The sequence below is a fragment of the Betta splendens genome, chromosome 22 (genome assembly GCF_900634795.4).
Source record: "Betta splendens chromosome 22, fBetSpl5.4, whole genome shotgun sequence".
In the NCBI taxonomy this organism is placed as follows: domain Eukaryota; kingdom Metazoa; phylum Chordata; class Actinopteri; order Anabantiformes; family Osphronemidae; genus Betta; species Betta splendens.
The window spans coordinates 8362785-8635976 of record NC_040900.2 but is presented as its reverse complement, the minus strand read 5'-3'; the positions used below and the strand labels follow the sequence as shown (position 1 = coordinate 8635976).

At 47.8% G+C, this 273192-nt stretch overlaps 25 protein-coding genes and 1 long non-coding RNA gene across 63 annotated transcripts in view; 8 read left to right on the top strand and 18 right to left on the bottom strand.

Annotated features, from left to right (window-relative positions):
- The window catches only part of slc8a3 (solute carrier family 8 member 3), a 45864-nt gene extending 19829 nt beyond the window's left edge, over window positions 1–26035 (bottom strand). For 2 of the 4 annotated variants that reach the window (XM_029138823.3, XM_029138825.3), the window contains exons 1-2: window positions 25241–26035; window positions 19133–21000 (exon numbers count right to left, since the gene is read on the bottom strand). In XM_029138823.3, coding sequence (XP_028994656.1) covers window positions 19133–20913 — 1781 coding nt within the window. In that variant the 5' untranslated portion in view covers window positions 20914–21000; window positions 25241–26035. Of the gene's footprint in view, window positions 1–19132; window positions 21001–25240 lie in introns of those variants that run through there. The other 2 variants (XM_029138824.3, XM_055505940.1) reach the window with 2 other exon arrangements.
- Window positions 26036–29753: 3718 nt separating this feature from the next.
- Window positions 29754–33105, bottom strand: LOC114848418 (cytochrome c oxidase assembly protein COX16 homolog, mitochondrial). Of its 2 annotated transcripts, none has more exons than XM_029138881.3 (4): window positions 32946–33105; window positions 32297–32374; window positions 30837–30905; window positions 29754–30182 (listed from the first exon to the last, which is right to left on the bottom strand). In XM_029138881.3, the coding sequence occupies exons 1-4, from the start codon at window positions 33003–33005 to the stop codon at window positions 30069–30071; spliced, it is 321 nt and encodes a 106-aa protein (XP_028994714.1). In that variant the 5' UTR covers window positions 33006–33105; the 3' UTR covers window positions 29754–30068. The 2 variants fall into 2 exon arrangements, with proteins under 2 accessions (XP_028994714.1, XP_040925105.1); XM_041069171.2 differs by having other exon boundaries at window positions 32297–32460; window positions 32946–33092.
- A 588-nt stretch (window positions 33106–33693) lies between these two features.
- Window positions 33694–60011, bottom strand: actn1 (actinin, alpha 1). 5 transcript variants are annotated; one of them, XM_029138827.2, is made up of 22 exons: window positions 59689–60010; window positions 46898–47012; window positions 46664–46783; window positions 44829–44915; window positions 44320–44407; window positions 43126–43204; window positions 42956–43037; window positions 41607–41692; window positions 39928–40020; window positions 39223–39453; window positions 38984–39131; window positions 38758–38908; window positions 38521–38629; window positions 38091–38231; window positions 37775–37957; window positions 37526–37660; window positions 37266–37445; window positions 36985–37131; window positions 35565–35645; window positions 35183–35248; window positions 34800–34958; window positions 33694–34246 (listed from the first exon to the last, which is right to left on the bottom strand). In XM_029138827.2, the coding sequence occupies exons 1-22, from the start codon at window positions 59785–59787 to the stop codon at window positions 34088–34090; spliced, it is 2739 nt and encodes a 912-aa protein (XP_028994660.1). In that variant the 5' UTR covers window positions 59788–60010; the 3' UTR covers window positions 33694–34087. The 5 variants fall into 5 exon arrangements, with proteins under 5 accessions (XP_028994660.1, XP_028994659.1, XP_028994663.1 ...); XM_029138826.3 differs by lacking the exon at window positions 41607–41692 and adding an exon at window positions 42456–42541 and having other exon boundaries at window positions 59689–60007; XM_029138830.2 differs by lacking the exon at window positions 35565–35645 and having other exon boundaries at window positions 59689–60011.
- A 4805-nt stretch (window positions 60012–64816) lies between these two features.
- On the bottom strand, window positions 64817–74225 carry dcaf5 (ddb1 and cul4 associated factor 5). Of its 2 annotated transcripts, none has more exons than XM_029138842.3 (9): window positions 73771–74225; window positions 72779–72922; window positions 72544–72580; window positions 72321–72460; window positions 71835–71964; window positions 71061–71274; window positions 68289–68355; window positions 67680–67807; window positions 64817–67073 (listed from the first exon to the last, which is right to left on the bottom strand). In XM_029138842.3, the coding sequence occupies exons 1-9, from the start codon at window positions 73976–73978 to the stop codon at window positions 65781–65783; spliced, it is 2361 nt and encodes a 786-aa protein (XP_028994675.1). In that variant the 5' UTR covers window positions 73979–74225; the 3' UTR covers window positions 64817–65780. The 2 variants fall into 2 exon arrangements, with proteins under 2 accessions (XP_028994675.1, XP_028994676.1); XM_029138843.3 differs by lacking the exon at window positions 73771–74225 and adding an exon at window positions 73394–73609.
- A 437-nt stretch (window positions 74226–74662) lies between these two features.
- Window positions 74663–97601, bottom strand: pacs2 (phosphofurin acidic cluster sorting protein 2). 5 transcript variants are annotated; one of them, XM_055505454.1, is made up of 26 exons: window positions 97187–97601; window positions 84067–84154; window positions 83873–83962; window positions 83167–83292; window positions 82559–82721; window positions 82349–82422; window positions 82192–82272; window positions 81782–81841; window positions 81547–81701; window positions 81275–81365; window positions 81085–81156; window positions 80791–80915; window positions 80551–80683; window positions 80360–80464; window positions 80174–80280; window positions 79933–80087; window positions 79726–79836; window positions 79544–79652; window positions 79154–79186; window positions 78353–78397; window positions 77636–77678; window positions 77507–77549; window positions 77282–77417; window positions 76958–77178; window positions 76717–76830; window positions 74663–76591 (listed from the first exon to the last, which is right to left on the bottom strand). In XM_055505454.1, exons 1-26 carry the CDS (start codon window positions 97303–97305, stop codon window positions 76473–76475), a joined length of 2718 nt encoding a protein of 905 aa, XP_055361429.1. In that variant the 5' UTR covers window positions 97306–97601; the 3' UTR covers window positions 74663–76472. The 5 variants fall into 5 exon arrangements, with proteins under 5 accessions (XP_055361429.1, XP_055361431.1, XP_055361430.1 ...); XM_055505456.1 differs by having other exon boundaries at window positions 80791–80912; XM_055505455.1 differs by having other exon boundaries at window positions 81782–81838.
- A 1373-nt stretch (window positions 97602–98974) lies between these two features.
- Window positions 98975–103676, bottom strand: srsf5a (serine and arginine rich splicing factor 5a). 3 transcript variants are annotated; one of them, XM_029138868.3, is made up of 8 exons: window positions 103522–103675; window positions 102459–102592; window positions 102291–102361; window positions 101887–101997; window positions 101510–101579; window positions 100174–100247; window positions 99996–100100; window positions 98975–99833 (listed from the first exon to the last, which is right to left on the bottom strand). In XM_029138868.3, the coding sequence occupies exons 2-8, from the start codon at window positions 102582–102584 to the stop codon at window positions 99545–99547; spliced, it is 846 nt and encodes a 281-aa protein (XP_028994701.1). In that variant the 5' UTR covers window positions 102585–102592; window positions 103522–103675; the 3' UTR covers window positions 98975–99544. The 3 variants fall into 3 exon arrangements, 1 of the variants encoding a protein (XP_028994701.1); XR_008693546.1 differs by lacking the exon at window positions 98975–99833 and having other exon boundaries at window positions 100060–100100; window positions 100174–101319; window positions 103522–103676; XR_008693545.1 differs by lacking the exon at window positions 98975–99833 and having other exon boundaries at window positions 100060–100100; window positions 100174–101187; window positions 103522–103676.
- Window positions 103677–104179: 503 nt separating this feature from the next.
- On the bottom strand, window positions 104180–109038 carry LOC114848406 (deubiquitinase DESI2). The gene is made up of 5 exons (XM_029138875.3): window positions 108196–109038; window positions 107372–107444; window positions 106562–106655; window positions 106345–106486; window positions 104180–106211 (listed from the first exon to the last, which is right to left on the bottom strand). Exons 1-5 carry the CDS (start codon window positions 108232–108234, stop codon window positions 105966–105968), a joined length of 594 nt encoding a protein of 197 aa, XP_028994708.1. The 5' UTR covers window positions 108235–109038; the 3' UTR covers window positions 104180–105965.
- Window positions 109039–109302: 264 nt separating this feature from the next.
- synj2bp (synaptojanin 2 binding protein) lies at window positions 109303–112259 on the bottom strand. The gene is made up of 4 exons (XM_029138878.3): window positions 112035–112259; window positions 111440–111576; window positions 110935–111030; window positions 109303–110723 (listed from the first exon to the last, which is right to left on the bottom strand). Exons 1-4 carry the CDS (start codon window positions 112096–112098, stop codon window positions 110583–110585), a joined length of 438 nt encoding a protein of 145 aa, XP_028994711.1. The 5' UTR covers window positions 112099–112259; the 3' UTR covers window positions 109303–110582.
- Window positions 112260–113594: 1335 nt separating this feature from the next.
- lgals3a (lectin, galactoside binding soluble 3a) lies at window positions 113595–117631 on the bottom strand. Of its 3 annotated transcripts, none has more exons than XM_055505458.1 (6): window positions 117429–117631; window positions 117028–117045; window positions 116208–116918; window positions 114991–115079; window positions 114577–114733; window positions 113595–113907 (listed from the first exon to the last, which is right to left on the bottom strand). In XM_055505458.1, the coding sequence occupies exons 2-6, from the start codon at window positions 117040–117042 to the stop codon at window positions 113752–113754; spliced, it is 1128 nt and encodes a 375-aa protein (XP_055361433.1). In that variant the 5' UTR covers window positions 117043–117045; window positions 117429–117631; the 3' UTR covers window positions 113595–113751. The 3 variants fall into 3 exon arrangements, with proteins under 3 accessions (XP_055361433.1, XP_028995653.1, XP_040925236.1); XM_029139820.3 differs by having other exon boundaries at window positions 117461–117630; XM_041069302.2 differs by lacking the exons at window positions 113595–113907; window positions 114577–114733; window positions 114991–115079 and adding an exon at window positions 115188–115794 and having other exon boundaries at window positions 117461–117625.
- A 722-nt stretch (window positions 117632–118353) lies between these two features.
- Window positions 118354–124013, top strand: gmfb (glia maturation factor, beta). Of its 2 annotated transcripts, none has more exons than XM_055505460.1 (7): window positions 118354–118485; window positions 119894–119990; window positions 120353–120402; window positions 120639–120690; window positions 120890–120970; window positions 121057–121130; window positions 121273–124013. In XM_055505460.1, exons 1-7 carry the CDS (start codon window positions 118483–118485, stop codon window positions 121342–121344), a joined length of 429 nt encoding a protein of 142 aa, XP_055361435.1. In that variant the 5' UTR covers window positions 118354–118482; the 3' UTR covers window positions 121345–124013. The 2 variants fall into 2 exon arrangements, with proteins under 2 accessions (XP_055361435.1, XP_055361434.1); XM_055505459.1 differs by having other exon boundaries at window positions 120890–120988.
- Window positions 124014–124487: 474 nt separating this feature from the next.
- Window positions 124488–129410, top strand: cnih1 (cornichon family AMPA receptor auxiliary protein 1). Of its 2 annotated transcripts, XM_029139435.3 has the most exons (6): window positions 124488–124670; window positions 125393–125461; window positions 125696–125743; window positions 127714–127826; window positions 127959–128102; window positions 128211–129410. In XM_029139435.3, the coding sequence occupies exons 1-6, from the start codon at window positions 124590–124592 to the stop codon at window positions 128236–128238; spliced, it is 483 nt and encodes a 160-aa protein (XP_028995268.1). In that variant the 5' UTR covers window positions 124488–124589; the 3' UTR covers window positions 128239–129410. The 2 variants fall into 2 exon arrangements, with proteins under 2 accessions (XP_028995268.1, XP_028995269.1); XM_029139436.3 differs by lacking the exon at window positions 125696–125743 and having other exon boundaries at window positions 124497–124670.
- A 546-nt stretch (window positions 129411–129956) lies between these two features.
- cdkn3 (cyclin-dependent kinase inhibitor 3) lies at window positions 129957–132415 on the bottom strand. The gene is made up of 8 exons (XM_029139420.3): window positions 132304–132415; window positions 131772–131853; window positions 131612–131667; window positions 131481–131525; window positions 131121–131343; window positions 130506–130537; window positions 130296–130399; window positions 129957–130208 (listed from the first exon to the last, which is right to left on the bottom strand). The coding sequence occupies exons 2-8, from the start codon at window positions 131849–131851 to the stop codon at window positions 130119–130121; spliced, it is 630 nt and encodes a 209-aa protein (XP_028995253.1). The 5' UTR covers window positions 131852–131853; window positions 132304–132415; the 3' UTR covers window positions 129957–130118.
- A 307-nt stretch (window positions 132416–132722) lies between these two features.
- Window positions 132723–138148, top strand: LOC114848649 (uncharacterized). 2 transcript variants are annotated; one of them, XM_055505457.1, is made up of 15 exons: window positions 132723–132895; window positions 133307–133421; window positions 133597–133641; window positions 133747–133911; window positions 133980–134080; window positions 134148–134266; window positions 134345–134465; window positions 134544–134682; window positions 134773–134877; window positions 134961–135041; window positions 135120–135259; window positions 135347–135439; window positions 135563–136226; window positions 136302–136405; window positions 136475–138148. In XM_055505457.1, exons 1-15 carry the CDS (start codon window positions 132732–132734, stop codon window positions 136581–136583), a joined length of 2265 nt encoding a protein of 754 aa, XP_055361432.1. In that variant the 5' UTR covers window positions 132723–132731; the 3' UTR covers window positions 136584–138148. The 2 variants fall into 2 exon arrangements, with proteins under 2 accessions (XP_055361432.1, XP_028995191.1); XM_029139358.3 differs by having other exon boundaries at window positions 132733–132969.
- On the bottom strand, window positions 137810–158991 carry sos2 (son of sevenless homolog 2 (Drosophila)). Its single transcript, XM_029139311.3, has 23 exons — window positions 158084–158991; window positions 150498–150623; window positions 150203–150334; window positions 149833–149997; window positions 149536–149742; window positions 147619–147762; window positions 147430–147540; window positions 144801–144899; window positions 144558–144685; window positions 143792–144447; window positions 143571–143652; window positions 143344–143466; window positions 142495–142607; window positions 142174–142396; window positions 141916–142035; window positions 141658–141820; window positions 141424–141541; window positions 141072–141244; window positions 140872–140988; window positions 140418–140682; window positions 140213–140254; window positions 140016–140107; window positions 137810–139930 (listed from the first exon to the last, which is right to left on the bottom strand). The coding sequence occupies exons 1-23, from the start codon at window positions 158165–158167 to the stop codon at window positions 139412–139414; spliced, it is 4002 nt and encodes a 1333-aa protein (XP_028995144.1). The 5' UTR covers window positions 158168–158991; the 3' UTR covers window positions 137810–139411.
- A 731-nt stretch (window positions 158992–159722) lies between these two features.
- Window positions 159723–164139, bottom strand: l2hgdh (L-2-hydroxyglutarate dehydrogenase). The gene is made up of 10 exons (XM_029139395.3): window positions 163901–164139; window positions 163212–163327; window positions 162513–162664; window positions 162210–162341; window positions 161969–162131; window positions 161848–161882; window positions 161606–161773; window positions 160965–161122; window positions 160629–160760; window positions 159723–160475 (listed from the first exon to the last, which is right to left on the bottom strand). The coding sequence occupies exons 1-10, from the start codon at window positions 163990–163992 to the stop codon at window positions 160280–160282; spliced, it is 1344 nt and encodes a 447-aa protein (XP_028995228.1). The 5' UTR covers window positions 163993–164139; the 3' UTR covers window positions 159723–160279.
- A 33-nt stretch (window positions 164140–164172) lies between these two features.
- dmac2l (distal membrane arm assembly component 2 like) lies at window positions 164173–166511 on the top strand. 2 transcript variants are annotated; one of them, XM_029139423.3, is made up of 5 exons: window positions 164173–164275; window positions 164407–164512; window positions 164787–164995; window positions 165656–165827; window positions 165960–166511. In XM_029139423.3, exons 2-5 carry the CDS (start codon window positions 164418–164420, stop codon window positions 166072–166074), a joined length of 591 nt encoding a protein of 196 aa, XP_028995256.1. In that variant the 5' UTR covers window positions 164173–164275; window positions 164407–164417; the 3' UTR covers window positions 166075–166511. The 2 variants fall into 2 exon arrangements, with proteins under 2 accessions (XP_028995256.1, XP_028995255.1); XM_029139422.2 differs by lacking the exon at window positions 164173–164275 and having other exon boundaries at window positions 164300–164512.
- On the bottom strand, window positions 166194–172241 carry cdkl1 (cyclin-dependent kinase-like 1 (CDC2-related kinase)). Its single transcript, XM_029139406.3, has 11 exons — window positions 172000–172241; window positions 171561–171714; window positions 170669–170910; window positions 169902–170023; window positions 168478–168550; window positions 168112–168202; window positions 167827–168027; window positions 167658–167740; window positions 167453–167509; window positions 167111–167272; window positions 166194–167011 (listed from the first exon to the last, which is right to left on the bottom strand). The coding sequence occupies exons 3-11, from the start codon at window positions 170834–170836 to the stop codon at window positions 166910–166912; spliced, it is 1059 nt and encodes a 352-aa protein (XP_028995239.1). The 5' UTR covers window positions 170837–170910; window positions 171561–171714; window positions 172000–172241; the 3' UTR covers window positions 166194–166909.
- A 95-nt stretch (window positions 172242–172336) lies between these two features.
- Window positions 172337–192441, bottom strand: map4k5 (mitogen-activated protein kinase kinase kinase kinase 5). Of its 10 annotated transcripts, XM_055505446.1 has the most exons (37): window positions 192052–192441; window positions 191446–191683; window positions 188831–188888; window positions 186120–186210; window positions 185194–185258; window positions 185057–185112; window positions 184939–184986; window positions 184301–184343; window positions 184145–184217; window positions 183842–183973; window positions 183646–183708; window positions 183487–183568; window positions 182975–183091; window positions 182392–182470; window positions 181896–181967; window positions 181000–181058; window positions 180793–180860; window positions 180333–180371; window positions 179963–180007; window positions 179838–179880; window positions 179537–179747; window positions 179430–179453; window positions 179241–179326; window positions 178852–178893; window positions 178536–178620; window positions 178360–178439; window positions 178175–178232; window positions 177744–177761; window positions 177479–177593; window positions 177184–177242; window positions 176686–176789; window positions 176291–176468; window positions 176097–176165; window positions 175901–175993; window positions 175698–175768; window positions 174724–174779; window positions 172337–173321 (listed from the first exon to the last, which is right to left on the bottom strand). In XM_055505446.1, exons 2-37 carry the CDS (start codon window positions 191551–191553, stop codon window positions 173234–173236), a joined length of 2778 nt encoding a protein of 925 aa, XP_055361421.1. In that variant the 5' UTR covers window positions 191554–191683; window positions 192052–192441; the 3' UTR covers window positions 172337–173233. The 10 variants fall into 10 exon arrangements, with proteins under 10 accessions (XP_055361421.1, XP_028995171.1, XP_055361422.1 ...); XM_029139338.3 differs by lacking the exon at window positions 177744–177761 and having other exon boundaries at window positions 178172–178232; XM_055505447.1 differs by lacking the exon at window positions 179430–179453 and having other exon boundaries at window positions 192052–192440.
- Window positions 192442–193587: 1146 nt separating this feature from the next.
- atl1 (atlastin GTPase 1) lies at window positions 193588–199381 on the top strand. Of its 4 annotated transcripts, none has more exons than XM_041069053.2 (15): window positions 193589–193785; window positions 194764–194963; window positions 195071–195321; window positions 195405–195539; window positions 195660–195764; window positions 195844–195894; window positions 195999–196055; window positions 196251–196343; window positions 196423–196561; window positions 196645–196772; window positions 196842–196898; window positions 196975–197046; window positions 197131–197562; window positions 197683–197697; window positions 197774–199381. In XM_041069053.2, exons 3-15 carry the CDS (start codon window positions 195289–195291, stop codon window positions 197885–197887), a joined length of 1431 nt encoding a protein of 476 aa, XP_040924987.1. In that variant the 5' UTR covers window positions 193589–193785; window positions 194764–194963; window positions 195071–195288; the 3' UTR covers window positions 197888–199381. The 4 variants fall into 4 exon arrangements, with proteins under 4 accessions (XP_028995212.1, XP_040924987.1, XP_055361391.1 ...); XM_055505416.1 differs by having other exon boundaries at window positions 193589–193791; XM_029139379.3 differs by lacking the exon at window positions 194764–194963 and having other exon boundaries at window positions 193588–193791.
- A 193-nt stretch (window positions 199382–199574) lies between these two features.
- On the bottom strand, window positions 199575–204956 carry sav1 (salvador family WW domain containing protein 1). Its single transcript, XM_029139400.3, has 5 exons — window positions 204630–204956; window positions 203160–203633; window positions 201609–201879; window positions 201343–201498; window positions 199575–201056 (listed from the first exon to the last, which is right to left on the bottom strand). The coding sequence occupies exons 1-5, from the start codon at window positions 204721–204723 to the stop codon at window positions 200843–200845; spliced, it is 1209 nt and encodes a 402-aa protein (XP_028995233.1). The 5' UTR covers window positions 204724–204956; the 3' UTR covers window positions 199575–200842.
- Window positions 204957–205216: 260 nt separating this feature from the next.
- nin (ninein (GSK3B interacting protein)) lies at window positions 205217–224132 on the bottom strand. Of its 3 annotated transcripts, XM_055505414.1 has the most exons (29): window positions 223995–224132; window positions 219930–220142; window positions 219137–219221; window positions 218667–218845; window positions 217440–217485; window positions 217183–217358; window positions 216915–217061; window positions 216596–216763; window positions 216285–216421; window positions 215974–216114; window positions 215539–215713; window positions 215337–215447; window positions 215129–215218; window positions 214897–215032; window positions 214665–214786; window positions 213471–214579; window positions 211521–213329; window positions 211143–211235; window positions 211000–211069; window positions 210766–210921; window positions 210573–210689; window positions 210313–210405; window positions 210027–210173; window positions 209685–209864; window positions 209468–209602; window positions 209287–209388; window positions 209036–209128; window positions 206243–206359; window positions 205217–206045 (listed from the first exon to the last, which is right to left on the bottom strand). In XM_055505414.1, exons 1-29 carry the CDS (start codon window positions 224028–224030, stop codon window positions 205830–205832), a joined length of 6399 nt encoding a protein of 2132 aa, XP_055361389.1. In that variant the 5' UTR covers window positions 224031–224132; the 3' UTR covers window positions 205217–205829. The 3 variants fall into 3 exon arrangements, with proteins under 3 accessions (XP_055361389.1, XP_028995140.1, XP_055361388.1); XM_029139307.3 differs by lacking the exon at window positions 211521–213329; XM_055505413.1 differs by lacking the exons at window positions 210573–210689; window positions 211521–213329.
- On the top strand, window positions 223375–226256 carry LOC114848676 (lysophosphatidylserine lipase ABHD12-like). The gene is made up of 13 exons (XM_029139410.3): window positions 223375–223569; window positions 223677–223863; window positions 224019–224121; window positions 224354–224473; window positions 224660–224690; window positions 224768–224813; window positions 224892–225021; window positions 225121–225158; window positions 225239–225318; window positions 225418–225500; window positions 225593–225671; window positions 225760–225893; window positions 225995–226256. The coding sequence occupies exons 2-13, from the start codon at window positions 223761–223763 to the stop codon at window positions 226011–226013; spliced, it is 966 nt and encodes a 321-aa protein (XP_028995243.1). The 5' UTR covers window positions 223375–223569; window positions 223677–223760; the 3' UTR covers window positions 226014–226256.
- On the bottom strand, window positions 226126–231843 carry pygl (phosphorylase, glycogen, liver). The gene is made up of 20 exons (XM_029139349.3): window positions 231532–231843; window positions 231228–231329; window positions 231074–231152; window positions 230772–230875; window positions 230098–230229; window positions 229883–229994; window positions 229585–229667; window positions 229363–229500; window positions 229180–229272; window positions 228959–229105; window positions 228641–228804; window positions 228436–228550; window positions 228239–228340; window positions 227896–228043; window positions 227646–227704; window positions 227420–227561; window positions 227136–227343; window positions 226931–227065; window positions 226753–226819; window positions 226126–226663 (listed from the first exon to the last, which is right to left on the bottom strand). The coding sequence occupies exons 1-20, from the start codon at window positions 231772–231774 to the stop codon at window positions 226475–226477; spliced, it is 2562 nt and encodes an 853-aa protein (XP_028995182.3). The 5' UTR covers window positions 231775–231843; the 3' UTR covers window positions 226126–226474.
- A 751-nt stretch (window positions 231844–232594) lies between these two features.
- trim9 (tripartite motif containing 9) lies at window positions 232595–253506 on the bottom strand. 3 transcript variants are annotated; one of them, XM_055505415.1, is made up of 12 exons: window positions 253492–253506; window positions 247301–249033; window positions 241392–241487; window positions 241071–241193; window positions 238318–238428; window positions 238067–238220; window positions 237773–237918; window positions 237102–237240; window positions 236379–236417; window positions 235530–235833; window positions 235275–235437; window positions 232595–234810 (listed from the first exon to the last, which is right to left on the bottom strand). In XM_055505415.1, exons 2-12 carry the CDS (start codon window positions 248429–248431, stop codon window positions 234733–234735), a joined length of 2484 nt encoding a protein of 827 aa, XP_055361390.1. In that variant the 5' UTR covers window positions 248432–249033; window positions 253492–253506; the 3' UTR covers window positions 232595–234732. The 3 variants fall into 3 exon arrangements, with proteins under 3 accessions (XP_055361390.1, XP_028995183.3, XP_028995184.3); XM_029139350.3 differs by lacking the exon at window positions 253492–253506 and adding an exon at window positions 250840–250989; XM_029139351.3 differs by lacking the exons at window positions 236379–236417; window positions 253492–253506 and adding an exon at window positions 250840–250990.
- A 79-nt stretch (window positions 253507–253585) lies between these two features.
- Window positions 253586–257094, top strand: LOC121201961 (uncharacterized). Its single transcript, XR_005897211.2, has 3 exons — window positions 253586–254784; window positions 254875–255798; window positions 256481–257094. It is a non-coding gene; the product is annotated as an uncharacterized LOC121201961 (long non-coding RNA).
- A 483-nt stretch (window positions 257095–257577) lies between these two features.
- On the top strand, window positions 257578–262328 carry tmx1 (thioredoxin-related transmembrane protein 1). The gene is made up of 8 exons (XM_029139411.3): window positions 257578–257821; window positions 258145–258260; window positions 258721–258766; window positions 259019–259147; window positions 259463–259508; window positions 259865–259966; window positions 260060–260126; window positions 260239–262328. The coding sequence occupies exons 1-8, from the start codon at window positions 257658–257660 to the stop codon at window positions 260472–260474; spliced, it is 906 nt and encodes a 301-aa protein (XP_028995244.1). The 5' UTR covers window positions 257578–257657; the 3' UTR covers window positions 260475–262328.
- Window positions 262329–273192: the final 10864 nt, after the last annotated feature.

Below are 273192 nucleotides of genomic sequence, written 5' to 3'. Positions count from 1 at the left end.
TGATGCTCAACTGTGAACGGACAGGAGGCCACGATACTGTAGCAGTGTGTGTAAAAGCACTGCAGAGCTGCGTGAGCATATTTAGAGACTTCCAGCAGGAGTCTGTAGAAAACGTCCTCGTTTTATAGCATCTTTAAAGCTTAATGGGAGAAAATGTCACGGTAACAACACGCTGGAAAGCAATTTCACAGGTGCAGTTAGTCGCACTTTCGATGATGCTAAACATCGCTGCCTAACAAGATATGAAACATTAGTTGGGAAGTTAACAGCACACGGACTGCAGTGGTTTCACTTCTCTGCTGCTCTTTGCCTTCTCTGGGTCTGGATGAGACACCAGGTCCCTGCAACTGCAACTCAGTGCGTCCTTCCAATTTGGATCTAATTTGTTTTAGTGAATCGCTCGACTTACAGTCTCACGTTGAATGTTAGCGTGGGAGGTGCCACCGGGTAATGGCAGGCGATTAGAGGGTTCACACCTCCGCAGCGCTGGAGCCGGGGGCCAAGTCCCCCCCCCGCAAGTCCAGGGATGGAGACGAGAAGGTGGAGGGAGAGAGAGAGAGAGAGAGGGCCGATGCCCCTCGTTCCGTGGCCAAAAGCCACACTGCGTCTGGGTTGTGCTTCATCTGCCGCCTCCTCCCTGACAGCGGATTTACCGTTCTCCGGCTTTTCCTTCCACAAACACTAAATAATAAAACAAGCCGAGTGTGAAACCACTGTGGCGGAGTAACACATCAGAGCAAGTGATATGTGTGATATCCAATCTCCCACCTCCACTTTTGTCTGTTGCTGCGGACTGACCTTCGAATCGCTGGGCTTTTACTCCTCAAAGCCTGCAGATCTTTTCACAGAAACGTGGAGGGGGGGGGGGGGTCTAAAAGTGCTGCAATTAGGCCCAGCTCCGAGGCTCCTGCTCGGCCCCGGGCTCCGCTCGCCGCTAAACGCAGCCGCCCCGGATCCTCTTGAAAGTTTCTCCCGCCTTTATCTCTACTCCACTCGTTTTTTAAACAGTACGCATCATTTCCACTTCACGGCCTTGATGGCAGCAGGATTACAAAGGATTCGGTTCCTGAAAGGCTCTACAAGCGCGATCTGCATGTGGCTAGAAGTAAACAAGCCTGAGTGGAAGGGCGGGAAGTCGCTCCTACGCCCAAGACTGAGATAAACATGAAAACCTACCGTGTTTTAACTGCCTGCACTGTTTTGGCCCCGTCAGATCGCGACAGCGCCTCCACTCAGACTCCTAAATAAAGTCGAGCTAATAAAGGCGGGAAGAGGACAAAGGGGGGGGGAAGACGGCCCCACTGCCTCATGGGAAATCACTGCCTTAATTAAGCAGGCCTGCTTTCTGTCACCAAGCACGGGGATTATGGGCCCTGCTCATTATGGACCTGATTATTGCTTTTCCCCAGCAATTACAGAAAAAAAAGCAGCCCGTAAACGCATTCGTCAGTGATTTCTTGCCAGTCCGACGACAGACACGTCCCTGCTTTCGATCGCCACCTCCGTTCCATCAGGTTTATCCGGGTGACGTGACCACGCCCCCCACGCAGGTTGGCCCTGCAGCCGTTCATCCAGCGGAGCCCAGTTCAGGCGACGCCCTCCCCTGCCGACGTGCCCTTGAGCAGCTCACGCCGGGAGCAGTTTTAGAAGCAGGTTTCTGTTGGGATTGATTTGTGGGTTGTGGGAGCATTTCCTCTCTTCCTGCTGTAACTAAATTAAGACGTCCTCGCCCCTATGACCGACGTGTGGTTAGAACCCGCAATGGTCGGTGTCACATTCGCCTCATCTCTTATTAACATAGTACAGCGTGCGCAGGCTCCAGCGTGAGCAATCAAGCCTTCAACCGCCGCTCGCCACAAGGATGCTGAGCTGTCGTCGACCCCGGCCCAAGGGTGAAGGGTCGCGGCGGCAGACAGATCGATGGCGCGTCACGTGACTTCACAATATCAGCTGGAGGACGGAGGCGGATGGTGTCTCTGTGCTCCGGACGCCGGCCCAGACTTCAGACCTTTTAACAGTTAATTCGATGGATTCAATGGCATCAAGCTAAATAGCAGATGAGACGATCCCTGGAGGGAACAGTGAGCGTTAGCAGGTTTAGCTCCATCCCACCGTTACTTCATCTGTGCCTGTCTGACACACAAACCTTAAAATGCACCATTCCCGTGCAGACTCACACAAGAGTTGCTTTCAATCCGAATAGGAAGGTCAGTGTAAGAATTGTAGGCAGAAAGCAGAGAACCCGCTGCCGAGAAGGAAATGTGCTTTGTGAAGAGGCTGTCAGTGATCTAAACAGAGAGGTCTGCTTTTGGGAGGCGACGCGGAGTCGGCCGGCATCACTTGTCATGCACCCCTGCAACAATGTCTCGGTGAAAACATGCTGACTGCCAGAGCTGAAGGAGAAAAAGACAAAAGGGAGCCACGAAATAAGGGGGAGGACGTCCAAAGGTACAAGTGGGGGGACGAGGGAAGCGATCGGAAGAAAAAAACACGCGGCTCCGCTCCACATTTTCCCGAGCCAAGAGCAAGGTGAGCAGGAGAAGGGGGGGGGGAGTGGGTGAGTTATATTTTTTTGGATGTCTGGAGCGAGCCCAAAGGTCCTCCTCTACAAGGACACAATGCAATAAAACACTCACAGATGAAGTGTCTGATAGGGGGCGACAAGGAAAGGAGAGGAGGAAGAGGGGGACGTAATAGAAGACGCAGCCCGGCCTCCGAGATGAAAGCCAGAGCGGCACCGGGTCGGCAGCGGAGGAGATGCTCGGGCCGAGGGCTATTCTGGGCGCCGGGCCCGAGCGTGTGACAGCTTAGAGCGCCGGGCTGGGCCCAGTCAGACCGCCTGCAGCCCGGCGACAGGCACCATCACATATGACCGACAAGCGGTGGATCCGGGAATGCAGAGGTGCGAAGTGATCAAGCGAGGCCCGTGATGTCACGTGTGGAGGCGAGGCAGGAGCGCCCGGTATAGAACCCGGCCGTCGGTGTCATGTTCCGCCGCGGGTCTCCTGTTCGCGGCACCCGACGCGTCGCGACAGTGCTTCTATATTCGTCGGAAACCCGAACGGGGAGGAATCCGACAGGCGGCTCGTTGAGCGGTTCCATCGCGTCTGACGGAACCACGCGCCTCCGCAGCCGAGCCGCAGTCGCTCCTGACAGGAGTCCGAATTCAACGCCGGCGTTGGTTGCAAACTGCCCCACGACTTCCAATTTAACAGTAATTACTCACAGTCCATTAACTTTCAACCCGTATCGTCGCCTTTCTTGGGAAAAACAAATGCGCCACAACTCTCCCACCCAAAACGCTGATTTCATTAATTAATGACTTCAGTGGTTGAAGATCTGGTAATCGATTGAATAAACTGCTTTAATGTTTGATGGGCTTCGACTCAACATGAGGCAGAAGCACATCTGGGGTCAGTATCTGGACTGTGTTTGACTTATGCATATATAAAACATTTATGTCACTTTCCAAAGCAAGCAAAGGTCACGACCTTGTCCGCTGGGGCCGAACGTGACCCGTCACTGATGCCTGTGCAGAAACCCTTTTCTCACCTCCTCTCCAGGGAGGTCACGGCAAAGCGAAGGGGCGGCGGAGAGCAAATAAGCGAGGGCGGGACGCGTGAGTGAAACTGAAGAACAAAATCAGGGAGCGTTGGAGCCAGAAGGTGCCTCACACTGAGCCTGCGCACCTTTAAAAGCTCGTTGGAGGATAAACATCACAACAAATCAGAATTAAAACGCACCTCCGGGTCGTGGACAGGCTTGACCTACCTAATAACTGTAGCATGCAATTTTCCTGCTCAGCGACTCCCTGTTACCGCCGTTCGAGACGTTTTACCTCCTTTTGACAGACGCATTAGAGGCTGATGGGACAGAATTACAGGTGTGTGTATGCGTGCAGGATGACATGAGGCTCTAAATGTAGCGGGACGCATTCGTCTTCATTGGCGCAGGGATGCAGGGCTTTGTGTGACATTCAATGACATTACACAAATAACAACCATGAAATTATGATCACTCTCCGCAGCCCGAGGGCGCTCGAACGCCTCGATGCTCTTTAGCACATCCCAGTTTACTAACTGTGGGAGGGGGGCTTCCCAGTACAGTAGGTGCTGAACCCACAGGAAGATGAGCGAGGGAGAGTCTCGTAGCTCATTGGTAGGTTTCTCGCTTATCTTATGTCATAATCCAGTTGAATGCTTTATATTGTCATTTAAAGGCCATTTAAGTCATTTAAGGACGTCTAGGGCCAGGTTTCCTCACACACACACACACACACACACACACACACACACACACACACACACACACACACACACACACACACACACACACACACACACACACACACAGGAACCCTCCTCCATCACAGTGCATGTCCTCTGGTCCCTGATGAGATTATTGGACCCCTCCTCCCCCCCGGCCCCGCCGCCGTGTTGTTTAAAAAGATTAACCACACCATTGTCTCGGCCAATAATGACGGGATCAAAGCACCAAAGGCTCACAGGAAAAGTTGAAGCGCACGGTGCTAATTCCGTCCCATGGAGCGTGTTGCCATCATCCGTCCTCCTGAACCCTCATTAGCTTCCGCTACCAGAGCAGGGGATCGGGTCGGACACTGGAGGCTCAATCAGTCATGGGGGGGGGGGGGTCGTGTTTGCATAACGTCTAAACATCAGTGGCAGGTGGGAACACTGGGCAGACTGGGGCATTACCAGTTAAGCCAGCAGTGAGCAGTGATGTTATGAACCCTCATCACAGCTTATCAGAACCACGTCGGGCCTCTGGACTGGACTATTCACTTCTGCCTGAGCAGAACCAGCGCAGTGCGGCCATGAGGTTCAGGAGGTTCAGGTTGTTCTTCATTCGCCTTCATCCTTCGTAATTTGTCAACCTCTTCCTATTTGCAGGCAGGTCAGCGCTGATCGCAGCCGGTCCTGTGTCTCTCAGCCAAGACTCGGGTCACGCGCTCAGTCACACCTTGACCCAGCAGGGTTTTATAAAAGGCAACAAGCTAATTAGGTCAAATCAATCTGTAAACAGCTGCAGGTGAGCACCAACGTGGCTCTTTACACCTGGTTGTACAACCAGTCTAAAAGGTGGAGCAGGTCCAATACACTGAAACCCAGTCACGCGTCACTGCGTTCCTCCACGTCCACGTGACGACGCGAAGGAGGCGCCTGTGTAGCGTCGTTTGCTTCTCGGTGCTTTGGTCACGCATTGAACGTCTGCGTGCATGTGTTCTGTCCCACCCGCTGGGCCGGTTAAAGCGGACGCAAGGAAAGTTCTCCCAAATAGCACCTGACCGGGCTGTGACTCTGCTTCACACACACACACACACACACACACACACACACACACACACGCACACACACACACACTTTGAGCTAATCCCTCTTTACAGTACGTGTCATCTTCTTCTTGCTCTCCTTCGTCGAGCTTCTTCCTCGCTCGCCCTGCGTGACCTGCGTGACCGCGTAACTCGGCCCGATCCGTACGCCGCCGCCGCCTCCTGCAGCTGTTGTTTCCCCCCGCGCACCGATCCGTTCCCGACCCAAGTCCCCCCCCCCCCCCCCGCCGCGTTTGTAAGGAACAGCGCCGGAGGAGAGAGGGGAGGGAGGCTGTGGGTGAGGGGGTGTAGCAGGATGCCTTAACAAGGTGCGGCAGGGACAATCATAGGTGTTATAGGCAGCCTCTAACCCCCCCCCCTCACCCTTGTTTCTCTCCAGGCCACCCACGGTGCTCATCTCCTCCTCTACTTCACCAAACGCTTCTGCTTTCATTTGCTTCACTTCCCTGTCGGTGACATCATTATTTTCAGGCGCTCACGGTGGTGTGCAGCGTTTGTGTGCGTGGGAGTTCTCCGCGCCGACCTAATTTCCTAGTCGTCGTCACGCCAACTCCATCAGGACCCTCGACAGGGAAGCAACACCTGTTCACAGCCCCCAGGTGCGATGGAGGGGCCAAACACAGAGCAGGAAGGGAGGAAGGGAGGGAGGGAGGGAGGGAGGGAGGCAAAGAGGGGGGAGGAAGTGGAGATCCGCCGCCGGCCCCTGGAACAACAGTCAATGTCGGCAACGAAGGAAGCAATAGATCCTGACAATTGTAAGACAGCAAATATTCCTGGTCTCCAGCATCAGCAGAGCAGCCTCTGATAAAAGACGCAGAGAGGAGAGGGCCGCCATGTTTGAAGCCCTCATCCCCCATCAAGTGTTTTTTAAGCTGCACTATTTCCTGCTGCTAAAATCAGTGATGCCCTCCCAAAACGTACACAGGAAGAAGTCTAATAAAAAAAAGGTTTATTTTGGTTTCTGGCTCGAGACGGACGACCTGACTCAGAGAGTGACACAACGTCACGTGACCAACAGCAAAAAGCTGAGGGAGGGGGAGGAGGAGGGGGGGGGGGGTGATGTCACCACGATCGACGTTTCTATTAACGAACATGAGTAATGGAGCAGATATCTGATAATCGGGAGCGCAGACGTCCCCATAAAGACGGCGGTTTACAAGGACGACGCGGGGGCGCGCGCGCGCGCACACGCACGCACGCACGCACGCACACACACACACACACACACACACACACACACACACACACACACACACACACACACACACACACACACACGCTCCCAGCTCGCTTGTTCTCATGTTAGCGTGCAGCAGAGGGCTCATAACACAGTGTATATGTTGTCATGACCCGTCTTAGAAGTATTAAAAATGCAGCTGTTGACTCTCATTAGACGCTCTGCAGTGAAAGGACGAGCGGCCACTCTACACGAACCCGCTCTAAACAACACAAGCCTCGGTCGCCTGAACTACGAAGACGCTCGTCCTCATTCCTGTGGCTTCCTCCGCTGCCTCTCTTGGTCCGTCTTTGTTATTAATCTGACACTTTCCTTCCCCCTGAGTCAACACTTTCTCCGCTCAATATTGCCTTGCCTGAAGAGGGGGAAAGACACACACACACACACACACACACACACACACACACACACACACACACACACACACACACACACGTTTTGTCAAAGGATGCCATCCCAGACCACTGAATCCTAAATATGAGGTTAGTCCATCTTTAATGGAGCAAAGGAGGAATGAACTGATAATAATATTGAACACGTGTGTGACCCGCCTGTCACCAGCCGTTAGGTGTAATTTAAAGGAATAGTTCGGCGTTTCTACACTGTGGTGTGGTGTGTGAAGTGTAGAGGAGCCGGTGGGATTCAGTAGCCGTAAGGACGTGCACCCATGGCTGAACCACTCATAATACACAGCACCAAAGCTGGATGAATGTCAAGAAGGACCGAACCGAGAAACGCAATTAAGGGGCGGACGGACGTGCGCGGCGGCGCACACGGACATATTCACCGCACGCGTGCGAGGAGCTCGACGGCAGCGTAAAAGGTCACTGTTGCTCGCGCTGCCTTGAGCAATAAGTAATGACGTGTCACCGAGATGTCAGGCTCCGAAGCTCGAGCCGCTGGAAAGCCGTCGCCGCGGCTCCCAGTTCGGGCGCACGCGCACGCGGGCGTCACACGCGGCTGCACGCGGCGGTCCGGCCGCGTGAAATGACCGCCTCCACCGCCGCCGCAAAGCTGTGTCAACAGCAACGTGCCCCGTAATCCAGGATCACCAGCCACCGCCGCCCCGCAGGTGCCAGATGTGATCTACTGAGCGTCCTGAAACGGTTTTATCAGCGGCGAACGCGCGAGCGACGCGTGAACGAGCGGCACGCTGATGAACAGACAGGCTCCGTGGGCTGGATGCGTGTGGGAATCCTGGAGGTTCTCAGAGCTGAAGCATCCAGATAGCTCGTAGCATCAGAATGCTACCAAATGAAAGCTGCACAGAGACTACTACTACTACTACTACTACTACTACTACTACTACTATCTGAGTACTCGCAGGTACTGTGTGGATAGTGGCGGCTGCTACTGGGGGATTCCCTGCGTGTTCCTACAGCACTCGGCCCAAGTGGAACATGTTCCCTCAGATGCCGACACAGTTTGGTACCGACTGTGCCAACTCACAGACACACGGACCCGATGCCAACGAGCACCTGCAACCACCACACAGGGAGACAATTTATTGTCTGCACACACACACACACACACACACACACACACACACACACACACACACACACACAGCTGCAGGTTATTTCGTCAGCGCCGCGGCGAGTGGGACGCGTCCACTGATCCTCCAGCGAGGCGGAGATTTAGCGGACGCACCGGTTGCTCCCGTGGCCCTGGCTGCGGGATTCCTGAGCCTGCTCTGCACTGATCTCAGCAAGTAATCCTCAAAATGTCAGCCTCTCTCAAATTACCCCGAGGACCGGGCCCACGGGAGGAAGAGGATGCTGTAAAAGCAGCGAGGAAGCCTGTGTGAGAGCATCCCTGGCCTCCTCCTCTCCCATTGCTGTGCCTTTTATTTCTGCCGCTGTCTCGCCGTCTCCCTTGTAATTGATCGCCCATTTTCCTCTCCACACTCGCTCCCAGTGCCTCTCCTGCCCCCCCCCTCCCCCCTCGCGCCGCTGTGGCCGAACAGTGTCATGGCGAAGGCAGAGGGAGGTGATGCTGAAGAGAGCGGAGGCAAATGAAATGGAAACGCACAGGGAGGCGAAGAGAGAGAAGAGGAGGAAAAGGACGAGGGAGAATCAGACAGAGGGCAAAGGAAACGCAGGAGATGCTGCTTTCCCCCCCTTCCTTTTCTTTTCCCCCAGTGTCACCCTGATTATATAAGTGCCACGTGCTAAAAATAAAGCCTGCAGTACAAACTGCGAATGTGTGTGAGTGTGCATCTCCCCCTTGCACACTCATGCCTGCACTCGATGCTTTTAAACACACACACACACACACACACACACACACACACACACACACACGCACACGCACAGAGCACATTCATGCGTGCGCACGTACAGCCCAGCCCGGCGAGCCGGGAGACGGGTGCATATTCTCTCCCGGTTGCCATGGCGACGCAGCCTCCTTCAGACGGAGACGAGGAGCGCCATGACTTCCTGGAGGGGGCACGACGCGACGCGCGCCGGCCCGCTCCTCCTCTCCCCACGTATAATATCCTCCTCTCGAGCCCTCGCCGCGCTTTCATTTGTCTCGCTCTCTCGTGTGTGTGTGTGTGTGTGTGTGTGTGTGTTTACTTGAGCCCCCCCGCTTATTCATGAATCCCATCGTCAGCCCTCTGGAGAGTCTCATCTGTCTCTCAGTCTGGCGACTGGGGTGGGGGTGGAGGGGTTCAGGCTGCGGTGCCACCAGAGAATCAAGGATGAGGCCTCGCCGAGCCCACCACACCTTTTATCAGTAATCTCCTCATGTGCTGCTCGCGACGTGCTCCCCTCCATTCGTCTCTATAAGCACCTGGCAGGCAGGAGACAGGGGCCTCTTAGAGCCAGTTTCATCTGTTTTAGCAGCGCCGCTCCGGAGGCAGAGGACCATATCACATCGACTTCCATCAGGAGGACGCCCGGGGAAACGAGGGACGCGGAGGCTGAGTGGGAAGGGAGCAGTTACTGGAAACATGCGATCCATCCTGCCGACGGTTGGAGCTGTGGCGGAGGAGCAGCGACCAGAACGCCAGCTGGGGCTCGGGTGTATTGTTTTCCCCAAAACGATGTGGATTCCCCCCAAAAACAAGCCCAGGACGCAGACGGTGGAGTGGACGGGAGCTGCCTCACACTCCCTAGCAACAGCTGCTGCGTCGAGGAGCTTCAAGAGATGGAGACGAAGGCTACGGGTGAGACACGAGACACGGAGCCAAGACGGAGCAACTAGAAACACTCGTCGCCATGGGAACCAGAGATGATCCGTGAATAAGATGCCACCCTACAGTAGCTGACCTCGCGCCAGGTAGTTAGCTCACGCTGCAAAACGAGAAAAACAATGGTAAACTGATCAAATCAACGCTGATCACATGTGTCAGCAGCAAAAGGATCGGCTTCCAGCTAAATTAGCCACGTCAAACACAATTTCCCTCTCAGGCGGCCGCGTCTCCGCTTTGGAAACGCAAGCTGACAAGCCTGAGACCCCGGGACCTCTGTCGTGGTCACGAGGGTCCTCCCATGGTTTGAAAGGCAGCTTTGGAGAAAAGTACGAAACGAAAAAAAACACACTATTATGAGAAAAGTGAAATCGTTTCATTTCTACTTAGTTGTATATAATTTTAAATAATTAGCTTTGGTCTCACAAATCAACTAAACTGTAATGGGGAAATTTCATGGAATTAGCATCCCATGGTATAAAGGAGAGCACCGACTAATTAATATAGATAATAATCTTAAATTGCAGATATTCAAGTGTATGAAGCCAATTCACACTTGCGGCTTCCACTTGAGCTAATTCTAATGCGTCTGGCTGCTGGAGATGAATCAGTGACACTTCAGAAACAACTTGTGTTTGCAGTTCGGCGCGAGGATTAAACCACACACTCACTTCCAGCGCCGACAACGACATTCATCAGCCTGAGGATTCCTGGGGTGTCGAACACCTGCACTAATCAAGACTCCGATGATGTCCCCCATCCGTTATTTGATGATTTAATCGGCGCCGGCCTCCCCCCGCCGCCCGCGTCGCTGCGGGAGCGGCTCCAGGAAGTGGTGGCGCGAGGGTCAAAGGTCAAAGCCAGGCATAAAAAAAGGAAAGGAAAGGGTGGTTTGACAAAAATAAGGGTAAAACCGTCTCTAAAAGCTCAGCTTATTTGATCTATTCAACGCCGTCCTGCTTCTGACAGCAATTAAAGCCACCAGCCTCATCCGCCGAGGCTGCCGCTCAACCAGCCGCCGCTTTGAAACCGTCACCACTTTGTGCATGCGAGCGACAGAGGCAGACTTAAAGGAGGAGGAGGGGGGGGGGGGGGGGGGGGGTCTTGAAAGACACGAGGACGAGCAGAGCGAGACACAAAGAGGCGGACGGAGACAGAGAGAGACGTCGCCGACGGAAACGGGAGACGCTCTGAGCTCTGCCAAAGGTGAATCCCTATTTATGGGCAGTAATTATCATTACATAAGACCTCAATTATTCAGCCGCACTTCTTTGGGAGCTTCATCTATTAGTCAGCACAGTGAATGCAGAGTGTCCTCGGTGGCCGGGCCCTGTTAGTGTGAATGGCGAGCATCCGGGGATGTGCTTCACGTGGGGGCCGCATTCATTGCTCTGTTGACACCACTTCGTCTCATGCCTGCAGCTGGAGGCTGAAAATCCACAGCCTCTCATGAAACCTCATTCCCAGCCAACAATCCCTCATCAATGTGAATCTGCCCCAAGTCCGAGTCGGGCTCCTCTCCCCTCTGGGCTCCACGTTCGTTCGGTTCGCTCTTTCGCCGCATTCGTCAGGACGCAACAGAAATCCTCGCCCCGGTTTCTCCGTATTGAGATTCTGATGAAATGGTCCGGCTGCAGATGACAGGCGGCGCGTTCCCATTAGCCGGGCTGCCACGCAGGGCGCCGCTCGACCCGAGACAAGACGCAGCAGGTTGGAGCGGGACCCATCAACGCAGGGGCACCTCCAGCTCACGGGCTCCATCTTTAACCGGAGCCGGCTTACACACGGAGCAGATCATTAGAGAACTGCAGAAAAGCTGGTGGTTGTGACAGGCAGCGCTCAGTTAACAGTGCAGTAAACGGGGGGGGGGGGGGGGTCAACTAGACGTCTCCTCCCGACAGTCGTCACCTCTGGGCTGCAAATGGAACCGAGCGAAGTCGCAGGCGCTCGTCTCCAGAAGGGGAGCAAATTATAAGCCAAGTTAACAGATCGAAAGGATGAAAGGGTCTTTGATGTTTCAAGTGTCTCAAGGGTTTTAAAATGGGCGAAACGAAGATATATACATACATGTGTTAAAACAATTCTAGTAATAGAAAGTGGAATGGAAATAGATCTCACACGTGCAGAAATCTGCACACACACACACACACACACACACACACACACACACACACACACACACACACACACACACACACACACACACACACACACACACACACACACACAGGATGGGACCTTTACTAGGATCCTACATACATTACATAGCCCCCTAAGCCCCATCGAGCTTAATACGGTCTGTTTCCTGTGACAGCATATCAACCAGGAGCTGATGGTCCAGACCCAGTTAACTTCCTGCAAACGAGAAAGCGGCGCTGCCGTTCCCCCGTTTCCTCATCTTATGTTCCCCCTCACGCTCGTGGAGCCAACGGTCGTTTCGCTGGCCTCACCCACAAACGCTGGAGAAGCCATTCAAGCGGAGCATCCACCAGCCGGCAGACGAATGCTGGAGGAGGAACCTGCAACTTCTGCTTTGTCCCGCTCTCCGTTGGACCAGCAGCCTCATTAAATACTAATGATAATGAATATGATAATCCAGACCCTTCAGCGACTGGTCAGAGAACTACATGATGGAACCCTGGTTCTTCATTCATACAGGCAGAACTCAGGGCCGACAGATATAGGTTTATGTTTCTACTCCCTGAGATTATGAATTAATTAATTATTGTCTAACGCCATCAGTCACTGTTACAGAGGATCTAATTTTAGCAGCCCTCTCTCCTCCCTCTCAGGCTGGAGGTTGGGATGATGCTGAATAAATAAAGCGCGCCTCCATCTGCTCCGCAGGTTATCGCTCGGCGGCTTTCTCAGGCTTCCCCCCGAACCGGCAGACGTGCTCGGCCGTTATCTCCCTGCGTTTATCCGCCACGCACGGCCGCCCTCCGCCGTGTCGCTTACTCCCATCAATAACGCTCGCGAAGGGGGAGTTCAATCGCATCGACGCCGACCAGAGCTCCGGCGCCGCCGCTTCCTCCAGATTTGGTCAAAGCCCGTCACATCTGCCGCCATCTCGCGCCTCCCCCCTCCTCTCCCCCCTGTCTCTGAAGGTGTTCTTCCCCTCCTTTGGTCTCCGGCCTTCTGCTCCCGCAGCGCGTCGCCTCTGCCTCCGTCGCTTCCGCTCCCTTTGCATGTTTCATTTCAACGCCATCTCCCCGCTGTCCTGTTGCTGCCGCGCTCGGCGGCTTGCGGACGAGCGCCGCTTCGCCAAGTCGGATGGAATCTAACATGACAGGTGCCACGGCTGTGGCAGCGAGGCAAATGTATTTTTTGGACTTTACATGCAGAAATGACACGCTCTCATCTCCTTCGACGTTAGAACCGCTTTATTCCCAGGAAATATTAACAATTCAAACACAGCCCTGCTCAGTTTGAGGCTTGAGCTTTATGACCTGTCAAACTTCCCATCACCCACCAATTTAACCAGAGCAAACCATCAGCCGGTGCTTCGCCCGCTGAACTGGACCAGTTCCTGCACAACCCGCTTGAACCCACGGAGCGGACGCCTCAGCAGCAGCGAGAACAGCTCTCAATCCAAAGCACAGTTACAGGTCAAGACAGAAGTAGGCCAACATCTATAAAGAGGGGAAGGCGCATACGGAGGCATGGCTGGGAGCTTAAATAATAAATACGAACGTGGTGGGTGGGACGGAGAAGAGACGGAATGATTCTAATGGAAAGAAATCGGCACTGGGGCAAAAAATAAAAAATTAAAAAAAAAAGATAATAGAACCGAGGAAATCCATGAGAGGTGAAGAAAGTGACGACCCCCAGAATGATAAGCGACGGAGGAGCACGAAGGGAAGAAAGGGAGAAGGAAATGAACGGAGAGATAGTGGCGGATATTAGTGTTGTCAAGGGAAGGAGGTCCCGCAGGCTTTGGCAGAGCTGCGATCCCAAAAGCGTAACCTCTTCATCTTTCGCCAGCTCCCTCAACTTGACAGCTCTCCCGTCCTCTGGACCCCAGAGGGCCGGCGTTGGTTTGCCAAAACGCCCACCCTCCACCTCGATTACACAGCTTCTGGAGGGGCCGGCCTTCAGACGCGCATGTCGGCTAACGGCTAGCGCAGGCTGCTAACAAACACGGGACATACTCAGAGTTAGGTTAGTTAATTAGTTAATTGACAAACAAACCTTTTCTGAATTCCATCATCATCATCTTCCCGACACTGTGCACACCTCGTGGTGACCTTTGACCTCAGCCCAGTTTAATCGACATCCATTCTTCGTTGTTGCAAGAGTCAACGTCTCCTGCACACTGTTTGGTGTAAATACCATCATTCAGAGCTTGGAAAAGCCCTGAGAGGAACCCTCACCCCGCTGCAGAGGCCTAATGGGTCTGTCACTTCACTGGAATCAGGGAGGATTAGGTCAAACACAAAAGAGCCATTCCTTCTCCCGAGTGCAGGTTCCGGTCCCGCGAGCGCCAAGTCATCAGGGAGGAAACACACATTCGCGCATCAGACCGGCTGCTTGTCTCCAACTGCGTCCTCAAAGCGCTGCGAAGGGAGTCTGATTGGTTTGTGCCTCAGGGAGAAGGAAGTGGAGACAGACAGAGGGGAAGCAGCGGCGGAGCTGGTGAAAGCGAACAAAATGAAGACGTATGACCACTAATTAACCAGTAAACTGGATTAAGACTGAACGGGATAACGTCTAATGAATCCATTGGAACCAGGTCTGAACTGGACCGACAGTCTGTAAAAAAACAGGTTTCACTTTTCAATTTCCTCTTTCTGTTCGGGCTGATGCCATGTCTGTATCATACTAGAATTGTTGTAATTGCGGGTTTACCACTTGTAAACAGCGTTTACGCCAACTTCCAAGTTCACAATCCAAGAAGAGATGAATTTTTCTGAAAGTTCCAGAATGTCTGCTTTGGCACAGAATAACATGCATCATAGACTGAGACAAAGCGTCTACTTCCATGCAATTAAAGTAAATCCTATGCAGCATCATGTTAGATGCATCGTCACTGAGCCAGTTTGAAGCTAATGTGCATTTTTACATATATTTCCTTTGCATAATCAAAACATATTTAATAAAGTATTGATGTCAACAGTCTTTTAGATTAAGCAGAGACACTCCTGAAAAATAAGCAAGCTGTTTTAAAACCAGACTTGTCAGATTTTCCTGCCACCTCTAAAAAGCCTTGCAAAGCGAGAAGCGCTGCCTGAATTCACTTAGCTGGGAAACACGAATCAAGCTTTTTTTTTTTTGTTTAAAACAGCTGATACGTGAATGTTGGGATCATGGCTGCTCTGTGGACCACAGGGGCTGCTGCCCCAACAGGAAAACGATGAGAGGGGCCCTTTGCCGGTCGAGGCGAGGGCTGGGATCACAGCATCGGTTCAGTGTGGAAGAAGACACCCAGAGCAGGGACGAGCGAAGAAAGCCAGTGCGCGAATAGGAACCGTCCTTAAATGCTGCACGGGGCACAGATGCATGATGGGAAAGCACCTTTCTGGGCCGGGGGTGACCATGAGCCGACCGACTGGACCGGGTGAAGACAGGCCCAAGGAGGCTGCCATGTGCATCACAGGCGTTAGGTGACTTTTAATGCGACTCAGCTGCAATTAAAAAGTGAATGAATCTATAAAAAACACTTATTTATTCGGTTGCAGCTCTGGTCAGATGTCATGCGCCCTGAGCTGGAGTCGCACATTCAAATCAAAACTCTATTTGAAATTCGCAAACACACTCTGTTATAGTTTCAGGGCCCAGGTTGGTGGAGCTCCAGTCTGTGACGTGGAGCTGCAGACGTCACAGCCAATGAGCAGCGCTTCCCGGCGGGCGGCGCCTATTTACAGCCTCTGCCACGACTGAAGGCGGCATCGGAGCACTGGCTTCATCCGCTCGCAAACTGCTTCTAATAAAAGAACATATCCAATGACAACTGGTGTGCACTGAGCACATTTAGCCTTTTTTGAAGCTCCCTCCATCTGCTGGATGCCTCTCATAGCAGCCACCTGGGTGAAACAGCGTCTAAATTCCTCCGTGCCCTCGTTTCTTAAACGCAGCGTTATCGCGTCACAGGTGATTCTGTGCTTTGGTTTCCAGAAACGCACCAGAGGAGCCAGATTCTTTGTACTTTGCTGCTAATTAGCGAGAGAAAACCATTGACAACAACTTGAAAAACATTTTTGGGGAATTTAGTTAATAAAGCCTCAACACTAAACCGTGCTCTCATTTAAAATTTAAGGCCGTACTGGGAGCCCACCAGGGGAAGTAAACCAGCTCTAGAAGCCTGTGCCCTTTGCAATCCACTTCCTGTTCTGCGGTGTTGACGATATTGTTGTTTGACCTATTTAGGCGGAGGCCAGACTAAAATCAACCCGTGCAACTTCGGCTCAGCGTGAGTTCAAACGCCAAGCGTGCGGCGCGGGACGGGCCCAGGACCCAATCCGGGTTCGCGCCCGTCCAGGCGGAACCGCCGCAGCGACGCACCACTCGTTTGTTGATGAATCCATCGGCGCCGAGTTAAACAGGCAGGGCCCGCCTCGCAGCTGCGTTTTTACTGGAACACAAGCTTTTAACCTTTACCCGTTTCATTTCATCAGCGGTAAAGCGTATTTGCCAGCAGGTGGGATAAATGCGAAGAAGCCGCCGAAGGTCCTCAACGGAGTCACGACTATTTTGACTACTGACGGTTTGGTTGAAGGAAAAGCTACTGTAATGTGCATTTATAGAATTTTCATTCCTTGTTTTTTTCCCTAAAGATCCTTCAAAATAAAGGCTGATAATAATAATAAGAAGAAATAAGACTAAATATGATAACTTGAGCGTGAGCACAATTTCAGTATGATATCAGTATAATATATTATTTGTAAATACTGAATCTACATAGAAAAGCCACAAAGAAGTAAACGGGGAATCCCTCATTTCAATCTGTGTGAAAACTGGAAACATTAGAATCCTACTGTCAAATCCCAGACGAGCCGGCGCTGGAATAAATGATTATTATTTTGTCACGAGTGTGAAAACGGCCCTGAGGGGAGCTTTGAAGACGGCAGGAGAAAAAAGGCTTCTGGTGATGACACCTCCAGTGACTGGTCTTTGTTTTGTGTTGCTGCGAGTCTGGCAGCACGCTGCTGGATGCAGCCGTCGCTTCCGCTGCTCCTCTTTGTCTTTCTAAATGGAGGCGCTGGATGTAACGCGCCGCTCCCCCGGTGTAATTCTGGAGACTTCTGGAGATTTGTTGCGAGCTCTTTAACGGCAACAACATCCAGAAGCCTCCGAAGAAAGATTTTCACGTTAATGCGCCAGCGTCTTTTATAGTTTGAGCTGCTTAACGGCGTAATGTCCTGCGGGCTTCAAGCGATATTACAACATTTATCACTGGGAGAACATTAGTCAACACTGACGGTGAGGTTAGTTTGTCGTGTTGTCGCATCATGTTGCACATGATCGATATGACTGCACATGTGTCAACACCACCATTTCTCTGACATTAATGTCACAGATGGTGATTCTGACACTTATTATTAGTCTTCTAGTCTTTATATCATTACTGCAAAATGCCACAGTTTAGATTTATACCTAAATTAAGAAGCAACAACACAGTTTTGCTGCTGCAGTAAGAAGCTCAGATGAGGTCGGGCGACCTTTGACCTGGTACCTAACCTCAGTCTTTCAGCATAACAATTAAAATCCCCACACCTTCAGTGCATCATATACTGTAACTAAGCTACAGTAGGTACCAGGTACTTGTAAGACAGACTAGAGCAGGTTCAGCCCAACGTACTGCGAGGTGAGCTGTAAGTAGATTCTGCTCCATCTGGACGGGCTAAGTTTAGCTTTGGACCCAGTCTCATATTAATTACAGCCGTCCTCCCAGATCACACACGCCGTCACAGGGGACAAACGCTGCAAAACGTAGGAACACTTCACCCGCAGCTCGCTGTGCAACGCCATGAACGGATCAATAGAGCAGTATTTCCTTACAATGCCAGTGACACCACAGCCACCGTCACCCCCCTCCAGCAGCCTTCAGGGACAGCAAGAAGCAACTCGTATACACCAAGCAAAGCACGGTGAGCTCATTCAGCCGCAACGCGTTCCCGAAGCAGCCTCGGAACCTGGGCCGGGCACGAGTACCGTAGCAGGCCAAGAGGCCCCTGATCGACGGAGGGAGGCATGTCACTTTGATTCAGTGCCTGCAGACTAATGGGCGAGATGGAAGCGGGTGCAAGCTGTGAAATAAACAAATCAATATTTCTCCACAGGCCCGCTGCTGTGCACATGCCGCCGTCCCGGAGCAGCGCGGCACATGCACGGGACAAAAGGCTGCGTCACGCACAACGGCCCCTCCACTCACTCACGCCGCGGTGCAGTACGGTGCTGCTAAACGTGCCCACTCACTGCCGAGCCCCGTGCGTTTGTTGCGGTGCAGATGGCACAAGGCTGCATAGCATACACAATTTACATAACTGACTCACTGTGACTCACGGCGCTTACTACTGAAATGCCAACCCGCTAGTGTGGTGAACAAGAGAAAGAGTCAAATCTGCCTCCCGACCTCAAAACGCAGCCATCGACTCTTTATTACACCTGATTCTGGCTTTTGACCTTTTGTCTCCATTCTCTCTCTCTCTCTCTGTTCCCATTCGCTCGTCCCCTGCTGTTCCGTTACAGACACGGCACGGAAACAACAACAACAACAATAATAAATCCAAAAGTTCGACAAAATAAAAAGCAGCAGGGATTAGAGGAGGTGGGGGTGGGTGGGGGGGTCGCTTAAGGACTTCCTGTTTCCACAGTTGTGTGACGAATTCCAGAGATGAATCCCCGTCGCATGCCAAACGCACGGGATCGCTGCCGCGGCGCTCTGATCAGAGCTGAAGCTCGTGACGGGGGAGGACGAGGGGATGCGGAGAGCACGCTCCGATGAGACGGGCGCGCTGTCTAATCACGTCAGGGGAGAGGCATCTCAAATTCACGGAGCGATGAGTGCAAACAGCTCACGAGGAGCTTAGCGAGGTATGTTCCAAACGAAACGGTGTCGAGAGGCGAAGCGAGACAGCGTCTTTGTAGCGGAAAACAAACGCCGAATGAGACGCTGAGACGGATCTGGCAGCGCTGGGGCTCACGTCGTCTCACGTGTGGCGTGGTTAACCATTCTCGACAGGTTTATGACTATTAATCTGGGATTCAGCCACGAAAAACACACACCCTGTACAGGCGGGGTGCGAACACAAACGCAAGGATGCACTTGTTTATCAGCTCATCTTCAATACGCTTGGGTGATTAGATACCAGGCAACGAGCTGCAAGAAAGGACTAAGACACATTCTACTTACCAGGTCTCGTCGTTCTTGAACTCCAGCTCTCCGTAGGCGTCCTCAAAGTCCTCCCCTCCCCCTTTGGCGAGCCCCTCCAAGGTCCGATAAGGCACAATGACCGTCCCCCTCGCTCCGGAAGTCCTCAGCACTTTCACCTCCATAATGCCGATGCTCTCGCTCACGTGCACCGAGTTGCTTTCGAAGGTGAAAATGCCCGAGTGGTCGTCATCCAGGATGGTCACGGTGGCCACGGTGGGGAAGCCCAGCATGGCCTTCGGGTACGGGAGGCTGTTGGCGGACAACACCTCGTCCTCGGTCTCCAGGACCCGCAGGTTGCTGAGGCGCACGAAAAAGTGCTCGTCCTCCTCGAAGATGTCGTCGTCTATGATGCCGATGCTCATTTCCTTGATCATCTCCCCCGGCTTGAACACCACCGTGCCCTCTGTGAACTCGTAGTCGGCCCCGGCGTTGGCCGAGCCGTCCTCCGTCTTGTAATCCACGTAGATGGTCTTGTTGACGTCGCCGCCTTTCCTGGTGACGGTGAGGATGACGGCGCCACAGTTCTCAAGGCACTGGTACACAGCGGGCTCGAAGGCGATCCGGGACACGTACTCCTCGGGCTCCTCCACGTGGACCTCCTGCACGCTGGCGCTCTTCTTGGCCTGCTCGGCAACGTGCTTCTTCAGGATGTTCCCGGCGCCCGTCATCATGCGCGTGGCCTGGATGCGGTAGAAGGCGCGGCTCTTCTGCTGGTGCGAGAGCGCGTAGTAGTTGGCCATCTCCACCAGCTGGTCCAGCTCCTTCTCCGGGTGCTTCTGCTTCAGGTCCTTCAGGATGCGGATCATGTCCCGCCGGGACTCGTCCACCTCTTTGCTCTCTATCAAGCCGATCAGATTGCTGGCCGCGCCTCCGTCCATGAAGTGGGAGTTGACCATCTTCCCGTCCATCTCGATTCCCTTGGAGCGCTCCGCCTCCGTCTCAATGATGACGCCCCTGTGTTTGTCCGTGCGGTACTTCTTGTGCATGAACTTGTAGAAGAGCAGGCGTCTGTCTGCCACCCAGGCAAGGAGCACGCACACGGGGAAGAAGGCCAGCGTCAGCAGACCCTCCCACACCTGGACTACGTTGGGAGAAAACACAGCCAGGATCATATAGAGCCAAATGTAAGCGAAGATGCTCCAGCCCGCTGTGACAAAAAACACCCGGAGGTGTTTGACTTTGCGTACCTCTCCTTGAGGAATCACTGACACACACAGGCCAATGATGACAAACATATTGAACGCTGCGCTGCCCACAATTGTGGAGGGTCCGAGCTCCCCAGACTTGAACCCATGCCCACACACTTCAATTACAGAAAGCAGAATCTCGGGGGTGGACGAGCCCAAGGCCATGAGGGTGAGGTTTGAGACGGTTTCATTCCACACCCGGATCGTAGTCGTGGTCGTCTCCCCATTGGGCCTTTTAATGATAATCTCCCTTTCCTGGGAGGTGATGACCTCGATGGCTGCCATGAAGCGGTCTGCGATGATGGACACGCCAAGAAACATGTAGATGAGGGCCACGAAATACACAATGACCCTCGCAATCTTGTCTCCCATGGAGGGGTCCTCGGGATACCAGATGGGCAGGATGATCCCCGCCTGGCACTTAGAGTTCCCCGCACAAGTGGCATTGCTAGAGCTGAGCAGGGGGCTCGGAGTGGTCCGGGCCTCGGTACAAAGAAAGGCTACAGCCACAGAGACCAGCCCCAACCACAGGCAGGCTGATGACCCTGGCCTCACAGGCCGTGAGCCCTCCATGCACCCTTCTTCGTTTCAAGGGTCCTTAGCACGCGGAGAGTCCCTCTGGGATCCAGCCCTGGGCTATGCTTTTCCTCCACTCGCCACCTAAGTGAGAAACAACAGAGAACACGAATGTTACAATACAGCCACAAACCTATACACATTATCTTCCAGAAACATGATCCACGTGGGAACAAGAACGTTAATGTTTCGTCACATAGTTCTATAATTTATGTAAGGAAATATTCTGAATGGTTGTGAAGCCTTAGGGCATCACCACATTGTTTTAAAGCCATGTTTGAGTAGTAGTGGGAGTACAAGCGCGTGTTTGTGTTTCACAGAGAGAAACACCCACTACGTCTGAAAATAATTAATAAATTTCACGAGCTGTATACAATTCACATGATTCTATAATCCTTCTACTACTTTGCAAACAAAAACATTATCCAAGAACGAGCTGGAAAATTCTCCCCCCCGTTCAGAAATACATGAGATTTCCAGGCTTGTAAACCACTATGTGAAGACTGTCGATAACATTAGTTCCTAAAACAATTGCCTCCGGGCTCATTTCCAATCATAAGGTTTATTTTCAGCTTAGATGTGGATATGTGCGCCCAGTAATGTGGATTTGAGCACGATCGTCTGAAATCTCCGGGGCAATACGCAGGCGGACCAAATAGCTCGCTCAGCAACTCGGCAATGTTGCCAAACGAAGCAGTGTCCAATATGTCGCATTGGCGAAAGAAAAAACAACAACAACAACAACAAACAAACTGCAGAGTGGAGGCAAGACATTGTCAAGAGGCGAGCTGACTCGAAAGGTACCGATGTCTTAATTAGAGGCTTCCACGCACGTTTCTATGAGATACAGGAGCACTTCTGGAGCCACAGGCCCAAACGGAGAACAGGCATCATTTACTGGAGACAGATTACTGTGGCTTAGAAGGCTGGGTGGGGCCGCTGTGCAGCCTTCAGCGCACCCACGAGCCCCTGAGGTCTAGTGTGAATTAAAATCATCGGTGCAAGTTAATCATTCTGTCCCGACGACATTTTCTCCCATTACTGATACACTCGCTTCCGCTTTTGCGGCGCTGAAAGCGGAGCGAGGCGTTTTTCTTCTTTTTCCATTTCGGACCGAGAAGTGCATTCTTATGTTCCGATTCCTTGGCTAAACGGCTGATTACCTCTGGGGCTGCCCATGCTAAAGCATGTACACTGTGCTACGCGTGGCACTTTAAGGCACTCTGGATAAAAGCGTCCATTAAATGACACATGTTCTGTTGTGACATGCAGATATTTAGTTTGAGTTACTGTAACGCGTGTGCGCCAGATCACAGGAGATTATTTCAGCTGCTTGAAAATCCCAGGTGACATTTCTGGGAATTACTATCCATCATCCAGACCTGCGTCACTTTAATGAAGGTGTGGAGCGTTAACACCTATTTAAAAAGGCCAAATAGTGTCTCCGGTACCTGAGCAGTGTCAACACACCAAATAGGAAAAGAACAAAGAAAAAAAGATGTTGACGGCAGAGCAGCACACTGATCCAGAGGGATGAAGAGGGAATGAAAGCAAACAGCAGCAGAAGCCGGAGACAGGGAAGCAGAATGGAAGTGAATCAGCAGCGCCACGTATGTGGACGTGAGCCAGACGAGCAGCCACGCAAACAAAAGCAGAGGAATAATTGAGTAACAAAGTTTTAACTTAATTACAGAAAAGTTTGATCTGGAAACGGAGGTCTTTGCAGCGATGGGGTTTTTCCTCTCTACTACTACAGGTTTGTTGCAGGTTCACCCTCCACTTCCACGCCCCTGGGGCCCGTGTTGACCCCGTGTGGTGTCCTGCTGCACACGTTCACACTCATCCGGACAAAAAGAAGATCAATGAAATGGCAAACAGGCAAAATAAGGATGAATGCAAACGCAAACCCCAGGGGCCATGAATCAACACCGGACCCGCTCGACCGTCTTCGCCCAAATGTGCAGCTTCCTTGTTTTCGCAAGCTGCACCATCAGCTCCGTACAGACTGCAACCGGAAAACGTCTGCGCTTCTTTTTCCGACATCATCCGAGCTCCGTGCAGCGTTAGGGGTCACGAGGGCGTAAGAGCTGGGACTACGTGCCCCTGCATCTACTCCCAGAACAAGCTACACCACGAACAGAGGGCAGCAGCTTTTCATAATGAAAATCCTGCCGCGGCGACAATTGGGAAAACAAGCACACGAGGCAGATTCTGAAGCGGCCCAGGATGATGCGTGGTGACTTAAAGGTCACATTTACACATCGTGTTAACATGTGATCTGTATCGACAGGTCAACAACAGGCCTCTGCAATTACACCCGACACCCATTATCCCCACTATCTTGAATGGAACGGCCCCATGACCAGATCTCACTATGCAAATTAATGTGGATTCAAACAGGAAAAAAGGAGTAAACGCGTTTACTTTCTGCGCAGCAGTGACCCAGTGCTTCTATTGTGAGACAAGACTGCGTCTGGAGATTATGACCATAATTCACTTTAACCGCTCGGAGCTAAAAAGGGAGAGTTTGTCGTTTGCACAAAACATTTCTGACGTCGCAGGTATCGAGTCTATTTCTGATGTTTCCATCACAGGAGAAGCCGGTCCGTTCATGCATCTCATTGGGAACATGCAGGAGAACCTCCAGGTCAGGACTGACTGCTACAGGTGCGGTAGGAAATAAATCCAGCCTTAGTGGAGCTCCACAGATGCTCTTTTGTGGACTGGAAAAACCCATAAGATTGTTGAATTTGAAAGATATCTTCCATCTCAAGACAAATCGCGAGTTAGACGCCTGAGAGTGAACAATTTATTTCTCTATTTATATCACCGTTAGAACCGCGGCCCCTAAATTAGCAGCTGCACTAAACAATTTGCATACTAATTAGTGTTTTAAGGACGGCGTTTCACATTGTGAGTTAGGGGCTGGACTGTCACTAAAGTTTAATCACAGCTGCATAGCACCTTCCAAATAAGAGGCTGCCGAAGCGCTGCGTTTTCCTGCACAGGAGCCGCGCTGCAGCTGACGTGTCTAAATTAAGTCTGAAGCGCAGGCAGCTTTTACACGCACACACACACACACGCGCGCGCACTAAAGACCTTTTAGTGCGCGTGACACTAAAGACCTTTTGAATCTCATATCATTTGTTTTATAAACAACAAAGATTGATATACTTAACATATATTTTGACATTGTTTATTAATTTCTTATTCCTGAGGGTGAGAAAAGCCTGAAACTGCATCAGGACCACGGCTCAGGGAAAACTCACTCTGGGCCAGACTGATTTCATTGGTTTCACGTGAGGAACATTCATCTGGAGAGGGAGTATCGTTAGAAGCCTACAGGATAACATCAGTGAGACATACCAGAAGCCTCACACAGTGTGGTCAGACAGAACGAACGGCCAATGCAGAGGTAAAGGCCACAAACCTGCATCTGAGCTCAGCTGTTTAATGCGCAGGCAAACGTCATAATACGTATGGGAAAGATAGTGCAGTTAATTGTGATTGAACCCAGTCCCCGTGTTCGCCCTCCTGATTAGATGACCCACACCTGTGGACGCGTCGGGCGCGCGGATCCCGTTCCCTCCGCCACTATTTTGGGACGAGTATCTTGTTTAAGGAGGCCATTTGAGATGCGCGTAAACATGGAGTCAGCGGACACACGGAGCGCCTCAGCTGTTGCTGATTAATCACCATAAAGGGCCGCTCCTCGCGCTGTGCATGTCACAGGGAATCCCTGCTGGAGCGGCCATAGGCCCGCACTTTAACTTATGGGACGCGTGCGGGCCTGCGTGCGGAGATGCGTTCAGGAGCCTATTTTAATCCCCAGCGCCCCGCGGACGCCAGAAGACGCGCGTGCGTGCGTGCGCGCGCGCGCGCGCAAGGGCAGGCGAAATGAAAGCCGGAGGCTCACGTGTAAAAAGTGGAAATGAAGGAGCTGAGCCAATGAGCAGTGAGATGGGATCTGTGGGCTGTCACCGCCGCCGAGCGTTGACGGACGCCAGGTATTTGAACGGCACACCCATAGACGGTATCACGAATCCATTTCAGCCAGTTGCAACAGCGAGGCGCTAATGGAGCAAATACGAGCCGGAGCCGAACGCGGCGGACCCCCCGCGGCGCCCATCAGTCCCGGTTACCGGACCGTCGGCGGCTGCGCGGGTCCTGGGTGGCTCTAATGGGTTCGGCGGAATTAGTCACACATGTCATGAGCGTCCACTGGGTCCAGGCGTCACCGCCGAGGCTCGGCGTTGTGACAGGTCCCCTCGTTATCGCGTCTCGTTTGATATCATTGCATCGTGCGTTCCGCACCCGAACCTACCTGGATGTATATTCCGGGGGGTTTTGGTAGAGGCTGCGAAATATCTCCTGGCCGCCCCCGGTCTCAGTGTTGACGTTCCGACCGGGCTCTCAGAATAGTCTCGCCGTGTGGATCTCTGGGGTGAAACGTGCTCCTCGGAACAGAACCCCCGGGGCGAAGCGGCGCCGCCGTCCTCGTGCACGGAGGGGCAGGTCCCCGGCCCGCTCGGTTATTGGCGATTGGATCAAACCGAGCAGAGGTGATCGCCTTTCGTCCTCTCCAGCCGCGTCGCCCTCCTCCCAGATCCTCCCCGTCTGACGGATCGACCGGGTCGCGGAGCTGTCAATGACGAGGGGAGGAGACGAGGGGGGGTGGTGGTGGAGGTAGTGAGGGGGTCGGTATTTTAAAGTTGCACCCTGGGTAGAGACGGAGCTCCTGAGCCAGTCCGCGGGGCTCTCCCTCCTCTTGCGAGCCGTGAATCAGCGCTCCCCCTCCTCCCCCCCCCCTCCCCCTCCCGCTGCTGCGATAGCGCAGGAAATCTATGATGTCGCTCCCGTAGGTAGGCGCTGCCGTAAAGCTCCCGTTCGCCGGCTGCCTCCTCCACGCCGCGATCAATATTAAAGAGCGTCTGATTGGAAACGCGCTCGGCGCCGCGTTCCGCTTCCCGACTCGTAGCGCTGCGCCCGCACTTTGCGCACCGCCGGCTCCTGGATGCTGCGGACGGTTTCTAGGAGATTTTATTCCTCATCTCCGGATTGTCCTGCTCGCGTTGTTGACGTTCGATACTGGGCCTTCTCCCGAGCCACAGAAGTGTGAAATGGTTGCGCCCCACAGACCTCCGCCCCCCCCCCCCCCCCCCCTCCCACCACCACCGCCCCCTCCCGTCTCTAGAATTCACACAGCCGAGCTCGGTTAGGCGCGCGACCGCGTCACCATCAGCTGAGAAAAGAAGCCTGCAACACAACGGATGCTCAACCCACCGTGACAACTGTCCACGGAGGGAGTGAATGCGATGGAGGTAACGCTTAATGTTCGCCTCCGCAAACGCTGCGCGGCCGCACAGATGCTGTCGCTTCTGTAAAACAGATGACAGCAGGGAGACGGTCACTCGGTGAGTCAGCGGCGCTTATATTAGACATACTGTAACACATGAGGTTTCATAAATGCTGAGGATTATTATAAGTCAGACTCAAGACTTGAGTGATGGGATCTAATTGTCTTTAGTGAATGACAGGGGGATAAAACTGTGCGCAATGTCCTTTACTTACTAATTAATAATGGATGGTGTATCTCAGAATTCATATGGCAGCGCAATGTCGCCTGCGGACAAATAAAGTAGGTCAGAAACTCATCTGTGCACATTCTGTAATACACGACCACTTCCTGAGCAGGTGCGTCAATCGCGTGGTTCCTGTGACTAAATCCATATTTTCTATTAAACCCCTTCTCGATGCCGTGTTTAGCAGGAGCCCATCATCGTGAGTGCTACGGATTTTCAACCGTGGGGAGAGAACAAAATGAAACTGCGCCTTTAATCAAATCCTGCCCGGTTCGCAGAGTTCACGCGCATCTCGCGTCTCCGTGCGCCTCCGCTTGCGCTCGTAGCGCACAGGCCGCGTCGACGCATCCCCGGCCGGCAGATAATGAGCGTCACGGGGCAGCACGGCCCCTGATGCAGCGCGAGCGCCCGTCAGACTGTACGTAAAACGAACACGAGTATTTGAAAGTCTTTAAATTCATTAGCAATGAATCCATAATGAATCATGGCTGACTCAGATGGAGCAGAGAGAGGCTTGAAGAAGGCCTCCTGCAGCAGGGCCTTCCTCTGGTGGGGTGTGTGTGTGAGGGGGGGGCACCACCACCGTCCACACTGCTATAATTAGTATGAGCAGTTGGGCTGAATGCTTTAATGAAGTTTTCTTATCTGCGGGAAAGAAGGCGGCGGCAGAAAAGACGGCGGCCACGTTGATACGCCGGCGCTTCTATTGCACCTGCGCCAGCAGCCGCGTCGTGCCATTGGAATTCAATGGCCGCTGCCTTTCCTCATCAGACCCCTCCATGCGTCCAGCGATGATTTATGGATTACAGTTGCAATCAACACGCCGGGCCCTGTTTACGGCTGCAGGAGACGCAACAGCAATGAAAACAGGAAGCGAATGACACAGTGGATCTGGATGGAGAGAGGAAAGGAGGCGGGGGGGTAGGGGGGTCAGCGGCGCTATCACTGACACCCCCCCGGGCCACGTCCACTTACAGCGCTCTGTAATGAATAGTGAAGTAGTGAAGTGAGAAAGGTAAAGAGTCACCTCGCATCAGCATCTGAGGGCTCCGGAGCTGGAGGCCTGCTTCCTGTCACCAGCGGAAGGCTGGTGTGACGGTGGGGGTCACGGCGCCCGAGGAGCCAGTGGAAGTGATGCGCACGCAGAGGTGTTGGCGTAAATGAAAACACGGGTGAGTGAGAGGCCAGTTTAACCAGATCGGCTGCAGACTGGCTGCCATCGGAGGGGCCGGGTCCCCCCCCCCACCGCAGCTGGCAGCCGCAGGCCGACACACCTGAGATAAACGACCCACTCTCTGCACGCTGAAGCTATAAACTCCCACAATGACTCTCCTCCATATGGCTCTCGGACGCGTCTCGTCTCCGCGCACGCAGCTCCAGCTCACCAGCGCTCGCTCCACTTCTGCAGCTGCAGCGTTCAGTGGTTCACTGGGCTGGAATGTACGAGCCGGGGGAAGATGGACGAGAGAGGGACGCCCACGCGGGCTCCGCCGCGGCCGGCGCGAGGGCGTCTCGGCCGCCGGGCTCCCCTCCGCGTCGCCATGGCGACGCGCGGCCTCTGCTTCGGTCCTGGGGAGGCGACGGTGGCGATCTGTGCGCGTTGCGTCTGGCTCATTATGTGGGGAATGAAGTGAAACAGCCAGGGGGTGCATTTGTTCTGCGTGGACTACCCCTCAGCTGCCAAGCGTCTGTCTATTTATAGACATGAAACCAGAGAGGAAGAGAGAGCGCTCGCCTTCCTCCGGCGAGAAGCCCATTCATTCTGCAGAGCAGTGAAGTCTGAGGCCGGTCACAGCTTCAGTGGAAAATAAAAGCCAGGATGGTTTTCATTGTAGATGAACCGCTTTGATCCTTTAATCGAAATAATGTTAAGTTCGTAGAATAACACACACAAAATCAACACACGATCGTATGAAAAGAAGAACCATGCAGGAGACATTTAGATGTTTCAGTCCACAGACAAGGCCCAAACCAGCGACTAAACTTGTCCAGTGCGGCCTCCTGAGGAAATGGATCACATTGAGTCATTAATATTCCCATTTCCCGTGTGGGTGACTTATTACTGGGAATTCCCGTTTCATGATCAGATCTGTTTGAGAAATGTCATCTTGTCAGATAGCACCGGGAGTAATTAATCACAGTGTGGACCGGGCAAGTAGGAGAGCATGTGTTGGGAGGAGGGAGGATTTCCTTCGCCATTCATCAAGACTGAACGATAACTGGTTCAGTTATACACAATATCACAACAGTAACATTTAAAGCTTGCTATTCTTTAGTAAACACAGGATCCTAATGATTCTTCCGATGAGGTCAACCGTTCAGCACGGGCCACGTTCTCTCTATTACAGTCCTGATTTAGCCTTCGACTACCATCAAACTCAAGCGTTTCTTTCCCACAGTCAGATCCCAGCATCCTCGCTGCGGTTTTGATTTTCAGATAGTGCACATCTCATCCAAAACAGCCCAGGGGCAGCCTGTGGAGCATCCATAATAAGTGCATGATTCCCCACTAAGATTACAGATAAACAAAGACGTGGCTACTCTAATTTTAGAGAGGCCTCTCCAGAAACACCAGGCATCTGCTTTATCCACACACGACCTGGCACGAAACCCTCGATGTGATCTGCTAATCCCGTCACAAACAGCCTGATTGCTCTGCTTTGTCGTTCAGACGCGTCTGGCGGATTAGAAGCGCCCGCCACTTCACGGCAGCTCTGCCCGACGCGCAAACACTCGAGAATTATTTGGTGCCACCTGCGTAGCTGAAGAGGAGACTGCTCGTCACATAAATATCTGCCGCTGAGAGAAAAGAAAAAAAAAGCAGACAGGGTGATTCAGAAGTCATAAACGCAGAGAATGTGATCGTAGCAAATGGATCCCAGAATGTTCATCACAGCCCATTTCCCAAGATGCACGAGGCGGGGCGGTACATGCATTAGCTGTCACTCACCCAGCATTACTTATACATAGCAATTTGGAAACACGGCTAAAAGCGTGTTCCATTCTTTAGTGGGACAAAAAAGCATCAAGGTAATACTATTTTCATCATAAACCCAATAAATCCACCGCAGTGCAAAGTAATATCTGTCAGAGAAACAGATTACTGTCGAGACGCAAGACGCCTGAGGAAACGCTGGGCTTCTGCGTTATTTATGCTCCTCGTTTCAACTGGCAAATCAATGTGATACAGTTGTAAACAAAGACGCTCCACATCTACAGGCTTTTGTCAAAATGTAAATGAAGTAAGAGTAAGAGTGTGGATCAACAGTAATAATTTATAGAGACATGGAAATCACATTTTGCTTTGCAGATCCCTTGGTCGCTTCTGGGTGGAAGGCTTGGTGCAACACACACAGATGTGCCCCCTACTGGTGATTTATTCAGTGCAAACTCCTGATCACACTGTATTAAAGAATAAAAGACTAATCGAGGTTTTAAATAATCCATCTCGAGCCCAGATCACACATGTCCGCACCCTGAATCTGCAGCATCTGGGACAATCGGGTCTCAGCTGTGTCTTTGCTAAAGACTGGACATTCTTGAGTGGATCTGCTCCAGTGTCCCCAAGCCTCAGTCTTTTATGTTCTGCCTGGCTCTCTGTTGCTCCTGATAGTCTTTGGAGTCCTCCCAGGGACGGGGACCACGAATGTTCTTCCAACTGTCCAAGTTCACATCTTTAATTTTCTGCAGAGAGAAAAGAAACAACAGAAGGCGGCATTAGACTTCAGAACAACAGAAAATGACTCAACTATAAGTAACACTTCTTATTAAGTGTCAGAACTGTAATAAAGTCTACATGAAATCACAACCTTGTTCCAAAGACAATTCTGAATTTCAAACAGCCAGATGTTTAGTTCAAGTCCAAAATTTTGACCATCTGGAGAAAAGAAGCACAAGTCAGCTGCCCTTCACTCCTCCTCCAGCGTGGCCGTGCATTAACAGGAAGTACGTAAGCTAATGATGCTGTATTTGGATTTTAACAGGCCTGAGGGCAGAGGGGACTCACTTTAAAAGCAAAACTATTCTTCAAGGCATTAAGTGCTCAGTGCTAATGTTAAAAGTGTCTACAGTAGTTGAACATCTGGATAAAACGCACAGGTACTAATCGACCAATTAGCCTTTAGTTGCTAGTGATCAATAGAAGTGGCTGTAGGCAACTAAAAGAGAGTCGGTTTGTGTTTGTCTTTCAGTATGAGCTTTTACAGATGAAACAGATGTTTCACCATCACAGTTATTGTTCCAATTACACTAGCATCAATACTTGGTTTGCACCATTCTTACAAATAACAGCTGGTGCGATCTCTCATCTGCTCTCAAGGACTCACAGCGTCCCCTTACCTCATACTCGTCCTCAAGGATAGTTGCCTGCTTCTTAACATTCACTTTGGCCTCCAGTGACGGATCCAGCTGAAACAGAGAAAACTGGAATGTAAGAGAGCTAGAACTAGAAAAATGTTTCGTTTAATGTACTTTTGCTGTAACTTATAAATAATGGCATCTGCAGAGCGACTGGAGGTGCCTTCAAGAATACATTTCCTCTCTAGGGTCAGAGAGGAAGAGAGCACCGAGTCTAATAAAGCTATTTAAGTTTTGCAATTCAAATAGATTTTGCACAAAAACTGGACTGAACATTCCATTGAGTCCCATTCTAAATCATTACTTTTAATGAGCTCTAATATTTCATGGCAATAATGTTGCAGTTACTAGGCTGACTGATGAGCTCCATAGTTCCATGATTGATTTTTAATTAGACCTACATTACTACAGCAAATAAATAATTTATGGAATATTTTGCAGCCTTCAGAGCAGGCAATTACCAAGCTAACTAATTAGTATGATAGCTGGAGTGGTATTAATAGCCAAACAAACTGGGAGCTCTTAAAAAGGTGAGAAAAAACTCACAGAACCCTGACAGAAAAAAAGAGTTCCTGACATTGTGCTCTGCCTCTTGGCTAAATTAAATCATTGATGAGAAAATGCAAATTGAAATTACACAGTGACTTACTCTGCGATTTTGGGTTTTAATCATTTAAATGTGCAAATATCAGAACAGAAAAACAGAGCGAGAGTGAGAATAGGCTGACAACGATCCAAAGAAAGAAAATTTAATCCTGTGCATTTTGTAAACTGTTTGGACAGTCCACTCGTTAAATTACATGTGCACACACATGCTGAGCAGATTTAAATCTGTTCTCCGCAGGCCCCGTCAGGAGGGAGCAAAAAGTTGGCCAGCTGCACAGGCCCAGAGCTGGGGGGCACGATGGCCCTCTCCACCCACTGTCACCGTCACTCTGGTGGTGCTGCACATGGACAGTAATAAGGAAAGATGCCCCTGCCATCTGGCTCCCACCCAGATGACATGCATCAGCGTTTGTCACAGTAAAATAGCACAAAACAGCTACTTGCCCTCGCAGCCAGCTCATCAGATTGTAATGACTTTTAATAAAGGGCCAGTCTTCTGTCAGTTTAATAAACTGGCGCTGTCATTTATTGAATTATTAGCTTGCTCCCACTTCAAGCTCTCGTGGTGACTCGATGATATACGACTGCAGATTCTTTCTGAAATCTCAAAAACATGGCTAGCTTACTATTCTTTGTGATGAGTTGTGCCGCACTAAACTGAGATTCAGGTAGTCCACACAAACATAAAAACATCTGTACAAGTTACTTCACATCTCTCACTTGCAAATAGGACTTTAGCCACTTGGGGGCGGATTGGCACACAGGAGTCAGGAATGACTTTAGGATGCATTCTTGATTGGTGGCGTTCATTATAAGCGACATTTCTTATTACAAACCTTTCTATTGAGCTTCTGGGCATCATATCTGATTTGCGTGAACTCTCGCAGGCCAAAGGAACCTCCAACTATCAGCAACTGAAATAACATCAAAACATCTTCAATGTTTGTTCTGTGAAGGACATCTGAGCTGGGAGCTGTTCTCTGAATGAAATGGTTTGACCCTACGCAAATTAAAAAGAAATTATTAACAATTATATAAAAACATGATCGTTAATAGATTAAATAATCATGAAAGTTTCTGCTCCAGTTTGACATCTTCAAATGTCTCACTTCATGCAGAACACAATACGAACATTTTGTTTAAAGTAGATAATAACCGATGTTTATTTGCCCTTTAGCTTTAACAATGACAACCCTCCGTATTTCTGTTGCTGTTGTCTTTAATCTACAGCCATTTGTCCTCTTGTCCTTCAATTACACAAGACGCAGTATGTGAACCTGACCAATTAAACATAGCTTTAAAATACCATATAAAAAAGAACTTATTACGAAGAATTGTAACTACTTGATTTTGTGTCAATAAAATGATAACTGGCTAAGAAGAACTAGCTATGACTTATAGAGATGCTAACTTGCCTGCTAAGTGTTAGCCAGCAGACTTGTCCTTCGTAAATGTGAACGTAAGGGTAAGCTAATAGTTACTTACGAGCATGGGAACTCCATATTTCATGGTTTTGTTTCCCCGTAACGCTTTTAACGTAAACATGGCGTTTCACAATAGTTACAAGCCCATCTCAGTAATCGGGAGCAGGACAAACCTAGAAGATGAGCTTCCGGTACGTGTCCGACGCGATAAAATGTCCCACGTGGCTACGTCAAACGTTCCGCTGTACGTTCGCGTCAAATGTATATTTTGCTGCTTACTCACATGACATTAGCTGCACGTTTCGTGTAAGAACAATCTTTCACGATGCGTTTTCATGAAATGCCATTTGTTGTCGCTGCATACGCTGACAAAGGCGTTTTATATGACTTTCAAGAGTTATCCTACCATGTCTGCAGCCATTCCCACCTGCTGATCCAAGTCCAAGTGGGCGTAGGTTGTACAAATGTCTGCAATTGTGGGGCCAGATCATGAATACATAATTAACTTCTAAAATTTTTTATTGTGTGAAATATTTTTCATAGTTTCAAATATATTATAATATTAGCTGTTACATTTTAGGAGGTCGTTAACCTCCTTAATATTAATTCGTAATATTACATTATTAAATAATTGTAGCTTCTTTCATCTTGTGCTTAATCAAGTTGCCACAAAACAGAGAATAGTTGAGCATGATTTTTGACCCAATGACCAACAAGCAGGACAATTCAACCACTGAGCCAATAATGAAGGTTTGGTGACTTCACACAGACTGTGATCCTTGCAGCAAACAGAGAATATGAACAGAAAGTATAGCAATTTTCCTTTATTACAACTTTTGTCTCTTATTTTCAATCAAGTGAAGAAAAATACCTTTTTTGTTCAGTATAATAAAATATGTTAATTTTATTCATTTTATGAAGAAAAACAATGACAAGAAAATAAAAACACTGAAAAACATTTTTCTCTCTCCCTCTTTGTAAACTTGGAGAGCTGCTGCATTGCGTGGGAGAAAGAGTGTGAGGGAGCGGTGACGTGGCTGATGGGAAGAGGCGGCGGAGGATAATGACAACAACATAAGGCCAGAAACATACAAAAAAAGGAACAAAGTAGAACAGGAGTGTGGTGACGAGTCGGTCGAAGGACGTGGCCGTGATCAGAACAGGTAGGCTGGTGGTCCCGAGTCAGGACAACTAACGGAGTGTTCAGAGGTCGCTCTCTCCGTACAGAGCCGTAGAAAAAGACATATAGTCGAGAGCTCCAGGCACGGCGTCCGGGCCGGTGTAGGGGGCCATGCGAGCAATGCAGTACTCCGCCTGATCTGGAGGCAGCTCCCGACGCAACTCGTCAGCTAAAATGTAGTTCTGTCAAACAACCATGTCAGAAAAGCAGCAGTAAATAAACCATAGAGACAGTTGAACCTTAGTTAATATAAAGTTTAGAGTTATTGTAATTACCCCCTTTTTTACTACTGCCAGTTAGACTTAATTAACACCTAATCAATGCAGCTTTCATTCATTTATTTTGCTACTGCAGCTTGAATAGTTGAACAAATTGTAGAAATATTGAGAGCTGGAACAAATATGTCAAACATCCACCAAGCCAGAGAGAAGCAGTTACTTGTCTGGGGATATTAGTTCCAAACCAGCGCTAAAATGTGACCAAATATTGAACAAGGCAAAGGTCCAAACAAGATGCTCACATCAGTTTGTTTCCGCTGGATGAGTTACACAAAGTCAAGTAAACATTTGTGACATTGTCTTTATGACACTTGGAGCTCACAAATAGATCCCTTCCTGTGCCTTCAAGGGCCCCTGACATTCCATGAATGATTTCTGGCTTCACAGCCTCCCTTAGTGGGTGGTCTGGTGGAAATGGTGAAATGGGTTCTTACTGTATGTGGTGTTGGAAGCTCACCTTATCCCCTGCCAGGACTTTGAAGGAGGCCATGACTTGGTCGGCTGTGTCCGTGTCGGCCGCCTCGCGGGACATGAAGTCGATGAAGGCCTGGAAGGTGACGATGCCCATCCTGTTGGGATCCACTACGCTCATGATGCGGGAGAACTCGTTTTCACCCTGCAGACAACAGAGACCGTCTGAGCACTACACGCTAAAGAGCAAATCCAAGACATCCTGCACACAAAGATGCTATTTAGCCAACTTACTTTGTTAAGTATTTGTAAAATATATCTGTATGTAATATAAATATGGATAATTAAAACGTTACATTTTTCTTTGTTTTCATGTTTGGCTCATTTTTCACACAAAATCGTAATTTCATGCTTGGCTCACGGCTTTACCAGGTTGTAACCCATGGAGATAAGGCAGGTTTTGAAGTCTTCAGCATCCATGATTCCTGTTCTCTTCTACAAGGTCAGCGATGGACAAGCGAAACCAGGAGGAGCAAAGAGATATAGAGGAGTGGCAGCGATAGCAGAGGAAGTTATTGGAGGAATAAAAGGATTAACAGCAGATTTCAGGTGGAAACACGCAGCAATCCATGAAGTGGATGTTTGCAAGATGTTTGGAAATGCAACAGAAATGTAGAAGGAAGGAAAAGCAGTAAAGGTGGGAGCAGAGGGGAAATAAAAGGAAGGATGGAAACACAAGGGAGGAGAAAGATGCAAAAGAAAAAAAAACAGTTAAACCTCTCACTGTGGAGCTGTGGCTACGTATAAGTACCTGCGCATCGTTGCCGATATCGAAGCCCAGGCTGATCAGGCAGGCCTTGAACTCGTCCGCGCCCAGAGTGCCCGAGTGGTCCTGGGGTGTGGGAGGGCCAGTGGCAGGCGAGGCGTCGGGCCGCAGGCCATGCAGCAACACATACAGCGGAGTCAGTGACGGTGAGGTGGGCGGACAGGGTGAGGGGGGTGAGGAGGTGTTGGTGGAGGGAGTGCACCATGCATGGGAGGGTGAGGGGAGTGAAGGGGGGAGGGGCCATGCACGAGGGAATAGACAAACAGAGAACACAGTGCATATTGATTAGGACCTGGCGAGTGAACGCGCGGTGGCAGCAGCGCTGCCGTGCGGCGCGGGCATTCAGAGGCGTTAATGTGCGACGTGGCAGGCAGACTACGGGCCCGGGGTGAGGTTATTCATATGGGGTCACGGACAACACAGAGATGCTTTACCTCGTGTGTACAGGCAAACATCAGGATGAAATACTCCACAAATATTTACACACATTTACAGTCCTATGCATTTCATCCTATCTGCCGTCACAAAATGTTCATATACATATTCTTCACTACCGTAAGAACATATTCCTTGGGGAAACTTATAATACCTGTTTAGTTTGATTATTAACAAATAAATCCATGTATAAAGAAAATATATCATCTTGTGACTAAATGCAATATTTTGTCTATCATGAAAATTCAATTCACCAATACTCACAATAAGAGAAACAAATGTGTTTACTTGAATTACTCGATTACTTAAATCAGCTGACTGACGTTCTGAGAGCGGAAACCCTCCAAGAAAACGTTGCCGCTTCTAAAGATTTCATCATTTCTGTCATTATTTGATATCTGAATGTCGAGAGAGAGAGGAGAGTCCATCGTCCACCTCGCATCCTGATCAGTAACAGTGCAGCTGTGGAAGAATGCATGAGGTAATGGTGGAGCAAAGGGGGCTGTGGAAATGAAACTCATCCATAGTTGGTGCTGTTCCTGACACGTCGAGCCCCAGAGTGAACGCGATGGTCTGGAGCCGGGAGCTCGGTTGTTACGATTCTACCTGATTTGTGCATTAATGCTTAGTTCAATGCAAAAAAAACACTAATCCAGCTGCTGTCTGAGCTAATTCTGTTTTTTTCACACACAAACCGGACACCGCACACTCACTGACGTCTGGTCAGACTAGCTTTGGAGGAGGAGCCACACATGGACATGCCCTCAAATTCTCACCTTAAATTCTTTGCTTTGTCGACGAGATCTAAATATACAGAGTAAAAACTTATGCACACGTAAGAAATGTAAGAATTCATCTTTTAACAGACGTCTTTACTGTTTAATCATCTGTGTCCGATGTGCTTCCTATTCCGCCCTATTTACCTGGAAGCGAACGGAGGCCTGCGCAGCGGCCGCGAGCGAGTACTGACCCTGTCGAAGTGGTTGAAGGAGGCCCGGAACTCGTTGAGCTGCTCCTGGGTGATGCCCTTGGCGTCTCGGGTCAGGATCTGGTTCTCGATTTCGTTGATGGTGCGAGCGATGGTGGTGAGCAGCTGCTCCCAGCCCACGCGAATGTGCTGCGGAGGAAAGAGAGAGGATTCAATTGACTTTAGTTAAGCAGCACAATAGTTTATTATTATTCTGGCCAGTATAAACATATTCTATGCTTGCAATGGTTCTCCTAGAGTCAGAGTCAGTGTGCAGGTTTTACCTCCATGGTGTAGTTGGTGTGCTTGTTGTCAAAGATGAGAGCTTCCTGGATGAGCTGGTGGTCTCCCTCCAGCTGGTCGATCTTTGGCTTGTAGTTGACGATGCTCTTCTCGTACTGGCGTAGGTGCGTCAGCTGGTCCTCCAGGGTCCCGTGCATCTCGATCGAGATGCGCCCGATTTCCTGCGGGCACAAGTCGCGACGAGGTCACGATGAGGACGCGCAAAACCACGCCGTTCGCCGTGACCGCCGCGCGCGCTCACCTCCATCTTGTTCTGGATCCAGGGTCCGATGACGTTGGCCTGGGTGGCGAACTGTCGGCGCAGACGCTCGTTGTTCTGCTGCCGAGCGTGCTCCTCGATCAAAGCCTGGTCACGCTGAGGCACCAGCTGCCTGACCTGCAGGAAACCCAAATGAATGAAGTCAATCACTCCCTGAAATCCATAATGGTCAAAGGATGATGATGTGTTTCAGGCTTTTCTAACCCCTCTGCTCAGGCCTCAGCTCGTTACCTTGTCCCATTTGGCGTTAACCTCCTGAGGGTTGATGGTGGTGTAGGGGTTGGTGCCGGCTATATTCACATGATAGGTCTGCACGATCTTAGCGATCTCGTTGTGGATGCCCAGGATGGCCTGGCGCTCCTTGTCCGCCTCTGGCAGCGTGGCTTTGAACTGCTCGTGTGCTGTGCTCAGTCCCTGAGAGACAGAAAAAGCCATGAGACAAATGCACAAAGGCTCCTCTGCTCATCCTCCACACCTGTTACTGCTTCATTTATAGACATCTGGGTAAATAAAGCTCCCTCTATCCTACTGCCTGCTCTCTTCTCACCTGGATTTCTTCTATGGTGTGGACAATGAAGGTGTCCTGCAGGTCCTCCATGGCGCCTTCCATCCAGTTGTTGAATGGAGCGGCTCTTTTCGCAAACTCGAGGTACAGCTGGTCGATGGTTTCCAGCAGCTTCTCAGTTCTCTGTCGAGCGTAACAAACAAAGTTATCACACAAACTCGCAGGCCTTTCATCCACCTTCAAAGTCTGGCCGGGTCCAAACCCCACACGCTCTTTATTGTTATCCTCCGAGGAGCTGCGGAGTCATATCTTTACAAATAAAAGCGCTGACACGGACTGACACGGTGCAGGAAAGCGCTTTCATCTCAATATGTAATTATTTCTGCTCTAACCAGCACTAAGGAGGACAAGGGGGTAGTTGGGAATTGGATTCTTCACTCGCTTGTTATTTTCTCTTTTCAAACTGTCTCACCTGCAAAGCCTCGCTGCGTTTCTGGGTCAGCACCCCCAGCGCGTCCCACTGGTCACAGATCTTCTGGCAGCGGGCGTTCACACTCGGGGAGTCGTAGTAGTCCAGCTCGCTGGAGCACAAACGCAGAGTCAGCGCTATTGTTTGCATCGCTGCAGGCTGCATGTGAACAACTCAAAGGCCTGGGTGGCGCTCTGTAAACTCGCGGCGTTCGTACAAGCCGCTGTGTTCATCTCTTACTTCAACTCCTGCGCGATGGCCGCGATCTGCTCCACGCGGTCCTGATGCGCGGCCAGGTCGCTCTCGAACGCCTCGTGCTTCTTCAGCAGAGCCTTGATCTCGGACAGAGAGGCCGTCTCGTAGTCCCGCTTCTGCAGCATGTCCTCCTTACCTAAAAGCAGAAACATGTTATAGACTGTGGCCACCTGTAGTTTGACCAGCTTCAGCGTCTGCAGTGGTTCACTACCATCAGTCCAGGCTTCATGAATGGCTGCTTTCTGCCGGAACTTCTCCGCCAGGTGGTCCAGTCTCTCCAGCCTGCGGATTTCATTGAGGAGCCACTCTTCGTAGCCCTTCTCCGCTCCCTCCAGGTTCCCCCAGGCATTGTTAATATCCTGTTCACCATAAATGAGGCAAAGTCTCAGCGCCAGTCAAAGAAACTTTCCCTGCAGCACTAAGGATGTGTGGGGGTGTACCGCGACCCACCGAGACCATCTTCCCCTCCGAGGGCATGAAGGCGGGCCGGTTGCTGAGCCTCAGCTTGGTCTGCAGGGTGTTGAAGTTGATCTCCAGCTGGCACTTCTCCTGCACCTTGGGCGGCTTGTGGAGGCGGCGGTAGTCCCTGAAGTCCTCCAGCTTCTGCTGCATGGCCTGCATGGTGTTCTCAGGCATCCGGTTCTCCAGCCAGGGGATGGTGCGACGGATCCACTCCAGCAGCTGGGAGGTCGACGATCGGTGCGTGCGGGGTGGAGAGCAAGAGGGAAGGAAACGAGGGGGAAGGTTGCGAGGGAGAGGACGAAGGAGAATAGATAAGTGGAGAAACGAGGTGTTGTGGACGTTATGTGACGTGAGAAAAAGAGGGTGAGATTATTAGTTAGGTCAAAATTTATGTTTTTATATTATATATGTTGGTGCAGTTTTCAAAGGTCGCTACAGTATGTGATTCCTGCTTACTTTAAATAAATCTGTGATCAACGTTAGTTACATTTGTATTGTTTTATATGTTTTATATGAAAATCTTGAGTGGATCCACAAAGTGTGAACCTCACTGTGTTTCCGTCTCTAACCCTGCGACCTGCGCGGAGCACAAGCACCCCTGGGAGACGAGGGAGCGGCTCAAAGGGGAGAACGGGGGACCGGGGGGAGAAAGAGGAGGTGCAGGAGAGTCGGGGAGGCCGGGGTTGTGCTCACATCACTGGCCAGCTTCTCATAGTCCTCCATCAGCTGCTCGTTCTCCTGGTTGACAGCGAGCACCTTGCAGATCCTGTTGGCCGCCGTCTCCGCCTGGAGGACGAGGGCGAGAAACAGCGTGAGACCCACAAGTCAGTGACGTTCACGCCGCTCATCTGCGCTATGCGAAGCTTGTACCCTCATGAGCGTTTGTTTGATTTATCGCTGCCATTTAACGGCGCGTATCCATCTCGGCTGCCTACACACCAGCGCTCCGTGATTTCCCAAATGAGCCATTTTGGGGAATGAAGCAATAGATCGGCAACAAAACAGCGAGAAAGTAAAACCAGGACAACTTCTCCTAGAATGACATCTGCTATAGTCGCCAGGCATCTGCGCTGCAACATGAACAGCACGGGAATGAACTAAAATTAATAATCTTCTGGCAGCTCTAACGAGGGCACGTCCCAATGTACCTGTCGTCAGGTGTGGGGGCACCTTTCCCTGCGCGGCCGTCTTTTTATAGCAGCCCACCGCGTTTCTCGATCGCCTCATTCTACTCGGGCAGAGAGCGAGGCTCCCGTGTGAACAGACAGTCTGTTGGGAATAAGGCGGCTCATCCATAACACAGCTCCCTGTCGAGTCGCACGGGTGCGCGAGCGAAGCTGGGTTGCCATGACAACGGGTAGTCAATTACTCTAACCCACTAGGTTCAAACTCAGAAAATAAAGATGAAACGATTTTAAATGAAAGCAGAAATATCATAGATCATGCACAAAGTGTTCAGACAGGCGATAGATGTTAGTTTAGAAAATAATCATCTGGATAATGTCAGAATTCTCCCCAAACGGAACCACTAACAACTGATCTCAGCCGTGTGGCGGCTCAGCGGCTCAACGGCCAGCGTGCCCCACACGACGACTGCTTCCTCTCCTCTCGGGCGGAAACTTGGCTCCGGGGACGTGCTCCGGGGGGCAGCTGCCTTAAAAGGCAGGTCATGCGTCCGTGGGCCGATGTTTGCATCCCGGGCCCAGTTTGCTGAAAGCTCCATCACAGCTCAGCATAGTTTAGCTGAGATAAACACATGGCCGCTTTAGTAAAGTGTAGCAGATTCATAAACCTTCTGTCAAGCAGAAGTTAAACATCTGGTTGCGTAATTTAAGCAACAAGAAAAAAGGTATGACATTATGTTATATTTATAGGTTTAAAGCCTTTTCCACACTGTACTGAATCTATTTTTCCATTGTTCACCATCATTTTATAATTTCAGGAACTATTTCCTTGTATTTACCTGATTATGTTTCTCATTTACTCAGGATCTTCCTTATGATTCAACGACTGTGAATAAAATATTTACTAAAGCCTGACTGGGGCTAGCATGGGCCTTTGCCTTGCAGAGACTGAGGACTGAGGCTGAGGACTTCCACATCTAGCCAATAAAAAAAAAGAGTGATGGTGTTTATGGAGGAAGTTGCCCTGGAGGGCTGCATGGAAGGAGTAAATGAAATCCATGCCCGCTGTTAAACAGTGAGTCCAGTTGGCCAGTGGTGGACAAATCATATCAAATAAACCCATAAACATATAAACTTAATATGTTATATTGGTTATTATTGTGCTTTCTGAGCATCAGTCAACAAACAAACAACACTCTCAGCCCCGTTTACCCGCTGCCTGGTCATTGTTCTGGATGCTTTTCTCACCTTCTGCTTGCCTGAGAACGCGTGGTAGTAACACGACACATAAGTCATGACGGCCTTCTCGTCTGGCCTCAAGGTGCTAATGATATCTGCCCAGGGAACAGAGGACGGGGGGAGAGGACAGAGAGGAGAAACATGTGCCAGAGTAAAAGTGTGCAGAGACAAAAGGAGCCAGCAGGGGGCGCAGCCGCCAGAGGAGGTCGCACAGGGGCCACAAGTCGTCTCCAGTCTACCTGCCGCTCACACACAGGCAGGGAAATGTCTCCAACCGATGTCTGACGTGATGTTTGAAGAGGCAAACTTGTGTTTCACTGTATTATGTAACTAGAGTCTGCCTGCAGCGGTGACATAATCCAGTCCAGCTGCAGGTTCTGACCACGCCTCTCCCACTTTCTCCGCTCATAAACAGACATTTTTGACGCGTGTTGCTTAAACACAGCTGTGTTGAAGCCTCGCAGATGAACCTGCCCTCACGTAACCCGGGCTTCGTGACGCTCTGCTTCTCCCCGACGGAGCCACTGATCCGTTATCCAGCAGGAAGAGTCAGAAGCAACTTATTCTTTCCCTGCTTTAATATCAGATGTCAGGGACATCTCCCCCATCGAGCTACACAACATAGTAGACTGGAGACACACTTGTGCTCACTGTCGCTCAGGACACAAAGTGTTGGCGTCCCATCATGCATTTGGTGTAAACCATGCAGAAAGTCAGGGAGAGTGACCCCTGCAGGGGGGCGCTGGGCACTGCAGAGAGAGAAGGAGCACTGTTAGGAGAAACCCCCTGTAGAAGAGGTGAGGAGTGAGCAAGAGGAGGAGGAGGAGGTGGAGGGCGGAGGCGCTGACTCCCAGGTACCTTCTGGGCGCCTGAGAAGGCGTGGTAGAAGCTAGAGACGTAGGTCATGATCGCCTTCTCGTCCGGACGAGCCGTGCCCACAATGTCTGTGGGAGAGAGAGGAGGGGATGGAGGAGGTGGAGGAGAAGTGGTTATAGAGCAAATATAAACAAATAAGTAAAGAAACAGGAAGTGGAGCTGGGGCTCAAATGCATCAACAGTATCCAGGGTGGAAAGATAAACAACCTCTGTCAGCGTCCAGATGTGCTCTCATACACAGACATGTGACTGTGACAACTCACCGCCTCTTCACACACCAGAACTGGAGTTTTAATTGCTATTATAATAAAAGTATATTTATCTTGGCCTCGAGTAAAAGAGTTGGAATGTGAGGAACTCCGTCTCCACACCTTTAGACACCTGGCTACTTGCTGCGAACACAACTGTTCAGAAGATTTCAACATGTGGGTGGAGCAGGGCACGTTCTGAAGCAGGAATCTGTCTCTGTTTTGTCTCCTCACCTTCTGCGTCCAGCATCTTGGGGATGTCCAGGTACTTCTCTGCCACGTCGAAGGCTGTGTTCAGGTTGGTCATGGGGTCGTCCTGTCATGAGGAAACCCAGCAGACCATCAGCCATCGGCGGCTTCAGTACAATTATAGCTATTTTTGGGTTACGGTCCTTGGGGCCGACCTTGCGCAGTTTCCCGTAGTCAATGAGCTCTGGACGGTGTCGATGGATGAGTGCACAGAACCCCAAACCGTCTTTCCAGCTGAAACAGGAAGGGGAACAGGCGTAATTAGTTCAACCACAGTTAGTTTACAGCAAATGGCACATTTACGTTCCTTCCTCATGACAAACAAAGGTGCTCTCACCAGTTCTGCATTCTTCTGAAGAACAAAAAGTTGGGAACCAGAGAAAAATTACCCGTCAAATCATTTTCAAGGACCAGGACTCAATTGTTCATTACAGCCGCTTCACTTTAAAGAGTCCGATGCTGGAACTCGTTCAGAGCAAAACGCATTTCAGCCCGATAGCTTTTACACTGAACAGACGCCGCTGGTGCTGCGCAACTGGTTTCCTCTCATTTCCCTGTGTAATTTACTTGGCAAACTGGGCTCACTGTGACTAAGAGCACGGTACCGACTAACAGATGTGGTCCAGAACTGTGGCCGTCGTGTGATGTAAGGGCTCTCAGCTGCTACGCGTCCACCACCACGCTGCTGTGAGGCCTTTTCAGACCAATAACGTCACAGTTTAACTGGGTTTTGTCTGTGAATCAATGATCACGTGTGTCTGTGTGGAAGTGACGCCGTCAGTTCATTGATCACTGGCTGAACTGCAACGTGCATCCCCTCTCTCCCTCTGTTCACTGGCCTCACCCCTCGCATTGAGACCACATCAAAGCCCCAGAGACAGAACCCCCCACCCCACCCTGAAACGCGATCCTCCACCTCTCCTTTTACCTTTTCCCCGAATGACCTCACCTCCACCTGTCTTCATCTCCTCCGCTTTCATCCACATCTGAGGATCACACTGGACCTTTTTCTGTAATTCATTCATTAATGTGGACTCATCCTGTGATTCAGGACTTACTCATGGCAGACACACACAGACTGGCTGCTGCAGGAACTTCTATCCCCACGGATGAACTCATCTGATTATAAACGCACTGGGCTGGACTTTCATTGATCCAGACAGAAAAAAGCCCAGTTTTAAACAGCGGCCTCTGAGATAATTGGAGGACTCAGATTTCACAGATGCCCAGTCTGTGCTTCCACCTGCACCTCTCTGATCCCAGCACACGAGGCCTCTTACAGACACATACGTGTTCATGTGCCAGACTGTGACAAAGCTTCCTGGCTGGGTTGCATCCTTTGGCCTCACCTGATGTGAAAGTTCTGGATGTTGACGTTCTTATAGGGCGCAGTCTTCCGCTGGCACCACAGCAGGAGGCCTTCTTTGGCAGATGTTTCTGCGGTTGAAAGGAAGGGATTACAGTTCATTTGGAGAAACTCTCCAGCTTTTACTTTGACCAGCGCTGCACTAATCCCCGTTCTGTGGTGGATTAGGTGGAGGTGAGGCAAATACAAGCGTTGTGATGTGTCATCCTCTCTTGTGGTTACTGAGAGGTCCCTGCTATTGTGTGGCAAAGTAAAGCTGAAGCAACCAGGTCTGATCACTTCAGGCATTTTAACTGGATGGTGCTTGTATATGTGGTTGTATGTGCCACCTCCACAGGCCTGAAACACTAAGTGAAATGGACGAGCATCAGCTTGTGTCTGCTTCTGCGTGACAGACGCCTCAGCGCGTCAATAAAAAGTGTTTTCAATTGCAAATAAAGACAGGGAGCAGTGACACACAATGACACGTGTGGAAGTGACTACACACTGCACCTTCCACAGAAATGTCCTGGATGGCGAAGCGGAGGATTATAGTCCAGATCATTCCCAGGGTCATCTTAGCGTTGCCGTCTACGATCTCTGGAAGAACAAACATTTATCATTTAAACTTTAGCGCTGCGGCAAAAATGTGAACATTTGAAGCATTTAAACATTTGTGGTCTGCAGAGGATCAAGCCCCCATGAGACGTACAGTATGTTTGTATGCATGATGTGCTAAATGTTAGCATGATCCATTACTGAGTGCAAATCTTCCTAAACTGCTATTAATGTAGCTCAGCAGCAGAGTCTGTTTTACTCTGTAACGTGTCTCTGAACAGCTCTCATGAGCCCTCTGAGACGAGGGAACCCACTAAAGAGCTGATCATCTGTTGATTCAGTGCCAGCCCATTCTCCACACAGGCTTTGCGTGGCTTAGTGGAGCACTGGGGGGAAGTGAAACAGGGAGAATTAAGAATTTATGAATGAGATGTGTGATGATTCAGTCATCGGAGCCCGTGCGCGTTAGGCTGTCGATCAGATGCCTGCAGCTGAAGGCCGTGAATGAGCAGCTACTGTGTGTGACCGGCTGTGGCTGCTGACGGTAAATCCCCCTCGACAGGTCGCCTTGTTTGCCTGCGTCGCCTCTAATCCAATAAAGTGCGGCACCGCGGCCTCGTAGCGACGCTGAGCAGACTGTGAGCCGCCGGTCGGACGTCTGCGCACGTAACGCGGCGTGAAAGACGTCTCGCGTTGAACTCGCGGGGCGGAAAAAGTGGCGCTGACACATGCAGATCTGCGCCGAGATTAGCCCTAATGAACATGACTGATCAGCCTAGGGAGGAACACAAATCCTGTTAATTCCATTTGAAACTGACCCCCCACCCCCTTCATCCCACACTGCCAAGAAACCCCCCAATGAGTCGCGTGGGTCTGAGCCTTCAGCTGGTCCCATCCCATCGGAGTGAGAAGGGCTGCTTGACCGGGAGGGGATTCCAGCAGGATAATCTGTCTGGAATTCTGCTCTGGTTTAGAAGCTTTTATTCCAACCTCCGAGGACGGCAAAAAAAAAACCCTCCTCTCCGTCTCCTACCGTCTTGTCTTCTTTAAATTCCTTTTATAAAATCAAGCACTGCAATCAATTTGAGCCATTTGTTACACTTCTGATCGAAGATAAATTACATGTATGTCCATCCTATTTTATATTAATAGGACTGCAGATATTTCCCTGGTCTATTGAAACATGTAATGGGAGACAGACAGACAGACAGACAGACAGACAGACAGACAGACAGACAGACAGACAGACAGACAGACAGACAGACAGACAGACAGACAGAGTTGTAAAGTTTACTCTGCTAAAGACTTGTTTACTGTGCGACAGGAGGAGGACATCCCCCGGTTATTTGTGCTGAACAATGACTCAGCCCCCGAGGGGAATGGCTGATCCTAAGACGTCCTCTCAGAAAATGCAGCGCAGGGCAAACCTGCGCTGGAACACTCTGGAATAAGGATCTCATTAAAGTGCCCAGCAGCCAGCGACACTGCCATGGTAACAAGGGAGAGGGCCAGGGATTACACTGCTATTCAAGGCAATATAGTAGCTGTTGATTTAGCCCAAACAGCCAGCACAAAAATGTGACACAGCTCACCGCGAGTGCTGCCTAGTAGCCTTTAATTAGCCTAAATGCTAATTAAATGTGATGTCACCTGGAGGTGCACGCCCCTCCTCCTCCAGAGGACATCCTCAAAACTAAAAGTGCTGTACTGTACATATACAGTAGGATATTATATATAGGAAATATTGGTTATTTACTAGATTTAAGTTGTTCTTTATCGCTGTCACTGACCTTCTGCACCAATAGACACCAGTTTCACCCCTTTGCTGGCAATAAAGTCAAGTGCTTTGTTAACGTTGGAGATCTTGTGCACCCTCATCTTGCCTCTCTCTGGCTTGGCCAAGCGTTCGCCTGATAAGAGAAGCCAGAAACGTTTAAATAAATACTCATGAGCTCATCAAAGATCAGTTGAAGAGTCTATTTTTATAGACATGCTCCTGTTAAGCGCCGTGCCGAGACATTTACCTGAGATGACCTCCAGCAGCAGCATGAGTTTGAGGCCGTCTCGAAAGTCCTCCTCGATGTTCTCGATCTGCGTTCCTGCTTTCCTCAGGTGAGAGTTGCACCAGGCTGTGAAGGTCTGCGGAGGCGGGAGGACGGAAGTGGACACATCAGGCAGTGCAAATACTGAACGTGTACCTAATCACAGCACGAATCATAGACAGGTGATCACATTTCCCAGGAGACTGCAAGCTGGAGGTCTTTAGCATTGTTTGTACTGCAGAGCTATTAAACTGACAGTATTTTACAGTCTGTTTACTGTGGCAGGAATCCAGTGCGTTACACTGGGCAAGGCTGCACCACCACGGCTAGAACTGCACTGAGATCAGCTAACTAGACTGACTCACGCCAGGCTCTCACGCTGCACACTGGAGCACTGTGTACTGTATACAGTAGGAGTAGCAGGCGTTGTTGCTAACGGAAAACATCTGCAGGATCTAAGCCGCCCAACAGAAGCTGGCATGGGGAGTGGGCCGGCCGCGCACCCCGCTGTGGGAGTCTTCTTTTTTTTTTTTTTTTACGAGCTCCCGGGTTAATTACACCCAGGCACCGAACATCAGGCCCCGTGTTTCCAGCACAAAGCTGGAGGAGGGCGTGCATGAAAGGCAGCGCTGTCCCTCGCCGGCCTCTCGGCCACTGCCGAGGCAACAAAAAGCCACTTGAAAGTCGCTGGCGAGCCGGCTCGCGGCGCTTGTGGGACTTCCGCGATGAGGTCACTCCTAAGAGCTGGGTGCCGTGAGGTTTGCGCAGCTATCAATAAGCCGGAGCGCGGAGCCATCGGGTTTTAGATGTGTGCAGGCTCTGCAGGCGTGTGGTGGAGCTGCAACCGGCGACGAGCCCAGAGAAAAGTGTGGAGGCTGCAGCGGATCATATGGAGCTCCATCTCCAGGGGTGGGACTGTGAGACAGAGACCAGCGCTGAGCAACATGCTTCAGGCCATCAGGGCCGAGGAGCCAGCAGCTAAGGTGAACAGTGTTTGCTGTTGCTCAGCTCTAAGATGCACCGGGCCTTTTGGTCTGGATTCACTCTCCCGCCGCCTCATTTCACAGCGAACGCACTAAGAATCACACAAAGGAGGTGTTGTTGAGGAATTCGCCCATCTGCATATTCAGCTGGCAGCAAAAGGCAAGTAGCACGTTGACCTTCAGCGTGCTGACATCATTACGTCATTAGAGGGTTTTAAGGACACCCATCGTAGCAGCGTTTTACCCAGCAGCTCTGCTTTGTGCCGTTTTAACAGGACTAGACAGCAGAAAATGTCAAAAGCCTTTGAGTCTGCGGAGAAAATGAAGAAAACGACTGAAGGTTGACCGAAGGAATGTTGGCTTATTAAACGTGCAGGAAGAGGGGCTGGATGACAGGCCTCCCCCTGGTGAGAATTAGCCAGGCTCCCTGCAGCTCCTGCAGCTCCTTCTCTCTGTGGACAGTGTGGAGCTTGGCAGCGCAGGCCTCACACGGGGCGGCGTGACAGAAGCCATCAGGCCAAGTATTCGGGATCCCTTCACATGATTAGCTCGGGCACAGGAGTCGCTAAAACTGCAGGCGTGTGGTTTCCCCTGTGCGGGCGCTGGGAGCGTTCGTGGCCGCGGGAGGCAACGGGCCGAGCGGCACCATCCTAAACACGTTACCTCGGACCTGGATTGGTGTTTGTGATGGTTTGGGTCTGCGCCCGCTCGGCCCGGCCCCTCCTGGGAGTTTCCAAAGCTTCCAGACCTGACTTCTGACGAACATGGGAACTGGTGCGAACTTGTTGCATTCCTCCGCTAATCACAGTGGTGCCTGGCTCGCGTAGCAGCCTCTTAACTGCGTTGATCTGCGACACGGAGCCTCTGATACACATGCGCATGAGGCTACAGCATTAGCGGGACTGCGTTAACAGGACTAGACGCGTCAGATGTCGCATCGCACCGCGCTCCGTGGTGCTGTCCTCGCAGTATGGGCTGTGAAGCTGGGAGCTGTGAACATGTCTGCTGGACCGGCTCCTGCTAACCGTCGCTACGCTGCAGCCCAGACGCCGCCTGCTCCGACCTCGCTACGGCGTGTTGTGCGACGAGAGGGGGGGGGGGGTGTTTAACGAACGCGCGGCCGGCTGTGTCTACGGGAGGAACTGGAGGCTCGTAAATTTCGCGGGCCTCCCTCCCCTGGCCTCCGCCCCCTCGTCCCAGCCTCCCAGAACCGAGGCGGGCTGTAAAAACAACAGGGGGCGAAAGGAGAGAGGAATCTGCTTCACATCAGTATCAGGGAAACGTTGCCTCTCAGCGCTGAGGATCTGGAAGGCGCCGTGGGAGGAAAAACTTAGAATAGTGAATTTGTTCTGTCAAGTTATTGCTTTTTGGGTCAGACACGCAGAAATATAGAACGTGGGTGCTAAATGGTTAATACACGGTCTGCACCTACTCCAAGCGATTCGACACCGCTTTCCCTTTCACCCGTTTGCACAGACACCCAACCTGACTCACCAAGGACAACTTGTTCAGTGCCTTGAGCTGCGCCTAAGTTGCACAATCCCAACATCTGCGACATCGGCAGGGCTGTGCCCGGTTAGTACAGCGCTGGGATGGGTCGGCACAGCGGCCTCAGCCCCACAACCCAGTCAGCTGCAGCCTCAACCCCTCAGAGCCCCTCTCTCCCCCTCCATCATGCTCCTTTCCTCCACCTTTTACTTCGCTCTCAGCCTCATCCACTCTCCCCCCAGTCATTAATCACCCTCAGTTAGGAAAATATTTCCTGCCTCTCTGCCAGTTCCATATTAGTACAATCCTACTGAAACAAGCCAGCTCATGAGTGCGAGGCCCTGCCATATCCAAACACGCCGACAGCCAGACAAGTGAGAAGGGAGAGCAAAGGCAGATTCTGCTGGCAGCGCAGCCGGGTCTGCAGCTCGGAGCCTCCCGTGTCCTGAAGAAAACCCGGCAGCAAGCGGTTGCGAGACACACGTCTAAATATAAATATCTATTCCCAGCACTTCTTCCAGGATTGTTAAATTGCAGCGTAAAACCATGCTGCAGTGCCACCCACCACGCGGGCTGCAATAGGAATGATGGAGGGGGGTCCCTGGGGGGTTGGAGAGCTGGTTCTGCTGCCTTCATTTCGCTCGGGCCCGTGAGGTTCACAAAATGCTCTTGGAAAGTGGAAAGAGTGGCGGTGCCAGGAAAACAGAGCGGCTCGCAGCTAAAGCGCCGCTCTCTCTCGCCCTCTCTCTCTCTCCGACTCCCCGACGGTTTCCTGATGGATTAGGACGCCGCATTTGAGCAGACAGGAGAATTCAAGGGAGGCCGGCCCTTAATTCAAAACGCCTGCGGCGACAGCTCCTCGCTGCGATAAGGAGCCGCACGTTTCCAAGTCACCAGCATTCAACATGCAAACACGACATTCAACCACACGCCCTCGCTTCTCATCGAAGAAACAGTGGTTTTACACCTAGAGTCAAGCTACTTGTTCGGTGTCAAGTCGATGCCTTTATTTGGGCAAACATTTGCAAATCCAAGCTACAGAACAGTAACATTGGCTCAGAGCACTCGTGATATTGCTGCATGTAAACAGTATTACATCCTCAAACAAAAATGAACTGTCATCCAAAGAGAAACAGTGTGAGGCGGATGAGAAGCGACAGAGGAGGGTTCCCATCAGGTTGGAGGACGAGGAGCCGACCCTCCGCTCTGACACAAGCTGCCGCTCGCTGCTTCTGCGCGGCTGCCGAGCAGAAGCTCAAATGCCAAAAGTCCATCGCAGCAGATGAGTGGGAGGCAGGAGAGCGGAGAGACGTCAGGACTCGACTCAAACGAGGAGCGCGTAAGCCCAGAAACAGACCAGCGTAATTTATCATAAGGTCACAAGCGCTCAGAGATGGAAAATGAAAACACATGACTAATTTCTCAAGTTCGACTTCTGTAGCCTTTGAAAAGCAAATTTGCAGACCATAACTTTCAGTGGTATTCGAGGGTCCAGGCAGTGAAAACATCCCAGCCCTGGAACGAGCTCACGGGTCAAACAAACAGGAAGCAATAACTCGATAGCCACGACGCGTGGATATTCAAAGCTCAGGCACAAAGAGAGAGGCTGGTGCACTCACATGGCCACGGCCCCATCCATCCTGCCATCCGGCTCAGACGGATCCACGGGCAGGAACAATGTGACCTTTCTGCCTGAACCTGGTGGAGGGATGAAGGGGAACTGCAGCCTTCATGTCGCTCGCTCTACCAGAGGAAGGAACGGAGTCCTGGGGTCTGTCAAACAGCAAGGGGAGAGGGGAAAGGTCCCCCCCCACCGCGTCCTTCCTTTAAAGATGAGCCACACTAACGCTAAACAAGGCTCAGCTGAGGCTGGCAGGCGTGTGTGTGTGTGTGTGTGTGTGTGTGTGTGTGTGTGTGTGTGTGTGTGTGTGTGTGTGTGTGTGTGTGTGTGTGTGTGTCAGGGTATCAGGTGGAGCTGGTCTAGTTTGTTAAGCTGGCACTTGCCAGAACAAGTACAGCACTGACATGGATTCCAGTTAATAAATTGTTTTTCTAAAAGGCAAATTTAGGACATGTGCAATCTAGATGTTGGCATCCAAACTCTTATTGTTTATAAAATTAATAAAATATTCTAATTAGGGTTTTGAGCTGCAGCCCTACTTATTATACCCATTACTTGATGAATCAGCACATTTTATGAGCCCAACAATTCACAATGTGGAGCTGTTGGTGCATTAGAATTTGAATAATGAAAAACTGAATATCAGATGAAGAATAAAAGGTGCATCATAGACTGATGAGGTATACTGTATTTGTTCTTCTCACACACGCACACGCGCACACACACACGCACACGCACACACACACATACACACATACACACGCACGCACGCACACGCACGCACGCACACGCACACACACACACACACACACGCGCACGCGCACACACACACACACACACACACACACACACACACACACACACACACACACACACACACACACACACACACACACACACGCGCGCGCGCTCCTCCAGCTTTGCAGACATAATGGAATGAGCAGACTCCCAGGTGCAGGCACTCAAACTGCAGACTCAGCACCGTCATCCCTTGCACTCACGTGCGGTCTTTGCTGCTGCATCGGTGCACGCGTACGCACCAGGTCAGGAGTGCACACGCAAATGAACATCACGGTGAAATAGGCACTAACCCAAACAGGGACGCAAAAGTCACCAATACAGGCTTCGGTTCAACGCCGACAGAGCAGGAAGTCTGGCCAAAAAAGGCTGACTGACAGCAGACAGCGGCCGCTGATATTTCCTCTGTTACGGGGCCTCATGCATATTCATGTGCGTCACAATGGGAAGTCAGAGTGTGGCAGGAGCCCTCTTCCCCAGCCGGGGCGCGTCCAACAAAGAGTGGCTCGCCTGTGAAAATACCGCATAGCACCGCCGTGACGCTGGGCTGTTGCTACGGCAACCCCGCCAGCCCGGAGACCCACAAACAAACAGGCTGTTCAACCCACGTCTGAGCATCCAGCGTGTCAGCGCACACAGGCCTCAGAGGTTTACAAGCATGAAGGGACGGTGTGGTTTCCTCCCTGTTCACCAGGATCCAGGAACGGGTCAACGGAACTAAATGTTATAATAGAGTTATTATCAGACGTTGGTAAATTATTGTTTTGTGTTGAAGACATCAATTCGTTTACTTTGAAAGTTTTACTTTTACTCAACCTACAACGTTTTCCGGGACGTACAGGAACCACAACCGCTACGTGTCGACACCTACGTGTGACATCTCTGTATTTGGTGAGGACAGAACACAGAGCCGCCGAACGCCCCGCTATGACGTACGGCCGCATAAAGACGCCGCTTCTGCAGCTCTCGGGACACAAATGGGATGCAAATCCAAGTGCAGATGCTATTCAAATGCAGCAGAGGCCGCGCTGTGCAGCAAGTGGCTCAGGAGATCAGTGTGAGCGCGTATCTCCCATCTGCTCAGAGCGGAGAATACAGGTCTCTGCTGTGTCCACACCTCATATCTGTTTAGATGCTGCACTGGGAAGTGTGGTGGCTCGGTCCATGTGTTCCCCTCTGCTGACCGTCACCTGACTCAGAGAAATACTGAGCTGGGAGGAGCGAGCGGGAACAAAAGGCGCTTTCAGCGCGGCTGCACGTCGACTGTGAGGCCGTTCATACGTGCTGCATTTCTACCTGCTGAACAGCATGTTACCAAGACGACAAGGGAACCACGGAGGAGAACGCGTGTCCACTCAAACATAGATGCATTGAAGCGGTCTTAAAGAGCAGATTGCTTCATATTCTGGGTTACTGTGAAATTGTTTTGGAGATTAAAATGAGATGTTGAAACACAGTGGGGGGTGTTTACATGTGGGGCCTTCATGACAACTGAACTCGCTGAATGAAGCTTCCTGATCGTCGCTTGCGAGCGTAAGTTCGAGAACAGAGAACAGAGAACGAGAACGGGGTCAGTTCATTAAACTGAGCTGAAATGAAAGACAGACACAAACACAACTACAGCTAATTACTAGAGCGAAACAGGGACCGTCAGTTCAGCTGAGCTCCAGAAGCCTCGACGTGAAACTGACTGTGGGAAGAGCCTAGTTTTGCTTTTATGATCAAATCCACATGTGCTGATATTACATGAACTGCACAGGCAGAACGGGAAAAAAAGCTCAAGTACAGCTGAGCTCTTCTTGACCTTTGACCCCAGACAGTGACCTGCCACAGAGCAACCGCTGCTGTTTTACCCTCCTGCCCCCGTCTCGCCGGCTCTGCCAGCACCTCACGCTCCACTCGAAGCCAAGGGCTCTCCACTGCACGAGCAGCAGGGCAGCACCCGCTCAGTGCTGGGTGGTGTCTGTTACACCCCCCCCCCCCCCGTCAACACCTCCTTTGTTGCTCACGGCAACGTCAGGAGCGCGCAGGCTGCAAGAAAAACTACACAGAAAGGAGAACGTGAGCTGCTGCAGACCGGATCACGGGCAGCGCGCTGTCACCGGCCTCCTGCCTCCCGCCTGCAGGGACTCCACCGGAGCCGGCGGAGCGATCGATAGCAGCCACTGATTGAAATTCAGATGTTCAATACTTGTCCCACTTTAGAAGAAGAGCACAGGCGGATAAACAGCCCGCGGCCTCACGCTTCATCACGAGGACTCGCTAACGCAATGATGGATTGATTTTTTTCCCACAGTGTTACACGCTTGCTCCGTCCCACGTCCACTCACTGTGACCTCCTCGTTTGCCTCCGAGCGGCCACCGAGGACGGCTGATTCACCGCATTGACTCTGCCTCCCTCTGAATTACACTTAATTGCCTACAGTGCAAATAAAACCCCGGGAAACATCCTGACCTCACCGCTCGAACGCGGCAATAGGCAATTTATCGCGCGCAGAGCAAACAGGAGAGGAGCAGCACGCCGTGTGCGGCGGGGAAGCGGCTTCCAGGACCGGAGGGAGGATTTCAACACGCTCGAGCTGAAGTTGAAGCGAGGGAAGGAGAAGTTTGTTGCTTAAATGCCTCACCACCGACTCGCTGCGTCATGCCTGCGTCGTGTAGAACAGGGGGACGATAAAAAACAACGCTGATGCTAAACAGCTGATTGGTGACAAACAGGTGAACAGTCGGTGGCTTGGCAGAATGTGTCCAGGCACCAAGTACAGCCATTAGGAAATATTACATATCATTTTTACATTTTTATCAAGTTTATACGTCCTTTATAGCTGAGGATAAAAGAGTCATCCGATAGCTCACACCCCATCTGTGGCTGGTGGCTGGTGATGAATTATTAACTCCGCTCGGAGCGTATGACAAAAGAAGGCCGCCTGCACATCTCTCCATCGGAGCCTCGTCCCTACTCCAGCTCCTCTGGATGCGAAGGTGCGACTGCCGCCTGCCCACACCACGGTCTCTGTGAACCCAAAGCCGCTTTCACTTACATGGGACCCGCCGCGTCCGCTCCCGGGGAGGCTTACGGCTAATGTACTCACATGTTCATAGACCCTGAAGGCACCACGGAGCCCCTCCTCTGCCCCCGGGCCTTCAAAGAAAGCCTTCTCAGCGAGCACATGTGCTTTGATTAATAGCATTAGCCGAGGAAAGACCCAACTACATCCTTCCCATGTGGCGCGAGGAAATTCCTGGGGAACATGCAGACGAGTCGCACGTCACCGAAGACGTGCGCCCGGAGGTTTATAGTGGTTCCAGCTTTGTCTTAGTCTGTGCTTGCTGCTCTACAGGAAGCGCACCTTGACCCCCAATCCCATGGTGGATGTGGAATCCAAACGCGCCGGCATCTGGGGGTCTCACATTTGCAGCCGGGCTGAAAATGTCTCGTCGATCTGCAGCGTGCGCAGGATGACGGATCGGGTATGAGACAAATTAAGGCATCGCCTGGAACTAACCTGTTAAAACTCCCTGCACAATTAACCCCGGAGCTGATGTAATGGCCTGTGACTGAGTGCGGGAAAGCTGATTCCTCTATACATTTCTAAATTTGGACCTTAAGCTTGAGAAAATAAGCTATGCAAGAATTTGCATGGGGCCCTGACATTTGGGAGCCGTTCAGATAAGAGCCCGGTAATTGCTCCATTTGACTTTTCAAACAGCGAATGCTAAAAACTGCAGCGTGCGGCTCGATGAGGGCAGTAAACGTTCGCCTGCCCGAAGCGAATAAAGATGATTTGGGGGGGGGTCCAGACCCTCAAAAAGACACGAGACGTGGCTGCGGTTCAGTCCTCGCCCATGACAGCCGGGAGGGAGCAGCTTTCTCAATAATTGGCTTTGCAACAGGTATAAAACCATTAGCCGCTCGCTGGCTAAAAGTCAAATTAGCTTATTAGCACAGTGGAGCGGAGCCAGCGCCGTCGCCCCTCCGTGCCGGATTTATGAGCGTTAGCTGCCACATTACTTGAAACGCTGCCACCGCTGCTGCAGCTCCAGCTCCACTCGACGCCGGAGTGGAAAACAATGGCGAGGCCCGGGAAGCGGGGGGGGGTTACGGGTCATTAGTCGAGGGACCGCGCTGGCTGTAAAGAGCAGGTGAGGGGAGGAGGAGGCCCACTTGTTAATGGCGTCGCACGGGTGCGACAGGAAACTGGGGAGAAGGCAGCTGGAACCCACCCAGAACTGATGGACGGGACGATGACCCCATCGATCAGCGCTCGGACACTGCGACTGCTGCTGGACGCTTTAAGGCCCGACAGCTTCAACCTGGGTCACTCTCAGCACACGCATCAGGAGATCTTATAAGTTTCTGATCTTTGATCCAGACTGAGTGGCAGCTGACACGGGCTGACTCACTGCTTCAGGGGTTGGACTGAAGGTTCAATACCCTCGTCAGCAGCTTTATACCTGTGTGTCATCAGCGTAGCCTAGCATAAACACAGAGAGCAGCTAATGCATCACGTTAGTTTATTCAGCGTGAAAGGGTTTAGTCTCATCCTGAGGTTATCAGCTCACATCCCTTTGGAAAGTTAAGAACATCCTTCACTTCACTTTTCTATATACATTAAATCTCACTTCCCCCCCCAAAAAAACAGATAGAAACTACACATGCACGAAACATCTGACGTTCGCCATGTTCATGTTTTATGTGGTGACGAGAAGCACGTCAGCGTATTGTGCCTTCATCAGGTGAGTCCTCTCTTTGTCACGGGAGCTTTTGTTAATATGGAGCTGTGTAACGTGCATCATGGGATGAGAGGAATCTGATGACAGGAAGCTTTTAGTCTGCGTTGACATTACACATCCCATTATGCAATCTGCCAAACACGCGACTCTCTTTGGTTTTTCTGACTTCAACTCAAACGTCACAGGAGCGATTAAACGCTGAGTCAGCTTCCTGAACAAACACCACGGCCGGCTTGTTTGCGCTCCTCATGACAAACCTTCTTGTGCTTAGAATCACCCTGACTTTCTCCTAGTGTCGGCCCAGATCAGGATGCGCTGGTCGGGACCGGCGGCTCCACCCAGGGAGCGCTGCTCAGTCAAAACCAGGAGCCTAAAGCGGTGACGCGTCTGATGAGTGATTGGCCTGTGGGGTGGATTCATCGAGTAGGAAGGCATCGACCGACGCAATGCTGCTGTCCATCAGCCTGAACGCCCAGACCTTGATTCAGCTCCAAAAAGAAAAATCTATTAACTCAATCTGTAGATTGTATGAAGATACGGAGCTCAAAAAAGCACGGCCTGTGTCCGTCAGAGCGGATCAATCCGAGGCCTTTTTGGCAAATGCGACTGGATGATGGAATCAGGCGGTCTTATCTGTGACCGGTCTGAGCTGGGGAATGTGGGTGTGTGGGTTGGGAGTGTTTGGGAACGCAGAGGTTGGGGTGTGGGAGATAGGAAGGAGGAGGCGGTAGCGTTACAGGCCCGGCCTGATCCAAGGTGCCGCGGCTTTTCTCCTTATAAGGACAAACCTGGAGAAATTAGCTTCACACCTGAACTCCACCTTCCAGGTGCATAAAAACACCCAACAGATTTAAAAAAAAAAAAAAAAAAAAAAGATGCGTATGTGAGATGGGGGGCACAGGGTGGCTGGGACACCTGGGTCTGCAGACATTAAGATGTCAAGATAAGAGGAAGACGGAGCCGTTCTACACGCGGGTCAAGTTAAGACTTGCATCAGACTCAAAATACCTTAAGCGCTCTCTGACACGCGTTCGTGCACCTAAAAGTGAATTGCATAATTGGTCCAGAAATGGATTCCTGACCTGCACAATATTATTTCACCCTGGAATTCGAATGGGATCATAATTGTGGGACAAGCGTCACCTCTCACACAGGACTTGTCTTAAGCCTGTAGAGAAATATAAATATAAATATAAATATATATTTTTTAAAATATCCAGTATATAGCAGCACACAGGCAAACACAGCTGTGAACCTACATTACAGTTAAACACCTGCCCCGTCATAACAAAAACATTCAAATCCCCAAATGCTGCTACTTCCTGCTTTTCGTTGATGTTTATTCTGCCTCACTTTGTTCAAAATCAGCCAACCAACGTGTTAAAGCCTAATGAAGCAACTCCAGGATGTGGGTCGAGTCATTTCGACGCAAAAATAATATTGCTTTTATTGATGGGAAAGTCTCGGTGGACATGAAACGGCTTCCAGGACATCTGTTCGTCAGCGCCAAACGCTGATTGCTAAAGCCTGCGAGGAATTTGGGCGGCGCGTGTTTTCCCTGCGCGCGCGCGCACTCGACCGGGCGCGTGCGCGCGAGCGCGAGCGAGCGAGACGGTTGACTCCGGTGCCCGAGGCCGCGGACGGAGGTGGAACAGAAGCGCGTGAACCACGTCTCGCTCGCCGCAGACCTCGAGGAGATGAATGAGCGTCACGCCGCTCACCGGAGGAACATATTTCTCCGTAATGACTCGTTTGGGTGTTTGATCCACGCTGGAGGGGAGGTTTGGACTGAAACGTCAGGTGTCACGGCTCCATTCAAGCGCGTGCAAACATTCTGACCTACATGTGGACGCTTACGCTTAAAAAGGCCGCAAACAGAAGCATCCTTAGACGGTGCGTCACGTTTGGGGCCCGTCCCCGCCTGACATCAGCATCCTGGCACACCTTCCACGTTACATCCCCAAATTCTCATCGACCGGTAGCCGCCTGTCGGTGACATAATCCAGGAAGCCGGGAGCCGAGAGCTCCACAGCGCGAGGGAGAAACTTGAGGAAAAAGTTTTCCAACAGCAGCGAGAGGGGCCGATTATTACCATTTTTGGGCACGCTCGCTCCCATCGCAAGCCCAGCCCAAACCGCGGCGCTTACTCAGATTCCACGGCGCGTTTTCTTCCCCCTTTTTTTTCCAAAGTAGAGGAGAAAAGTATGGGGAGCGAACGCAGAAACACGCCATTCATGCGGCGTGTGCTGTGGGAGTGTATCTGACCCGGGCTCGGGTGCCGCGCGGCTCTGTACCGTGGGTGCACGCGGGATTACGGGGCTCGTGGGCGGAAGAGAGACCCAACTAGCAGCAATCGGCTAAAACATCCCGTCAGCGAACAAAACAAGTATTAAAAGGGCGTTTGGCCTAAAGCGGCGCGGCGGGAGCGCGCGCGTCCACGCGGAAATTTGGCGAAGGGCTGAATAAAGGGCACGCAAACGGAGTTACGGTCGAGTGAGCCGCGCTCGTTTGACACGCGGACGCACGCTCGCCGCATCCCTCGCGTTGTTAAGCGAGGCCTAATCCGTGTCGCATCACAAGCCAGATGACAGGAGGAGCCAGACCCACGACGCGCAGCAAAGCGCAGGGCTGACATCTGTTGCTGGGGGGGAAAGGTGGGCGTACTGTCCACTTTTTAATTGTTTTCCTGCCCTCTACACCCCCCCCCCCCCCTACTCTCATTTACTCTTGCCGCCGCGAACGGTAATGGGCTGGGCCTCCTTCGCGTAATTGCTGCTACAGGATATTTCACAACGCTTACACGGGAAATGCGCGAAGTGTGTGCGGGCTCTTGGGGAGGGGAGAGAAAAAGTTATGGCACCGGGCTCCCGGACGCGGCTTAAATGGAGCGCCAGAGGAAACCGCGCAGGTGATTAACGCGGGGACAATAATGAGCTGAGATAATTAGGCAGCTGCCGGTCGGGCCGTTGTGTTGCGCTGCCGGCCGCCCCCGGACTCAGCTAGCTCCTCGATCCGCGCGTCAAAGTGCTCCGCGGCGCTCGGGAGACCCCGCGAGTCACGTCAGCGACGGTAACTCGCCGTCGTTATCGCACGCGACAACTACTTCCGCACCTTTTGCGCCGGAGGCAGAGGGGAAGTCGGGCTCTCACCTTTCGCTGCTGCTTCTCCCACGCAGGATCCAGGAGGAGATCCCGATCCCAGTCGTCCTCTTGTTGCATATAATTGCCGTCTTCGTCATAGTGATCCATATTATATTATTTCTGTAAGGCTTTCTGCGTGCGGACGCTTCTCTCGTCTGTCCCCCGGTCCTCGGCGAGGTGATGTCTTACACCAGCTCAGTCTGCTCTCCTCCACGCATTCAAGACGGTGTGTGGATGAAATTAACGGTCCACCCCCGGCCTCCCTCTCGCTCTCTCTCTCTCTTTCTCTCTCTCTCTCTCCAGCTATGCGTCTATTCTTCCTCTATCTGCTGTGTTTTGCCCTGCAGGAGCGCTCGGCGGAAGGAGGCAGGTCTTGCGTCGAGGAGCGACAGACGCAGAAAAACTTTGCTTCACACAAATCGAGTCGATAAACGACCCGCGAATCTGATTGGGCGGCTCGCGGCGACAGAGTCCGCCCCCCCTTCAAGCGGATTGGCCGTTTCAGCTGTCAGCCCTGTGCTTTAATATACCAGCATGTAGGTTGCTCCCAACATCGTGGAAACTTTAGGGTGTAACTACAGACTACAAAGGTAACGTGTATTCTTGTTTATTAGCAGTTAAAAACGTGTTAAATATATTACTCATTAATAAGTATACTTGTTACTAGTAAAGTAAAGTAAAGCAGTGATGTATAATGTAGCCACATACTCAACACAGCACTTTAGTATGAATGTTTGACGTACTTTATTTTGGTGTTTTTACACCTGAAGCCACTTGGTATATTAAACTTGACACTCAAAACATAAAAATAATATATATAAGGGAATATTATATCAGAATATAACAATAAAACAAATTTAACCACGCCCCTAATCCGACATTTTACATTTTCAAGTATCAGTACCCCTGTATAAATGACAGTCATTGCAGACAGAAGCCCTGCACTTGTGATGATGTGGTACAGAAGGTACAAGTACCTCAGAGCTCTATACAGTAGTACCCATGCGATAGTCCTAGGTGGGGTACTGGAGCCTATCTCAGCTATCTATGGGCGAGAGGCACACCCTGGACAGACCGCCAGTTCATTGCAGGGCAGTAGTACAATATGTAAGTGAACAAATAAATTATTCATTAATAAACAATATTTTTTCCACAAGCAAAACTGTTACAAGTTCTGCACTCAAAATAAAATATGTCATAAGGTTTAGCAGCAAAATATAAATATATGTATATTATATACATAAAGTAATCTCTTCATTATGTATTATGTAGTATGCCCAACTTTGAACTGTGTTCCTATGTAAGCTAATATATAACACATAGACGATTACCTTCAAAATGAATTATGAAAAATCTAAATATTGAAGTAACGTGAAGGTACAATGTAGTAGTCGCAAAGTTGTAGTAGGGTTCAAGTACAACTGTACTTTACAATGAACCTCAAGTCATTGAGAGAAAAAGGTGAGTCCCAGCACAGCTCCTGTGAACATGTGACGCTCTGGCCAGGTCTGTCTGCCTTGTAAGGTAAACCGACTCTCTCCTTGTCTCACACACACACACACACACACACACTGCAGGAGAGATGCTGACACGGGATAGCCCCGACGGTCTGGGGAAAGTGGAGCACTCTTCCATATATGGACAAACTTCCAACAGTGGAGGGTTTGGGAAAGTGATGTCACGGGCAGGGAGCCGACTCACCGCCTGGTCCCCGGGTAAAGGAAGCTGCCTGTGACCACACTGAGAGGTGCTGCAGCTTTCTGACGAGGCTCCATTTGAACTATCATCTACTGTACATGCAGAAATACCCATAAATGAAAGTAGGCTCGCTCTGCAGCATTAAACACATTTGGCATGATATAGCATGAGCTCAAATAGTATTGCATACAGTCTATTTCACATAGTACACATTATGTATATTCTAAAAGCTTTAGTTTACAACTAATTGTCCTTGACTTTCACAAGGACTTCACTCCATGTCAACTCTACTGAATATTTATTATTGCTTATTAATTTATTATTAGAAACCGAATGTTTTATTTATGCAGAACTGCATGTTGAACATCCAACTTCACATTTTAAGCTCTGAATCAAAGCCTCAAGGTTAATTGACTTCACTGTTTATAGTTCAGTCGATTGAGCTTTAAAAAACATCACCAGGATCCCAATATAATTTACAGATGATGCTACCATTGATTCAGAATTGTCCTTCGTTAATGACCAATTACTATTTATAACAAACTCAAGGGGGAAAAATATTGCTTGAGAGACAAAAAGGTTCATATTAATGTCTTATAATCTATAAAGTCCATTTAGCAAGAATACACATTTATGTATTAATATAACATTTATGTATTAATATAACATTTATGTATTAATATAATTTACAGATTCCTCAAATGGAGCAATATCTGAAAATAGTACATGGTCAAAGAATGAAAGAAAACCCAAAGTAGCTGAGTGCAGCTCGTTAGTAAAGCAGTTGAGAGTGTGCCAGAGACAATTATGCACTTTTCCATTAGCTAATTAGCTCACAGTCGTTTGAAAAACAAAGCGATTCATTAAATTCACAGTGAATTAATGGGAATAAGAAAACTGCTGGCTAAACGGTAATAAAATATGCATAATGAGTGCAAATTAAAAATAACCGTATTTCATTTTGACTGGACTAATTGACTTAATTCTTTTGTAAAAAAATTAATAAAATTATGAGAATGTACATCCACTGTGATGCTCATGCCAGAGCTATTACAAAAAGGGAACATTAGAGTTTATATAAAGCGTCGCAGCCATTTATCATCACTGGAACAGCACAATTCTAGTCATTAAAGTGTGGAAATCCTGACAGGATGATGGCACTGAATGAAAAGTAAAGTGACCCATGTTCATTGATAGTCTTTAGTCTGGACCAAAGTGTAACAGTGCCACAGGTCAATTGTTAAGCTAATTAGCGTTATGCATCATTTGTGTCTGTTTTGTCATCGAAACACCCAAATCCAAACAAGGTCAAACCCACACAGCCGCAACAGGAGCTCTAATTGGCCGTCTGACAAAAGAGGCTCGTCCTCTCAAAGCTGCAAATTATGGCTTCCTGAACGCATGAATTCCCTCATTATAATTAACCACTGAAATGTGTGTAATTACTGTGGTGGCACACTCCAGACGGCAGCGTTCGGTTTGGGCTACTTGACGTCAGCGTGATACTATTCAGCAGAATCCCAGAACGTCCCGTGGAGAGTCAGCGGTGCGAAGGAGCTCAGGACCGCTTTGAGGCACACGGGTCATGTGAAGAGCTGGTGTGTTTGGCTCTGTCTGGTCTCTGGCACGTTCCCAAGGTATTTCAGCCATGCTGGGAGGGGAATTCTTAAATAGCTGTCCGTGCAGTTAAAGCTGAGCCTTGTATGGGATACTGCAGGAGAACCATCATAATCCTATTGAGTTGTACATGTGTTTGGGATCGTGGTCAAACAACTAGTGCTACAACACCATCTGGGTCCAAAGAGGAACATCCTGTAGGCACAGGGCGAAGAATGCTACCCCTCAAGATAAGTCGGCGCAAGCTCAGACTGGAAGCTCAGACTGGAAGCTCAGGGGTCAGAGGCAGAATGTGAATGAAAAGTGAGCTCCACCCACTTTGCTGCATATGTGGAAAAAGGAGCAAAAAGCCTTTTGTGCCGGAGTCAGTGTGTGGAAACAAAGAGGTGAAGTTTAGGCATTGGCTCCAGCTCATGCTGCTACATCTGGGTCATATCAGTCAGTGATGATTGTGGGCAAAAGCTTCTGTGGGACTGAAATAAAAGAAAACATTTAACGCAACCAAAGAATGAGGCTGTTTATCTGGAGGCAGCGCCGCCTTGGAAACACTCCCACAACAGAAGAAGCACTGTTTCACCTGCGTGTTTGTGCAGGTGTGCCTCCATCAGCTTCCATTGACAACGAAAGCGAACGCGCCCACTACTGCATCACACTTCAATTAAAATAGAGGTGAAGCCTGAAAAAAAAACACGACGTCACCATCGATTGAGAAATACTCTCACTGGACCGAAACTCGACTCTCTTCATCAGGGAAAGCAAAGTGTGTGTAAACGTGTAATCGCTTCAAGAAAGAGTGGTGGCCGTCCTTTGTGGGCCTCTCCCGGGCGTGAGTGACACCTGTGAGGGAGGAAAAGGGCACAAACAACCAGTTAACCTTCCCTGAGTAAATAAAGATAAAAACGGCCCATTGTGAGTCCACTAATGAGTCCTGGTCTCTTTCAACACCGCAGGGCCAGAGACACAGGACAGATATGCAGCCCACTGCTGTCAGCTGAGCGACGCCACAGCTGCTAGGCTGCACTGGTAGCGGTGAAAAAGCTGACTGTCTTGTGCACCTCTGCATCTGGTGGAGCCTGTAATTAATCATTAAGCCATATGCAGCCCCGCAGGCACGCTGGAGTCAGAATGCAAACACCAGCCAAGCATTTGAATGCTCGTCCCGGGGGAAGCATGGGGGTTAAATGAAGGGTGTCTACTTCCTGCAGATAAGTCCTAGCCACACTCAGAACATTCAAAAGGGGGGAATTATTTAGACAAGAGAGCTGCACAAACAAGCCAACAACCTTCAACCATAGGTCCGCCTGCCCTCAGATTATGGCTTCCCCGCTCGCTCACGGGCCCACGATGCCGGCTTATCTTTTACAGCAATCGCTGGTGCGCCCACGGGTAAGTCAGCTTTGTCTGGCAGAGGAGTGCTCGAGTGGAGACAGGAGCCGTTTCCTCCAGAGAACACAATGACATCACGTGCCTCGTGGACAGTTGTGTTTAGGTGTGGCACAGGCATCTCCTGCAGAGACAATCGCTTTGAAATTCATCTTCATTTCCTCATAGCTGCAACAATGGCATCATGTCTTCTGCATTTCTAAGAATTTCCTTGGGTCACAAATAAAACACACCGTGGTTATTTGTGGATATCTCTGCCTCCTTCACGATCATGATACATAATTTACCCATGTAAAGCATTCAGACAAAAACAAACTAGCCTCCAAATCTGATATATTCTGTTCTGAAGAGACTGAGGAGTGCATTCAAAGATTTCATAATTGGCTAAATCTCTGCTGGACTCGTAGCAGTAGACGCTTAAATGAAAAAAACCTTTCCAGACTTTTTCCACCACTTTATTTTCGTGACTTAATACCGTGGAATTATAGTGTTTTATTGTTGGAGTGTCAAGCTGCTGATCACAACTTTAACTACACTAAAATAAACAAAGACTCATTTTCATCAGACTAAGCCATGGGTAGTTCAGGGTCAGGGCCAGCTGAATAAAATTAGGCTGCATTAAACTAATAATAATATTAGAAATTAAAGGGACCAAAAATCTAAAACATAATTTACCACAGAGTCAAACAGATGCGTCACTTTTTATCAAACAAACCAATCAGTGAAGAATGTGCAGCGCCGTCACTGGAGAACAAATTATATTTTAATTGCAAGAAATCCAAAGCGGGTTCGGCTTGTAATGTTACCCAGGGGCTGGATAATGACACAAGAAACAACTGGCAGAGACATTAAATGCAGCGTTGGAACGCACAGCTTAAACAGATAGTGCTCCTGCGGGTTTCTGTGGAGACAGTCAGTTCTTCAGGCACCCAGGCGCAGATTCTCACGTTTGCACTGAACCTTGAAAGCATTCACATGAAATACTGAAACGTTTGTCCTGCATGACACCTCCTATGTCTTAAAGGTAGAGAAACTCCAAACCCTGGATGAAGCTATTTCTGCTACAGCAACAGCATCGGCGAGAAAAAAAGAAAACCGAAACTTGAGAATACACGAGTAGCCACAGTGTTTGAATTAAATGACCATGTCTATTAACAATACTTAGCTTATGTTCTAGCTTCCTTATTTTTGAATGTCATCAGTGTGATGACGACGCAGTCAAATTAGTTTGTTGTCAAACAAAACATTTCGGCTCCCAGTCGCTTATCGCTCTCTGCTCTGAAGCGTCCGAGGTCACGACTACAAGATGCAAAATGAAAATGCTGAGTTGTAAAAACCCATAGAAAATCCACTTCCTAAACGAGGTTAACAAAGGACTCCTCTGTGGGACAAACTGTGTATGGTTACGTTTTGAACTTCTTCTCTGAGGGCGAGGAGGCAGACTCCTCCTCTTCTGGGCCCACGTGAGTCCGTTTCAGAGAGCTGTGTGCTGGGCTGTTCTCTCGCGGGGGCCTGGTGTCTCCAGGCGTAGCGTCAGTCTCTTCCTCTGATCCTGAGGACACGTGGAGGCTCTCGCTCACTTGTGCGCTCACAGTTCGGTGCTGGCCGTTCACTCCTGGGCTACGTTGGCTTTGGGAGGTGCCATCGACCCCGACAGAGCTGCTACGTGCTTCTCCACCACTGGAGCTGTCTAATGCTGCCTCTGCAGAAACCCTCTCGTCAGTCCTGTGTCCATCCATTGACTGAGGGGAAGCAGGCTGAGGTCTCGCCTCCCCATTGTCTTGGCTTGCGGGGGACATGACTGGGCTCAGACACACAAAGTCAGAAGGGCTGAGGCATTTTTCCTCCTCTCTGGCAGCGCAGGGCTTGATTTGCAGAGAGTCTTGTTCTTCGCCCGACGAGGAGGAAGACAGGTCATCGATTGAGATCGACGGGTAACTGCAGGAATCGATGGCTGAGAACAGAGCCTGCACAGACTCGGGCCGGTCCCCAGCTCTGGAGACCACGTGCATGCGCCGGCGCCTCATGACGTTGCGTCGTCTCACCGCGCTGCGCCACTCCTCGTCGTCACTGCTGGAGCTGGAAGTAGATGTGGAGGAGCTGGACGCACCGGCAGGAAGTGAAGGGGAGGATGTCGGGCTGGACAGGGTAGAGTTGTCCCTGGGGCTCGGGGAGCGAGGCCGGGGCATGGGGTCAAGCCAGAACTCACTTGAGTCCGAGTCCTCGTTAACCAGAAAGCCAGACTGGCCCAACCCGATTCGTCTCCTGGGACGATCCTCCCCCTCGGCGCCAACGGGCTCCTCCCCTCCTGAGGCGTCGGGTCCAGCCAGAGAGGACGAAGACAAGTTATCAGAGTCGCTGTGGTGACCGGCGGCAGAGGCTGGAGCGGGAGCTGCCGGCGTGGCCCGGGTGGAGCGACGCCCACGGGCGTGGAGCTGCATGATGGCCTCCTCGCTCAGGTCGCTGTCAGAGTCAGAGCTCCAGCCTTCGATTTCCCGACGCACCAGCGAGTCAAAGAAAGCCATCATGCGCGGGTCCTCCTGGATGGACTGGCTGACGTAATCATGGGACAGACCGCTGCCACTGTTGAGCACCAGGCTGATGTACTCCTCATGGGTGTAGAGGCTGCGTGACTTGTCCTCCACACGACCGTCCAGATCTCCCAGACTGTCAGGCTGCTGGTAGGGACTCCACACCTGAGATGGACAGAGGCAGATGATGGAAAAGTAGCACAAGATTTAGTCAGATGGAAAAGCAAAATGGCAGGATTACTAATACACGAACAGAGGAAGGAAGAGAGGTCTACATCAGTTTAAAGGATTACCCGTTAGTTATAGTCTCTTACAGTAGAAGACCAGAACCTGTATCACCTGAAATGTAGTGCAACAGGCTCCTGGGATGTTCCAGAAGTCAATAGCGGCTCCCTAATATGTACAAATTATAGTCAGTCTGAATCAGGAAGCCAAGTTCAGTCCCTGTGTGGTTTACTCATAAGGTCAGGGCACAGAAGGCACAGAATAAGCCTTAATACACGAAGGCAGCCAATGTGCAATGAAACAAAAAGACCCGGACGTTGTTAAAACATCTCCATTTATGAAGCTGATTTCAAACAGTCCATCTTAAACTGCTAAGACTGCTTAAAGCCTGGCAGCACATCACAGGCCAGCTCTGGCCTTCTGCCTTTCCTAGACCCCTGTCTGAACTACATGTATGCTAACCAGAGCTCAGACAGTAACTTTGTGGAGTCATTGGAGGTCAGTGTAAAATTGCCTCCAGAAGAAGAATTTTACCCGTTTACTGACCTTGATGACTTTCTCCACGCCAGAAGAGCAGATCATGTAGGTATGAGGGTTGAAGCGGACCTGGTTCACTATGGAGCGGTGACCCTTCAGGACCATGAAAGCCCCATTCACCACACGCCCAGGTCCTCCTTGGAAGCAAAAACACATTGTGACAAACAAGGTCACATTCAGATCATCTCACGCCTGGAAAATCTAGGAACCAGATCCACTGAGGGCAAACCACAGTCTGGCCTGAAGCCCCAACACAAGGAGCACAGAGACGTCCATTGTGCCTGTGGTGGTGGGTGACTGGAGTGGGTTTGTTTAACCTACCCTGCTGCCACTGCAATCTTTAACCTTGGACAATTAACGGTCACCACTACTCTGTGCCGTAAACAGCCTCTTCTTATGTCATGAGATGTTTGTTTGCATGTGCTGGTTGACCGAGAAACTGTGAGGGCTTCAACACAAGAAATGGATTTAAATGCTCTGCTATTGTGTTAAGCAGAAAGGAGGAAATGGACTCCCCCGGGCCCCAGATGATGAAGGCATTTGTCTGGGAGGCAAATCCACTCATGAGCATAGATCCTTATAAATATACAGTCAGTGCGGGAAGGTTCAGTTACTTACCTGCTTCTGGATCCTTCGGGATTTTCCACATGTAGAGGTTGAAGTCATCTGACCCAGACAAGATGTACTGAGGGGGAAAACAGAGCATGTTTACAGGTTTGCATCTGCTATCACTCGTATGACAAACCTTTCCAGCAGATGTCAGGGAAGAGGAAGTCTTTATAAAAGAGGAGACGAACCCTGGGGGGTCAAATTATGGCACTAAACTACAAGGACTTATGGGAGTGCTGGGTCTTGTATTGCACGATCAAACACACTCTTGGCAGGACACGGCAGTCTGACCCAAACAAAGCCCCTGCTTCCCGTCTGAACCGTTATTAGGTTTTCTACACAGATGGTTCCACTTAAACCTGTCACATAAGGGAAAAAAAGCGAGGCATCGTGAGGGAGGGATGTCCCCCCCCCCCACTCACGGACCCCCAGCAGGTAAGAAAAGACAGCAACAGTACGGTGACCCGAGTCAGAAAATGAGCTTCAACCTCATGTCTTCTGTTGACCCCATGACTGAGGTCGTTCAGTCTCTACAGTGGGTTTCATCTGGTAGGACAGAACTTGGGCTGCATCCATGGTTCGAGGAGGATGTGGAACCGCTGATCTAACTGTACAAACTGTAAACCAAGCAGCAGCAGCAGCTTCCTGTTACAAGTTAGAACTTCTTCTAATTCAGAATGTGTCTGACCAGGAGTTGGAGCACTGGGGTCTATTTCAGGACAGTCACTCAGTGGTGCTTGTGTCCAGTCAGTTATCATCTGATTATACAGCAGTCTGTATATATGGCTGAACTTGTACAATTACCCGCAAACACTAATTAGGAAGTTTTACAAATGAATTTCCTTATCCTGTAAATGTTTAGCAGCTAAAACCAAATATACTGCACAACTGATTGACTTTCCATTTAAATGTCTTTTACGCTCCAACATTACCCCATTTTTATTTCTTAGCTGGAGCGTCCGTCAAGGCTGACTTTCAATCTGCAGGCACATAATTATAAAATCATTCACATTTGTTTATAGACATCGTCCTGCGTCACTTGTTTATTGATGTTCTGTCAGTCGGGGAATATTTCACTGCAGCTTTATCTGCCAATGACTGAAACAAATGTTCTCAATTTGTCTGTGTAAATATTCTGCTGGTCTCATTGGGTAGATTCATATTTCAAAGACATGTGCAATAATCAGTCTTCTACCCACGGCACCAGACGTTTCTCCAGTGAAACGCAGCAATCCTTGTGTCTCGATGTAAAAGCCTTCCTTAAATCAAGTGTTCTGCAGCGATGACAAAGCATTACTCCTCAGACAAACGCTACAAAGCGATGAGTGGAGCTCCAGGCCACTCAACACCTGTTTGCCCTGCTTCAGGTTCCCAGAGGACACGTCAAGTAGGAATGTCACACCTCGTAACCCTCCCCTCTTTCCTTCCCATCAATTTCATCTGGTAACTCTCCAATCTGCTCCTCTGCTTTCACACCATTCTGAGAAAATCCTCTAATGCTTGTGGTTTGGGCTTAGAATGACGAAATCTCTCAGAGATGGAGCAAGGCCATGGGATAATGCTCCTCCGTGTGTCATCTGGTTAAACCCTTGTCACGTCCTTTGTCACAAGTTATGGTTTCTCTGGTTACATGCAGGCATTTCCTCTAAACTGTGATCTATTATTAAAACTGGAACGATGCCTTTAGTGTCTATGAAACATTTGGCATAAACGTAACCATTCCCAAATATTCCACAGGTTTGGTTTTATTTGCAGCTCCCATGCAGCCGCTGATTTATAGTACTTCAAAAGACTAGAAGTGGATTGTATAAATAAATGACGGCTATATGTATTAAGTCATTAAACTTATTAAAATGATGTTCATCATTTGCAATTGTTACATTGAACGAAAAAAAAATGAACCTGCATTGGCCGATAATCAGCATCAGAGTTTGAATAAAGGAGATAAACAAAGTAGGTAACGTGACAACAACAAATGTTTAAATGCTTAACTAAATCAGCAGTTTGGTTACATCAGTAATCTTTGTCAAAGCAATAGTAAACAGTCTATACTTGAGTAAAAAAACAAATATTTCTCTAATTTCTGAGTAATTAATGTGGTCAAACAGTGAAACCCTTGAGGGCCTCATGGGACTAATGTAACAGGCAGCAGGTAAATCGGACGCCACCCAGTCCTGTTCTGCGTGTGTAACCTTTAAAGCAGCTCCTACGCTCGTGTAGGGATCATTTCAAGCCTTCATAAGCTCAGCTGACACCCAAGGATAATGTTAACATAATAAACATGACTGCAGGGTGATGTCATGTCTGAGGAGGACCTACAGGAGGAGCACTGGCAGAGTCCAAGGGGATTCTGGTGCAGCTCCAAAAGCTCCACTAGAAGCCTAAACTAATGTATTCTTCTATTTTTAATCGTTCTATTGATCCCACATGTTCTCCTTAAATTTCATCCTTAATAACCACAAACTGAAATTAAAATATTTCCACTTCTTGGTCTGCCAAAAGGTAAATCACACTCTTGAGCTCAAGATATTATCTGAAAGTGTTGCTTTTATAGCTGCATGTATTAATGGAACCAAAAACTTTAGACTTCTTGTATAGACTTTAATACAAGCAGTACAATTCCTTTTTAGAGTGGAAATACTGGGATCCTGACGGGTCAGACGGATACTCTGAAATATGCCTCACTGCTCTGCTTTTAGAGGCAACGCCACCTGCTATTAAGTGTTTTGCTTTAACTGTGGCGGATGCCCTGGTTTTCCTTTCGTATGTGCGCCCACCGACCTGATCTTTGTCTCCAGCGAAGCAGCAGCTTTTCATAGTGCAGGAGTTGAAGTAGCCCTGGTTGTCGAACTGGAAGCTGGGCAGGCGAGAGTGCAGCTCGTAGAGGACGGGGGGCAGGCGACGGCGCAGGGCGAGCAGCTGGGTGCCGGTGCTGTTGAACCGGACGCTCATGGCGCTCTGCAGAGACATGCTGCCCCCATAGCGGAGCAGAGAGCTGGGAAGACAGAGAAAATGCTGAGCTTTTGTGGAATCATTATGTTAGTTTGGCTAGTTTCAAGTGAAATGACAAACTTCGAACAGGTTTGTCCTTCAATCGTAATCTTAGACAATCTTAACCATCTTGGCAGCAAATCCACAGAGCTACTGTAAACATAAGCATAGGGAGCTAAAGGATGACATATGACTCACAGCTTGTGTCCATTTCAAGTGTTGTCTTTTGTGTACTAATAGTTAAAGCCTGCGCTAAGATGAGCTCAGGATGTGGCGTTTCTACAGTCATTTCAGTGGTATAAATATTTGGGTTTTGCAGGAAAGAAGCCACAACAGTTGGCAGAGTTCCTGTTTTTATAGGCACAACAGTGAGACCACATCACCACCTGGTGGACACTGTTGGAACAGACATGCATGCCAAGCACAGGGGAGCCTGATCCCTGAGCCAAATCAGTCCTGCAACTGCAAAACGGTTGTGCTAATACAGACAAAGGAGAAGTAGCACAAGTTTTAATGTCCATTTCAGGTCACAAAATACCTCATAAACAGAGGAAAATGTCTAACCTGCGTGGCTTGCGGATGTCCCAGAGTCCAACTCCCTCCTTTGAGTTGGCCGTGGCGAGCAGCCTGGGCTCCACGGGGTTAAACATCACACTGTGGAAGGCTGAGGGGTAGCTGGCCAGGCAGAAGGGCTCTGAAGGCAGAAATGAGGATGAAGTCAAGTCAGAGAGCTCACAGGAGAGGAGTCTTTGTGTATAGGTTTCATCATTTCAACTTCCATTGATGAAAGACTGATTATGCAAAACATATTACACAGCCAGCGAGGTCACGGGGAAGGAGTAGGATGATCCACTGCATTTTACCAAGACTCAATGAATGCAGTCATAAAGAAGCATGTCCTCCCTGTTTATGAGTTATGTGCATTAGCTCATGGCTAAAAACTGCTTTAACCCTTAAGGCCACGCAACGCTGCAATGCAAACCACCATGACATCACCAGACACCGCCGGGCCGGCCCACAAACAGACGCAGCACCGGCATCTCCGCTCACCCCCATGCGGCGGCTCGCGAGTGTCCCAGATGAGGACGCGGCCGTCGTCCGACGAGCTGGCGAACACGTTGTCGTTGACCGGGCTGACCGACAGGCTGTACACAGCATCGATATGCAGGAACACGTTCAGAGTTTCCCTCCTGGAGACGTGAACAGGCAGCGGTTTAACACTGGACACGAAGGACTTTCGTAAAAAGCACATGCACCGTTAAATAGTACCCACCTCTCCACATCATGAAGAATCACCTGTTCATCATTTCCTTTAAAACAGCAAAAAGATGCATTTTAAAATTTAGGACCTCAAAGCTGAGAATCAAATCTATTCTACTAGCAGACTGAGTCAATGCCTTATATTGAAATTCTTCTGACCATGTGTCAGTTCTCTGTCTTCATCTGCTGCTGCTTATCAAGACTTTCTAGTCAGTGGCTCAGTGAAAACGCACTCTCGCGGCTCTTACCACCAGAGAAGACCTTTCTGTTGGTGCTGTCGAAGGCCAGGCAGAAGATGTTTGACAAGTGCTCCCCCTTGAGCTTCACGGGCTTGGACCGGGCGTGGATGGCTTTCTCCATGTGCCAGAGGAGGACCCGGCGGTCGTCCCCTCCTGTGAGCAGGAGCAGTCAATGACACACAACACAGGACATAATAGTCAACAACTGTCTAGAGTGTAGATTTCAGTTGAGTTGTGTAACATCAAAACACATTCAAACACATTGATGACTGAGAAACTATTTGTCATCTTTAAATTAAATGATAAACAGTATAAAAAGAGGTGATGCAACGCTATGAGGTCATTTTCAGGTTGGTTAATCATTACTGTTTTGTTGTCTCTGTGACAAAGGGCAAAATAAATACAACTCATACAGCAAACATACGCTTAAAGCACGGCCTGGTCCTCAAAGGACAGAGACACGGTGCTTTTATACCCTTCTACCACTGCCCCCTGCAACAGGCTGTCACACAAGCCCAAAGAGGAATAACCTTCATGTATTTTAATTAATTCATTATTAAGGTCACGAAGTATTCGCTGATGTTGTTTTCACAGCAGTACAAACAACAAGCAACAGTAACATACGGTGGAAGCTGCTTCAGCCTCTGCTCAGGTGGAGCCTCGCGCGCTGGAGGCTCCGCGGAGCAACGTAAACATCCTCAGCGGAGCCTAAAATGGCACTGACACGCTAGGCCAGAAGCTGCTTCTTATTCCTCCGTGCGCACGCACACGTTGGTGCTCCCGCGAGCCAGTCGCGGCCCGAGGCGCTTCAACACGCGCCGAGGCGGCCGCGGTGCTCGCGCGGAGGCCTGACATACGGGACGGGTCCGGCGCAGCTGCCCTCTGACGTTAGCTCGTTGCTGCTAGCATAAAGTGCTAGGCTAAGCTAGCGCGGGCTAGCGGCTAGCAGGCTAGCAAACTACGGCACCGCAGCCACGGGGGAGGCGGATTTGTCAACTTACCGGACACCAGCCATTCCCCGCCGTTGTTGGAGAACTCAATGGCGTTGACGCAGCCGAAATGCCCGAGCATGTCCTTCTTGTAGAGGCTGGTGCAGCCGGCCAGCCTGCGCCGCTGGAACTCGTCCTTCATGAGCGGCTCCCCCGTCAGCTGTCTGCGGGACAGAAAGCCCACGGAGGAGCGCGTGCCGCAGCCCCTCAGCTCCTTCATTTTCGCCAGGCTCGAGACAAAAACAACGGGCCGCCGCTGTGCTTCGCGTCGTGCGCCGGCGTCGCTCGGTGGTCGTGGCCCGCGGCTGCTGCGCCTCCGTCGGCCTCTACATGACGCTGGACGCGCCGCTGGTTGCCTGCTGGTGTCGACGCGGTTGCGGTTCGGTCCCTCCTCTGTCGCCCCGCAGGTCCCAGCAGCAGCTTCCTGCTCCGGGGAGGATCTGTCTCTGCCCCCGCGTGTCACCCAGCATCACTGCAACTCACAGCACGCTCACTACTGTTGTGTACTATTAAGTAATAAGTATTGTGTGTACTTTTATCAGCGTTAGGATGAAGACCCTACTAGCTGTAAAACAGATGTTATGCAACCACTTCTTTACTTCTTCAATTATAAGATTGGATGAAGTTGAATTTGTTGTGAAATCTGACAAATTTGTACACAAATTACAATTAATACTGTAGAAATCACAAGACACGTTACAAGCACATATCTCAACTAAGGTAAAGAATTTGATTTGTACTGTAATTTAGCAGTAGATTCTGTGTAGTCAGTATGTTATTTACTTGCACCACATTGATTTTGGGACTGAAGTGTGAACAGAATTAAACTCACGTTTTTCAGCTTTCACATCTTAAACAAGTATTTCACTAAATTCTTAAACCGGAAGAAGATTTCACACATGGGAAGAAGAGCATGTTTTAGTTTTATTACTCCCAGTCTTTGGGATTACAGTGGTCGTCTTTAGGGGGATCTTCCAGTTTTAACAAGCCCTCTCTGACACAACATGAAAAACCAGAACATCGTTTGCACAGAGAAACAAATATATACTGAACATGAATGAGCTGTAGTGGTTTTTAATTAGTTCAAACCTCGGATATCGTTTCCTTCCTGATAAACAGCCTTGACTTTGTATGTTTTTATTTTAAAAAATGGATCAATGCACATATTTTTCTGTTGTCAGACCAGAATCAGCACCATGTTAGCCAGGAGCATTTATTTATTCATATTTATATTGATTTGTCAAAATTAAGCAATTTAGGCACTTATTAAGAAAACGGCAAAGGTTATTCTGAAACTGCTACTGAAACAAACGTTATAAGCAACATACTTCAGTGTTCTGCTTAAAAACATTTAAATGAAGTTTGAGCAAACTACTGATGTAACATTTCTGAAATGTTAAGATCACGTACACGTTCTAGCCTAACGTACAGAATCAAACTAAAGCCTACACGGTTTCATGGACCACCACGCTGAGCTTGAAGTGACATTGAACAGCACTAAGATGATACAGATGCTTGGTTCGTTTTGCATATCGACCGTATGCAACGTCGCCACTGCTTGTGCTGTTGACGCGCTCAGATAGACAGACGGCGTCCGTCGTGTGCCGTCGTACCTGCAGGTCTGCGGAGGGGAGAAGGGGGGCGAGTCCAACACGCTAAAACCTCTATAAACATTTAAAAGTGCTTTACATTAAGGTACTTTCAATACATTCACTTCTACATTATGAAGTCTTCTAGAACACCACACAGGTAATGAGTGAGCTGCAGCCGACGAGCGTTTCCTTTGGCAGAGGTAACATCTGCTTCTAGGCAGAAGATGTGGAGTGTGTTAGAGGAGTGTGGGGCTGGAGGAAGAGTTCTGTCTAGGTGAAAGAAAAACTATTAGAACACTTTGACTGCACAAATCTAAGGGAATAGTTCAGTAAGCGAACTTGTTTGTGCACTTGTGCTCGAGACTCTCGCAGCCAGCGGCCCGTTGGACTGTGGCTGGATTATGTAACTCTCAGAGATGCTGGTTGAAAGTGTCGAATAAAGGTTTGCATTATTACGTCACTCTCGCCTACAGTACCTTCATGCATGAAATACAGGTCACGCTGTGCTGTTGCAGGTCTGACTTTAGAGCAGGACTCTTCCTCAGTTCGCCAGCAGGTGAAGGTAGCAGAGGTTTACACAGAGTGAGAACCACAACTAAGAGCAGCGTGTAATCTTCAAACAGTGCCAGGGGATTATTCAGAATTGCATTCACACAGTATTTAGTCTATTAAACGTAAGATCTCTAATTGAGTGCAAAGTACAAAGGTCAGGGGTCATTTATATCTTTGTCAGTCTCTTTCATCATTAGAAAATAAAAAAAGTGTCACCTCTTCAACTTCATTAAAAGGCAGCTGCTCTTGTGTTTTTCATTAATTATGGAGGATGGTCCTTAAAACCAACCTCACTGAATAAACCAAGCGAATTCTTTCAAATTCATATCTGATCGGGGTTTCTAAGTATCTAAAACATCAGCAGGATTTGTCTTTAAAAAGCAGAGTAAAGAAATATTGCCCCGGTAGCCCTGCCTCTAGACACATAAATATACAATTAAAAAAAAGCAAACGATTAAATAATGACACAAATGTAACAGTGGAAAGCAGGAGCTTAAATTAAGACAGCAGACTAGAAGAAGTGGGACGTTAAAAGCTGCTGCCCTCAGTGACTCAGTCTCTTAAGTGCTGCTAGTAAGGGCCTTTTGTGTGTCCAAAGATCCCGATGGGGAAGTGTTTAACGTGCGAGGACCACTGTGCCGCCAGCTGGAAAAACTTCACGTCGTTCCACTCGACGCCGTCGATCAGCACTGCAGAGGACGAGACGCGGGACACAGCGGAGTTAATCGTAGGACACGAAGCGATTTCAATGTGCAGGCCGTGATCGCAGTCGACTCTGAGGACGACGATCACGCTGATCTGAGGAGGGATTTACCTCGCAGCATGGTCTGCTGGTGCTTGGCAGTGCAGATGAGCCGGCTGATGCCCTCGATCACTTGGCTCTTTGACTCAACCTCCTTGTCTTTGCTCTTCTTGGGCAGGAACATGACTGGCAGGAGAGCACAGCACAGACACACAAGCTGAGGCAATGAGATCACTCACAACCTCTCTGATGTTTGCCGTTTGAACCTTCCACACTGGAAGTTGTGGAATGCGGCGATATGTGCATGGCTCACCCTTCTTATTTTTCTCCTTGGTGACCACAGTCATGGACATGGTGGGTTGGGGACTCGGCTCGGCGCCCCCTAGTGGCAGCCGGCTGACCTGCAGCGAGCGGAAATTGCACTTCAGAGTGTTTTTGGAGGAGGAGTCCCGCTTCTCCACATCCTTCTTCCTCTCTGAAGGAGCCACCCAGTAGTCCACCTGAAGCCCCATCAGCTCCGCCTGGCCACCAGAGCTACACAACACGAGTAGAGAAGTGAATACTGTGGGAATACCTAAGGGCACCTTAAAAAGATCTATTTCTCATGAGATTCTCTTCATGAGGAGCCTCATCGTACCTGTAAGCACAGAAGCTGGTGTTGATGGAGGGAGAGGAGGGTGGCGTGGGAGATGCCTCTTTGAGAGCAGGTGACACTTGCGGAGGGGTGGAGGAGAGAAGCGAGGAGCCGAGCGGCGCCGCGTCATCAGAGTCTCCTGTAGGAGGCGTGTTCAGTAAATGATCACAACACCAACAGCGTAGAGGTAGAACGGAATAAAACAGAGCGTTTAAACGTTGAACTTACCTGACACGGCAGACGTCTGCTCCACGATGCCAACTTTCACCATCTGAAACATGGAAGGGCAAAAAAACTCAGCCCTCGGACGCACAGCGGCTGCAGCGAGGCCAAGTAAACTACGCAGGAGACGCTTACCCCGATGAAAGGGATGAATTTCTGACAGGAGTCCTCATCGGGGCTGTTTGGAGGCAGCGGAGGCCAAAAGAGGCATGAACAGGAGGTAAGAAGCAAAATTAAAAGTGCTTGTACAAATTTAATTAATTTATGCATGCAGCTATTGCCACCACTATCCTATTATCGACATGATGGAGGATTACAATTTGAAGAAATTGTATCTACAATTAGTGACATCTCTAGTAATTAGTGATCATGATTTCCAGTGGTTCACTTCTGGAAATTTCCAAATATGCACATTTCTCCTCAGCCAATCGGAATCAACAGAGCATGCTGCACTAGAGCCCATTCGCTTCCCGACTGCAGGCCCGTCATTGCGGCTGGAGAAGCCCAGAGGACACATGCAAGGTCTGGACCCGATCACGGCCTTCACCAAAGCCAATCCGGTCCTTCCAGAGCAACACAAGGAGGCTGCAAGTCCACCAGGGGAGCAACTACACTACTGGAGCATAAGGAAGGGCATGAGAAGGAAGAGCACCAACCTACTGTTGCCAAAACCTCTGCGGCTCCATGCACTACGTGATGTGGTGCAGAGCGGCTGAACACTTACAAGCCGCCCACAGTCTGAGCTATTTTACCGGCAGCGGCCAGAAAAATAGCCTAAATGGAGTTCTACGGAGTCGTACGTATGGTTCCTATGTCACGGCGTTGGAGGACATGAAAGGTTGTTGCTCTTGCCTTGAAGAAACCTGCCATCGCCCCCCCAGGGAGGAAACAGAGAGACTACAGAGGAGGGGAGAGAGAGAGAGAGAGAGAAGACAGTCTACAGTACAGGGGGTCACGCCTGGTTTTGCCGGCGCATCACATCCCTGCTGTACCGGTGCAGGAGCCTGGAGTCCGTCAGGGCCGTACGACCCACCAACTGGACTAAACGCGCGATGCAATAAGTGACAAGATGCACATGCGTGTCAGATCTATGTAAATGGACCTTTGACCTCTGCCCATGACACATGCCCCTCTCAAATCACGCTAACATGCTACTGGGCTTTTTACTGTATAGTATGTAATAGAAGGAATTCTAACTCGTAACTTCTTCCAACGCATGGAGATAAGTCACCGACTGTACTGCCCACAGCTTTACAATAATACACATTTAAACCGAACATTACTACGCTGAACCTGCCGCTGTTGAGATCGGACAAGAAAGTGAAAACTGCACTTGAATTGTGCAGCTGTTCACGCGAGACAGACAGACATAAAGGCAGACATGGAGGGACAGAAGCAGGACCAGAATGAGGACAAACACAGAGGAGCAGGAGGACAGAGCCCACGTGGGTTCCTGCCACTTCTTCAGCGCAGGCGCCGTCTGGAGCTACGAGGCTCGATCGGCCCGATTGGAAAGACGCGCGGACGGGGATTTAGTGAATGGCTACGTTCGAAAGTTGGAGCTGGTCTCCAGACAGCCGCTGAAGTGACAGGCTCCATGGACAGAGAGAAAGTGCATGAATCACCAGGCTACAGGACGTGAGGCCACAATACCTTACTGCAAAATCAAAATGAAAGCTCTTTTTCCTTCAAAGAAAGAAAACATACAACAAAAAGATAAAACATTATTATGTTATTCACACAAATGCCGTGATGGAAGGACAGTGATGTTTACAAGACAACACAAACCCCACAACATTAGCCCCCATTTGTATTTTCTTTTTTTCCCAGAAGAGGGTTGAGACGTTAGTGTCCACTGGACGTTGTGTCCAGTCGTGGCTAAGTCACCCAGCGTTGCTACAGCCTTCATGTTGTTACACCGAGCCAATACTGATAAAAGATGCATTTCCTGTGTGTGAGTGGAGCCAAACTAAACGAAACTTGAAACATTCAATCCCCTTCTGGGAGAAAAACGCCAACGCTCCACATGAGAAGCGTTCGCACCTCTTCTGTTTGTAGGTGAGCATGGCCTCCGCGATCGGGAGCTGGTGAGCCCCATTGGCTCCCACCATGTACTGAGTGACCCTCGACACCACATCTGGGCTCTCCTGGGCTGGAGACACACAAAAACAATGAATCTTCTTCTCCCAGAGTTTCCCGCTTCAAACGAAGACGTTGCAGCCTACCAACAACAGGCGCCTCCGGCTTGTGAAACAGGTCCCTCCAAGCAGAGTCCTGGAACAAGCTGTTGTATCGATGATCGATGGTGCCGAGATATTTGGAGACTGGATGTGCACCTAAAAACAAGAGAGAACATAAGGCACCGTGATGATTCATAATCACTACAAGTCTAAATGAACCAGAACACAGCACTAGTAACATTGAACACTGACCCAGGGGGATGATGAGGAACCTCAGGTAGCCGAGCCAGTCCGGGGTTTTATGGGACAGGTGATCCACAAAGAGCCTCAGCACAGCGCCGAGGTAGTGCTGCGCCCCGGCCACCGCGATCTTGATGGGGACGGGCGTCTGGGAGTTACAGTTGCAGCTTGAACCAAAGCAGACCAGAGGCACGCGGTCAGAGTGCAAAGAGGGCCGTAAGCAGCAACGCGCACAACCAGAAGGAACACGTACAATCTCTGGATGCGGGAGACGATGGTGTTGAACGCGGCCTGAATGTCGGCCGTGGTGCAGGTGCAGACCACCGGCAGATGCTGGTTCTGCAGCAGGTCGGAGAGGTACTGCGAGGGGCGAGAACACGGAACGCTCAGAAGGTGCTCGAACAATCATGGTAACGTGTGTAGCGTCGGTGTTTCCCACCTGGCCCTGCCAGTCGGACGTGTTGATGAGGAGGATGCTGTCTGGCAGGTGGTTATCAGACACCAGGATGTGGTTCAGTTGGTCATACACGGTTTTCCGCGGGATCTTGGCGGGTCAAACGGCCAAACGTGAATGAAAAGCGAGCGAAATCCCTCGGTTTCGTGGGGGCCCGTGCGCTTCCCCCCCCCTACCTGCAGGTGGCAGCGCGTGTCCAGCGAGCGCTCGTTGTCCAGGCTGTTGGCCCGCTCGCTCTGCGGCCTGCTGGGCTGCCGCTCCTTCAGCGACGTGCTGCGGCCGCGCCTCCCGGCCAGCTTCGGCTCCTGCCTGCGAGGGAACGGGGCAGAGCAGCAGAGATGGAGGACGGGAGCGGTGCCGAGGGGCACGTCACCACCCGGCACCAAGGGGGACGACGTTTAGAGCAGAACTTCTACCTGGTGGATGAAATGATGAGGGATTCTGTCTTGGTCATTTTCCCACTTGGCGGCAGCCGCTCTAAAAACGTGTCCATGTTGTCCATCTCCAGCTCCGTGGTCGGAGTCACCGCCTCCGGCTGCTCCTTGAGTTAAAGGGTACCAGATGTGTTCATGCACCGACCCTCGTTAGGATTTATTAATCCACAGTTAATATTCAGACAAACAAGCGGCTGATTTTCCACAACACTGACCTACATAGTAACACGAGCACCAGCCGGTGGTCTCAGGCAAAAATAAAGACTTTATACTCACAAATGTGACGTTATCAGACGCGCTGTCATCTGGAAACTTGGCCCCACTGCACTTGGATCTATCTGGGTCAATCTGAAGAACAGTGAGAGAAGGAGGAGGAAACGCACTTTGACTGAGCCCCAGGAGTCCTGTCACGCTGCCCCCCTCCCCCTGTTAAAGTTCAATCAGACTTCTGGGACTCTGGTCTCACCGGACTGGGGGGCTCCCTGTGGCTCCTGCTGCTGTGGATGCTGCCGATCTCGGTTTGAGAGCTGGAGAGAGAGAGACCCTCGAAGTATGGCCTGAAAGACACGGACCCAGGTTAAATCAAGCAGGGGGAAATAACTGGTCTCAAGCAGCGATGGAGAAATCATCCATCAGCATGCTCGGACTCAGAGCCTGGGCTGTTGTTTGGAACGTTCAGCCCAGCTTTGTGAATATGAAGAAGACTTGTCCGGAGCAGCGCACGTGCGTCACACTCACTTGAGTTTGGGTTTGGGGGTGCTGAGGACGCTGTCGTCGTCGTCCAGCTCGGGCCCGCTGTCGCTGGGGTTCTCGAACTCCACGCTGTCCAGGTCCAGATCCTCCTCCTCCACCTCCGGGGGCGGCTCCGCGGGGTCCTGCTCCGAGTCCAGCACCTGCAGCAGGACGAGGACAGCGGGCGCTCACGGCTGGTGCGGGTGACAGGGGGGAAAAGAGGTGACGCTGCGGGACCCACCTCGTCTGAAACTCTGAAGCGCTTCAGCAGGGCCACCACCCTCTGCTTGAAGTTCTGCTGCTAAAATACAGGATGATGGAGGAAGTTACCACGGCAACCCGGCACCGCCCAGCAGCAGCGCCTCCACCTCAGGCACATTACTGGCAGCAGATGCATTTGCAGCGTCGGCCCGCCATTGATTTTGCTCACGCGAGTCAATAACGAAGTAAGGTCGTGCCTCGCGTGTTCTCCGAGGCGTTCACCTCTAGAGATCTAGAATAACAGCTCATCTGAAGTGAACAGAATAATAGTATATTGGTGCCATTAGAGCATCTGCAAGCGAATCCCAGACAAGCTGGACTGAAGGAGGCGTCCGCTGCAGATACACAACCAGCATCATGTCTCCGTGTCTATCAGCGAGGTCACGTTACTCTGGTGATGGATGGAGTCCTCACAATGGACCTCCGCTGCTTCTTGGGCTTCCTCACGTCGTACTCGTCGTCCTCCAGATCCTGAAAAACAAGGCGGGGCGACACGTGTGGAACATGTGGAAGCCGCCGCGACCGCCCGGCGGCAGAAAGCGCTCACCTGCGCCTGCACGGCGTCGTCGCTGGCCTCCTGCTCCGAGGAGAAGCTCTCGTACTCCTCCTCTGAGTAGTTGTCTACAGCACAGGACGGGGGCGGCCGGTTAGACGTGGGGGGGGGGGCGCCTCACGCATCTTTCATGCGACTCTTTTTCTATTTTACCCGCGCGGAGCGGCTGCGGACCCTGTGCCCCCGGAGCGTCGGGGCTCTTACCTGAGCATTTGATCTTCTGCCCGTCCTGCAGCGCCGCCTCCTCGTGGTCGATGGGCTGACTGGACAGGGAGAAGATCCAGATCTCCGCCACCTTCCCCAGCATGTCCTTCTGGTTGCTGCAGAGAGGAAGGACCTGGCCTCCCTCCGTCGGGTGCTGCATCACCTGAGGGGAGAGACAGCAGACGGTCACTCCAGGGCCCCTCATCACCGGAAAGAACAACACAACCCCAGTAAGTTTCACCACTTCTTCCACTTTGTGTTTGCGCCTCCCTCCCCCTGCCGTGTCCCAGCTGCTGAGAAATGACCTATTAATAATAAGCTCCACTGAGCTTTGTCGGCCATATGGGAACTCCTCAGTGTATCAGCATCACTTCCATTGAAGAATATTCATCTAATCTGATTTCAAGGATGTGGTGTGAGTCAACTTGACATGCTACGATCTTCTAAATGTCTTAAACGACCTGTTCCTGACGCTGACACTGTTAAAGCAGGTGCCCACGTCTGCTCCTGGTCGCTCTGAGGCGTCAAACACCAAAGGAAAAACAGTCGACCCGCTTGTGTTTCCCTTCATTAGGTCTGAGGCGGCCAACGACATCACATAACTGTACCTCGGCCATGTCGATGGAGCCCACTGCCAGAGTTTTGTAGCCCAGGATAGTTCGGTTCTTGTATCGCTTCCGCCTTTGGAGCATGATCTGCAGCTTGTTTCCCTCTCGTTTTAAGAAGTGCGGGTACTGAAAGTGGAGCAAACAGATAAAAACAGAGGAGACGTTACAAAGTACTGACTCAGAAATCTTATGGGCAACAGATGAGGAAATGTCTGTATATTCACAGTAAATTCAAGTTTAGAAATCAGAATATTGTGTTTTCACATCTCGGTGCCCAGCTGCTCTAAGAATCACTCTCAATCTAATTCAATTCAATGTCAGCCGTCTGCTGTAAAACCAGCGTCCATGATGCTGGTAAAGCTGATGCTTTTGACACTTTCATGGACGTGTTCAGGCGTTGGCTTCGAGGTCCCAGTGAAGGTTTTGCGTCGGACGCGCAATATGATTTTCGGAGGAACTGCCAGAAAATAAAACGTACGTCCTGAGCTCACTGTGTGATGTTCATGTGCAGAATTGAAAACGTATTTAAAAAAATTTATTAAATCCCTTTATACCTTTAATGAATTTGCACAAATTATCCATCGTTTCATTGGTTGCCACGGCAACAGGTTACCGCAGAATGCATGCTGTGTTTTCACTTCAGCTAAATAAACAGTGAATAAAAACTCAAAACCTGTTCATCGCTGCCTGGTGAGTTGTGTTGTACCTGCAGGGAGAAGGTGAGCGCTAGATCCGTCTCCACGGACCCACTGGGTGGCAGCACTATCTCATGGGACCTTAAAATCCTCTTGGAGCCCTGGAAAAAAGTGTGTGTGCGTGATGGGGGGGGGGGGTGTTAAATTTAGTGCCAGAAGCTGAGATGTGGAAAGAGATGCTGCGGCGTCGCCTCTGACAACACACCTGGATTTTAACGGCTATGACCACAGAGATCAGCTCCTTGTCCAGTTCTCGCATCACAACCAGCTTCTTCAGCGTCAGACTGCACAACCTGCAGAGAGAGAGAGAGAGAGAGAGAGAGAGAGAGAGAGAGAGAGAGAGAGAGAGAGAGAGAGAGAGAGAGAGAGAGAGAGAGAAGGAGAGAGAGAGAGAGAGAGAGAGAGAGAGAGAGAGAGAGAGAGAGAGAGAGAGAGAGAGAGAGAGAGAGTGAGTTCGCCAAAAGCCTTGGACTGTGCTCGGCTGCAAGAACCTGCAAAACATCTGCATTACAGATATAATATGATTAACTGGTGAATCTGTGAAATCAGGCCACGCTGTTGGTTTTGAGCGGCGTCGACTGTAAACTGCATAAACATTTAGAGCCAATCAAGCGAGTAGCTAAACACGCTGGTGTGTGTTTGGGTCCTAATCAGCAAAGTTTACACCACCTTCACATTACACTGCTGCTCCCACTGCCGTGATGATGTGGCGCTAATGAACAAAACAAACTGTTTTCCGCTTCACGTGGATCGAGGGTGCCGTGGCATGTGTGTGTGTGTGTGTGTGTGTGTGTGTGTGTGTGTGTGTGTGTGTTGCATTGTCAGGGCTGCTTTAATAAGCCTGTCACGATTTTTTGGAGACACTTCCCCGCGAGACAAAAGCTCTTTGGCTCCTTTGACTGAACCGGGAGGAGTCTGACGGCCGACCCATTTATCACCCTGCTCCAGAGCTAAACCCAGTCAACGGGCGCTGGTGGCTGGAGTGACATCACTCTATTTAACCTGGGGCATAAAACCAAGGTGTGAAACGGCCGCGATGCTGCCGCAGGGGAGCGCTGGGGCCGAGAGAGGAGCGGCGGCCACAATGGCAGGCCTGAAGACGGCTGCAGCGGCTGAATGACGGCTCCTCTTCTTCAGCCGAGGCCCGACCCAAGAAGCCCCAGGCACAAAGGGCACAAGGCAGTGAAGGCCGGCATTGTGTGCAGCCCGCACGCAGACAATGCCCGGCGTTATTTTGGCCCTGCTTTGTATTCGGCCGCGTCCCCGCCGGTGCCGAGCCCACAGAACCACCTATTCCAGCTATGCTAGGTGCTGGGACGCTGGTCCGCGTAGGCAGAACCAGCACCGGCCCAAAGCAGCAGCAGTGGAATCACAACCGCGGCGGCCGAGCACTTGGTTTGTAAGAGGATCAGTTCTGACCCATTTCTCAGTAATGAGTGACCTAAAATTTAGTCAATTACACCTCAAACGGTGACAAATCGCTGGTGACTAACGTGGCTCATGCCGTCACTGAAGCTGAATTTAACTTCACTCTTAACTTTACTGAAGGAGTTGGCGTCTGCTGCTGTTCATGCACCTGCCTCATCCTGCATCACTTCGAGCACATAACCACTCACAGCGGCGCTAGTGTGTGGTTATGCGCCAATTGATCGCCCACGCCTCAGCGTAAGGACACTATTAGACTTGGTGACAGGTGCTGCTGCAGACGCCGGCTCCTCACGTTGCCGGGGAAACATAAATAGACCCGTAACCCATTGTCCGCGATGATGCGACACCTGACTCGGCGCCGCTGGAAAGGCTGCGCGCTGATTGACGCTTGTTCCTCCAGCTGCGGCGGCGGCGGCGTCGAGTGCCGTTTCTCAACACGCGGGCGAGTGTGAAGCGAGGGCTGTGGAGAACGCTTAGGTTGGGGGGGGGGTGGCGCTGAACGGCGTGCTGCATGTTCACGCACACACATGTGACTTAACAGGAGTCTGTACTTTCCATCTGCTGCTCCTAATTCACTTAAATCCACTTCGGCTCCTTTTGGTGAGTGTGGCACACATTTATTAGGGGGAGGCACTGGTTTTATGAGCCCAGAGGGTTGAGATGGCCTCCGTGACCTTCACGGCTCTGACCTGTCTCCATGAGAGGGAGCAGGGTTTCCTTTCACCTTCTGGCTTCGCTCCTTCACGCCCCCACTTCCTGCTCTGTACTCAAGTCAAGTTTGCTCATGAATCCAAGCTATTCTGACATTCGGTAGCTTTTGAGTTGAGTCTAGACAAGATAAACCAGAAAAGTTCGTCCTGATTGAGTGTGACAGCTCAGATCAAGCAGTTTTAGTTATAGGCTTCTCTCAAACTACGAGGTGAAAGTGCAGCTCTGTGGTAAATGAAGCACTGGCTCTTATCATAAGAGATAGGACGCGCCGGGCTCTCTGGGACTTTCAATCTACGAAGGAAAATCCAATTTCTGAAACTGCGGGATTGAAATTGGATTCAGACCAACCCTGCGCTGTTTGACAACACCCCAGGGTGCAGCAAGAAGAAGAGGAAAATCATTTCACGTCTCACTCTCCCAAACATTCCTGCACGAGCCTCAGTCTGGCGGAGCTGACACAGCTTTCTCCTGCTCCACGTTCTTCTGCAAGACACAAATCTGATCAGACTTCTAAATGTTTTGGGGATGTTTAGCAACAGCCGGTGGGCAAACATGAGCATCAACAGTTAAACAGCTGCTGTGGAGCATCAACAGTTAAACAGCCCGAATGTTCCCGCTGTGGAGGCCACCGCACCATCACACGCCACGACGCTCCTATTAAAGTCAGGCACACATTAGAACTGTGCGTGGGTCTCTGGTGTTGCTATGGCAACGAGCTGTTTCCTCCTCTAATGCAGGTTAATTGGCAGCTTCCATGACTTTGAAGTGTCCAAACTAATATTAAGCCCCCACAGCTGTGCGTCCGGGCTCTGGGCAGCTCTTTACATTGACTGTTTGCTGCACAAAGTTCTGACATGTCTCAACTGGTGATTTCATCCATCCATCCATTTTCTACCGGGTCGTGGGGGGGCTGGAGGCGAGTTACACCCTGAACAGGTCGTCAGCCTATTACCTACAAGCAATGAGAAGTAGCCAATCAACCTAACTGCATGTCTTTGGACCATGGGAGGAAGCCAGACCCGAGAGGGACCCGGGCTGCCCCGGGAATCGAACCCACACCCTCCTTGCTGTGAGTTAACAGCTCTACCCACTTTCAGCAAAGCTTATTTTTACTAATTTTAGAAACTTGGCTTTTTAAAATGATTGGCTTTTTCCTGGGGCATGACTGAGAGCACATTTATTACTTTGTAGTTCATATTTCCTCTCCTTCGGTTTCCCCTGGTCGCCTCTTCTGTCAGACGCTTTGCAGTAAACAAACTGGAAGCAGATGCTTGTTCAGACACTTTAGCATGAAGGGAACTAGTTTGAACTTGTGCACAGTGTGAGCGTGACTTGTCCGTGGAGCGTGTGAATCTCGCACGTTACAGCGCTGACCTATATTCTCATCTGGAAAAACCACATCCCTGCACCTCTGTCCGTCCTTCTTTCAGCCTGACAAATCCCTCTTTTTCCCCTCTCATTCTGATTTAAACCACTTCACACTTCATGACTCACTAACAAAAAAAAAACAAAAAAACAAGGGAACTAGTGTTTAGAGGCAGTGCAACCACGGCTCAGCTGCAGAAAGTGAAGATGAAGAGGAAACTGCTGGCAGAGAAGGCTGCAATGTCACACAACACACCAGTCACCTGTTAGTCAATGAGTACACACACAAAGGAAGTCCTTCAGTTTATGCAGAGCACAGCTGTGATAGCATTTATGCTGAATAGGTAATATTCTGTTGTCATACCATCACCAGCATTGATTCCAACGTTTACTGCAGCTCTCATGGGAACAGAATAAACTGCACATGCACGCGTAGAAGTCAGTAACTCAGGCTCAGATATCTGAACACAGGCCGCATTAAACATTCACTGCGCTTAATCAAGCGTCCTGCTGAGGTTGAACGCCCGCGGCCTCGCGTCCTGCAGCTCATCACCTGCTCGCTACACGGCTGTGAATGACGCCAGCCTCTCGCTCCATCAGTCATTTTTCCTGTTGCCTTGCTCATCTGCACACCGGCTGGAGGAATCACAGGCTTCATGAGCGTTCAAACAGGGTGCGCACGCGCGCTGATGAGAGCGGCTCTGGTTGCACGCTTGGACATGAAGGGTGGGACGCGGCGTCCCGCCTGACGGGCTCAGGCCGAAACCGGAGACGCCGGCGTTGCGGATGATTCTCGGGTTCCGCCCACGTCTCGACACGTGCGCGGGGGTCGTGGGTGCAGCGTCCAACGCCGCGCATGCTGTTGGTAAACAAGACGAGGTGGGACGCAACAGCGCGTCCGTTTAAAGGCCCCCGGCTCCGTGAGGCCGGTCCCCGCGCTGTTTGAGCCCGGCTCTGCTGCGCTGAAGGGCGCCGTTGTGCAGCCCGGCGCGCCTGAAGGTCGCGCTCAGGAAGGAAACGTGAAGGTGTCGGTGGCCGCCGGGCTGTCAGCACGCGCTCGGCGCCGGTGTCGGTGACAGAAGCCACGTTTTGTGCTGAAGCTCGGGGGAAACCGCTGCGTCCACCGGCTTCATGCACGCTCTGCAGCGGAGGCTTTAATGCTTCGACTATGGCCACGTGCACAATCTGATCGGAGGGGTTTCTGACAAAAGGAGCAGCTGCAGGAAAATAAAAGAGAAAATGAGCGGAAACAATCCCTCAGAGGAACAAACCCAAAACAATGAGCTGACAGATGCTAAAACTCTGCAGTTGTCACATTAGACATAACTGTTTGATCCACTGTTTACTGTAAATTTAAACAGAACCCAGTTTGACATTTCCATGTGCTTCCATGATGCAGCTCCTCCTGCAGCCGTCTGATTCTTGCCGAGCAGCAGCTCCAACAGCTCGACTCCATCGTGACCTCTGTGCAAATCAAACCTCAGCATGGTGCAACATTCCTGAAGGTATTATTATAGAGATAAGATACTGCACAAGGACCCTGCTACAAATGACGAACACCCTTGTGCTGTTTTTAAATGCGTTCCTACAGTGTGGCCCTGGAAGCAGCATCTCGTCGTGTTTAGAGGAGTTAGGCCAAGCGCTGAATTTGTAAAAGCTATAAAGTGATTACAGAAAGTGTCAGCGTGATGATGAGGCACTTTTCTTGTTTTTCTTCCCTCCTCTGGGCTGATTTTCTTCTGTTGGAGTGAATTCATGGGGCGAGGTGCCAGGAAACCATGGGACGGGGGGGGGCAGGGAAGGAGCGTGAGGAGCGGTCCGCGGCTGGATCAGTGCCCAGACTGACCCCCGACCCACTGATCCCACAGCACATCCCCCAACACGCCATCATCCAGGAGGGAGGAGAAAAACAGCCAAGCGAGAACCGGGCTGAGAAGAAGGAAAGTGGAAGCAGCATAATGAGCGAGAGTGAGCGCACGGAGACAGAGAGAGGGAGGAGGCAGCGGTTGCAGAACCCGGGCCGGTGCCGCAATTCATTTCAGACGGAGCAAAAAAACAGGTTTGACAGGAGACCGTCTCTCTCACGGTTCCTACAAGCCCCAATTACTGCTCCTCACAGCAGCGGTGCACAAACAGGAAGCCGTCAGACTCACTTCTGCAGCATCCTAATGAAAACAGCGCACGTAAAGGCCTCCGACGCCTTCTGCTCACCACCGAGGCCCCGAAGCCCCGGACCACATCTGGTCCGTTCTCAGCTATTTCCTTTCGTTGCGAAACACCAGATCCTCTGACTTCCCTGGGTCTGAGATAGGTTTCTAAATGAAACCATCTGAGGCTGTGAGAGCGATAAACATTCGGACGTTGCCGATAACAGAAATGTGACTTAGGAGCCAGTGGGCGAAACTCTTACAAACACTGCTCAACTTCCAGGTGAAGCATCTAAAGTTGGAGCTTTAAAACATGAAATATTGACATATGAACTTTGACCTTCAAGCCCGAATGCTACTCAGAACTAAGATGTGGGACGAGCCTGAAATAGACTCCAACCTGCCCAACGAGTGGAGACGTCTGTGAGTGACCCTCACACACAGTTACATCTAAAATAAAGGTTGGATCCACAAACTCAGACCTCTAGAGTTAGAAGATTGTGAGGTCTGGCCCGGTGGCTTCTCGTAGGATAAAAGCTGAAAGCAGGGGAGGACATCTAGCCTGGGCCCTGTGTGGATTACTTTTAGGCTTTACAGTTTCCCAAAGTGAAACAGGCTGAAGCCAAAGCATGGATTCATACGCTCATACACATTCATCCAGTCTTTGAAGTCACTGAGGTTCATCCATAAAGCTCCTCTCTCTGCTGCTCGTGAATAATAAAGAGACGACCGAAGGCAAAGTCGAAACTCCGTCCTGATCAGCGCCTGCTTCTCGCCTATAAATCAGGCCCATATTTGCTCAGTGAATCTGTGTCAGTAGATCATTAAGCTGCGAAGGCCAGCGGGACACGGCTGCAGCTCGGCTTCAGCCTCTTCACACCTTCCACGACAGCAAGCTTTTACGGTGACAGGAAGTGACGGGGGGAAACACGGGCTGGAACACAGGAAAGCCATTAGTCAGAACCCACGGCTGCAAAGCTCAGAGGGAGGAGGAGTCTGGGATTCTACGACGGTGGCGAACAGAGAAAACGAGCTGCGAGGCTGCTGAAATTAACAGTGTAACATGTTCAGCGGGTGAAAATAGAAACTGAATGGAAACGTGTGTGTGTGTGTGTGTGTGTGTGTGTGTGTAGGTGAGATAGAGTGAGCGAATTAGCATTTTTAATTTGCACAGCAGGATCATAATAAGCATAAAAAAAGAAATCAGAAGCTTCAAAAGGAAACCCGCAAGTACAAAGACAAAACAACAGAAACACAACAAGACCGTGTTCGACACACAGACGCACAATGATGTTTGATGTTATAGGGAACGGCAGCATGTTAGAGAGGGAGCTGCCTGCAGACCAGGTTTGCTCCTGTTCTCCTAAATACGTCCAGAGACCATGAACGGTCCCTCCTGAACCACCTCCTCCTCCTCCTCCTCCTCCTTCCTCCCGCTCTGGGTCGTCCCTAACGCCACGTTGACAGCTCAATAATTGAATGCTTATCTTTTATTAATAGACAGAGCCATTAGGCCACAGAGGCCCGTCTGTGGTTCAGTCTCGGAGACAAAGCGCTGCCGGCCCTTCTTCCTTTTGTCTTTCTTTTTGGCTTCTGCCCATCGCTTCAGTGTGGCCTCCTAATTAGCCCCGTGCACCACGGACGCGTCCTCGGTGTCACTGCGGTGTTGCCATGGCACCGACAACACCAGCATCAAAGGGAACTAAAGAAGGATGGGGTGGCTTGAACCTTCCTTCCAAGACGTGTGTGATGCTTTGATCAGTGAAACTTCACAATCACACTTTGAAGAATGTATTACGTCAAACAGCAAAATCAGAGTTTTATCAAGATTCAAAACTAGTTTCAAACCAGTCATTTCTCTCAAATCATGACATTATGAGACATAAAATGAATACAACACACAAGCCAGTTTTCCACCTAGTCAACAAAAGTCAACAACAAAGGCAGACTTTAACCTGATCCCTGTGGGGAAAAATACAGTGATCAATAGCAGTGACCTGTGTAAACTGGAGTTCAGCCTGTTTGTGTTTATGGGTGAGAACATCTCTGCCTGTTCCCTGAGACCAGTATGACTGAGATATTCCTGACATATAAAAAGGTTTCATGTTAAATATGAGTGTATGGTTGTTTCATTATTAATAGACCGTAATACACCAGATTGGCCAGCAATAAAATTAGAAAGAGGTCGCTCCAGCTTTTTCAGTCCACGTTATCCAAATATATCCGTCTGCTGATTAGACGCTCCTGTATTTCACAGGCAGCCGAGCTATTTGGAAAGCTTCCTGAAGACAGAGGCTCTCCACACGCGCCTGTAACAGGCTGCTGAATACTGGAGAGCTCTCCACGCGGAACGAGCTTAATATTCAAATCTCTCCACTCGTGTCCCGTGCCAGATTCATTTGGCCGTGATGATAGTGGAGGCAGAGCAATGCTCACTAAACTATTTTTTAAATTTGAATTCATAATGAATGCAATCCATTAGAAATACGGCATCAGCTCAGAGTAACACTGACCCCAAAAAACAAACCGCGGATTTGCTCTCCAGGGAGACGTGCATCCTCACGCCTGTGTATTTATTGGAGAGATTGGAAATGTAAGTGGGGTTTATGAGTTGGCCGAGCGTCTGTGGTTAAACCAGCTGACGCAGAGCGAAGGAGGGCAGAGAAGCATCCAGGGCCAACGTATCGCTTCATGCCTCGCAGCTAAAGAGCCAAGAACCTAATCCAGTGAAGAACAAAAAAGTGAACCGGGCCCTCCGAGAGCCCCGGGGGGCCTTGGCAGGAATGGGAATACAAATGAGAGCTTTGTCTGCAGAGGCGTGCAGCACAGGCGCTCCCCTCACTCTGCAATCAGCTGCTGGGTCTCAGCGTTCACGTCATCGGGCTAAACGCTGCCATGTGCAACGAGTGTCTGAGTAACAGCACTCTGCAAACGAGCTGCAGAGTCACGTGAGAGCACACTGTCGTCGACATGAGGCCTAGACGTCTACTACGAACTGAACTATGTTAGTTTCTACAGGTTGTGTCAAAACAGGTTGTGTCAAAAACTGTGAATGTCTTTTATTTCTGCCGCTCTACAGCATTTGGAGGTCCGGGCTAATCTGCCTCCCTGCTGCAGCTGGCCGAGCATCTGTGAGGCCAAAAGAGGTCACGTTTACGGCTTGTAAAGCCTGCTCATTTCTACTCGCGTCCAAGGGCAGATATGAAAGGTTCTATTTGCCGATGCCAAGCTTCGGGATTTCTGCCGGTTCCGTCTGTCCGGCCGATCCGCCAGGCGGGAGGCTGCTGGAAGCACGGACACGGTCATATGACTCAGCCACCCAGGAGCAAGATGCCAGACGTGGCACAGCAGCTCTACTAATTACAACAATATGTTAAAGCTTCTAAAGCTCTCCTCCCAGCCTGCACGTTCTCTAAAAGGATCCTGACCTACATTTCTCTTCAGTGCTACGAATTCAGGAAAAAAAAAAAGTTCTTTAAGCCTCAGCAACCTCAGCAGCTCCATCTTTACTGACTCCCCGCTGCAAGCGAAAAGGCCTGCAACCGTGGCCGCGGGATCCATCTGGAAGGAACAGGGGCTTCAAAAATGTTTATTCAGAGAGGAAAGCACCATTTTCATTTAACAGGCGTGCGCCCACCTTGTCGGAGTCTGCAGAAAATTCATACTCAGCGACCAAACCCTCCATTTACCGGACGCTTTCGCTGTTAGCTCTGCCAGAGAGTAACGAAACACAAACACGGCTGCCATGGCAACCAGTGACTAATGCATTACAAGGATTTCCCTGGAAGTGACAGTTTGGACACACAAATCAGAAGTGCAGACATCCCGGCAATATGTCCGCATGAATAAACAGCAGCCTGCATCAATACGAGAGGAAAGGAGCGAATCGGAAAAGTAACGATGAATGAAATAAGTCCAGTTGATGCTGATTCATAAAATCGCCAAGTCATCAATCAATCAGATTTATTATGTTTCCTTCCATCTGCTTGACATTCATTTTGGCACTGAAAGAGAGTGAAGGACCTATTTGTCATGTTCGTCACCCATAATTAAATAAATAAAACGAAGCTCACCTATAAACAGCCCAGTTTAACAACCAGCAGCCTTAAGAGTCACAGAAGAAAGGAGGAAACTGTTCCCTTTCAACTGAACTAAGCCTCAACTGTTCATGAGCTGCCTCCACATAATCTCTACATCTGCCACGACTCTATCACACATCTCTCTCTGCCTCCTCAGCCCATTAACCTTATTTTCGGCACTACCCGTAAAAGACGCTGGACGGGACTAAGTAAACAGGCCCCAAGACGCCCCGAGTCATCACAGAGCTATTTCGATGATTTGAGCTACATTTGGAAACGGGGTCACCTCTGCAGCCAACAACCACACAAAGAACACTTTTACACGATGACGCACCAGCAGAGATGGAAATGAGATTTGTGGATTTAAATCAGAGATGAGGTGGACATTATCATAACAGCACAGGCCATTATCTGCAGTTATGCAAGGGGAATAGTACAGTGGTGAAAGTAATGACTGATGACATTTAAGATGATCAGGTTATAATTGCTTTGCAATTTGGGATTGTTCCTCTGCATCTCTGGTTTTGTACTAAAGACAGAAAGACCTTTTTTTTTGTCAAACGGAGATATTAAAAAAACACCATACTTGAGATTCTGAAATGAAAAAATGCATTAAAACATTCAACTGTCAAGACTAAAAATATGTATTGTCTCAAAATGATAGCAAAGAGATGAAAAATTAAAATCTGACTGAAAAATACAAAACAGATAGAAAGAAGAAGAAAAGATTGATGAAATAGAAGAAATGACTCAAAGGTTTTGAATCACCCAAAAAGACAGTAATTCCAGGCTAATAACGCCTCCAAAAATGTTTTCACAAGCTCCAAACATTCATAAAAAAGCTGAAAATGACCACAAAGCTCAACTTATTCTATGTTTGTGCTTGGGGAAACATCAATTATTAACTTATAATTCAATGAGCAACTGAAGACACATGTAAATGGATTTTCACCCTCCTCACGGCATCAGAATAAGCTTTAAGATACAGGTGAAGCTGACGAATGACACTTGACCCCCCCCCTGTACATGAGTAAGCCATTCTCACCGAGGTGCGTGCGTCTGACATGTGTTTAGACTGGAAGAGCGGCTGAGGAGGACGCGGCGACTAAACATTTACAGACGGCCAAGGTTGGACGAGCGCCGCGTCAGACCTGACATTTTCCCCCGAGGAGCAGGTGTGGTGGTACTGAAAGTGAAACGTCATTGGACGACTCCAACTGATGCATGCAATGTCAGCTCTGTGACACTCATCTGGCGGCAGTGAGCCGCGACTTTTAATCGGAGTCACCGTCACTCGGCGTAAACAAGCCTTTTAGTGTTTCAGGGCGTTCGACAAATATAATCAACACGGGTTCCTCGAAGTCAAATATTGCCTTTGAGGAAATAATAGTCCACACAAGGCGAAGGCAGTCAGGCGTAACGCTGGGCACTGAGGCATGAGGACAGTGTGTGTGTGTGTGTGTGTGTGTGTGTGTGTGTGTGTGTGTGTGTGTGTGTGTGTGTGTGTGTGTGTGTGTGTGTGTGTGTGTGTGTGTGAGTGTTACTGTTCTGCCCCATCTGTCCTCCAGGACAAGCTGCATCAGCACAATGGAGGAGCGGGATGTCTCACATGAACCCTCCCGACTTAACGTTCAGAGACACACACACAACGTGAATCATGCTGGACCCGAACCATCTCTGCTTCTCTAGGTTTGATCTGGACTGATCAGACTCTGTGCTGGTTCACGAATGCAGCGTGACTTTCACCACTGGCTCAAAAAGATGCAGTTCTAACAGCCGGTGCGTCCGTGGACGGCAAACATTGGTGCTGAGTTCAGGAGCACAAGAACAACAAGCAGCACCAAACAATGGGAGGCTTTAGCCGCCCCTCGTTCGTCCCACTCTAAATTCCTGCAGTGTGAGCGTCCCAGACGGCCGGGCCACAAAAGGGCGAGTGTCTCCGCTGCCGCTCAAAGCGACATCTCAGCACTCTCGCCTCCACCGGGTCCAAATGCGACAGCCTACTGGGCACAGCTGCCACTCGAGGGCCCCGTTCAATCCGGGCTCTGTCTCGGGGCCCACGCGCTGGAGCAACTGATGCCTACTTCAAGGACGTCGGGATGAAACGCAGCCCTGTGCCCGCGGCCCCTTAGGAGGAAGGAGAACGGGCCCGAGGGCCTCCAGAACCGACACGCGGAGGTCCGGACAAGACAGTGGTGCTCATTCAGAGTAATGGAGCACAAGAAGTGTGAGAGACTGTTATTCAGGCGCCCCCTTTGGGTTCAGGCCCGTCCCTCACCTGTGGTTAGTCCTCACTTGTCCCGATGCGTGTGAAGGCTGCACGCCTGTACAGAGGAGATAACCTGAAGTCAGGAGCTAGACAGCTACAGCGACGTGAAGCCACCGGATGAGCGGCTGATCCGACAGAACCGCTGACGGACGGCGGTCAGGCAGAGCCGCAGGAGCCTGACTGGCAGCTCCGCCGGGCAGAACTCGAGGCCCGATCCTGACACAGAGGTCACCGGGGACCCGCCCCGGGCACCTTTATGATACAGGAGCCTCTTTATCGTCTCGTTTCCAGCTATTCCTGGAAATGAATTTGTCTTATTTCAGGGCCAAGCAACATAATACCCACTGACGGTATTAACTTAAGAGGATAAGAAGAAGTAGTCATTGGTTTGAGAGAATAAAAGAAATCCACTGCTCCCTCCCATGCTCTCATATTAATTACAGCTTCTCCACAGGCGGGCGGCCGCTGACCAAGGCCCCGCGGCAGGAAGCTTATTTCTGTGTGTTCATGCTGTATATTAGGTTTCACCCTGATATCATCACATGTCCAGAATCACCCTCCCTCACCCTCTCATGCCTCCGCTGCTGTCACATGACCATCGGCAGGAAGCCGCGGTCCCCACGGTGCCGCCCGGCATCACAGCAGGGGTCCTTCATCACGGCCGGACGGGGAACACGCACCTCTACATCCTGTGACTGCTGCACCGAGGCCGAAGCGTGACAAACGTGCACGCGACTGTACCGACATCACACGAGGCCCAAATCTGGTTTTGGTGGATTTCATCGGGATGCGTGATGCACCCAGAACTCCCCAGATCCACTCCTCTGACCGTTTTAAACATCTGCTCCTCTGCCCTTGATTCTCATCCTGCTCCTGACATCACTGATCTGGCTCCCAGCACCAAAACACACACACACACACACACACACGCTGAAAGTTAAACATTTTGGCAGTTCCTAGAGGTGTGCAGGCCGCTAGCTGCAGGTGTCAGGAATTCATTTCCACATAATTACAGCTAAGCGGTTGGTGCTGACGCTGAGCTCTGCGGATGCGCCAAACTGGCTGAAAATGCCGTCGCACGTGCGCGCATTTGATTCCTGACGCTTTTTGTTTTTCTCGCCGCTACGCGGAAACCGCAACATGGCAGGTGAGTGGATGCGCGTCACCCGCCGCGGGGCCTGCGTTCACGGGCATCCGCCTGGCACCGTGACACAGCTCGCCGCAGCTTCCGTGGCAGCAGCGGCCGGACAAGCGGCGGGCTGCGGCGGCGTTAAAGTTCAAACGGGCGACGAGCGCGCGTGCGCGCGCGTGCGGCGGGCGACTGACCTCGGGATGCAGTTCGGCGAGGATCCGTCTATCTCCCACGTCGCGAACAGGTTCATGGGCACCGGCCTGTTGAGAGCCCCGCTGCCGGGGAAACTCAACCGGCCGCTCCTCTCCGCCATGGTCCGGGCTGCGGGCGGGACCGTCCGGCTCCGCGCTGGGGAGTGTGGGGGGGGGTGGTCTGTTCGCAGCGGACCGGTGCGACTCTCTCCGGAGCCGCGCGCGTGCCGACCCGTGTGCGCGTCCGCGAGGAGGAGCCGTCACACGCTCACGTTGGTGCGATGTGAACGGCGGAGGGACGAGCTCACCGCCGCGTCCCGGTCGAGCCGGGTGCGTCGGTGCCAGGCAGGAGCCGCAGTGGGAGCAGCGCAGGACTGAACCGAGCGACCGAGCGCTGGGCTTGTTGTGCCTACCACGCTGCTCCCCGCGTATGGAGGGCGATTAGTGCCACACAGCGGCTGGGAAAAAACGAGGGGGGCATTGTGTTATATGATAATACTATACTTGTTTGTTATTCTTATGCTGCTTCAAATGCTCTACTTTTTTATTTTACTTATAATTTCACATCCGATATTATATGCAGGCGTCTCTTAAAACAAGCCAACTCGTGTACTGTGAATATGATCTGCGGGACACATATTTCACTCTAAACCAAGGTGCAACATTACATTTCCTATACCTATCTCTAAGTTTGTAAAGATATAAAGGACTGGCCTTAATCAAAGTGATCCCAGAAGTCTTTCATCTATAAAAAACATAACACACAAGTGCCACAAATAGTATGTTTTAGTCGTAGCCTTTAATGCTCCAATTTTTTACCAGTAGATATAAATGACAGTCAATTCTATTGAACAAGAACCTTTTGAATTTGTGGAACTTCCTGTGAATTCTTTTTGCTGCCGTATGAACATCTCTCATTGGCCTCTTTACATGAGATACAATAATTTTTTATTTTTTTTCTTCGTAATTTCAGGCATCTCCATCCTCTTCAGCCTCACAGAGGCCCCTCTTTTGGTGTGATGACAGGTGAACGGCAGAGCCTTTAGTTTGCTTCAGCTGACGCCGTGTCTGTGGCATCAAGCATCCCTCATAGTTCTCACAGGACAGACGTCACTGGACGTCACCGCTGTCTGCAGACTCCGCTGCAGCTGCAGACGCTGCAGCTCAGGGCGGGTCCGCGGACCCTTCACGGTCACGGTCAGTCCCCACACATTTAGTCTGAGCGCCTACTTTCTCTCTCGTTGGCAAAAAGGACCAATAACTCATGATGACATCACTTATGTTGCATTTGACAGCAGGCCGTCTGCTCAATGGGACCTTCTCATTTACAATGAATAATACATTTGTGTAATTTTTTTAAATTCTTTTGTCATTTATGTTTGCAACAAATTTTTGTCTATTATAGTATTTTATCTGTCTCAGCTCCTGTGTATAATCACACACTGCCACCATGTGGTTTTCCAACGGTCTGTGTTCTTGATTATTCAAGCTTATAGTAAATGTGTTAACTAATCAAGTCATTTATCCTAAATTTGGATTTTTGAGCCTAGACCATTTCTTGGATTAAACAATTCAAAAATCCACTTTATCACTCAAGACAGGTCAAATATGGTGGTAGAAACTATATACTGTAACTAAAGTACACCTTTGAGGTGCTGGTATCTCAGTTTTCTGCTTTAGGTGAACAACCATATTCAGACTCAGTCAACTAAAATGATGCCGTACTACAGAGATCTCTCTTGTAGTAAATTCTTTTTGAATAAAATAATCTAAGAAAACAAAAATAGCAACTGTAGTAAGATTTTTTTATTAGTATCAAATCAATAAATTTGAGCCATTTCTTCTTGCTGAAATAGACATTTGAATTCACATCCACTGTTTTTAGAAACAAAAACACACCGACACTAGACAGAATCCACAGCATGTTAAAAAAGGCCAGCCAAACGGCAATGCAAGACTCTACTACACAAAAACACTAAAATAACTCAAACTGAGATGTTTGCATTTTTACATATCAAGTCAGTGAATGCAACGTGATTAGGCACCTAATCCAGTGCTCCTTAAATGTAATCACCGTTACACTGCCACGCCAGAAACTCACATGACAAGAAAAACATTTTCAGAGAGAGTACCGCAGGGATTGGATGGAATCAAAAATGTGGCAGACCGCTAGGACAAGCTGCAGGATCGCAACAATCACTGACAAAAATCATAGCATACGTGAAAACTGTATTTCAAAAGAAACCAATGTAAAAAGCAAATCCCTCCCCTTCTTAAAAAAAAAAAAAAAAAAAAAAATTCACGCCACCATACACATGGTGAGCAGCTCTCAGTCCATTACTGTCGACAGGCGCCTCCGGTTCAGTGTTTGCTGTCTGCCGAGGCAGATCGGGAACGGGAGCGGGAACGAGAGCGGGAGCGAGACTGCTTGTTCTGATCCGGGGCAGGTGACCTGGAGCGTGAACGAGATCTGGAGCGTGACTTGGACCTGGAGAGAGATCTGCCTCCAGCCTTGCTCCCTCCTGATTTCTTGTCTGGGGTGCGACTGAGTGATCTGGAGCGGCTCCTGGAGTGGTTGCGGCTGCGGGAGCGACTCTTTGAGCGGGAGTAGCTGCGGGAACGGGAACGGGAACGGCTCTTGCTGTGACTGCTATGGACAGAAAGACATGTTCAAGATTTGTCTTTATTATGATAATTTTTATAACATAACACTACTACAAATATTACCATGACAACACAAGGCTGCATTGCTTTTGGTCTCTGCAGTAAGGTGTGTTGACTTTGATCAATATTGGAAACAATCAAAACTAACCTTCTACTGTCCTCAAAGATCTTCAGTTTTCGTCCATTAAGCTCAGTTCCATCAAGCTTTGAGATTGCATTCTTCATATCACTGCGGGACGCAAACTCAACCACCCTGTATTCAAGCACAAACAGACATGTAGGACCACACTGAGGATATGAGCCAAAGGTGCAGACGCTATACCCACCCTTCATTTTTATTGGGTCTGTGAGCATCCACAAAGGTAACTTCACCTGCTTTTCTCATCAGGTCTTTCAGGTCCTGTTTCAAGACATAATGCAGAATCAGTAAGACTGAACAAAACACGAAGTTTCAGTGAGAGCCTTTTCTGACCTGGAGGGATAGAAGTAAGCAAACAGCTAGAAACTAGCAAACACAGAAACATGATTATCTAATGGTGACTTCAGTCACTGATAAGTCTCCACTTCAAATTGAGGAGTTACACAAAAAGAGCCACTGAAAATGCTCTGAGAGCCTGGGTAGGTGTCAAAAACGATTTCTACCCAATTAATGTTTTCAGTTTTTAAGCTCATTAGTAAAAAACAAATTTATCACCAGTGACATTTTATCTAGTGACTGTAGATAAAAGCCTAAATTAGATTGTACATCTTAAATAACATACTACACTAAGTGGACAAGTTCTGATAAGACCTTTCAATTTAGTTTTTGCTTTCCTCATTAATCTTAACTTTTTTTTTTTTTTTTAATTTTTAAGCAAAAAGTCTACAAATTTAACTGCCCCCCCACCCTTCTGATTTGAGATTGTAACTCTACACCCCTATACCCTGAACAAACCCAATCACATGAGTTTTATGCTACTTACCGCTCCAAACACATGAAGACATTAGCAAAGAGCCACTTGTCCAAATAGCAAATGGGAACCAATGCAGTGTTAAGCCCTTGAGAAACGACCTCGGCCTTGACCCAGCATCCGGCCTCCACAAGTAAGGAACCACCAGAGAGCAAGTAGGAGGAGGGGTGTGCGCCCAACTCAACACCCCCCCCCAGCTCCATCAGCAACAGAAAAAGACCCAAATGGGAGAGTGTAGGGACCGTGGATTTGAGGGGGGTTACAGCAGTCGGGGACGCCAGCCCACAGAACCTCCAGATTGTGGCTACGGCCCTCCTAAGGCTACCGTATCCTGCGCTAGACCACTTTCACCCGCTACGGGGCCCAGCCAAGACTTTAGACCGGCGGCAACTGCGTGTAAGGAGAGGCACCAAATGGACACTATTCAGACACAACAACCAGGAGAGGGCGCTACACACTTGACATCTCCATGGAGTGTGTGCATTCACCTCTGACTTAAAGCAAACCATATCACTGTAGGTGCTAAAAAAAAACAACAGTTACATGTTTTTTGGTTAGAATGCCCATCAGCAGCAGTAACATGTGCTTTTGTGTGGGGAACAAAATTTTTGATTAGGTAAAGTAACATTAAGAAAAAAGCCAATTACACATCAGCTCAGTATAGTCACATTTAAAAGCCTGGGATCTAATAAAAAGTTGTAGGATCTCTTACCTGCCAGCTAATGCGTGAAGAAAGATTCTCTACAATGAGTCTGTGCTCAGTACGCACAGGAGGGCCATATCTGTGGAGGAAGAGCAGAATAATCTTAAAATATTTTCGGTAGAGAACTATAGTCTTGTCCAGACACTGCTTTATTCTTAAACCTAAACCCGGCTAATTAGATTTGTATGTACTTTGTAAACACACTGGAAAAACATTGTGATACCAGTCAATGTCTGCACATTATTTGACAATCAAAATATAGTAAAAGGTCTGAGCTTTGACATTAAAAACACTTAAATGTATAATGATGCTATACTGGTATATTTGCTATACTATATACTTTTACACCTAATACACTTCCAAAAACTACTTTAGGACTACTGTACCGTGATCCACTGCTGCGAGACGGGCGGTAGCTGCTGCTACTGCTGCTGAAACGGCCCATTCCAGGACCACCACCCCTTCCTCTTCTTGAGCGAGCATGTTCAATAGTTACCCTGAAAGGAAGAACATAAATTTTATTAAAATAAAGTCAGGTGAGTTTAACTTATTGGTTAGGCTAAGAAGAATATACTGGCTGAAATCCTTCATGACCGACAGTCTTTCAATTAAAAAGTTTTAATTGAAACTTCTGGGGAGGGGGGGTCAAGTCAAGTGAATTTATGCCCAAGGACTGGCCAGAGTTTACTGGCAGTTGCTCAAAAGCTGCATCAGCCAATGTAATTCTGTGAAATGCTACATTTTGCGTTAAAACCCTACATTTCTGTATGCCAACACTCAGGATTATTACCTTTCACTGCACAATTCCTTGCCATTCAACTCATACACAGCATCATCTGCATCTCTGTGGTCATCAAATTCCTGGAAAAAAAATAGAAAAAAAATTGCAGACTTACAAAAAGAATAAATCATGTGATAATTGGTGCTGACAATTTACACACAGGACTGAGACACTAACCACGAAGCCAAAGCCATTCTTTAAGTTGATTTCCCTGATCCGTCCATATCCCTTGAAAAACTTCTCAACATCTCTTTCTCTGGCATGTGGGCTCAAGCGGCCAATGAAGACACGACATCCACTCATGTTTGTATCTGTTAGGGAAAACAGGATATCATTATGTTTTTAAATCATACAACAAAAGTAAATAAAGACAAATGATTTGCATGACTGAACTTTGTTCAAATAATAGATCATGATGAAATTTATCAGATGTAGTCTTGCTACATTCAGTGCAAAAAACTAACAAACTCAAATAAAACCTTAGCAATCGCGATTTGAGACACATTATCTCAAACTGAAAATTCCATTCAATGAATTAATCATTGCTTAGTTTCACCTGCCTGGTCAACTACATTGACCCCGGTGAGTGAAAACGTTACTCAACGATTGACTGAACGCTTTGGAGCTTCCATCTCCTGGTAATTAGTGACACATTAAACCAGAACTAGAGCAAAAGCAATCATCTACACAGGAACTGTGAAAACCACAACAGGCAAGAGCCGCACAATTAACAGATTTTTATTATTTTTTAAGTACTATGAATCCGTGATAGATATAATTTATGTTTGATGACCTTACGGTGTTAATATAATGTATTACCAATTTACAAAAAGCACAGATGTCGACTTCGTGTAAAAGTAGCCGAAAGAACAGATTAGCTCCGCCAGAATGAGTCTTGGCTGGGCCTAGTCACTTAACGCTGCACAACTACTACGACGACATCGTGGTAATAAACCAAAATTATGCAACGATTCTCTAGTATAAATCTACCACCCTATGAGATGGGCAGTACTTCGCTATAAACGATTACTCTGCCAAATTAGTTTACAGCGGGTTCTCCACGGGCCTAAAAACGTCTTACCGAGGCTATCGACGCTAGCTGCTCGCCTCGAGGTCGACTAGCCAAATCCAGCTAACACACGTTAGCCAACGAAACGTTGTTGGCGGTGGATAAAATTAGATTAGTTTGCTGCTCGAAACCCCTGCAATTCATAAAGGTAGTTAATACCACAAATCTCACCTTAAGCGTCTTATCAAAGCGTCTCAGATGATGATGCTGTTTACTCGCTAGCTGGCACCGACTTTAAGTAGGTCGCCTACTCGACTGTGACAAAATGGCGAGTGCGCCCAAAGATCAAGGAACAGGAAGTGTTGCCACTCTCGCGTTGCCAGTTGGGGGTTGGCCGTTAACTATCGCAGTTAGTTACTACGGTTACAGTTGAGGGCATTGCACATAAATAACTATCCCACCAATATGCTATTGCAGAATAATTAGCACTACTCAGATTTAGATTACACTGATATCTGCCCTATCATACATACACGTAGTTTTGTTGAAATGTGCAGAGGGAAGTATTGTTCCAACCTGGCAACCCAGCGCATGAGCTTGAGACCTATGCCACAAACTGCCTTGAGCTAAATCTGTCTCTGCAGCGTTGATATTTGGCTGGTTGGAAATTTCTTTTTACGCACGCAAGCATATCAGGTGAACAGCCAGATTATTTTAAACACATAAGTCCATTTTTGGTATTGACCTCTGCAACAGATGTACTAATAAAATTGATTTAGAGAGATTTGAATCCCATCTTTGCTTTAGTTTTCCTCGTATACCTTAGTTAACCATGTAAACTAAAGAATAAACCTTGTAGCAAACCACAAACTCTACACAAAAAACACACTTGTTGCTTATTTCATCTCTTTATTCTAGTACTATATCATCATTCATGAACTGATCTTGGGTTAACTCAGGGAAGTACAAGGTTAGGTGTGACACAGTACAATAGAAAAAATACCTGTCTGCTCTGCTCTGTAGAAAGTGCGAAAGACTTTAGCATGAAATACTGATCACTGTACAGCTTCCATCGCCTCAAAATATACCTAAAGAATGTGAACGCGAGCGATTCACTTGGTGAAATGTAATGAGGATATAACTCAATAAAGAACACAAACAAAAATCTAGATCATGAATTTACACTGTCCCCTCTTTTACGATGGTGTCAGTGGAAATTAGGCAACTGAAATTAAGTTGGTTGCTTCCTGAGAAAGCTGTCTATGAACACACTACAGCAGGATCTTCACCGATCTTACCTAGTAACACAGTGGGGAATAGTCATTAATGGGGTTGTCTGTTAAATCCATGGTGAACAGAAGGAATTTTGCAACATCATATTTTTTCCTTTTATAATAATCTAATGTCTCCCTGCAACAAATTCCAAAGCTTCAAAATAAAAAGTGAAAAGTGTGTTCTGTTGTTAGAATGCTTCATGTGTTCACATAGAACACTTCAGACAGTAAAAATGAATCAGACATTGACAAAAGGTCCCAAAGGAAAAGTTGACAGTTTTACACACTAATGTTTTTAATTCTCACTGCACCCATTGTGTCCTAATACTAAATTAAGCTAGATGGCTATGGCTTCACATTCATTACATAGACTACGTTTGATTGACTAAATAAGAGTATTTCCTTTTCTAAATGTCAAACTATCTCTTTAAGAATTACACCAATTTAAAGTGCATCACTGAGCTGCCCTTGTCGTGGCAGATCAGCCTTGCTTGGTTTAATGACAAAGAGGTGATTAGATCAGTTTCACCCTGACACGATCTGTGGGTGTAAATGTATTTCTTACGTTATCCCTTTGTGGCATTATAAATACTGCTTGGGTATAAAAGTATAGACAACAGCTGTACTGCGCTTACTACTGTAATCAGTATCAGAGTAGCAGCTTGACTTTTATGTATTTATGTCTCTGAGATGTGAATCGACATCGGGTTGCCCTTGATTGTTTACTAGTGTTAGAACAAGTTTCAGGTTAGATCGCTGGTCTACAAAAGGAAAAGACAACATGATTAAAAGGACTTAATGTCATTTGAATGAACTTCATCTCATATACTTTCAACATGCAACATTTGTTCACACAGAACTCAAGATAGCATCAACTCCTCATTAACCCTCTAAGGTAATCTACTGAGTTCCACGTAAAGATAGCTGAGTCAACAATACCAACAGAAGGCCACATAGAGGTTGTTGAACGAGAACTTGAAACTGAGCAAATTAGCACTTTCCTGGTTATGTCGCGATCAGCAGACTCAGGTCTAGTTGTTCTACAAAAGCAGCTCTGAAGGCAGGGCAGGGAGCAAGGCTGACGGAGGTTTCATTTTGAATGGAAAAGACTAATAATAGCGTACTATAAACTTCAGATTTACAAGTTGTTGTTGTCGGAGCCACGGTTCAGTGCGTAGCGCTCAGGTCAAAGTTCCCCCATGTCATCTGTAGAAAAGACAGGCAGGGTCTGTGAAGGTCCGACGTCTCTGGCAGCAGCTCTCTGTTGAAGACAAGACCTTTCCGTGTCGCCTCTCTACTCGGAGGACAAACAGTGTGAGGTCAGCTGTTGTTCAAGCCTAAAGCCACTAGCAGCCGCAGCAGGAGGGGTCAGAGGTCACGTGGATGCGCTGCAGGGACAGTTCACACCCTAGTGTGGCGACAGGTGTGGGAGGAGCCTGAGCCGGTGGCGGCGGCGCCGGACGGGGACGAGGGGTCCTCGTCGCTCGACTCGTTCTGCTCCTCCTTGTGGAGGCCGAGGCTGATGTGGCTCTGCAGGGCGGCCGGGGTCAGCCACTCCTTGGGCAGGCAGCTCTGCAGGAACGGAATGCAGGAGCTGAAGTAGGCCAGTCTGTTGACCCAGCGAGGGATCTCCCGTCCACACAGCAGCTGGAAAAGAGGCGAAAGGGTGGAGCAGTGGGTCATCCAGGTTTTCAGACACCACCAAGCAAATGAGTCAGATCACCACAGGAAACTATGCTGCAGCATTCCAGAATATTGAATATTAACAGTTTGGACTGACCTCAGACAGCGAGGAGGAGAAGTGGTTGCAGTTTTTATGCATTAGATGGTAGGCGTTCCCTTTGAACTCTTTACCAAGCTCCTCCATGATTTTGTCGATGTCCTCCTCTGTGAAGTCTGTGGTGCCCAAAACAATGGCCTCCCTGCGCAAGAGCAGAACCAGGATGTAGCAGCAGCCTCGCCACCATTAACATCACAGTGGGGCCGAGAGCACTCACTTGAATTTGAAGGTCTCGCCCAGCTCGGCCGCGTTGCCGGGGTTGATTTCGAAGATGCCGCTGAAAGGGTACGGATGACCCCCGTATGCAAACTCTGCGGGGGACAAAGAGGCGGTTACGTGTTTATACGGAACCACTAAACACAAGTAATCACACGGAAGAAAGCTTCAATGAATCACCGTCACACTGTATTTAAATCATTAGGCGCGGCTAATTACAGGCCTCTGCCCTGTATTTACAGTATAATGGAAAGCAGGGAGGCACAGTATAAAGGCATGTATAGGCAGATACTGAGACATATTGTGTACCATACTTGAAAATAATAATTACTGACTACTTATATGTTATATTTGTCAAGAAGAACAGTTTGATAAAGTAGTAGTGTAACATTTGCAGAAATATTTGCAGACGTTCAAAGTGATTAATCAAAGTGATTAATATGCAAAAGCACACCGACAGGAAATTGTGCTGACGTTGCATAAAAGGAAAATGATTTCCTGTGTTTTCACCGTCCCCGTGCTTCTCCCTGTGCAGAGCATAATGGGATTCCCATTGATCTAGTCTCACAGCACACACACACACACACACACACACACACACACACACACACACACACACACACGAGTGAGTCAGTGGTGACTCAACCCAGAGAAATGGGGTCACGTTATCAGCAGCACAACTCCACATTCCATTTTTAAACCCGGACCTCCGCCGCGTCTCGTAAACAGCCTCGTTACCCGAGCGCGGGGCTCAGGTTCAGCCCGGCGCTGCGCTGCTTCGACCCGTTTCAGTTTAACCGCCCAGTCCTACCTCTGCCATAAATCTCGATGCCTGAGTGGAAGACTCCAATTCCCAGAGTGGAAGTGTATTCGTTTATCCAGTACTGCACAAAAAGATGGGGAGAAAATGCAGTGTTAGGAAGAGCAGCAGCGTTTAGAATAAATAGGAAGAGCTGGACAAGGCAAAGGGCGTCCAACCTCAGTCAATGCTTAATCAGTGTGACTTTATAGGCTCTAGCTGGCTAAACAGACCTCTACTCTGTTTAGACGCAAACGTTTCACAATCAATTTGACAATCGACACGGGTAAAAATCAGCGCAAACTCTAAGCTCCCTTGAAGTCTAGCTGTTGAGTCCACGACTGAGGTCCAACGTGATGTGAAGTTAATAAAAAGTTTCATATTGTGTATATTTGCTCTAAAGGGAAGTGTATAAAGGCGATTCTAGCCGTGATGTGGCTCATTTGTACAATAGAGCTTTTTATTATTTTAAAATCTGCATTAGGGGCTCATAATTTCTAATAGCATCTGTAAAAGGACTTTTTCTGTGTATTAACATCAACGTGTTGCTGTGCAGCTGTACAGCGAGGACCCAGCAGTGCACATGTTTGAATGAGAACCCTTGTGTATGAGTGTGTTACGCTGTACGTGTGTTTGTGTGTGCATCATGTGAGTTGAGGGCCCAGTGACAAAGGTTTGAGGGAGGCTCTTGTTCCAGACGTTGGACCGTGACACTGGACTTTTTGGTACTTGGCCCAGCTTTAATTTCATGAGCTTCATAAACTCCAATTGACGGAAATTTCAAAAAAAAGACAACAGTGAGTAAAAGTGTGTAGAAGGTGAGCGCGGGGTCTTACCATGTCATACACGTTTAGGATGACAGGTTCACTGGCCATGGTTCGAACCTGAGCCGTCCCCGCCCCGCTGAAGCCACAGGGCCACACGGCTCTGCGCGTAACGGCGGCCCCGCGTCCGAAGCCGAGCGCACTCGGAGAGAAGTCACAGCGCGATCATAGCGACTCAACGCCGGGGAAACGCCAAACGCGTCGGTGCCGCAGCAGCGGACTCGGCCCGGCTCCAAAAACCCCCGCCGGAAGGGAAGATCGATGCGTGTTTGCAAAATAGAAGCGACCGAAGACCCTCAAAGGAGCAGTTCGGGAGTGAGGCGTCTTCGGCGTCAGGGAGGGCCCGGACGAGTCGGAACCTGCAAAGCGGGGCAGCGGAGGCCAGGCGTCGCGGTGCGGACCGTTCCCACGCGGAGGATGAGGCGGCAGCGGCGGCGGCGGCGGCGGCGGCGGCGCGTCGACTCCGGAGCCCCGGCGGTCAATTCCAGCTGACGGGCAGCCCGCTTCACCAGCGGCAGCATCCCCGGCCGCCGCTAGCGCTGGCCCGCATCCAGCATCCTCCCCGTCGGGATGGAGAACGAGGCGCAACCCGCCGGCGCCGCGGCAGCATCGCCGTCAAATGCCTCAAATGCGTTCGAAAGCAGCCGCGATGCGCCCGAAACGACGCGTCTTCGTCCGGCTCTGCCTCTCTGCGGCTGGGACCGGAGCGGTGGATTACATCATATCTGCCTCCGACAGCTGTGAGACGGGGCTGCTGGTGGGTGTACGGGAGCACATTTGGTTACAAAACACACCACTTTACTAAATCCGTCAACGCTGAATTTCCTCCCCCGCGCTGCGCATCAGCCAAATAAAGCAGCCTCTGGAAAGCATTGGGCAGGAGGCTGCTCTGCTTTCACGTCCTTTGTTTAGAAGCCTGTACGTTAAACTGGGTAGAACTCGAAGGAATTCCGCACATAAAGGCGAACGCAACAATAATTAGTCGTTTATTCTGAAATATTACAAAATTAACAGTAAGATAGCGAGTCACGTGCAAGTTAATTATTTATTCTGATATTAATTCTGTATCGTTTCCCAACATGTTACGGAAACAATAAACATTTCTATATATGGTCAGGACTTGGTTCCGACTTTTATTGTGAAAGGAAACTGACAACATTAGGGCCTGTGGCCACTTTGGGCTGTCACGCTTTGCCTATTCATCGTTTGATCTTTACAAGACACACTTTTAACAATAATACATATTTCTGTTGCCAAGGCTTGCATATATCAAGAGGTAAGCAGGAAAATGACAGTTTATAAATTAATCAATCTATTTCTTGCATTTTTTTACATGTTTTTTTAAATGGAAAAACAGCATGAATTTCTTGCTTGGATGTCAAACAGTATCGTTATAATTTATTAGTGAGAATGATCTAGACTTTTGGCATGCTGAACATATTCACAATGCCACTCAACACCTTGGCATGAAATGCATTTACAGACAACCTTCAGAAAACAAATTACTGAACAGACAGACATTGAAAAATACTCCCAGCACTAAAACTTTACAGACGCATCTGCTCTGGAAGCGTAAAGGAATTGGCTGGAGCCGTTTTTGGTCTTTCCTTCATTCCACCATTTTCCAACATTCATACTGAGCCTAATACACATCATTTACCAGCTGTTACAACTCAAAATAATTAAATCTCAAATTAAACATTTGACTTAAGCATTTGCATGATACAGTTGGACGGTGAACCCAGGGCAGTCATATCCTTTTATTTGTTGGCTTTAATTGATACAGTTAAAAGGACACCAAGCCGAATACCACCATTACTTGGGAATTATGAGAAACTACTAATCACCTTAAAAAAAAAAACAACAACAAAACAAAGCAGCTTCTTACAGCCACACGGCTCAATCTGAGCAGCACAGCAGGATGCCTCTCCTCCCATGAAATCAAACCGAGTCGCAAGAACACTGAGCAGAAACTGAAAGCGCAGGAATGAGTTCTTCACGACACCCATTCAGTGATGGGAGTGCAGAGAGATCAACATGGGACTGAATCCAACACCAGCTTGTAAAAGGACGCTGGAGCTTGAGTTGACCTGCCTCTACCTCAACTTAAACTATTTCATAGTTATCTGCACTTAACCGTTTGTCTCTGCATGAGCTCAGCCCAGCAGAAGGAATGTCATGAGTACATTCTTCTTCTTATCATCAGAGAGTCACCTATTAAAGTAATGTCTGTGATAAATAACCAAGTATTTGCATAGCGAGGGCATCACAAAGCTTAGAGAAACTCAGTGGCGCCAGTTTATTCTAATCCAAAAAATAAATGTCTAGTTCATTCTTCTTTGGCCTTGAGCAAAGTTTTTGATCTAAAAAAATAATATAAACATACACGTGCACTAGGTTTAGTGTTTCCTGATTTGCCGCATGTAAATTAAAGAGATGATGGCAGCAGCTCCTGCTAAAACAGACAGCGTTCCCAGTAAGGAGAAAGATGATGGGTGCTCGGGCTGCGTGCCTGTGGGTCCGTTCGTGTGACAGGATGACTGCAAGATACAGAGGAAAAACAAGTGTAAACATACGTCCAAAAACAACACTTAAGAAGTGTTAAATCAAATTAAAACCTCAAAGATGACTATTCAGTTAGTGAGGTGGAGGCTTATTAGAGTTTTTTTATTAGGATCTATTTCTTGTTTTTTTTTTTTAAATCTACAGACATATAATAGCAAAAGACATTTAAGTGATTATGAGTTTGACCTTTTTCAGGACACGAAGCTTTACATCCTCCCCTGCTGTCCTGAACAGCTCCACTGCAGCTCGATGCGTCAGATCTTCAAGCTTCATTCCATTGATCTGAAAAGCCACATGAAACAAAAATAAGTATACTGTAAATATATTTACTATAATCTGAAAAATTATTTTACAATTTAATGATGTAATCTTAGTGCCTGCCCTGCTGATGAGTTCATACAAGTAGGAAAATGAAAATTCTAATTTGAGGCCACCAACTATTATTGTAGAAAAACATGCATCTATGTTAATTGATTTTACAAGGGTCATCTTTCCAGCCAATGTGCTGGAATGGACAAAAATCCAGTTATAAGTCTGCTCCAGAGATTAAATTAATTATCAAATAATAACTTTGTTGCGTGTAAAGTATCAGAAAATAACTTCAAAAAGCTAAAGATGACTTTTGCAAATACGCAAGTACTCGACTAAAAGTCGTGAACTCCAGGAAAGGCTGCATGAGAGTGTTTATTACCGCCAGGATCTTGTCGCCCTCTTGGAGTCTTCCATCCAACGCTGCAGCTCCATCGTCCTTTATTTTAGACACGTATATGCCGTTGTCGTTTACAACGTACTGCTGATCCATGCCCCCGACAATATTGAAGCCAAGGCCTAAAGATCATACGCACAAACACTGGCGTGGGCTGAGGCTTTTCGGTAACTTTCGATGAGCACAAACAGCTGATGTAATCACAACATTTATCTCCGTGGACCAAAGTACAGGATGAACGCTTCCAACACTGTGTTGATTCCCAGAAGCGTGTTCCAAGAAAAGCTCATAATAATAAATACAAGCCCAATCAGACGAATGAACAAAAGAGTGGGTTAAACGAAGCTTTTTAGGCCATTTGATAGGCCGAGCTTTATTTTGTAGGATGTCAACAGCGCATGAAAGTCGCTGAATCAAAGTAATTCTAAATTAAACGGACGACTTGCGGCTCCTACGTGTACTGAGCGACTTTCACTTCCCAAGAAGTCTGCCTTTACCCCGCGGACTCGCTGCTACGTAGCTAAGCAGCTAGCTAAGTAACTAACTAATTGGCTGAATGGCCGTAAACGTGTCCTCCTACCTGCCGGGCCTCGCTTCAGCTGTATGTCCGCCACGCCGGGCGAGGAATGCAGCGCGCCATTCATTTCGCCCGACCACCAAACGACCGAACTAGATGTTCAGAGGGTAAACGGGCAAACTATTTATCTGAAGGTGAACTCATTGAGCAGTTTCGGTTTGCTTCCTCCGGTGCAGCGGCTGGATTGGGGTCGTGCTGTCCTCGCATGGCCGGACGTGGAACTGCAAGGTTGACCTTTGACCCAGACATCCGGTCTACGAGCGCGCCACTACAGCGTAACGTTGTTCAATGGAAATGCACGTGCACGCTAAAAGATTTCTCTCGAGCCGGCGGTTCTGCTGTTTATTGGCTCGTGTGAACATCTGCCAAGAATAGTATTAAATCATGAACGAAATCCCACAGGGTTCAAAGGTGAGTTTATCTGTATGGGTGTTTCTTTGCATAAACATGTCCACAGCATGCGTTATTAACGTATTCAATAATTAAGATGCTAAGAAATGTTATAGTGCTTGTGCACATTTCCACCAGCAGTGTTGTTTTGCTTTCACCCAGCAGATGGCAGTATAATATCTGTACATGTTAACCTATATTCAGTTAGATTTACATGTAAGATTTATTTCACTATTTTTCCGAGGTAAAACCTGCAATTTTTTTGTTTGACGGACTTACAAGGCTGTTTGCAGATACAGACTGTCAATACAAAATATAAATTCATCCCCATTAACTATTATTAATACACAACTGGTATATCGTTACACCGCAATGTCAGTTGTGAGAACTTTAACTCATTGTCTTGTTGCGATTGTGAAACAGATATAAATGCTTCCTGTAAGTGGACTGTGTCGATTTGATGATAAAATATACAGCAAATTTAGCAAATCAAAAAAATCAGGGGAAATTGCATTTATTATCTGTACAGGAAAGTAATTGGTGAACAACACTCTGAGTAAAACATTACAAGTTTTTTTTGCCCCCTCTTTTATTTATAAGCATAATATTTCAAAATATTATACTGTTCCTTTGGCAACAAATTTGAGTCCCCTGCTTTTCACATTCCCACATTGTACTTCAAACAAAACCTTTTTTTGACTTCAAAATGAAAACATGATTCATCAAGTGTTACATGGAGATCCAGTCTAAGAGCTCATAAGTAGGAATACTGCAGAAAGAGGGAGCTCAACGTCTGTGTTTAGATGTAAATACATGATTACCTCACTGTGTGTTCAGAGCACTGCATCCTGGGGGACGGCCAGGTGAAAGGAACCAATTAAAGCATCACTCTCATGCATTAAAGGCTTATTAAGATTTGAAAAAAATGACAGTACTCAACATACATGAATTGCAAAAATAAAACAGCTCACTAGCACAGGATGAAATGTTTGAGACATTCCCACTTGGCCAACAGGGCTTACATTGAGAATTAGAATATTGTCTTAAAGTATCTCTTCACCTCACATTATTCATATTGTTATGTCATTAAATATATTAGACTGAGTGGCTATAAGAAAAGGATCTGATGTCATCCTAATAGATTAAAAAAAAGATTTATCTGCCATTGCCACGTGCCAGATGGACAAAGATTGCACTTTACTGATCTATGTACTTCATGTATTCCATCAAATGCATTAAAGCATTTAAAAAGGGATTTGAATCATAGAAACAGAGTGGTAAAGTTTGAGTCATGTCTCCTGTGCTGCACGTAGTTGCCCATCTCTTAAATTCAGATCATGCTTGGGGCTGCACTGTAGAGGACGACGTCTCCGACTACTCGTACCAGGGTAATGTCCTCAAACCCACCGAGCCTGTGTTCATACTCCAGCAGGTGGGTGCCATCTACTGCCACTTTGAACATGTCCTCCTCAACAAGGATCTTCAGCTGCATAGAGATCAATGAAAACGTTATACCCCAAGGTTATCATCAGGAACGGATACAGCTAAAACACTTGACACTTGAGAATAACAAACCAAAGCTTATTAACATCTTGAGCATTAGTGGAGCTGGACTTTAACTGTCCATACTTCCAAAAAACCTGAACACTGAATGTGCTGTCTTGCATAACATTACAGACTTGACTGGCATGTTAGAAATGCACCTCCCCTACCTTACTTGAGTGTCAACATGAGCACCGATGAATCACATTATCAAGCTGAATAATAACTTGGAACCATTTTCAGATCCAGCATTTGCCCTAAGGTATCAGACAGGTCGCACAGTATAACATACTGCTGGATTAGGTCTCTGCTGAGGTTAAAATTGGGTAAATTACAGTAAGTTAAGGTGTGAAGTTCATTGCCTTATTGACATTTAACATGGGAATGAACTTTACCTATATAACTAAAGGACATCTGTAAAATAAGGCAAAATAATGAAAAAAACCAAACAGGAGTGTCAGGTCGGGTTTATACACGCCCACACAGTTCTGAGAATTATGCTTGGAGAACACAGTTCTATGGGTGGACCAAAGCTGCGACAGTGATTAACTACTGACGAAAATAGATTGACAAGTTTCCCTATGTCAGTTACACTTCTAACTATTATATGCACCTCAAACTGACGTCCAGGAATAAATGGAAAGCCTCCTCCCCGCTCCTCAGGGCCCCAGTTTCCATCAATGTTGGAGTTCCTGACAACAGTTTGCTCATTAAATCGAGGGTTGAAGTGAAAGGCAACATCCGGACCTTTCATGAAGTCTACATGAAACCTGAAAGAGCAAAAAGTATGGATTAAAAAAAAATCTATCACAGTAACTTTAGCGTCAGAATTTGTATTTCATCATCAACAGTAGCATAAGAATCGTTTTCCAATGACAACATTGGTTCAATGTCAACATACATGTTGAAGATGACAACATTCTGATTCTGAGGATTAGGATGGAAACTTTCAGGGTTATTTTAATCCAGTTATGTTTCCACCTCAAATAAACAGAAAGAAGAATTCAAGGCCGAATATTGTTCATACCTGTCTCCACCAGGTATGGGTTCTCCAACTATTGTGATCAAAAGTCTCGGCAAAATTCCAGCATGAAGAGGAAGATCATAGGGCACCATCTAAAAGAAACATTTACATTTTATATCATAGCAATACATTTAGGACTTATCAAGTAAAATTGTGTGTTTTTTTTAAATCACAGTATATATGAAGTAACAGAGACTATGGTGATTTTACCCATTTATATTAGATGCTCATGGATAAATACAGAAAGGCTCAGTTTTAAATACAACTTGCTTCAATAGAGTCATAATAGAGAAGGTAACCATGTGTAACTATTACTCAAAACTTTGACCCGGCCTACATTCTTAGTGCAACGCCCCAGGAAGTAATCTTATTCTCTTCTTATGCAACAGAGTAGTTGAGACAATATCAGCAAAAAAAAAGTAAGTTTTCAAATTTTACACAATAAATACATTAACTGTAAAATGCAGAATGACAGAAAACCAAAAAACCCTTTAATTTGAATCACATAAAAGTTACAAGTCAATGCAGAAAGACCAATGAACATGCCTATTGTAGTAAAACAGATTTTATCCAAAAATACAAATATGCCTTCATACAATAAAAGTAGGTTTAATTTATAAGTTCATTTTAAATCATATTGCACTTAGTTAAAACATTAGGCAGACTGAACTACACTTTGAATGTATACTGCGATCATCTTTAGTCTTTGGCACTAATCAAACCATGCGCTGATTCTGGAAGTGATGTCCGTGTCCGACTGAAAAGTTGATTTCATTGCTTTCAATTATATGGTGGATTATATCTGGGCTGAAAGACAAAAATACATTTTGATAACTACTTTTGAAGACTTGCTCCACTTCATGTTTTCTTTGCACCCCAGCAAAGCCCAAGGAACAGAGTATGCGACAGGATTACGGTGGAAATATTATAATCCTGCAGTATATCCCAATAAGCTAGGAAAGCTTTCTTTCACCACATGCAGAAAAAGCCAGAAGCCCAATAAACAATGCTTAATATTTTAGAAAAACACTAACAATAAAAGTAGCAATTTCAGCAAGTGAACCCAAACCACAGTAAAAAAAATTAACTACACTTGCTGGTTATAATGTTTCACACTGAAATCCCCAATCTCTCACACCAAACCTATACAAATACACCTGAGCAAAAACACCCTGCAAAGAAATGCTGATGGTAAGAAAAGAATTACTAAAGGTACTCACCAGCATGCCGCCTGGAGCAGAAGGCCCACCGTATGGACCCATAGGCCCAGGACCAAAGGGGCCAGGAGCAGGAGGGAAGCCTCCACCAGCAGGTTGTCCCCATGACCCATGGGGAATTGGGGGAAAGCCTCCAGAACCAGGGAATGCAGGGAATGAGCCAGGGCCAGCTGGAGGGGGGAATGCACCTGGACCACCAGCTCCGTACATCCCGTTGCCTCCTCCTGGCTGGCTGGGGAAGGGCATATTTGGATAAGGCCCTGGGGGAGCTCCAGGGCCTGAAGAAAATGGTCCAGTAGGGTAAGAACCAGGACCTCCAGGTAAATGGCCTGGAGCTCCTTCAGGTTGGTAATGGCCAGGGAAGTGCCCAGGAGCTCCAGGGCTGGATGGGAAATGCCCTGGGGCTCCTGGGGCAGGTGGATATTGTCCAGGTATTCCAGGACCAGGGGGGAAACCACCAGGTGCTGAAGGAGGCCCTGGATATTGGCCTGGTGCTCCAGGACCAGAGTGGAAAGGGAACTGCCCTGGTGCTCCTGGGCCAGATGATCCACCAGAGAAATCACTGGGAGCAGAGGGCTGGGTGGGAGCTCCAGGGGCTGACCCGGGCCATCCTGGGTTTGCACCAGGTGGGAAATTGCTGGGAGGGGCAGACGGGTTGGTGTGTCCTATTTTCTTTGCCTGGCTTGGGGTGTCATCGCCTAAAGCATCAGAAAGCTAAAATACAACACAAAGGAAAAGTGATGTGTGTGTGTGACTGCACCAGACAAACTGGTTAACCACTACCTGTCACTATATGATGGATCGTGGGGCACAATTAACTCACCGAGAAGTCGTCCATGGTCTGGAAACAAAACAAAACAGGTATTTTATTACTTTTTTATGTAAGTACCAATAACAACCACACAAACAGCTGTCAAACACTGGTGGGCATGGAACACAGGCTCTGACTAACAGCAGAGTAAATGTTTCCATATCCCACTGGTGATCAACAAAATCCAGCTAAACACACTCGAAACAGTGGCATTTAACCTAATATTTAAACTAACTATACAGAAACTACTCTGACTTTAACTCACTGTCAACTAAGACCTACTTACTGGGCAGTTCACAAACATTGTGCAGTTAGTTAGCTACGGATCTAGCGTTAGCTCTGAGCTAGCGTCAACTGTCAGTTAGTGCCCAAGCGGTTAGCTTGTTTATGCTAGCGTCAGGCTGGCAACGTACAGTAAATAGTAGAAAACGATCGTTCAGTTCACCTTGCCAGACTCCTTTTAAATGATAGTGCGATCAGTGAGCGTGGAAACCAACAAACCCCGCTAATTCAGCCTCTCGCGGTCCAGGACTACAAGCTAACGTTAAATCTGCTCAACTACAACTCTTGAAAAGGAAGGGCTGGTGACGTCATCCGAAGGGTGGACGCGTTCCACACACAGAGGCGCGCGCGCGTGCTTATGTGCGCTCGTGAACACGCCCGGGTTCCTATATTTATAAGAAAACTTGATTTGTCGTCCACAGGCGATGGGTTTCTCATTCATTCAAGCTAATCGCATTCTTTTGGTAATTACGTGAAAAGAGTGAGCAAGCTATGGGCTGTTATCGCACTATCCACTACATTTACTTTGACACGTTGTTACCACTTGCTTCGCAAGTAAAAGAATGTAATTTTAACGATTTACTGACCCAGATTAAAGAGCTGGTATAAATGATTCCAAAGTTTACCATCTATTCTGAGATCAAAACAAATACAATATGTACAACAGCGACATCTTCTGTCCTTCACCCTGGAGAGACAGACGTGCACAATACAATATGATAGTAGTTACACTATTTAAATTATGAACAGAATTTGTCATCTCTATATCTCTATGCACAAATTATCAAGAATTTTGTCTACTTTACTGCTTTAAATATCACAGTATAAGTAGAAAGTGTATGTATATTTATATTTTAACTCGATATAAATGCTGAACAAGTACAGTTGATTGTTGGATAAATACTTTAATATATACTAGATTAGTAATTGCAGGTAGGTCACAACAATATTCAACAATCACCCATTCACTGTACTTTGTATTCATAAAGGTTATTAACTTAATGCCACGAAATAAGATTTTGCAAAAATCACAGGACAGCACGGGCGAGTTATGAGCGCTGGTGCTTCTGTTTGATTGGTCAAAGCAGTCACAAGATGATGCGAAGTTGAAAAAAAAAACACATACTGGAAGCGTCTCCAGCATTCACAGCAGCAGCAGCTTTACAGACATTTAACTCCACAAATATGGTAAGTTCAGTATAATTACGGGGCGGCTATCACTGCGTTCGTGTCTGATTTTCATGTATGTGCTTTTAACTAACGTGAAATTCAGCGACTACTGATGACAAAGTAATGTCGGAGATTGGTTTGGCTAGCGTTAGCGTGCTAGCCTAGCACTAGTTCCACCCTCTGTCCTGTGTAAAAAATGATAAAAAGCAGTGGCCGTTTCCGGCGTTAGATTTCAAAATAATTTCGCAGTGGCGCAAAACGCAACGACTCCGTTAAGATGCGTTTCTGTTGTAACGAAGCCTAAGTGGTTTTAGTATTTAGTAGAACTGCCGGTAATAGCAGGTTGGCAACTAGTGATACATTGTTAAATTTGTAGTTTGTGTTTAAAAAAACTTAAACACTTAATTTTAATGAGCAAATAAAAGTACTAAGAGGTGAAAGGTATGAACCTGGTAGTTTGAAATATGTTGCATTGTCTTGCGACATTTACTTTGAAGTTATACTGAGGGCTTCCGGTAGTCGTGTGGGTAGCTTGCCGTGATGTGTTTCAACATGTCTCGGTTTGGGGGAGCTACCTTGACGTTAGCCCGCTCCAGTCATGGTGAATTGCGGTTTCTCCCTGGCTTCTGGACCAACTGCGTGCTCTCCTCTCCCTGCGGTTTCTGCATTAAACGCACTGAAGCAGCCGCACTAAGTTAGCTGACTCCCATTTCCTGACTGGATTAGCTCGCTGTCAGCGCATGAACGAACCCACACCAGAAGTGAACCTGTAAACCTCCGCCTTTCATTGTCACGCCTGTTCCTCATCTCTCTCCCACGTACGCATCCTGTTTTTCAAGAGTCCCAGCTAGAGACACTCCAGCCTGGGCCTAATCTGAGAAGATCTCTCAGAGCTCTGAGAAATCCTGGCTCCCACCGGCCATCTGTTCAGGGAGGTGTAATTATAGCATTCACAGACTTTTGCAGAGTTTGTCTTTGTGCTGGAGTTATGTAATGTTGTGTGGACGTGACAGAGGCTCAGACCAATGAGATCACACACAGCCTGGTGTATTGTCTTCTGCCTGTGGGTTAGTGCTACAATAGGCACAGGTATAAGTTTGGTGCTGGAAACCGGAGGGGCCAAATTAAATCCGATGATTAAGAAAGGAGAGGTGTGTCCGACATGACATGGCTTCAAGACAACATACATGTACAGGTCCTTGTTACTTCAGTTGTGAGAAACATTAAATTGAGTTACAGCTTCAGTCTGTGACTCTGCAGTGTAATGTAGTCCAGGTGAACGTTATGCTCTCTGTGGGTTCGTTTTGGGCCAAGCCTGGTTCATTAGTTTGTAAAATAAAATGTCTTCTATACCAGAGCATTTCCACTGTTTGTTATGGTCTTGATATTAAAAAAAAATGTATTTGTGTGTTCCTGTTTGTGTCAGAGTGAATCACTGGTGGTTTGTGATGTGGATGAAGATCTGGTTAAGAAGCTGAAGGAGTTCCGTTTCCGTAAGGAGACCAACAATGCGGCCATCATCAGTGAGTGCTGGCAACACAATGTCTCAATCTGTGGATCATATTTCCAAAAGCCTGAATCTTGCTTTAATTGAGTGGATGTGACCCAAGTGTAAAGTTGAGACAGTATGTTCTGTTATTAGTAAAAACAATAAATGTAACACCTGGAGTTTAACAGTTTAAGTGTCAAACTGAGCTCAACTTTGTCCTCTACTTTCTGATTCAAAATGTCATTAATGCTAAGTGGGGTTACTTTAGGAGTCACAGCATGTTTAAATGGCATCCACTCTAAATGCAACATTTCCATTATTACCACTTTTATTACTGAATTGAAGCTAAATATTTCAGACCACATGCTGATGTTGCTGTCTTCTTTAACATTTCAGTGAAGATTGACAAAGACAAGCAGCTTGTTATTCTTGAAGAAGAACATGAGGTGAGTTACTACTTTAACTGCATATTTTCCACTTAAAGACAGAGAAGTGGGCAGTAATGAAAACAGACAAAGTTTTGATTCTCTATGAACTTTGAACTTTCTCTGGTCTTGCTTTGACAGTTGTTCAATGTTAAGTGATAATTGTGTGTCAAGCTAAAACATAACTTAAGCCATTGCACCACCAGTGAGAAACCACATGACACAGTGCTAATTATTAACCCTCTGTCATGTTTTAGGACATTTCTCCTGATGATCTGAAGGATGAGCTTCCTGAGAGACAGCCAAGATATCCTTTCATTAATCACCTAATAGTTTGCCACTATTCCTGATGTGTGTCCAGGATTTTTTCACTAATTTAAAAAGGTGAAAGTGTGGTTGAAATAGATCATTTAATGTCACACACTATGTGCATTTTAGTTTAATTGTGTTTCTTCTTGTAAACAGTCCTGATGCTGAATTTGTTAACTGTCCTTAGCACCATGAACATTTATTGTGTACAGTTATAAGTACCAGCATGATGACGGACGTGTGTCCTATCCGCTCTGCTTTATCTTCTCCAGTCCAGTGGGTAAGGAACTCTGCCTGGGTATTTTACAGATTTGTATGAATGCAAACCTGATCTCAGTTTTTTCATGGGTTATTTTTGTTGCGCAGGTTGCAGACCAGAGCAGCAGATGATGTATGCAGGAAGCAAAAACAAACTGGTGCAGACTGTTCAACTGACCAAGGTTAGGAAGATGTTCTTTGACCAATGACAACATGAGACAACACACATCTATCCACTATTTAACAGGTAGTTTAATGTGTATGTGTGTGTAAGCTAAGGGTCTTGATGCTATTTTTTTGTGGTTATTTTCTGTATTCTTCTAGGTGTTTGAGATCAGGAACACAGAGGACCTAACAGAGGAGTGGCTTAGAGAGAAACTCGGGTTCTTCCGTTAAGCTCTGTAGCTCATCCAGAGGTCTGCAGCGTGTGGAGAATCCAGATTGCACAACTCGTGTCATCTCTAGGGTGACCACACCGTGGTTAATGTTTCCCCCTCTTTGTACCAGACCTGATTTATATAGTGCATGCAGATACTCCCTGCACTCAGTTTCAGGCCTATTTGGAGGAGTTATACTGTAACATATTACGAATGAACCAGGAAGTTCAGGCAATCACAGCATTTTGAAAACTTCACTGTGGCAGACTACAGCTAAACATCACCCAAGTGGCAGCCTGAAACTGACATTACTATTTGACGCAGGTCTTCTTTTGTCTCCTTTATCTCTCCATGTGCCAGTAACGTGTCTGTATTGAATTAACACTCCCATACTGTAGCACTCAAAGTGGGCAGATACTCATAACATTGCTTCGCCCTTCCTGAGCATGTTCAGGACAATTTAAAGACATTTGACAACACACACAGTGGTTTTTAAAACTGTATGTTTTCCTTAGTTTTACTTATTTGTTAGATATTTTTACATAATTTGAGGGAGTTCTGCTCGTTTCTCCTTCAGTTTTTATTTGAGGACATTCAAATTTTAATTTTGACAACAAACTAGGACTCTAGTCTGCAGAAGACACTAAGACTATTTCACAAGAGACACTCAGATTTGCCGTACAGACATGTACCCTCTGCTGTGCACAGTCTGGTAGAAGCTCTGCAGTGGTGCTCATCATGCCCTTGTGAGTCTGTCCTCAGATCAGTTTAGTTTCTGTTTGGGCAAGGAACAGCGTGAATCACTGTATTCCACCTTTACTCTGTATTTATCACTTCATGAAACAAAATGTCTACTGAAACATTCCAGGTTGAACAACTGCACAACAAACCTTCATCTTTATTGACATGACAGTTGAAAGCAGCGACACATGCTGGCCATTTTTATGCCCTCATTTTATTCTGCTGGTCTGCTGTATATTAGAGGGTTACTATGTCTTTAGGGAGATTGTTAGATAAATTGTGCATTATAACTTTCATTCTTATTAGTGTTTACGAATGTTCTACTTTATTTGATTGCTTTGAGACGGTCACAGCTTTGGGAATGGGAACTGAGACGTCTCCATATGCCGATTGTGCTTATAAGTTGGACTTGGTTGGTGAAGGACAGCATCAGGACAGTTTACATGTCTCCATACAGAACAGCAATCGACCAGTGTACAGGAGCTATGTTAAAGGTGATGCTGGTCTTAAATTTGCCAGTTGCTCAAATTTGTGCCAATATCTAAGATGAAGTGGAGCCATGTATTTAAGGCTACACCTTGATTTGTGATCTGCAGACTCTATACAAGTTTAGTTTTAAAATAAACATAATTTGAGATATAATGGCAACTATATGACTTTCCAAACACAGAAAGTATGTATTTGGCTATGGCCATGCTGTATAATACCAACTTTCTCTAAACTAGATCCTGAATTGCAGCACATTGAAAGTCCAGACCAATTTAAGAAACACTCTAAGAGCAGGGCGATTGTCCCCAGGGACTTAAAAGCTACATAAGAAAACTCTATTGTATTGCAGATGCTACTGAATGTTTTTAATCATTATAAGTAGTGGATGAATCAAGTGGCAGACTTTTGATTAGCTAAGTATATTGGCCTGACCCCAATAAACAATCATTCACATCAACGATCATTATTGCTGTCTTACTGAGACACTTCTACTTTAGTGATGAATGAGGGAGGCGGCTGGTGTAAAGCCCCAACAACACAATCTTACCGTATGATGACACTTCTAAGTCAACCGTAACCAATGCTTTTGTCTTAATTTAGTTTTTGTCATATTTATGTCTCCATGAGACCAAAAAGGAAACCGGACAAATCAGCTGTGTAATAAGTGATTGGAAAAGTTTTGATCTGCAAAGTAAGAAATTTCCTGTCGAAATATGATCCCAGTTAAATTGAATGGATTTTTGACTCGCGCACAATCACACAGTTTCGTGTGAATCTTTTTCTGCTGTCAGATGTTAGTCGTCGTTTTGATATACTACATTCTCTTAACAGGGTTTTGCCAACAGGAGCACTGGGATATAACTAATCACTTGTCTTGCCGGTATTATGCTGCTGTTGCAAGGGGGAAAAAGTTCAGCAAATGAGGCCTTTAGACCCTAGACTTGCAGAAGCCTTTCAAAATGCACAATCGGAACCTAAGGATGTCTGTTGACTGAAGTACAAGGATTGTTCCTACAAGACTGACACAGGCCAACACTGTAACAGCCTTTGTATTCATTTGAAATATGTCAATGTAATGATTTAGATACTTGTCACAATGTACATCAATCGCGTTTTCGAAAATAATTTGCCTATTGTAATAAGAGTTCCCTTTGGTTTTGAGCCGTGTATCTGGTCATGTCCTGTGGATCTACTAACCTTCCTTCTTGTGTGGTGGACCTGTTCTATATACTTGACTTCTTGAATAACTATGAATTCATTTGCAAACGTGTTGTTCAGATGTCGGTGTTCCATGATCAGATGCCTACTATTCTGTTTTCTTACCTTTTTTAATAAAACACCTGAACATGTACCATAACCAGCTGCCTCACGGCATCAGTGAACTTAAGATCTTTGTATTTTCCCATACTTTATAGTGTCTATTGTCCCGTTATGGAAATAAAATGACAGTGATGTTCATCCTTCTGTTTCAATGTGATGTTTTATGGAGCTGTGTAGTATTAATGTGGCATATTCACTACAATTTATTTTAGGGGTTCATAAGTTAAAAACTAAAGTATCTATATTTTTATTATATTCATATTTTTCTTTTTGTATAATTAACATAATTTTTAACTTCACTATAAATCAAAGGTAAATGTTCTATTGTTAAAACATTTCAGCAATATTAGTTTTGTTTGTCGTAAATGTGATTCGTTTCGATTCTGATTTATGGTTTGAACCTCTGCAGCTGCTTGAAGTAATTAAATTAGCTCCACCTTAACCGACACAGACATATTTTATTATCGAAGTATTAAACTCACTGTTCCCTTAATAAACAACTCCGTATTCTCACCCACTTTAAGCGTCGGCAGTTCCTTTCTGTGCACTGCAGCGCCTTAATGCGGTGGCGCGAGACCGTTACAACCTCCAGGAGATGGCGGTAACACGGAAGCGGCGCGTGTTAAACACCCGCCGAAGAAGAAGACGCACTGGCGAAGCTCCTGCATCACCCGCCTACCGAGCCAGGACCCTGCCAGTGGAACCGGAGAAAAAATGGCGTTCACGTTCGCGGCCTTTTGTTACATGCTTGCCCTGCTGCTCACGGCGGCGCTGATCTTCTTCGCTATCTGGCATGTAAGTGGATATTTAGCCAACAGCCCGGGCTGATAAAAGTAGGGGAAAGAGCGAGTGGCATGGGAAGATCGGGCTAATGCTAGGCTAGGCTATATGCTACTCTTCTCTCGTAGCCACTTAAATCCGTTTTTACGGGTTTTACGTAAATTGTCGCGGATAGATCTGGAAACCTTCTGGATAGAACGTGTCCAGGTGAACGCCATACAAACAGCCCCGTGCCCCGACAAGGAACCGCTAAGCCCAGCTGTGCTGGAATGAATGGAATACACCCATGTCGCTGGCTAGCTGCTAAAGTTAGCAGTTTAATCGCCAATGTGTTTTCTCTAAACCCCGTTGTGCGGTACGCTGCCCCCATTGATCGCCTCTTATCAGCTCTTGTTTGTGACACGTGACGCCCCCTATCGTAAAAAGATCGTCAAATGATTAGTGCTGCGTTTACGCCTAGCCTGCTAATGAGCAGCTTAGCTAACCAACCCCGAGACATGGAGCAACAAGCCATCCCTGATCTACATTTGTAACGTCACCGGCATCCGGACGGATCAGCTGTCTTTGTTGTCTTCGTATCTAAATATGAAAACACTTAATCCTCCAGATATCTCCTCACAGATCTAATAAAACATTAATTCTATCATTCATTCCACAGACATTCGTCATCTTTCTGTGATATTTGTAGGTGTGCTATTAATATTTAATGCGTTCTACTTGTCATCTTGTTTCACCAGATTATAGCGTTTGATGAACTGAAGACTGACTACAAGAACCCTATAGATCAGTGTAACACTTTAAACCCGGTGAGTAAAATTACACTCCTTCATTGCCTCACTGGCTGCATGCAGATGTGCTCTATTGAAAGACGACTGTATCCGCCTATCTTCTTTGAACCATTTCTCTGCACTGTTTTGCTAAATAACCTGCTTTTTATGAATTCAGTGATCTTGTCAGCTGTCAAACTCTAACGGTTTTTGTTGTTTTGTTTTTTCCTAATCTGCCTTTTTTTGTTTTTACACTACGTTAACGGCAAAAAGACAGTTGAAAAGGTCAAAAAGATTAAAAGAGTCAAAATTGCATTGAAGGTTTGTACCAATCTTTAAACTGCCCGCTCGGTTGAATTCAGTCTGCAGTCTTGTCATTTTGCACGGGGAAGTGTTTGCAATCGTCTTTTCAGTTAACTAATCTCAGACTTAAAGGTGGAGCTCAGCTTAGCAAGACATGTGTCACCTTCATCACAGGTTTTTGAATTTTCTGTGCATCAGCATTTAATTTTCCTAAGTTTTAATTTCAGAGTGGTAGATGTCAATAATTGGTTATTTTGCAGCCATAAGCATTTTAGAACTAAAATTGTTTGCTACTGTCCTATATTCATAAGCCAATGTAAAATTCCTGTTCTGAGTTTTAAAGCTACAGTTTTAGGCAGACCAGCTATGATGCTCATCAGAAGCAGAGCATGTGGAGCAGATTGATAAGTTTTTCTCTTGGCTGTTTTATCTAAGATACTAATTTTTGGTGAAGCGTAGCTGTTAACTGAAAAGACTTGCAAATGCTTAAAACATGCATGATCTTTATTACAACCTACCCTTTGTTTGCATAGTGGTTACAGTTCTCAAAAAAGTAGAAAGTAAGGTTAATCATCTCTAGATAAGCTCATACTCCGTTTTCTTAAGGTTTTACATATTAAAACATTTAATTAGATGTTGTAACTATATTTTTAGGTAATCGTCTGAGCTGTGTGTTATGGTTTTTGACAGCAATTAGCAAAACTAAGCCACTGTAATATGAGCTCAGTGTTGGCACCAACCAGGATCACCTGTGGTTCAGAGCAGATGGCTGCAGAATCCCAAATCTCATCAGCTCAGCAATATTGTGAACCAGTGATTGGCCAGTACTTTCGCTAGTAGGAGTTATTTTAGTTGAAGTACAGATTTATGCATCTCTATCAATCCGATTGGCAGTTTTGACCATGTTTGTCTTTTTGCGTGTGGAGCGCTCAGCTCACCTGGCACGTTTTTTTGTTTTTTTTTTGTGCTGTCATCAGTTGTTGTGTATTTGGCAGCACAGTGCAGGATGTCAACACATCACAGGCCCTCAGCACTTTCATTTCCTTCATGCCCTTCACCCTTTCCATCCGCGAGCTGTTGGTTGCCCCCACTCGTTTGCCCCTTTTGAATGCATGGCTTCCATGTCGTGCCTCCATCTGCCCCCCTGAACCCCGCTCCAGAGCCAGAACTCTGTCAGTCTGAAGCAGGCTGCTGCATCAACATTGCTAGTGTCCACAGCATGGTCCTACTCCAGTGTGTCGCTCAGTCCATTTGTGAGGAAGTTGGATGGTTCTTGAGACTGCCCTCGTTGCAAAACAGTGATGTTGACATGCGCAGATATTCTTCAGAGCAAGCTGTTGATGGAGTTCCCCTTTTACTTGTGGTCAGATGGAATATGAGCAGGGTGGGAAATTAACCTTTTCGCTCACTTGCAACAGTGTCTCTATAGGTTTGCTAATTCTCATAGCAACTCACATGAGTCTTAGTTGTTTTTTGCCTTAGTTGTTTTTCCCACATCAGACAGAGGAAACCCGCGGGTGCTATTGGAGCCTTACTGTCGTAGCTTTAAGGTCTTTTCTACTCTGTTTGAGCTAGAACATCAGAGGTCACATTACTCCAGTTTGCAAGTGGCAGGTCTTAATTTTTCACCCTGTTTCCTTTTCCACATTGTTTTCCAATTAATGCGACATGAAGCGCATTTTGTGTTTTTTATGTACTTATTCATCAGCTTTCTGTACAATGTATAAATATACTTCATATTAGTCGATTTAACTGTCCTCTCTGCTCTGATGAGGCCTATTTGAGCCAGATTCTTTAAATAGCTCGTCTCTTTTTGTAAAATGGCTTCATTGCCTTCTAGTCAGCCTACGTTCAAAGTGTATTGTGCTGAATAATGTGCTTGGACTTCATATACGTTTACTCTGAATCTGATGGACAGTAGAACAATGTTTGAACTGCTTTAAAGTTTTCCTTTTGTGACCTTTCCTGCTCAACTGTTGCCGTTTCAGCTTGTGCTCCCAGAGTATCTCATCCACTTCTTCTTCTGCGTGATGTTCTTCTGTGCTGCCGAGTGGCTCACCCTCTGTCTCAACTTGCCACTTCTGGCTTATCACGTCTGGAGGTTTGTATCCAAGCCCAAATCACAAACCATGGGGTTCCTAAACCTGCTAAAGTCACTCTTTTATCCTGCACATCCTACAGAACAGAACTCGGTACACTCTGACTTAAGTCTGGACTTTGTTACGCGCTGCAGGTACATGAGCAGACCTGTGATGAGCTGTCCAGGACTCTACGACCCAACAACCATCATGAATGCTGACATCCTGGCGTACTGTCAAAAAGAAGGCTGGTGCAAACTGGCTTTCTACCTCCTGTCATTCTTCTACTATCTCTACGGGTACATATTCAGTTCGCTTGTATTGTTAGAAAACCAACATTTACCTGTGACTCGTCACAAGCATCTGAAAGTAATATACAAAACTGTTGTGCCACCTCTTTTTAACAGAATGATCTATGTTCTGGTGAGCTCCTAAACCACCTGAGGAAGGAAAAGGACCTGCATGTACAGTAGATGACCAGACACTGATCATAGTGCTGGAACTCTGGACCTGCTGGAGACCACCGTTCAGCAACACAAGACGCCATTTCAAGCAGAACAACTCTCTAATCCCCCTCTCACAGCGCAGAGCGTCGTTTTGGAAACATTTAGCCAGTTCTAGGAGAGTAACTCGGTCGCAGCGTTCCTCCCATAGGCACCATAGTCAAATTTTATGGAGAAAAAGGACAAACCTGAATGGACAAGTTTTAATTTTTCTTTTTTTATTTTTAATGGTGTGGTTTTTGATTCTTGGGATTCAAATAAAGTTTTTTTTCATCTTGATTCCCAACTGAGTGTTTACAATTAGGTAGACATTTAAGGGTTTTCTTTAAACTGTGCTGAACCGCATTTGCTTCTGAATTAGTGAATTAGTCCAGGCTTTAGTAGCTAATTTATACCTGCCACATGATTCATTACTGTCACTAATACAAATAGCAAAGTGTTAAAGAGACTTATTTTCTTGTCCATAGACAAGTCCAAAATAGTTATTACAGTCGTGTACAGCGAGGGCTGCCGTGCATGGGTTATCACTAAGGAGACTGGGTTGCGGAGACAATCGTCCGATTGTCACAGCGTCTGCGCTTTCTGATGAATCACTTCCATTCTTCAGACCCATTTGTTGCTTCATTTAAATGATGTAATCCTTATCGACACCGGTGGAAATATTCTGTGTGTGAATCCTTTCTGTTGACTCACCATTGCAGCGATCAGCGATCAAAAAGGTAGACTCAATAGTACAAGCGTGCATTTAGCATCAGGAAGGAAGAGTCTCTGCTTTGTTAGGAAACTGCCCATGTGCCATACTCTTGAATGTACCTTTTTGAAAATGGCATTGTGCATTTTGTTCATTTCATCACTTCCTCCACATCTTTAGGGTGTTTCCTAGTTTACTTTTTGTCTCCAGTAACAAACACTCCTTAGTGACTAAAGTGGTTTTCTTTAGCATTAAGATCACTTTTCCAGAAATATTGGGGTATTTATTAGATTTTTAAAATATGTACATTTATCAGGGAAGGAGATCAACGTTTGTCTGTATAAAAACCCATCCTGTCACATCAAGGAAAAGATTTATTTGAATCTAAATAAAACTATCCCACTCTGAAGAAAGACTGGACAAGGTGTTTTCTCTCCATGTGGGACACCTGATGGAGATGTACATAACAGCCACACATTAAAGTTGGTTGCCCCAATTGTCCAGCCCCAACAACAATCAACTCAATCAGATCGAAGCATTCCCTCCCCAATAAAGGCAGAAGTCATGGTGGGACTATTTCAGATTACTACTTTGAGCAACATGTACACTCTAAACTAAAAACTGTCCATATCCAGGTTGTAGAACTGTGGCTATGAAGGACGTGATGCGAAGCAGCAGACATGACAAACACACAGTAGGTTTTGATTGGATTCAAGAAATAATGCACAAATAATGAGGAAGGATGTTTTGGTTAGTGTTGCTACAAATAAAAACAGGACATTTCAGGAAATACTCATGATTCCAAACTCATTCTAGGTTCATTATATTGTTGCTAAAATTTTAGAATAAGGTTCATAAGCTTGTATCCTCTTTACATTTGACTTCCTTATTATTTACAGCTGAGTATAAAATACAGCATATGGCTTATTTAAAAAAAAAGTCACCAACATCAGAGGAAGTCCTCATGGAGTCTGATTTAATTAGAACAAAAACAAATAGCAACAAATTAAGAGTATCACTAGCAATTAAAGTGCAAGAACATTATTACATAAATCACACCATCACAATGAAATCAGTGACAAGTTTAAAGAGGATGCTTTGAGATGCTGCTTTTAGAGCGATCAACGAGACACAGACCGCTCCGTAGAAACTTCTGTGCTCTCTCGGAACGTGGCGTACTTTTCCCGAAACTCATGGAGGAAGTTGTATTGCTATGGAAAAACACAACTAGTTTAATTAACATGTTACAGAACTTTTATATCTCAAACTATTTGTCATTTAGGCAGTAAGGAGAAGACCTTCACTGTCTGTATGGCTCCTCCTCCACGGTGCTCCCGCAGGATTTCTATGGCTTTGTTTGGTGTCATCGTCACAGAGAACTGAAGCAGCAAACAGGCAGCGACTGTAGGGCAGCGAACATGAGACAGTCAAATGATATAGCTGTAAAACTAGTTACTGTGTGCTGCTTTCAAAAGCTCAAACATTTAGAAAAAGCAGAATATTCTTACTTAGAGCAGAGCGTCCCAGGCCTCCGTAGCAGCTTATAGGGAGACAAAGAAAAGCCACAAAGTCCCATCAAATGTGTGGTTAAATGCTGAGGGCAGTTGTTCAGTTGTGTTAGAGACTTAAGAGAATGTGCCGGCTTGAAACATTTAGACACACAGATACTAAAAACCAAGGTGTTGTATCTGTGTCTATTTCCATCTTTACTCAATCACAGAATCGTTTGAGGCTCCGCTAGTAAAACGTGACACTGAGTTGATGCGGTTAAAGTCAGCGATGGGTGAAACCAGTACAACCAGTTGTCAGGTGACTTAGAGGATTAAGGAGACTCTGTGGAGCCATTCAGAAGCTGAGATGAAGTATTGCTGATTTTATTGTCCCATATTTACAGTGACATCTGAACCTCCAGCTCCTTCAATAACACTCAACAGTAGTTGTGTGTACATGCATGTGTTTCATTGCACTAATAACAACTAGAGGTGTTGTTTTTTGTTTACCAGTTTTTCAAGAAATATTCTAAACATTTAATAATACCAAATATAAATCATAAAAATGATAAATTATTATTGGCCCTCTGTTTTATTATGTTTTTGATGTGTGATGGACTTGCTTTCACTCACTGGATCAGCGTCCTCTTGTTGTTCTCGAGGCTGACCTGCAGCTCCTCAAGGATCTGGCAGCACTGCTCCAGTTTGGGAGCATCTCCGTCTGGGAAGGGATTGTGATGAACAGTGAAGCCCTGTTGCTGGTAGACCTCCAGCAGGGAGGGGACCCTGTATTTGTTGAGTTCTCCTCTGGTGCAGAAAACAAAGATGTCCTGCACGCCCTGGTTCTGGAGCTCCTCTGTCCACAAGAGCAGTCACAAGTGAGACTTTTTGTCTTTTTCATCATTTCTTTCCATGACTCTGGTCCACAACACGATCAGTTATTACAAAAGGTAATTGCAATTTAAGCAGAGGAAAAGATCAAGGCTGTCTTACCCACATCTTTTTGCAGACTCCGGCGGAGATCTTTGTATTTGCACCCTGAAGAGAGATAAAGAAAATATTCGCATTTTGTTGAGATGTAACAAAAATAATTAAGTCAAAATTGTAAAAGGCGATTAATTTACCTGGTAGGGCGCATATCCCAAGAAACTGTGAGCAGTCCACACTGGACAGAGGTAACCTGGAAACCAACAAAATGATGATAAACTTTGGTTTAACACAATTATTCTGTTTTACGGTAACTGTGACACATTATTGATAACCAATACTAGTGCAGACAGTTACCAGGAGATGTGGAAAGGAGTCAGATGTTCTTCCTTGACATCCTCGTCTTCAGAGGAGGAGTCAAACTCACTCGTCCTCATGGCTTCAGACAGACACAGATTCAATGGCGAGAGTCACGAAATAAAACGAACCAAAGCAAATTAAATGCGTCATCGTTTCAGAAACAATCTTAGTTTAGTTCTCATAAACCTCATTCTTTGGTCGTAGTGACGCAGCATCGGGCGAGGTGCAATAAATAAAGCAGAGCATCCCATAAAGTGTTAGTCTGGACAGTAGCTAGCACTAATAGCACTAAGAACATTGTATAACACAGTGCAGCACGAACATTAACGTTTAAATTCACGATGCTGACGTCTAAAACTGGAACCCAGCAACTGCTAGCTAGCTGCTCAGTTCATCTGTCAAAGCGAAATTGAACTAAACCCACGTTCAACCGTTATCAAAAAATAATACACATATTTTAAATCTGGCAGTTGCATATTTATAGATGAATGTGCACAACAACAAACACTGTAGTGTCATTATTCCTCACCAGTCTTATTCTGCTCCCGTCGACTGATTTGACAGCTAAGTTTTAAAATTGACGTTGACCCATCGGCCAATCAGATTCAAGTATTGTTTCATAACCACGCCCGTAAGGCAAATGCGTGGGCGATGAATTTATAGTACAGAGTGGTCCACGCGGGCGGAGAAGAGGAGTTTTGCAAAAGGTTTGCACCGAAAGGGCAACGAACGACTGTACAAACACACGCGTGAACAGACGACTTTACGCGGAATCAACACGAGGAAAATTAATTCAATGTTAATAAAATATAGAAAACAAATTTAAAGCGTCCAAGTCTGTAAGAAAACACATAATGAAAACAAATCGGCTGCAAGTTGTGTGATATTTTTTAAAGGACGTTTTGATTCTGTTTAGAATCCAATACATTGTAAACACACGTTGTAAACTTTGCACTGATGCACATGGACCACTCCACCAGTGTGTGTGCGTCTGTTACTGGTTCTCCCCGACAGTCGGCAGAGCTGCAGGACATCTGCTGTCGCCTCCGAGCGACGCGCAGCGCAACACGAGGCTTCAGCGCGTCACGTCGACGAAACCGGCGTCGTTTCCCCACAGAGAGGCAAGAATCGGCAGATATTACCGGTTATATGATTTTTTTTATGGCTGAAGCGGCGTTGAAGAGCTCGGACTGAGGTACGTTGCTGTGGTGGCTTCAGGGTCAGAGTCCTTGGAGGGATTCAGACGAATTTTGGATGTTCAGCCAACAGATCTGATTTGTTATTTTTTATTATATTTGTTTATAAATATGATCATATGCTTTTAAGTAGTGACTGAGTAACTGCAACCTGCCAGTAATAATTTCTAAACCATGTTTTAATGACAGGGAACCGATATAAAGTGATACTGGGCAGTTCCTACTAACATGTGCCAGTTTATATTGTCTATTTGCAGATTTTCCCTGTTGCATTTTGCAGTTTCGATCCAGTTCCTCTGCTTTTTCGCTGATCCGTGTCTGTCCTTCTGTCGTCAGGCTCATAAGGAGGCATCTTGGCTCCTGCAGCCTTTTCCCCTGTGGCGCTGAGCTCTTTGGCTGGCTCACCACTTCCTTAGCAGAGGGGCTGCTGGCAGGGGCAACATCTGAGCAGGTAGCGTAAACAAACACACACACAAAATGTGAAAAGAGTCACATCAGTGGGAGAAAAGCAGCTTGACTCCACGTGTTTGTTCCTGTTGTATCTGAACTGCAGAAGGCAGCCGGCCTTTTCTCCCAGTGTGTTTTTACCTGTTTGCAAACACACCTGTTTGTGTGTCCCTGTGCAGGTCATGAAGCCCCAAGAGACCGAGCTCGTCACTGAAATCTCCAAGGTACAGTCGCCAGCCAGCCTGCCGTTAAAGGGACAGTCCACTTTAGCAGATGCTAAATATAACTAATATTAACATTTTTGTATGTTACACCTGCTGCCGGTGCAGTTACAATGCATGGTCTCGGAGCTGAAGACGGGTTTTACCAGCGCCCTCCTGGAGCTCAGTCAGATCCAACATGGAGACACGTTCCTGCGGGAGGAGCTGGAGGAGAACAGGAGGAGCTGCCAGAAGAAGGCCCTGCGCCTGGAGGCCCTGGTGGAGTCGCTGCGGGTGAGGCAAACGAAGGAGCGGGCGAGCTGCGCACAATGTCAAATACACAAAGTTGTGTCTCATTTCAGGAGGAGCTCGCGGTGATGCGGTGTCAGGTCTTGCAGCTGTACAGTAACAAGCAGAGGCCTCAGCCTGAGGTCAAGGCCTCCACGTCCAAACAGAGAGACAGGTGAGTTAGCTGTGAACCTGTAGAGAGACCACACACCCGCTCCCATCTGCCCCCTGCTGTGTCGCAGCGGTCCGGCAGAGGCGGCCGGTGGACGGCGTCAGTGCCAGTGCTCCTCGGCGTCCAGGGGAAAACTGCTCCTCCACTGCTTCCTCCAGGGGCTCAAAGCAGGACTGAGCGAAGGCACAGGTGAGTGCAAAGCGGAGGCCAGAGGATCCGTCGGCGACCTGCAGGGACGACGCTGAGCTGCATCTGTGTTTTGCACAGACGCGCGTCATCAGGCGGCGATGCAACTGCTGCATTCGGAATGGGAGTACGTCGCCGCTCTGAACCAGCTGTTGGACAAGTACAAGACGCCCCCGGCTCATCGGACGAGCGTGGAGCCGTAGTGAGCGCGACACCGTTATGATCTGCATCGTCCAGGCCACGCTCCACGCTGAGCGCACGTCTGTTCTTCTGTGTTCAGTCAGACGTACCTGAACTTCGTGGAGCAGCTGCTGCAGCGGCACCTTCTCTTCAGGAACACCTTGCAGGAGCGATTATCGGCCGAGCACTGGAAGTCCCTGGTTGGAGACATCCTGGTGCAGCTCATCGGCCAGAACGATGCAAGTCTAAAAGCGGTTGTCCCACTTTTCATGATCGCAGTCCTTAAAACCGAACGGCGTGGCCGATTTTTATTCTACTTGTGGTTTCAGACGACATTTTCAGACATGTACCTTGGCTACACCACGACTCTGGCGTCCTTCCTGTCGCCGGAGTTCAACAGACTGAATCCTCCCGATAAACACCTCAGTGTGCAGGTATTTCAGGCGCTTCGACTTTATTCCGCCTTAACGGACTCGCACGTGAGATATGCTGATGAAGCCTCTCTGCGGCTCCGCAGGTGCAGCGGGAGGAAATGAAGCTGCTCTCCCTGCTCCTGGCGCCGGTCTCTCGCATACACAGCTACCTGAGCCACATTCAGGTGAGTCCAGGTGGAGGTGAAGCTGGGGCGGCGGCTTAAAAACGGGTGAAACCCATTCGGCATGTGCTGTTTATCTAGAACCTGCTGCAGTGGACCGGCAAGGAGCACCCGGACTGCAGCCTCCTTCTGGGCACCGAGCGAGCTCTGAGGAGCATCTTGTCTCGCTGTCACGTGATTCTGGAGGAAGACGTCCGTTGGGAGGAGGACGACGGCGAAAGGTCAGAGCATCATCAGTTTTAGATTAAAATTTAAAGGCGAAAACGAAATCTAGGTTTTAATTAATTGTCTCTTTTCTTGAGCGGCAGCTGCTCTGATGCTGTGGCTTGTGGCTCCTCAGCCAACGGATGCCCCAGGAGGTCCCAGCCCTGCAGGGAGGAGCCCGTCTCTGCCGCTCATAGGTGAGCGTCGCCCCCTGCTGGCCCCATTCCATGCAACAGGCTTCATGACCATCAAATGTCAGGATTGTTATTATGTCTCACATGCATAAAGCTGACGTTGGGAAAACCTTCTCACCTCCTCAGACACGAGCAGCAGGCCACTGCCCTCTGCAACGGGCTGGACGGCCTCAGCGCCATGCGCCTGGAGTGCTGGTCCTGCAGCCCGGTGAGGAGGAGCAAGGGCGGCGGGGACCGGCCGGCCCCCGACCCCTCCGCCCGGGGCTGCGGGCACGCCTACTGCGCCCTCCTGGCCCCAGACCCCGCAGGGTGGGGGGAGACCAGCGACTCGGGCCAGGGCACCTTCAGCCAGCCCACGGGGAAAGGCACCAGCGGCACGGAGGCGCCCGGCGGGACCCGCAGCCCGGAGGACGCCGACACGGAGCCCGACGACACCTCCGCCTTCGACTACTCCTCCGTCACCTCCGGCAGCCCCGACGGCACGCTGCGCAGGGGCCCCGACAGCAACAGCGGGGAGGACGAGGAGGACAGCCAGGTGCCGGTGCTGCTCAAGCCCTCGTACAGCCAGCAGCAGCAGCGCAGGGACGCGGCGCGAGAGCGGCCCGCGTGCCTGCGGTGGCAGATTCCCAGGTCGACCCCACACCCCCCCGTGAGGAACGTGTGCGTGAACGAGCCCGCGCCGTGTCCGGTCGGCTCCTTTGGGAAGAGGCTGGTCAGCGTCAGGACGGGCTCGCCTCCTCTGCATGCAAAGAGTGCCTTCAGGCCCATCTGGGATGACCCGTCCAGACAGGTGAGCGGTGAGCAGTCAGCGCCTGCACAGGCTGCGTGTCCGCGTCGCTAACGGACACCCTGCTTCCTGCACCAGGCCGACGCCGCCCCAGAGAAGGAGAGCAGGCAAGGCTTCATCCCCATTCAGGCTCCAGCCAGGCAGAGCTTCCAGAGCTTCAACCCGAGCAGAGAGAACCTGAGGTAGGACGTGGCGGCGCTTCGGGCCTCTCCTGCCTCTGAATCACTGAGCTCATGTGTCCTTGTCTTCAGGTCCTGCCTGAGTCAGCAGAGAGGCAACCACGCGGCGGCGGCGGCGGCCGGCAGCGCAGGATTGTGGGACGACAGCGAGGACAGCGAGGGGCCCTGCAGCACCGTTTGACCCTTGGACCCCACCTGCGATAGTTCTCTAAACCATGACAGAAAAAGGAAGGCGTGAATGACAACTTGATTTTCTGTTGTTCTGTGACAAATGAATGTGTTGAGACATTTTGTGCCTAAGAATTAGGTATAAAATACCAAAACAAACGGGAAAACGCGTAGATCAGAGCGGTTCCTACTGTCTCAGATTTCAGTTAATGACATTCCAAACCACATTTTATGAAGCGGAACTTGTTCTTTGTTTATCAGAAGATTTAAATCCTCCTTTAATATTCCCTCATTGTTCATTATTACAAACACTTGAAAGAGCTGGGAAAGAAGACGAGAGAAATACGTTGTTCAGTACAAAATAAGACTGGGTGATTTATTAATCTCATCAAGACCATTAATACAAAGCAGTTAAAAGGCCACATACCATCAAATAAACCAACTGCTTGATGGAGCTGTTACAGTGCCACCGGAGGAAAACCTGTTACTGAGGGGGCTAAAAAAAAAAAAAAAAAAGACACTTGGCAAAAGTAACCCCCCCAAAAATACTGACTTGGGAAATGGACAGAACATAATAAACGACAGCGAAGTGATCGGACTTCAGCTGGTCATAAGAATAAAAAAAACTTCCCCTGTTCGTGTCTGATTAGAGGTTAAACGGTCCATCACCTGCAGAAACCACAGAGACAAGGACTAAAACTGTGATTTCAGAGCCAGGAGAGAAAAAAAAAGACTGCATGAGTGATTTTACAAAAAAAAAAAAAAAAATATCTGCTGAGGTCCAGCTCGTGGTGGTCAGGTATTTCTGCGGGATCAAAGTGAGGTGGTAGACTTGTGTTCTTCTGCCCTGATCCGTGTAGAAAGCGAGTCCGACAGCTGTGTAGGACAACAACTGGGGCTCAACAACAGTACAGCCTAAAGTGCACACAGTGTGTTTCTCAGAAGAAAAAAAAAAGTCCAATTTTTTACGATTCTCAAAAGAGCTGCAGGTGAACGCGCACGTCTGCACACGCTCACCTGCAGCTGCAGCACAACTCTAACCCTGGGTTGAATGAGCGCTAGCATCAGGACCTTTCAAAAGGCAATTAGTAATGTAATTCGATGTACAAAGAGAAGCACACGTCTAAGTAAGTGCTTGGCATATTGAACCGTGTCTTGCTTTAAAACAGCTGAGGGGAGAAAAACAAAATGGCTTTCGTCTGTTAATACTCGTCCTTTCCACTGGAGATTGTCTGTAAGTAAGTTAGTGACAGTGACCCATTTATTGTTTGGTTTTGTTTTTCAGGTTTTTTCTTTTTTATCCGACTGTAGCAGCATTGGGTTATTAGGCAATATTCGACTGAACAGATGCGGATGAGGGGACGTTACAACAAAGGGGAAAAACATGTCACTTTATACAAATTATTTAGTTAGTGTATACATGTTATATACACACAGTATCCACAAACATGTACAATTTCAAAGTGTATAGCTTTGTTCTAAACATTACATAGGCAACTTTATTTTTTAGCATTTTAGACACCATTTGATTATTTCTGTAAAGTAGAAAACAAAATAAAAAGGCACATCTGAGCATGATGCATGGATTATTTCAGTCTTTCCAAAGTGAAACAAAAATGGCTTCAAGCGAGAAGAAACAAAAACAACTAAGAAGCTGGGTTCTCTTTTAGGAGAGTCTGTTTCGAGGAGCAGCCACTGGGGGGAGCCGACCCAGCGTTGGTGGAGGCTTGCGTGCTTCCAGTGCTGAGTTTGAATAACAAAGAGACGTTGGTCGCGAGGGCCGGAGAAGAGCACAGTGTCGGACAGCAGTGTACGCCCAGAGGGGGATCGGTTAAGACATCAGCTTCCCAAAAGTTTGCAAGAGAGAGAGAGAGAGAGACACACTAGTGTCTGTGGGTTTTCCTCTCCCCCTCAGAACAGCGCAGTTTGATACCGTGGCCTCTGTCGCATGCCGCAGAGATTTTTAGCTTGTTTTATAGTATATTGGAAAACCTGCTGACTTCGCCCATGTGCAAATGCAGTGCTCTCTGCTCCCGTTTCCCCACTCCGGGGCCTGGGGTCAGAGGTCACTGCTGTTGGATTTGAAAAAGGCAACGTTTTGAGGCTGTCCCCAGACGGGAAACAGTCAGTTTGACTCGCGTCCAATGCAGTCACAGTGTACAGCTGAGATGCCGTGCGGGAAATTCAGTGTCGCCCCCTGTTTGTGTTTCTTACAACGTCACATTTCTTCAACAAAAAGAAAAAGAAAGGAAGAAGAAAAAGATCATCCCTTATCCCCCTGCATAAAATAAGACTTTGGCAACTGTTTGTTTTCAGTTAGTAGGAAAAAAACAAGACGGTGGAGACGCCGGCTGCTCGCCCACCGCCATTGAGCTACGTCTCAGATGTTTAAGGAGGCTGGGAGGTCTGCAGCATTACTCTACAGGAGGTCAATGCCCGGGAAAACGAAGCGCAACAGTTGAGGCTACAAAGTCCAAAGCCCCCCACTCTGGCCCCACCTCAGTGAGGGAGCGGGACGTGGGGGTAAGTTGAGTGTAAGGAGTGAGAACTTTTATTAGGAGCAGAGAATCATGCCCAGATTAGAACGAACAGACAAACGCTCGGCTCCCTGTTTATGAGCTGGCACACCGGTGGGGGGTTCTCGTTGGCACAGAGATTGTGATGAAGGTGGAGCTACCGATCCCCTGAGAGGCACAGCGGGGTGCAACTGGGCAGGTGGAGTTAAGAGCATGTGGAGCACTGTTATTTCTTTCTGACCAATAGCTGTGTTGTAGGAGACAGTCTGAAGTTTGCATTTGTTGGAAAAAAATAAAAAAAGAAAGAAAAACGGAAGCCGGCAGCTCACTGGCTGCCGTCAGTGTTCTCCACCAGCGAGAGGCCCTGCAGCGGCGGCTGCAGCAGCTCCCTTTTGTACGTCTTTGGCGGGAGTTTGGGGAGCTGGAGGCTGGAGATGTGACGCGGGGGGACGGGCGGAGCCGTGCTGGGAACAGGTAGGGGGCACAGGCTGTTCTGGCTGGCGCTGAGCGGGCAGCTCCGCCTGGGGATGCGAGGCGACGGCGTGCTGGGGGGGGTGTTGGGAGAGCTGGGGGAGCTGCTGAATTCCCAGTGGTATCGGCCCACGGGGGAAGCCTGCAGGTTGAGGGGGTAGTTGACGGGGTAGTTGATGAAGATCTCCGGGGGGCGCTGGGGCACGGGAGGCGGCGTGTCCGGCACAGGGTCGCGCGGAGGTGGAGGCGGCGGGCTGGGCAGGGGGCTGTCCATGGGGGGGCCGTTGTAGATATGCGGCCGAGGCTGGTTCCTGGGAAGAGGGGGGGGCAGCCGCGGAGGTATGGCCGGAGGGCTGTCGGACATGGAGCTCAGCTGGAACACAAACAAAACACGCATCACACAACCTGCTGAGCCCCACGACACAAGCTGCAGCACAGTGGGGACGCCGCGCTCTTACTTTGGCTTCAGACATGGTGTCTTTCCTGCGTGGCGGTAGAGGCGGCGGCTCTCCGAGCTGGTGGAGGCTGCCGCACGACGCAGACTGGAGCTCTGAGAGGGAGAAAACTGGAAGATCAAAAAGCAGCTCACAAGCACAGTTGTCAAACACAACAGCATGAGCAGCAAACTAGAATAACCGAAACAAACTTCACTTACTTGATGGTGGTAGAAGAACTGGAACAAATATTGAGTTGCTACCTGTAAAAACCAAAACGTGATAAGAATTTAACAAATTCAAGAGGCTTTTCCTCCTGGGCTCCTTGAACTGTAAGCTTTTGACGTAGACTAAAAATTGTCTGAGTTGTAATAAAGGGTAATAAAAAAAATGAGCTAAATGTCAATATGTAAATACTGAACCCACCGCTGAAGGAGCTGCTGAGGTCGTGCTCCATGAAAACTGAGCTGAGGTCAGAGGAGGCCGACTGCGGAGGCGTGGGGGAGTTTGGGGAGGTGGGCACCGAGGCCGACGCCGGCGTCTCTGGCTCGGACTCGGCGATGCGCTGGAAGGTGATCTTATGCGGGGGCTCCCTCTCCAGGGCGACGGGGTGGCCCTTCAGGGTGCCAGAGGTAGACGTTCGCACGGGCCGGATCCCCGGGGACTTCAGAGGGTACATGGTCTTCCGGGGCTGCAGGAAATTCAACAGGGGCAGGTTTATCACAGTGCAAAGACATTCCCAGCTCTCTGGATTATTTGAAGGATCTGTTCTGCTGCATGTGTGAGCTTCTATGATAAACAGGCCATCCTAAAATTCATCATGAAGGAACACAAACAAAACAAAAAAAAAAACACCAACATAGCTCGATTAAACACTTACAAATCGAGGAGCCTGCCTGCAGTTCCGTGGCTCAATATCCATAGACATTTTGAACAGGTAGTCAGTGAACTCCTTCTCAGTCATGTTGCCCATCGGGTTCAGGTTCTCGAAGAACCTCTGTGCAGCAAAAACAGTTCTGCGCTTAGAAGGTGTCACATTACACAGCTCAAGGACAGAGTCGTTCTCAGAGTCGCGCTCACCCTGATGTCGTGCTCCACCTTCAGACAGTACGGCTGGTTCTGATACTGCTGGATTTCCCCCGTGATTTCAGCCACTTTCCTCCGCTTGCTGAAGTTAATCAACTCCTTGCTGTGACGTTTGAGGAAGTCTGGATTGCCCTCCTCCGTCTTCAGGATGTTGGTCAAATAAATACCTGAGGATGAAGACGAGGTTTAATGAGGTTAGGCTAAAATGTGCTGACGTGCAAACTGTCGGGTGGTTTGTGTTGGTGAACCCTGAACTCTGAGCCCCACAGGGAAAGCACAAACTCAGCCTCATAATAGAAGGGATTTCATGCATCATGTGACCATGCCAGCGTTTCAGGAGGCTTACCAAAGAAAGGCACACAGGGTGGGTTTATTGACTTCAGTTTAGCCAAGTATTTCTTAAAATGATCTTGGCTCAGTTCCACAGCGTCTTCCAGGATTTTCCTCTTCCGCTCTGGTATTGCCTTTAAGTCGAAGGACAGAAACTCCCATGAACTGGGCTCGCGTTTGTAATGAACACATGACGGGACTAAGATGCATGTGAAAGCAGCAAACAAAGTAACTGATTCTGTGGCCTCACCTCAAAGGTGTGGTCGAGCCTGTAGACTGGGACAGAGTTGATGGCACTGACCACCTCCAACACGCCGTTGAAATTGTTGAGCTCCTGGAAAACCTGCAGAATCTCTATGACCCGCGACAACACGGCCACTCTCTCCTCCAGGTTCATCATCTCCACAATGCACCTGAGAATGACACAGGTATAGGTGTTCCTCAGCCAGGACTCTCAAACCAACGCTGGGTTTTCTCGTGAGTGATAATGTTGAATGCTTAGACTCACTTCTCAAACCACAGTGTGAGGTTGGTTGTGTGGCGGATCATTCTGAGCAAGTTTGGTGAATTCTTCTCCTTGTCCTCTTTCGTCCAGACGCTGCCGACCAGTTCAGACGGACGGACCGCTCTGGAGAGAGAGAGAAAGAGAGAGAGAGAGAGAGAGCAGGGGTTTCAGAGAGTAACAACAATCTGATCTCGACCTAATAAATTTGACAGATTATCCTAGACGTGGATTGAGGTAAGTCACAAGAATGTGTCTGCCAACCTGTACAGCTCAGACTCGAGCAGAGTCAGCTGACGAGCGATCTCTATGGGGTGAAGGGTCAAAAGGTCAAAGGTGTCTAGCTGCCCCGCTCTGCAGATGTGCCACTCGATGGGAGGGGGCGCGCTCTCGAAGGTGATGTTGGGGCCGACGCCGTTTGACTGCATCTGCAGCTTCCTCTTGATGATCTTATTGATCGATTCCACCCACTTTCTCATCGACTTGCCTGGAAAAGGCCAGATCAGACACTTGTTCACTGCTGCCCTGAACGCAGGCGTCTGTTTAGTGAAGCGCTGGTGTGGATACACGGCACGGGGAACCAACCTCGCAGCTGGATTTTGCTGGTGATGTACTCCTCTAACCGACTTCTGAGCTCTGGGTCGTTCTCGAAGTCGTAGAAATGATGTTCGACCCACTGGCGGAAAACATTTAGGACCCTGTGTAATAAAACACAAATCACAATTTTAACTCATTTCTGTCCATCATATTTCACTTCAAGATTATGTGGGGACAGCTGTGTACGTTAAATATTAACTGCTTAGAAAAACAAGAACATAAATAATCCCACCCTTAAAAGAAGCCAGATATTATCACAGAAACAGACATCTTTTGCTTTTAAGGCATCAGTCGTGTAATATTTGCACCTACTCTCTTGAGTCCACATTGCTATGTTGTAATTGTGCAACAGACCACCCAAACTGAAAGTCTCAATCTGTCCTTATAAAGAAGGATAAATGCCCCTTAAAACTGTCTGTTGTCCAAACAAAACCTGTTTTCAAGCTGTTCCTGTAACTGAAGTTTAAAAGGACTTTTGGGCTCTGCGATATGAAGAGGCTCCATTTTTATATGGCACTATTCCTGACTCTGCTGCTCCTTATAAGGATACAAAGAGACACCCGATCAATGTAGCCTTGTTAGGAAAAAAACGAAAGAGAATAAGGAGGACACTTGCAGAGTTTTAGCTAAGAGTTTAGAGAAATCCCAACTGAATGAGGGTGAAATGTTAGTAAGGTTAGTAAGGTTTGCCTTCATCTGCCCAACTAAAGTTGATCATCACACATCAAGAGTAAGTCAATCCATATATCAAATATTTCGTTTCCGTTTTGAAGGTCCCTCCTTCATATTATTGGTCATTGCTATTTGGGAAGCTCCAACCAGCTCTGACAGTTGTACCTGAGTTGGACCGGCTGCACGTATTCCTTCCGAAACCGCTGAAGTTCGGCTGCCATTGGCTGATCGCCGTTCCAGAGTGCCTGTCGATCCTCCTCAGTTGGTTCCGGTTCAGGGATCTCAATTCTGGAAATGTACAGACCGATATGAGGGCACCGACTAGACAGTGAAGTGCACGTTCCCCACTTCACATGCAAACATTAAATAACTGCCTGTGACAGGGACCATACCTGTCTATCAGCAGGGTGAGCAGCTCCTGTGGTTTGCAGAATGATCGGTATGTAGTAAGAAATGTGCGTACGAAGTTAGGATCTAAAACGGATCAACAGAATTAGAGAAAAAAGCAAAACAAAACATAGAAACATCACGATTTAGCTTTGGAAAACATTTACAAAATTAAAGTGGGATCTTTGAGGAATTGACCATCAGCAGGTCTACTGCTGCAGCTTACCAGCATACATATGGTAGGTGAGCCTCTCTATGAGCTTGACCACTGTGCCGGCCTTAATGATGGGGATGCCCGTCTTGCTCTGCACTTTGTCCTCAAACACTATATTCTCTTCAGAGTCCTGCACTGCAAAACGGTAAACCTCTGGGGAGGGCAGTCTTAGAGGATGTGCCTGTTCCTCGTGCTGCAGCACAGTGTCCAGCATGCGGTCCAGAGTGGAGCGGTACTGCAGAGTCACCAACGCTGCCATCCACGCCGCTTTGTCCTCTTGCGTCCTTGCACAGAAAACGGCGCAGTTCTCGTCTTTGCCCAACAGTTCAAAGGCGTGCCGCAGCTCCGCGGAGTCCTCGCGGTCCACGATGCGGATCTTCCTCAGCACAAACTTCTCCTTCAGCCGGTACTCGGCGGCGCTGCTCGCCCCCGGGAGCCGGGAGCTCTGATTGGCCTTGCAGCTGATCATCAGGCCGTCGAACAGGAAGTTGTATCGTTCATGCTTGGCGCCGGCTCGTATAAGTGGCCCCTCTAGGATGAACTCGCTGCAACACTGACCGATGTCCTTCCCCTCCCAGCCGTCGATGCTTTTCTGGATCTCGTTCATGCGTTTGATGGCGAGTTGTTTGCTACGCACTTGCCTGCTGTACAGGCGGTACATGGGCTCACTGTGAGGGGGCAGGGGAAAAAAAGAGCGGTCATTTCTACAGCGTTCATAGCTGCATTGTAAAAGAAAGTGGTTAATTTCCCCTCAATCCTAAAAGTAGAGCAGATTTACCCAGGTTTACGGCGAGGCTGGTGCTTGGCATAGATGCGATCCACGCTACACTGAAGGTTGAGCAACGTGGTGATCGCCTGTTTCAGACATTCTCTATCATCTAGGTCTTCACTGCGCTCCTGAAGTTGCTGTGAAAACACACATGCAGAATTAAACACTAGTCAGGGGTGTCATCAGCCAAATAAAGAACCATAGTAATAAACATTTTATATCATTAAACAGACGTGCTATTTACAGACATACCTGTAGAAGCTCAAAGTAGTGCATACAGTGGTAAACTGGGACCATCATCAGCTGGGGAAGAACATACTGGACTGCTTCCTTGAATCCCTCTGCAACTGACTGGACACATGAAAGATGCAGAAAAGTGGTAAGTCATGGATCCAACTAATTAACTTGCGAGTCCCTTCTGGTCAAATACACACACCTGTCGGAAAAAAAGCAGTGTATAATACCAACAGCATCAAAGGCATATCTTTTTAAATACAATGCACAAAAGCTGTAACATTCATATTCAGCCCCATATTAATGATTTAGAGGCTTTGCTGCGTTTAATCCTGCCAACCACTGTAAAGAGGCATTTAGTTTTATTCATAATGTGATCATGACTGACTAACATCATGTCAAACTGTAAAAAATATATGTATTTATAAAAAAAAAGAATTAGATGACACTAGAAGCTGCAGGGTGGGAAGAGATGAAGGGAGGGCGGGCCGGGCGGTGGACTGAGGGAGGCAGTAGGGTAACTGGAGAGGGGGCCGTCATATTATCCATTTAACTCTCCCGTTCCCCTGATAGACGACTCAATCAATATGCTAGTACTCAAACGGCACGGCAGTGGCCACGCTGTCTGCAACGGAGGGAGGGAGACAGGGGAGGGGAGATTTGGTGCGTGGAACAAAAAGACATCAGCTGCCCGGTGTACTCTGATGGACAGCTGGGGAGCAATGACTGAACATCAGATCATGTTACACACATATAGATCTATAACATTCTATTATACATCTAACATGACTGGGCCAGATAGGAGTGCTTCCATGCAACTAAACAAATACTAATACATGGTTTCAGGACCACAGCTGCAGGCCGATTTAGAAAAACTACCCTGAAAAGCAACAATGTCAGGTTCATCTGCATCTCAACTACTAAGTGCTTCTTTTAATCATTCTTTAATTTGCTCAGTTATCAGGTCTGAAGTGAAACCTGTGAGGGAATGAAGTTTATTAATAAATGATTTAAAGGATGGCATTGTTTTGTTTTCGCCTCCCTTTCACTTTCAAATACTCCTATTGCTCCCAAACACACGGGAGCCTAATATAGCGCTACATAGTTTCAATGCCACTACCACCGTAAATCATTATAATAATTCCTGTGGTTGGAATCATGCTGCCCAGACATTTATTAAATTATTTTGTTTGTTTAAATTAAGCCTGTTTGTATCGCATAACTCTCATAACAGCTGACGTCGGTGAGACTGCTGTCCAAACAGCTGATCTCTGGATCTACCTACAGTATAAACATACTGGGCTGGTATTGTCTAACATAAATTTTTGATGAGCCGTCTCTTGTATATCACAGATTATGTGATCCATATGTCTCTGTTTAATTATAGTTGTATTTCATTCCTAAATCTTCTGTAATCTTTAATTTTGTGAGGCACATTAAGAATAAATCACAGGACCCACCTCATACATACACCTGAGCAACATAAGGAGCGTGATTCACAATAGCAGCAGTCTAAATATAGGACGAATAAAGTACCAATCAGCTACTGTATGGGCACAACATGTTCCATTGCAGAGGTACAGGGCTGCTTGAACCCACGTCACACGGCTTTTGTTGCTCCCCTGCTCCCCAGGAGGAAAATGGCCTGTAGTGTGGCTGCCCGTTCTATTTTTAAAAAGGCGATGTAATTTACCCACAATACCAGACGCTGTAGAGTGCAGGGGCTGAGTGCTCAGCAGACACGTCTCCCCGAGAGAGGGCGGGAGGGAGAAAGCCAAGAGCGGCGGAGGCAGAGAGCCCAAGAGGTAGCGGAGAGCCACCGAGATGCCGCAGCAAGAGGTTTACAGCCAATGCATCACATTTAGACGAGGCGCTTGTTTAAGAAAAGAGGAGGCGATGGAAAGGAAAACATCCAACAGATGAGAAATGAAACAAGCCATTCCAAAAGAAGACTAATCTACAGGGCAGGTTTGGGAGGGAGGAAGCTGGTGAGGCACCATTACACCATGGGCCCCTGGGACCACTGATGACTGACACACAGACACACACCGTCTGTCTACTGTACTTCATTGTTACCACTACTGTGTTCATGTAAAACTGCTCTGAACCTTTAAAACAGGAGCAGATCATCGCCTCAACCTGCGAGTACTGATGAGAGTTCGGGGCTCTCCTATAGCTTCATGGCTTCATGCGAATAGCCACGCTCGCCCGTCTCTGGCCAGAGAAAACACCAGCAAATAGTTTATCTTCAAAGGCTGCCAAGCTGCACCCCACCGAGCGTAATTCAATGCTATTCTTGTGAGGAATGTCCAAAAAACACAATGCAGCAGCAAGCGAATAAGCTGTACGCCGGAGGCTGAATATGTCATGACGTCCCCTGAAGCCACACTGGGAGGCATTCCACCAGGTTAACGTCAAAGTACAGCGGTTCGCTTGGTGTGAACACAGAAATCACCCACTTGGACCTTCATGTTACAAGATAAGAATGAATGAATTGACTAGATGGAAGCGGGAGCTATAACTGGAAAAAATCAATCCTACAGCGCTGCAGGTCAAGTTTTTTGACCAGGGAAAAAAAAACAACACACACACGTATTCTGTAAAGGACATTGACTCCTCACGAGGCAAATCTAAAAAAAGGTCCTACCTGGAAGTAGAGGCCTACAGTTGATCGTGCCATCAGGCTGTTGAAGTGCTCATGAAAATCCCTGTTGAGGATGTCCTGAGAGAGGGTCTCATAGGGGTCAAAGGCCTGCTCCTGTAGACAGACGGCAGAAGACGTGTGACACTCGTTCACTTGTCCCACCCACTGCAGGCCCGTCTAGGGGTCTCTTACCTCCGCCAGATCTTCAAACCAGCTGCCCACCAGTGGATGAGGGCTGCCGTCAGCCGTCATCTCCACCGCATCCTCGATCAGGCCCAGCAGCTTCACCGTCAGCTCGTGGATGTCGAGGATGTTACTGAAGATCACATCCACGTCCTTCAACACAACACCACACATGGTTGAGGTTTAACGTGCTGGAGAGAGGCACGGATGTTGTAATGACATGACTTTGGACTGACCATGTAAGAACCTGCAGCTGACATTCATTCTTTTAATTAGAGTTTTAGTTTCAATTTAAGTCAAACTATTTTGGATACAAGAATGCGCAACTGTGACTGGGGGGCGTTCCTCTCATTCCACCACAGAAAAGAATTTCCTGTTCAAACTCTTACTGAAGCACATTTATTCTCGTAAAAAAGAAAAAAAAATTGGTTCAGCAACAATCATCATGTCTTGTTAACCATGCTCCTCTAAACCTGTAAATACTGAACAAGGTGACAACCTGTCTTCAGTATGAGGATTGAGAACATTCAGACAGGCTCTACTTTCTAAACGCTCAGTCTGTCACTTAAATGGTTATTTACCAAGATGAAAACAAAGCATGAGTAAGAAGAGGCTCAGTTCATCAGAGAGGTGCCTACGCTGGTCTTTATACAAGCTTTAGAAATCTCACCACATAACGCTGACAATAAGCAGGTTACTTAAGTGCATGTAAACACGCTGAGTGTGTTTGACCACATGAGCACGGTGTCGCTCCCATCCTCAGACAGCCTCCACTGGATAAATAATGTGCTCCGACTCCAAACAACAACAGGCTTAATTGGCCTGAGGAGATCTCGGGTTGACGCTGGAGCAGCACAGCGACTGCTCGAGTCTAAATAAAGATTTGCGCTGTCGTTATTCGGTGGTCTCGGGGTAACGGCGTATTATTCTGCGTTTCAACAGATATAATTGAGGTTATTTTGGTTGAGGGCTGCAGATGTTGTTCCTGTCTCAACGTAATTACATGTTCTGCATTCCACTGGGCCTCACAAAGGTTTAGTCTCCTCACCCAAATGATACCGCAAATCACCCAACCCAAAATATGCAAAAGCCACAGCGACCCATTAAACTCGACTTTCCATTCACGTCTTCTCAACCCATATCCTACCGCTCACACCATAACACTACAATACGCAGTTTGATTACTGATGGGTTTCTTCACATTATAGTGAACTGTTTATTGGGTCACAAAGAAAGTGGTGCCTCAGGAGACTGTATGTGAAATATTGGAAACCTTTCATCAAGCATTTCATCAAACTTTTTTTTGTTTTGTTTTATACAACATCAAAGGCGAGAGGCATTTTTCCCCATCCGCATTAGGCTGATATTATCCTACCAGGTCTGAGTAATGTCTATGCGTGAATACAGCAGGTTACTGTCAGAAGAATTCACAGCAAGCGAGTGGGCGTGTTGAAGACACTCCTGTACAGTCAATCTTTTCACCACAACACCAGAAAGTATGGGAAATATTTACCATGCTCCTCTCCTTCATGAAACTCAACAGCCACAACATGAAACTATCTGCCTAGTATTGTGTAGGTCCCTCTTCACCTCAGATCAGAGATGTTTAGGCAGCTAAGATGAAGACATCTGCACTATCCTTAAAATCATTAATTGATTATTATCTAACCTTGTTCATGCACTGCAGGCACCTTTAATGGGACCAGTACTGACTGGTGCATACTGGGAACACACCACAAGGCCACCTGCTTTGGACATGCTGAACCCAGGCACTTCATTATAACTCAGCTCTAATCGAAGCTGCTCATGTCTTTACACTAGTCCCGTATGACCATTCTTTACAGCAGCAAGTTCAAATGAGTGAAGGAAGTTTATTCAAAGAAGATACGTTGCTGCAAATTCGACAGCAACTAAAGTCAAACTCACCTGAGGCTGGAATATTTTGGGATTGGACAGGAAGTGATGCCGAAACACTTTGATGATGAGATCGAGCTCCCGCAGGTACTGGCGTTCCTCTGCGATTTCAAGCCTCACCAGGTCGTCATACGTCAGCTCCCCAGAAGACGACGGCTCATCTGTGCACTGAGACATGAGGCCGATGTCCTCCTCCTGGTCGAACATGTCCATCAACACCTAATACCAACAGCGGAATTAATAGGAGAAAACAAAATGTGATTCCTTGCCGTCAATGAGTACTTACAGCCTGCACAGAAACATACTCACCTTGTCTGCACACATGGAAACCTTGATGTCCTGCTGGCTGATTTCATAGTGCCGAATGTTGCCAACATAGTTTCCAGCCAGTTTCAGTATGTCTGCAGATATGTATTCCAACACAGCTACGATGTACAGGGAAACATGGTAATCCACCTTATAACCCAAAACCTCCTGTGGAATTAAAAAAAGAACATAAGCGTGAATGGAGGACTAGAGCAGTTCAGGTCATTTAATGGGTCTGAGCAAGCTGTCAAAACAGTAATTTAATTGAATTATATATATATCTTCCAGTGACAAAGGCAGAATGAGTAAAATGAAAGACACCACAACAACAAAGGTGTGATTCAGGTGATGTTTGGCTCTTCAGAGTCATCACCTTGAGCAATGGGTGTATCTTGTCCACAGGGAGAAGCAGAGGGTTTCTCCTCTTGCGTTTCTCGATGGCCGACTGAGCATCTGCAATCGCCCACTTGTCTATAGGGTGGGGAAAGGTTTTCTGGACACGTTCCTATAAAATAGACAGAATGAACCACTTGAAATCAATTAGGAGCCCAGGTAAAAAAACAAATATGTTTGAAAATGGTTTAAATCCTACTCACTTTCTCACAATGGCATAGTTTCATGGGTTTGTGTTTATTATCATTATCAATGATCAAGAGGAGGCGCCTCACCTCTACATCCTGCACAGTGCGAGGCTGGGCCACACACAGCATGTTGAGCAGCTGCAGGATCAGCTCCTCGATGTGCTGCAGGGCGTCCTCCTTCGCCGTGAGGTTTGGGTGGACCTGCTTCTGTACCTGAGGAACACAACACGAGAGACAGACATCGTCAGTCAATTTCATTATATGCTGAATAGTTATAGTATAACTATTATAAATCAAAAGGTGTTTTCAGTTTTAACAGTTTTTTTATTCCTTTTTATGTAAAAATGATTGATGACTCCATGACATACATAAACATACTTAAATAAATGTTTGAGTCAACTACTCGAGCACAGCTTTCATACAAATCTGCTCGACCATTAGCTTGTAGTTTGTTCTAGCTGACAGAGTGATAAATTAGGAGGGGGTTTAAATTTAAGCTGTCAAAACCATTTACATTTTAAAAACTTTATTAATCATATGATCCAACATAATACAAGGTGGTTCTGAGCTAGATCCTCTGCAGACTGTGTTGTACTTTGTAGACAATCTGGGGTTTAACAGTCAGAAACTGAGAACAAAACTTGTTCCATCTTTCACAACCATGACAAGACTTCCACCGAGCACCCGCCCAACCTGCTGCAGGCCCGTTGGAGACATTACACTTTCTGTGGCGTCTCCTGCATATAAACACTCCCTGATGAGCTCAAATTCAATGGAGTATCCTGGAAAGCTGATATTTATTGTTGTAAGAGGATCCATCACTTGCCTTTGTGGTGGCTTTAGCTGAGAACGTTAGTCACACCGTTACGTTTAGTGATGATGGGGGGGGGTTATGTAGGTGAAGTGTAGATCTGCTTTTGAGACTTCAACACTCCCCAAAATGACATGCATGAATAAGGAGTGCAAAAAACCTTGATTTAGGAACTCTTTATAGCAGGTAACTGCTAGAAATCATCACTACATAATACACACATAGCTACATGCACACTAATAAATTGCATATCCTTGTTTAAATATTTATTTGTTGACGCTGAAGAAAACAATGTTCAACTATTTGTCTGCAGTGACACAAATCCAACAGCATCCTTCTAAATAATGAGGCTGCACACAACAGAAAAACCCATTTGCGATCAATGCAGGTTTTCAGCCCGAAAAACAATACCATTAAAAAAAGGAGAGACATGGATTTAAGGCTTAAGGCTTAGGCTTTAGTTGCCATCAAGGTTTTCCCAGTAGTAGGAGGTGAAACTAGAATCGGATCAGCAGAAGGTGTGGTTTTAGCTGCATACAGCAGTGGAGGTGTGGCTCCGTGAGGAAGAAGAACATCCTCCCACACTCCAACCTCCTGAAAGCTGTTGCCAAATGACAGAGCAGCCAGTCACGACACAGAAATGCTGGAGGATGGAAGAGGTGAAAAAAAGATTTAAAGACAAACATTTAGTCTCCATGAGCCTGTTCACGTGGTAGTGATGGAATTACCCTGGCATATGGTGCAGTGGGGCGGTAGGATGACGAGACATTGACGAGGCCCCGGATTAAGGAATGTGAGAAGAGAGTTAAAAAGGTCAGTGCAGACTAGGCTCCGTGCATTCTTGTGCTGTGACTTAACAGCAACAGGCAGGATTTCCCCTCTGTCTCTAGTTTGAGATAAAATCAGAAATGTGAAGGAGAGTGCCACTCTTATAGGATTATAAAAGACCTGTTTCCTAGTGTGATTCACCAACAGCATTCAGATGCACACTGAAGCAGGAGGAGCTGGAAAATCTGAATCCAAAACTTGGCCTTTGACGTCTACGTCATTTCTGTTTTGATGCACACTCACAAGACCAGTTATAAATAAGCCACCATTTTAAACTAGGCTAGGAGCAATGTATATCAAAGCCAAAGGACGTTAGGAGATGGATCCTCCCAACCGCAAACAGGCACTTGACCAAATTCCTCAGGACACTATGAGGCGTGAGTCACTGCACTGAAACTACGGGGGTTTCCCCTGACTCCATTCACAGAATACTTGGCCCGTTTTGGAGAGGCCCACATCCAACAAGTGTTGTCTATCTCCAACAATGTCAGGATGCGCCACACAGAAACACAAATACATGAGTGGCTTTAATGAAAACATTACGCGCGCTGAATTCAAGTACAATGCTTGGAAATGTAGGACTGCACTGAGCTGCTTCAGCTACTGGTTGGACTAATGAACAGGGAAAATCTGTGGATCTTTGATTCAGTCATTATCTTGGGTTTCTGTGGAAAAGCTATACATGTGACATTTTAAATCTAATTCTATTTGGACCATCAAAAAATTGATTTGGTCGCCCCTGAAGCAAACAAACTGCTATAGGCTTTCAGAAATTAAAAAACTATACACTTACTGCAACTCATTAAGTTTACAATAATAATAATCTTTAAAAAAAAGATGCATCAAGTTGGGACATTAGATATGTTTCAGCTTAACCATGAAAACATTCAACGTAACTGACATTTTCAGCATAATAAAATGTTGATGGACATTTTCACTGAGTGCTAATTGTATATTAAGCATTTTTAGGTTTTTGGATTGCTGTCGCAGAGTTGCTGAAAACTGATGCTGAGGCCAAGAAGATGAAAAGATAATGAAACAAATTTTCAGCTATTTTCCCCACTTGAAGCCATTAAAATGAAATGAATCTCAAGCATACATGAGCCGTCATGCATGTGCCATGTTAAGGCGTCAGTTTCATGGGTCATCTCCATTAAGCAGGAAAAGGCCAGTGTACAGGAAGTTCCAGGACTCACACTCGCTCACTTTCACTGTGCCATCTCACCTTCTGCCTTGTTCTCTACTGACAGAGCAGACCGTAGTGGCAGACTGAGAGGTATGGATGGGTTGAAGCAGCAGCAGCAGCAGCTCATACTACACACATACTGGAGCAGAGCCAAACAAGAACTCTGACAAAAAGCACTGCAGCATCATTACATTTAATGCTTAGTAAAGCCAGTTGTTGATCATTACTAGAACGGCAATAACTTCAACATTAGTTTAAAATGTCCAAAATGTTCCGAAACATCTTACAATTTAGGTTTGTTGGACAACATATTTAGCTCCTGGTACAGAAAGCTGGAACAAATATTGCTCAAATGCTTAAAAAGGCATTTAAGCAGTAGGTTCATCACACAATCACTGAACTCTCTTTGTGATTCTGATTTCTGATTGAAGTCAAAAGTAATCTGCACTTTGCAGACTACAAGAGAGAGTTAAGGGGAAAAGTGCAGACAGGCGTTATGCAAATATTCAAACCCACAGTCATTTCACCACAAAAGGAAATTTTAATACTCCAAAATGCAAAGTCATTAAATTTATCAGACATGGAAAGTGAAACTACATCGCTGCCACCAACTATAATAACTGAAGAGTGGACCACCAAGGAGGAACTGCCTCCTGCAGTTCTCATACGGTCCATGTTAAAAGGACAGAAGACACACAGGTCAGTGGTAGCGCTTAAACCAACATCCATTGTGTTCCAGCAGCCCCATGTCTGAGCTTCACGTAGTAGAAACACACCGCATACGTCCGTGTGAGTGATCAGGTGTTGTTGTGTGTGCTAGCGGTAAGAGAACAGAAAGGTTGGAGGCAATAATAGAGGCCGGACAGTGATAACACAGGGTTAACGCTTCTAATTCGATTGATTAGTCTACTGGCTGTGTATATGGGCCTGCATCAGTCTCAGGTTGCAGGTAATGTGGCTTTGGTGTGTATGTGTGCAGGAGAGGTGGGGGCAGGGCATGTTATTATACCCAACCATGTGTCACTGTTTATGATTCATGCCATGACATCATCGGCCATTACGACAAGACCGTCTGGGGAACCGTGGGGCAGAGAGCAACTCTGAGGGCGGCGCTTCAAAACGCACACAGGACCGCGCAGATAATCTTTAAAACGCCAGCAGAACGATGCAGGACGGGCGTGAAGCACAGCCATAAACCCGCGTCAGCCGTTACTTTCAGGCAGCTCTTCTCATCCAGATCACAGACAATAGCTGGTGGATGTGCAGTCACGCTGTGACCGCAGTCTGACCTCACCCAGTGACCCTCGTGGGGACACGTCCACCCATGCGCCTGAACCCCGTCTGAGGACAATTCAAATTGATTTCACCCTCCTCTCTGTGGAAGGCCCAGGGTTGGAGCACAAAAGCGTCAACATGCTAGGAAAAAGGATTCAGCTCAAAACACAGACAGAAAAACAACGTACAACACTAGAACTACTACTCGTCTGTGACTCTAGAGCTGCAGTGAGGAGGTCACATTAAGCAGGAACGCGAGCAGGTTGTACGTCGTTGACAATAATATCTGTGGAACAAGACGTCTCATTGAAGCCTGACAAGTTTGTGGCATTCCAGCACTCCAGCTGATGGCTAATCAGGCAATGGGACCACAGATGTCTAGCAGTGGCCAGGTTTTTAAATCAGTTCAGGTCGACCAAGTCAAAACGATGCACCTGCAGAATGATACAACATTAGTAGAAGCATGTACTTCCTGGTTTAAGACCATGCCAGCTATAATAAAATCTGCCCTGTCATCTTACAGGAATGCCATCCCATAAACAGATGAAGTGGCTGCGTACAATATTGACAGGTTGGCACAAAGCACAGTCAATTCAGGTCACCAGGTAAATTTGCCTTCAAATGAAAACTAATGTGTTTTGAAGTGGCAGATCAGAGATGAGACGGACAAGAGTGATGAAATTAGGCCGGCTTTAAGTCTGCGTCACAGAAACGATTACAAATACCAGTAAGTCATGATTTTTCCAGTAAATAGGAAACTGTAGCATCTAACGCCAAAACGCTTGTTCTCATTTTTGGACATGTTCTGACTCTGTATTCTCCAGAAGGAAATAAAATGAAAGATGACATTCCAGCAGAAACTGTCAAGCCTCAATATCCCAGAGGAGATCGGATGATGAGTTCTACTGTGGATTCTTGTGCGTCAGTGCCTAACTGTGGCCATTCCTGTTACTGTGTGTGTAGCCAGGCTTATACACAATAAAACCTCGCTTCTTATCGAACATGACAAACAAATGATATCCGTTATATGTGGACTGTAATAAATCGGTGCGCTTGAATGTGAAGTGAACGGGATCACAACCGTCCAATTAAAGTCGATCTCGGCTTGCAACTTTATTGCAGTTGACCTGCAATAGAGTCACTGTGTCAAAATGTAACTGGCTGCTGAAGCTGGGGGGGGTAAAAGAAGCAGGCAGACAAAACAAAGCTGATGTGTAACCTGACCAAACTCAGCGCTCAACGCACCAGTGTCTGGAGGAGTGCAGCCTCTGCCTTCCTCCTGGTGCCAGTGAAACGGCAGACGAGGGAATGCACAGTTACTATTAATGCTAGCACGTTGGAGGCGAAGTGACGCTGCTGCACAGCACCGGGCACGAGCCGCGCGGATCAAGAATAGCAGGGACATGGGGAGAGATGGGAGACATGTCCCAGCAACGCCAACGTCAGTGTGTGCAGGCTGTGTGCGACGAGAAGGCAAATGACATTTGCTGCCCATTATACAAAAACATCCAAAACGCACAATACAAAGTTTGGGATTTTTTAAAAATGCTAATTAAATTTTTCTTCCACTCCATGAGCCATTACATTTCAGAGTGGTAAATGTCAGCGCGAAAGCTGTAGCTGGAAGTATCAGTCATCATTTCTGAAGCAATTGTGCAGATGATCAAACGCCAGCTGGCGATGACGCAGCTCAAACTACCTGAACGCATGATCGCACGGCTACATCTCTGTGGCTCGGAGCGGTTTCCACTCTCTGCCCGCTTTCTTTAATTTGGCCTTTAAAGCTACAATCTCAACCATCCTCGGGGGTGGAGACGGCCGAGAACCCCCCACCGCCCCCCTCCCCCAGTGGACAGCTGTGAAAAACAGCGAGTCACACTCTGTCAAAACCATAACAAACCTCTCTTGCGTCAATCTATGACAGGCTTTCCCTCCGGCAGTTGTGCAACAAGTTGAGACAATGAGACTGCAGCGCCACGGCCCACCACCTGCTCTCAGTTTCACCTGATTCATCACACCAGCGTCGCTGTGCTGTGGATAACTGGCAGAGAAAAGCCTGGTATTTACACACAACACTGCTAATTGGCTAATACCGCTGTCGTTACCTATCACTAAAGATGACACATTAAAAACCTGGGCCACAACAATATTTGATAAGGTCTGAAACCAACATCAGGACCTGCGTTCTTACAAATGACGCTTAATAATAAATGTCTAAATAGAGTTAAAACCTATTTACAGTATTGTTTTGTGTTGACAGTTGACAAACTACTAAACATTTTTAATCTAATGTTGAATAAATACAAGTGTCAACAAGCAATTTTGAACTAATACGTCCTCTCTGTAACAAGATTGTAGCTAAACTTGAACCTTTGTCAAAAATGCGATATTAAATATATCAAGATGTTAATCAAGTCTAATAGAGACATTCATACGACATTTATGATCTCCCAAACATGAGTCGTGTTGTTGAAGCGCTTACAAAGTCTCACAAGCGAATAACTAATTACAGAAGAGATGTCAAAGAATTCCTGACGGGTGAAGTTGAATGATCTCATGACTTTGGCCAAAGAGAAGAGGCATATGCAAAAACACGTGGAACCGACAGGCGGAAACGTCAACACTGAACAGGCTGGATCAGTGTGGGTCACACGTGTACGAGGTTCTGCTGCTGTTTGGGTGAACTCCAGCATCCTGCAGGTCAAGGTGCGCGAGGCTGTCAGAGCACGCGGTGCCGCTGCATCAGCTGGAACCACAGCCACGCAAGAAGAATGTGTCAATAAGTTATAACTTCTGGTTTCCTTTTGGCAGTTCGTTTCCAGACCATCATGAGAGCGAGAGAGACATGGGGGAGGTCATAAAAACTGAAAATAAACCTGGTAACACGAGGGGGAGGCCAAGATGATGCAAGAAAAGGGAAAAGAGGGACAGTCAAAAAGGAACCGATACGGGTCAGTCCTGCTGACCAAAGACATTAGAACTCAGGCGTTTGCAGGCCTGAGATTTTCCAATTAAACTCTATAAAACTAAGCCGCACTTCTACGGAAAACTGAAGAAAAAGTGGCGTGTAAGCACCGCGTAAGCAGATTCAACCCGAACAGCGTTCTGCGCTGCAGGGATGAGACACCAGCGCCATCGGACCGAATGAGGAACCAGCCCTGACAGAAGGGGGCAAAGCCCCGCTCCACTGGGGTTCGACGCGGAGGCAACTGGGCCGTGAAAGCACGTCTAACCCGATAACCGGCACAGTTATGAACGGCGGGACTGTTCAACCCGATCACGGCCCAACTTTTTCAAAGTGGTGACAAGTCGCTATGAGGGAGCGCTGCTCGTCTCGCTGAGGCGAGTCAACAGGCTCGAGATGAAAACAGCAGATTCGACACTGGCAAACAGCTGCGGTTACTGGTTAATTTACCATAAAATACGCCTATTCACCCAAACATTCAGAGACAATTACTACAGATTACATGAGAGGTTTGCTTGTTTTACAGACGTAATAATGCAAGTGTTAGCACTTTGGTGACTGGTTTTAGACTCAGTTTGGGCTCGTTGGCGTGTGGATCTCTGCCTTACCTTCCGTAGAGCTTGCACGAAGAGGCCTCTCCATTTGTGACTGTTCTCTTCACTCGAAAAGTCGTACATCTGCTGGGGCTGCATCGCGGTAGCGGCTCCTGGCGTTGCCGTGCTCCGGGCTGAACTGTCAGCATCGGCCCCGGATAGATAGTCCTTGAGGGTGGGTCAGTCCGGGGCAGGCACGGCGGAACAAAGGGGGTCGAAGTGGCTTGCAAATACGAGCGAATGTAACTAAGCGACGCCGTGGGGTTGGAATGAAGTCGGGTTAAAAGGCGAAAAATTAGCTACGAAGAGAAATAAGCACATGCAGCTGTAAAGTTAACTCGCTAGCTTGTTGACTAGCCGCGCTAGCCCGCTGCAGCTGTAAACACGGGGCAGCGCTAACTTAAAAGCTAATGGCTAACAACAATGTTGCTAAGTGTTACACTGGCTACTTGTGATTTGGTAAAAGGCGTATAACAGGCACAATGCGTTCAGTGTTAAGACACGACACGAGAGTCTGAAGTGCTGCCAGCGAAGTACAGCTACAAGTTACGTTTGGTTATTTGCAGCTTAAACACCTGTAACGTTAGCGGACTACCGCTAGCCGACGAGCTAACCAGTGCTACGGGCTGCCGCTGGCCTTGGTGCGCTGAGTTTTATGTTGTGGCACACGATCCGTTCGTCTCCAAACAAGGCACACTTTCTCTGGCGCAGTTCGCTTCGCGTTCTCTCATCTTCCCCCGCAGCGATCGGACGCTAAATCCGGCGTGAATCCCCCACACGGCGGCCGGTCCGAGGCATGTCTGCGGGCGGAGCAGCCAAAGAGCGGTCGAGGTGTTTTTGGTCGTGAAGTCGAGGATGTTCGTACCAACTCCTCCGCTGTCTGTCTGCCGCTGCTCCGCGCGTCCGCTGTCAGGCGCGCACGCTGTGTAATTCCACATTTTATTGGCCAGGAGGAAAAAAAAAAACCAAGGCTGCTGTCTTCACGACGCGTCTTCATCCTCTTCTCAATAAATTCACAATAAACACGTGTTTACAGTGGAAATATACATTATAGAAATTCTTTATTCAATTAAAAATATTACTTATGACAATACATTATCTTTTATTATAAAAACTCAGATGCGACTTTTACAAACAAGGCCCTTTCTTTTATATGATTAAAAAAACATTAAACATGACACAGATTGTTTAGGAGCTAATTATATATCTATCTCTCTCTATATATACATGTCAGAATCAGAATCAGATTTAATGGCCAAGTTTGCACAGGACAACCAAGGAATTATATGTGGTCTGACTCCGTCTTTGTTCCCTGACAAAACTTTTTTTATAGTTTTAAGTATAGCAATTTACAAAAATGAACAAATAAAGAATAGAAACTGCAGCCCGCTGTGTCACAATCAACAGTGGTTATTGCATATATATATATTATATATAGTGCTTAGTATAAATGTAGTATTCTGCCTCCTTGTGGACGAATAGCTTCTTTCAAGAACTGATGTTAAAACAATTAACTGAAAAAAGTGTAACATACAAACGCTACATGCTACACGCAGAACAACTTCAACCACAGTATGGTTTCCTTTTTAAAAGCATGATCTGTAGGTGACATGTCTAATAAGCGCCTCAGACTAAACCGAAATAAACATTAAAGAAAACACTAAAGGAGTATTTATTCCTAATAATGTCCAAACATTTTTATTTCAATATCATTTAGACAAAAGGAGTTTATCTGTCCAATCTGTGATAACACTTTCTTTGTAAACAGTGCACATTGCATTTCATGTAGTTCACAACCAAATGACATCATGTGAACTAACAGCTTCCAAAAACAGCTTCCTATGAAGGTTCGTAATAAGATTAAGGCTTATTGTAGAAACAAATTGGAGTGAGGGAGTTATTTTGAATGCAAAACTCCTGAAATGTATAAACTGTGTACAGTCACATACAATCACTAGCTGGGAGAAAAAGTACAAAAGTACAGTAAAGGTGTGATTCATGTGTTACAACAGTAGTATTGTACTGTTTGAATCTTTCAAACCGATGTTAATTTTATTGGAGTTAAAAAAAAATTATGCATAATACTTTTTTAACTGTTGGCTTTCATTAAGTAATCATAATTAAGATCTCCCCCTTAAATTTGGGTTTGACCTGTAATTTAAAGTGACACTGAGGTAGTCTTCTTACTCCTAAAGCGATGGAGGCGTTTATTTACAGCGAGAAGCGACTCTCCACCTCGTCTGCTATCATCTCTGCAATTGCGAGGGAGGACGTGGCTGCTGGCGAGGGAGCGTTACGCACGTGGAGCACCCGGCTTCCAATGTCCCCGACCCCGCCGTCGAAAACAAAGTCATCCACGAGGTTTCCGTTACGGTCAAGCGCCTGAGCCCGAACTCCAGCAGGACCCCTGCAGAGGAAAACAACCAGTTACCACAGACATATTGGCTCTTGTAAGATGAAACATGCTTTGATGCATGTTTTAAGTGAGATCAAAATCTTGAACAATCTTCTGGATGTCTTCATTATACAGGTATTTTTAACTGTTGCATCATTGCTGTACCTGCTCACGTCGCTCAGTGAGAGTTCAGGGATGTACTTCTGCAGGATTTTGACCTGCTCGCCAATGAAAATTCCTCTATACAACTCTCCAATCCCATAGGTCATGTTCTTCATCACCAGCTTCTGGAGGCCCCTGGAGCATGACCAAAAGAAATAAAATCAAACATTGGTGTTTAATCGCTCTCTATGCACAAGCACTGTGTGAAAACATTGTGCAGTTTTAATTTATTGAGGTTAATGTGCTGCTGTCTTTAAGACATTCTTCTTCATATTCATCTGAACAATCTGCAAAGAGCTTTTCAAGGAAGAATTTAAAAGATCCCATCTGATGGCATACCTGAATGAGAGCGCATCTGCAAAGTCTCGGGTATCAAAGTCGTACACACTGTATCCCTCCCTTTTAAAAGCAAGAACTGCATTTGGGCCGAGCCAAATGCTTCCATCCATCCGTGGAGTGAAGTGAACCCCAAGGAAAGGGAAACGAGGGTCAGGGACCTATAGAAAATAAAAGGCATGCGCTATTAGAATCCTTTTAAAAACATACACACACTGCTGTAAAGAAGATCCAAAACCAACAGAGACATATTTATTTTTCAATATGAAGGAACGTAGGAACGAACAAAGGAAATCACCCAAAATTATGGTAATATACAGAGAGTAAAGGAAATCTGACCTTTTAAACCTGTAGTAAACAGGTTTTACTTCCAGAGAAAACTGAAGTCAACAGCCTAAACCTGCTTTGAATATTGCCTGAAGCATTTTGAAGCAATGCATTTTCAGGCCTTCATAAAAATTGAAATAACAAGGAAACTCATGTTCACTATGCTCATGTTACAAGATTTTGGGAGAGCACATCCCTTACACTTTAAACAATTCAAAAAGCTCTCTCTTTCTGCCACTTGAAGCTGTTCTCTTACAAATGCTACTGATCTACGTGGATTAGACAACAGAGTTGGAAGTGCAGTTATAGGGTCTTACAGGGTAGATGTTTCCCTTGACCAGGTAGTTTTTCTCTGGCTTCAGGACTAAATAGTCTCCTCTGAAGGGGACAATCCTTGGCTCCCGACTGCATCCAGATATCTGTGAAAGGCGGTCTGAGTACAGGCCCCCACAGGTCAGGACATAACGACACCGCACCTCATTACCCTGAGAAAACAATACAGTGGAATCAATACTGGCAACAGAACAGCGTCTGATGATATTATTTGGATTTTTCTTACCTTTTTGTCTCTAATTCCAATAGGATGTTTCATTCCTGCAAATAGTTTTTTTTGTTTAAACAATACATAGTTTAATAGGCTTAAAATAACAAAATCTTGATTAATTAATTGGAATTTTTACCTTCAGTGCTTCCCACTGGACTCTCCTTGACAGTGAAAATGTCATTGACCTCATATTCAGTTACCACGGTGCCCCCGGCCTCCTCAAAGTCGGTGCCATACCTGAGAGCCACCGTCCTCCAGTCTACGATGCCAGTGTAGGGTGAATCCAAGGCCATTATACCCTGAATGACAGACACTGTTAATCTTTACTGCTATACGTTGTGAAGTGCGAACGAAAACAAGGCCTGACGATCTTTTACCCGGCAGTATGGCTCTCGCTCCCGGATTCCTTTGGCATCAATAATACTGAGGTCACGCACATTGTTTTGCATTCCACGCTCATATAGACTCTTCAGCCTTGGGATCTCCTCCTGCTCCACAGCCACAATGAGCTGCCAAACCAGAAAACCTTCTCATTAATACAGAGACAATGAAAACACACACAACATACAATTACAGCCCTACTTTAAATCTGATTTTTGACTTTATTGTTTAATTAATTATTAAATGTCTCATCCAAACATGCTCCAATGTGTTATGATGTATTCCAAAACACTGAAGACCTTTCCACATCTCTTGTAAGGGAGTCCTTTCTTCTCACAGTACTCGTAGGCTAAAGTGGCTCCTCGCACACACAGACGGGCCTTCAGTGACCCCGGTGTGTAGTAGATCCCACTGTGAATGACTCCACTGTTGTGCCCACTCTGGTGGACAGCTGATGAGAATGAAAAAGACAAGTTGAAGAAGAGGTTTTATTTTCATGCATATAATAACGGATAAGAGCTAAAAATCTAAAGTCTATCTCTTGTAATGAAATTATGAAGCAACAGGCAGGAGACACTGCTGCTTAGCAGAAACCCAGTCAGCATGCCTCTCAAAAATAAAAGAAGAAGCTAATCTGAAACTCAAAAATAACATATTGGAGCTACAGATAAGATAAGACTTTATTTTTCCACAATGGGGAAATTCTTTTGTTTGCAGCAGCAATAAAACACTGAACAAAACAACAGACGGAAACAGGCTAGAAACAAAAACAGTTAACTGTGCAAGAAAAAACAAAACAAAAACACTCAAGTAAATTTGAAAAAAGTGTGACCAGGTCTATTTCTTGGCCAGAAACAGTATAAAATGCTGAACTTTCCTTCCAGGCAAAAATTAAAAATGGTATAGAAAAAAAATACAGACCAATATTCAAGAACAAGTTCCACAACCTCCAACCAATATAGCTGAATTAAAGCTAAAATGCTCAAACCTCCACTGACCAAGCTCTTTCTCTTTCTCCAAAAGAATGAAGCTAAGGCCCGGGTGTCGCAGAATGAGCTCTCTGGCTGTGGCCAAGCCCACAATGCCAGCTCCCACGATGGCCACATCATAGGAGCTGAAAGACAGAAAGCTGGTGACGCTACAGACAATTCAACTTTAAACTGGCCTCGCAGGCCACAAAGGGCAGAGGGCACAACAAAAATATTTAAGTCTGAGGTCCAATGTGCAACCATACACAGCTGTATCTGTATCAACCAACCTTTGAACCTGATAGGTAGGAAAACCCATGACACAAGCGTTGTAGTTAACAGGTACTTACAAAACAAACATGCAGCTCAAATTTCTCCGCTATTTAAATCTATTCATCTAAGAACAAAGTATCTCAAAACCAGGTGAAACGGTGCAAACAGTAGCGCAACAGTGATGAATCAATAAAGGTCAACCTACTATTCTGTGCAAAAATGTATTACATCACCTGGAGGTCCCAGAGCAGCTACATGAAACTAGCAGCTAACGCCCAAACACTAAAAGCGAACTATGTAAAAGTAAGTCAAACTCCAGTGGCTCTGGCAAATAAACGTGTAAAAGTACAGATGTGTGGCTCGAGCAGGAGGAACAAAATGCAAACACGAACGTTAATTGATAGATGAACGTTAAAGTGTCCGGTGTTTGTACCTGTCAGTCTCACCTGTGCAGATGTCTGGTTGTAATGTCCTTTAGCTGTTTGGGCTGCGATGACCTCACAGCTCTAGCAGACGCGCCGCTCAGGATCCGGAACATTGTCGCAGCGTTTCACGAGCACCTCAGATCCACTTCTTCATCGCACCGCTGCCAAACAACGTCCCCTCGAGTTGTGTTCTGTGTTTCCTCTTCCTATTGCCACAGTTTAGCCCCCATCCAGCTGATCTAAGCTGGAAATTGAGGGGCGAACACTTTCCCTGCGCGCCTGTACGTGAGCGCGATTATCCAATAGAACGCTACGTTTTATTGTTGCGTCACCGGGTCAAAGGTTACAAGTATGGCCGCGTACCAAATGTAAACAGTCTGCTCTGTTGGAGGACAGGTGAGCGCTATTTAAGAACGCAAAAAAAGACCAAAGAAGAAGAGTTGATCAGCTTCTTCTTCTACGTATTTAACAGTTTGGGCGTTTTCTCATTCAAATTAAACTTCTGCGCATGAATGTCATTTACTTAGAGCTCCGAGACATGAGACTGTTGACGAAGGCAGCGCGCTGTGCTGTGAGTCACACGGAGCCGGGCCGCAGACACTTCTGGGGTTGGCTCAACGCAGTTTTTAACAAGTGAGACGGCACCAGTTCACGCGCACGTTAGCAAGTTCATAGGTTTAATAAATGTCGCAGTGCATGACGGGATGCTGTTTACTTTGCTGCCGCATTCTGTGCATCATTTGTTTGCCTTTATTTGTCACCTGTCTGTTCCTACAGACAATATTTCTTCTTTGCATCATTTGTTTAATTTTTGCATAAAAAAACAAGCGAGAAAATTCAGTGATTGCCTTGTTATTGTTATTGCTGCATTATTCAGTGTGTACCAGTCCTGTTGTTCTTCACACAGGGTGGACTACGAGAGGATCAAGGCTATTGGTCCAGACCGAGCCGCAGCGGAGTGGCTGCTGAGATGTGGTGCCAAAGTGAGGTTCCAAGGTTTCGATCGCTGGCATCACGACTACAACGGGCTGCCAACTGGGCCTCTGGGCAGATACAAGATCCAGGCGATTGACGCTACCGAATCCTGCATCATGTACAGAGGGTTTGACCACCTGGGTCAGTGTTACAGTGTGGAGAGTAATACGTTCTTGTCCTTGTCTGACTTGTATCAACTCCATTACCTCATAAAGTCACACATACTTATCGCTGGACTGTAAACAGATATGACATAAATGACCCTATGCACACAGTGAGTGCTCACAACGTATAATTAATGACTACAAAGACAAATTTCTAGACACCAGCAGTTTAACTTATATTGATGAACGTAAAAACAATATAATAACCTAGTAAAAAGTCAGAGTTGATATAGGAACTATCCCAGGGGTTGTACATACACTAAATTTCATTCCGAACCCGAGTGTCGGATTAACAAGCTAATGAGACCTAATCATTAAAAGCCTATTTAAAGATTAAAGCCATGTTCAAAAGGTGTAAATTTTGCAACGACTGTGTCAACATGAGCTTGACCTGTAGCGTTGACCTGAAAGTGATTCCACTCTCTGTTTTAACAAGAAAGGCAAGGCGAGGGTGAAAGTGCATCCCTCCCAGGCTGATTATCCAAAAGTGACGCAAGTGATGGGATGTTTTACACTGACCAGGCACAGATCCGCAGTCTCCGACCTTGTTGGCTCACGTTTTGTTGTTACACAGATTTATTTATGCAGAGTTCAATCCCACGTTGTGCCGATGTCGTTTTCGTGTCAATTTGTGCAGATGGTTTGACGTGTGTGGAGGAAATCAAGCTCAACAAGTGTATCTACATTGAAGACACCTGCCTGGAGAGACTGAGCTCAATAGAGAACCTGCAGAAGAGCTTGTACATGATGGAAGTTGTGTCGTGTGGAAATGTGACCGATAAGGGAGTCATCGCTCTGCACAGACTCGGGTGAGTTCTTAACATTTCTATTAGTTTCACTCTGGTTGAAATAAGCCAGTTAGTCTAAATAAAAGTTTGATGACTCAGCAATTCCATAATATTTCAATTCATATTTCAGTAATAAGAATTTTAATTACACAGGAACCTGGAGTACCTGTTTCTCAGTGATCTGCCGGGAATCAAAGACAGACAGACGACAGTTGACAGACTACAGACAGCACTGCCACGTCTGGACATAGCGCTGGACCTTGACTGACCGATAACAAGCTTTCAGTCATTTGTATTTAAATCTAGTGACTATATAAGTGAGGAGAGAAAACAGTCCAGTGAGGAGACGTTCAAGCACTTTACATGGCTGATACCAGTTGCTATATATAGAGTGATGTATATTTTATTCGCAACATTCAACATATTAAAGTTACCCCACATGTGGACACAGAGAGAAACAATGTGTGAAAGCTCTGATTATTTCCACAATTAAAGTTGTTTAAATAATTTCTGTTCGGATTAATTTGGCATTTGTACAATATCTGAGGACAGACAGACAGATGGCTGAAAACATCCTTAGCACCAGAGGCCCAGAGACAATAAGTACAATGTGATCTAGTTACTGCTAAATGTGAGTGACAATGGGTCAAACCTATATGTCAAACTGTATTCACCCCTGATGTCAATAAATATTAATTTCGGAAATGCTTTTGACTTTATACATTAAGGCCTCCTACATTTTAACTCATCTGAGACATAAAACAGTCTAACAACACGTGTCACTCATACAGAGTCCCTCATGGTATCAAAAAATATATTTGGCAAACCAGGCAAGGCATGAGTCATAGTTTACCTTTAGTCTACTGGAATATGAGCAGAGCAGCACGTCGCTCCTTGTCTTTACACAACCATAAGAAATACAACAAAAGGAGCTTGAAATGTAGGCATGTTGGGAAATAGTGCATAGACCGAGACAGTCAGTATCAACAGGCTCAACACGTGGAGCATTTCACAGTGGGAATCCTCCTCATGCTTTGAAAACCGAAACACCACTCCGGGTCCTGAGATGCTTCAGAAAACCTTGACAGCTGTAGGTGTTCAGGCTAAATGTTCGGTAGGTGATAGTTGAACCTGCGCAGGTTGTTGTAGCACTTCTTGTTCTCCAGCGCTGGAAAGATGCTGCTGCCTGTCAGCTGTGGCAAATACTGGTAGGTGGAAAGATAAAATCCGAAATCAGCAAGGTGCTATTAAAATATGACCCTCATTAAACACTGTCCCTCTTGCTGAAAGCGAGGGCTGCCTACCCCTGGAGGGAGGGGCTTGCGAGGTAGCCGCGTCCTCTTGGTGCCGGAGCGATCCTGCTCTCGGGACGTCCTCTCGCTCTTTTCTCGCAGGCTGTCCAGGTACGGATGCTGGAGGAGCTGCTCGCAGCTCAGCCGCTCAGACGGGTCCATCCTCAGACAGCCCTAAAGCATCACAACCAGCGGCGCCTGGGTCAGTTAGTCGCATGACATAAACCACTTCTTCATCACAGAGGTTGCAGACAGATTTGTAAAAGCAGGCAATAAGCACTTTACATGAAGGTCATAGACTAAAGAAGATGTTCAGGTTGAAAAAAGGTTTGTAAATTACAGACAAGTCTTTACCTTCATGAGACTCAGAGCTAGATGTGAACAGTTTGGATATTTCTGCTCCAAAGGTTCCTACAGATAGAAAATATGAAACTATATTTACTACTCTGGTTCACACTAGGATTAGCAGAAAAGCTGTGGTCAGAACTGTGACAGAGTCTGATAAAGGATCATCCATCTGAGATTATTGTAGATGGACAAAAGATGCAGAGTCAGTCACCATCTCTTGCGGCTCCGGGATGGAAACTCCACTGAAGAACTGATTGTTGCTGAAGACGTGCTGATGACGAGGAATCAGATCTCCTGCAGGGAGAGACGCCCAGAGGTCAGTAACTACAAGACAAGCGCCTTCTCTCCACTAGTGTATTTCCAGATACCGGACATCTCACCCAGAGTTTTTCGGATTAGGTACAGCTGGTCCATGTCGGACTTTCCGGGCCACAGAGGAATTCCCGACAGGAGCTCTGCGAACACGCAGCCGATGGCCCACACGTCCACCGGGGGGCCGTACTGAGTGTCGCCCACCAGCAGCTCGGGGGCCCGATACCAGCGAGTGGCTACGTAGTCTGTGTAGTAGTCGCAGGGACCAGCTGGTGGAGGAGATGAAGGCCCTTTATGTTAATACATCATCTTTATTACAGCCTTGTCCACCAGGTGGCAAAGTAAAGCCTTACTGAGGATCCTGGCGAAGCCAAAGTCACAGAGTTTGATGACTTGGTGTTTGGTGATGAGAATGTTCTCCGGCTTGACATCACGGTGAATGCACTGCAGACACAAGGGGTCAAATGTGATTCCCTATAAATGAGGAGTCAATAACGGACCCGTGTATTTGTGCCTGCGTGAGAAACGATGGAACGGTAGAGACGCCTTCTGGACTAGGTGACACATTAACTGCTGCTCAGCCAAGGGGAAGGAATTCTTGTTAAAACGGAGCCATAAAGCAGGCGGCGGGACGGGAGGGGAGGCGGAGGAGGGACGAGGCCACGGGAATTCAAAAACAAGCACACAGACGCAGGCAGCGAACGCGGCCGCTCACTCACGTTTTGTTTGTGGCAGAAGTTGACGGCCTGCAGCGTCTGCCAGGTTATGCTCCTCACAAGGTGCTCCGGGACTCTGGAGGACAAACACACCAGGAGACAGACTAAGGGACGCGTTGATTCATTAGTTCCAATAGAAAGGAGTCTATTACAGCTCTGAGCAGCATCATTGACATTGAAAAGGAGCAGTGTGCAACAAATCCTTATTATATTATGTCTTCATTATTCATTATTTCATACATACTACAAACTATACTAGTATAGTTCCTAGTTCTTTTGCTTTTAGCCTGGGTACAAGTCTTTATCGACACATCTGATGATGTGATGCACTTTGGCCTCTTGTAATAGATTTACGTGAGATCTCTCTACAAATACATACACAATGATTTCCACAGCATCCTGGAGCGGATGCATTCAAAGGACGGCTCTGCTCCTCTCCTGTGGGCTCTGTTGTTCTCTCTTACTCTCAGACAGCCAGCTCTGCTTTTCCCATTGTAAGCCCCGATGCTCAACACTGAGGCTTTGTTGGTTCAGGGACCATCATCTATCAGTGTTGCCGGGGAAATGGCTAAATTGAGCCCTGCGAGTGGTGATTCATAACGATCTCCGCCCCCTTCTCCCCGCTGGGTTTTGTCTTCTTTTGAACCCTCTGTATCCACAAGGCTGCGGGCCAGGAGCAGACAGCAAAAACACTCCCGCGTGTAAAATGTGGCCGAACCTAAAGGGTCCCGACAGCTCCCCGGAGAGCAAAGCATTCTGGGAGAGCATCACTGTAAACATACCACGGAGAGCAGGTCAGCCTCCGTGGAGATGAGCGTTGTGCCCATCAGCGCCGGACAAAGCTCGGTGCGGTACATATGTAGTGCAGAGATAATAGAAAGCACACAGCACCTCGAGGAAGCCAAAGCAGCCAAACTCAGATTTATGCTTCCAGTGTTTCAGGGTGACACAGTTGAATGTTTGGACAGTTGGCTGCGCAGCCAGCTGTGTGCTCATTTCATAGAACTCACAAGAAAACCTAACCCCCTTATTGTCTCCTGTATGTCGACTTATTTCATCTTCATTTATTTCACGTTTTGCTCAGACGTTTCCATTTAGACCTGTGAGTTGACAAATTGTCAGATCACATGTATTTTGACTGGAACTCTGAGCATTTAGCAACAAAGCTCATGTTTCGAGCTTTAGTTGATTTGACTTTAAGCTATTTTGAGTTGAGTTATTTTAAACAGTGAAACCAAACAGGACATAATGTTTGGAAGTGGAGCTTTTCCTGGTTTCACCCATTATTTATGGGATAATATTATATAATATTATTATTATTATATTAAGATTCATATACAATTTGAGCCCATCATTCAGACATGGCGTTCGACCGTAATTAACTGCAGCATGTGCACTAAACCAACATCAAGGAGCATCTCACGCACCCTCTGGGATGACGGTCCAGCTCGTGGAGGACGGTGTGGTCGCAGTACTCGAACACCAGGTGAAGCTTCCGCTTCCGTCGGAACACCTCCATGAGATTCACCAGGTTGGCGTGTTTCAGCTGCTGCACGGACACAAAGCAAAGCCGAGGGTGAGCCGAACGAGGAGTGCAGTAAAACACAGTTGAAAGTTTATGGGACAATCTGCGGTTTGCTCTCATCAAACAAACTTAACAGATGGTAATAAACATGCTGTTGCCCCTGACAACCAGTCTCCATCCTGTCCTATTTATGAGCTCCGGTGTCCAGCAGGCTGCGAACACTCCCACCTACTGCATGACTAATTAAACCACGGTCAACTGCATCACAACATCTGAGGATTATTGTGCAGCATAAAGGATAACGAGCTTGAACCGATACTGTACTTTAGAAAAAGACGACAGCATTAAAACTGGTCTAAGAAGTGACAATTCAGCACAAAGAACTGCTTGGTTGCTTGGTTTCTTTGACAGTTGCTCTGTGCACCTGAGGCTAAAAGCAGAACTAAATGGATGCTGATATTCCTTCAGGTGATAATTATTTCACTGTGTTCTATTGAAGCAAAAACAAATGAAGACAGAGCATCACAGGTTTTGGGTTATTTTCAAGGCCTAGCTTTTATTCCTGTGTTCTACATTCTATTGACTAAACACAGACAGAAAGCAGAGGGTTTAATGTTAGTATGAGATAGATTTGAGTCTGCTTCAGTCAGAATAGGTCACTTTCGTTACCTTGAGCATCCTGATCTCCCTCAGTGCGATCTTCTTGATGATGGGATCGTCCTCCGACTCCACAAACTTCTTGATGGCCACAATCTGCCCCGTGTCTCTGTTCCTGCACTTGAAGACGACGCCGTAGGAGCCCTCCCCGATTTTTCCGATCTTCTCGTACTTCTCCATCCTCAGACTGGACCAGTGGTCCGCTGGAGGTGAAAGCTGCTCTGCTGCAGGCTCCGGGGAGCGCGGGACCGTCTCTGTAGCAGAAGAGAGAGACAAGAGGCGCTCAAAGCAGGACCACAGGGAAGGATGACGCAAATAGCAGGGGTAGAAACAGTTCATCTACTCAAAGGCAAAAACTGGGTCATACGATTGATAGTCTGCTTTAGTAAAGCAATGAATCCTGATATAGAGCTGCCTATAACACCAGAATCACTGAAAAGCCGTCTAATATCTATCACACAGTACTTTTGTCCACATGCAGATTGATTGGCCTTCTTAGATGTGAGGATCTAAATATTACAACAAACCTTCAACTGCCTCCAAATTTTGACTTAAATGCAACTTTACACCAGTGAGACTGCGCCATGAAAACATTTGCAATGCAAAGTATATTAGGTAATTTCCCTGAGGGGATGGAGAGAAAAACAAATACCAGAGAGCTTAAATAGCCGCGGGAATGAAATCACAGTGCCGCAACAAAGACATTTGACATAAATGCCAGAAATACAAACTTCCATGTGATATATTTATATAGCTGCTGCTTCTATAGGATTAAAAAATAGTTTGTGTAACAGTAAGTCTCAGTAAAGTTTCTCCATGAAACCAGTTGATCATTAAAGTGGATACGTTTACATAATATTATAAATACAAAAGCATTTATATTAACTATAATATTTAAACCTACTTGCAGAGAAAATCTCTTCAGGTGTTCGGTCTCTTCTTGCCGACAGCGACCTTTAAAGGAGGACGGCCACAGCTCCACTGTCCCTGCAGAGACGAGCCTCAGCTGCTTTATAGTCTCCTGCACCACGTCTGTTCCTGCCCTTCACAATAAAGGCCTGAAATTCCAAAATTGAAAGACTTATAGACTCACAAGGTTGTGCTTGAGGGGTTACTGGAAGTCATAGAAAAACTAGATATTACTCATTACATGGTTTACTGTTACTGAAAGTATATGCAAAGACCAGGATTGAAGGAAATAAAGTAACTGACAATTTATTTTGAAGGTATAATTCTTTAACTTCCTGTACCAGGTACTGAACAACTTGACATATTTCTCCCATTTCCACTAGTCCCCATAGGAACAGCGGTCTCCACCTTCGCCTTCTGTTTGTGTAGCTCACCTGACTGACTGACTGACTGCTGCATTTCTTTAACAGCCCAGCTTCTCCGTCAGATGAGGACCTCCATCAGCGCACGCGCTCCTGCGTCACATCAACATGAGTGAGAATGAGTTTGTGCATCACTGTCACTCGTCACTTGAGAAACTAGGGCATGAAAACCTGATGAAGCATCCTGGTGCCCAGAGACCAATTAGTGCAGCTGGTGAAGTCACAGAAATGACAGACTAAATAGGGGAATAATGGAAACGCACCTTCTTCCCATCAGACACTCATCATGTGGAAAGACTGGCTCAGCGAAACGCTCCCACGTCAGGACGAAAATAACCTAGGAGCCGCGTCTTGTTAACAGGTTGTTTTTATTACAAAACAGCAGACATTAAACACTTTGCGAAGGGAATGGGATGTTAAAACCTAGCCGCTTCCCTCATTTTGTCATTTCATTTTAAATTAAAAAAAAATGTACAAAAGTGCTTACATGGTGCAAATAATGAGAAAAGGTGTAAAAGGTCTAGAAAAGATGAGGGTAAAGGAAAAAAAAGTACATTACATCCAACTTGTAAAAATGCAGCCAAGCGGCAGAGATGTAGCTATAATACAAAAGGGGAACCCAAAGCTGCTTCATCGTCTCGATGCAAGACGGCTCCATCACCATCTGTGAATCCAACACGTCTCACTACTAGACAGGAGGTTAATAAATATTGCTTAAATAACCCACATGGCTCACCGGGTTGGGTTTAAACCGATCTATTAGTCTGACTACGGAGCTGGAAAGTCTTTCAAGCCTATGAACCTTTGCCACTTGCAGCGATTATAAGTGATATGTTACAGACAATAACACATTAAATCTCCCATTGTTTACCAGTACAGTCACAATCTCTTCTGAGTTTAATGGCACTTTTATGGATAACACCTCTAGATAATCGTTTGTAACTCCGTCCACAGTACAGGGAAGTGAGACAAATGCTAAACAGCAATGCCTCGGGTTGTATTGTCTCTTGTAACGGTCTCCACATTCAGAGCTACAGGTAACGTGTTGCTGGTGTAAGGCGTCTCATGAATCCCGGCTAAAGGAGGCTCTGGCTGTTCTCTGTACATCCTGTGATCGGTAACAAAACCTCCCAGTAACGCTTCCCAAACCAGACGTTTCCTTTGACGAAGAGCTTCAGGCGCACATTTGGAGCCCTCTCCCAAATCCCGAGGCATCTTTCAGACTTCCCCCAGAATCCGTCCCAGTTCAGTAACTGTTCTCGTGACCTGCTAAGATGTAGAGGTTGCTCTGGGCTGTGGGGTTGTCTGTGGGTCGGCTCTCCAGAACCACCACCCTGTAAGAGACACACGGAACAACCATCAGCAAACAGTCACTCTCTTAATCACGTCTGACAGCGACGAGGTGTCTTTGTAGTAACGTTACAGATTCACGGATTGATGAGCCGAGCATTAAGTCTAGAGACAGTCTGCCTCAGTCAGCTACTAGCTATTAATCTAATCCACAACTGTACTGTTGGGATTAAATAATATGACATTATGTTATGAGTTGGTGATTTGGTGCTGAGCACACAGCCAGCGTAATGGTTTCTCCCCCTGATGTAAATTCCAGCTCCACACTTATTGTGCAGCCAGGAGTTACCCATTAACTAAGAAAATAAATAAACTACAGTCCTTGAAATTATTATCCAGTTGGATGTTTTAAACCTTGGCTGGTGTCGGTGTAAATAGAAAATTCTACCTGGTGATTATGATTCTTGAAAAGGTGATCAATACATCACAAGTAGCTTATAAATGTTGCTCCATGACTGACTGACAGATAGGACAGCTGCTAATAACTTAATTGCGCTGACAACTCCTGACACCACTTGTAGCATCAAGTTAACAGTATCAGTGATCTGGGACAACAGTCGTGCATCATAAATGGAGAGTTAGGCGACACGCAGATGACGGCTCGATTAAAGGCGGCGGCGGCGGGTGCATCTTCGGATGCCACCCGTCTCAGGGTGGTGACAGGTGAGCAGTGAAGCTACAGTCCATACTGTCCCTACATCAGATGAAATTTCAGAGGCACAGAGAGACACTCAAACCAGCCTGGCAGTGCCTGGGCAGCGATGAATAAATCATAGGGGGGCTGGGCACAGAGGCAGAGGTGCCACAGGCAGGACGGCTCAGTCAGGAGTCACTGACTGAGCCTCACAGTGTCCAGTCTGTCCTCCGTGTCCATGTGTACGTCTACTTCACCAAGCCGACTGTCATGACATCAGACTGCTGCCGCAACAATAAATAAACAATCAAGTGAATTGTGTGACATTGTGACGGGCTTCAACGTCCGTGTAACCAGAGGCAACAAGCGTGAAACACAAGAGACGAGAGACCGACAGAGTTTTTCAGAATAAAGACGTGAGCGAGGAGAGACGACGTCTGCAGATCAGGAGCAGTAGTGAGCAGAGAAGCGGCACAGTGAGGAATCAATCAGAGGCAGCGGGGGATGAGGGCTGATCACAGGTGAGGGCAGGTAACGAGGCAACAGAGATCCCACAAATTTCACATAACGAGCAGAAGACAAATGAATGACACACAACAGCGTTGATCGAAATGTGATGATGTTCTTGCAAATCTATTTGCAATGAACTTGAGTGGTTGAGTCATGTCTTTTTTTTTGTGGGTTATGCTCCTGTGCGCCTGCATATGATCGCGCACAGATGCAGCTGATGGTGCAAAACTCTCTGTACCAACCTGTCGGATCCGAGGAGGCGGAAAACTCTGCTCGGATCAGAAATCTCTTGGGTCACCTGTGAGTGGAAAAACACACTGTAAAAGTCCTGACACCTGAAAAACTTTATATATTGCCCTTAAAATTAAACATTTCTTTTCCTCACTCTACCCTCAAACACTGTAGGTAAACTGAACACTCTCTCTGGAGTGTGTACAATCAAACACTCATTAATACAAGAATCCTGATACTGAGGAGACAAGATCTGTTAAAAACATACGAGACAGGTCCCTGGTGTTGCCGTCACATAAAAAAACCTGTCGACAGATGGGGAATAGCCGGTGGGTGACACCTGCTAGGTGTAAGCCCTTGGCCCCGGGAGAGATCTGATCTGTTTAAGTCTATACGAGAACAAGGTCTCGGGTGTTCAGAGGAGCACCCGCTGAGGCGAGCACGGATCAATAGGCCTGATCCCTTCAAGGGGAATCATAACAAGACATGGGCTGAATTATTTAGCGCAGCTCCCTGTTGTGTGACAGCTTTCGTTTATGATTGAGCATGAATTTTACATGGCAGCTGACATTTCAAAAATCTTGCTATGGAAGAACAGTCAAGTTGGCCTGGGCACACACTCCGCAGACAGACCTCCTGTTGTAGTTGCCCCTTAGGCTGGATCAGCTTTCATAAAACACAGAATGCTTCACCTCCCTGTGATCTCTTGAACTTTCATTGTGCTGCTGAGCTCAACTTGTGATCGGGTTAACGCGGGATCCCTCAGTCAATGCTGGACAAATTCATTACCTCAGCCCGACACAAAGACACTTTGTTTGGCTAATCTGCCGGGATCACCTGCCACACACTAACACATTTAAACGGTCAGCGCTCAGTCATTGCTGAGGAGAGACCGGGGTCGCCCTCTGATTCCTTGTTTAAACATTCACAACTGGTGCAGCTGTACAGATTTCACATGGCTGTCGGGTTAAGTTTAGTTTGGTACCTCGTTGGATTTGAAGCTCTTTCCCTGCATGCCATGCTTCCAGAAGGCCAGGACGCTGTCCTGAAGGCACACTGTTAAGCAGGGAGGTTTGTTAGTGAACACAAAAAAACCCTGCTCAGTCAACATAAGAACTTCATTAATGTCAAAAGCAACACATCTGTGTGAATAACTGAATAAATAATGCACATTGTATGAATGCTTACCAACAGAGCCAATGCAGAAGTCAAAGCTGAGCTCAGATGCCAGCTTCTTGTTGGACTTCAGTCTGCCCTGAAGATTTACTATTTTCAGATTTTCTAGGGATAATAAAAAACGATGATTAAAGATGTGGCAGAACATGCTGCAGAAAAACCTCTGACAAGAAGTTTGCTGCGAATCCTGCAATAACGTCGTACTTACGATCCAAACACACCAACACGGTGTCTCTCTCCAGCTGTGTGACATGGATTGCATCCACCTGCTGATTAGCTGTGGAGAAGTTAAAATCCTTTTCAACTTTTCTAGTTTTCGGGGTGCTTGTGTCATTTCTGTTATATTTTTATTGGTCCTTCTGATTTTCATCTACACGACAGTGTGTTGCATTCTCGACCTACTTGTTCCCATCTCTGTGAACCAGGAAGAGCAGGAGTTGAGGTTGATGGTCTCGAAGCGGACCACCTGGCCTGGCTCTGTGCCCTGGCTGATGGCCACACACACCAGAGGATACTCCTGCTCTGGGACCACCAGCATCTCAAACACCTTCAGCGGGCTGGGCAGAGGGAAGTCAAAGTGCTGTCACAGGGAAAAAAAAAAAAAAAAAAAAAAGGAGCAACAAGCGCGTTAATAGTGGTGAAACAGAAGCACATAGGCCCAAGGACCTGCATCAGAAAGAGTGAGGGGCAGTTTCAGTTTGTTTGAGTTTATATCCATGCTCAGTTAGATTTTACAAAATATAAACGACAGAACTTCTACAGGTGACAGTTTGAGGGAATGAACGTAGCGAACAGACCTTGATGAGCATAAACCTCTGCATGGGCTCATACCACTGGAGCAGGACAATCCCAGACTGCAGCGCTCCACACAGATACTTGTGGCCTGTGTACGGGTTTCTCACTGTGACACAAACAATAAAGAGTACCAGTAAGTAAACACCTAACAAGTTACACCTCTGTTTCTCAGTGGCAGCTTTAACCATCACTACACATACAAAGGAAAAGCTTGAAATGTCATACTGGGGGAAAAATGCATCTGCACAGACTTTCCATGATTGGAAAAGAGTTGACATGGACTTGTATTGAAGTCCAAGCACAAACATTGTGCTGGAATTCCAGCACAGGAACTCAAATCTCGTACTCTAATTGAATGAGAATGGATGCCACAAAAATATTTTTTATATTTATTGAAGGAGTCAAAAAAATAAAACAGCATGACTTCAGCCAATGTGGAGAAGGGAGCAACTACAAGGACGGTAATTCACTTGAATGGCAAGGAGGTAAAGGTCACTCACCAATGCAGCACTTGTGGCAGCCCTTTGTGTCGGGGATCTTAGTTGTCAAGGCAAACCTCCTGAGGGTAGAAAACAGTCAAACTGTCGTGACCAGAGTCTTAAAAGAACTGATGACGTTCAAAATCAAGGAAGCTGGCAAGTAGTTCTCCTTTTCTCTATAAATGCAATCATTTGAAGAACAAAGACTTGCACAGCACAAGAGTTGTGAAGTGCCGAAGAAATACAGGCCTGTGATCACAAACCTTTTGGTGTGGTTAAAGATCATTGAAGCATGTATGAGACATGTTGGCCTCACCTGGGTAAGATTTTGTCTGGGAAGCGATGAGTCTGGAACTGAGCAGCCAGGCCAGGCTTCTTCAGCTGCTCAAACAGCCCGATGAGATTGTGGGAATACAGCTGGAAGGTCTTCCCTGGAGCAGGATAAAATACATTCAAGGTCATTCACTCTAGTCAGAAAAAGCTGCGACTGCAGTGATCTCAATCACGTCGGGACGTGAAGCATAGTTAGCGGTGAACAGAGGTAAAAACAGACGTGTGATGATGACGTGAAGCATGATTACCTTCTGATGAGGAGCCAGTTAGTAGAATATCAAATCAAGCCAGGCAAGAGGAGGATGGACAGTGTCCAAGGGAAGAGGGAAAGAGAAGACAGGTTACGTATACCAAGGGGCAATCTACTAAGCTAAGGCCGCCAGTAAATCCCACTCATTCTGTTAAACTGAGGAAAGGTTTTGTCGACTGAAGACTAAAATATAAACTGTCTAAAATACAGTATAATAAATAGAAGTGGTTCTGTACAGTCCAATGTGTGACTCGAGTCGCAGCTCTTAAGTTTTTCCCCCATGGCAAACTAAAGAAACTGTTTGAGGGCTGTAGATATGAAATGATTGTGTTGCCTTCAGAGGCAGTCAGATAAACACAGGACAACGAAGCAGCAGGTTATGACAGTGCCAGTGAAGCAGGAGGTCATCATAACGCCCTCACTTACCAGATAAAGACATTAAGTTGTTGTTGATGATGTACAGCCACGTGCACTTCCTTGGAAAGAGCTAAACAAAGAGGTATACAAAGATGCTACGTTCACAAAATAGCAACAAACAGGACCAACAAAATAGTTGTAAGCTGCATAGTCATAATGAACTTTTTCACACGTCAACCGGTGTCAGTCACTGTTACCTGCTCCATCGTGGCTTCATGCAGCTCATTAAGATTCAGCGTATAAATACCATCCTCTGTCCCAAAGATGAGATACTGGTCTACAAACACAGAAAAAAAACAGAATCAGTTACCGACTTTGACATTTTAGCTACTTCAATGTGTCTTCGTATGACATGTATCGTAACTAGCTGTACCTTTGGTGTCTGGATGAATCCATGATGTGGCACAGTTGATCTTCAAAGGACAGCCATCAAACACTTTAGAGAAACAGGCTCCCATCTGAAACGAGACCGACAGCCTTAAGCTCAGTGAAGCGATAAAGTCAGAGCACATGGAGCTGGAGCCGGGCAGGAGAGAGGCAACCACCCGCCAAAAGCTCTGCGGACAGCAAATATCTGCAGAATATACAGCTGCGTTTCAGACAAAGCTTTAATGACAGTGTCTATGAACGCAGGCCAGCAGGGAAGAGTGAAGACAATGTCTGAGGGACAATGCAGATGATTCACTCACCAGCACTTTGGGAGTGGGTGGCAAGCCGTTGATGGCTGGTTTCTGAGGGGGAGCGAGAGAAACACAGAGGCATAAGATAATGAGATTCAAAATGCAAACAAAGCAAAAGTTATTGTTTTCAACTTGGATGCCTAATTTAGGTCAAGCCTCAACAATGATCTGAAAGGTAAGAAAAAACACTATCGGGACAAGTTCTTTGTCTGCGATATCAAAGACAAGTGAATTTTCTATTAAAGGAGACAACATACACAAAACATGGGTTCTAACAAGCAGCCACGGAATATTGGCAAGGAACTTGTTGCAACTGGGGAAGATTTATATTCATTAAGCACGCTTGAAGTGTGAAATGCAGGTTGTGCTGTGACATGTAGTGAAACATCTTAACCCACAGGGAATTCCTTTTTCTCTTTGCGGTGCTGCTGGTTGGATGACGCCTGGGAAGTGCCTCCATTCACGCTGCCGTCAGAATCGTTATCTGTCAGAAAAGCAAGCACACGTGAGGCTTTAGCGATAGCTGAGTTTTAAACATGCAGAATTTAAACCAAAGCATCACTCATGTTCACATCTGGCTCTCTTACCTTTACATTCAGATTTACTGAGAGCTTGTAAAAATTCAAAGTTTTCATTTAGAGACCCATGCATTTCAAAAACATGTCAGTGCACACAAACATTAAACAGGACTCACCAGGGTCAGAGGCATGCGACAGAAGGCCAGGACTGCTGACACTAGAGGACATGTAATCTGAAGTGGACTGCTCCACTCTGTTGCCCTGCTCTGGTGTGCTCTGTCTGCGAGACGCCTGGCTCGGCCCGTTCTCGGAGTTAGGAAACCTCCGCACCGTCGCCAATTTCTCATCACTGAGGCCAATCTCCTCTGGTGAGCTGTTGATTCGAGGCTGAAAAACGGGGGACATGGGTAAAAACGGTCATATTCATCCAACTCCTGCTCTACGCTTCAACAAATGTATAATTACATGAAATCTCACCTTTGGGGGCAGAGGAGGAGGAACCCCAGGCTTGAGAGTAGATCTGAAATCAAGGTGTAGTTGTTAATAATAAGAAGGGTGGAAACAACTACAGTCATTTCTCAGTTCCTATTGACCTCACTTACATCTCCACATCTCCAAAGACATCACCAAGAGGAGCTACATGTCCTCTGTAGAGAACAAACATTAAATCAGTAAGTGCTGAAATATAATTTTACGGCAGTGGTAAGATGACGCTTGGCCTCAATGCTTTAAACATGTTCTATTATTATACACATGGGACTAAAACAAGATTACAAAGTCGCACTGTCGATAAGTGTCGGCTCTACATTTCTACTTTCATGCACACAGCAGCACGTAGTCTGCATCTACTGACACACCACACGCAGTGAATAAAGGATGGGGGGGGGGGCTGTGTGGACATGCTAGGCACTGAGCATCGCTGACCAGGTAAAAAGTGGAATGGATCTACAGCACGCGTGGTGTTAGTGTTACCGTTGGAACAACTCGTCCTCAACGCTTTTGAGAAGGCTCCTTCAAGGGAAAGGTGAGAGAGACCCACAGCCATAAGAGGAAAGACAGGGGAAAAAAAAAACAGTCAAAGCACACGGAGAAGTGAGAAAGACATTAGAGGCGGCAAACTGCAGACAGAGGAGTGAGTTAATGCGCACACAGGTTGGCTGCAGCGAGTCAGTAGGTTAACATGACGCGGTTCTATAGCAGTCATAAACAGTGGAAGTCAGACCAATGAACACAACATTAACATGCAGGAGCGCTGTCATCAATAACAAAAAAGGCTGCGTCTTAAATCATGAAACCTCTTTGACTGCGACCTCTTTCTACTGGTGATTCACCCGATGTATTTGTTTAATAAGCCAGGTAAAGAAAAAGAGCAACAGAAAAGAGTGAGGAGTAAATAGGAACTGTTCCCATGGCAACAGTTTCCATGGATTACCTGGTTGTTATTCCTCCTTCTGCAAAGGGACTCCAGGGAGAAGGGAAGTCATTATCTTTAGTCACATCCTGCGGAAAGTAACACATGCACAAAAACAGAATTTTCAATGCTCATATAGGTTTTTTTACCATGTGCACTTCACAGGACTTGATTGGAAATATTACTAGAGCTGTACTTTAACATTAGGATATAGGATATGATTATCACCATTTCAGAATGAGCCTCTGTTTCCTTCCGGAGAGGTGGTTCAAACTGTAGTTTGTCGACTGTGAATGACAAAAACGGCGTCATTTGATTTTTCTGGTGCATACAATCGGGCACTAGAGGGCATTGACGACTAGCGCTTAAACACACACAAAGCCCTGGCAGCAGCGGTAGCCTTCAGCATTAGTACGACGGGCCTTGGAAAACACTCCTAGCATAAATCACGTGTACGAATGGACCAAAGAGCAGATCAACTGCTCCTATTGCAACACACCTGCCAAAACAACAAAAAGAGCCTTCACTGATTTATTGGGCAACTTCCTGAATGTTTGGTCTGGAGCCTAAAAGCAAGATCCATTCAACAAAGACAAACACACGTTGCAGCTGACGCTAACCAGGTCTGGTGACTTTAGGAAAACACTGGTAAAAGAAAACGGTTAAGAATAAATGGTGGAGCAGACTCCTCATTCAGGCAACGGGGAGACTGGCTTAGTATGTGATGCTGCTGTTCCAACCAAGCGGCCAAATGAATACTCGCACATAATGACCTTTATCAGTAACAAGGAAACAGAAATATTCTGTGTTCTTATGCTTGAAAAATGTCGATAACGCAGAGGTGAGTCACAAACAAACTTAGGTAACAAACTTAAGAAACATCTGAGCCGCGAGGCTAAGGAATGAGGTTTGAGACGTGTGAGTCACTAGTGTCCCAGTTAAGATTTCCTGATCACCTGTGTAGGAAGATCTAAGTTAATCAGGCCACACAGGTCAAATTATTCCTCCTAATTCAAGCTAAAGCAGCAGTAAGTTGGTAGCAACATGCGGGGGAACTCACCTTATTAGTGCCAGACTCAGGGAAATTATACAAACACAAACCCTCTCACTACACTATCACTAACCTGCATCCCCCCTGTGTCCCTCAGTGAAGCTAGGACTTGTGCATGGACCTCCTTGGTCTGTTCCATTGTTCGCTTCATGGAGGAGGAAAAGTCAGATTTGAGATAAAATGAGACAGGAAGTGCTTCTCGCACAGAAGATCACAGCACAAACAAGCACAAAACACACAGACGCGTCGTCACGAACACATCTCACAGGACAGGACACCTCTGGCCACGGCCAGCGTACTACATCCGCCTACACAATGACATGACAAACAGCCACGGACTTGTGGCCTGAGCCTCTACATGACAACGCAGGGTTCAAAACACCCTCTTTCTAAAAGGTTGCTGATTATCAGGCGCAAAATATTTCACATTGCCTAAATTCACATTAAACTTGTGAGTGGCCACTTTTCCACCCTTCAGACGAGCAACACAAACATCTACTTTCTCTTCTGAGGAAATTCGGTCGAGCCGTGTTTATGCTGTGGTTGACTTGCGTTTTTTGTTCACTTACAGTCTATCTCCGAGCGAGTCCTCTCTGCTCTGGCTTGTTTGTTGGAGGAGCGGATGGTGTGTCTGACTGCAGAAAGAGGCTTTAGGAGAGAGAGGGAAGTTCAAGATAGGGAAATAAGCTTAAACAGTGTAAACAGCATTTAGTTAAACAAGTTCAGGTAAAGCTTTTTAAATTACGAAAACACTGACGCTGCATTGACCTCGAGTCATTTGGCCCAATTTGGTATTTATAGTCTAAGAGTCGTTTTTGTATCATCACATTATTATGCACCCCAGAGGCAGTTTGCTTGCAGTCAATAGCCTTTAGGGTTTTTTTTTTTCCATTCATCGTGGCCAAGACAGTGCTACTGCTGTCACAGGGGGAGACTAGCACAATGGTCTTTCAACAGCAGTGGTACCACCTCTTTGGCTGTCACATCGATGCGATACAGATTCCAGTTGGAATAATATTGTTGACGAAGAGAATCAAGGCGAGGGGGGATGGGAGGTTCAGGGGAACGCAGACTTTAGCTTAGCTGAGTTTTCATGCCCCAGAGCTAATTCGTCCAGTATCATCGTAAATATGTTCAGGGAACAGACGGTACCTCGAGGTCGTCATCGTCCACCTCGCTGTAATGCTGAGGGTTGTCTGGGTTATTCATCTTGTCCAGGAGGTCGACAGCGAGCCTCCTCGTCAGGCCCACCTGGGCCACGAACGCATGCTGAAAGAAACATTACTGGTGGGTGATAATGTTTAACTGCATAGGAGTTCAGACTGAACCTAACATTGAAAAACAGATGCAACTATAAACCAAATAATGCATTTGTGCTAAGAGGCAAAGGTTTTAATGAAGAATAATTTAGTATGTAATTAATGAAGTTCAAGGCCAAAGTCTGACTTGAAGCCAAGAGGTTTGACATTCAGCCAAACCAAACAGAAGCTGGGCCAACCGAGGTCTGGATTCAGTGAGGATGACCACTTCTACTTGTTTGTTGGCAAATGCTCAAAGTTCAACAAAGAAGTCATGAAAGGAAAAAGAAGCAATAAATGACAGAGACTATGACTATAAAATGTACCATATTAAATGAGTCAAGAACCGATAATGTGGCCAATTACCAAAAGAAGTTTATCTGCTGTGGGTCTCCTTCTTGGGTTTTTTGTCAGCGACACTTTGACAAAGTTGTGGAAGGGAGTAGACCTGAAGGAAAGGAGAACTTAGGGATCACGTAAAAACAACAGAGGAGCACAGCACCGTGAATGTGGTGGAACACTCACCATTTGGTTTTATCTTTTAGCTTGGGTGGCTGGAAGTTGCTCTTTGACATCAGAAACAAAGCCCTGGAGGAAACAGCAACACCAACATAAATAGGACGACTAAAAGTAATTCATTCAGTTATTTAAAATACAATAAGAAGACTAAGAATTAGCTGGGAAATAATCTGAGCGATCATTTTTGAGGAAGGACACGCACCGCATTGGGTGCAGGTCAAACATCGGAGGCTGCAGCTCAGCCAGCTCGATGGCCGTGATGCCAACAGCCCAGATATCGCACAGCTGGTTGTAGCCACCGTTCTTCTCTACCGCTGCCACTTCTGGAGCCATCCTGGAGACACACAGGACAAGAGTCCACTAATAACTACACACAAAACAGACAAAAGCAAACCTGATACGAGTAAAAAAGAAATGCTGGTGGTCTTTATAGGGAAATTTACCCCATAGTCCTTAAAATAAAAGCCTGGCTCTTTAAATTAAGGGAGGAGGGTGACGCACTCACCAATAAGGCGTTCCAATGAAAGACTTTCTTTTAGCAATCGTGGCTGTTATTTTGGCCGCAACTCCAAAGTCAGCTGCAACAAGGATTGACAGGGATTTAATATACACGACCTAAAGACCAAGCACTGGAAAATTAAGACACCAAAGAGCAACTTACCCAATTTCACATCTCCGTTGTCTGTCAGAAGTATGTTGGCACCCTGTTAAAAAGTGCCATAATGTTTAATGCCAACGATCTCGATCCAATCAGATCTGGCTGAAGCTCTGACTACTCTGGTTTGCCACTGGTACGACTTTTAGTATTTCTGTCTGTGACTGACAGTGTCTCTTGTGGTATCCTACTGTGAAAGTAGAGGAAACAGGAAGTGCTGGCTGTGGAGAGCTGAGCAAAGATAACCGGTCCAGCCCTGACCTTAGGTGATAACACCACAGTGTGGCTCCAGACAGTGTGCGTGCAACAGGCATGATCAAGTTCAGCTAAACCTCAAAAGTGGACAACTGGTCACATGCTCGTAGTGAGCAGTTCACACCTCTGCAGCCAGAGAAGCCACGTGTCTGGGTAGATCAAGGGTCAACAGATGTTTAAAATGCCCTTACTTGTATTAGGGCTGTAGCATTAATGCAGCTTTTAAGGTTTTTTATCTGCTGCTGTTCTTCTCTTTACTGCCCCTTTAACTCTTGTTTTGAGACACGTCATTGTGAAATTATCATATGGTTTACACGGCTTTGAACCACTGACACAACAATACTGAGGGTAACCAAAACCAAAGGAGCAATAAAGAAACAATGGGATACCTTGATGTCGCGGTGCATCTTGCCCTTGCTGTGTAGATATCCTAAACCCTGAAAAAGAAAACGACAGATTAAGCCACTTCAAATATTCACTCCAATTATACTGTTAGAGTGAAGTTACCTGTAAGGTCTCTCTGGAGACATATGCTATCTGATGCTCTGACAACGGCCCCGTCACTAACCACAAAAAGGTAGAGATTGAGTTCAAGAACTTTTATTTTAGTAGTGTTTTAATACTGAACAGATAAAAAAGCTCACCATGATAGATGTCCTGCAGAGACCCTCCGCCACAGTACTCCATACAAATCCACAGCTTCTCCCGACTGGTGAAACAAGACAGGAACATTAGGTGGGAAGTTCTGTCAGTTTCACTTTCCTGGGGGCGACAACTGAAAGTGTTCCTGACACAACTTCACCAACAGAAGCTCACTAGACCAGTGGGGAAGGTGAAACAGGCGGCTGATGAGATGGACGTGTACGACACGGATGCCAACAATTTCACACAATGTTAAAAATAGTAACTGTGAGAAAAGGGGAACTGTGGTCACAACAGAAGCTCAGTAGACCAGTGGGGAAGGTAAAGCGGGCGGCTGATGACGGCCAGGTGTGTACGACAGCAATTTCATACAATATTAATAATAGCTGTAGCAACGACTGCCCCTTGAGCTATACATGGAAGCGATGAGAAAAGTTGAATTTTCAAAGTAAAAACTGTAATTAATACATTAACTGTGATAATGAAGCCCTGGCAGGAGGCTCGTTAATGGTTTACAGCAACCGTTTGTTCTCCCAGTGGTGAGGCTGCATCGGACCTACCTGCTGTGATAAGACATTCATCTCTTTGGACTAACAGGCATGTAAAACGGATCATAGATTTATACTTCAATTAAACCTGCTGGAAGTCTGAGGCGACTGTGGGTGGACCGGCACGACTTCCTTTCAGATACCAGCCACAAAGCACAGGCTCTATTAACACACGAGGGCCGCATCCTGGCACTGAAGAGCGTAGTCAGCACCAGTTGTCGCAGCCCAAGAGCTCGACTCGCACTCTCGCACACCGGCGTGACTAAGCTATTCAGTATTTCTGAGTTAATGTTAGCACGTGATTCACAAATGCTGTACTTTGGATTCTTTGGATCGGAGTATTAAGAAGCAAGGCAGCAGCATTTGGAGCTAGCGCTTACCAGAGGTAGCTCCCAAAGTAGGCCACAATATTGTGGTGCATGCATTCCTTCACCATGAAGATTTCTTGCTGTATTATGGAAAAGTCATCCCCTGGAAACAGAGGGAAAATTCAGATACATGAACAACAACCCCAAAAAAGAAGAGTTAAGAAACAGTTAAAACAACAATGAAATAAGCAGAGTTTTTGATACTTGGACTTGGTTTGGCCTAACAATAATAATAAGGTCCAATACTTCATCTGTGTGTAAATACAGCGTGTTACAGGCCAGACGATGACAAGAGAAGGAACACTATGCACTCCACAGGTTTATCAGATACAGGCCAACATCCAGGTGACTTTACAGTGCTGCAAAGCAAACACACCTGACAAGTAGGAAGTAGGGAGCCAAAAATATGAGGCCAGCTGCTCCCAATAGTGCAAATAGATGGTCCTGGAATACATTACCAGGAGGTTAAGACCTAACACAGCCTGCCAGCCTCAGCGCTCCATCAACACACTGTCAAAGGCAGCAACAGCGCCGATTTTTAACGTTTAAACAAAACGGTATTAATCTTACTGCAGCACGTAGATCCAGACACTGAAGGAGCAAACCAAAACAGTAACGGGGGCAGTCTGGAAGAACGTGTGATCGGGGAGGGTGCCTGCTGGGCCACAGATGCTCTCTGGCTTCTAACTGTTGATGTGTTTGAATAGTGAATAGTGAGTCAACTTCTTATTATCCAGTCGCCCTGTTTCAGTCTGGGTGGAGTGAGTGAGTGAGTTCTACTTGGAATTCATGACTAAGGATCTGACCAACGAATGAATGAATGAATGAATGAATATATATATATATATATAAATATAAAGGAATATATATAAATATTATATATAATACATAATATTAAAGGAATGTGCAAGTCATTGGAGGCTGAACATTCTAAAGAGGTGCAATGTTCTGTGCATTCTAGTGAAGTTAGTGTACACACAGGTCTAACATGTTCCCACAGACTTCACTGCCGTCACATTACAAAGTACTACAGTGTGAGAAAGACACTTTGAACGCATCTGTAATTTAAAATGTTTATTTAGAGACATGTCTCATTACGAAGCACTGTCGCTGTTTACGGACGCGCTCAAGCAAAATGCCGAGAGGAGCCACAAAAATTCAACAGACACTAAGCTAACTTCGGCCGGAGGGGAGAAAAGGAAACCCCAACGTGCCCCCCTGCATGCTGTCTTCTTGGCGAGGCGAGGACTAAGCGTCTTGCCACTTCCTTAGTGCCCGACCACATCTCTGCTCTCAGAAAACAGCGCTCTGCACTGGAAGTTTTATTTAAGCGTGTAGGAGGTAAGCCTTGACCGAGATGATGTCAGTCTACCTGAACTGGATCTGAAAGCATACTGCATGCATGGCTCCACGCCCATACGGCTGTCTGACAAACTCAGGCACAGGAGGAAGGTGCAGGTGCAGTAATGAGAGGATTTAGGAGGTGAAGAAGCCTCCTGCTGTATGCGCCCTCGGTTGTTTACTCTCCAGGGTATCAGCTAAACCTGCTCTGTGTCCTCCGGCCTCTGCAGCTGCAGGGCTTCGCCACTCTTAGCCCGCTTCTCCCCACCACACTTCATACCAGTTATTATAACTGTCACTCCAGCTGGTAGAACCTGTTTCATCCCATGGTCCACCCAAAGCCGTTTGCCTTGAGCACAGAACGTGAGCGACTCTGAACTTGAATGCGGAAGGCAGAGAAAAGAGAGCCCTTCTTTCACAGAGGGGCCTGGGCTGGGTTCATCCTGCTTTCATCACAAAACCAAAATATTATTGTGGTAAAATGTTTGTAGGTGTCATCTTGCAATGAGTGTAATAAAATTAGACGTGATCAACTCGAGTAGGTAACAAAGCTCAAGATGACACAGTGTTTTGCCTGCGTGAGGTGGATTCTGATGTTTGTAATTTCACTTCCTGATTTCTTCTAAGACTGAACAACCTTAAAATGCTGCAGATTCTAAATCTTTTACAAATCCAATTTTTTAAAAAGCTGATTTAAAAACAGAATCTATTACTTTTTTATTCCAACATGTTCAGCCAGGTATAAGTTAATGTTTCCAAAAAAAGTGTAATTAAGCCAAAATATGATGTAACTCTATGGTAAACAACAAACCTCTAATTTGTGTACTACAACAACAACCCCCACGGATCCTAATTAGATCAGCACATAGTTTATCAGGGGTCATGTTTACACGTCTTCCTGTACTCCAGGTCTTGTATTGAAGACCAGGACAGGCTGATCAGGGGCAGACTTTATTTCAGACAGATCATTTTAAGGTTACAGACTAAATCCTAGATGAGACAAACCTAAACAACAAAACAAACACCTGTCAATGTTCGGACATCGTCTCACTCCCGGCTTTAATCCAACAGTGACATGAATGAAAGAGAAAACAGACTCAAGTGAATCTCCTCCTGTGCTGACTGCTAATCAGCTGAGCGCCGTCTGGTTGCCAGTGGTGCAAAGCCCTTTCCATAATCCCACTAATCTGGACCGATCTGACTCTGTCACTAGGTCAACACCGACACAGACCCCAGAGCCTGGCCCACTCAGACACACGGTGTCACAGCACACGAGGAGCTAGAGTTGAAGACATTTCACACTTTTCCAAAAGGAAGTGAATAGAAATGGTGCAGTGCATAAACATATTGACCTAATGGGTTAGAAAGACGGACACACTTACCTGGTTCTAACTTGATGATCTTTACAGCAGCAAGCTCCCCAGTTTTTATGTTTCGAGCCTGAAAGAGACAACACAATGCTGAGCAGAGCAACCAGGACTAGAAGTCAGAAATCAGTTCACCAGCATTACTGTGAGGTCTAACATTGATTGGTTTTATTTCAGGGACAAAGGTCACAATGAATGTAATCCTAAACCTCTACACTGGACCAACTAGAATTGTAAACCATATCCAGACTCATCAGGCTGACCTATATGAAGGTTCTCTGCTCTAATTATCGTGCTTCTAATTTCCTTCTTGTTTATTTTAATGATAATTTGCCAGCTTTACATTTCATTGTAACAATAACAACGTGCTTTTTACAAGTAGCCACCATCCCTTCGTGGCATCTTAAAAGTAGCTTGCACTGATTTCCAAATCCAGGTCAAGACGGGATGCTCCCTAATCCATGGGGGAAGCAGCTAAATCAACCATAAACCATAACGGTCACTTTCAAACTGGGAATGCCCTGATGATTCACACACATGAATAGTAACCCACACACAGCTTAAACTCGTTCTGCAAGTAATACCACATACACAAACAGAAAACAAGGTTAAAAATACTTTTTAAGACGAGCCAGGCCACTGTACTGCTGCACATTACTTTAGCAAATACTTTCTAAGGAGCTGTGTCTGTCTTAACCTTTCCTGTAAAACCAACCTGACTGCCAGACTTCAGAAGGTGGAAGTTCGAAAATGACTTTTGTAATAATATATACAGTATATAAACACACTGACTGAAGAAAGGGGAACATTAGCATTTGACAGACCTCTGCAGAAGCAAGACCTGTCACACGATTAATCACCAGAGACAAAACTGATGTCTCTTGTGTCTGTGTAGTTGTAGGGTAATTGTAATGAGGATGTGGTCACCGTCTCAGAACATGAGAAGCAAGAACATTTCCTCATCTTCGTGTACACTAGAAAGGTTCACTTTCCCGTAGATAATAAAGAAAGCAATACAGAATTCTTCAGTTCCTTACTGATTCTCGACTTTCACACCATCATTAACAGAAAGGCGGATATAACTCACTCACCTACACCAGAGACCTTTCAACCACTAGGTCAATCTCAAAACATAAGTCTAAAATAGTTTCTGATTTCGACAATGTCAAGTAAAACTCCCACTACCTTCTGTTCAAAATCTATACTGGGAGACAAAGATACACCATTATAATGGAAGGTGACTGAATTATTAACGCTGGCTTATTAAAACGTGATGCCGACATGAACGTGATCAGATCCACTGGCTCATTCAAAGCCAGGAATGCTGCGCTCATTAGAAATCAACTCTCGGCAGCTGGCTGAAGGAGGAGTTTTCCCAACTGGAGGTGTTTCCGCTGTCAGCGCAGTGCAGAACACACCCATAGTCCAACACATGTTTAGACAGAGCCCGATCATATTTCAGCCCGCTGCGAGCTCTGGGAGAATACCAGGCGCAGCATTCCACCGGTGGCCTGTCTGGGGGTGGGGGCTGGCCAGAGAGCCTTTGTATAGAGATGGGCCATGACAGGCTGCCTGTACAATCACATGCTGGATCAACTGGGTCTAAATGCCTGTGGCAGATGGATAAACATGACAGAGGAACACAACTCAATGCAGCCAACGAGGAGTGGGAAAATATGGATGAATCTGACTTTTTCATTTTGAGTGCAGAGCAGGGGGCCCGCTGCGATCTCTCCAGCCCAAGCCATTAAAACATGTACAATTATTCCAGCAATAACTCTTCTTCCTATATGGCTTTCGAGTAATATTACACCAGCTGTAACACAACAGCGGTACAAGTTTAGCTTACACACAATCTTTTTCCGTTCCCTATTTCATTTTCATTTAAGCTATAATTTGCCAAATTGGGTTTTCTCTGCACAGCTTAACATGTGAAAGGTGCAGAAGACACCGTTGGATGTGGAACACTTCTGTTGTGTTCAGAGGTTCCGTGTGCTGCACAGCTGAAAACATGCACCCGTTGTGATTTGTGACTGATCTCCACCAGCGAAGACTAGTTTCACATCAGATATATAATGTCTAAAAAACCCTAAACCCTGCTAAACCCTTAACGCTGCTGCTTTGGATAAAAGTGCGGCTGCAGCACAAAGAAGTGATCTGGGTAAAACGGACAAGCAGCTACAAGCTCATTTGAGCTACACACTAAGTAAAACGAGAAGATGCTCGTGGTCCCGGCACTAAGAGGAGACACTGAACCTCCTTGTTAAGTCGAACACACTCCGAAACCAACAGAACCAGAATCCACCTGGAAAAGTAGCAAAGCATTCGCCCTCCAGGTCTTTGCGTGAAAAACTGGTTTACACATTAAGTGGCGTAGCAGATTACGGAACTCGTTCACACCCGTCTCCTTTAGATTTCACCTCTGGGTTGAGAAGAGATATCAGTGATGTGCATCAACCGCATTGCTGCAAATGACTTTTTAATGACGCATCATTTGGCTGTGATTAAACAGCTGCTGTCAAATGTGTTCTGCAGATGTGATCGTGGCTTATAGAGCGAAAGAAGCCTCAGTAGTTCACTGGGATCGTGGGTTCAGTGCCGCTGCATCTCCTGCTCTAAGCCGCCCGTACCTTGTACACGTCCCCATATGTTCCGCTTCCCACCCTCTGGATGAGCTCGAAGTCGTTCTGAGGGTTCTTCCTCTGGATTTCGCCGCTTGGCCGTGGAAAGATGTCCATGATGCCTCGATCCAAACGGCTCTTTACATTTACTCGGCCTGGCCCGATGTGAAGCTTGGCTGCCAAAGCGGAGGTCCCGGATAGAAGCTAAGCGCTGTCACCCAGACGGCTCATCTCCACGCATCATACCCTGATTGAGACGTTTGGGAGGGTGTAAATACAGAAAGAGGGACAACTTCAGCACGATACGTGCAATCTGTGCAGGTCAACAGCAACAGAGCACATGCTAATAAACTTATTGTGTCACACGGCGTGGCTCTGTCCAACAACTTCAACGCTCTTAAACATAACCTAAACTCAAAATAAAGTTGCTTTAATCGTGTAAAGAAGTTTGTACACACGCATGAGCCACTGCGTTGGTGTCCAATTGGCCCAGACACTGGTCCCTCCAGCAAATAGCCAGAGCCAGGTTGCCCTAACCCTACTCTGGCGGCTTAGTCAGCTAATGCTAACTAGCAAGTTAGCTTCGATGCTGCTTTTAACTTCAACGACGCCTACCGTTTATCACACAAACGCCAGCGACGAGTCCGTCTTGCATTTTAAATGTCCCCGAGGTTTTCAGCTGTGCGATGGCGTCGAATAATGACACAAACAGGAAAACAGCCCCCTCTGTTATGGAGGAAACTAGTAAAGTTAAGTTGGCTGCTGCGGTTCACTCCGTCTCCTTCAGTGTAACGGCCGCTGACATGTCATTTCCCTCTGCTGACAGCTTTAGAGAAACGCCGGGTTCGTGTGCACAGTATCAGCGATGACTTCACACATAGCGTCAAGAGTCACTCTTCCATTTACTCCCAAAAAAACGCAAAGATCACCCGCAAAGAACAGCGGTCGGACGCTAATCTTCACTCGTCGCAGCGGAGACTCGACTCGATGCTGTGTTCAGGGACAACTTGTAAAATATTACATTTAGGAAAGTCAGGACCACTTGAAATGTCTGGTCCCACAAGCGCCAAACAAAAAATCTATTCCAAAAACGAGGAAATAACAAAATAACATTTAGAAATGCATTGCATTTTATCAAAGATGTAATATAAATATGTATTCACAATTACTGCGAGTATTTTGAACCCGTTGCTGGAATTAATCTTGTGTATGTAATGTGCACTTTACTTAATAATAGTATATTTATTTTGTGCTAAACCACGTTAACTAAGCAACATTTTAAGTGGAAATACGGTATTTGACTATTATAATTAAGCTTTAAGTTGTTTTACAGTTTTGTTACAAAGTAAAATATCTCCCCCTACAGTACAAGAATATAATTAGCAACATGCTGCTAAAATATTAATACACCAGTTACATATGACAAATCACAACTGGTACTATTTTTACCCACGTTCAAATTACAATGTAATAATGACAAATGCTGGAATTAAATATGGTTCCAGGCCGTAATAGTACAATATATTGTTAACATGCTCTCTCAGCTTCTATATCTGTGAAAGTAACTACACACTAGTCAACGCATGCATTAGTAACACAAGTCCCAGTTCTGTTTCAGGTGGAGCCCTACAGCTTTAAATTAATCTCCTCTGCATATGACTCAAAAACAATCATCATTTATCACCTTTTCAATTATCAGTAATAGGGTTACAGGTAGTTCCACCTTGAACTAAACCAGTTTAGAATATTTCTACAAACTAGTAGTAGTAACAGTATATGACTTTTCAGTGACGACTCTCAGAAATTAGTTATTTAATGTGTTTTTATTTTATCAATTATAGAAAATATGTCATTTATAATCTTTTGAATGTTTGCTACACGTACAGCTACGTGTGAAGATATTACCAGGGTCCATGAACACAGCATGGGTCCTGACCGCTATGCGAGCAGCGCCACCTCTCGGCGGCAGCTAATATCGCATCTCGTTATAGAACCGTGATGGGATTGTGGTTGACTGTTGTTTATTAAAACAACTTAAAACAGCTCAGCCAACGAATCGGATTATCTAAATGATCACCAAGTCATTTTTATTTGGACTCGTGTGTTTTTACGTCACAAAGAAACTGCAGGCAGCAGCGCCCCCTGGCGGCACGTACGACCCTCTGCATCAGGGTTGGAAATAAAAGCTCCATCCTCCTTTTCTGCGTTGCGAGCATCGTTCTGGCGGAGACAGGGCGTCCTCCCAACCCTACACACATGACTACCGACTAGGATCGCTCGTTAGCGGACAAACAGAGGGACACAAGGACAGCAGCATGGCGAAGCACCGCAAGGAAAGAGACAGCTGGGGTGAGTGTACGTACAGCGTTTGATAATTCATCCTCCCCTTGACGCGCATCCTTTCTTTTATCCCTTTGAGGCCAGGCTCTGAGCAGTGCAGCCAATTAGACGGCTGTTTTCGCCTCCGTGCTGTTTTTCTAGCAACAAATCTGTGTTATTTGGAACAGATATGCTGATGAAATCCAATCTTCCTGATTGGAAAAAGAACAAAATGCTTGCGCTTGTCTCTGCAGAAGCGTCGTCTAATCACGCATTAGCAAACAGGCATTCATTATAAATGTGTTTTACCATGACATAACCAAAATATTCAGCCAGCGCACAGGAAATGCCTTTATGGGCCGGTCCAGATCACAGAAGGCCTGAAAATAAGCTGTCATGTGCCACCGTGACCCTGTTTTGGTGATATTTGGTGCATCTGGCATGAAATTATGTAATGTTGCATCAGTAAGTAGCTTGGCATCTTCCACCTCACCTCCTCACTACAGCGTTAATCCCCCTACCACCATCACTATCATATTAATAGGCATCATTGTCAGTGACATCACTCTGTGGCCTGTTTAACTTTAAATACAGGCCTGTAATGGAGGAAAAGGCCCGAGTGGCTCATACAGGAGCAAGCAGGGGGTAAAATATTGCTATTTGTTATTAGACGCTTCATCGGCTCTGACCCACTTTAAGCGGTCTTTGTCTTAAGGGCAGCAGCAAGATGATCACGTTAAGCAGGTAGGCCAGCGCGGGTCAGGGTGAGGCCGCAGGAGACGTAAAGTGAAACTGACAGTCCTCCTCAGGCCCGAGAGAAAACCTTGAAGGATTCCTCCTTAAATTATTCACTCTGCTTCCTCGGCATCTTTTAGCTCAATTTTTATTCTTTGCTATGTCATCATGCAATGAGTTCATGTGTAAATTCATTTGTCAAATGCTGCTATTGCATTTATAGTGCGAGGGATTTCCTTGTTTTTGAAAGAGATGCTGTTCTGTTCTTTGCAGATCCCAGTTTTGGGGGGATTTAGCTGCAGGAAGGTGATGCACGCGAGACAGCAGCTCTGAACGCACATGTTCTCACTATGGGTGGAAAGCGTGGCCTGATTCATTCTGATTATTAACAAGCTTAGCTATTGATCTGCTGCAAACCGGAAGATGTAATGGACTCAACTTTCCTGTTGTTTCCGGGCCTAATGGACCACAAGGTTCCTCATCGTTCGCCTAAAAACCTCTGGTTGTCCATTGACTTACATTAGTTGACCTCCTATGAGCGTTCATGTTTCTCCAGGCTGAACTATCCGCCTTCTTCCAGGGTCCCTCAGTGATAAGCACGTCTACGACTGGAGCTCGGAGGAGGAGGAGCCCGATGGACGGGCCCGACCCGTCCAGGTGCTGCTGGTCAAAGACGACCACACCTTCGAGCTGGACGAGGCGGCGCTGAGCCGCATCCTGCTGGCGGAGGAGGTCAGGGACCGAGAGGTGGTGGCCATCTCCGTGGCCGGGGCGTTCCGCAAGGGCAAGTCCTTCCTCATGGACTTCATGCTGCGCTACATGTACAACCACGTGAGTACGGCGGCGCCGGGCGGCAGCACGTGTGCGGCGCTGGCCCAGAGTTGACCTAACCCGTCTGATGCCGTGGTGCCCAGGCGTCCGACGGATGGCTGGGCGACGCCGACGAGCCGCTGACGGGCTTCTCCTGGAGGGGCGGCTCGGAGAGGGAGACCACCGGGATCCAGATCTGGAGCGAGGTGTTCCTGGTGGACAAGCCCGACGGGAGGAAGGTGACGCCCACGCACGCACGCACACACACACACACACACACACACACACACACACACACACTGAATCACACCACAGAGCCCAGAACCCTGGCCAGCGTCCTCACCTGCCTCGTTGTGCAGGTGGCCGTATTGCTCATGGACACCCAGGGCACGTTCGACAGCCAGTCCACGCTGAGGGACTCGGCCACCGTGTTCGCTCTGAGCACCATGATCAGCTCCATGCAGGTACACGACCTCCACCCGGCCTCCTGCACCAGCCGCGTCTGCTGAGCCGAGCTTACACACCCCGTGTCTTTGCTTTCAGGTCTACAACATCTCACAGAACGTCCAGGAGGACGACCTTCAGCACCTACAGGTGCGGATGTGGCCGCTCCCACGTGCTTTTATTTTGTAGATTATCGTTTGCTTCCTGTTGACACGCGCCTCCACCCAGTGACTCTGTCCTGTCCTGTTTTGCAGCTCTTCACTGAGTACGGCAGGCTGGCGATGGAGGAGACCTTCCTCAAACCCTTCCAGGTGCTGCACCTTTATTTCAGTCACTGCGTTTATTCAGAGTTGAGTTGATTAAAGCCAAATGTCAGTCAATGACATTTGGGAATTCTCTGTGGTATTTCCATTGAGCAGTTCAATATTCAATTGATGAGCAATGAAATGTTAGGATATTGACTACAAGCAGCTGATGTTGCTAACACGGAACGCTGTTTATCCCAGTCTATGATTTTCCTCGTTCGAGACTGGAGTTTCCCGTACGAGTTCCCCTACGGGCAGGAGGGAGGCATGAAGTTCCTGGAGAAGCGGCTGAAGGTCAGTGGAACGCCACAGCAATGTCCGTGCAGTGTGGCGGTGACGCGGCGCTGACGCTCGGGCCGTGCTTGTGCCGCAGATCTCCGAGAACCAGCACGAGGAGCTGCAGAACGTGCGGAAGCACATCCACTCCTGCTTCACCAACATCTCCTGCTTCCTGATGCCTCACCCCGGCCTCAAGGTGGCCACCAACCCCCACTTCGATGGCAGGATCAAAGGTGAGCTAGCCCGCCGTCTGCCGGCGGCCAATCAGAGCGCAGGCTACGTCCTCAGCCGCCATTTTGATTTCTTCTTCGTCCAGAAATCGACGGCGAGTTCATAAACAACCTGAAGGTTCTGGTCCCGTGGCTCCTCAGCCCTCGTAGCATCGACGTGAAGGAAATAAACGGCAGCAAAATCACCTGCAGAGGCCTGTTGGAGTACTTCAAGGTCAGACCTCGAGTCTGTTCTATTGTATTCGATTCTCTTCCAGATGTTGACGCTCCCCGTTTATTTTAGGCTTACATCAAAATCTACCAAGGGGAAGAGTTGCCGCATCCAAAGTCCATGCTCCAGGTATGGTGTGAAATCTGTTTATTTTCACACGCTCCCTCGTTGCGTCTCCACGCTCAGTGCTTGTGCTTGTTCTCAGGCCACAGCAGAAGCCAATAACCTGGCAGCGGTGGCAGCCGCAAAGGACCTGTACAACAAGAAGATGGAGGAGGTGGGTAGAGAAGCCGAACGGCCGAAGCGGAGCCCGCGTGCGGCCGCCGGCCTCACTCCTCTGCTCCTGCTCCTCCTTCCCAAGGTCTGCGGCGGCGACCGGCCCTTCCTGGCGCCCAGCGAGCTGCAGGCGCGGCACGGCGCCATCCGAGAGGAGGCGCTGCAGGTGTTCCGGGGCGTGAAGAAGATGGGCGGCGAGGAGTTCAGCCGGCGCTACCTGCAGCAGCTGGAGGGGGAGATCGACGAGGTCTTCGTCCAGTACATCAAGCACAATGACTCCAAGAACATTTTCCACGCCGCGCGCACGCCGGCCACGCTGTTCGTGGTCATCTTCGTCATGTACGTGGCCGCGGGCATCACGGGCTTCGTGGGCGTGGACATCATCGCCAGCTTGTGCAACATGATCCTGGGCCTGGCGCTGATCACGCTGTGCACCTGGGCCTACATCCGCTACTCGGGGGAGTACAGAGAACTGGGGGCCGTCATCGACCAGGTGGCCGGAGCCCTGTGGGACCAGGTAGCTGCACAAAGACACGCTTGAAAAGTTCTTTCTTTCTGCCACTAGGGGGCGCCAGTCGTCCTCAAATCACATGTGCTGACTGGCTTTGTGCGTTTTCATCCTTTAATGCTTCCGCAGGGGAGCACGAATGAGGTGAGATGGGCGGTAACCGTGACAATATTCACCAAAAGCACCGACAGAAAGCTGAAACTGCGCCTCTGCTTCACAGGCGTTCTACAAGCTGTACAATGTAGCGGCCAACCACCGGCACCTCTACCACCACGCCTTCCCCGGGCCGCAGGTGGAGGAGGCGGCCGACGAGCGGGACAAGAAGAGAGACTGATCGGGAGGCGGCGGGGGACAGAGGGGGGGGGGGGGGGAGACGGGGGCTCCCCCCCTGCTGTGGTGCATTTCACTACTTTAAAGCTAATAACGAGAAAGAATGCGGTCGCGCTCGTCTCCAGAGGACGACGGATGTGAGAAAACTAACACCTGTACAGATGCTATAGACACAGACCTCCTCCTCTTAGCGCTCGGGTTCATATCGGACGGCTTTCTCCTCACCCCCCACTGTTTTAAGTATAACCCCACCCCCATTTGTGACGCTTCTGTTCTGTTCTGTTCTTAGAAGTCTAGTGCTGTTTATAAAGGAACATTATCTACGATCAAGCGCTGTCTGAAAGCCAGATCACGCATCGGAACGTCATCAGCATGGTAAATGGTTAATGTTTGTCATCTTCGAGCTCCAACACATGGTATAAGTTGTGTAATAATGGTTGTGACAAAGTAGTATTGTGCCATAACGTGTGAAAGCGGCCTGGCTGCGTCCGTTCCTCGTCCGCTGCGGTCGGGAGGCTGGCGACGCTTGGATCAGCAGGAAGACAACAGTCACAAGTTTACACAGCATCCCGACTTCTCCTTTTTCCAGCCGGCTCGGCTTTGTACTCGCCGCATCCCAGCGACCCTCCGTTTGTGCGCGCGTGTTCGGTTCCCATTGTGACGTAGCCGTGCCGGGTCCGACCCATTGTTGTGTGTTTCTCGCTGAATGTTCGAGCGAATCCGAGGAATGTAGCCATTCTGCGAAGCTGGATGCGATGGAGGGGGGGAGGGGGGGGGTCCTCATTCCACATCGCTTCCATCACCCTCACACACTTGAGTCAAGTCGCCTGTGATGACCTGTTGCATGGTGAGAGTCCAGGCCCTGTGCTTTTGTGTTTCCGAAGCAGCTTGCGTCCGTAAACAAGAGGCTCGTACCGACGACGGCACTTTTTTTGGTGTTTGAATACTTTGGCTTCGTAGACTGTTACTGTATATTCGTATACGTGTTCTTCGCTCATTGAATATTTGCATCATCGCTCAGCTGTAGCATCAGAACTGTACTCCCTGCCCCCAGTGAGCTGGTCACCAGCACTTCAGGAACACTGTCACGCACATTTAGCGAGTTTATACTGAGGTTTGACCTCGAGGCTTGAAAATTGAAAGGCAGTGCAGCAGAGTGGCTTCTCGAGTCTTCCACAATGTGTAATCAGCGGCAGTGAGGCCTTCAGGCAGAGAACCAGGTTTAAAATCCCATCACTACGTTGGTGTGTTCATTTTTAAGTGTTTTTACGCTCCGAGTTATTCAGTTCAATTAGTGAATTAAAGATTCTGTCTGTTCAGAAGCTCACAAAAACCCGCTCTGGACGCTTCGACTCCAAATGTCGGGCGCCTCAGCGGCTGAAAGGTCAAACGACTCGACCTCTCGCTGAGCTCTTCCACATCGTCACTGCTTAGTTTTAGCCACATGCTGCAAGATTTCCATTACAAAGAAATAAACAATAAAGTTGGACCAAATTCATTCACTAGACTGGAGTTTCGTTTGTTTTTTTACAGACTTTTGCCAAATAAAGGACACGTAGTATAAAACCAATTAACTTTATATAATTTCTTTAAATCTCCAGTATTATATTATTATTAAAAGTTTGAAGACTTATTCTACCTATGCTTGTTTAAACAGATTCCAACAGGAGAACAGACGACAATGCCCAGAGTTCTACAAGTGACCACTTTAATGTTACACAGTTATAGCTGCTTTAATAATGCTTTGAGGCTCCGTAGAAGGTAAAGAGGCGTCAAGAGGCAACGGCTGCAAGGTCACAAGTGTATTTGTCTTCACTGCTGACTTTACTGCTTGTGTCTGTACTGTGACAGATGTGGGATCTTTTTGCATAGTGAAGAAGTGGCTGAAGGCCAACACCCTTTAAAACAAACAAACAAACAAAAAAACTCTTATTGTTTATACGCCTTCATAAGAAACACAGAAATGCATAGATGTGTATTTAGTTAACGTGTTACTTTTTTCTTTAGAGTCATGTATGATTTGTCTTTCTTCAGAGCATTTCTGAGTATCTTAAAAAGGCTCATTTATTGGTAATCGCAGGATGGTTTTAGGAACCTGTCCTCCCATGAAGATGTGCGTCTGAGAAGTGTCAGTCCATAAAAACAAAGCATTACCAACGAGAAAGGACATAACAAAGACGTGCTGAATTGCACTTGTTGGGCAAACTTAATGTAAGTGTTTTAAAAAGTTCCAGTAGCTTATTTATGTTTTATTATACACACACACGCACCAAACAAACAAGAATATTTCTGGCTTACGCTAATGCCAAGAGCCGAGAGATGCTCAAACCACCGCACCAAATGTGATGCTTCATCCATCAAAGGCCCTTTAAATAAAGACACGTTTCATATCAAAACTTAAATATCTGTTTGGTATACAGTACGTCATAAAAAAGAACAATGCACACTTTTGTTGTTTAATATAAAATAGTGTGGTTTCAGTTTATGTGGGTAACAAAGCAAAAGAGAGATAGTGTTTCATATGCAAACAAATTAGAAGCTGCTGTTTGTCCTTTAGTCCCACAGGATAAAACGACAGAGAAGCTGGTCTATACAAAATACATGAGTGGTGAAAGGGACAGTCGCAGACTCTGTCCTACTAGGTCTTAAAAACAAAAATCCATACAGCAACTCAGTTCTTTGGGCAGTGGCTGTGCATGGCACCACAGGCGGTCTCTCCAGATGTAGCACATTACACGTTCTCTTTCTTCATTGGAGTGTTTTTCAGTCACAAGGTCACTCAACGTCTGAGTCATGACCCTCCGCGTGTTTCGACTTCCTGGCCGATATATTTGGATCCAGCAAAGGCACAGATGTGTTTGGTAGAAAGGCAATTAAGAGTCAATCGTGATTTCAAAGGAAACCCAGACCGCTCTCAAGCTGCGGTGACTTCAGAGAGGTGTGGCCGTGCACATACACATCACATGTTCCCCATGAAGTTCTTGTTGGGCTGCTGGGCGTACCACTGCTGCCGCTGTTTGCGAGCCTCCACCTCGGACAGTAGAGCCTGCCGGTACGCCTCGTAGGACTTGACAATGTGTTCCAGCTCCTTCATGAAAAGCAGCTTGAGCATCCCCTGATACGTGTCCAAGTCTGCCAGCTGAAACAACTCCCACTTCAAGATGTGGTCATACCTGATGTAAAAATCAAGATATCAGCTGTAAATTATCAGCGGCCCGAGTGTCTGCCCACTACTGACGCCAACAACTAGGACTTAAGGCACTGCTAGAAAGATGGGAAGCATTGTTCACATAATGCCAGGTGTCAGCCTGTATATGTTTTTGCCTAAAATCAGTGTTATTAAGAGAAGAGTAAACTAGAGATCGCGCAGTTAATTATCAGGGTTTCAGAAGGTAATGTGAAAATGGGACCGGGCAAATTATTCATGTTTCATTTCTGTGCTTGATTCAAGCTACTCACTTTAAGGGTGCACGGGCATACACCTGAAGCCAATCTGGGATCTCAGCCGTGTGGTACGGGTTTGCTGGTACCAGCACTGGTTGGTTCCTCTCTGTGGGACGTGGCTGATAGGTCACAGGAGGCGGTAATGGTGGAGGCTGATCATAACGTGGAACACTGGAATAGATATACACAACACACCATTCATGACTTGTGTACCAGCAAGGAAGGAAAACTAGAGCAGCTAAAATACAAAGGAATGCAACAGTCTAAATTAGAACAAACACCTCGGGGCGCAGGGATGATGATACTGTGCCCTCTTGTTGATGTGATCCACGTAGTAGACCCCAAACTCTGCTGACTCAACCTTCTCCCAGCCTGGAGGGAGCCCTTCCCTCTCCAAAGGGTGGCTCCAGTGTGTAGTGTTGGTGTGGTGATCGATGTAGTACTTCCTGCCACGGATGGTCCAGTCAACTGTCCAGCCTGCTGGGAGAGGGAGGTCCTCAGCTGTTAGGCTGGACAGGTTCCCAAGGGACTTGGCCTGTATTCGACCTATGCCTGAAGAAAACAAACGTTTTTCTTTAGAACCCTGAATGAAGAGAAAGAGAAGTCTGACCAATAACAGCTTCAGCAGCATCCAGCTAACCGGGAAAGAAAAATATTTTGGGAAGTTTCTAAAAAAAATCACATGTGGGAAAGTGTAATTTAAAGGAACGGAATGCACAGCATGTACAAGGTCATTCCAATGTGGCAGCGGGATGTGGAGCAGGACAAAACAGGAATGCAATAGATCACTACTTCAAGTATGTCTGATGCTGTGTTTAGTAACGCAGAGATAAGGACAAGGTTGTTTGATCCCTATGAACCTGTGACTCATGTGTCAGAGCATTTATTCTGAACAAAACTGTATGAGCAATGGTAGGAAATGAGAGGGTTGTTACTTTTGCACAGAAAGGCCTGCAGATATACGCAAAGAACATTTCACTGGGTGAAACTATTTTAAATACACTGTAAGAGTAGACGGTTTAATAAACAGGTCCTGGACTTTTCCTGTGAGTAATGTAGTTTAGGAATGTCCAGCCAACAGCTGTGCGGATGACTTAGGCTGAGTGATAATAATCAAGACGTTGTATGAGCCTGCAGGGACGCAGAAAGAATGGAAAACAGAAGAATGTGCAGGGAATGAAGTATTGCAGAAAATGGCGGCTACAATCTGATAAATTCTGCACAAGAGTGACAGCAGCAGAGCTGAAGCTCTTTGCCAGCTGTGGAGTGAAGAGACGGAATGTGCTCTTCAGAACTCCTCCCCTGCTCCTCTTCACCCCATCATCATCATCATCATCATCATCATCATCGTCATCATCACTGCAGCACAAACACTTTAGACATCACAGGACCTTCACTGGAAACACTGAAGAGTAGCTAGTCCATACTATCAAAGGGCAACAAGTTAGTTCAACTACAGAAGCTAGATATAAAACTTTTAAAATCAGTGATCCCCAAAAGTATAAATCAGCAACAAATCATCCAGACGTCAGTTTCCATCAGGCATCTAAGGCACAATAACAGCTTAATTTTGTAGGAATGCTGTAATGAAAATACTGGTAACATCTGTTCTGCCTTTCTTTCAACGTGGCCTATTAGTTGTTCACGCCATTCACGATAGTACTTCAAATTCACATAAACAAACCATTCTGTTATGCCTGGTCATATGAGGTTAAATGAGAAAAAGAGTCACAAAACAGTTAAATATACTACGTATACATCCAAACATTCCTTAGAGTTATTTTCACTTTTGATTTCTTGACCGCCAATGAACACAACAAACAAACAAATACCTGAAGGGGATCTGCTCGGAGCAGGGGGAGTGTGTTGCCGGGGAAATCGCTGGAAGTTGTGCTCACTGTGCTCATAGTATCGGTAATCCTCGGGAAAGCGCTCCGGGACCCTCCTATGCTGCCGCTGCTGGCTTTCGTAGTATGGCTCTGAGGGGTAATAGAAGCGGGCAGCGTCGCCATTCTCAGACATGGGGCTGACGTCGGTGAGGAAGGACTGTGAAGAGCCACCGTACTCGTGGGGCAGGTCTCCCAGACTGCGAGGCAGGTACGGAGGCGCCGACATGCGGTGGCTCTCTCTGCGCTCCACCTCGTGTGGAGGCCTCTGCACGGCGGTACGGAGGAAACTCTTGTTGCGGGACACCACAGGGTCCCGGTTGGGGGCCACTGGATACGCGGACGGTCCCATCTCTGGCAGAGTGACCTCTGTGCGTCTGGGGATAGTCGGTCCATGACGGATGAATGAGGGCATAAGATCTGCAATCACAGTTGAAAAAGCCGACAGTCAATATGAGTCAACACAGTAATACATTAGTACAGAGAGCCCAGCGGCAGAGCGGTGCGATGCTGTGACATCCCTAAAGTTTGATGGCTCGCAGTGAATTAAAATGCAGTGATGTTAAAATGATTATGCATCATAAATCAGATGGGCTACATGATTAGTCTGAATATAAATAGGAACTGACATTAAGGCGTGAGCACTAAGGGAATTGTTAAACAGCTGCCACATATTGTAAAAAATATGTTGACCTCTGAACTAAACCATATGCATTTATGTAGTTTTCTTAGTCCTCCAAATGTATAGAAGGTCGCTACATGGAGCTATTTCTGTGCTGCCGACGTCACTGTGCGCAAAAACAGCCTGAAAGCTGGACAGAGGTGATGGTGAGACGCGCAAAGCCGTTCTGAACGTCAGCTCTCAGTCATACGCCTCCAAAAGCACGGACAGGCTTCTTGTTCATGACAAACTGTAGAACATCGGGTTTTGCGATACATTAGCCGGTTCATATCAGACTGAGACAAACGAATCAAATTGGTTAACCCAGTAATTCGTGCGTCACTTTTTTATCTCCTCTGTCACCTCCCGGGTAAAAATAAAGACACCAGATTACCTAAAACTAGTAAAAAAACACTCGAGTCTGTCAACAAGTAAAGATTATACACAACTGTACGAGTCCAGAAGCCCTTTGAGGGAGAGGTTCGGTACTTTCCAACAGAAACCGTTCATTTAACGCCTCAGCTGATGTAGCGTTAGCATGGCTAGCATGGAGCTAGCTAGTTACGAAGTTAGCGCTTTCCAAAAAAACACCCACTGAGCTGTCGTTCACACGCTTCTAAGACAACGACTCGGTAAAGTGCCTCCACACGTTCATTCCAGCCTGCTTTGTGTTGCTGCGCTGCTACTTTTAATCACAGTTTTAAGTGTCGTTAGCTGCTAGCGGGGCTAGCTGGCTAGCAACTTGTTGCGCTTACTTGTCAGCAGCGGCGACGTTTCCTTCTTCACATATTTCCCGTGGACCTCGGCTGGTTTCGACGGTTCGTTCTTGCTTTTCTTTCGCGAGAGCATAACTCAAGGCTCGCAAACATCAACGACGCGACGCTGCAATGTCATGGCACGATCCCCGGACTCTGCGACCATCATGCGGAGCTCGCCCAGCCCGGAGCGTAAACATTGTAGGCGTTCAGTTGGCTAGCACACAGTTCGCCAGCTAGCCTGAGCGCAGCGGTCCGGGTCCGGTCCGGTCCACGGCGGGCTGCTCCTATCACAGTCCGGCCCACCTGACCAGAACCGTCTGCCATGAACACAGATGTACAACTTCGACATGACCACTATAAACAGTAAAATGTAGTAAAATACAAGTTCGGTCGTTTGTTGACAGTACAATAAAACTACACTTTGTGTACTTTTCATAAATGTATTGAGTTATTTTAATTTAAAACACTAACGTCAAAATGCAACCAGTGAATTTGAGGAAACTTCCTTTTATTACACATTTTATTAGTGAAATAAAAGTAATCCGATTGCAGACGTATACTAGCACCAACAGACGCAAATAAAATCGCAACTAACTCGTGTTTATTTAGTTGTAACACAAAGCATGAACCCGGTTTTCTTCATTGCAATCAAATACATTCATAATGGTGCAAAAGGTTCGAAAGCGCAAAAGCTTTACACATCACAGGATTTTATCCCAATACATTTAAATAGTACATATTGCTGCTTGACATTTAATACAAATGTAACTTCAGGTAGCAAATACCTTCCAAAAGGTCAGCACATTATTTGACCTCTGTTTACATGATTTTACTCATGACAGGCAGATTCATGTTTCTCCTTCAGAGGAGAGACCTAATAAACACAAAAGGACACGTACAGTATATAAAAAGTGCAATTCAATATTGCTTTAGTCTTTCAAAGTAGAAATGTAGTGTCATAATAAAATATTTACTCATTTTATTTGTTATGCATTCAAAAATTGTATAAATGAAAGGATTCCTTCACAGTCTAACCTTCAGATTTGGTTCTTCATAGGTCCAACTTCATAAAAAAAAAAAAATAAAAAATTATGCTTAATATAAAAGCTACTGCAAAAGGCTTCACGCCAAAAGGAAACGTTGGCTTGCAACGAATAAATGCCACCACTTTGGAGCAGAGTCAGTGTCAGGAGTGCATTACGGGCGTTTAAAATGGTAGGAGAGTGCGGAGAGGGGAGAAGGGTTTAGGTCTCGCACGATCTTGTTAAGGCTGGAGATCTTTTCTTCCAGTAGGTAGTTTTTCTTCTCTGCAATTGTATGACGCTGTTGTGTTCGCTCCAGAGCTTTCAGCAGCTGGGCGTTCTCCACGTACAGATCACCGATCAACACGTCTGCCTTGCCGTTCTTATGCAGCTTTAAAACAGACAAATGAGACGATTATAGACGTTTTGTCCCCACAATAAATCTATTGTGTGGTAAAAATCATAAACTTTTGGCCTTTGAGGTTTTTTGAGAAACAATGGCTTTACATTTTCGCCTGCATTCTCTTGGTTTGATCTTTTATGCATCTCATTTGTTGACCTTAATGAAGACGGGAATTTTAAACTGACCTGGTCTTTGAGCTGAGCGACTTTTTCTTTCAGCAGGAGCTTGACGTTACGCAGCGATAGTTCAATTTCCCTCATGCGCTCCTCCATATTCTTCATCTTCCTCTCTCGGTCATCCTGCTGAAAAACAATGAAGGATACAATAAAGCAAACTGCTTCAAATCCACGAAACTGTAAGTGTCTGTCTGAGTTTTAGGAAATAAGAGTCATAAAACACAGATCACAATCAGGAGAACTTAATGCTTTATTTGATATCTGCATTAAATTATGTCAGGTAAATTTAAAAAGTAGAGAACAATGTGCTACATAATAAATAAAAATAAATAAGTATAAAATTATGCTCCCAGTACTGCTACAAAAATAATTTAATGCATAAATAAAATAAACAATCCTAACAAAATAAATAAAACAAAAATACATTACGATCTATACATGGTGCAAAAAAAGATTTAAGAGAAACACAATAATAATATTAAGTACTAGACATTGAACTACACTACTGGAGACATTCAAGTAGAAGAACAGTCTTGTGCGACAGGTTTAGAGAGTCATTATTTAGGAAAAGTACAGCCCAGAAAGTCAAAAAACACTTTGGTAGTGCAGCAGCAACACATGAATACACAAACAGGTAGATTGAAGATACAATCAGGGGAAAATAGAGTGAAATGTAACAGACTTTAAGAAAACAGATCCGTAAAACCCGAGTGCACATGGACCACAACGCCACCAGACTTGCACAGGTAGAAACTGCTTGATTGTTGGAAAACTGAATCGTGTTAGGCACGAAGCTCATCCTAATGTTACCGCTCCTCTGTGATCGTAAGGCAAACGGTCACATGATGAAGCCTCTGAGGTCATACAGGATGTACCACGTCTCACACTGTGATCAACTGTACCCCAGAAACAACACCCTGTGTCAAAATAGTCCCTGTAGTCAAGACATTACAGTAAAAAAAAAAAAAAAAAAAAAAAAAAAAACATCTGTCGACCGACCATTTTGTAGACGAAACCTTAAACCTCTAAGTAACAATCAAAATCCCATTGGGAGAAAACATCAGAAGCTGTGTCTGTTTTCCTGCCATCTAGCAGCAGCTACATGTAATTACACAACAGCGCTTTTTGACTCCGGCGCCACCATGTACTTCAAATCTCCTATAAGGACGACATTTTGTGCTCAAGTAAGATTTTTGCTCCAAATCTAGCAGAGTATGATGGTAGACTGAAGAGAAGGGAAAAAACGCTGGCGTTACAGTCCACCGATCCGTCGGTAGCTGTCTGCGTGAGCTGCCCGCTGCTCCGGCATCGCCCCCTGCAGAGAAAAGGCAGGTTCACTTCACCAGGGCTCTATCCTCTAAAGACCTACAGTACACAGGCCTGGGAATATGCATCACAACTAAACCATTAGAAAATGAATCAACGAACAAAATGTGTGACGTTACCATGAAAATGTTAATAAATCCAGCAAAAAGGCCTATTTCATTCAGAAATTTGTTTATATAGCAAAACAAAAACTTACATATAAAAATAATCACATCACAAACACTCCCTAATTTATGGCTCAGATGCTATAGGAACAGTGGGATGAGGAGATAATCCTGAAAGAACTACATCTGATTAGAGATGAAGGTTTGTGCAGCGTGGTGACTAACAAAAAGGAGCGCAGCCACCACACCTACAGTCACACCCCTGAAACTACTTTAGTCCCGAGACTGAAATTAAATAAAGGTCTCACACACAGAGTCGTGGTTCACATCTACGCGGGGACTCACCATTGACATAATGTCTTCCCTAGCCATCACAAACAAAGGCAGACGTCTAATCTTTGCTCTAATTCAAACCAAAAATTAATTCTAACCTCAGCCCTAAAACATCTTGACCCTCAAAAAAGCTTTCGGACTGGTGGGGACCCGCCAAGTGTCCCCACGTTGTCGCATCGTCCTCACCTTGATAGCAAAAACATGGCAATGGTCCCCACGTCAAAAGAAAAACACACACACACACACACACACACACACACACACACACACACACACACACACACACACACACACACACACACACACACACACACACACACACACACACACACACACACACACACACACACACACACACACACACAAAGTAAACACTATAAACATGACATGGATGACAGAGTGTAAATGTTAAGATGGATGACAACACCGAACGAGCACAGCAAACCCACCAGTCAAGCCAATTGTCATCAATTGTTATCATCACAACTAATCAACTAAACACTCAGCTCAGGTGTTTGGAAAAAACAAAACACGACTTTAATGCTTTGGCATTCACTAAGATTGTATTAAAAAAATCTCCTGAGGTGAGTGTTTTCAGTGGACATACATTCATCACCAAAAGGAAAAGAAATGCAGTGAGTTTACTTATAACAAACTCCTTCACACACACACACACACACACACACACACACACACACACACACACACACACACACACACACACACACACACACACACACACACACACACACACACACACACACACACACACACACACACACACACGATAAAATGTACGATAGCCAAGGACAAACAATGATTAAAATGAGACCAAACCATTAATGCACATTAAAAAAAATACTAACACAGTAGTAAAACTCTAATGCGCAGAGGCAAAACACAGTTTGATAAATCATTTGAACTCATTGCTCATTAACGATTAGCAGCATAAATACTACAAATTAAACATTCCTTCAGGTAAGAGAGAGAATTGAGTGCATTTGCCTAAGTTTGCTTTGAGCGTGTGGTTGGACTGTACCTGCACATTGTCCGGATCTTCAGCTCGATGGGGTCCTCTGGGCATTCTGTGAGGTGACGGGGGCAGAAGACCCACCAGCTGAGCTGGGAAAGTCTGGAAAAAGAGAAAAAAAAACCCACATCAGTAATTAATAAATTAAATAAATAATAGATATTTTATGGGAAGAAAAATTGGCATAACCTTTACCAACCACATCTAATGAAAACATCTGTCAAATCAAGTATAAAGACAAGTAAAGGTCCCATCAGCACCTCTAGCAGTTGCATAGACAGTCGAGCCATCTGAGCTTTGAGCGCTTCGTTTTCCTGCTGAAGGTTTTCCAGCTCCAAATGTCTTTGTCCAGCTTCGTCCCCCTGAAGCCAAAGCATCAACAATGAGAATTTAGGCAGATGCCAAAGTTATCACAGCTAATGTTATTTCATTAGTTCAGACCTTATTCAGGTCCTTTTGAGCCTCAAGCTCCTGCTTCAGAAAGGCGTTCTCCTGTTCCAAGGCCTTCACCAGCGATGACTGGCTCCTGTGTCTGTGCTGCTTCAGGGACAGGATGGTTGCATCCAGCTGATGCACCTGTGCACACGAAGGATTGGTGTCAGAGTTGAGGATGCTACAACACGCAGGGCTTTTCTTGAGCGGGTGGAGGGGGGCTCACCTTCTCCCTGGACTGCAGGAGGTCTCCTTTAATGCTGTGCACTTCAGACTGAAGCCTCTCGTTCTCTTGCCTCAGCAGCTGCTGCTCCTGCTCCATCAGCCGAGACATCTCATCTCTGTACAGCCTTTTGCTCTGACTCTGGAGACCGCTGGAGTGCAGGGCCATCTCCAAAAGACGGTTCTGAGATGAACCCAAGAGAAGTGTCTGTAAGTGAACGTCTGCTGAACTGACTGAGAAGAATCAGTCAATAAGAACGACAAAATGATTCTTCCCATAGAACTTCAGGAGGGTGTGAGGGCTGAATACCTTGGAGGCATTATTCCAAAATCAAAATGGCCTCACCTTATCATCGGCGTTCTGCAGCTGTTTGTGCAGCACTGCAAGCTCGTGTTTGAGGGAATCCTTCTCCTGCTCCAAAACACAGACGTCTGCTTTCAGACGGGAGCTCTGATGGGTCACAGCTTGAAGGGTTTCATCTGCCGCCTTGATCTAGCACGAAGAATAAAACTAATTTGGTCCTTTATTATTAACCGCATTATATTGAGTGTTGAATTACGGCTAGAAAGCAGATCTACACCTACTGCAACGACTGTGAATTAGGTGTTTGTGCAGCTTTCAGCGCTCTTACCTTCTCCTGAGCTCTGGCTAGCTGGTTGCGAAGGCCTTGAGTCTCTTTATCCGTCTTCCTCCGCTCCTCTACTAGATGGCTGAGCTGTGCCTCCTGAGAAGCACAAGACCACTGCAGTTAAAATGCATCAACACCAAGTTTAACAACACATCACACTAATCGCTTATTTCCACGTAATCACTGCAGGTGAATTAGGGAATCAGCAGCTTGTGCCACTTTGATGGTGGCGAGATCCACCGCGGCCATGACTCCATGCTCACCTTCTCTCTGAGGTCAGACAGCTGCTGCGACAGCTGGATATTCCTCCCTTCCAGCTGTGCAGTGTCCTTCAGAGCTTTGGTGAGCTCTGCCTCCAAAGACGACACACAAGCTGCCAGCTAACACAAAACAGCCACCGATTAACTACCCGCTACGTGCAGCGCACCGTGACGCCGTCAGCTCCGCCCCGTTTACCTGGTTCTCGTCTTCGCCGGGCAGCGCCGCCCTCCTCTTGTGTCCCTTTACCGGCTCTACCAGCTGCGGCCCAACGTCCTCCACTTCCTCAGGATGCTCCACGCTTACCCCACTTTCCCTCTCGAGTTGCTGGTTCTGCAAACGCAGCTCTGAAATCTGAGGGAGAAGAAACTGAAGAGCTGATACGGAAGTTCTGACTGCATGAAATCAAAACGGGTCGGAAGAGATCTGTACCTGTTGTTTGAAGTGCTCTGCCGCCTTTTGTGCTGCAAGTTTTTCCTTCTGTAGGACTTCCAATGTTTGCCTAAAATCAAACATGACTGTAAATAACAAGACATCCACCCATTCTCTGTAAATGTTATTTATTCCCATCTTACATAAGCTGTCCTTCTTTGAAGTCCTCTTCCTCCAAGGCAGCGATTCTTTCTCTGAGGACGAGATTTTCCTCAGCAAGACGGCCGACTTCAGCCCTACGAACAGACAGAACTGCATTAGAAGGTTAAAAAACAGCTACAGTTGTGGACGCATTGAACCTGCTGCTGCGTCACTGAGCTACAGGGAATCAGAGAAGCTCGACTGCTCGAGCTCCGTTTGGCTGCACTGACGCTGGGAAGCACTGGGAAACTAAGCACAGGAAGGAGAACGGCTCTACGGGCTGGAGAACGAACGGAGAAGCGCTCTGAGGAACCAAACCAGGGGGAGAACAAGCCACGGGACACATGGGACGCTGGGAGCCTGCTGCTGCTCCACGTTACCTATGGGCCTCCGTCGTCTCATTTATCGCCTGCGACCTGTCCTGTAGCTCAGCGATGGCTCTGCGCAGCCTGCCGTTGCGCTTCTCAAACTCCACGCAGCAGTCGTCCAGGTCGGCCTCCAGCTGAGCGGGTGGCGCCGGCCGCCCGCTCGCGTCCAGCACCTCGTCCTCCCCCGGCTCGTTTCCTGGGGACACGTCGTCCCGCCCCTCGAGCTCGCAGATCAGCTCCAGCAGCTTCGCGTTCCTGTCCCTCAGACTGATCTCGTCCACACAGGAGACCCGCAGGTCGTGGAAATCAGGGAAAATATTCATTGCACTCTCCAGGCTCCAAACCCTCCTCTCCAGTTCATCGTTCTGGTCCCTCAGCTTTGCGTTTTCACACAAGCAGTCTTCGTATCTAATGTGAAGCTCCGCCATTTTCAAGGCCTTCGTCTCCAGCTCGCGCACGTGCTCCATTAACAGCAGCATTTTAACTTTGAGGGTGTAATTCTCCTCCAGCACCTGGTGGCTGGTTTTGATCTTCTCACCGTTATGAGCCAACAGATCCTCTAGGATTTCTGACTTCTGCTGGAGAAGAGCAATTTTCTCATGTAGGAGGAGGTTTTCCTCCGTCGCAGTGTTGTACAAAGCCTGCAGTTTAAAGAGGGGACAATCGTCATCGGCCTCCAGATGTTCCAGACAATCCTGAGGCATTAAATGTTCACAGTCGGACTCTGAAACGCGTTCTGCCTCGTTGTCGTGAGAGTTCTCTGGTGAACTGGGAACCTCAGCATCGGCCAGAGGCAGTTGACCGAGGTCCGCCGCCTCCTCCGGCCCTGCTGGATCAGCCGCAGCCTCATGACGCCGCTCGTCAGAAGGACTCGCACTGTGAACGGTTACATCTTGAGGGTTAGTCTCCTCACATGACTCAAGAGTCGTGCTCTTCTCACGGGTAACTACACCTTCAGTCGCGCCCAGGAACGAGGGGACAGATTCGTTTTTGTCTCCAGCAGCCTCCGGGTTTGATGCAGGGTCAAGTGCAGGGTTATGTTCAGTCATCTTCATTTGTGGCCCATCAGATCTTAGCGGATCTCTCTCGGTCATCAGCTCTTCTCTCTGGGAGTTAGAGGTGAATCCATGGTTCTCAAGCTCAGGCTCCAGTGTTGCCCGTTCAAGCAGCATTTCCAGCTCCTCGATCTTGATCTTCAAGTCATCTCGCTCCGTTAACAGCTCAATCCTCTCCATTACCTGCCTCTCCGAGATCCGAAGCATCTCATTGTATTTCGCTTCCAGTTCTTCCTTCTCCTGCTGGAAATCTTCCACTGCTTGACTTAACAGGAGCTCAGTCTGAAGCACTTTGTCCTCCGCCTGAGCCACGAGCTCATCTTTGGTTTCCAGGCTTTCCTGAAGTCTGCTGTAGAGGTCATTCAGCTGCCTGCTGAGCTCGATTTCTTTGTTCTGCGCCGCACTCGTGAAATCGTCCAGCTCATTCCGCAGTTGCTTGTTCTTCAGAATCAGTTCCTCTACTTTCCCCTCGTGAATCTTCTCCAGCTGATCCCGTTCTTTGGTCCACTCCTCTTTCTGGCTCTCTCTTTCCCGCTCCACCTTTCGCCTTTGCTCCTCGCCGTTTTCTAGAGCCATCCGTATCTGTGCTTCCCACTGGTGCTTCTGCTCAACATGCTTTTCAGAAAGCGCCTTCACCTCGCGTCGGTAGTGCTGCTCGAGTTTCAAGATGTCGCTCTGGAAACGCTCTACAACCGATTCTTGATCGCCTGAAAAACGATCTTCTACCTCTTTGATTCTCTGGGTGAAGCTCGTCTCGAGTTCCCTCCTGTATGTGGTTATTCAATGATGGTTACACCAACAGTGATAAACTACTTAAGCTTTTATGAGAAATAACTGATGGACATCCTGGAAAGTATACAACTTTTGAAAAGTTAACCTTCACATTATTAAGAAGATCTTTCCTTACCTCTCCTGAGTGATGTCATCTCGGAGTTTCTCTAACATGGCGCTCAGTGCATCCCTCTCCTCCGAGTGCTTGGCAGCCAGCTCCTTCGTGACCTCTCGGTGACGCTCCTCCAGCCGTTCCCTCTCCTCTGTCCTTACGCTTTCTATCCTCTTTTCTACTTCTTCCCTCTCAGACTCGAGCTTCTCTCGCTCCTCGTTCAGCCGATCTTGGATCATCCCTTCGTAATCCTCCTCCAGCTGCAGTTTCTCCCTCTCCCACTCCTCTCTTAGCTTCCTCTCCCTCTGCTCCCACTGCTGTTGCACCTGCAACCTTTCCTCCACTTTTCTACTGAGCAGAGCCTCTTCGTGAAGCTGCTGAAGCTCGGCACGCTCCGTCTCCCAGTGCTCTTTGAGTTTCCGCTCTCGGTCGTCGTGTTCCCTGACGAGCTGCAACATTTCGTCCTCCAAAAGCGCCTGGAGAGACTCCTGACTCTGCTCGTCCATCCGAGCCCTCTCTTTCTCCCACTGCTCTGTCAGTGTCTTTATAGTTTTACTATGCTCCTCTTCTAACCTGACCTTTGCCTCCTCCAGTTCCACCAACAACGTTTCCTGATGGTGTTTCAGCAGCAGTTCTTTCTCTGTTTTAAAACCTTCTAAAAACCTCTTCTCTAATTCTCGCTTTTCTTCGTGGTGTTTGCTTTTCTCCCCATCAAGTCTGGCTTCAAAAATCTCTAAATGCTTCTCCTCTAGTCTCTTAATATTATTGGCGTGTTGCTTTTTCAGTTCCTCCATCTCTGTGAGAAGGTTTTCATTCACTGTAGCCTGCTGGGCCTCGAGGGCCTTCAGCTGCTCCTCCAGGTCTGCACTGTGGGTCTGGGCCTCCTGGAGCAGTCGTCTCAAAGTCGCACCTTCCTCGTCTTGCGGGTTTTGAAGCCCGTCCCTCTGCTCAGCCTGCTTCTGGTCCAGCTCTGCCTGCTCTATTTGGCTCTCGAGCTGCTGTGCGCGGCTCTGAACAGTGGCCATCTCTTCCCTCAGAGCCTGGACCTCCTGCTGGTAGTGGAGGATTAGGGCAGCCTTCTGGTCCTCGTGAGTCGACCTCTGCTTTTCTATCATCTTGTCAAATTCATTAATCTAAAGAAAAACAAAATATTAGAAATAATCATTTTGAAGTTTGGGTAAATGATCTAATGAGCTTCAAAGCAGAAAGCAGATCAACCTTGCTTTCTAGCTGGTTTCGCAAGTCCTCTATTTCCTGAAGGTGCTGCTCCTTCAGCTGCTCCAGCATCATCTCTGCCTCCAGGCTCAGGCTGAACGGCTGAACGTCCTCTGAACCGATACCTGCAAAGTGTCAAATGACATCAATCGCTGGTAACATGTAAAATGTTTGCAGTAACACAGTACTGTTAGTTCTCCAGGCATTGTACTGTGTAAGTATTTATTAGGTTTACCTGGATCTGACTCCATGCCAGGACTTTTACTCTCCAGCTCTTCAGAGAGCGGTTTGTTGCAGGACTGATTACCTCGACCAAGACTGTGGAACTCCTGTAACTCCGACTGCAGCTCATCAATGCGATCCTGCAGGTCCTAACAAACAATGACAACAGGAGTTTAACCGGTTTTTAATTAACAAGCAAACAATACAAAACGGATTAGGCGTTTCTGTGCTTTATCTGCAGTTACCCTGCACTGAGCTTCATAGCTGCTACGCAGCTGTTTAATACGTTCCTCCTGGTGGAAGAAGTCTGCACTGCCAGGGTCCAAGTCCCCAAACTAAGAAAATAAGACCACAATACAAGTTCATTTGCTCAGAAATCATAACATTTAGAAAAGGATGAAGATGATGATGATAACAACAGGAGCATCGCCACAAAACTACTACTCTACTCACCTTTTCTTTCATAATGTTGTCCAAACTTATCTGAAGCTTGGTGATCTGGCTTTCTGCCTCCACTAGTTGTTCTGTGCTGTCCAGTAGCTCCATTTCAAGGCGTCTGTTTTCCTGAAAGGTTTGCATAAAACGATGACATGCACATTCAAGCAGGCCGACACCATTCAAACGACAACATTCTATTGTGACAGCCGTTTGATACCTTGACAGAAATTGAGAGGTGGTCCCTGAGAAAAGATTCGTCCTCTCTGATCTTCTCCATCTCCGCCTCCAGTTCCTCACGCTGCAGACCCGCCTGCTGCTGGATGTGGTTGATCTCCTTCATCAGCTCTGATCGTACGGCTGCCAACTTCTCCTTGTGGTCCTGCTCAAGCTTCCTGTAAAGCGGGATTTTACAATGTTTTTGTCAGGGTTGCATTTTCTTTCATCTTAAATTACAATATAAAATGCTTCCAATGTGTATAATATTACCTATATATAAATGCATGTATATAAAGTGACCATAGACAAAAGTAAACCAGCACAAATATAGTGTTTGAGTAGACTTGAGTCCTTAAAATCTGATGAGGCGACAGACAAATGATGGCACAGATAAATAAATAAAATATTGTATGGGCTTCTCTGAGGGAAAACACACCTGATGTTGAGACTGTTCATTTGCTCAATGGCAGAGTGGTGCTCGTCCACCTCAGTGGCGAGCTGGGTTTTCAGTTTCTCTGCTTTTTCCAGGTCAGTTCTGATTTTCTCCTTCTCCCTGAGTTCTTTGTCTACGCGCTCGCTGCCAAGGGAAAATACCATCAGGGCCAATAAATACATTAAGAGATAAAAGAGGCGACAACTGCCTCTAAACCAACAAATCATCCTTTAGGTTTTACTTAGTTAGAGATTATTCCACAGAGGAGGAAATACACCCAGGTGTGTTAATCTGAATGAGAGACTCCTACTCACAGCAGATATCTGATCTCAGCCTTGAAGCTCGCCAGTGCTGCTTGGTGAATCCCATTCTTAGTAACGAGCAGCTCATTTTCAAGCGCCATGGTGAGATCACTAAGACTCACTTTGCCATCGAGGCTGAAACTCAGAGCCTGTAAACACAATTCATAAACATTACATATGTTATAATATTACTAAAAATAAACACATTTATATTACTAAAATTGAAAAACATTTGTTTACAAATATACAGATAAGTACACCAATTTAAATTAGTGGTGATAATTGGTACCAGTCACGATTAAAAGATGAACAGACTGCTGTACCTGCAGGATCTCAGTGCTGTTTTCTATTCCTTCTTCTATCCAGGCATCCAGGATGCATTCCGCTGGGGTGAAACCAGTGCCGTCATCGAGAGTAGAGAAGAGGCGCATCCCAATAGTGCCGCTCAGAGCCGCGGGGGTGGTTATTCTTCTTCCTCCCTCATCGAAGGGCTGCAACAAGAGGATTCAAAGTGTCAATTGTGATTTTTTTTAAATATTTAACATAATCATAAAGCTTGTATCAATAATATCTCTATATATTCAAGATCAAGGACATTTGTTTGTGTTCATCATGGAGGAATTACCCTAAGGACACGTTTACCTGAGTGGAGTGATGTCGTTTCAGCTGTCTGTAGGGCGTGGAAGCGGAGGGAGTGGGAGGTTTGTTGTGGCTCACAACCCTGGAAACAAACTCCTGAACATTCATCGCTCCATCACCGTTTAGGCTTAGGAGTAAGTCTCCATTTACCTGAGAGATAGTTCATAAAAAAAGCAACAGGTTTGTAAGACTGTCAGAAATGTGTGTTATTCTATTACTTAATTACACCTGTAAAGAGTTTTGGTGCATCATCTTCCAGTCCGTTACTCACCTCCAGTTGTAGGTGTTCACAGAGAGTGAGTAGCTCAGGGTGGCCCACACTTCCCTCCCACGATATCCCCAACTCTTCACAGGCCTCACGCAGCTTCTCCTCCAGATGGGTCGACGGGGGAACGATGGATCCCCGGGGTGTGCTGGGTTCGTCTGGGTTCCAGAGATGCAACTGGCCTACAAACAGATTAGGAGGTTGAGATCGCTCCGTCGCAAGCATCCACAGTATGAAGGGAATCTCCTGAAAGGCCGACATACCCTCTGCCTCATATTCCTCCGTGCTTGTTTCGTGAGCATTCCAGCGCTATCAGGAGACAAAGACAGTTGTAGCTTTAGTGATTGCATCAGTCAAAATCAGTGCAGAAAATGTTACTTCTGACTGTTTTTAAATCATAAAAATACAGGCTAAAGATGAACTTAAATCATGTTTCCACACAGAAAATGGGTATGTTGGTCGTGACCCACTGTTCTGAAACTCAAACCAGCGTGGCCATCTATTGTTACAAGAAGCAAACACTGAGGGAATGAAGGCCAGATGGGATCCTGATACATGTTGTATAGGCATTCAGTCAGGATGGGGGTAGTGGGGGGTTCATTGTTCCTCTGCCACAGCCAAACTCTCTCCTCCTCCTCCCACAGCACCAGGTCTGCCGTCTCTGTGGCAGCGCACCCTGACCCGGCCCCATCTGCTCGTCCCCAGTGTGGACATGGAAGCATTGTTGTAGTCTAGATTAGTCCATACCAAGACACGCTTCCCTTCAAGGTCTGGAATAATGTTTGCATTAGTGCGGGAAGGCATCTGGTGAAGAGTCAGACAATGAACACAATGGAACATCCATCTAGCACAAGTTGAACTGGTCGCCATTAAGGGTGACCATTAGCAGACGTTGCTTTGTCAGGTTTTTATAATTTAATCTACCTGAAGTGAGAGAACGGTTTAAGTTTAGGCCTTCCTGAATATGTTAAATAACTGAATGTCAGTAAGAAAAAAACTAAAAAGGTTCAGCTGTGCATGACCATGACTGAACACATGCTCTAACCCAGATCCACTTGAGTGAGCTTCTTCCAGTCTGTCTGTTTGGACAAGATGTTAATTCCTCAAACATTGTGCTGTTGTCCTGACAACCACATCACAACCAACAAATACAATGAGAGCAAAGTTCAAGATGATAAATGCAAACACATCATGAAACATTAAACTGGCAACACAGTGATGCACAAACACCATTGCTTCTCAGTTACCCAGCATCTATGCTCAGTGTTATTTACAGACTGTGTTACACTATCACAGCCTTGTCGAGCCGGCGTTAGAGCGTATACATTACATTTCAGGATCTGCGTGTGGCTAAGCTGATTAGCCAAGAATAACGCCTCGGCGGCAGAGACACACAGCTCAAGCAAGGACAGGAGGCGATAAGGGCGGCATTCCAGCGTCTGAAGGTTCAGAGCGGTGCTAGAAACAGCCAGAGGACACGGGCCTTTTACCTCACGCTTCCTGGGAACAGCCGAGTCATTGTCCTCCAGATCCTCATCAACCAGCGGGCCCGAGCTGGCAGCTTCTGACAGGTCTGGGATGGGCTCCGTGAACTCGGGCGTGGAGCGGCGGCCGTAGCGTTTACTGCCCTTCACAAACTTTGGTTGGATCTCAGGAGACGCTGGGGAAACTAATGTCAAATCATGAACAGTGTCAGTGCCGTAATTTTGACCTTCAATAAATGATTAAACTTTGTCAAACCTTTACCATAAACAAAGTGTCTGTTATTAAAAAGCTGTACCGTGATATTTGATGGCAGTCATGTGATGGTGTCAGCACTTTATCAGTCAGCTAACTGTCTTTGAGCCGGTGCTTCTGGCTCCGTTTGTAGATTTAGAGAGTTACACCTTTACACCTTTTCTGCTTGGTTGACTGGGTAAATACAGACCATCTTCTAAAGATCAACAACACTATAACTTACTGGCTTTTTGCTCTTCTGCCTCTGATGTCTCAATGGCTGATGTGAAAACCAGAATGAGTGCATTCTTGAATCGGTCAAAGTCAACCTGAAACATGAAAAATATTTCACTTACTGCCAAAAATAAAACCTTGTATACAGCAAAAACAACATAATAGGGCAAAGCAGGGAAATTTTTCAGACTGGGTGTCGTTCTGTGTGCTGGGTGGAGGATAAGAGCCCCTGAGTGTCTGGATGGAGGCTGGTTTAAAAGGAAGGTCACACTTCAACAATCACCAGCTGCTAACCCTGAGTATGGTGATTTTCTTTGCGCTTTGGAGGTGGGGGTTCATTTTTGACTTTATTGTTGGGAGCCTTGGGTAGACTATGAGTTCACAGCCCCTTCGGTAACAATTACCGCACCCTCCCACCCACTTCCACGACAGCAGCTAGCCGTCTGTCCACATGACTAAAGACAAAACAAAAAAAAAAAAAGAGAAGGGGGGGGGTGCAAAAAGTGTGGCGCGATCATTTTAGATGAAACACCTGTGAGCGGAAATCTTCACAGTCAACTAGTGATTAGCTGGCTTGGCTGCCATGACAACAGATGCCTGATGCCATGAAAGCTGATGAAGGCATCACCTCAATTCTAAAAGGAACCGGAGGAATCCATATTCACGAAAGTTTAAAGGCCACAGGGAACAATATGCTTTTAAATGCAGCTTTTCTACTGCACACCAGAAATAAAGAAAAGATTCCTCACACTCTTTGAAATGTACCAAAGCAGCTTCTTGCAGATGCAAAGGAATAAACTCACTCTGGCGGTAAGGGGATCCTGGTTCTGCAGCAGCGTTTGGAAGACGGCCGGCGTGGCATCACCCAGCTGCAGGGACTGGCAGAGATCGGAGAGCTCCTCCGAGGACAGAGAGCCGCAGCCATCGGCATCGAAGCTGTTGAACACCTCTCGCAGACGCTCCTCGTAGTGGTCCTGCTCCTGGGTGTCGTCCATCCCACAGGACAGCACCCTGCCCTGAAGGAAAAGAAACCCCAGCTCTGTTAGACCTTTCATCACACTTAAGCTACAGCCAGAGCACACTGCGAGAAATACGAAATCTTTGAACACTGCTACAATGGGGAAATACAAAAAATAAAAAAACTAAACAAAGACAAGAGGCAACGGTCTTCATTTAAATTCAGACCAATATAACAGCAGAGCTCTCACAAACAGAGTGGAGACGTCTACGTCGGCAGCATGTTTTCCTAACGACGCCGTCATCTGAGAGACGGAGCTACTGCACCAACACTAACCTGCTCCAGCGTCATTTGTAGCTGAGGCTTTACTTAATCCAATTACAATGATTAGACAATCGGGCAAACTGATACACATGGTTAAGTCTGATACTGACTATATGTCTGTTTATTAAAAATTTTATCAAAAACATTGACCCAACTTTGACTGCCTGGTGGCACCAGTTACAAAAGCGTGGGGAGTGCTTTTAACTGGGACGGGTCATTCCTGAAAGTGAAAACCAAAAAAAAAAAAAAAAAAGGAGCAACTGTATGAAGAGCCAGGCTTTTCCGGCACCAACGTTCTCATCAAGTCCTGGTTTGTTCAGTTGTAAAACAGTTGTGGGTTTGTTCTGGTCTTGAGCAAAACATAGGTCACATTTATCTCTGGAATGAAAGCAAGCCATTAGGCTTCCGTTAAGGAAAAGACAGACAGTCTATCTTGAGCTATGACATAACTCATACACCCAACAGCTCAGGTCATCCACATGAAGCTTAATGAAGGTAAATGTTAGTTAAGTGACTGGAAATAGCAATGGAGTCCAGAATAGAACACATAAGTCTACTTTACTTTGTTTTATACACACACACAGTTGCATATACATTATTATTATGTCTTGATTTCTCATTTGCTTGAAAATAATACACACACACTTCATATTTATGGAAGAGCAAATTGGTCCCTCATCAGGCCTGTGTGTGTGCACACAAAGCCTCCTCCTGACCCTGCAGCTTCCCCAGCTGCTCTCAGGGAAACCATCAAGTGCCCAGCCAGGTGTCCCCCACACCCCAGACTGGGGGTGCCCATTCAGCCCAGACAATAGGCCGTCCACACAACCGGATCAGCATCCTGCATCTGCACATGCGAGTGGCCTATGAGAAGCCAGAGGCTCACGGCAGCCTGCAATCACTACATGAAGGAGAGGAGTCTCCCTACGCACTTGTTGCCCCTGTTGCACTAATTGAGGCTGCTTTTTACAAACAGCCTCTGAGCCTATTACGCCGCTAGAGCTTCTGCTCGGCCACGGAGGCCGGCGGCTGTGGGTCGGACAGCTGCCGCGGTCAAAGAATCACGGCAGGTCACAAAAAAGGGGTTAATCCATGCGTCACCGCGAGATTCACCACTCAGATCCAGAAGTTGTCTACACAGTCATTCTACAATCACGTTTCCACACATTTCAGCTGAGAGGAAACATTTCAATTTGTTTTGATCAGACTGAGCATCAATCTCAAAAGTTATGTTCAAACGAGCAGATCAAGGCTGCAAGTAATATTTGAAATACCGGTCAGATCAGCTGTGCCCTTCGCACAAACCCTCCTGCTTTTCTGCATATGCATGATGTGAGTGGGAAACAGCACACAATGACACACAATGATCGACAATGACAAACTTCCCAAAGCACAACTTGAGACTTTGCTTTGCCTGAAAAACACACTCAACAAATGTTTGATACAGATTAACACAAAAAAAGCAGTTGATAGAAAAACACAAACAGCTAAAACACTATTCAAAGTATTGAATGATTAAACAACCAACAAACAGCATCAGATCAAATTAATCTGTCAACGCGTTATATCTGATTATTAAAGTTTGCACGACTGGACAGAAGCTTTTACAGATGCGCTCTAAATTCTGTCAATAAGAAAAACTGCAGTAAATCAGCAGAAGCGAAGTGAAACCGTGTCAAAGGTGCTTTGTCTCATATGACCAGTCACTCACAAAACCTCCAGCATCATTAACATCAACCGTTGACTCGGTCGCGCCTGCAAAACTGATTTATTAATACTGATTTATTAACTCGTCAAAAAGAAAAAAAAAGTTGTTAAGAAGCAGTTTTGAGGACAGTGATGGTTTTAAGTAACTTTTAGCCGCTGGGCAGCTGAGCTAAGCTAGCTGGCTAACAGCTAACGGTTCCGCAGGCATCCGGTCCGGACGGACTGCCGCTAAATGTTCCGGGCTCGAAGAAAGCGGAGGAAACGGCGGCGCAGCTCACTCACCGAGTTTCCGGGACTTGGACGACAGCTGGCTCCTTTTCCAGCTGGATCTCGGTGATTAACGGCGGGAGAGAGGCGCACTTTTACAACATTTCCCGTCCCGCCAGTCGCGTCGCAGGTGAACGGTCCTCTCCGCTACAACGGGAACTTGCGGGTAGTTTGGCTGCTTGGGGCTCGCTGGACACCGGGGACGTGGTTGCGAGCAGCGGGCCGGCGGTTGTCTCGCGTCCCGGGCTCTTCTATCATCCTCTGGCTGGTAGCGGATTTTGAAAAGCGGCTGATGGAGGAAGGGGCGGTGACCGGGAGCCCGCGGCGGCCTGACTGGTTACCGCCCGCCTCCCTCCCCCTCCGGACCGAACCCACCGCTGTTAGCTTAGCTCAAACATCCCCTCCTAGCGTTAGGCACGCGGGCAAACAGGGCGATCGCCTGTGTTATGTTGTAAACATTGTGTTGCGTATTCGATAAGATGAGGCCTTTTGCTGAGAAGATGTATCATACATTGTAACATTTTCCATTAATGAGTTATATTCCCCACTCTGTTGTATACGTTGAAGTACTGTTTAGTTTACAGTGTGTACTGTCCACAGTTGAAACCGCTGCAGGCTGTTTACTCAACACACAGTTCCTGTTAGAGAGGCGCGTCTAACTTTGTCAGTGTGTCATTGTCCCTCACTTTGGAAATGGGCCATTCACACAACAACCTTTTTCTAAACAGACTTAAACTGGTGGCCCTGCCCCAAAAACAGAGAGTGAAGGCTATTCCGTGCACATCAGTGAGGTATTTTCTGGGTACTTTACTTTTCTGTTTAATATAATATAATATAATATAATATAATATAATATAATATAATATAATATAATATAATATAATATAATATAATATATAATATTATATAATATTATATAATATAAAAAATAAAATTAAAACAAAACAGAAAACAGTAGAACATCTAAAAACTACATTACCCAGAATGCCCTGCGCTATAATGCCACACTATGGCGACCAGTCGGCGGGGTGCGATTAGTATTTCTGTTTGGAGTGGCCTTACACAGGTGGTAGAGGCATTTTATTATCAAATACTTGTTGCCATGTGTAATTTTGCTGCATGCGATGCTTCTCTGTGCTTTTTGTTTGGATAAATCTGAAAAGCAAGGGTTTTGGCTGACAGAGACGGTGACTATGTTCCTCATTTACTTCACGTTTCAATCTCTGTGTCAAACTAGATCCAATAGTTGAACCTTGACCTCCTCCTCTCTATGTTTCCCAACACGTGCTATTAGGAGGAGAGTTCAGCTCCGTCAGCTCACAGCTGAGACAGAGAGACGGAACACACTGGTTTGGACAGAGAAGAACGTGCAGCAGAAATGCAGAGAGCTGTGTGGTTTCTCATCACCGTCTACGCCTCGGTGCCAGTTCTTCTCTATTTGTTTCCCTGGATTCTGGGCTATGCTATATTTTCTCACTTGTGTAAGTAATGTTTATTCAGTCAACAAAGTCATTGCTTAATGTGCAGTCGCTCCCACTGCTATATTGCTCATACGGTTGTTTACAGTATATAATATATTGCATGTAATGCGTTAGGAAACAGTCCCACTGACCTTGTGTGCGCTGGTGTGTTGCAGTGAGGTTTCCATTCTTTGTGGATCTCAGCCGACCTGAAGCTGTGCTGAACCACACATGCAACTTCTACCTCAGCACCGAGGCCGGCGTCTCAGTGGGCGTGTGGTAGGTCATGTGTGGCGTCCCTTTGTCTCCGTTTTAAGTGCACCGGTACTTGAAAGCACCACGAGCACGGGCATATTTGGTCCAGGTGGCCCCCGACTGAATAGAGCCTCGATCCACTCATTTAGCAGCACCAGACCCGCTTTCACAGCCTACGTTCTCCTGCCACACAGGCGTGTTTGTTTGCGCCGCTCACTCGTCCTTCTCTCGCCCTCTTCCTCTTTGTGTCCCATAGGCATACGCTCCCTGCCAGCCAATGGGAGGAGGCCGTGGGGAGAAGCCCTGAGTGGTACCGGGAGACGCTGGGTGACGGCCGCCCTGTTATTATCTATCTCCATGGAAACCTTGGGACCAGGTGGGACGAGTGGCAGGATTGAGACCCTTGAATTGATCATAATGGCGTCTAGTGGGGATTACACGGCTGCTCAGTTCCAGGGGTTTTTCCCCAGGCGCCGTGCACACAGGGGTTTGTGGGTCAGACTAAATGGCTGTGAGAGCAACATGTTTAAGTGTAGTCACTGCTCTTGTGTTGCTTCTGCAGGGCCATAAACCACAGAGTGGAGCTGGTGAAGGTACGGATTTTAATCTAAAGCACGGCAAGGTTTCAGTCTCTGGTTCAGTTGTGAATTTCAGATTTGATCCATTTCAGATTCTGAGCACTGCAGGCTATCACGTCTTATCTTTAGACTATAGAGGTAAGATGTTTATTGTTGTGCAAGTTATTATTATCATGATGATAATTCTGTGGTTTTAGTGCTTGCGTCTGTTATTAGGATTTGGAGACTCCACCGGGGAGCCGAGTGAGGATGGACTAACCAGGGACGCCCTCTACCTGTACCACTGGGTGAAGAAGCGAAGCAGAGGGAGTCTCGTGTGCTTGTGGGGACACTCGCTCGGTTCTGGGTCAGCACCGTGCACTGATCATCACACGAATAGAGACAGCTGGGGAAAAACACCGTATAAGAGAATGAGATGATGCTAAATGTGTCATATGCTTCACAGTGTGGCAACCAATACAGCCATGAGGATCCAAGAGCAAGGCAAGTAAACAGTCTCCTTAAAAGTAAATGTGATACTCCACCTTTCCCTTTTGGCTAATTTGATGTATTATTCATATTAGAGTCTGCGGCTGATGCTATAATCCTTGAAGCTCCGTACACAAGAATCGGAGAGCTTGTAATCATACACCCACTCCTCAAGGTCTGCAGCCTCTCGTGGGGTTTGACTGAATAAAAGTTAACAGAACACTTACAGTACGGAAGATGAAGAGGAAACTAAAAGTATACCCGTCTCTTCCAGATTTACAAGTTCCTTCCAGGGTTTGAGAGTCTGATTTGGAACATACTGGAAAGGAACAACATAGTCTTTGCTAATAATGAAAAGTAAGTGTGATAAACACACCTACAGTAGTTTTTCTTATAGAATCCAGTGTGATTCATTCAACTAAAGATTATATCCTACTGTCTCTGTACAGTTTAAAGGCCTTGACCAGTCCAGTCCTTATTCTGCATTCAGAGGATGACAGTATTGTTCCTTATCACATGGGTCTAAAGGTAAAGCACCTTATTCGTTTTCCACGGCCTCCGTTTCCTGAACCTTTTAGATAATTTCCTGCCGAATCGCTCTGCCTTTTGTCTCCAGCTGCACCAGATTTCACGCGAGGCTCAGACGCAACGCAACGCAGACATTCGGGTTGAAATGGTCTCCTACCCGGCAAAGCTTGGCTTCGGCCACAACAACATATACTTGGATCCCAATCTGCCAAATGTGGTTAGGTAAGGTCAAAGGTTAAGTGCACTTTTATGATGCGCGTTAATCTAAAGTTTATATAACACATTGCTCTCTTATGTAATATTCCATCTGCTTCTTGTTGCAGGGACTTTCTACAAGCCTGAGGCCGTGAAGTGGCTCAGAAGAAGTGCATCATTGTCCGCATTCCTCAAAATACTTCTGTCCTGTACTTTATCATAAGTGTTTGAAGCTTTACACACTGAAGGAAACTCTTAATATAGTACATGTTTTATTTAAACACTACAAAATTCTTTAGAGCAGAAATTAGGTAGGTTTACATTTTTCCCTAATCCTCGTTAAACTGTGAAACAGATGCAAATAAAATCTGCCTAGAGTCTTGAATATCACCATCAGCATCACTCCCATCGTTCCTTAGGGAATGTGAAATATGATCAAAATATTTGACCTCACTGCTCAGTGACTCCACATTTACAGCGTGAAGGACTGTAACAGACGCGTTTGAGGCTTTGTGCAGGAAATGACGACGTGCTAACGCGACTGAAGGCACAGAAGCACAGCTAATGTGTCGTAAACACGAAGACAGCCCTGGTTGTCAGACACAACCTTACATTTTCTTCAGAGCTCTGGCTGTTTCTTCGATGGCCTCTCTGGGCTCGTTGGGCGCGGGGATCTTCAGGTCTGTGGGCTCGACCCCCCACACCTCAGTCGCGTACTCTTTGATGGTTCTGTCGCTGGAGAACTTTCCCGTGGCTGCGATGTTCCTGATCACCATCTTTGTCCATTCCTTTGGATTCTTAAAGAGAAAACACTTCTTGGTTTTATTTCTGCACGCTTGATGTCAAGCGATGATGACCTGATCCAAGTCTGTCTGAATCCTCTCACCTCGTACAGCTTGCTGACCTTCTCCTGGCATTTTATATAGTCTTCAAAGTCTGCAAAGACTTTAAAACTGGAATGAGACAAAGGGCTTTAACCACAAAACGTCTGACAGCCTGAAGGAAAATACGTCTTATGATTTTATGGTAAGCAGAAATGAACACTTTGACTTTAAGTTGCGCACCGGTCATATTTGAAGAGCATGTTTGTGAGGTCTTTGAAAAGATCTGGATTTTTAGGGCTGAAATATCCACTTGTGATCTGGTCCATCACTTGTTTCAGCTCAGGAAGCTTATTGTAGTACACCATGGCGTCATATCTAAGAAAACACAAGGTGATTTTAACAGCCAGGATGGAGAATTAATAACCCATAAGGGAGTCAGATGTACCCTTTCCGGTCCAGTTCAGCCACGTCCTCCACCCTCATGCCAAAGATGAAGAGGTTCTCCTCGCCGGCCTCCTCGGCCATCTCCACGTTGGCGCCGTCCATGGTGCCGATGGTCAGAGCTCCGTTCAGCATGAACTTCATGTTCCCTGTTCCTGAGGCCTCAGTCCCGGCAGTGGAGATCTGCTCCGACAGGTCGGTGGCAGGGATCACTGTGGGAACGGGTCAATTTTGAATTTGAGGTGTTTTTTTCTGGCGTAAGAGCTCAGTGGGGGACGGTTCTGGTACCTTTCTCCGCTAGAGACACCCTGTAGTTCTCCAGGAAAATGACCTTCAGCTTGTTTCCCACCACGGGGTCGTTATTCACCACGTCGGCCACTGAGGTGATGAGCTTTATGATCATTTTGGCCATGTGGTACCCGGGCGCAGCCTGCAGGGGGCGACAGAGAATCAGTCAATGGGTTATTGTAACACCCCCCCTTTGACCTGCTGTTAGACATGGATGAGCTAGTACCTTCCCTCCAATGATCACTGTCCGTGGAACAAACGGTGCTGTGGGGTTCTTCCTGATGCCTTGGAAACAAAAGCACAGGACACAAAGTCATTCTAATCAATGCCGCTACTGACTCTGAGCTGATCACGAACGCAGCAGTAACGGAAAATCCCCACGGCCGGTGCGCGGTGTGTGTTTGTACACGCTGGGGGACACGTCACGCTGCGTCAGCTCGCCCGTCACTCAGAGGCGCACACACACACACACGTACGGTTGTACATGACCACGACGTGCAGGCAGTTGAGGAGCTGCCGCTTGTACTCGTGGATCCTCTTCACGTGCACGTCGAACATGGACGCGGCGTTGATCTTGACCCGGTACTCTCTCTCCAGGTAGTGGGCGAACTTCACCTTGTTGTCCTGCGGGGAAACCAGACGGCTGAGCTACGTGACTTGGCAGCGAGGGCGATCCCAGCCGCGGCCTGTCTCGACACGCGTGCAGGAATCCGTCCTCCCAGTGATCACAACTAGGCACAAAGACTGTGCCAGTTTGTCTGAATTCTGAGCGAAACTGAGCCCGAGCCATTCGCACATCCGCAGCCACATTCACTGTACCTGTTTGACTTTAGAGACGTCACGGACGAAGGCGACGTCGTCCACATAGTCGTTCAGCTTCTGCAGCTGGCCGAGATCCTTCACGTAGTCCTCCCCGATGGCCTGAGGCAGAAAACGAAAGGGGGCAATGAACCGCGCGCCCATTCAGAGTCAGGAGCCGAAGCTCAGCTGAGGAGCCGCGGCTCCGCGTCTCGGACCTCGGCGATGAGCTCGGCCAGGCCCGGGTTGCAGAGCAGCAGCCAGCGTCTGGGAGTGATGCCGTTGGTTTTGTTCTGAAACTTCTCCGGCTCCAGCTCGCTGAAATCCCGGAATCTGGTGAGGAAAGATGAAAAGCGAACACCAAACGGCCACTTTATAAACCACCGCTGTTTCCAGATGCTGCGTGGAGGATTCAAACCTTACACTTCAGTCTTGACGATCTTGGAGTGTATCTCAGCGACTCCATTGACGGCGTGAGATCCCACGATGCACAGATGCGCCATGTTAACCCGCTTGCACCCGTCTTCTTCGATCAAAGACATTTTCCTCAGTTTGTCCATGTCTTTCGGGAACAGAGCCGCGATTCTCTGCAGAAACAAAACACAGGCACGCGTTGAGAGCGGAAGCAGACGAGACGGGGAATGAAGACGACCTTTTACTCATCGGGTTGTGATTATGTGCAGTTCTAGTTGGACAATGGACCGGATGGAGCTTTTCCACAGAAGTCACTTTAGTACGTACGTCGAGGTGAACCTGGTTGATCTGGTAGATGATCTGCAGGTGTCGGGGCAGGAGCTTCTCCATCAGCTCCACGGGCCAACGCTCCAGAGCTTCAGGCAGCACCGTGTGGTTGGTGTAGGCGAAGGTCCGCCTGGTCAGGTCCCAGGCCTGCACAGGAGCAGAGCCCATTCAACACGGTTTCTAATTCAGAGTGCGAGACCCTTTTTCCGACTGGCACCCACCACGTCCCAGTCCAGTTTCTCAATGTCCACAAAGATTCTCATCAGCTCGGGGATGGCCATGGCCGGATGCGTGTCATTCAGCTGGATGGCAACCTGTTGTAAAAGGGTGATTGGAGCAGAGAGTATTTAAAATACCTTTAAAACAAAATAGAAATTTCTAAACCTCAGGTCTTGGGCGCTTACTTTGTCCGGGAAGCTCTGGAAGGACGTGCGGCTCGGGTTGCCCTTCTTGGTGGTCTTGAAGCGGCGGATGATGTCTTGGAGTGTGGCTGCCACCACGAAGTACTCCTGCTTCAAACGGAGCTCTTTCCCCTCGAAGAACTGCAGCACGGTGGAGTTTAGCGCTTTGGACACGTTGTGGACGGGAGACTTCATCGGTGCACGCGATCAAACGGCCACACTCACGTTGTCGTTGGGGTAAAGCACGCGGGAGATGTTCTCGGCCAGGTTTCTGTCCAGAACCGCCTGGATGTAATCGCCCACATTGACTGCAGAGAGTTTCACGCAATGCAATTACACGGATGCCTCATGTTTAAAAAATTATAATGCATTTGAGTCTTTTTGCAACACACACACACACAGTGAAAGCTTCCTGCATGTTGCTACCGTTGCAGCACTTTCAGTCTTCCTTGCGTGGCCTTTCTGTCGAAAGCCTGCAGGAAGTTGACATAAGCTACAGGACGCGATGGACTTCTGAACTCACAGTCTCTCAGGTTGAAGTCGTTGGGGGCGCGGGCCGACCAGAGCCTCATGGTGTTCACAGTGTTGTTCATGTATCCGGGGATGGGCGTGTCGTACGGCATGGCCAGGACCACCTGCGGACGCGCGGAGCTGTGAAAGCCGACGTGACCCGGGGGCGACTGCGTGGGCTCGGTTCGGATGAAAACGCTTCATTTGTACTAAACTAGGCGGCGTTACCTGAGTGTCCACCCATTTGGAGCCTTCTCTCGTCTGCTCCACTCGTCCGTAGAAATGAACGGGCAGCATGTACTCGGGACGCGCCTTCTCCCACGGGTTCCCGTGCCTCAGCCAGTCGTCTGCCTCCTCCACCTACAGCAGGTAGAAATACAGGGGAAGAAACCCCACTGAGCCGTGACCTCTGACCTCACAGTGGCTTCTAAACCAGGGTGTGAAGAAGACTTCCAATATGAAGAATCTATGCAATGTTTGTTAACTACATCCTCAACTGCAGTCACATTTTGCTGCATTTGCTGCCCACTAGCTGCAGAAGCGTTTCAGCACAGGTTGAAAAAAACCCCAATCACAGGTCGCTCCTTCCAGGTCAGTGCTCATGCGAGCGTGTTTACACCGAGGGGCAGAAGTGCAAAGAGGCAGCAGAAGACAAAAGGGCAACAGCCGTGGGTTCTGGAGGGGCTTATCAGCAGCAGCTCCTGCCGGGAGCTTGCGTCACCTCAGTTGCTCCTAACGAGCCGCAGACCTCAAGTTGCACGTTAATCATTAGCTGCCGATGCATTCTGACCTCATTCACTTTGCTCCTCGTGCCCCATTTTGCTGGATCCCGAATTTCAAAATAAACAGGGACCTATGGGGCGGACGGCGTGGTGTGATGCTGCAGTGGTCCTGAGCGTTACCTGCCAGCCGTCTCTTATCTTCTGGTTGAAGATCCCGTATTCGTAGCGAATGCCGTAGCCATAAGCTGCCAGACCCAGCGTGGCCATAGAATCCAAGAAACAAGCTGCGAGCAGGAGAAACGCTGAATTACACATGACAGCAGAAACTTAGAAACTGAGGTAATACACCGTAAAGTCAGAGGCCTGCTGGGGAAGTTAGTTGCTCATCTTCTCGTTTAAACAACCTCTTACGACACTTCTGCGGCTTGAAGTTGCCTCATACTGTACGTTGGTTCACATTCTCTCTGCAGCTCTTACTGTACCTGCCAGTCTGCCCAGGCCTCCGTTGCCCAGCCCCGCATCCTCCTCCATGTCCTCCAGCTCCTCCATGTCGAGGCCCAGCTACAGCAGAGAGCGACATAATGACGTGAGCACCCCGGCGGCCGCCCCAGTGACTCCTGTGAACCCGCGTCTGACCTGGTAAATGGCTTCATCGCAGGCGTTCTGCAGCCCCAGGTTGATCATGGTGTTTTGCAGCGTCCTGCCCATGTAGAACTCCAGAGACAGATAGTACACCCTCTGGAAAGGTGGAAGTATTAACTAGTATGCATGCGGATTATGTTGCAGAAAATGCGGAGCAAAAAAAAAAAAAAAGGTAGAATGTCGACGTGATGCAATAATCTGAATGTTTACTTCAAAACAACTTGAGGTCAAATGTCAAAGCCATGAGGAGTAGGTCAACAAGCTTTAGCCTTTAGCAGCATTTATGTTAAGTCTTTACCTTCGGGTCTGCCTCATAGTAAAACTGCTGGGTTCTGATCCACCTCCCAACCAGGTGATCTCTCACAGTGTGAGCCAGGGCAAAGTAATAGTCCCTGGGAGTGGCGATGTTCCTGTCTTTGACCAGGGTGAAGTGCAGGTGCCGGTTGAAGCCCTTCTTCAGCTCCGCGACGTTCTCCACTCCCACGATGCCCCTGATGCTGATCTGCTTGCGCTTCTCCTGGTCGGTGAGAGGTGTCGCCATGCTGGAAGGTGCGGATTGGGCCCCGGGGTTGTTCGACTCGACTCTGTCCGACTGGAAGTGAAGCTGGGAAGTAACATGGTGGCGGCTTTTCATGCAGCAGCCTCCGCCTTTTCCTGCTTCCCATTGGTGAGTGCAGGGGGAGGGTGTTCCCTCGGCCGGCCTCTGCTGAGCTGCAGGAACAGGAACAGGAAGACCACGGTTATTCAGAGGTTTGGGACTTCATACCTAGTCCTCATAGACTATCACAGGCTGAACTGAATTAATAAGAAGAAAGTGTTATTTCAATCTTAGTCACACACCAACGTAGGTGCATTTAAACCACAGGTGCAGATCATTGGTTTGTCACAGGCTCTGTAGTATTTTGGTGGAGTCACTGCTGCGAACACCTCACACAGCAGCTCAGCGACTGCACAAAAGCAAGCAACAGACTATGAAGTCAGCAGGAGAGAGCGTCTGTGCTGAGTAGATGTTCTTCTCCGTTAGTCCAGACTAAGAGGACTGCAGCAAAAAAAGAGAGAAGATGTAACGAGGACCTCAAGGCCGTTAGTCCGTTTTTCCCAGAAGAGCAAACATTTGCACGGCTGCGATGTCTGCGTGTGGAGTTCTGCTTAAAAGACTGATGATGATTATTTTATGAAAATCATATTTCCTTTTTTTACTTTTTGCATCCATCATATAACTGAAGTCCACAGTCAGATTCAAACGTGCAGCTATTGTATGTGGAGTGTATTCTAATCACCTGGACCTTAAGAAGCCATAAAAAATAGTGTACACATGTTAAAACATCATCAAAGCGAACAGATGACTCAGTATCGTATCGTCTTGTTGACACATATTTATTGAATATTCACATACAGAAAACACAGAGGCTGTTATTACATTTCAAATCATCATAATAAAAGCAGTAGTTTGGAAATGATACATATAGAATGTAACAACCACACTGTGTTAAAATCAATGCTCGTTTCATATCGATAGACACGCTTCAGTATCAGTATTTCTGGAAATAATAATATCGAGTGACGACATTCCACCTCCGATCAAACAGGCAACAACAATCACTTTGGAGTCAAAATGAGGTCATACCGCCGCTCACACACTCACACACGCACACTTTGTGTATTTACTGTACATCTGGAGAAATAACATCCATTGTCGCCCAGCGACTGTGTTCACCCTTTCAATAATTCATAAAAGTTTGACGAGGCTCTACGACTCAGTGGAACAACCCCCTGGATTTGTCAGGAACACGCATTTGGCTAAAAAATGATACAATCACGCGCCTTGTAAAATGTGAGCACCCTCCATCAGCTCAGCACAACGATCTGACATGACATCAGCAACGACGAGATATGTTAAAACGACCAAAGTGAGACGTGAGGCCGAGCGAGAGCCACTCCGGCGTGTTTGTCTCCAGCTCTGAGGTTTACGTAACGCCGCGATAATGGCTGCACCGCCGGACAAAAGGCTCACCTTGGACATCGTCCAATTGAATTTAGCCCGAATCAGCGCTCGGATTCATCCGGCGTCCGGATTGGGCTTCACGCTGAGGCCGACACACGTTCACGTGCGCCGACGTCCCCGGGGGAGGGTTCCGAACAAACACACAGGGTCTAAAAAGTTAGAAAACACACCTGACTGGGACATTCTCTTCAATACTGTGGTTATTAGATCCATAGCAAACATAATTCTATTGGAGTTTTGCCCTTTTTGCAATAGAAAAATACGTAGCAGCAGGTGAAGTCAGGCATCACAGATGTTACAGTCGACTCTGCTGAAGCAATGAATCGGGTTTGTAGCAAAGTCCTGGTAAATCCTCTGGGTTTTGGAGAGGGGGGGGGGCGAAGGCACACCCATGGGAATCAGAGGATAGCACCTCACTGAGTGGAAATGTGCCGCCAGGGCCCAACTTCGCAGGCGTCGTCATGGGCAACAGGTCCCTCTCTTGGTGCTGGAGGAAACTGCTGCCTTTGCATCGTCGCCCCTTCTGTTGCTGTTGCAGGACATAAACCGGTTCACACGTCCCCCTCATCGGCCCGAGGACAGACTCTGAACGACCAAAGGTTCTGTTGATTCCTCTCTGTAATAACTATACTGTACATCAAGAAACCACGACGAAGCCTCGTTAAAAAACTCTCAACATTTATAACTTACTCAGCTATACACGTCTTATATAGATCATCTCAATAACAATATTACAAAACTACCGGGATTCAGTCACCTACAGTAAAAAAAGAACTAAGCAAGCTGCTGTAGCACCTTATTCAAACAGCTTCACAGTCGTCACCTGTACAGTAAATCTTCATCACACGCAGAATCGCCTCGTTTCCACCACTCCGTTAGTTTTGTTTGATTTGCGGACGAGACAGACGATTCACACGAGCTAAGCCACTAAGAAAAGCATCTCATTAACACGGACGGGGGTGCGACAGTCTGAGAGTCGGGCTATTGCTCTCGTCCAGGGACCAGTGTGACGTCCGCACGGGGGAGCTGAGCCCACGCGCTCCCTCTGGCGAAATCATGTGCTTTTGAAAGAAAGAAGATGATGAATCGGATTAAAAAAACTACCTTGCTCTTTAAAAGAAACAGTTCCATCAACTGGGAAGTATTGACCTGTGTGAACTGGGAACGAGGGGAAGTAGTAACTAAATCTGGTCTCCTGGAAAATCTATCTGGGAATTCCTGCTTTAAAAGCACAGCCATAAATGTTTTCAGCTTTGGTTTTGTTGTATTGGTGGATTTATATTGTCAAACTGCTCCTTCAAGGACCTGCGTTACATCACATCTTTTTTTCAGGGTAAGGTACAGATGCCAAAGCACCGTCTGTATTGACATGTCCACGCGTCCGAGTATTAAGCTTGACAAAGGCATGGCTCATCTGTGGGTCAGGGGTCAGGGGGTCCGGGGCGAGCGTGGAACTTTAGTCATTGACCGGCAGGAGGAACCCTGGGTGAGGTATCAACACACAGAGCTGGTGGGATCCGCCTCCCCCGGGGTGTAGAAGTCCGGGATGGGCAGCCCAGTGTGCAGTGTGACCTGCAGAAAGAAATCAAAACCTTTAAATGAGTGACGGCTGGTTCATGTTTCCGCCTGCAGGGGGCGCTGTTGGATCAATCTCCGTGACTTGTGGCTCTAGTAGCTCAGAGGCAGCATTAAAGAGCATTAAATCCAGCCAGGAGCAATAATGAATACAAAGTTAAAAGCTTTGAAGTCTCTTCTTTTAAAGTTTGAGCCTTTGAGCCTCTGTTTGCGAGAGTTAGAGAAGCAATCTTAACGAATAACAACTCCGCTTTGTTGATCCTATAGTGAACGCGTCTGTGTCTCCCTGCAGCGTCGCTCGTAGACATGCAAATACAGAGTAGATAATGAAACAGACGCTTTTACATTTGCTGGTTTAATAAACAGTAAAGTGTGTCACTGGGAAGTAAATAGGCCTTAATAATTCCTGCCTGTTTAGTTGAAGGCAGGTTGCGTGAGGCAGAATGGGCGCTCTTCTGTACCTGGACGTTTCGGTTGAGGCTGATGGCCGGGTAGTACACGCCCTCCAGCCCTTCAAACGCCACCGGGCCCTGCTGCTCGTCGTTGATGAGGAAGATGAGGATCCTGCGCGTGAAGTCGAGCAGCACCCCGATGGTGGTTCCCTTGGCGATGCCACCGTCCGTCCTGCGCGGCCGCGCGGGGGGGGAGACGTTACTGGGCGGGAGTGATGCCGCGTGCAGAACCCAGAACCCAGAACCAGAACCGTCCCCTCTTACCTGTTGGTGTGCGAGTTGTTGTGCATGAACCAGGAGCGGTTGTTGTCCACGTACATGGCCCAGGCTTTGTCGTCCTTCCCCAGCATCACGTCCTTCAGCACGTCGCCCCGGGCGACCCCGAAGGCCGGGTCCGGGTGGTTGTCGTAGCGGTCCACGGTCATCTCCCAGTAGTGCACGCCGCGGGAGAAGGCGGAGTTGCCCATGACCACCCTGTCGTCGTAGCTGCTGCACGACACCGTCAGGTTGTCGTTGGAGAAGACGATGTCGGGGTGAGCGGAGGCCGGGTCGAAGGTGAACCAGGCAACTGTGCGGCGAGAAGCGCACGGGCTGTAGTTTAGCGCGGACAACACGACTGACAACAACACAGACTTCATGAAGATGGCGTGAATCTAGAGGCTGGAGGTCGGATGAGGTGGAGGTACACTGTAATGCTCGATTAATAATTGTTAGCACCAGGCTAAATGCTGTACAACTTAACTTATCTTAATAATCGTAATATTATGGAACAATCAGCAAACAATGCAAACTGCTGGACTCAGAATCAAAATATCCACATTAGCATCTATTCTCTACAACAAACAGTAGCTCTATAGTGGGAAATGTGACGCTGAACAGGCGGGCGCTTTATGGTGTCACTGTGCACAGTAAAGTTTTATTACAAAGCCTTATTTCCCGTGGGAAATAAGACAAAGGCATTTATTAAAGGTCTGTGTTGAACATTTATTAAGTGCAGCCAACAAAGCAGCAAAGCGCCCGCCTGCTGGTTTGTGGGTGAGGAATGCGTTGACAGAACAGGCGATGGCCGGTAGGGGATTAGAGAGGAAACGGTCAGCAATGAGCCGCCCATACCTGTGCCTATAGACTGAATATCACATGGAGGGAGTCCAGCTGAAAATGTGGAATGACAGGGGGAGGAAACAGAGGGGGAGGAAGGAGGAAGGAAGAGAGGGGAGGAGGAGAGCGGAGCGGAGCGTCGAAGCAGACAGCGTATAGAGGGGTGGAGGGGAGGGTGGTGAGAGGGGGGGGGGGGGGGTAAAAAAAGGCAGGTTGGATCAGGGAAGCTGGTTCAAATCAGTGGCCAGAACGGCCCCAAAGCAAAAGCCGAGGGCTCCTACGGGGCGCGCGAGAAGAAAGAGACCCCCTGCTGTGAAACAAAAGCAGCAGAATCAAACCACAGTTCGACGGCACCGCCGGCGCCAGTCGGGTCCAGCGGTAAACTAAAAGGGAAGCATGGGTCCCGGGTTCTGAGGCCCACGGGCAGAACCCATCCAGCCGCTGCATACGTGTGACCTGCAGCCTCCTACTGTTGTGACTGCTGAGGATGTTTCATGGTGATCATTCATTGTAAATGTCAGATAAGCTTAATTGGCCGTAAAATGAACACGCGTGACACGGCGGCGCCAAGACTCCAGCCTGCGATCTTATCAAGCGCCTTAGCGATACCAGCTTAGAACTTTGCTCAATTTAGACCAATTGCAAGAACAGTCAGCGCGTCTGTTTGATCAGGACCACAGGTTGAAGTCTTGGCTCCTTTTCCACATGTTCTGGCTGTAAAACGCGGTGGTGACCTACTCTCAGAGGTCTGCATGACCAGCGTCTTGCTGTACTGGCCCACTCCGCTGCCGTTGAAGGCCTTCACTCTGGACTTGTACGTGCTGTTGAAGTGGAGCCCGTCCACGGTGCAGATGGTCTCGGTCCCCACGTACACCTCCTGCGGAGACACGGCGCTTCCCGTTAAACTGGCGGATACATTGGGTTTACTGTGCATCAACCGGGAGCAGCAGCCTTCTCGCGTGTCTTTGTACTGAGGGAACTGTTCAGCAGGTGTAGGTTGCGGCTCTAACAAAGCGGGGGCCTCATCGCGTGGTGGCCTGGGGGGGGGGGGGGGGGGGGGGGCTGGTGAAGATGGATTACACACTGAGCGCACCGCTGCTGCTCGGACGGTGGATCAAACCCAGGAACAAGCCACCAGCTGCGTAACATGACCACGGGTCATTCTAGCCACAGCTAAAGGGCCTCACGCCACCGTGGGGCCTTCACATTCCTCCGGCTGCGCCGGTTTCCCCACTGGCACCACATGAAGGAGTCTTTGTTAAGCCAGAGGGGCAACGGTGACTTAGGACTCTAAGGGTCTTGTTTTCCCACTTGTTCTCTAGTGACCGGGCATTAGTACCACGATCGTTCCCGTTTCGAGGGCTTTAAGGAGCACAAGGGATGCGGTCGCCCGTCGGACCAGCACGTACCCTGAAGGGGCCGCCGTTCCCATCGTCCAGCTCCAGGATGTACCCGTCCACGGTGATGGTGGAGAGCGGCGGCTGCTTCCAGGACAACGTGGCGCTGTTGTTCTGAGTGCAGCATTCTTCCAGCTGGAGCATCGGAGCAGCTGGGACTGAAAGGGGGGGAGGGATTACAGCATGCTGAGATAAGAGGCTGTCCTGCAGTCCAGGACCCCCTTAATATTTATCGTTTCACAATGAATTTATGAATTTATAATGCATCAATCAAAGACTCATGACTAACGTATTCGTGCCTTTTACCTTTCATCTGCACAAAGTCCAGCTGGTGGATGGTCTGCAGCAGAGGCCCGCTGTCCAGCGTGAGGTCGAAGTCGCTGGTCATCCTCGGGGTGAGCGTCCCCTTCCCCCACTGGCCCTCCGTCATGTGGACCCTCCGGATCAGAGCGTCAGAGATCTGAGAGGAGGCACAGCACAAAAAATCCGGTCCCGGACATGAAACCTGCAGCGTGAAGTCGGCTTGAAAAGTTGAACTGCTGAGTAATGACTCTCACCTGAAGGAAACCGCTGGGGTCGTTCTCCTTGATGACCTCCAGGCAGTACTCCATCAGCCCCGTGGTCTGACGCAGCTTCACCGTGCAGTGGGAGATCTGGTCCCGAACGACCTGGGACACAAGGAAGCAACAGACACGTTAGCATGCAGACGGAAAAGAAGCACCGGACCTGCAGATGAATGATTAAGGAGGAGGAGCAAATAATGATGGATGAAAAGGTTAAGAAAGAAAGAATGAAGGCGGCTTAAATAAGGATGGTAACAGATGGAGAGTGTCAATAATAAGATCGGCACAGTCACTTTTCTTCCTGAGACTCGGGCGCAGGTTGAGGGAGGTGAAGAACAGCCGCCACCGATCCGGCGACTGACGTTAACGGGAAGGAGGTGACATTTTGTCGGATGACGACTGTTCACGCGGAGGCTGTGCACAGTCATCGGCCCCGCGGACGAGCTCCCCCTCCGGCTTCCTGAGGCTTTACGTGGATTTCTTACTGCGACGGCAGTCAAACGCGCGTAGAAACGCACGTACTGCGCATATGAGGAGTCTGACCGGAGCGCTTGATGGGAGATTCCCCCCGTCTTTTCCCGACACCGCTCGCGTCCACAGAGCCTCCCTGTGGCTGTGAAATTAATGGAGGTGCTGGACCGGCGGTTGCTAGGCAACAGAAACTCGACTGTTGCCGTTCGAGAGGCTCCGAGGCCGAACGGAGAGGAGCAGACAGAGCGATTTACTGATCGCTGCTCCTCGCGCAAGACATGAGGGACTTCCAAAACACGTCCCTGTCGGCTCCGTCCGCACTTCCTGGGCTCTGGGCTCAAACTCCGCAGCAGCGGACGCCAACAAAGCTCCGGCCTCCGTCCCAAACGAACGAGGCCACTGCAGCAGGACGCCGCCGTATTTCTACCAAAGCCATTCAGGTCACGTTGTCCCTGAGGGGCCGTGGAGATGCTTTTAGTCAGGTTCAACCCCCCCCCGTCCTGTCGTCAGTGTTGCCTTGAAAGTTTCAAAGACACCACAAATGCAGCGGTGGGTATTATTCAGATACGTCTAGTAGTTTAAATATTTCATGCTCGTCCCACAACAACCCCCCCCCCACTGATTCCCATGATTAATTCTCCATTTTCCTCCAATTTTCTTTATATTGCTCGAGTTCATCCGCGAGCCGCTGCGTCCAGAGACTTCGGGGGAGCAGGGAGCCCCTGGAGCACCACAGCGGAAAAGGAAGCAGCCCCTGTGTAGCTGCGCTCATTAATCGTCCAGGGGATGAGGTATCCACTCGCAAACTTCGCCGGCCGGCGATCTTCCCCATTCACTTTGTGTCGCTTTAATCAGCCCTGGGAAGAATCTGCTCATGGGTTCACAGCAGAGTCTGTGAGCTCAGATGTGAGAGGGACTGACAGCGGAGGCAGCGCGTCGGCATTTGATCATATTTAATACATCCTTCGTGTTATATTAAGATACGATGCAGATTTTCCTTATGCTTGAATCCAAACTTAAATCAAAGAGAATGAGTTCTCACACTACACTGCTGTTTAATGAGATTAATGTGAATCACAGCTCAGTTGCTGCTCCTCGCTTTGACAAACGCAGAGGCAAAAAAAATGTGACGGATCAAATCAGACAAATTTGTCTTCATGAAGTTTTGTAGAAGTTGCCGTCTCTCCATACAAACACATGGGACGTGTGCAGACAACTCATCCTGACTGAACCTATGACTTCTTCCCCCAGAGCTTCAGACAAAGTCAACACATCCCCGTCACCACGGTGACAGGGCGCCAGCAGGTCCAGAGGAGAACAGTGGGAAACTCCATGGGAGACGCCAAGTCGGCTGCTGCAGCCTCTGTTTAACAGCCTTTATATGGTCTCAATCAGAACGGTTAATCACAGAAGTCCAATCGTTCATCAAAATACCTAAAAGGCCACATTAACATCAGGACTTTAGTTCAGTTATGGGTGCAGGACGACCTCAGCCACCGGCTCACATGCTAATGAGGGAGAAACCATCACATTGGCCCCGTCAGATGAGCACCAGGCACTCGCTCTTTACTCTAAACTACTGCGAACAGAGAGATCACAGGCATCACAGCACCTCGGTTGTGATCAGCACAGATTCGAATGAGACACGAATCTCGGGCTTGTGCGGAGAAACATCAAGATTCACTGAACACGCGGAGGAACCGATCTGTCGCCTCGCAGGGTGAAATCTGCGCGGGGCCGCGTGGAAACCCGTCCCGCTGGCGTGAACGTGCCCAGTGCGTCTCATCATTATGTCCATCAATCACGCGCTTACAAGCGAGCGAGGAGCTCCTACGTGCAGAGAATCTCCCGTCTGCTAATTACGAGGGAGCCGGCGAGTGATCTGCAAACAACACCCATGAGAAAGTTAACGTCTAAGTATGTGACAGCCGTCGCCTTTTATGGTCAAAGGAAGCGGGAACGTGTCTATATGTGAGTGCGTGTGCGTGCGAGATGCTCACATGTTGCCTTCCTGTGTTTCTCAAAGCCACCTACACGCGTGAAACCTCGATTCTACAGAGCGTCCAGGCGTGAAATTGGACGCCGTACAGCACAAATGTATCTCTCTCTCCTCCTCCTCCTGCATCGAAGAGCGTTCAGAGCAAAATGGATGCGCTCGAACCGAGCTCCAGCTCCTATGACTCATAGTTAAAGCTGAGTCAAACGTGTTGATGTTGGTGCATCGCTGGCTGAATAATGGTGCTTCCAGGCAGCGGCTTGGCTTCTCTCGTCCTCACCTTTAGCTTGTGCTCGTGCTCCTTGTTCACCCGCGACAGCAGCTGGGCCTTGCGCCGGTTCAGGGCGTCGATGAGCGCGTCGCACTGCGCCACCAGGCAGGCCTCGAACTCCACGCCGTTCTCCTGCGCGACCAACACACACACAGAGGCTGCTGTTTGATCCAAATATTACACATGTCCGGGCCAGTTTATAAAATGCTAATGTTCACACTTAACAAATACAATGAGCCTTTGTGTCCTGTAGGATCTCATGGGGGATAAGAGCTTAGTAACCAGATCAGTCATGTGCTACTGGGATTCCACCATTGCAAGACTCTATACCTGGATGTGCTGCACCATGTTCCTCAGGTGGACCAGGAACTCCTTGGCCTCGGTGGCTCGGTCCGACAGGCCGTTGAGCGCCTGGGACAGCTGACCCTGCAGAGAGCGAACGAGATCCAAATGAAGCCCCTATCATTCAGAGTTTCCCTTTAAGCTCCCAGTGGCTGTGGTGTAGCCCCGTGCCCAGTGTGGAGACAAAGTAGCTGCTGTCAAAATGCATAACGACATTTCTGAAACCAAGGCTGTTGCACAGCTTTATTATTGGATTATGGCCCCGAGGCATCTGCAGCTGAGAGCGGAGGAAATGCCTTTGCTCTGTGAGATGACACGCGCGCTCCCGTCCGGCGTTTTCATGTATGTGAAGCGGAGCTGTGTGAACGAGGAGGCCACTGGGCCAGAGGAGGCAGCCCGACCCCGTGGGAACCTCGCTCGGTCCAGTGAACAACAGTCAACTTGGGAACCGTGCTGTCCTCTGGGTGAAAAAAAAAACCTTCTGACTCTGGAAAACCCAGCAAAAAGCCGTGGCTACAGTGGAAAATGCTATGCAAGCAAGCCATCACACACACACACACACACTGGTTGCTGTCGCCGCTGACCTTTGACCTCGGCGTTTGGGAAACAATGACAGCTGAGCCGCGAGCGCTCAGCCCGCGGCCCCCGGGGGCCGGGCCGGCGGCAGCTGAGCAAACCCTTCCTCTTTGCTAACTTGGGAGTCATACTTGGAATTCTGGAGAGGCCGACGCGAACGAGAGAACCGCGAAAGAGTAGGTCTCATCTCATGTTGGACGGCCATGCGGTATCTGACTGAAATCGCTGAAGGTGGAGGAACACAGGCTGCTACTACTAATGACGGCCAACAGCCTTTCTCTATTCCAGATTGTACAGAGAAATCCAAATGCAGCATAGAATAATGAGCTTCGTCAGGGCGGGAGCAGATTTAGTTACATTTGGATAAACAGCTGTTTTCCCTGAGGCTTCTTCACACTAAGCTCAATTAACAGCCTTGTTTGTGACATTATATTTACTGTGAAAACCTTCTACCAGACAGTGCTATTCTACCTGCTGCCTGTCACGCCGTGCTCTTCATCGCTCCTCTTCCTCGCCGCCTCGCCAGCGTGCGCCGGGTGTCGGAGCGGATGGAGAGCGCGCCGTTGCCTGGAGGCGTTTTTCCCGCGGAGCCCGTTTCGAGATCAGTGGCGAAAAACCAGGTCAGAACGTGCCGTGAAAGCGGAGGGGGGGGGGCTGTTTCCGTGGCTCATTTGTGGCCGGCGGGTCGGCACGCGGAGGGACCGGAGCTTCACAGTTTGAGATTTAAAAAAGGACAGCCTGAAATAGAGCGGTCTTTAAGCTGAACAGCAGGTGGACCTAAATGAACATTGACAAAGACTGGAACCAGAAGCCATTCATGCCTCCACATTCTTCATGAATATATTTTACAGCTGGCGGTGCTGATTCGAGCATCAAGGAATCCCCCCACGTGGTGAGGATGGTTGGGTGAGGTGGTGTTCAGGGTGCGCCCGCCGCGTGGGACGTCTGAGCGCCGCGGGGAGCACGTGCACGTGCGCGAATGCTTCACCGGCAGCTCCGGGGCGTTGTGTGCAGCTTCTCCCGGGATCCAATCTGTCACCGAGCAGCACGGATGTCACGGCGGCGTCGGCGCCAGTTTGGATCAGAGCCCCCACCAGGAAGTGCCAGGACGCGGAGGACGTGGGCGTAACGTCGCTGTTGAGCTCCATCTGCAAAGCTGCAGCAACGTAGGACGCCTCCTCTCCAAGCTAATTACACACACCCACAAAACGCCCCATCACTCTCATTCTCAAGCTGCTGCTTCGCCAGAACCAGGTTTTCTTGTATTTCGAGCCGCGCTGATCCGTCCTGGAGCTTCAGGCTCAGGTACTGTCCCTCATTCGGTTTCACACTGACGTGAACTTCACAGTAAAGAAAGGGAGTGAACGCGCAGTTGCGCAGCTTGATTACAGACCGTTTCCTCTTCGAGGATCAGTAACCAGAGCCGGGGCTGTTTACACTCGGGCCACTTCATGGGAGCTGGAGTCTCAGGATCCTCTCCGCTGTTAAAAACCCAACTCTTCCATCCGTCGACACGTCAGAAGAGTTAAGACAGGTCCAGATGGAGCTACTCCTCCGTGTTTAACACCATCCGCTCTGAAACCATCCTCCTCCAGCTCCAACTAAGTGGCGGCTGCATTATTCATCTCGTATATCTACCGTCATCAATATTGCAGCAACGAGTTGTTAACTATCCACACACAAAAAGAAAAGTGAGGAAGCCCAGATGATAATATTGAGGACTCTGAAAAGTTCCCTTCGCTTCTGCACGAGAGGAAAGCGAATCCTCAGTCGCCCGACGCCGGGGACGGCGCAGCGCAGCGGGAGGGAGCTATTCTCGCCGGTACCTGTTGGTCCAGTTCGACATAAACTATACGGTTACTAGACTCATATGGGTGAGTAAGTGGAGCAGGTCACCTGGAGCTCAGACGGGTCCTTGTATTGTACATGGTGGTTTCGTGACCAGAGGCAGGGAGTGCACCAGTGGAGCCACTGGGATAGAACTGGGACGTTACAGTTGTTTAGTCTCCCTCATTATTACCTGCTTGATTTTGGATCTGAAGATGATAAAAATCTGATTGTGGAAAAATACTGAGACTGAGACTCATTGGCCTTTTCCAAGTGTGAATTAATTGTGATGAAAACGATGACGCCAGCTGATGAGGCCACAGGTTCCTCTTAGGTAACCAGTGTCCTCGTTTAATGTGGGATGAGCTGAAGAGCCACACACACACACACAGCATCATCAATTATTCCATTTTAAAATGGAAAACGCTGGAAATTTTGACAACTACTTTCATCTGGGAAAAAAAAGCCTCTGCGCTCGTCTTTTATTCTCGGCCACAGTGGATTTTTGGCACACTGGAGTTTGAGTGAGTTCACGTCGCTCCGCTTTCACGCCTCCAGTAACTTGAAATATTCAGCCGTTTCTGGGTGATCCCGTCCCCGAGACGTTATATAAAAACAAAAAAAAGTCAGACGCAGTGTTTCCTTCGAGGCTTCCTGGGTCGTCCTGTTGCTGTCATCTCGGTCTTTATCTCCATCGTTCACAAACATGGACTCGGCTTATCTCTTTCAACAAGGCAGCTCAAGGGGTAAACATCACCGGTGGCATCAACGTTAATAACCGCCCCGACTGAAATTGAATTCTCTCTAGACCTCTGTCACGCCTTTGTCCTCCTCCTCACCCTCGTAACGCTGGATCACAGTCTATCGTGAACAATCGAGAAACTGTCTTTTATCTCCAGCGAATCCGTCACAGCAGAGACGAGGCGCTCAGAGCTCCAGAGGCCCCGGGGCCTTAATGGTTCCACGCTCAAGGTGCAGCGCTCAGCGGAAGAAGAGGCCAAGTCCAGTTTGAGGCTGCGCCGTGGAGGTCGGGTCGCTGCTCCTCGGCCTCGGGAGCGAGACGGAGGCGGCGCTCTTTGCCCCGCGCTCTTCGATTGGCGCTCGGCGCTCAGGGCTCTTCGGCTCTTCGCTCACCGCTCTTCGCTCGCCGCTCTTCGCTCGGCCTCTCCTCATCTTGGCTGCAGAGCGTCCATCTGTGTCGACTCAGTCAGAATGTGCTGCCTCTCTGTTTGCGCCAGCAGCCTCAGGATCAGGAGCGAAGCGTTCCATAACTCGCCTGTGAATTCCTCCAAATAAAGAGGATTTGGTTCGAATCTCCTCTGCTGACCCTGATTCATCTCCCCTCGCGTTGCATGAGAGCAAATGACTCATTTTCTGCTAAAATCTGCTTTTTCACACTTCACACAGGCAAAACCGTGCTGCGCGTCAGCTTCTATTCTATTCTTGAATTCTATTCCCTTTAATTGCTACTAAACAGCACGAGGCATTCGTGGGTCTTGCGTGACCCTCGCGTGACGTCCTGCGGCGACCCGAGGACCCTTCAGTCTGTCAGGGCTTCACCCGCGTCTTCACGGAGATCAGCACAGACGTCCTGTCACCGCACGGAGCCTCCTGACGCGTATTCGAAGAGGCAGGCGAGAGCGGGGCCGCGTCGCTTTCAGATCTCCGCTTGTCTTTTGCGACCGAAATTGACTTTGTGGACGTGAAATTCATTACACCACGGTTTAGACGCGGTCGCGAGTTGATCGGAGACAAGAGACGAATAACAGGCCGCCGTTCAGGTTCGCACTGTGGAGCGGAGGAGGGGAACGAGGGGACGGATTCCTCGCGGGGTCCGGGATCTTAGCAATCAAAGGAGATCTGGTTGCCATGGCGGCAGATGGCTCAACCCCTGCCTCCGCGATGACAGAAACGTTTCACAAAGAGGAAGAGCACAGCTTGTACCAAGATGAGACGACGGCGACGCAGAGCAAGCACCTCCAAGGAAACCTCGCAGCTGGGAAAGAAAATCAGGTCTCATTACGCGATAAGGGCATTGAGGAGCAGCCTGGTGCGTTTCCAGCCCTGGAAATGTAAACGTTTCACCGGAGCGTCCAAGCCCAGAGGAACTACGGCTCGTCCCAGCACGTTGTTTTGGGTTTCAGCTTCCGAGCCTCTGTCTCTGTTCCAAAACACAGAATAAAAGCTGCAAAGACAGTTAGTGACTGGATCTGACTGGATGCTGAGTAAGAGCAAACCTGAACTGTAATAAACGCAGCTCTAGGAGAATCTACTGGCGAACACTCACTTTATTAGGCACATCTGACCGTTCTAATTCAACCCGGTGGAGCATCTCTGTTCATTCTACTTCTATGAGGCTGTACTGTCTTTGTCCGGTCACCAAGTGATGTTTTCTCAGCGCTCGCCCACGCTGGGCTCGTTTCTGCCGCACGTGTCCTGTAACCAGTCTCTTCCCTGAAGGACCCAGCTCCGAGCCTTCCGCCATCTGCCGGGGCTTCACGTGACGGGTCAGAAACACGCGGGGCCGGAAATTGGCACCAAAGCCTAAAAACGCACCAATCTGGATCTCAGGTGCAGCCGAGGGAGGTCGACGCTTCGCCTCCCTCCGATTTTCCCATCCACTCTCCAATCTGCCCCGTGCGTCGGCGGTGACACTATCAAGCCGTCATGCGGGGGACGTGATTGGGCCGCAGATCTGTAAAATGGCTGCGTCGGAGCCCGGCGAGTCCAATTTTGGAAAGCGGGAGACACTCGGCAGCCGCTCGGCAGCCGCTCGGCAGCGCTGCGAGTGCGCGTGGGCGAGTGCAGCTGGAGGGGTGGAGGTGAGGGTCGCCGCTGCGGAGGCGGAGACACAAACTCGGCTCTGCCGTTCCAGCCCCGTGCTTCTGCCCACAACCGCTCAGCATCCGGAATAGCATCACGCTCCTGCCCCTGCGCCTGCATCTGCTCCCAGAGCTGCCTGCTTCTGAAGCAGAACTCCAGCAATGGCCGAGTCTAATGATGTCTGGGGGCCTGCGAGAGACGGAACACATGTAGAGTGAAGGAATTCCCTGAATGGAAGCTCTGGGGACAAACGGTCAGGCTGGAATCTGTGCACGTCAATACAAGCATGTAAATGAGAGGCGCAAATGCAGGGAGCGTGGCTCGGTGTTGACATGAGATCTGCTGCTGGAGGTTCACTCGTGAGCAGAATTTCAAACAGAGCCTCCCGACAGCTGTGCGCACCGAAGACACCCCCCCCCCCCCCCACACACACACACACACACATCCTGGGGGGGAGACGTGCGTGTTTCTCCCGTTTCTCCTCGCGCGCCCGAGCTGAACATTCTCCCACTTCACCAGCCGCGCACCGGAGAGCGGGGGTTCGAACCCCGACGACGAACGTCCGCCTCACCCGCAGCTCTGCAGGTGAGTCGCATTCCGACTAAGTCTGACTTGTTGCGCAGCTCAGACGAGACTGGGACAAGTGACACCAAAAATGCCGCGGCACGTACCTTGTGCAGCTTCCACATCGCGCCCAGAGCCTTGACCTCGTGCGTGCCGTGCTTGCCCTCCTCCAGACACTGGTAGCACACGGGCGTCTTGCACTGCACGCAGTACATGCTCAGGTTCTCCAGCTCGTGCTCCGTGCAGGTGGAGATCTTGCGGGGACTGGCGCGGCGGCTGATCCGCCCCTGCGCCGGCGGCACCAGGCGATGCTTGGCGAGCGGTCCGCGGGGCGGGTGGCACCGGAGGCGGCACGGGTCGCAGTAGAAGACGTCGCACTGCTCGCACATCACCGTGGCCTCCTTCGGACTCTTCTCGCACAGCTGGCACTTGAGCGCGGCCGCTTTGCTCTGCTGGTACCGGTCCACGACCCCCTCCAGCACGCGGTTCTTGGGGAACCCGCGCAGCCCCCGGTCGTCCAGGATGAGGCTGCGGTGGCACTGCGGGCACGTGATGCACGAGTTGCGGGGGATCGGCGGCAGGGAGCCGGGCTGCGGTAGCAGGTGGTGTTGCGGGGCAGGCTGCGGGACCGTCGGGGGGAAAACCCGCACCCCGTTAGGTGATTTTTGGCACGGGGTGGTCGGGGCGCTCACGAAGCCCCCGTATGACCCGTAGCCGCTGTCCGCCTCGCTGTACAAACTCATTTTATCTAAATCCAGGTAGTCATAATCGGAGACGCCGGATCCAGACGCGCGGCTGCTCTGCGGAGACTCGGCGTCAGGGGTCTGCACAAGAATATTCCGGGCACAAGCCAGACAGATGTTGTGGGAGCACGGCAGTATGATGGGCTCCCGGTAAAAGGAGCCGCACACCGGGCATTTTAACTCCTCTTCCATTTCATCCATGGCGAAGGCTCGGCGACTGGTCTGCGGCTCCGTTGGTGCGTAAAGGGAGATCCGTCCGAGTCCTGCTGCGATCACCGCAAGTGCAACCTTGAGCGGAGGAAAGGCACCAGTACCAGAGGAGGCAGCGCGAGAGGTACCGACACCCTCTTCTCCGCCAATCAGCGAAGAGCGTGCGCTCATCCCGCTGGCGATTGGACCGCAAGTGGATTCCGGGCAGCGATTGGACAAAGCAGCTGTCAATGAGGAGCGAGTGGTACCGAGCGCCACAGACGCACTGGAGACGTTACAGAACATGCAACAAGGCTCTAATTGTTTAGAACACAGTGAATCTGAATCCCAGAAATAAAACAGACTAGAAGAAAATTTAAATTAAAGACAATGTTATTATGGAAGATGTAAGTGGCCCCGCAACCAGTTCAGTTAACACATCTCTGTGTTGAGCTCATCATAACATATTAGTGTTCAGTGAGTCATATTTGATGGGAGCTTGCTTCATTCTGGATCTAAAATTATCTAAAAGATTTTAAGAATTGTACTAATTAATCATTTACTTGGTCAAATAGACCAAGTCGTGTGAAAAAGGTCAAGCCCTGCAGGTCACGTCCCTCAGGATATAGTTTCCAGGACACAGCAGTGCTGCTTTCAGGTTGGTGAAATGAACAGGTGTTTAGCTGCTGCACAGCATAAACCCGCAGCGTCTGCCCAGTCTGAGAAGTTCCTCCTCTCGGCTGCGGAGCGGAGGTCGCGTCGTGCGGCACTGGAAGCACGGAAACCGGCCCTTGGAGAGATAAGATAAAGCGGCCGCTCCAAGGAGACGCGTCTCCAGAACCGTAGCTGCGCTGCTGCAGCCAAGCGCCTCAGCCGCTAGCGACACCTCCATGGCAACGGGACTCAGGCTGGAGGGGAATAAAAGGAAAGAATCCCATTTAACGGGATGACGGCATCTCAGACCCGAGGCCACTTACTGTAACATTTACATATTGTAAAAAACTAAGTGTATGATGAGGAGAGCATTAACATGTAATAAAAAATAACCAGTCATGATTCATGGCTACTGATAAACATAATATAGAAAAAGAGTTTTCAGCCTCCTGTGATGATCACATTTCTATTCAGTGTTTGGTAGAAGTATACAACAAATGGCGAGTTTATCCATGTAAACATTCCCCCGGATCAAAGCAAATAAAGCACTTGATTCGACCCAAATGCTTGAAACAGGAGCAGCAGCTATTTTTGGAGGCGCCCGCGGACGCCTCCGGCGCGATGACACCGCTCTCCGCGCAATCTCCCGCGTTCCTCCGAGGGGACGAGTGGCCGCTCGCCTCGCCTTCCACATGCACAAGCACCGCTTCTCAGGGGTCACGTCCCAGAATGCACCCCTCCCCACCCCCTCCTCACCCCCCGGGGCTGTCAGACCGAGCTGCCGCTCACGTGCGCGAAGACAAAGAGAAGCAGCTGCTCGACTTCACCCGGGAGGATTCCGAATACTCGCGTTTTGATTATGCAACGGCATCGGCAAACGCAGATGATGTTGACTCACATTGTTGCCAATCTGTACAGCTGAAAATAAAAATATTCGCAATAGAATGTGAGTTATGTTAAGGTAAGTGGCAGGTTGACCACCCGAAAATCACCAGTGGGTCCTTGAGCTTAAACAGCCTCTAGATTTAGACCATGAGTACAAATCTGCTGTCGCCAGATTGTTATTTTTGCCTTTAATCATGTTCCAGTAAACAAATTTGTTCCTGCTTCAAAATAAAACTCCCTCAATTTATCATTTCACTTTAAATCGCAACTGTTATTGTCTACTACTTAAAGGTCATCGCTGCAAAGGTTCATCTTTTGCGAGCAGAAGCCGAGTTCAGCCCAAAGTTCAATCCTCCTGGCCAGAGCTCGCCGGCTAATTAATTGGGGTCTTCCCCTCCGTCCATGAGCGATAAAGCCTCTGGGTGTGTTGCATTGACTCCATTACCTCCTCCAGGCATTGGGCCATCTGTGTAAAGACTCGCACAGATTACAGGAGCTTTACGCTGCCGCGCCGTCCCCGGTCTCTATGGACACAGTGGTGATATTGTCAAGATATGAATAGAAGTGGGTGGTGTCTTTGTCGGCGAGCTCAATCTCAAGAAATGTTGTGGTTTCGTATGTCGTTATAGGATGAAGTTACTATAATTTAGGACAATGCAACATTACAACTGACAACGGGATCAATATCTTCAGGGTCTTGTGTTTTGAGGTAAAGATAAAGACAATTGATGTAAAATGCTTTATAGTCCATGTAGTAAATAGGAACCATTAGCAACAGGGAGGTACAATAGCTGAAATCTAAGCTCTTCAGTTGCAGCTGAAACACTCGCTTGGAACCTCACATTCAAATGTACAGTGTCGCGAGCAGCAAACAGACAATAGCTGCAGGGATTTGCTCCCATTCAGCTTGGAGAGCATTAGCACGGCTCAACGGCCAAAGCAGGTTAGGTGGTAAGGTCTGGCTCCCAGCCTGCACCCTGCTTCATCCGACGGTGAGACGGGGTTAGAGTCTAGACCGCAGGAGGGGGCCGTTCCCAAGCTCACGCGTCACATGTCCGTTGTTTATGATGCAGAACCTGCGAACACCCCGATAACCCCCAAATACTGGGCTGGTGCACTGCCAACACTGACCCGGAGCTAGTTTTAAGTTCACCGCTTCGCTAACCTTAGCTAACCTCGTCTCAGCTCCTGCGTCCGTGTCCAACAAGTCTCTTCTTCTGTGGTTCCCCGTAGCGTGACGAACGCCGCGGGCGACGAGCTCTCAATGTCTTCTCCGGCCTCATGTTTATGGATTTCTCCGCCATCTGTGCCCTTCGCTGCGACCTGAAATAATGCGTTTTCCCAACGCGGCGTTTGAGAATTGGGCCGTCGGGGAGAGGCTGAAGCCTTGTGTTTATGCGTAAACACGCCGTGGTTGCAGCTGTTGCTAGTTCGTGGCAGTTTTTGCAGGGATTGCGAGCGGGTGAGGAATGAGGCGTCCCGGCCCATAATTTGGTTTGGCTCTTTGCCTCTTTGTCAATAAAAACACAAAGGGCCAAAGCAGCTGGAATAAATACATTATGTGTTTGTGACGCACACGAGGGCGGGGGTCAGAATGACTGTGAGCTGTGGGTTAATGGGGAGCGACGGGCAGGTGCGGTGGGTCCACATGTGAGCGGGAAAGGCCTCCACGTGCGGCGCCGCCTTCCTCTGCCGCCGTGCAAACCTCTGCGGGGAACGTGCTGCTATTAATAGCCTAACGATTCTTTTATTCTAAATGGGTCAGGATCGGCTGCTAAACGTGGCTTCCCGGTGGCACTGAGACCCGACCACTGTCGTCCGAAGCAGACTGGGGAATGAATGGAAATGTTCATCTGATTTCTGGGCCTTTGATTTGCATTCAGTCAAACCTCCAGTAAATGAGGCTGAACCATCAGCTAAAGCGAACATACTCCAGCTTTGTGTGTAATTCTTGTTTTAGTGTCCAGATACGTGTCTCTGCTCTCCTTCAACGCCTAACACTCACCGAACAACCCAGAAATGTCAACATAATTAAGATCCATGGTTGGGTTACGTACCCAACAATTGGATTTTAAGATGGATTACTTCCTGTGTTCTGTTGTGGTCTCCTTTCATTTCCCACCAGGACCTTCAGTATTGTGGCACCAAAGTTGCAGCACACAAAACACACAAAACACAGTTTCATCCAGCATCCAGCATCCAGTATCCATCATCAATCATCCATCATCCAGCATCCAGCATCCAGCATCCAGCATCCAGTATCAAACATCCAGCATCCAACACCCAGCATCCAACATCCAGCATCCAGCATCCAGTTGCAAACATCCAGCATCCAACACCCAGCATCCATCATCCAACATCCAACATCCATCATCCAGCATCCAACACCCAGCATCCAGCATCCAACATCCAGCATCCAGCATCCAGTTGCAAACATCCAGCATCCAGTTGCCAACATCCAGCATCCAACATCCAGCATCCATCATTCAGTATCAAACATCCATCATCCATCACCCAGCATCCATCATCCAGTATCAAACATCCAGCATCCAACACCCAGCATCCAACGTCTATCATCCATCATCCAACACCCAGCATCCAGCATCCAACATCCAGCATCCATCACCCAGCATCCATCATCCATCATCCAGTATCAAACATCCAGCATCCATCACCCAGCATCTAGTATCCAGGGAGGTTCCCCACTCCTGCCCTGTCGCCTTTGTTACTGGTCTGAGGCTCCTTTGTTTACCTCTGGTTTACTGAAAACAGAACAGGTGCAGAAAATTGAAGCACTAAATGTGTGAGCCAGTGCTTGTGTTTATTCTTTGTGATGAGGCCGGCGCCAGGCAAAAGCAGCAGCAGCTGTTTATTAGGACAGAGGAGAGAAAGCAGCTCCATGCATGTTTGATGGGTGGATTGATCCATCAGTGGACATAAAGCACGAGAAGTCCACCAGGAGCAGAGAAACGAGAAAAACAGGGAAAGGTCCCGTTCATTAATCATTCTCATGAAAAATAGAAAAGACCAGTCATAGAAATATAACTCTACTCTGGCACCAAGCCTCAGGTGAGAGAACTCGTAAAACTGCTGGTATTTAATGTCAGAGTGAGGGAGAGAGAACGTTATTAACACAGCGTCATATATTAAAGTGATACTGTTTAAAATATGACTCACTCCTCAGAAATGACACTGCTGGTGGTAAAGTGGACACATTTGACTCCTCATGACCTTGAGCTCTGACCTCCAGGCCTCAGCAGGGGACACAAAGGTTGGCTTGGTGACCATTGATCTACGGGTTGGTCACCGACCCCCCCCCCCTCCATCTTTACAGCAGCACCCGACCCCCCTCGGGGAGCAGTAGGAGGTTCGGTGCTAAAAACCAATATGGGATAAATCAAAATAAAGGCCCTGATTTATTGTCTTATTACAGGATTCATTTGGAGAATGGTGTTATATGTGCAGACCGGTTTGGGGAGCTCTGGGTTCTCATTATTTATTGCTGAATCTTTTAATTTGAAAGGCTTCATTTCAGAACATCAGAGTGTCTATTTTGGGCTCATTGCAAAAAAAATGAGAAAAGCAAGTGTGCAGTTTTCTTTGACAACCTCAGCGGCTCAAGCAGAGGACGGACACATTTCAGATTTAAAGACGCTCCAAACCTTCGCTCTGTGATCTTAGATCTGTTACATTCACAAACACATGAACTGATTCTTTACTTCGGCGCTTTGGACGTTTGATGCGGAGGTCCATGCACCATTTACGTCACAAATAAAAAAACAGGTGTTTGTTCCAAAACGCCTTGTTTATGTGGGACATTTACTCACACTGGCATCGACGTGGTAATAAATATAGTGCGATGAGCGCGCGTCCGAGTGGGCGTCTCTCCGTGGATGATGCGCCGTTGTGTGCCGCCCACCTCCCGCTATTCAGGCCGCTTCCTCTCCTCCCACCGCTTCCGACGAGCCTTCCTGCCGCTCAGACGCCAGCAGGAGCCTGCGTGAGCACCATCCGTCCCTGAGTCATGAATGATTGTTCTTACATGGGCGTCGGGCGCGCTTTCAAACAAGGAAATCCACCTTACGTAACGTGCCGCCGAACAGACGGGGTGACGTCTAAATTACCTGGCGCTCATGACGTCGATGAAATGGCACCTGGATCGGTGAACTGGAGGCCGCGCGAGGACACGCGTCAGTCTCCGTGGCACCAGGATCCAATCATCACGATTTAAATCCAATTTAGACGAAGAGTGGCTGCGCGTCAACAGCTCTCTGCTTCCAGCGTCTCACCGTTAAATGTCATTAGCGCCGCTTGTTTCACTGTTTTCGGTGTCACGCGCATTCAGCGCCTCTCGCCTTCACCTTCGGCGCCGCGGTGTTGCTGTTAATGGACGCACGTGTGGCTGCTAATGGATCCCCGCAGAGCGTCGGGGAGGCGCGTCTGTCAAACGTGGAGGCAGGTGATTCACCAACCAATCAGCCGTGCGTCGGAAAAAAAGAGCATCGCGAGCTCAGACGGCGGCCCGTTCGGCGTTCCGTCTCCTGGAGGGAACATAAAGTACAGAGACTGTCTGTCGTAGTGGAGATGAGCAGCGGCGGAACCAAATGAGACCGGTGTCAAGTCAAACATCTGCATGAACAGATGTGGACCCGGACCCAGCTCATGTCCTGTTAACGTCACCGGTGCTGGAACCAGCTCCTCCTGACGCGCTCACTTCAAGGTGTCAATGACGATTAGGACTCTAACGGTGGAACCGGCGGCCCGCGAGGAGACGCGCCTCCTGACCCACTGATCCACTGTCCGACTGATCCACTTCCTCCTCTTAAGTCGCCGGGCGCGTCGCACCTCCGCCGGTTTTGCCTCCCAGCGTCAGGGCGCTGCGGGGACCGCTTTTTTGCCACGTGCGAGCGAACGTGGCCGGTCGTTAACGACTGTCATCATTTCAGCCCTGTAGAAGAGAACGAGGCTTCGCGCAGAATCCCTGATGTGCTCGTGAGTGTTCGTCTGGGGACCAGTCGGAGGCGTTGGTTCACTTACTGGAGTTCAACACTTTGCCGCACGTGGCTGCAAGTCCCGTCTGGAACCAGATTAATCTGCTGCAACTAAAAATAGCCATCAAGGTTACGCAAATGAATCCGTGCTTTCATCGACGCCTCCTGCCTTTTAGACCGCGTTGTGACTTCTTTCATCTCTGATTGTGTTTTCTGCAGATGCTTCTGCGCGGCGTCCAGCTGCGCGTAACACGCTGCCCGGTGCGTGAGCGGTCGGGTCCGGTGGGGAACCCCTCCGGAGAGCCCGAGCCGCGCTGAGGCCTAATGGTGAGAACGAGGAAGATGTACGAGGGGCGAAACATGAAATCTCACACTTAATTAGGTCCGCTCCAGATGTCGACGTGGCTCCTGGAACAGCTGGCGCTTAGCTGTAATTGCCTCGCTCCCCGAGCTCTAAGGTGCACGTGCGTTTGGACGTCGTCATCGGTCCACGGGGAAACGTCCTGTCTCGGCTCGGCTCCCTGATTCTGCTGACACGACACAATCTTAATAAGAGAGCAAACGCGCCATTAGGACACCTGGTAACAAGAGGTAAAAAGATATATATATATATATAAATTGTTGTTTAAAGGGTCCAGCCGTGATTGGCGCCCGGGCTCTCCCTCTCCCACGCGGAGCCACTTTGTCCTCAGCGCTCAGGTAACGTGGAAATGACTGGAATCCATCAGCGGTCACGTGCGGGCTGACAGAGCGCTGAGTGACAGCGCAGAAGCTTTTAAAAGCCAGAAGAGGAGAGTAGGTCACAAACACCTACATGAAATTATTAGTGATCTTGCTGCAGATTTTCTTTATTTTCATCAGTATTTTATAAAGATGTGGAAGCACGGTGGACATGAGGAACCAAACTGAATCACAGACATAAACCAAGAAGATTGATAAACAAATAAACACATTTTCCAGAATGAGTATTAGTCACTGTTTGTGTCATTCTGCAGTTAACATGAACAAACCCACCCACGCGCACAGACCGTGACCTGTCACATCATCTGGTGGAGGAATCAGTGGAATCAGCAGGACGCCCGTCGCAGGCCTTCGGTTTGAACCCTGTGGACGTGCCGCTGCTCTGGGATCAGTTCAGGGCAGGTGCGGTGCCTTGGAGCTGCCTCGCTGCTCCCAAACATGACTGCACAGAGTAGCAGACCTCACATGGCCTCATTCCACCGGCCTCATTTTAATGAGCGTCTCATCCTGCACGTGCTACGTAAAATGTATTCGTTTAGAGGGTTTCTTTTCTTTGACAGATTTGTCAAACTAGAACGAGGGCTCTACTGATCAATACAAGGCAAAAGTGCCGGTCAGCCCCTGCAGCAACAAACCTGCTTTAGATGAAGTTTCTTTACTGAACAAGAGCACGTTGTGACACAAAGCAACCTATTTTACTTAATAAAATATAAATTATAGCATCTTGAAGTTAGATACAAACCCATACGAACAGGCACCTCTCTAACTGCATCCACAGGCTGCACCAGAGCTGTAACCATGGCAACAACGAGCCTCTGGCCAGCCATCAACAGCTCAATAACAATGTAGAATGAGAAACATCTACAGTTGAGAGTGTGTTTATCATCAACATCTTCACATTAGGTTCAGGCGTCTTTTACCATAAACTCACTACAAGTCACTGTTAATGTTGAAACAAAGAAGCAAAGTCAAGGTTATCAACTGTTAATTTCAGGGAGATTTGATTCCAAAGGAGGAGAAAATGTCACTGCTTCTGCTTCTAACCAGCAAACTGAACATGAGTCCGCTGTTTATTTCCCCACAGTCACGTTGAGGAGCCGAGCAGGAAGGACGTCCACGGTGCGCTGCAAGTGGAGCAGAGCTGCTGGCTGGAGGAAAGGGGGCGACGGTGGAGGCACAAAAGGATGTCATCTGCTGGGTATTTTTAGAGCGTGAGGTGCACTGATAACTGGCTGCCACCGCAATCCGCAGGTTCCCACTGATGAAAGTGTAACTCCGCTCACACTGCGGTGAAATCCTGCCACAGCTCTGCTTTACTCGCCGGCGAGTTCACTCTGTGATCGTTTTCTGTGTCCACATCAACCTTGAAACCTCTTATGAATTCACCGTGAGAACAAGGACAAAATATACATTTCTGCCAACGTGCCTTCAGCAGTCTGCCTCCTGCAAAGTACTCACTCAATCAAATATGGGTTGTTTATTACAGATTGAACACCAAATTTACAACTTTCTTCATTTTTCAAAAAATCTACTAGATAATAATTAGCTAAGAATTATGTCTTTTTTCTGACTTTCTGAAGCCACTGAAGGAATGTAATATATGGAAACTATCTCAAAAGGAATGTTCACTTAATCTGGAAAAGACTGTTGACTGACTAAGTTTCTGATTAGAGTTTAAATAAAAAGATATCAGTTGGATGAGTACTGTATTTATGTGGGTGTGGGGATCCTGGGATTTAATTGACATTATTCTATCATTTCCAGGACAGCACTTTACCTATATGTCAATAAGAAAAGGGATTTTCATGTGTTTTTAATAATGGTTAAATATGAAATTATAAATGATATCAACCATTTAAAGTAATTAGTTTATAATCATATATGCTTTATTCTAACCTGTACATGCAGAAGCACAGAACATGACGAAAGATGCCCACATTATTTACGCTTGAGCGTATTTCAGGCGAGTTTAATACGACGTCGCCCCCTGCTGGTTGACAGGTTAAATACATTTCAGTTATTTTATAGATTTTATGCCTTTTCCAAACATTTTGTGCGCTTTATTATATTTTGTTGATTTCGTTAGTTATTATTGTGAATTTAAATTAAACTATAGTTAGAGTAACTTCTTGCAAACTTTTACGTCCTACTATGGTTGAGAAACAGCCACGTGATTCGGACGTGCGCGCGCACAGCGGAAGTGTTCGACACCTCACGCGAACATAGTGTGTTCGCTAGCGAGAAGAAGCTCAGCCGCCACAATGTTTTCCTGCACAACACAAACTAAAAGATGCTCGTGGTTGTTCGCGTTATTTGTGCTCACGTACTTGACGTCGGAGCGAGCTTCAGCCAAACCAGAAAGCCTGAAAGAAGTGACAGACGCAAACTGGGAGCAAATCCTGAGCGGAGAGTGGATGATTGAATTGTGAGTGAGCTGCTACTAACGGCTAGCCGGCTAGCATGTCAGTTGGCTACTTTAAGCTAACAAATATTATGCAGTCTTTAACCAGGGTTTGCCTTTAAAACCAATTGATGTCTTTTTTCATTATAACACTGGTCGCCATGACAGGTTAAGAGGTTCAGGTAGCTATGCTAATAGCTGCCATCTTAGAAGCTACCCCGGAGTTTTATGCTAACTTAGCCAGTGCGCTAATGAAGTGCACTTTGCATTCGTGCGTGCAGTCGTATTCGTGTGCAGGACTGTACAGTTGGTTCGACGCTTTACTTGTGAAACCTTCCGTCCGTCAGCTACGCGCCGTGGTGTCCAGCATGCCAGCAGCTGCAGTCGGTGTGGAAGGAGTTTGCGGACTGGGGGGATGACATGGGAGTCAACATAGCCAAGGTGGACGTGACAGAACAACCCGGTAGGCCTGAAGGAATGTTACCAACCAGTAGAATCTGAAATGTGCCATCTACATTAAGGTTTGACCTAATGATGCACCATCAATCAGGGTTACACGGTGCATAACAGTATTTATAGTGGCTTCATAATTGCAGTGAAGCTGGCTGATTTACATGGACTTCCTGTAATAATCCCAAGGAGAACAAGAAATATTAAAAAGACAGGTGCCGCAGTCTTTGTAAAACATTTAAACCCACTATCAGCTGTTTGCTCTTAGACTCGATTGTTTTGTTTCAAAGGGAAAACGAGGTTTGTCCGTGACAGATTACGTGGTGATGTGGGTATTAATGCTAAGCAGTTGTTTGTTTTACTTGTTGCTACTGGTGCCAAACCTCACATTAGTTTCACTTACAATATTTCTCAGAATGCTATTTCCTCTTCAGTAATGGTTCCTTCTCTCTCTCTCTCACTCCCTCCCTAAGGTCTGAGCGGACGCTTCATCATCACTTCACTTCCTACTATTTACCAGTAAGTTGTTTATTTATGGTTGTTATTTCCACGTAAACACACTTACTTATTTAAGTAATATGACACTGAAACATTTATATTAGATGTTAGATTTGATACTTGATACAAGATAAGAGTACAAACTATTTACATTCGTGTTCTGTCAGACGTTATTCGACATTGACTGTCTGTCAAGTCAGATATATGAACTTTGTAACTGTGCTGTTTGCTGAGGTATTTCCAAAAATAATCAGTATCTGTTGTGTTCTTCAGTTCTAAGGATGGTGTTTTTCGGAAGTACCAGGGTGCTCGCACCAAAGACGACTTCCTCAGCTTTGTTGATGAGCAAAAATGGAAATTAGTGGAACCAGTTTCATCTTGGTTCGGACCATCCTCATTTTTGTGAGTGTCACCTTAACTCCCTTATTGGGAGACATAATCCTGTACAATAACAACATTGTGTATTAATGAGGTTAAAATCAGCTGTGAGAATATAATATTACATTTACACTTTGTCCCGGTTGTACCTGATCACTTTAAAAGCCCAGAGGATAACTAAACACCTGCTTGTCAGTTTTGTTCTTAGTCTTTCTGTTGGATTAACATGAGAACCACAAGCACCTCCTCCTCTGTGCTACACATTTTTTGTGTGTAGGCTTTGCAGTTATGTTACACATCCTTCTTAAATTACATTGTTGTTTTTCTCTCTGTTATCAGAATGAATTCAATGTCTGCTTTGTTCAAGCTCTCCATGTTTATCCGGGTAAGTGAGGATCATTCATTCATTCATTGAAATTTTAGTCCATAGACTTGCAATGTTAAGATTTGTCATATATATACACGAAGGCTTTTACTTCATTTAGTATGTAAATCAGTTAATCGAGTATGGCCTGAGAGAGGCAACAAAGAAAAAGCACAACAGAAAAGTGAAATTCTGAAGGTCTCCTGAAATTCCCCAAACCGACATCCACAAGTGTTATGTTAAGAATGAACATGTGCCCTCATGCAGGTACGCAAACGTTAACTGTAAGATCTTTAATCAGTCTGTAATTGTGGTTAAATGTAAAATGATGAAGAGAAATCATGCAGACTGCTGTTTAATCATTGATTCTTCCTCAGCGTTGCCATAACTACATGACAGAGCAGCTGGGGATCCCTGTCTGGGGGTCTTATGTTATCTTTGGTCTGGTCACTCTGTTCTCTGGACTTGCATTGGGCCTGGTGAGTTATGATGCTGTATTTCACCCATTTTAAAACACATCTTCAAGCTTTGTACCAGTGAAGTTTTGCTCAATTATTGTCTTGTCTTTGCAGTTACTGGTGTTTATCGCAGATTTTGTGTTTCCCTCACGTCGATTTTCTTCGCCTGATTACTATCAGAGTAAGTTCACATTTGATTGTACTGATTAATGTTGCTCATATTTGTAGTGTCTGTGTATAATCTTTGAAGCCAGATTATGAATAAGTAATTATTTTTGTAAATGTGATTGCAGAGAGACAAACAATGGAGCAGGCGAGGCTAATCAAGCAACAGGATGATGCACATGAGGCTGATGGTGAGGAGGATGATGATGAAGAGGAGGAAGAGGAGGATGGAGACCAGGACGAGGTCTGGAGGCGGAGGAGGAGGTCCCCAGAGGGTCGCCCAGAGCCAAAGGGACAGGGTCTACCTGACGAAACTCTGAGGAAGAGGGTGGTGTGCAGCCGCGAGGAGGAAGAGGACACCTAGAGCACTGGCTGGAGCTTCACACGGCCCCTATGCCACAGAGTCAGCAGAGATGGAAGAGCCTTGGTTCCGAGCAGCAGTGTTTACAGCAGGGAGCCCTGAACCTCCTCCCTAACCTCTTCCTTCCCCACCACCTCTGGGACCGAGAACCACACCGCTTCCTTTCTCCTCTTTCCCTCATTTTAAACGGGAGTTCTTCAGACTCCCACCACCGCTCTCTCCGCCAGAGCAGCAGCATCCACCTGGGAAAAGCCAAGACACCAGTTTTCACCTGTGGAATGAAATCGCCTGGCTGTCGTTTAGGTATGGAGTGCAGATTTTGCGATCGTTGTTTCTGCTATGCATTGTTTTTTAACATTTTGTTTGTCGTTTTGTCTGATGTATTATTCTTATTTCTTGCATTTGAGGTTTCATTTTTGTGTATGTTCCAAATAATTTAACAAACCCTGACGGCTCAACCCAGCGTAACAAACAGTCAATGATGAAGAGACGAGTGAAGAGAAATGTGCTTTTTAGTTGTGACTGTGTGGTTCCAGCTCAGCAGACACATTGGTACAACAAACACTCACTCACATTGCTACAGAAGAGCAACCCAACAAATGTGGGTTAGTCAAGAATAACATTGACTGCAACTGTTTCACGTTGTACAGACTGGGTAGATGGCAGAGCACTGTCTCGCTGACCAACAGCTGGACCTTGGTTTTGTTATGTAGATGTTTCCTGTGGTTGCTTCACAATAAAAGCCGTCCTGTGTTTACAGTTGAATGCTTTTAATTTGAACCAGCAGAAGGAAGTGCTCAGTTTGCATTAACGCATCAATGATCAGATTAGTGTTTCTACTGGCTCCTTCCACGCTGAGTATAGTTAAATTAAATGGAGCGTAATCATAAACCAGTAATGCCTTAAACTGTCAACACTGGGACAACAACAGACAACAAGACAATGGTCACATTACTTACACACCCGCTCACCTCTTTATATTTAAAGCATGTCTTCAAACGGTGCACTCCTCTGCGACTCCACCACCGTTTCCTGTGACCTAAGTAACAAATGCAGTATTTTTCACACATTATTTGTGTGTGAGTGAAGATGGCTTAAGTCTAGCCTGGAAATAGACTCTACCATACATACAGCAGAGGCTAGGTTTGAGTCATTACAAAAATCTTAGGGACAATAACCCACAGGTTTGAATCGCCACTAGTTTTTTATTTTTTATTTTTTTGGCATCTTCTCAACACATGTATGTGCATAAATTGTTTGCAGGAATTTATTTAACTCCAGTTTAAGAGCTACACTGTTTTTACAAGACAGTTATAGTGTATCATTAATCAAGGAGTTTTCTCTTAAATCTTAAAATCTTGTAATTGTTTACTTCAGTAGCCCAGATGTGTTGTCCATCTGACAGCAGGTTTAAATTACATGCATGCTGTAACATTGAGGTCCAGATCCGCTCCCAGGTTCCTACATGGGCACCAATGGAACAGGACGAGGACACGAAAGAAGCTGTTTGGTTGGCAAGAGGAGGCCAATACTTTAATACTGTGTAGTTGAACCACTTCACACCGGAATGTCCTCAGTCTGAAAATGTGACGTGGATTTAGCTGAAGGAGTTCATGAACACGCTGGAGCCTGAAGGAAATGTGTGTGTAGAACCAGCTTAACATGTCAGTCTGCCGTTTGTGAGGCTAATTTAATTTAATGCAGTTTTTTGTTATTCCTCATTATTACTGTTTTCGGTGATGGATTTAACTTTTTTACCCAATAACTATTTATGGCTTGTAGCATTCACATGATTCTGATCCGCCTGAGCTTCTTCTCATTTGAACTTTCATTTGAATAAAGGGTTAACTCTGCAAACCCTGAGTGTTTTCTGTTTATGTTGTTTCCAGTAGAAAAATATAGTAAAACTGGTCGTCATCCATACAGACCTCTGAAAGCAGAAGTGTGTTGGTCTGGATCATTGAGTGTGTTGTCAGTTCCAATCGTCACCAGCAGGTGGCGCTCTTGCCCTCTGTGAGTGGAGAGGATGCTTTGAGAATGACCTGCTGCCGTTTTTCTCCACTTCAGGGAATAACTGACAGGAGATGTATTGGAGCCCTTAATGTTTGCAGCAGCAGTTGTTAAGCTAAACATTTGTGTTGTATTTGTCCTCCTGGGCTTCTCAGATTCCTTCTAAGCATCTTCCAGGCTTTTGCACGTGCTTTGTGTTGTAAGGGTTAATGCCCTCAGCTGCCGCAGGCCGCGCTCGTATCTGCAGCGTTGCTGGATCTGATTTATCGGGCACATACTGTACACATTCCTCCAGCGTACGAGCAGTCGGCTGGTTCACCGTGCTGCAATGTAAAGTGAAGGCAGATGGCACCAACGCTGGTTCAGTGGCGTCACTTCATGGTCGTTCTGCTCCATATGGTTAATATCTTTATGTATTTTCACTTAAAGTTCTTCTGAAGGGATTGTTTATAATCGCAATTAAGCTGAATCATGGCATTTATGGGGACGATTTCATAAAGTCCCGCTTTTGTCAGTCTCTTTCTCAACAACTGCTCCAAATAAAATGCTGATGGTTTTAATACTTTGTATAGTTTTTGCTGTTCGGGTGTAAAACATCCTGATAAAACATAAAATATGCTCCAGCCACTCACAATTTTTAGAGGATTTAAAGACTTTGATTCACTGAGGTCATATTTGGTATGATATGATGATTGTTCAGGGGCAGCAGGTGGGTCAGTCATTATTTGGTGCCACCAAATACTCAGCTGCAGTGGCTGCTTTTCTGTGTACGTGCGAATGAGGTTGCCCCGGAGCGACTTGCTTTGCTCATGGCCGTGGGTCTGAGTGGAAATACCCTGGAAGCGGAGCGCAGAGCCAGGGCCGCCTGTGGTGGAGACACAGTCTGAGGCTCCTCGCGGTGAGAAGACGTCCACGTTTGAACCTGAGTCACTCTTTCCTCCTCGGTGGCGACGCCGACCACACACACACACACACACACACACGCACACACACACACACACACACACGTTCAGGGTCGTGTTTCCCACACACCAGTGTTCTGTTTCGTCGGATCCACCCACTCCTCACTGTAAATCAGCTTAATGTCCGTTCTGACAGGTCCATTTCTTTTCCATTTTCATGATTTTAATAGGAACTTAAACCAACAATGATGATTTAGTGTCAGTAAACTTGTTAAAGCCGCTGTCTGACCAAAAAGATGTATTATTATAAGAGACTCGAGCCTCTCCTCAGTTTATAAGACAAATTTTGCGTTCATCTGCTCTTTGAACTGAAATCCCAGGCTGATGGCCAGCGGGGGGGGTTTATTTTACTTTTAACTCAAACCGCAAAAATCTGAGAAGAACAAGGCAGAGTTATACGATCGGGCCCCGCTCGCCCGTCCACGGGACGCCAGGGAGCTCCAACAAGGCAGCGCTTGTTCTGTGGGCTGCTGTTGTCCCCTCACTGTCCTCCATGCGCTCAGAGCAGCAGCAGCGTATAGACGGTGAGGAGGCCGAGTCCTCCGCTCCCAGTGATGATCCGTTCACGCCTGTGGGTGCTGTTATTTTATTTATTTATATTTAAAATGCCTCGTGAAACAGATGAAACCAATCAAAGAGAAATAATCTTTTTTTAATACTAATCTTTGAAAAACGTTCTGGTCGTGATGCAGGACTCTTTCCAAGCCTTTTCCCTTTTCATCCCTGTGTTTTGCCCTCATTCAGCCATTGTCGCATTGCATTTGAAAGAGAAAGACCTGTTTAGTTCCCCATTGTTGGCTGACGCTCCAACCACAACCTGTATTTACGTCCATGAGCTGCGTGTCACTTCCTTTCATGCCGTGTAATTACACGGTGGCTCAGAAATGTGAAAGAATGAGGCACCGAATGTCTGCAGTCGTGTCGGCACTGGGGATATTTTGGGGAAAAGCGGTGGGACCATTCTTTCTCCTGGATGCAGAGGTCTTTGTCTGGCTGGACACTAAAATAGAAACACGGGGACGTATAATGGCCGGTTTTACAGCGTGTCTGTCCAGAAGTAAAGAAAGGTCCGAATGAGGGTGAAGTAGAAACACACTGAGCTTCAGTGAAAGAAATAATAAGTAACTGACTCATGCAGGAAGTCACTAAACCACTGAGGTTGTTTGGTCACTTAATGAATGTTCAGCTCCTAGTTGCTCTGTTTTTGGTCTCCACCACCTGAGACATGAACATGTGCTTGTTTAGCTGCTTTCCCGGCTAAATCCTGTGATTTGGTTGCCCTTTGAACAGATTAGCGCCACCTGCTGGCGTGGAGCCGTGTGACACTGACCGTGAATGATTGTGTGTTTATGAAACTTTGTGCGAAGGTGTCGCTGCCCTCCTTCCTCTGTCTTGTGGTTTGCGCTGGATTAACTACATGCATGAGACGGGGTTTGCTCTCATGGCCGGACTTTCGGTTTCCATGGATCTGGTTTGTTTTGGAGTGCGTCGCCCAGTGCGAAACCCACATCTGGTCCTCTTGGATCATCCAAGAGCCCCTGAACGAATGCGTGAGACACACCCCAGAGTGTAAGAGTGTTATTATTCTGCTTGTAGTTAATAATTGTCTGCATCCTGTCTGGAGTTTAACCATTGACGCTGCAATGGACGCATAGAAAGTGTGACTCGGGCCTTAAAGCTGGTGATTCACTGAACGTTTCATGACAGTGGTGCGTTTAAAGCCCATTAATATTCAGCAGGACGTGGGTTAAGCTCCTCACACTGTGACATTCCATGGTGTCATGGCAGGTGGGTTCACACTCAGTATCCCATGGTGGCTTTAAGCATTAAACGGAGAGTGATATGATGACCATTAATAACACCAGCAACAAGATAAAATGAAGATACAATATAGATTAAAAAGAGAAAACAATCATATGAAAATGATTTCTTTTTCCTGCGCCTCATGCTGTGACTGTGCTGTGACTGGTGAAACCTCCCCGGTGAGTCCTGCAGGTACAAACTGTAATGATGCCCCACAGCGCTGAGTAATCAAAGCGTTTCCCTTCAGCCGCTGACTAGCACATAGTTGGGCCATTGCACACTGAGGCCTCCGTCACTGGTTAGCAGGTCGCGGCGGCCACCCCTCCCAGCAGCAGGCCCAGACACGCCGGGTATGCAGCGGGAAAAGCATTAAAGTCACAGAAAGGAGTCGCTCAGAGCAAACACGTGTTGTGTGTGAAACGGCGGATGCGAATGAACCTCCACAAAGCAGAAAGTTCAGCGGGACTGAAAACGGATGCTGCTGTGTGACGTTAGCTGATGTTCAGAGAATCATCCCCGCACTTCCTGTTGGAGCAAGGTGTCAGGAGGAGCGCCCCGTGACTCCGTGGGCTCTTTTCTCTGGCTATTTTTGAAGCGGTCCTGGCAGCGAGACGCGGCCTCGTCTGCGCGGGGTAATTACACGTTCACGTGACAGGGGAACAATCACTGCAGCTCGTCAGCAGCGGTGGCTGCGTCCTGCAGCCGGAGCCCTTTGAATTGCAGGGCTGTGGTGTTTGTCAACATGCATTTTAAGGGGAAGGATCAGGAATAATGAAAGGGTTCAAATGATCCTATAGGCCTCAAATGCATCACAGTGAACAGCGGATCTCTATCAGTTCCCTTGTGTTAACGTACAGACCATTTATCAGGTGAAGTGAAATATTCAGATAAAGCATTGTAAATATAATAATATTAGGATAACGGTGTGACTCTGCAGGGAAAGTCGAGCCGGGCTGCGTTTTATGAGCTGCTAATTAGAATTCAGAGACGCCTCCGAGTCCATGCTCATGTTTTATGTCCGCCACTTATCTGTCCTGCTTGAATATTAGAATGAATCCATTATGTCTGTGGACACAATCATTACTGTGCAGCTCAAACCCTGAACTGCACGACCACAGCAAGCGTCGTCCTACATCAAAACCACTGAACAATAACAGAAGAATCACGAGGGCAACGTCGCAGAGGGTGATGAGACTGTTTCTAATTGACTCTTCAGTCGGATCATGACGCTTCTTGCTGCTACAGGTATCGACAGATGCGGTCTTTGTTGTTGTTCATTAACTGGGGCCGCGCTGCTTCAAAGACGCGGTGAAATGTGACGCCAGCGCCTCGCGTGGGCCGTGGGTCCGGTTTCGCCGACTCCTCGCACAGGAAGCTGCCGCGCTGGGGTCGTAGCCGGGGGTCATGGGGCGGCTCCTACAGGGTGAAGGTGTTGGTGCTGCAGAAAAAGCAGCCGTGTCCTGACCTTCATCACTTTACGCCCACGTTTAAATCCTGTTGGGCTTTTTAAATCTGCCCAAGGCAAAGGTCAACGCGAGCAGCAGCGCGTTTAAGAAAGAGAAGGGCACTTTTATGGAAGCTTCCTGAGATGCAGTCGAGTCCATTCCTCTCGGAGTCGGTGAACAGCTGTTTCTTGGCACCCAGCAGAGCAAAGGGCTCCTCCGGCAGCGAAAGCGGCCCCCGTCTCCAACCCACGCGCCTGCAGACGCGCTTGAGGGTCCCACAGGTGCCCGCGTTCCCGCACTCCCAGGGAGCTCCGGAGCGTCTGGGCCGCGGCATTCCTGCTGCGGCACATGGAGGATTCATCGGCCCCCGGAGCGAAGGCGCTCGCCTCCAGTCCACAGCGGCAGGCGGGGGTCAGGCGGGGGGTGAGAGGTCAAAGGTCAGGCATGCGAGGCGAGAGGCGAGAGGCCTCGCGCCGCGGCGGCCGCGCGTCGCATTGGAGCGTCTCCTCCGCAGCTGCCGGAACCTCAGCGCCACAGCGGACAGCGCTACCTGTCCGGCCCGTCAGCTCGCCGGCTCCGTTTCACACGGACCCGTTTCTTTTTCATCTTCCGAGGCGGATCGCGTGGCGCCGATTTCGCGCTCGGCGAGGAGACGCATTCCTGCGCGTCAGCTCGGATCCCGCGCTGCGAATGCGGGACGGGCCGTAACCCGCTCACCGCCGCCCTGACAACAACCCCCCATCACTGTAACACAATCACTCGCTTTGTCCTCGGCTACTTACCGGTCGCATTAAACTGAATTAATTACAGGAGACTCTCTGGGACGGAGCCCAAAACCCAAAGGGTTGCAGAGACAAGGACAACGCGAAAAAAAGGCTTTACCATCATCACTGGCTCAACCTGAACCTGCCTGTGAGCATTTACTTATTTGATAGATTTATTTGTCTTATTGCCCCTTTGACATTCCATCACTCCGATCCAGAGGTCAGAGGTCAGGACCTGCAGGTAATAATGAGCTTCAACTCTGTCCTCGGGGCAGAAATGTTAACAGCGTCTCGGTAGCACACGCAGCTGAAGTCTTCTTCTCTAGACGATAAACAGCAGCTGTAACGACAACGCTGTTCACAGATCAGCGTGAGGCCTCGTCGTGCTGTATGTGAACATGTGCACCCCCCCCCCCTCCACCGCCACATTAGATGACGAGCAGGAAATTCCCCTCTCGCGCAGCGCAAATTAAAACACATCATCGGCTTTAACGAGCAGTTATTTGGGAGAAAGGGAACGCGGTTCCCTCTGCGGGTTCTCTCTGCGGGTTCTCTCTGCGGGTTCTCCGGCGGCTCTCAAAGCCTCAGCGTGCACAGCGGGGGCCCGGGACGCTCGGCCCGCCAAACAAGCCCTGTTATTTCTGCTGCTCTGCGGTAGGAATGCTAATGGAGGGCTGTGTGGAGGTATTCACCCCGACCGGTTCCGGGCCTCGGCTCGGCGGGAAGCTCCACCCGGGGCGGGATTCCTGACGACGTCGGCGCTCGCTGCTGAGAGGCCGTCCTTGATGTGGGATGATGAGCGCGTATCAGGCGTGTTACTGGTGGTCTGAGTCTGAGGTCAAACTGCTTCATAGGACTCTAATCGACACAGGGTACAACGTCAGATCTTTTCCCACAGGAACCAAAGCCACGCTTTCTTCTTCCCCTTTATTCCTCTGGTGCTAAACGTCTGACAAATCGTTCACTTCCGGTGATCCTTCATTACACAGACCGAAGGGAGTGAATACAGACTGAGATGTTTTCATTTGTTTACATTCATCACTTTCAATGAAGATTCCAACGTTGTGCATCTGATTCATAGGTCTTAGGGACCCACCCTGTCTTTTTCTGTTTGGGAGGAACCTGCTCCCGTTCCCTCCACATTGGGCTCCAGCTCAGAGTCAGGTGGTCATTTAGCGCTGAAATCCAAACTTCCTACACTTGAACTCAAAGCTACAGTGAAAATATTAGAGCATGAAATTCAGATTTTCACTTGATTTCTCCACGTGACCGTGAACCCGAGTGAATAAATGTGGGCTTGAAGCCCTTGATGAGTGCGTTGGCCGGGGAAACGTGCTTTTGTTGTAACTCAAAACTTGGACTCAGACAGTGTGGAAGGGGCAGCAGCTCTTTGGAATCAGTCTCCATGGCTCGTGTGTGTTTTCACAGAAAACAACAGATTTTCACATTCCGCTGCATCATTTATTCATCTGACAGGCGCTGGGGTTGTTGGATGATGCAAACACCCTCCTCCTGGGTGGAATCAGACTTCTTTAGGGCCTTTTTTCCCCCCTTTTCTCTTCCCAGAAGTAAGTTTTGAAATAAAGTCTGCATCCAATGCTTTTGGGACTCACCCTTTCGCTGGGAGGAAACCACTTCCCTCCGATTGGAGCCTGCTGTTACACAACCAGCGGCTTGGAGAGCGGCCCTCTCACACACGCAGCACTTTCCGCGGGTCAGAACCGAGCCTCCGAACCCGCGGGCCTGAAACGAAGCCGTTCCTTCGCGCTTGTGGTACGAAATGACATTCATGCAGTTATTAATCTGTCACGGTGCAGTGGACGGGTTTCAGGAACCCGTATGGACTCATACGACAACGCTCAAAGGTCACCACTTCACTCGCCCGCTCAGAACAGAGGGGCTTTTCCCCGCGAGGCACAGGAAGAGGGCTGTTTTAGCAGCGCCTGAAGCTGGAGCTGGTTTTCCTCCGTGACGCCGGGGATCAGCCCAACCCAGAGCAGGATCGCAGCGTTCCCCAGTTCATCGCCGGACGGACATCTGGTTCTGTTTAGGCCCAGTGTTTGTTCCACGTGTCGTTCCACGGCCTGTTTGTAATGCATTCCTGCGACTGCCGAGTCGGTGAGGTCCCGAACACGAGAGTCACGTCCTCGTTTCGTTTAGTCAAAGCAATGAACAGAACAGACTCGTGTGGAGAACACAAGTGTTGTGGTTAAAGCGCCAGTGTTCCCAGTGCTATTACCCCATTTCCCATTTCCGTCTCCACCTCCGGCCCCATTCCCAGCCCGCTTTGCCACCGCTCCACCGGTTTCCTGGTCCAGTTTATCACCGCTGCCACACTGATCTCCTTGACAATCGGCAGGAAGTAGACGAGCTCAGATCAGGCGCTGTGACCTGTGGCACGATTGTCTGGAGCCGCGGGAGCACAATGCGCCGGAGGCTGTAAACATGTCTGCAGGTCAGGCTTGTTTACGGGATCCCGCGGCCTCCAGACCTGGTGCCAGGAAGCCAAAACCAGTAAGACCTTCAAACAACACGCCAGCACACTTCTCCTCACAGTCACTGCTTTTACTTTTTGTCTGCTACTTGTTGTTCCTCTCTGCTTAAGCTGAACTTTAAATTGTTTGACCTTTGACCTCTTCCGCAAAATAGTTTCACCTCTCACGAACAAATAAACCTCGTCCCACGCCGCGTCGTCGTAAAAGCCGGCGGAGGGTTTTTCAGACTTCAAAAGCTTTCATTAATAAGCACCGTGCACCCTGAGAGGAACAAAAGCCCTGACAGCCAGCGAGAATCCACGTTCACGCGGGGCAGACGGATTAGTGTGGCGGTGAGCAGGGAGGAGCCGGCCCGCAGGTGCTTTGAAGCCGACTAGCGAGCTGTGGGGGGTTCAGGGTTTGATCGCTCAAGTATTGTACCCACGGCAGGGTTGGCCATTACACAGAGGCCGCCGGAGGTAAACAGGAAGCAGGGCAGCGCTTAATCGCTCCTTCACGGGTTGAAGGAGGAGAAGCTAAAACAGGCCGTGGAGTTCAAGGAGGGGGAAATCAGAAAGTCCATAGTGGAAAATCCATGTTGCTCATTGCATTTCGCCTTTTTGTTTCTTCCTCATTTAAGAGCTGTCTCCGTGGTAGGATAAACGTCAGAAACAAGTGGACTCTGAAGTCCCACTGCTGACTGTTATCCATGACTGTGCAAACACGGACCAGGCAGGTGTAGTAAGCGACTGAAGAGGTGCCGTCTGTCTCCCATCGTACCCTGTCATGTTGAAGAAGGACACTCGGAGCTGCGTCACAGGGACCAAAACACCGCACGAACCAATCACAGTGCAGGATCTCCAGCTCGTTTATGATGAAGCAGAGCACAGGACGGCGCCGGATGCGTGCGCGGGGCTGACTCACCGCCAGGATGCTGTTTGATCACGAACGAGGAATGTACTGTACCTTCAGGTGTGTTTATGTGTGTGGAAACGGGAGCTTCCTCTGGTGTTTTCATAACTCATTTAATGTGGGGAGTTACAGCTTTACCTGCACCAAAGGCTCACTTTAGATTTTGGTTTCCAGAAGCTGTAAATATATCATGTAAATTATCACATTTACATGGTCATATTACTTAAGATTGGGACTTATTATTGGACAGTAACTAAATTAACCAATGTTTGCTTCACCTTCTGCTCCTGTTACGTTTCATAGACTTGGTTGAGAACAAAGTAAGGCTGAAAATCAACATTTTCATTATTTAAATTGGGCCGATTGGTTTGTCTGGCAAAGAATCCGCTAGTACTGGTTTCCAGCTTAGCTGCTGTAGCAGCTGGTCCAACGAGTTAGTCCAGACGTTTTCCAGGTACGATTGCGCTTCGGTGGAAAACCTCATCCTCATGAGATGCACAAACTGCCTCTGCTTCCTCTGAACGCTGCTTTTGGAGGAAATTTCCCAAATCGCTTGAACAAACAGGCTGAGTTCAAACTTCGTGATTGGGATCACAGCACAGCTGACTTGTCAGCAGCTACTGGAGGGATGGAGATCATCCGCGCGGTGACAATTTGTCCCTTTTAGACTTGAGCAGCTCGTGGTGGATTTATAGCGGGACCCTAATGTCGTTCACACCCGCAGACAAACAGCTGCTGTGCTGGGCAACCTCCTGCTGGCTCCGCCGAGGCAGGCGGAGCAACACAAACATCTTTGATTTCATTTTCCTCCACCTCAGTTCTTCTTCTTGCTACTGTATCAACCACAAAACTTTGCTGGTCTCATCATCTGAAGCCGCCTGCTCGTTCTGACGAAGGGTGAGAGATCAAGCTGAACAGTGTGAAGAAAGTCTTTCCTTAAATCCGAGTGTAGCGTTTTTTGCATGGCACAACAGCTGCAAGTGAAGATTGAAACCACAAAACAGCACGGGCACGTCGTGAACACTGATGCACAATGACATTTATGTGAGCGGCTGAGTCTCCAAGCGAACGAAGAGCTCATCATTTCCCACCATTAGCTCAGCTCCTGAAACAACAGAGCCATCTGATAATGGGAATGCAGATTAAGCGGGGACTTCTATTTGTGAGGGTAATGACAGGTGAAATTACAGACGACGACATCATCATCAGAGCATCTGGAACAAAGGTGAGCGCGCTGCTCCTCCTCCTGCCTCCTCTGAAGCCTCGGGAGCCTGAAAGCTGGATGGAAATGATTCAGGCAGTGATTTACCTGTCAGATGACATTTACTGCCTGCGAACACATGCAACACAAACACAGCGATGAAGGGATTTATTTGTCGGCCAAACAGAGGATTCATGTGAGAAATTAGGCTTAAAACATCAGAAGTCAACCTCATGCTGCTGTGATGGGCTTCAATGATTTAAGCTCATACACCACTCTGCTTCTAACACAGACTTCACCCGAAGGCTACAAACAGACTCAAATCTGCGCGTGACAAATGGCCGAAGCTGCTAGAGTCTGGAGGTTACTGTCAGCGCTGCGGTTACGCTGAGTTATAGCAGGCAGAGCGACAGATAGCGAAGACAGACCCACGACTGGAGGGGTGGGGGTGGGGGGGGGTGTGCGGGGTGGGGTGGCAGCCGGAGGGCGAGCTCTCTGCCTCCTCACAAAGGCCCCGTCCACTGTGAGCCACTGCAGAGGATGCCGGGATGCGTCACGAGGACCAGTGGGACATGATGTAATCTGATGGTGATGTAATTGATGGGCTTCGACGGGGGGGGGGGGGGGGGGGTGTCGCCGTGCAAACATTACCCCCCCCCCCCCCCTGATTTCACCCTGACCCTGCGTTCTGTCAATGTCAGGCCCCGCTGCAATTACCTGACCTCAGTAATGTCCCTGAGCAGGAGACAACGGTCTCCTGCTGATGCTCCTCACAGCATCTGCTCTGTTCTTGTCAGAGCAGTGAAGTTACCAACACGGGTTAGTGGCTGTCTGACCAGGGAGTCAACTCCAAATCACTGCAAATCATCTCCAAGGTGTATCTTGGTGTTTTTCTTAATTGCAGGTAGAATAATTTGCCTTTTTATAAGCGTGGAATTTTAATTTAAAAATCAAACAATTGAATTCCCCTTGGCTCCATATTAATTAGCTATTCCAACACTACAGGCTAAACTAACTTGTTGTGTTTTAATTTAAATGTAGGTTAATGAGGGCTGAAGTATTCAAAACTTCCCGCATGGACTTTGCCCCTTTCCCGTCCTGCAGTGATTCTTGGATTGTTGCAGTTGGAGAAAATCCAAACCTTAAAACC

Coding starts and splice junctions, on each gene's coding strand:
- nin (XM_055505414.1), bottom strand. CDS start 224,030: ATGGAAACCTCACTGCAACACACCAGCGCACACAAG. Junction 214,580..214,664: donor GAAACCAGCTAGAAAGCAAG/GTTGATCTGCTT, acceptor GTTTTTCTTTAG/ATTAATGAATTTGACAAGAT. Junction 210,174..210,312: donor TAGCCAGAGCTCAGGAGAAG/GTAAGAGCGCTG, acceptor TCTTCGTGCTAG/ATCAAGGCGGCAGATGAAAC.
- srsf5a (XM_029138868.3), bottom strand. CDS start 102,584: ATGAGTGGATGTCGTGTCTTCATTGGCCGCTTGAGCCCACATGCCAGA. Junction 102,362..102,458: donor AGAATGGCTTTGGCTTCGTG/GTTAGTGTCTCA, acceptor TTTTTTTTCCAG/GAATTTGATGACCACAGAGA. Junction 100,101..100,173: donor AGACCCAATAAAAATGAAGG/GTGGGTATAGCG, acceptor GCTTGAATACAG/GGTGGTTGAGTTTGCGTCCC.
- atl1 (XM_029139379.3), top strand. CDS start 193,752: ATGGCGAAGCACCGCAAGGAAAGAGACAGCTGGGGTGAGT. Junction 195,765..195,843: donor CCATGATCAGCTCCATGCAG/GTACACGACCTC, acceptor CTTTGCTTTCAG/GTCTACAACATCTCACAGAA. Junction 195,895..195,998: donor ACGACCTTCAGCACCTACAG/GTGCGGATGTGG, acceptor CCTGTTTTGCAG/CTCTTCACTGAGTACGGCAG.
- synj2bp (XM_029138878.3), bottom strand. CDS start 112,098: ATGAATGGCGCGCTGCATTCCTCGCCCGGCGTGGCGGACATACAGCTG. Junction 111,031..111,439: donor AGGGCGACAAGATCCTGGCG/GTAATAAACACT, acceptor GTGGCTTTTCAG/ATCAATGGAATGAAGCTTGA. Junction 110,724..110,934: donor AGCTTCGTGTCCTGAAAAAG/GTCAAACTCATA, acceptor TGTATCTTGCAG/TCATCCTGTCACACGAACGG.
- cdkn3 (XM_029139420.3), bottom strand. CDS start 131,851: ATGAGGACGAGTGAGTTTGACTCCTCCTCTGAAGACGAGGATGTCAAG. Junction 131,344..131,480: donor GAGTCTGCAAAAAGATGTGG/GTAAGACAGCCT, acceptor TCTTGTGGACAG/AGGAGCTCCAGAACCAGGGC. Junction 130,538..131,120: donor AACAAGAGGACGCTGATCCA/GTGAGTGAAAGC, acceptor TCTCCCTATAAG/CTGCTACGGAGGCCTGGGAC.
- lgals3a (XM_055505458.1), bottom strand. Junction 114,734..114,990: donor CCCATACCTGGTGGAGACAG/GTATGAACAATA, acceptor TTGCTCTTTCAG/GTTTCATGTAGACTTCATGA. Junction 113,908..114,576: donor TTCCTGGACGTCAGTTTGAG/GTGCATATAATA, acceptor ATCTCTATGCAG/CTGAAGATCCTTGTTGAGGA.
- cnih1 (XM_029139435.3), top strand. CDS start 124,590: ATGGCGTTCACGTTCGCGGCCTTTTGTTACATGCTTGCCCTGCTGCTC. Junction 127,827..127,958: donor CTGGCTTATCACGTCTGGAG/GTTTGTATCCAA, acceptor TACGCGCTGCAG/GTACATGAGCAGACCTGTGA. Junction 128,103..128,210: donor TTCTTCTACTATCTCTACGG/GTACATATTCAG, acceptor TCTTTTTAACAG/AATGATCTATGTTCTGGTGA.
- sav1 (XM_029139400.3), bottom strand. CDS start 204,723: ATGCTCTCGCGAAAGAAAAGCAAGAACGAACCGTCGAAACCAGCCGAG. Junction 203,634..204,629: donor AACGTCGCCGCTGCTGACAA/GTAAGCGCAACA, acceptor CTGTGATTGCAG/ATCTTATGCCCTCATTCATC. Junction 201,880..203,159: donor TCCGAGCAGATCCCCTTCAG/GTATTTGTTTGT, acceptor TGTTTTCTTCAG/GCATAGGTCGAATACAGGCC.
- tmx1 (XM_029139411.3), top strand. CDS start 257,658: ATGTTTTCCTGCACAACACAAACTAAAAGATGCTCGTGGTTGTTCGCG. Junction 258,261..258,720: donor GGACGTGACAGAACAACCCG/GTAGGCCTGAAG, acceptor TCCCTCCCTAAG/GTCTGAGCGGACGCTTCATC. Junction 259,148..259,462: donor TTCGGACCATCCTCATTTTT/GTGAGTGTCACC, acceptor CTCTGTTATCAG/AATGAATTCAATGTCTGCTT.
- dmac2l (XM_029139422.2), top strand. CDS start 164,388: ATGAATGTCATTTACTTAGAGCTCCGAGACATGAGACTGTTGACGAAG. Junction 164,996..165,655: donor CAGAGGGTTTGACCACCTGG/GTCAGTGTTACA, acceptor CAATTTGTGCAG/ATGGTTTGACGTGTGTGGAG. Junction 165,828..165,959: donor ATCGCTCTGCACAGACTCGG/GTGAGTTCTTAA, acceptor TTAATTACACAG/GAACCTGGAGTACCTGTTTC.
- actn1 (XM_029138827.2), bottom strand. CDS start 59,787: ATGGATCACTATGACGAAGACGGCAATTATATGCAACAAGAGGACGAC. Junction 47,013..59,688: donor GGGAGAAGCAGCAGCGAAAG/GTGAGAGCCCGA, acceptor CCGCCTCCGCAG/ACCTTCACAGCCTGGTGCAA. Junction 38,232..38,520: donor AACGCAGCGAGGCTTTGCAG/GTGAGACAGTTT, acceptor TACGCTCGACAG/AGAACTGAGAAGCTGCTGGA.
- gmfb (XM_055505459.1), top strand. Junction 120,691..120,889: donor TCCTGAGAGACAGCCAAGAT/ATCCTTTCATTA, acceptor CACCATGAACAT/TTATTGTGTACAGTTATAAG. Junction 120,989..121,056: donor GGGTAAGGAACTCTGCCTGG/GTATTTTACAGA, acceptor TTTGTTGCGCAG/GTTGCAGACCAGAGCAGCAG.
- trim9 (XM_055505415.1), bottom strand. CDS start 248,431: ATGTTCTGTAACGTCTCCAGTGCGTCTGTGGCGCTCGGTACCACTCGC. Junction 236,418..237,101: donor GGTCATGCAGACCTCTGAGA/GTAGGTCACCAC, acceptor CCACATTTTCAG/CTGGACTCCCTCCATGTGAT. Junction 235,438..235,529: donor AACAACTCGCACACCAACAG/GTAAGAGGGGAC, acceptor GCGGCCGCGCAG/GACGGACGGTGGCATCGCCA.
- pygl (XM_029139349.3), bottom strand. CDS start 231,774: ATGGCGACACCTCTCACCGACCAGGAGAAGCGCAAGCAGATCAGCATC. Junction 230,230..230,771: donor AGATAAGAGACGGCTGGCAG/GTAACGCTCAGG, acceptor TACCTGCTGTAG/GTGGAGGAGGCAGACGACTG. Junction 229,106..229,179: donor AGAAACTGGACTGGGACGTG/GTGGGTGCCAGT, acceptor GCTCCTGTGCAG/GCCTGGGACCTGACCAGGCG.
- pacs2 (XM_055505454.1), bottom strand. CDS start 97,305: ATGGCGGAGAGGAGCGGCCGGTTGAGTTTCCCCGGCAGCGGGGCTCTC. Junction 82,423..82,558: donor GCAGAAGATCAAATGCTCAG/GTAAGAGCCCCG, acceptor CCTGTGCTGTAG/ACAACTACTCAGAGGAGGAG. Junction 81,366..81,546: donor ACCCCCAAACCCAAACTCAA/GTGAGTGTGACG, acceptor CGTGTCTTTCAG/GCCATACTTCGAGGGTCTCT.
- LOC114848676 (XM_029139410.3), top strand. CDS start 223,761: ATGCAGAGAGCTGTGTGGTTTCTCATCACCGTCTACGCCTCGGTGCCA. Junction 224,474..224,659: donor CATGGAAACCTTGGGACCAG/GTGGGACGAGTG, acceptor TTGCTTCTGCAG/GGCCATAAACCACAGAGTGG. Junction 224,814..224,891: donor CTTATCTTTAGACTATAGAG/GTAAGATGTTTA, acceptor GTCTGTTATTAG/GATTTGGAGACTCCACCGGG.
- l2hgdh (XM_029139395.3), bottom strand. CDS start 163,992: ATGTTCCGGATCCTGAGCGGCGCGTCTGCTAGAGCTGTGAGGTCATCG. Junction 160,761..160,964: donor GCAGATGCGCTCTCATTCAG/GTATGCCATCAG, acceptor GTCATGCTCCAG/GGGCCTCCAGAAGCTGGTGA. Junction 160,476..160,628: donor TCACTGAGCGACGTGAGCAG/GTACAGCAATGA, acceptor TTTCCTCTGCAG/GGGTCCTGCTGGAGTTCGGG.
- map4k5 (XM_055505446.1), bottom strand. CDS start 191,553: ATGGACATCTTTCCACGGCCAAGCGGCGAAATCCAGAGGAAGAACCCT. Junction 179,327..179,429: donor CAGTAAATCTGAATGTAAAG/GTAAGAGAGCCA, acceptor CTTTTCTGACAG/ATAACGATTCTGACGGCAGC. Junction 176,166..176,290: donor GTTCACAGAGATGGGAACAA/GTAGGTCGAGAA, acceptor ACTTCTCCACAG/CTAATCAGCAGGTGGATGCA.
- LOC114848406 (XM_029138875.3), bottom strand. CDS start 108,234: ATGGCCAGTGAACCTGTCATCCTAAACGTGTATGACATG. Junction 106,656..107,371: donor CATCGAGATTTATGGCAGAG/GTAGGACTGGGC, acceptor TGTCCCCCGCAG/AGTTTGCATACGGGGGTCAT. Junction 106,212..106,344: donor TCTCCTCCTCGCTGTCTGAG/GTCAGTCCAAAC, acceptor CCTCTTTTCCAG/CTGCTGTGTGGACGGGAGAT.
- LOC114848418 (XM_029138881.3), bottom strand. CDS start 33,005: ATGTTTACGTTAAAAGCGTTACGGGGAAACAAAACCATGAAATATGGA. Junction 30,906..32,296: donor CCCAGAAGCTCAATAGAAAG/GTTTGTAATAAG, acceptor TCTCTGTTTCAG/CTGGATCCGTCACTGGAGGC. Junction 30,183..30,836: donor TCCTTGAGGACGAGTATGAG/GTAAGGGGACGC, acceptor TTCTCTCTGCAG/AAAATTAAAGATGTGAACTT.
- cdkl1 (XM_029139406.3), bottom strand. CDS start 170,836: ATGGAGAAGTACGAGAAGATCGGAAAAATCGGGGAGGGCTCCTACGGC. Junction 167,741..167,826: donor CCTAATCCGAAAAACTCTGG/GTGAGATGTCCG, acceptor CTCTCCCTGCAG/GAGATCTGATTCCTCGTCAT. Junction 167,510..167,657: donor TCCCGGAGCCGCAAGAGATG/GTGACTGACTCT, acceptor TTCTATCTGTAG/GAACCTTTGGAGCAGAAATA.
- sos2 (XM_029139311.3), bottom strand. CDS start 158,167: ATGCAGCCCCAGCAGATGTACGACTTTTCGAGTGAAGAGAACAGTCAC. Junction 147,541..147,618: donor GGTTTGAAGATCTGGCGGAG/GTAAGAGACCCC, acceptor GTCTGTCTACAG/GAGCAGGCCTTTGACCCCTA. Junction 141,821..141,915: donor CTCACACTGTGGTTTGAGAA/GTGAGTCTAAGC, acceptor TGTCATTCTCAG/GTGCATTGTGGAGATGATGA.
- LOC114848649 (XM_055505457.1), top strand. CDS start 132,732: ATGCACATGGACCACTCCACCAGTGTGTGTGCGTCTGTTACTGGTTCT. Junction 133,642..133,746: donor TCGTCACTGAAATCTCCAAG/GTACAGTCGCCA, acceptor CTGCCGGTGCAG/TTACAATGCATGGTCTCGGA. Junction 134,683..134,772: donor AGCTCATCGGCCAGAACGAT/GCAAGTCTAAAA, acceptor TTGTGGTTTCAG/ACGACATTTTCAGACATGTA.
- dcaf5 (XM_029138842.3), bottom strand. CDS start 73,978: ATGAAGGAGCTGAGGGGCTGCGGCACGCGCTCCTCCGTGGGCTTTCTG. Junction 72,581..72,778: donor CAGAAAGGTCTTCTCTGGTG/GTAAGAGCCGCG, acceptor GCTGTTTTAAAG/GAAATGATGAACAGGTGATT. Junction 68,356..71,060: donor TCGCTGGAGACAAAGATCAG/GTCGGTGGGCGC, acceptor TTTCCCCCTCAG/TACATCTTGTCTGGGTCAGA.